General features: G+C 40.6%; 11 protein-coding genes across 13 annotated transcripts; 7 read left to right on the top strand and 4 right to left on the bottom strand.

The window, feature by feature from the left end:
- Positions 1-3,529: 3,529 nt before the first annotated feature.
- Positions 3,530-27,674, top strand: nadsyn1 (NAD synthetase 1). The gene is made up of 21 exons (XM_076736500.1): positions 3,530-3,811; positions 8,126-8,186; positions 8,377-8,493; positions 8,912-8,965; positions 9,118-9,207; positions 10,707-10,758; positions 10,905-10,993; positions 11,370-11,487; positions 11,918-12,049; positions 12,338-12,409; positions 15,446-15,570; positions 15,690-15,738; positions 17,099-17,201; positions 18,000-18,168; positions 20,681-20,816; positions 21,101-21,207; positions 21,805-21,936; positions 23,837-23,906; positions 25,931-26,059; positions 27,042-27,218; positions 27,325-27,674. The coding sequence occupies exons 1-21, from the start codon at positions 3,727-3,729 to the stop codon at positions 27,358-27,360; spliced, it is 2,103 nt and encodes a 700-aa protein (XP_076592615.1). The 5' UTR covers positions 3,530-3,726; the 3' UTR covers positions 27,361-27,674.
- A 1,146-nt stretch (positions 27,675-28,820) lies between these two features.
- Positions 28,821-76,133, top strand: tpcn2 (two pore segment channel 2). Its single transcript, XM_076723597.1, has 25 exons — positions 28,821-29,088; positions 36,538-36,593; positions 39,928-40,004; positions 43,186-43,363; positions 43,538-43,654; positions 44,550-44,656; positions 47,872-47,944; positions 50,429-50,528; positions 50,642-50,707; positions 50,836-50,900; positions 54,528-54,619; positions 55,443-55,524; positions 61,537-61,626; positions 61,816-61,935; positions 62,069-62,128; positions 64,232-64,360; positions 69,534-69,583; positions 70,376-70,475; positions 71,360-71,431; positions 71,910-71,983; positions 72,944-73,049; positions 73,412-73,494; positions 73,579-73,660; positions 75,315-75,406; positions 75,523-76,133. Exons 1-25 carry the CDS (start codon positions 28,938-28,940, stop codon positions 75,650-75,652), a joined length of 2,352 nt encoding a protein of 783 aa, XP_076579712.1. The 5' UTR covers positions 28,821-28,937; the 3' UTR covers positions 75,653-76,133.
- Positions 76,134-79,493: 3,360 nt separating this feature from the next.
- On the top strand, positions 79,494-93,464 carry pop4 (POP4 homolog, ribonuclease P/MRP subunit). Of its 2 annotated transcripts, XM_076721715.1 has the most exons (7): positions 79,494-79,633; positions 80,860-80,915; positions 86,308-86,531; positions 87,185-87,262; positions 87,391-87,452; positions 89,389-89,490; positions 90,536-93,464. In XM_076721715.1, the coding sequence occupies exons 1-7, from the start codon at positions 79,627-79,629 to the stop codon at positions 90,670-90,672; spliced, it is 666 nt and encodes a 221-aa protein (XP_076577830.1). In that variant the 5' UTR covers positions 79,494-79,626; the 3' UTR covers positions 90,673-93,464. The 2 variants fall into 2 exon arrangements, with proteins under 2 accessions (XP_076577830.1, XP_076578693.1); XM_076722578.1 differs by lacking the exons at positions 89,389-89,490; positions 90,536-93,464 and adding an exon at positions 87,892-88,144.
- A 6,150-nt stretch (positions 93,465-99,614) lies between these two features.
- LOC143324402 (anoctamin-9-like) lies at positions 99,615-136,823 on the bottom strand. Of its 2 annotated transcripts, XM_076736819.1 has the most exons (24): positions 136,602-136,823; positions 130,628-130,693; positions 122,486-122,608; positions 122,233-122,372; positions 120,931-120,980; positions 120,665-120,723; positions 119,339-119,418; positions 116,993-117,127; positions 115,610-115,703; positions 112,818-112,878; positions 112,650-112,732; positions 110,026-110,130; positions 109,409-109,573; positions 107,537-107,573; positions 107,185-107,296; positions 105,926-105,980; positions 105,742-105,839; positions 105,388-105,584; positions 104,900-105,052; positions 103,635-103,779; positions 103,421-103,543; positions 103,236-103,329; positions 103,027-103,139; positions 99,615-99,813 (listed from the first exon to the last, which is right to left on the bottom strand). In XM_076736819.1, exons 1-24 carry the CDS (start codon positions 136,620-136,622, stop codon positions 99,780-99,782), a joined length of 2,343 nt encoding a protein of 780 aa, XP_076592934.1. In that variant the 5' UTR covers positions 136,623-136,823; the 3' UTR covers positions 99,615-99,779. The 2 variants fall into 2 exon arrangements, with proteins under 2 accessions (XP_076592934.1, XP_076592944.1); XM_076736829.1 differs by lacking the exon at positions 130,628-130,693.
- A 4,372-nt stretch (positions 136,824-141,195) lies between these two features.
- shcbp1 (SHC SH2-domain binding protein 1) lies at positions 141,196-159,475 on the top strand. Its single transcript, XM_076736757.1, has 14 exons — positions 141,196-141,433; positions 145,087-145,332; positions 145,471-145,586; positions 146,948-147,156; positions 147,238-147,333; positions 147,414-147,644; positions 147,770-147,837; positions 148,471-148,580; positions 149,206-149,326; positions 150,927-151,058; positions 155,427-155,545; positions 156,587-156,673; positions 158,376-158,514; positions 158,618-159,475. The coding sequence occupies exons 1-14, from the start codon at positions 141,265-141,267 to the stop codon at positions 158,932-158,934; spliced, it is 2,160 nt and encodes a 719-aa protein (XP_076592872.1). The 5' UTR covers positions 141,196-141,264; the 3' UTR covers positions 158,935-159,475.
- Positions 159,476-160,406: 931 nt separating this feature from the next.
- Positions 160,407-174,396, bottom strand: spg21 (SPG21 abhydrolase domain containing, maspardin). Its single transcript, XM_076759814.1, has 9 exons — positions 174,261-174,396; positions 173,976-174,038; positions 172,187-172,348; positions 170,964-171,044; positions 166,568-166,713; positions 166,369-166,477; positions 162,460-162,567; positions 162,222-162,362; positions 160,407-161,406 (listed from the first exon to the last, which is right to left on the bottom strand). The coding sequence occupies exons 2-9, from the start codon at positions 174,036-174,038 to the stop codon at positions 161,281-161,283; spliced, it is 936 nt and encodes a 311-aa protein (XP_076615929.1). The 5' UTR covers positions 174,261-174,396; the 3' UTR covers positions 160,407-161,280.
- A 4,928-nt stretch (positions 174,397-179,324) lies between these two features.
- pdcd7 (programmed cell death 7) lies at positions 179,325-186,601 on the top strand. The gene is made up of 5 exons (XM_076761037.1): positions 179,325-180,505; positions 181,113-181,251; positions 182,981-183,211; positions 183,345-183,432; positions 185,492-186,601. Exons 1-5 carry the CDS (start codon positions 179,498-179,500, stop codon positions 185,625-185,627), a joined length of 1,602 nt encoding a protein of 533 aa, XP_076617152.1. The 5' UTR covers positions 179,325-179,497; the 3' UTR covers positions 185,628-186,601.
- A 10,660-nt stretch (positions 186,602-197,261) lies between these two features.
- Positions 197,262-210,936, top strand: ubap1lb (ubiquitin associated protein 1-like b). The gene is made up of 6 exons (XM_076737000.1): positions 197,262-197,322; positions 201,454-201,571; positions 202,294-202,887; positions 205,620-205,829; positions 209,032-209,133; positions 209,266-210,936. Exons 2-6 carry the CDS (start codon positions 201,467-201,469, stop codon positions 209,398-209,400), a joined length of 1,146 nt encoding a protein of 381 aa, XP_076593115.1. The 5' UTR covers positions 197,262-197,322; positions 201,454-201,466; the 3' UTR covers positions 209,401-210,936.
- A 1,532-nt stretch (positions 210,937-212,468) lies between these two features.
- kbtbd13a (kelch repeat and BTB domain containing 13a) lies at positions 212,469-213,968 on the bottom strand. The gene has a single exon (XM_076736488.1). It carries the CDS (start codon positions 213,966-213,968, stop codon positions 212,469-212,471), a length of 1,500 nt encoding a protein of 499 aa, XP_076592603.1.
- A 13,081-nt stretch (positions 213,969-227,049) lies between these two features.
- Positions 227,050-248,592, bottom strand: LOC143324186 (uncharacterized). Its single transcript, XM_076736475.1, has 8 exons — positions 248,584-248,592; positions 248,248-248,315; positions 244,882-245,053; positions 239,183-239,276; positions 230,484-230,867; positions 229,624-229,746; positions 227,486-227,576; positions 227,050-227,371 (listed from the first exon to the last, which is right to left on the bottom strand). Exons 1-8 carry the CDS (start codon positions 248,590-248,592, stop codon positions 227,050-227,052), a joined length of 1,263 nt encoding a protein of 420 aa, XP_076592590.1.
- Positions 248,593-269,305: 20,713 nt separating this feature from the next.
- On the top strand, positions 269,306-276,324 carry uqcrfs1 (ubiquinol-cytochrome c reductase, Rieske iron-sulfur polypeptide 1). Its single transcript, XM_076743896.1, has 2 exons — positions 269,306-269,579; positions 275,243-276,324. Exons 1-2 carry the CDS (start codon positions 269,369-269,371, stop codon positions 275,851-275,853), a joined length of 822 nt encoding a protein of 273 aa, XP_076600011.1. The 5' UTR covers positions 269,306-269,368; the 3' UTR covers positions 275,854-276,324.
- The last annotated feature ends 12,034 nt before the right edge of the window (positions 276,325-288,358 follow it).

Genomic DNA, 288,358 nt, shown 5'->3' with positions numbered 1-288,358 from the left:
GCTGTAACTCATTGGAATGTCATTCATTTTGCAGGTATTTGATGATAAACCAAAGCATCAAACAAGTTGAAATTTTAACTTAATGATTGCGCAAATGAGAATGATCACCAGCTGTAACAACATGAACATGACTGTCTGCACTGCTGGTGGCACTTCAGAGGATCATCAAGGTCAGTAGGATACATGATCTAGAAACTATGAAAGTCAGCACCATATCTATGCCAGTCCATCCAATTGATTTCGAATAAGTTAAAATTTGAGGACCACCAAAGCCATTAGGATTCATTAGAGGGCCATGAATGCCTGTATAGAATTTCATGGCCATACATCATATTTATTGAGATATTTCAGTCTGGAACGAAGTGGTGGACTGCCCAAATCTCTTTTATGAGACAAAATTTCCCTGAAACAAGCCTGCTTTACTGAGGTATGTACTGGCGTTTTTGCTTTATGGAACACCTCTCTGGGCATATAAGTGATACTACAAAGTGTTAAATGTAAAAGATGATAGATAGAAATAGTTGGGGAAAAGGTTATAGTGTGTGTATGTGTATGTGTGTGTGTGCGTGTGCGTGCGCATGCGTGTGTGTGTGTGTTTGTAATTGTAGTGTTTGTTACAGTGTCAGTTCTCACCAATGGCTTCGACCTCCTCTTTGCTTTGCAACCGAAATGTTGTTTTCACCCATTTACCCATTTACATGGTCTACACCATGTGCATGTTTTGTAGAAAATAAAGTGCATTACTTACTCAACAGTGTTGCTTTCCATTTTATGCTCTGCCATTTCTTTTTTGAAAACTACTGCTCATGTAAAATATTAGCCATAAAGTTGAAGTTAAAGTCTGTGTTCACCTGGTGTGTCAACTGATTCAGCTTTTTTTGGGGTTGAATTACAGTTTTGCTCGTTGCTTGAACACTTTTTGCAAAATGGCTCATTGTGTCAAAACTCTACACACAAGCAAATAAGACACAACACTGGGAAATAAACCATTCACATCTATGTCAAACTGAAACTGCTATCAAAACCTAACAATCCTTTGTCAAAATGTCACTCCGATGACAAAATGATACAGCCTTAAAATTCGAATAAATGATCAACAGTGTCAGAAAAGCTGGAGAATGTTTTTGATGCCAGATGCATTGCACCCACAGTGAAACACGGTGGAGATTGTATTATGGTATGGGGTTCCAAAAATCGACAGTATCATGAACAAGACTGTCTACCACAAAATCTTAGTGCATCATGGAATCCCTTCTGGACTGAATCTGATTGGGCATGGGTTCATATACCAACAAGACAATGACCCCAAGTATACTTCAAAGCTGTGCAGAGACTATTTGACCAAGAAAAAGGAATCTGTAGTACTGGAACTGATGGACTGTCCAAGTCAACGTACGGATTTGAATCCTATTGAACAAATTTGAGATTTAGTAGATTCAAAGATTGATCGCACAAAAGTTTCAAAGCAAGTCCGTGGGAACAGCTAGAAACTATTTGGAACTCAATAACAAAAGAGACTGTCAAAAAGTACATAAAAACAATGCCAGCAAGAATGCAAGCTGTTATCAAGGTCAAAGGAGCCATACAAAATATTAAGTTTTTTGGTTATTATGTGTGAAAAAGGACTATTTAGTCATTTAAGTTTGTTATTTGGCAAATAAATAACAAAAACATTTTTAAACAAGTTTTTGAAAAATTTCTAAAATATTTATGTTTTCTCATTTTTATGACAGGTGGTCTAATAAATTTGTTAAGCACTAAGTTTAAGACCACTTAAGACCACTGGTCTAATGTCCATTCCTTGTTCTTGGCCCAAGAAATTCTCTCCTATTCCTCTCAGTTGTGGTTTCTTTGCAGCAATTCAACCATGAAGGCCTGATTCAAGCAGTCTCCTCCGAACAGTTGATGTTGAGATGTGTCTGCTCCTGGAAGCATTTATGTGAGCTCTAATCTGAGGTGCTGTTAAATAACTATTTCTAGAGCTTCTTGAAATTTTGCAGATTTACCGACCTTCATGTCTGAAAGTAATGATGGAATGTACACCGATCAGGCATAACATTATAACCACTGACAGGTGAAGTGAATAACACTGATTATCTCTTCACCATTGCACCTGTTAGTGAGTGGGATATATTAGGCAGCAAGTGAACATTTTGTCCTCAAAGTTGATGTGCTAGAAGAAGGAAAATGGGCAAGCTTAAGGATCTGAGCTGAGCTGAAGTTTGACAAGGGCCAAATTGTGATGGCTAGCGTCTGGGTCAGAGCATCTCCAAAACTGCAGCACTGAAAACGACAATGTACAAGCTGTACATACATGAGACACTTTGATCATAATGAAATCTCAGGGTACCATTGGGAAAACACATCCATTCAAAATACAAAACACATTGGGTAATTGGAAATACTTAGACACACACCTGAAAATACTTACTTACAAAACTGAACACCAGTCAGCCACAAATAGGCCTCAGCTAAGCAATAGTTGGCTAATGCTCCTTTTGCAACAAAAATTGGTAGTTTTGTGAAACATACAGTACAGTATAGTACATAATACTGTACCATTGAGATGTTACAGTACTGTGTACAGTATACAGTACAGTACTATAAATATAATAACGTTTTGTGAAACATGCAGTGATTATATTGAGATGTTTCAGTGCTGCATATGGTATATACAGTAAAGTACAGTATATATATTACTGTAAAAAATAACCAAACCAATAACAACTTGTGGTTGCATTTTCCCACAGAATGACTAGACCTTCTGGGGGTGGACAGCATGCCTGTTCACCCAACAGCAGGATCATGCCATTGTAGAAATAGTCAGAGCAAACAATGCAATCTGTCTCCACCAGCTATGGCAACAAATACTTGTAAGTATTCATCAACATAAATCGAGTAAGTGTTATTAGGGTAAGGGTTGTTTTTGTTTTATTTTCTCTTTACTGCATGTACTGTACTGTAAGTATAGTACTGTAAAGTACAGTATTGAGTTGATGTAATTTGTAACCTTACTGTAATTCTTTTACAGTACTTTTCATTTTTGGTTGTTGTGAAAACCTTTGTTGGAGAAAAACTGTGTAACAAACAGTGTTGCAATGAGCTTCACAGAATGCTCTGAGAAACTGAATAAAAACAGTAAAAATGAAAGACTGCAGTGTTTAATATAAAGTACACTGGTGTGTTGCTGCTAATCTGAAAGTGTATTCGTATGACGTAAGTATGTATCATGTTGTCATCAGAGTGACATTTTGACAAAGGATTGTTAGGTTTTGATAGCAGAGTTTCAGCTTGACATAGATGTGAATGATTTATTTCCCAATGTTGTGTTTTATTTGCTTGTGTGAAGAGTTTTGCCACAATGAGCCAAGTTTTGCAAAAAGTGTTCAAGCAACGAGCAAAACTGCAATCAGCGTTTTAACAATGACTGAAGTAATTCATCCAATCTCATGTGGAGGGCAGCAATGTGCTCGGGAGCGTTTATACTCTCATACAATCAGAAGAAGACGAAGACCGTTGGCAACGTGTCATATTTCTTCAGTCCGTGTTACACCGAGGAAAAGCTATGAGCGCTTGATGACGGCTCGATAGAAAACTATATCTAACTGTACAGTAGCGAAATCGTTCTACCTGCACAAGCTTACTGTCATATGCTAAATCATTTACACTGACCTCCTGGTTTGTTTACGCGACGTACTTACAGTTTTATCGCAAACTGCCAAGGAAATGGGACGGAAAGTTACTCTTGCAACATGCTCCTTGAATCAGTGGGCTTTGGACTTTGAAGGCAACTTGGAGAGAATACTAAAGAGTAAGTCGGACTATTACTAGCGCATAGCTGTGCATTTGAAGCTATTTCAGCAGTAATATATCACTTCGCCTATAGACTGTAACTGCTGTGAGGTGTCACAGTGACGGCAATGTACAGTTGATTCCCTTAAGAAGGCAACATCAGTCACTTTTCGTTTCCGTGAAAGTATAACCCCAGACCATTTGGTGGAGATACTAACATGGAGGTAAAATATGCTCCAAAATACGTAGTATGGCTGAAATGCAGAGGATGAATTTCCATATCAGTCAATGACAATTTAACACACACACACACACACACACACACACACACACTCACAGACATGTGAATGAATAATTTGTGGGCTGATGTTTTCCACAGATTTTCAAATCTGAGTATGATAAATCTTATCTGGTAATATTATTGATACTATTATAGTCCTAACTGAGGTTAAGACATCCAAAGGAGCTGTAGTGAGAGAACTGGGTTAGACCAGGGCAAGCTAGAAAAGTCTTTTATGTTGACCTGATTATATGTGTATCATTTTCATGTCAAAATGTGGCCATAATTGGTTTTAAAGAATATGCAATGGCAACTGGCACTCTTCAACTCCACCACCTGTAAAACCCACAAAGTATGTGTATAGCTCTGAACTTAACAGTGCCTTTAAAATGTATTCACCCGCTCTCGACGTTTTCATGTTTTTTTTTGTTTTTACAACATAAAATCAAAGTAGATTTGGCTTTTTCAATTCTGATTGACAGAAAAACAAGAGTTTTGTGTCAACTTGAAATCAGATCTCCAAATGTGACCTGAATTAATTTCAAATATAAAAGGATGGATGAGAACATAATTAAGCCTGAAGTCTTATTTCATTGTGGTCCTCTTGTATCACGCTTAACACAACATAGGATAAAAACAAAATAACAAGACAAGCGAAAACAATATTGCATGTAAATGAAATTAGCAGACGGCAAGGTAGCTATGTCCACACGCTCATGTTTTCTAGGTCAAGAAAAATTAATTGCAAGTTGAAAGACGTTAATGGTACTTGTAACCATTTCTTCAAGGCCACTTTTAACGTGCTCTGTGAAACAGTTTTATTCCACTGTACTGCTGCTCTGCAGAGAAATTTGTAGTAGCGAAATCGTTATACCAGCACAAGCTCACCGTCATATCCTAAATCATTTACACTGACCTCCTGGTTTGTTTATGCAATGTAGTAATCGCAAACTGCCAAGAAAATGGGACAGAAAGTTACTCTTGCAACATGCTCCTTAAGTCATTGAGGTTTGGACTTTGAAAGTCACTGATTTAATTTAGTTAGTATTTTGCTGCCAGACTTTAACTAGTTTGTAAGTGAGCGTTATCTTAACATAGCTGTCCTTCAGCTAGTTCACCGTTTCAAATGTGGAGTGACTTCAAATATGACCAATATCAGTTTATGTTGAGCATAATGTAGTTTGGTTTTAGGATGTTGTGGTAATCCGGTGAACCAGAAGATAGCAATGTAATCAAAATGACTTTGTACTAGAGCTCCAGCTATTGTATGAGGAGTTGTGCTGTCTAGAAAAATAGCTTGTTTGGCTAGAAACTTCATGCTTTGAATTATCTTGGTTAGGCTTTTAAAGCCGTATTTTCACCTGATACAAATCTGTCTAAGATGCAGCCGAGATAATTTGCATTGTTCTTAGCAGTTGCATGGAATTTTATATTGGAACCAAAAAGAATCACTTCCCAAGTGTAGGGACAGTCTATAATCTAATAGCATCTACTTACATTAAGAAGTTCCTTATTAAGAGTGTTCTCAGCCACTGTTGTATCTTTATGTGTTATCAATAAACATAATCATCAGCATATAAAAACGATCACATGATGCACCTGCATTTAAGTCATTTATATATAATACAAAGAATGGAGGACCCAGTGCACTACCCTGTGGTACCCCATATTACATGACTGTTGACACTAAAATTTAAATGTCAACTATTTGAGTACAATTTGATAGGTAAGGCTGCATGAAACCCATGGCTCTCTTTAATTAATAAAATGCTGTGATCAACTGTATCAAATGCTTTCTGTAAATCCAGCATGAGCATATCACAAAACCTCACTTCATCCACTTCATCCACAAATAAGGTCTGTTGGATACATCAAGTATATTTCAGTACAATGAGTTTTTCTAAAACCTGATTACAGCTCATGTAAGAGGTTAGTGTCTGAAAAACATTCATTTATCTGTTGTTGTATGATTCTTTCAACTATCTTTGTAAGAGCACTTGCAACGGATACAGGTCTATAGTTGCTTGGGTCACATTTGCTTCCTTTTTTATGTAATGAAATAACTCTTGCCATTTTTAGCTTATCTGGCAATCTCCCTGACTGAATAGACATATGAAATATATGCACAATGAAAGGAGTGATCACTTCTGCAGCATCTCAAAGAAATCTTGCTGTTAACTGATCTAATCCAGTGCTTTTAGCACATTTTAATTCACTAAGCATTCTAAGAACAGCAGCATCAGAAACATCGAGAAAACAAAAGACTTGGGCCTGATTACCTTCTGTGTACAAAAACCTGTTATATATTTTTCTCAAAATATAGCTGAAGGATCTGGAAGTTTTTCAGCCAGTTTTTTAGCAGTTGTAGCAAAATATGAATTCAGTTGTTCAGCCACTTCCTGCTGATGATGATATTATGATCTCTTAAGCTATAACTCTATTATAAATGTTATATTTATCTGAAACAAGAATCAAGTCAATGATAGTTTCACTGGTACAGGTAGCACATGTTCATATGTCAGCTGAGTTAGCCCAGAATGTTCGTGTTCAAGTTGTAATAAAAAAAAAAAAAAAAAAAAACCCTCTAAATTTGTGATGTTGTTTGTACAGATGTCCTCCAGCGGTTCACAAAATTATATTCGTCCATTTGCCTGCCTCAATTATAGACATTTACAGAATTTAGGAATCAAGCAATGTAAACCAGTCAAAATGCTGTTCAAAGGGAAATGTGTATGTGACACTTTGCAATTTCAAAACATTTTACCATACACCTTTTTTAGCCTGTTAGCTCGGCTAGCTGACATGATACATGGTTTTCTAGTGTGAAATGGCAGCTAGTAGCAATGTTTATGGTAACAATATAAACTATGCAAAGTCAGATGGTAGTGATGTTGATGCTAGTCACAGCTGGTTTTCCAGGTTTTAGTCAGAGATTAAATGGCATAGCAAATATGTTCAGTTCCTTTTGTTTACTTTTTATGTCCTGAAGCCTCTTACTAAATGCCTGAAGGAGTTTTCGCACTCCCCAGCATATTCAGATGTCATAGCAGGCTTTTGTTCCTTCTTACCTATTAGCCTACTCACTACAAAACTTGCCTGCATAATGCTGTGTCTGTCAGAATGTGGTCTTGTGGAAGCTGCTTGTTTGGCCACCCAAATTCTGCCCAAGAGCGCTGACTTTATTTACTCTTGAGATTGACCTTTTCATCACTGCAAGTTCATCTGCACAAACTAACATAGACAGACTGGCTTGCCTTTTACTTTACCAACCCTGTCTTTTTTTTCTGGGATTTTCCCATATTTTATCCTTCTCTCCTGCTTTCCCCCAGTTTAAATATTCTCCCATAAATCTCTATTTTTAACTTTTATACCAAAAAAAAAGAATAATTCCCTCTAACGTTGCCTGGAATCATAACCTTAAGTGCTGAATTTATATTGCCATTTTGTGTTTTCATTTATGTAACCCTGGGATGTTCACAGCATTACACTTTCAACCAGGAATCTGACCTAACATTATTCACTTATTTTATGAAGGAATGAAAATTAGTTATCCCAATCTTTCTTGCTCTGATATTTTAAAGCAAACAAACAGTTCACCTCTCTTTCCCACAGTCGTCTCCCACTAAAATGGCACACCTAACCAACAGAAGCTGGTAGGGAGTTAGGGAGTCAAAATTGAACATTTGTAAAGTTTGCATGGAACTACAGTTCAGCACAGAAAACTGAATAACTGCAATGTCTGCATAATTCATTTAACCGCTTTAAACATGCAGTAACAGCATGAACTTATTGTAAAACAAGCATAAAATATACAGCCCCTTCTAGTGCTTTGCACAATGCAAAATCTGGGCTCTGACTAGATCACCAGAGCCAATAGCTAATTCTGCACTCTGACCTAACCTGAAGGTTTCTGTCTTGAGATAATTTCCACCCATTACTTTTGCAGTTTGTGCACTTGAAACCAACTTTTCATGCTGATCTACCCATCAACTCTTGTGATGACTGTCTGAAAAAATAATCCTGCATGTTGTCTCTCTGTGTGTTTCTCTGCAGGTGTTGAGATTGCTAAGGCTCGTGGAGCAAAATACAGACTGGGCCCAGAACTGGAGATATGGTATGATGGGAGAAGTATTCGTTATTTTCCAAAGCATCATCTTAAGAACTACTGGACTAACAGCAATAAAACATTGTTAGTGCCTTGTAGCTCAGAGTTTGTATAAGGTACTAACACTGCCAAGAGTTTGGAGGTTCAGTTTTACTTTACTCAGTTGACATGTCTTTTGTAATTCACTACATTTTTACAGTGGGTATGGCTGTGCAGATCACTTCTATGAGTCAGACACATTGCTCCACAGCTTTGAGGTCCTGAGGAAGCTCCTGGAATCTCCCGTCACCCAGGACATCATTTGTGATGTGGGAATGTGAGTATAACCTTCACACGGTTAGACTAGTCCTAAAGCACTATTCACTCTTGCAGCCCTGTCTAAACATTGGGCATCACATTGTGTTTTGCCGATCTCAAGCTGAACACCAAGTGGCAACATTTGAAAGTTTATTTCATATCAAAGGTTTTAATAACAGTTGTTGCACTGCACAATGCTGTGGCCATAAATATTTTCTGTTTGTAATCAGTTCAAATGTAAAACAAAAGTAATCAGTCACTATTAATTGATGAGAGGATCGCACAGAGTGTTTCATATTTGCAGCTCCCATTTCTGAACTGAAATGGACAGGACAAGTTTATTTCTACTTAAAAAAAAAAAAAAAATCTCATCTTCTGTATATGTGTGTCCCGTTTGATGTCACATTTGATAATGTGTTTTGGATTCTGTTCATCAGGCCCATCATGCATCATAATGTGCGCTACAACTGTCGGGTCCTGTTCCTCAACAGGTATATCAGCACATCAGTCCAGTCCAGAGGTCATGTTTTATACATTTCTATAATTTCACTGGACAAAATGTTCAGTTGGAACATAATGGTTAGGTTAGGGTTAACCCTATATATGATCACTCAGCATTTTGCATTTTCCTTCCCTCCTGTAGAAAAATACTGCTGATAAGACCTAAAATGCTGATGGCCAACCATGGGAACTACAGAGAGATACGCTGGTTCTCACCATGGAACCAGTTAAGGTTGGTCATCACTCAGAGGTCTACCATAGACTGCATGGCACTGATATTTATAAGCCCTTCTTATTGCTCTGTCTCTCTCTATCTTTGTGAGAACATTTATTGTTGAATATGAATTATATTTGCAAATTATTTAATATATTTATTACTTTCATTTGCAATGAATTTTACATTTCATATTCTGTTTGTTAGAGTGTAACCTGGGCAACACAAGGATGTTATCTACATAGAACTATCCCAATGGAGTGCTGCAGGGATGGATAGAACTTCGTGTTCTTCAAAACTATGAATGAACCACACCACGGTGGCATGACTTTAGCATCACCACCACTAAGCTTTCTACAGCACTATACTATACATGCAAACAATTACAGTAGGAACGTTTGAGATAGAATAGTTTTCAAGAGCGCAAGTATAAACACAACGAGGTTGTAAAGACAGACTAATGAGTAGATGAGTTTCAGTGTTTGGCCTGGTGACGTTTAATGTCTCTGACTGCCTCTGTCTCATGTAGCCACTTGTTGCAACTGCCTTTTTTAAGACACTTAAAAGCTTCTAAATTTGTGAAAATGGTATTTTCTGACCTATTTTATGTCGTAGAACAAAACAGGAAAATCTCTAAAGGTTGTGTTAACCACAGACCTTTCAGGTAACCAAAAACCTATTCAAAACACCCATTGACCCTGAGAAGAAGAAACATTATATTACTGATATTAAACAAAACCAGCAATTATTAAATGGAACTATCTACAACCCAGATTCCAAAAGGTTTGGGATGCTGTGTAAAATCTAAGTAAAAACAGAATGCAGTCATCTGCAATCAAACTGCGTTTACCAACAACGGTTTTACAAAGCGTTGCTTAACCCTTATAGTGATATCCTTAATACAATCATGTGTTTCATAAAGGAATGCCAGTATTTTGGGAAATCTGCTTACTTTTCTTACCCATAGTCAGATGAGGAGGTCAATATTGATTTGATGTTATTTTGTCCATTACAGAGAAACAGCAGGATTAGATTAGCAGAAGGACTAGAGGCAAGGGGAAACCATTAGCTCCCATCAAGAGTTAGAAAACACACCTCCTTACATCTGCAAAGCTGTCTTATTGACATAATCTTGTTAGCTAGCAGGCACCAATGCATTCAACAGTCGGCTAAGTTTTATTCATATGTGGGACACTGATCAAACCCGGCAACCCCAATTTTAGGACAGGACTATCTAACTGCAACTAAAACCACAATGTCACATATTATATTGACACAAGTTACACTTAAATATAACCATATAAGAGTTGGTCAATAACAACTGTTTGTTTTTTTTTTTACTTTTGTAAAAGCTAAGCTACCAGTTTCCCCATGATTGAGGTCTTTGAGCTAAGCTAGGTTCCAAGATGCTGGTAGTGTTTGTATAAGACCAAAACTCTGATGCAATTTTTATTACCACTATTTAACTTTACATGGATGGTAATGAAAGCACTTGTCTTTTTACTTGTTTCTTTAAGGCAAGTGGAGGAGTATTTCCTGCCCAGAATGATCCAGGAAGTAACAGGGCAGGTAAAAAAAAAAAAAAAAAACCCAGTCATCATCTGTGTTTAGCTGAGACATTGATCAGTTACAAGAAGACCCGGGCCTTAATCAAGGAAACATAAACTAGGAGAAGGCAAGTGTTTTTTTTATTCCATTTTCTCTGTCTTTATCAGGATACAGTCCCTTTCGGTGACTGTGTACTATCCACAAAGGACACCTGCATTGGCAGTGAGATATGCGCCGAGCTCTGGAACCCAAGAAGGTAGAGCAACAGAGGATTGTACAAGGCAGGGGTGTCCAAAATTTTTCCCTCTGAGGACCAAAACTGAAACTGGTGGGCCCTGGGCCAAAAGCCAACACTTACTGTATTCTGTTGTGTTGTTAAGATGCAAAATGGTGGTAGGATCCAAACTTATCTTATCTTCCTGTGTAACTCTGCCCACTGTGCTCTGATTATGAAAAATAATTAATAATTACGGATCCTAAATATTTAGTATTTCTAGAGTATTTTTACGTCACAAAAAATAGACATTGATCTATACATTGTTTTTTTTTTTGTTTTTTTTTTTACAGTGAATTGTAGTATAAATGATTTTTTTCTGTTTTTCTTTTTTTTTTGGCTGCTCTTTTGTCCTCAGCCCCCATATTCAGATGGGTCTGGATGGAGTTGAAATCTTAACTAATTCATCTGCCAGCCACCACGAGCTTCGCAAAGCTGACCAAAGAGTCAACCTGGTCAAGTCAGCCACCACCAAGGTATACTTTAACTAGGATTATTTTCTGGTCTATTCATGTGCCATGAAAAATGTGTGATTTTCTTCAGTACAAACATACATATGTTGTTTAAGACTTTGTAGAACACCAAAAAATGGTCTGAAGTTCCATTTACAGGTAGTGGGGGAAAAAAATGCAATATTAACCCAGAAAATTAGCAATTCGAATATATTGCTCAAGTAATTCATATCTACCAGCACCTCACCAGAACACTTAATGTTGTTTTTTGTTTTCATTTGTCACCCATCCATATCCCATAGAGAGTGCAAGACAGATGTCACTAGAGGGCAGTGTTGTACCACAAATATAGAGCATAGTACCGTCATAGCATCCTTTGTTTTAGCACATTTTCTGCTTTGAGTATGCAGTAGCTTGACTGACTGCATTCAGTATATTGGTTGTGTTGTTCCAGGGTGGAGGAATCTACCTGTATGCCAACCAGAGGGGCTGTGATGGAGACCGTGTGTACTACGATGGTTGTGCCATGGTGGCCATCAATGGAGACATTGTGGCAGAGGGAGCACAGTTCTCCCTTGATGATGTGGTATGGACATGAAAAGAATCAGACCCAGAACATACCTGCAAATAAATCTTTATGCAGTTGAAAATCATAAACGATTATGAGTGTTTACTGGAGGAGGGCAGATCAGTTGTGCAACTTGAAGTGAGAAAAGATTAACTACTTTTTGTGTGTAGAGGTTTCCTGTGTGTCCAGGTGTTTGGGTGGGTGCTGCAGTTTAACTCACACCAAAAGACAGGCAGATAACATTTCTGAGTCACATGCGACTAAGCTGTGTTTTTTTGTATGTCTGTGTGTTTGTGTGTGTTGTAGGAGGTGATTACAGCCACTCTTGACCTTGAGGATGTGCGTAGCTACAGAGGAGAAATATGCCAGCCAAACATGGTGAGAAAGCAACACCTTCCAGCCTTTGGTGTATTGGTTTTTGTATTGCTTTTAATCATTGTTGCTTTCTGTCACTTCCAGAAGTTCACGAATTATTAATCACCATGCATGCTAAAATGATAAACTAAGATGATGAACATGGCACACACTACACCTGCTATATATCAGGATGTTTTTTTGCATTTACTATTTTTTTTAATCATTTTATAATCTATACAAATGTACATATACATAGTTGTTTTTTCTATTCTGGACCGTGTATACTTTTAGATTTTTATTTTCACTTCTCTATGCCACTGTGCTTGCTTTTTGCAACTTGTAACTGTAATGACTAAATTTCCCCCGTGTGGGATCAATAAAGTCCTATCTTATCTAATCTAATCTTATCTTAACATTGTCATTGTGAGCATGCTGACATTAACATTAGCATGTTCAGCCTCACAGAACCACTTGTGTAGCCACCAGTTTGAGCAGTGGTTAGCTTTGTTCTATCAGTGAGAGTTAACAGAAATACTGAATTTAGCATTAGCACTGTTGCTATGGTTATGTGTTTTTTAAACATACTTTGGTTGCACGCTAATTTAAAATAGTGGTTAAAGTGGTGACTGTAGCTTCTTTATGTTTGGGGTGTCCTGATGCAATTATAGATATTGCATAGATATTTGCCCACCAATCAGACACAGGTATCTTCTTTAAGTGTGGCAGTGTTCGTCCATTGGTAATCTGAAGTAGCTAAACTTGGGCAGTAATCTTCACTTAGGTGAAAAGTCTTTTAGTTGTCAAAGGCTATTAGTTTTAACTATATTTAATCTGTGGCCTGTGGCCTCATAATCACTTATGTGAACATACTGGAAGTTCGAATGTGTTGAAAAGCCTTTGTTTTATGATATCTGAGGTGTAGATGTGTTTCAAGTTGAATGTAAATACTGTGTGTCTTTATTGACCCTAGGTGACAATAGCAAGCCGGACATTTGTGTGTTACCTTTTACAACTAATGAGACTGGAACAGATCATGCTCTCATAATGAGGTGCCTCTCTTTACAGACCTATGAGCTAGTCTGCTGGTCTTGCAAATCTAAAGTCAAGTCCTGTGTTGGGTTCATGTCAGATCTCTACTGTTAGAGGTCAAGCCTCAAATCATGGTTGAACTGAAAATGAAGAGAAGTGAATTAGGACAGAAGAGTTCAGTACTGCTCAAATGGAGAAAATAATGTAAACATTTGCTGTTTGCAAATGAAGAAGAAGTGATAAAAGGTCAGATGTTTAAAGCCTCTCCTGGTGACCCTCCTGGTAACAAAAATTAATTTAAGGCAGCTTGAAGTAATTATGAGTTAGTAGCTTTGAGTATTGAGGAGAAGCAATTTCGTTCCTTTTTGCTCATTGTTTTGGTTTTCCATCCTGCAAAATCAGCAGTTTCAGTAGATAAAATTCTTCCTGCCAGCACCAAACAAAGGACAGACAAAGTTAGCAACTGGCGAGTAAAAAAAACATTAGCAAGCTAAAACCAAGATATTTTTCTTGGGGGTTGGCAGAGATGAAAGGAGAATGAATATTGGATTTACATTAATCTCAATTCAAAAATTTGAATTATATAGCGCCAAATCACAACAGAAGTTGCCTCAGGCCACTTTCCATATAGAGCTGGTAAAGACCAAACTCTTTTATCTACAGACGCCGAACAATTCCCTCATGAGCAAACACTTGGCAACGGTGGCGAGGAAAAACTTGGCAGAAACTTCAGGCAGAACCAGACTCTGGGTGGGCGGCCATCTGCCTTGACGGGTTGGGTTGGGGAGAGAGAGAGTGAGACAGAGAGAGAGAGAAATAGAGACAGACAGACAGAAATACAATCACAGTAACATGTCAGGCAGCGCCATGGCAAGAGACATAGCTATAATCCACAATCCAGATTCAGCCACTATCCATGGGAACCTGAGAGATGTCAAAGCACAAAGACCCGGGGAAGAAGCTAAGCTAGTAACATGCCATGGTAGGACATGAAAGCGTGCAGATGGAGAGGGAGAGAAGAGGAGCTCTGTGTATCTTTAGAGGTCCCCCCATAGTCTAACCCTATAGCAGCATAACTTAAGGGCTGGTCCAAGGCAAGCCTGAGCCAGCCCTAACTATAAGATTTATCAAAAAAGGAAAGTTTTAAGCCTACTCTTAAATGTAGAGACAGTGTCTGCCTCCTGGACAAAGACTGGAAGACGGTTCCACAGCAGAGGAGCCTGATAGCTAAACGCTCTGGCTCCCATTCTGCTTTTGGAGACTTTAGGAACCGTAATTAAGCCTGTATTCTGAGAACGCAGTGTTCTAGTGGGATAATAAGGGACTATGAGCTCTTTAAGATAAGATGGTGCCTGGCCATTTATGGCTTTGTGAAAAGGAGAAGGATTTTAAATTCTATTGTAAATTTTACAGGGAGCCAGTGCAGAGTGGCTAATATTGGAGAAATATGATCTCTCTTCCTCGTTTTGTCAGAACATGTGCTGCAGTGTTCTGGAGCAATACTGGAGAATATATTAATCTTAATATATTAATTTATTAATCAGGTGAACACATGAATGACTTCAATTGAATGTCAATTTTGTTCTGTTTCAGCTAAATATGTAAAGAGGCAACTGTTAGCCAACAAATGCCAACCTCATAATGCAGTATAGTGTTTATGTCAGATGATGTGCTGTCACCCTCTCACACCTCCCCCGGGTGGCCAAAAAAATAAATGTATGTAGCTTTCAGCAAATCTTTTCACACATGAAGTCTTTATTCTTTTGTTGTCTCAGATTGCTTCTTTCTGAACATGTATTCATACTTAAAATTCCTCCTCAATTTGATTGTCTTTTCATTTTTTGTGTTTCGGTGACATAGTCAGACACAAATGAAGTGTGGCTAACCACTAACCTGTTATCCCAGTGTTTGAAGAAATGTTGGCAGTTAAAAAGACCCTTCATCATTTCCTGATCACTGTGTAGTTGTTTTGAGTATGTGTCACTTTGTCTCTCCTTTTCCTCTCACTCTCATACTTCTCTGTTATAGGAAAGTGAACCTAAAACTTGCCACAGGGTCAAAGTTGACTTCTCTTTATCTGATGGTGATGATATCTACCTCCCAACCCACCAGCCAATAACATGGCGCTTTCACACACCAGAGGAAGAGATCAGGTACAAAATACATTTCATTTGGTACAAAATATATATGATGTGTAACTTGTTGAAGGGGCTGGTTAAATACACCCTCTATGCAGAAACCCATTGAACAGCAGTGGACATGTGTTGTTCAGTCTAGGGCCGGCCTGCTGGCTGTGGGACTACCTGAGGAGAAGTGGACAGGTGAGGAAGAACACTGAGACACTGAGAATCATTTGGATTATTCGGCCTTAGAAATAGTTGAAATGAAGAGATAAAAGACCAGTATAGTCTAACGAATCTGGATCAGTACAGGTACATGCAATTAAGGCATTATCTAGAGCAAACAATAAGGGGAACCAGTGAGGGGAGGGGGTCAGAAGTCATTAAGATGTTCACTTCAGCATATGAATCAAAACTGGGGAAAAAGATATTTTCCAAATTATGTAAGGGAGTGGAAGACTTAAAGGGAATTGACATGGTGTATATAAAAAAGAGGTGGGAGAGGGAGGCAAATATTGTCATATCAGTGGATGAATGGGAAGAGATAAATGAGCAGCAGTGGAGAACAACTTACTCTTTATCATGGAGAGAACACAGGTGGAAGAACATCATAAGATTCTTTAGAACACAAGCACAGACAAAGTATCATGACACAAAGTGTTGGAGATTATGTGGAGCTGAAAAAGCAGACCACTTCCACAAGTTCTGGGCTTGTCCCTCCATTAGCAGCTACTGGCAGGAGCTTAGGAAGTGTATGGATAAAATACTGAAGGTAGACCTTCCACATACATTTGAGGTATTATACCCTGGGAAACTGGACATAAACTTTAAAAGATTTGGGGACAAACATATTTATAGAATAATGCTGATTGCAAGCAAAAAAGCAATTACCAGAAAGTGGATGAAGAATGAGGTACCTAAGGTTAAGGACTGGGTTGAGGTAATACACAATATATATGTGATGGAGAAGCTAACTTTTTCTTTGAAACTGGAGGTGGGTAGATTTAAAAGAATTCGAGAAAACTGGATAGAGTACATAAAACCAATAAGGTCAGATTTTATCTGAGATGTACATTGTGGAAAAAAACCCCTAGTTCATAGTCACAGAAGTTGGAATGTTTTGTTTCTGTTTATTTTATTTTACTTTACTATATTCGCTACACTGGTAACATCGTAAAAATTCTGTTAGTTTAACCGGTCAGAATACATGATAGAATGTAAATGACCACTATGTCCTGGGAATAACTTTATTTGTGTACATGAAAAGTATACGGCCATTCTTTATTTTGATTTAAAGTAAAAGACTGAGGAATTCCTTTCCTTTCCTTTTTTTTTTTTTTTTGGAGTGTCAAGTTTAATTTAAAGATATTCCATTTGAAAAAAAAACAAAAACAAAAATCAACAACACTCAGTCACTGTGTACCAGCTGTATGCAGAATGTATGTTATAATGTTCAATAAAAATAAAATTAAAAAAAAAAATAGCTGAAATGAAGAAGTAATTAGATTTTGACTTTGTGAAGTCACTTTGGTGTTTGTGATGCTTCTGATTTTTGTTCCAGGCTGGTTTTCTGTTGCCTTTGAGTGGAGGCGTGGACAGCTCGTCCACCGCCTGTATTGTCCACTCTATGTGTGTGCTACTTTGCCAAGCTATAGAGGACGGGAGTGAGTATGATTCACTTTGCTTTAATTTTGATTTACTGTAAACACACAAATTCTCTCAATGTGACTATTGACATGTTCTTGTAAAAGATAAGGTAGAAATAAAGCTCGTAGTATTCCGTATTTTCCATGTTCTTAACACATCCCATGTGCACACCCGAACCAACACTGAATGTATCTACTAATAAGTATTGTGTGTCTATCAAAGCCTGATATGTCTTATTCCTCTGTGCCATAGGGCTCCATTGTTGTCTAAAAACTATAAAAAACACATCAGTGAGCCACACACTGTCATTTATTTTGACTCAGTCATCAACTTACCCCTTGAATGTTCCAAACAGGTGTTTTTGGAGCATTCCACATCTTCTTCATTGCTCCTGTCCCAACTTGTTGGAAACATGTTACTGGCATCAAATTCAGAATAAGCATGTATTTACAAAAAACAGCAAAGTTAATGAAGTCACCATAAAACATACTGTATTGTGTTGTACTGAGTACATGCCAAAAAGGATTAGCAAATTATCACATTCTGTTTAATTTATGTTTTACACAGCATTCAAACTTTTTTGGTATCGGGGTCATAATATATGTTGGAAACTGTTAGCATAGCAAAGAAGCAGGGGAAGCAGTACAACAGGATACAGCAGTAGTTGAATTATGCTTTTGTTAAGCAATCCAGCCTTGGATCTTGGTTGCACGCCATCCTCCACACTTTCCTGTCTTTGCTGTTCCAAAAAATGTACTTTTCTTTTCCCTTCCCTCCTGTCTTCTGTCCATCTTTTGTCTTTCTCCATCTCCCAGACAGCCAGGTACTAGAGGACGTTCGCAGAGTGGTAGGAGAGGACTCCTACCATCCTCAGCACCCAAGGGAGCTGTGTGGTCGCATCTTCACCACCTGCTACATGGAGAGTGAAAACTCTTCAGAGGACACACGCAGCAGGGCCAAAGACCTGGCCAATCAGATCGGCAGGTAGGCAAGATTCAATTTTTAGAGCTTTTGTTTAGAGTATAAGATGCAATGCCCTGTGAAAAGTACCACACTGATGGTTAAGTGTTTGACAGTGAAATGGTAAAGTACCATGGAGAGTAACATGTGACCAAAGTTTAATAATATTTTAAAATAAGCTGCTAATGTCACCGTCAATAAAGACTGAAATTTCTAAAAAACACTCTGGTTATAGAATGAGGTTGTTTTCAGTATCAATTGGGCATTGTAATAATACAAATGCAGGCTAAGAGTAATAACACAGTCAAAATTGTAATGCTAGAAAAATATCAAGACATGATATTGTGAAGGTATATGAATTGCTATATGCAAAGGGTAAAAAGTAAAGCATGCTTAGCGAAAAAATACTATGGGATGTATAAAACAGACATGTTAGCTGAAATAGCAGTTTTCAGGGGGAGGTACACACTGGAACTGGTAGGGTTAAGGTTGCCGGCTATGTAAAGCGAAGCTGATAACATTCTATATTCTCATCCAACTTGTGGCAAGAAAGCATATATGCGTATTTCCAAAAATGTTCAAGTGTTCCTTTTAGTAACGAGAAATGTCAGTAAAGAAATACCAAAGCTACTGAATGTTTGAGTTAATTTAGAAAGTGTCTCCATTATATAAATTATCTCCAGAGAGCACTGACAAGTTTTTTTCATTGTAAAATGCTCCAATCAGTAATCTCGTTTATAATTCTATTTTTTTGTTTACGCATATATTTTTTACTTATCTGTACCCTGTAGACATACACACTACAGATTTATTAAAAAAATAAATAAATAAAAAAATGAATATACGCTGAAAAATATACACACACACACATGTGTGTGTATACACACATATATATACATACACATACATATACACACACACACACGTGTGTGTGTATACACACATATATATATACATACACATACATATACATATACATACACACACACGTGTGTGTGTGTGTGTGTGTGTGTGTGTGTACACACATACATATATATATTTATATATAGAATATTTTAAAATGCTCTCTCTCTCTCTCTCTCTCTATATATATATATACACACACACACACACACACACATATATATATGTACACACCCAACTCTGGAAAAACTTAAGACACCACTGCAAATTTTTCTGAAATCAGCATCTCCACATGTATGACAGCCATTCCATTCCAGTGTCTGTTGAATTCCAATACAAGGACACCTTATTCTAATTAATGAGGTACTGATTAGGCGATAACCTGAGCCAAATCTTATTTAATGAGGAAAAGTATAAAAACCACTGCTGTGGTCATAACTGTCCTCTTGCAATAGGACCAGCTGGATGGAAAAACAGTGCTAGTAGTATCTCAAAAGTAATTGGAGTCAAATATAAAAATAACTATTGACCACGCCAAAAGAGTTAAAAAAGCAGTCTTGAGTGAGGAAAAGAAGCGTTCAATTCTGTCTTTATTAGCAGTGTGATACAGTCAGCGTCAAGTTGCTTCCACCTTTAAAATTTCTAACACGGCAGTTCATAAGAACAACGTCAGACAGCAGACATTGGGGACAACAAAGCTACAGACCAGCAGAGAGCAAAAAGGACTCTCCACTGACTGGGATGGATGGTCACAAACTATCAAACATAGCTGAGCTGCTTGAATTTTTGCAACAGGAGTGGCATAAAGTCACCCAACAGCAATGTTAAAGACTGGAGGAGAGCATGCCAAGACACATTAAAGTTGTGATTGAAAATCAGAGTTATTCCACCAAATATTGATTTCTGAACTCTTCTTAAGTTAAAATATTAATAATGTGTTGTTTAAAATGTTTTCTTTGTGTTATTTGAGGTCTGAAAACACTGCATCTCTCTTGCTATTTTGACCATTTGTCATTTTCTGCAAATAAATGCTCTAAATGACAATATTTCTATTTGGATTTTGGGAGAAATGTTGTCAGTAGTTTACAGAATAAAATGTTAAAAAATGTTCATTTTACTCATAAACACATACCTATAAATAGTAAAATCAGAGAAACTGATTGAAATTTTTGCAGTGGTCTCTTTTTTCCAGAACCCTATATATAAGTATACAGAAACAAAAATATTGAAGTTAGAACACTATGTATAGCACGTTATTCATTTTAGTTGCATAAATATAAGAGCAACACCAATAGTGCAGTTTTCAGATAATTCAGATATAAGTAGTCTAGTAGATTTAGTATGGTTGTAATTAATACATAGAATAGCATTTATATATACAGTATATCAGGATGGATGTGTAATCATTGTACATACTGTATATATGTTCATTGTATAATTTTAGATTTCTATCTTATATATGTAGTATATGTTCAGAAGGAATGAGGAATATCTGTGTGCCTTGTTCTCTTCAGTTCAGAGTTGTGGATGAACAACACATAATTGTAGATTATTTCCTGTAGAGTTATTCTTCTTTGAATTACTTTGGAATAAAAATGTTTTCACCCTCTCTAATTTATCCCTTGGTTTGCAGCACACACATAAATATTAACATAGATATGGCCGTGAAAGGCGTTCTGGGTATCTTCTCAGTGGTTACTGGAAGGTGGCCTCAGTTTCGCGCCAATGGAGGAAGCCACAGAGAAAACCTGGCTCTGCAGAATGTGCAGGTTAGACACTCTCTCACTCTCTGTCTGTATCTTTTTTTTCTGTCATAATTCTTTCTGTGACTGTCAGTTTTTACTCTTGGTCTCTGTCATCACACTTTTTCCTGTTCACAAACACATTCTGACAGTTACACCACAGTATTCACACCGATGCTTCAGTAATACAACTTTGACAGTAAAGTAGTTTTTCTCTGTGCTGCAGGCGATTTAGTTTTCACATCCTGTGTGTGCGTGTCTGTATGTCTGTGTGTGCACATGTGTGTGCCTGTGTTTGTGTGTTTTCCCAGGCTCGGGTCAGGATGGTCCTGGCATACCTGTTTGCCCAGCTGAGTCTGTGGGCCCGAGGGAAGCCAGGTGGATTGCTGGTGTTGGGTTCAGCAAATGTAGACGAGAGGTATTACTGGAGCTATTACCTAACTGCATACGTGTGGGATATTTCATATGTCATTCTAAAGTAAATTCTGTGATTGCAGACATTTCATAGGGAAACAGATGTTCCTCAGTAGTAAAGTGACATCCATGAGACACACTAAAAGCCCCTTCACACTGTGTGATTTTGAGTGCCTGAAATGAATGTTGACAGTCATGAGGGAAATCTTTGTGTAGTCATCATTGTGATAAGTTGAAAAATCCTTTCTCATATTATTAGAAACCTCAGTGCAGTGTTTGTTGCTAATTGCTGGTGGCAAAACTCAACAGACTCTGAGTCTGAAGGTTTCTGTTACTCAAACTGGCCCTCTTTGATGGTATTTCTTTGACTCACCACATGCCCCTACCATCCCAGCCCCTTGTGTTTTTTAATGCAGTGCAGCTTTCGGTTTGAGCACCTTGTAACAGTTGTTAATTTGTGGCTATTCATCAAAAACAATACAGTAACTGTCCTGTTCACCGGCAAAATTCCAGCCATAAATTATTGTTAGTGTAGCTAAAGCAGTGTGACTACCAAAAGATAAAAGTTCTTTCTCTTCACTAAACATCTTTTTCTGCTCAGTCTGACAGGATATTTCACAAAGTATGACTGCTCCAGTGCTGACATCAACCCAATAGGAGGCATCAGCAAGACAGACCTGAAGAACTTCCTGCTTTACTGTGTTGAGCACTACCAGCTCACCACTCTGAGAAGGTAAGTTCAGCTGACAGACTTTTGAACTATTGGATAATGTACGTGTTAGTTAGTTCCAGTATTTTACCTAAAGGGTGAACCTTCTAAAGGAGAAGTTAAAGTGGTGCTGTGATTTATGGGAAATATGGCACAAACACCACAACCACTAATGTAAGTAAGAGGCTTTAATGGTCTTGGCCATGATTTCATTTAAGTATATTTTACTTTTTAAAAAATGTATGTATATATGTATGTATATATGTATAATGTTAATTTGTGGACTCAGAAGCAACAACACACAACACTCAATGATAGGGAAATAAGACACATTAAAACCATATTCATCTGGGGACAGGATCACTATGAATGATCAGCTACACTGTATATTCAACTTCACTGACAATTTCTTGATCAATAGAAGATTTATTTCTGAACAGAAAACATTACACTTCAAAATGCATTATAGCTTATTCATAACACCAGTTATGGCAGGGGTCTTCAACTGCATTTGTCCAAGTGGCAGGACTGCCAAAATCTCTATCTATCTTTGTCTCTCTCTCTCTCTCTCTCTCTCTCTCTCTCTCTCTCTATATATATATATATATATATATATATATATATATATCCATAATTTGCCTTTTCACTTTCTTATGAAATGCTATTTTTCTTACGTCAGTGAACAGATTCCTAAAATCCATAATGACAGCTACATACAAAACCCACAGTGACTACCAATAAATGAGTCCTTAGTTCAACAAAAAACTCCTCCCCAGGATCCCAGAAAACAAACAAAAAATATTCTGTTTGGGAGTCAATAGTGATTCTCAGACAACTCCGTAATTACCTCCCATGGTCTGGCCAGTACATTGCTGTTGGCTCCAAGGGAAGGCCAGCTTGGAAGCAGGGTTTCATGGTGAACTTAGAATTTAGCTTCCACTGTAGTCAAGGCCGCCTTAATGCACGGGCTTACCTGGGCTGAAGCCCAGGGGCCCACGGAGTTTAGGGGCCTATCATTTTTGGGACAAAATTAGCATAAAAAGTCAAATTGTTATGTACCTTGTCAGTTTTCCTGTCAATCACAGTATATGCAAATTTGAGACTGCTGATTGATCCAGATTAACCCATTGCCACCATGCCCAACCCCGACCCCCTATGTGTCAATCTGGTCACGCTTCATCACTTTGATAGAGAGACAGGTGTAAGATGTCGGCCAAAAAAAGGTTAGAGTGGTGCTTCCAAAAGAAAATCATCTCGTGACAAACAGAACTGGGAGAAAAGGGGGGGGAGGACAGGACAGGGCCTACAAAACTTCTCAGCCCAGGGGCCTAACAGTAGGTTAGCGACCCTGACTGCAGTTGCAAAAACCATCAAGTGCTATGCAGAAGCTGGTTCCCATGATGACTGTCCCATGAAAGGAAGACCAAGAATTACCTCTGCTACAGAGGATAAGTTCATCACAATCACCAGTTTCAGAAGTAGCCAATTACAGTACTACAGAGCCCACAAAAATACTTCACACAGTTGGAGTAGCAGACCTCAACAGATCTCAACATCAGCTGTTTGGAGCAGACTGTGTGAATGGTTGAACTGCGGCAAAGAAACCACTACTAAGGGAGACTAACAACAACAACAACAACAACAACAACAACAACAAGGGTCTAAGGCTTGGGCCAAGAAAAGCAAGGAATGGATAAAAGGCCAGTTCAAAGCTGTGCTTTGGTCTCATAAATCCAAATTTGAGATTTTGGTTCCAGTTCCAGAGAAGGAGAATGGATGGTATCGGCATGTGTGGTCCCACTGTGAAGCATGGAAGGAGATGTGATGGGGTGGGGGTGCTTTGCTGGTGACACTGTTTATGATTTATTCAAAATCTGGGCACATTTAATTAATAAATAAATAACATTCTGTATATCCCATTTAGCATCCTGGCTGCTCCGCCCACAGCCGAACTGGAGCCACTGACAGATGGAGAGGTGACACAAACAGATGAGGTAAGAAATGGAAATACATCAATAGACCTTGCTCTTCTGTGATTAAATACATTGCTTTTTTTAGCCATGGATAGATTGTAGGAGCTGCTTCTTTGAAAAAACCATGTGATGTTCATCTCACTTAGGCTTATCAAATTATTTAAATTTCATAATTAATAATAGCAGTATTATTAAGCCATTGACCAGTACTGTTTTACACAGATGTTTGCAAAATACTGAAGTGGCTCTGAAAGTCTATATGCTTTCACAAGAACAAATGGACTGGTGTCTGTAAGGTGATGTGTAGTCCACTACACATAAAATCTGTTTACAGCATAACAGCAGCCCATTTCATCATCTTGCAGGATCTTGTTCTCATAGTGACTTATTTTTCTTCACCATATGAGTTGAACAAATGTTGGTGCCAATGGGCTGGCATCTGTCAGGTTAGCCAAATCCCAATAAGAACAGTACTAATAATGGATATTAGGTATAGAAGGAGTTTGGGGGCTTGGAGGTTTGGAGGGCTATCATTTTTGTGTTGTAAGAAATGGATTGCATTACACTTGTCTGCTGTAATGGAAGCTGCACATGTTAGCATGCCAGGCTAACTCGCTTACTACCTACAGAAGTAACAAGCATTATATAATTAGCTAACTGCATTTTATTGCTCGACTGACAAAATTCATATTATCAAAAAAAAGTTGAGGACTGGAACATACACTGTGTTGAAGCTGGTCCTCTGTGCCACATATCATAGATTAGGATAAAAGTAGCTGCTCTGTGTTATGTGATCCAAATTCAAATACAAACAATAGAGCACAGATTACAATTAGAATTACAATTAGTCATTTGACAGAAGCTTTTATCCAAAGCGACGTACATATGAATTCATACACCGATGGCACAGCATCGGGGGCAGGTTTTGGGGTTCAGTATCTTGCCCAAGGATACTTTGGCATGTAGACTCTCGAGGCCAGGGATCGAACCACCGACCTCCTGATCGGTGGATGACTGCTCTACTACTAATATTGTATTTTTATGATATTATTATAATATTATATATGTATTATATATTATAATACATATTATATAACTATATTTCGTTTTACTTAGTTATATTTTTATTTTTATTCCTGTTTATATTTTTTGTTACTTTTTCTAAATAATTGTGTATACATCCTGTGTTTGCTGTATGTTTAATTGCTACTGCAACAAAATAATTTCCCAAATTGGGATCAATAAAGAAACAGTCTAAGTCTAAGATAGTCTACCTCCTGAGCCACAGCCACCCGTATCTATACATATCTAACCTTTTTGTGCTTGTCTAAGTATTTTGTTATGGGAAGTATTCAAACAGGGATTTGGTAGAATGAAATGACCGTCTAATACTACAATTTTCTTATAAAACTGTTCTACAGTACTAGGGCCTGCAATACAAGAACAATGCTGTTTCAGCAGGAGAGGATGTTGACCTTTTATCTTGGTCATGTATCTTAATTGCCTGTTTTTTTTAGCATCACGTTGTGTATGAAGCCATTATGTGCATATGAGCTACTAGAAATTAGAGGCCTGCTTTTGTCTAAAATTAGGGACCTGTGTGTGTGTGTGTGTGTGTGTGTGTGTGTGTGTGTGTGTGTGTGTGTGTGTGTGTTTGTGTGTGTAATTCCATTTTCATAGTAAACTGCTTTTAAGTCATGCTACAATGGAAAGCTTAATAGCAACAGTAACTAAAGATGGACTGGGAATAGCAAAGAGGTGTACTGTGGCTGTAAGTACTACTGAGGCCAGTGGAAAAATGAGTCTGGAAATCACTGACTGAGGTACATGTGATATTAACATTGGCCTCCTTTCCTAGAGAAATATATACAGTATATAAGTTGAAGGCTAGCACTGGTTCACACAAGTGACTTAACCTGAAAGACTGGCTAGCAGCTCAGTCACTCTGCACATGGGATCATAGGCTTGTGTTTGCTTTACTGCTGTCTTCCTTTACCTGTTTTTTTTCCACCTATTTCTAACCACCGCTATACCTCCCTCCCCAGGCAGACATGGGGATGACCTACTCTGAGTTATCAGTGATGGGTCGTCTGAGGAAGATCTCCAAATGTGGTCCCTTCAGTATGTTCTGTAAACTTATTCACATGTGGAAGGATGCGCTCTCCCCCATTGAGGTCAGTTAACCACAAGATGAATAACCTGGTGTCCATTTTAAATAAACTGAGCAATAGAAAAATGCAGAGCAGTCATTTTCGTGCAATGTGTGATTGCCATAGCTGTGTGATTTTTAAATTGTAATTGGCGTGTATCTGTGGAAGATAATACACTTGTACCAAGAATAAGCACAAATTGAACTTCTTTCTATATACGATGTAATAAAATACAATGCAGTTGATCTTTATTTTAGTTTATTTTTCTCAAATCAAAATCAACAAAAGAAACCAGCTTGTTTTCTATGGGGAAATTTAGGAGTTTAGCTCACATGTATTAAGATATTACTGGCATACTTAACATTATGCAATAATATTTAAAGCTGGCATTAACATTTCACAGAGTGACCGGAGAAGTTGCTTATCAGCTCTGAAGCCCAATGGTTCAGATTCAGATCTTTCAAAGTGAGGAGCTTGAAATGATAATAATGATAAGCTTAAAAGGTTAATGAGAGATTTCAGCAAGCTACCGGCGAGCAGTTTCTACATCATTTATCTAGAGCAAGACCCAACAGCCTGTTGTTTTTGAGCAACTGAAAGACACAACCCACTTTACTATTTACACACATCAGAATTGCTCAGTGGTTTGTCTTCTTTGACACAATCTTCTTTGATCAACCATCAGTAGTTGAGACACTAGCATGCAGAGCATATCAACTAGACAACAACCAAAAGTCTCTTAGCAGCATAGTATATTTGTGTAGCAAAATGAACACCAGCTAAAAATTCACCTCCTACAAGTTATAATGACACTGCTAAAATCGCTGCTCTTCGGATTAAAAAATTGCACACTTTCAAGTCATCTTTGGACACTTTGCCTTTTAAACAGTTTTTTGTCAAATTGATGTTTAACGTGAAAATTTGGCTTTTGGACACTGATAATGAATATTGTGCTTTTAGCAAGACGTTTTGCTAAAAATAACAATGTGTCGTCATCTTTCTTCAGGTGGCCCAGAAGGTGAAACACTTCTTCCGGATGTACTCAGTGAACCGGCACAAGATGACCACGGTGACACCGTCCTACCATGCCGAGAGCTACAGTCCTGATGACAACCGCTTTGACCTCAGACCTTTCCTTTATAACACACGCTGGGTCTGGCAGTTCAGGTGCATCGATAACCAGGTAAAACCTGACACAGGTTTTACTATCAAACAAACGGTGACTTTTATTGTGATCTAAAAATATATCTTTATGAAGTTGTTTCAATTTTTAATTTTCTTTTCCACAGGTGTGCCAAAAGGAAGCAAACACCCCAAAGCAATAAGAACCCATGGTCTTCATTGTCCAGTGAAAATCCACCAGAACTGTGATGGATCAAATATTATTTGATCATTATGCACAGCTGTCATGAAAGCCACATACTTTGTATTGTACTTGGAAGCACACTGCCAAGTCGAGAAAATAGTATTTTAGATAAAGAGCCTTTGTTCTACCTCAGCACATAAACAAAAACATTAACAAAAACCTGTGATTCACATTTTTGCTCTTAAATGACCATACCATACATACAGTTACTGTTACAGTACTGATGTAGTAGGTAGAAGATTTGCTACAAATAAAGTGATTCCAGCAAACATGAAATTGGTTTGAATATGTGTTGTTTCTACATGATGAAAGTTTAATAACAAAATACATTTCTCTGGGTGGAAGAGGTATTGTGGAAAGCTTTTGGAAGCAACTGCATCAAACATCATTAAAGAAAAAGTGTGTGGTGGTTATATGATTATCAGCTCATAGTGTGACATAATGAACATGTACAAGCTAGTAAGTCAAATCCTGACTTTTCAAGTCAAAATGATGACATTGCATCAACATTTTTAATATTCATGTCAGATATATGAGATAATGCAAATGAAAACGTCAAAGTTCTTACTTTTTTAACAGTGCCTAGACAGTTAATTGATTGTTCAATCAGATGATTACTTGGAAAATGTGTAATAATGGTGACAATTAAATGTTCATGTCATCATTTGATTAAAATGCCAAATATTCTCTGGATTTAGCTCCTCAAACGTGAGGATTTACTGCATGTTAATGTTTTCTATAACTGCCAACTGAACATCTGGGGGGTTTGGACCGTTTGCTAAACTGAAATGAAACTAGTAATCTGAAGATGTCCGGGAATTTGTGTTGAGCACTTACGTTTTCTGAACATTTCAAAACTTAACTGCGAATTGATTCAAAACAATCATGTACATATTGATTGATAATGACATAAGTCAGAGCATTACTCGCTTTCAAAGATTCAATTAGTTAAGAGATTGAAGCTTTATCGAGCAAAGTTTGACATGATCTCATCATTTTGACGGAAAATGCTGATTTAGTCCAGCACCGTGAGGCGATCATGAAGCTGAGCAGCGGCTCTTCCACACAAGAACAAGGATGTCTGTTATTTCAGGACTCTGCCCGGTTCTGGCCAACGTCTCTGCAGGCCCTATAAGTGCATTTCCAAGGAAGCTGGTTTCAACTTTTTTTCTGTTAGGCTGTTTTAATTTTCTTATGCGTTTCCTTCTTGTTTTCCTTTAACTGCCTACCGCTGTAGCTATGCGCTAAGTTCCTCTGCTGCCCAGCCGCGGTACTTCGTAGTAGGTGGAGTCACCGCTTTTAAAGTCAGTGTAAAGTGACACCTACGGACAGGAGGGAGGGGGGCAGAGGAGCAACTTCTGTAAAATACATTCCCCTTCCGTCCGTTCGAGACTTGTTGCGCTGTATGGGAACTTTTTGCAGTCGCTGGCCCTTAACTCAGCCCCACTAACTGCCTTCACACCGTCTTATTTCAGATCTGTCACTTTCACTTTCACAGCTGAGGGGCCGCTACAGAACAAGTTGTACATTTCCTGAATGGAGACGGACGGTCTGCTCAGTGGGAATGTCAACGGAGCCTCCGGGGACTATGGCTCTGGGTTCGGCCCGGGGTCCGTCGGTGCCTCGGACAGCAGACGGATGTCATACTCAGTCGCCGGGCAGTCGTGCCGTGTTGAGGAGCACACAGGTGAGTGGAGGTGGATTATGACAGTCTCAGGTCGGTGGCGTCTGCAGTGAGATCAGAGGAAGTTTGACATTATGCGAGACAGGCTCAAGGTGACTGCGGCTTCTCTGTTCCTTACAAAAGCCAGTGGTAGAAGAAAAATCTGATCCCTTAGTGGAACTATCAATAATATCAAGTAAACATATTACAAGTCTATTAATAACTGTGTATTAAATCAGCGCCCTTCTGTAAGACAGGCCCTCAAGATAAGGTAAGATGTTAAGAAGCCAGTACAATTTTGATTTCAAATGAAATAGCCTTAAACATATTTGCACATAAACAAGTTAATCCAGAGCTTTCAGTGCCGCTGAGGTTCTGAATCTCTGGGTCAGTATTCCAATTTTCTCAGTTTGGTATCCAGCATTTTGGCATTTTGGCATTGTAGTGGGACAGGGTGGAACAAATTTTTAACAATGCATCGTATTTTGTAAGATCATCATGCTTTGTAAAATCTTTATCTGTAAAGTTGTAGCTATAGCTGTCAGATAAATGTAGCAGAATAAAAAGTTTTTCAATTTTGCCCTGGCAACACATTTAATAAACATCATATTAGATGTCTATATTTGTCTAATCAAAACTCACATTCAGTGCAGCTAGTGTGACAAAGAGAATCATGGAAGAAGTCCTGTTAGAGGCTTAAAAACTGGGACTGCACCATCTTTACAGTATCCACTGTACTAGGTACAATTTTGTAATACTGGCCTCCCCGTGCCTCCAGAGCAACCTGAATTCTTGATGTCATGGATTCATCAAGGTGATGGAAATATTCCTTTATGACACAGAGTGTTATCCTGCTGGAAGCATCCATTAGAAGATGGTTGGACTGTTGTTATAAAAAGATGGACATGATCAGCAACAGTATTCAGGTAGGCTGTGGTATTTGAACCATGCTCAGTTTATATTAAACAAACACAAAGTATTAAACTCAAACATTCGAAAATTTAACAAGGAGTCCTATCTTAGGAGTGATTCAGGAAAATTCTCAGAACAATTCTGAGCAAGGAAGGGATTGAAACATCTACCTTAGTTAGGAGGTGTGGTTGACTCTGTGGGCAGGCATGACCTAAAGTATGACCTCTACACCAGTCTGTCAACACCTGCCACCGAGCCAAGTAGGCCATGGCGGTGGATCGGGCATGTGCATTCTGAATGGTACGGCCACAGCTGAAAAACCCAGGTTGATCTCACCCTCTCAGACACAAGACCAAGAGGCAGTACCGCATGATTGGGCACAAAAAAACAGTGCACCCTGCCTGGGAGAGGGCACAAAACTTGACTGCAGAAATTTCTTCTGTGACACTGGAATGGTGAAAAAGTTTGGAGGAACAGTCCGTTTCTCAAGATGGCTAAGTGAAAAAGGGAGACAAGCAATGCATGCATCTGAGTTTTATAGGGGAGAGGATGCTACCCCCTGATTGGGCAATGAGGACAAACTTTGTTCTCAGGCGCTGAGGTGACGCATGAGAGGGTAAACCAATAGCGAAGCCTGTTAGAGCACATAAGAAATATAATAATAATAATAATAATAATAATAATTTCAAAATAAATAAACTATATTTACATAGCACAATTCATGCATAAAATGCAACGCAAAGTGCTTAGCATAAAATCAAATAATAATAATAATAATAATAATAACACGTGTGATAAAACAGTAAAAGCAAGGAAAATTACAAAAAAAAAAACAAAAAAAAACCTCAAAATAGAATTAAAATAACCAGATAAGACAAAAAGAAACAGCTGTCACAGATTTAGAACCCCCTAAGACATCAGGGAGACTGTTCCAGAGTTTGGGAGCATAATTAACAAAAGCTGCCTCTCGGTGCCTTTTAGTTCTGGCCTCAGGAACACTCAAGAGGTTTGAGTCACAGGATCTAAGTGGCCTAGCAAGCACATATGTTTTAAGCATGTCAGACAGATAAGACGGGGCAAAGTCATTCAGTGATATGAAAACCAGTCAAATAATTTTTAAACTAATTCTGTGACAGACAGGTAACCACAACATGTGCTGCTGCTTTCTGTTTGAGCTGTAACTGATCAGTAGCCTTCTTAGACACACCAGACAGACGAGTGTTACAGTAGTCCAGCCTGCTGGAGATAAAAGCATGTATTAACTTTTTCATGTCTGCCTGGGAGAGAAATGGTCTGACTCTGGCAATAGTCCTTAAATGGCAGAATGACACTTCAGTCACGTGTGTAATGTGATGTTCAAAATTTAGGTCAAAACCTGTTCCTTGGTGTTTAGTAGATTTAGGTGTTCAGTCAGTTTTTCTCTCAGCTTTTGCTCCAGTGACATGGATCTCAGTTTTGTCTTGACTTAGCTGTAAGTCCTGAACCATCCACAAGCTGATGTCTGAGATACATGCAATTACACTGTTAATAGAATGCAATCATTTACAAAACAACTTGTGTTTACCACCAATGATTTTACAAAAGTTGTAGTATATGATTTCATTTATTCATTATAGTTTAAAATTATATTAATATTCTCTAGGTTGGGCAGTAATGAGGTAATATGGTATCCCATAGTGTTGTAGTCAAGTCACTATGCCTCGAGTCCAAGTCCAGGTCAAGTCTCCAGTGTTCAAGTCCAAGTCGAGTCCACTACTCATCCGAGTCAAGTCTGTGTCGAGTCCTTATTGATCCACGTCGAGTCCGAGCCGAGCTGCTATTGATCAAGTCCGAGTCCAAGTCCAGCACTAAAGTAAGCATACGTGTTGTTAAACTTCAAAAAAACATAACTGTGGTCCCGCAGCTCATAGGCGTGTCCTTATGGCAGGCGCTATGAACTTTCATACGCATTTTACCGTTTAACTCACTCTAGTGCTCATAACAACACTCCTGCCCTCTTAACAATAATACTCACAAAAATGCAACTCCGATGTGCTTTGTTTGCACATACATAACCATGTATTATATCATGAATAGAAATGGGCCAAAATCACATCTGAGAAATTTATGCAACTAGTTTATCCATGTAGGAGACATCTTGAAGTTGTCATTACCAACAAAGGCTTTTCTGCTAAGTAGTAAAACAAAAATATAACAAATGAACATAACTTATTTTCTGGACTTATTGGTTTTGATTAGGGTACACAGACATGCTGCATTTCAAATACATCAGCTCTGACATCATGGCACTACCCAACCTTGCCCGATGAGGTCTCATCAAAATACCACCTTGAATAAGGCAAATTATAGCTTAATGACATATTACCAAAAAATAAAAGTCCAGTCCTTTTGAGTCATCACAAGTCTGAATACACGAGTCCAAGTCCAAGTTCAAGTCATTAGTGCTCAAGTCCAAGTCAAGTCACGAATCTCTAAATTTAGTTCACGAGTCAGACTCGAGTCCGAGTCCCGGACTCGAGTACTACAACACTGGTATCCCAGGGTGTTTGAAAATAGCAAAGGTGCCTGTTTCATTACGGTTATGAAATGAAATGAAATATATGTATTGAGTAATTGTTCAGCACCACTATCTGTGTGGTTGAAGAAGCTATTAAAGTGATGACAGAACATTTTGTTGTAAAAAATAACTTGTGAAAAAAGGCTTAAGTATTTGAAGCGATCATAATTGCGTGTTGCAGTTGCATGTGACAGCCTCTCCTCAGAAGGGGAATTAGAAAAAACAGATGCTGAACGCAAGCAAGTGGAATTAAAAAATGCCAGCTGCTCTCCACTGGTGTTGAAGGTGGTCTGAAGTACTTGTGCATATCAGAAAGTGTGATCAGCACTGCAGGCAAACCTGTAAGTTCGTTATACCTCATGCTCAAGCCTGAAAAAGTAAATATGTGTGGTTTTTTTTGTCGGAAAATAAGATTAATCTTAAAGATTTGCCTAATGTTAAGGAGCGTAGGACAGGGTTGCATCCTGTGACTCGGTGATGTGGATGAAGGGTTTCATCGCTATTGTCTGCCATTCTCATGTTGTAGTTTAAACTTAACTGCATTTCATATATGGAGCCACAAAGGTTTATGTACAGAACTGTAATGCAGCACCAGGTGTTAAGGTCTGAAATGTCTGTAGATAAGTTTAATAGGGATGTGCCTGATAGTACAATCCTGTGGTCCACAATGAGAGCAAAGAGGGCTCACCGTTTGATGTCTAAACACAAAAGATGCTTCAGGTTGTACACAAGTCAACTAGGAGTATATTTAGTAATTTTTGTTCTGGGTTTCCTGAAGAGCGTGGGGGACCCTTTCAGACATTTACTTTACCATGTATATGTAATGCAACATGGTCCTACCTTCATATCATAACTCTTCAGCTGTTTTTAAGCAGGGATATCAATTTCTCTTGCTCACCAGGTGCCAAATATTGTGCAAGCATTGTGCCTCCCTCCTGTCATGTCAATTTAAAGTCAGTAGTGGAAATTAATGTTACAGACAGATGAATGGCAAAAAGCCACTGTTTTAACCAGTTTAAATCAGCAATATTACATATTCCATGTCTGAAAAGGGCTTAAAATTTAAAGTAAACTCTTAAACTTTTAAGTCTTTAAATTAAACATTATACTATATTGTTATTTAAATTCACATTTACTTCCAAGAAAATATGAACAGATAATATTGTCTTATGGGTAATTAATATTTCATTACTGCTGCAGCAGAGAGTGTGAGAAATGCACCTCACACTTGTTTGTCCACTGTGGAGTGTGTTGGCTGTGTGTGATTTAGCAGTATTGCAGCCGTTTTAAGTGTCGCCCTGTCAGAGGCACTCGTCTGCACTGCTGCTATGACACATTCTGCTGTGACGCATGGAGTCAGCAGCACCAATGTGTGTGTGATTCTTGAACTGAGTCATCATATCTATGTCTATGTAACCACCGGATGGAAAAGTTACAGTCATTCAACATACTTGAGACTAAAAATGTGTTACAGAAAGCCTGTGTTTTAAACTGGACATTGATTTTGAACGTTAAGAGCATTTAACGGGTACGGAGGGTCTGATGTAATTATGCTATGTGATGCATTATCAATGCATAATGGTAACCGAATTGCATTATTATATTGCATTAATGTAGTATAGTGTGTTGCTGGAGGTGACAAAAGATCTGGATATCTACAGTGCTTAACAAATTTATTAGACCACCACCCAAAGTAAGGTTTATGCCACAGCTGCCCTAAATTAATGGCATTGGTAATTACCAAAATCATTTTTTATGTTTCTTTAATGGTTAATACACCAATATGTAGAAGCACTTTAACCAAAATGATATTTTTAATGCTAAAATATAATTATTATTGTTATCCCTGAATTTTCAAATTTACTGATTTACAAAAAAAATGAAAAATAGTAAAGGACATTACTATTTCTTGATTAATACGTCAAATTATAGTTATTTACTTGCATTCCTGAACAGAAAAAATGGTTTTAGTGGTTGAATGTTATGCTTGATTCATTTCTGACTTCTCAGAGAAGCCCAGTGAGCTGGCTCAAATTTGGGTATAAAAAGGCGAATTCAGTTTGAAATTCCTCATTCCTGTTCAAAATGGTAAAACGTCAAGAGGTCACTGAAAATGAAAGAGTCCGCATTAAAGCACTTCATGATGCTGGATGGTCTCTGAGACAAATAGGGAAAGACATAAAGTGTTCTCACAGTGGTGAGGGTCAAGTATGCTTTGGAGTCAATTGCCGAGACTGGTACTTACAAAATGTGCCAAGGAAGAGGCAGGAAACGAAAGTTAACTGAAGCAGATGTCAAACACCTCAAGATTTTAAGTACTAGAGACAGAAGGGAGACCACTGCTGATCTTCAGGCAGAGATGAATGCTTCTAGATCAGAGTCTGAGAAAGTCTCAAGAATGACCATAAGCAGAAGACTGACGGAACAAGGCTTAAAGGGAAGAATAGCTGCTAAGAAGCCAATATTGAGGTCTGCAAACATCCAGAAAAGCCTTAGATTTTTCCAGGGAGCACAAACACTGGACTGTTGATGACTGGAAGGAGGTACTCTGGACGCATCGTCATGTTTATGTCTGCAGAAAAGCTGGAGAACATTTTGGTGCCAGATGCATTGCACCCACAGTGAAACACGGTGGAGATTCCATTATGGTGTGGGGTTCCATTTGTAGAAACGCCGTGGGCAAATTAGTGAAAATCAATGGTATCATGAACAAGACCATCTACCACAACATCTTAGTGCATCATGGAATCCCTTCTGGACTGAATCTGATTGGGCGTGGGTTCATAAACCAACAAGACAGTGACCCTAAGCATACTTCAAAGCTGTGCAGAGACTATTTGACCAAGAAAAAGGAATCTGGAGTACTGGAACTGATGGACTGGCCAAGTCAAAGATTTGAATCCTATTGAACAAATTTGAGAATTAGTAGATTCAAAGATTGATCGCACAAAAGTTTCATCTAAAGCAAGTCTGTGGGAACAGCTAGAAACTATTTGGGACTCAATAACAAAAGAGACTGTCGAAAAGTACATAAAAACAATGCCAGCAAGAATGCAAGCTGTTATCAAGGCCAAAAGAGGCCATACAAAATATTAAGTTTTTTGGTTATTATGTGTGGAAAAAGGACTATTTATTCATTTCAGTTTATTTGCCAAATAAATAACAATAACCTTTTTAGTTTTAAACAAGTTTTTGAAAGATTTCTAAAATATTTATGTTTTCTTGTTTTTGTGACAGGTGGTCTAATAAATTTGTTAAGCACTGTAGCCTCTGTTGCTTTGCTTTTCACAATCTTTTTCAGTTCTTTTCTCTTGGTTACAATACTGAATTACCAGAGTGCCTTTTTGAACTGTAACATTTTTGCTCAAAGAATCCTTTTGTTATTTGTGATGCCATGGCCTTTCTTCTAGCACCACCCTGAGGACAAACTTTGCTTTTTTACTCTGCTAGCAGTACTGGTAACGCCGTAAAAATAGCTTAATCATCAATATGCTGTTTCTTCTGTCAAAAACATTTGTATTGTCAGGGGTGATTTAAGAAGATTTAAGTGTCTAGTATCCATTAATATCGATTTAGGCTTTTAGGTCTTGATTAATGTACATGCATGTTAGTAAGATATACTATTTAGCTTTATTTTAGAATGATCACAGGTTTTGTGGGTAGATTTTGTGTTTTAGTAGAGATAAACCGTAGTCATAATGGCATACTCTGTATTCCATATTCTGTTTTTCCCAGGTTTGCCTCAAGAAAATCTAAACCTTGGTCTCAGCTCCCAATCAAACCAGTTCTACAGACAACATCCCAGAGACGTATTATTCCATGTGGTATTTTAGCTTCTGAGTTCTGTAAATTGTGTTGTAAGGGAGTCCTGCTAATTTCACTCGGTGAAAATCAGGAGAGTGAAGATCATTGTGTTTTTAAAACTTAAGGGACACGTAAAGATCTTTTTTGAGACAAACTGTTCAGTTGGCCCTGCTACTCTCACTTGGTTTTACTGTCCACAGATGATGAGGACATCTGTATCCAACGAGCTGCTGTATTCATTGAGGATGCCATACAAGTGAGTACAATGAATTGCTGTCTTTATTTCTCTTTAGTAAATAAGTAGAGAAGGTAAATTTAAAATACAAAGGCATTGACAAAAAGCAGCATAGTGTTTTGGGTAGGACTGGACCCCAGGGACCTCTTTTTCATTCTTCATACTCATCCCTGTGAGCATTACTGTGAGGCATTTTGAATGTCCACAGTATATAATAATGTGAAAATCTACATAATAAGTTTGGTGTGTCGATGAATTTTTCAGACCCTTCCTTCAGCTTAAAGATATGCGAAAAGTCTTTCTTTTTTTCTTTTTTTTTTTTATCATTATCATTGTAGCACCTGTCGAGACCCAACGGTATGGGCTTGGGTGGACAATATTTAAGTTATCGTTGTTGTTGGTGTTATTATTGGATATATGTGTGCTTTATCCAAATGCTTCTTTTGTAGTCAACTATTTTGCAACATTAGGAATGGAATATCATGTTTTTATTGTGGGATGAAAGTCTGAAAGAATTGGCTTTGTTTCTGAAAATGGTCTAACTACACCCTTTGCTGATGATCTGCTGGACTGGCTTGGCTTTTAATTGTGTGTAACAACTTGAGTGACATCAATCTCTTGAGAGTTTTCCTTGTTTTCTTTTTTTAGATTGCAAGATTTATTTAAATATTCAAAACTTGAACTACCATTATCAATAGAACAAGGAAAAGTAACTGTTCTGGTAGTATGTCAAAGATGTCTGTATTGTGTTGCAGAGTTATCTATTGTTAGTATATACTTATTCTGATCTAAGCATAAATTATTTTTATAAAAATGAGCAAAAATATTTGTCAAAAATACACCACACCATCCTCTTAATACCACTTTGGATCTCAAGAGGGTAGTTTAAGCTGGGAGATCTATGCAAGCAGGTTTCACAAGCACTCTTAACGTTTTTAGTCTAATAAAGAAAATAAAATGACAATATGTCAAGAAATGTCACAGCTCCCCTGCTCTCCTATATGCTGCCCCCTATTTGTTTGGAGCAATTCTCGACAAGTGGCCAGTTTTTACCCACTGTATCTTTAAGTCAGCATGATGCTACAATTAGCATTAGCAATCACTTTTCTCTGTGGAAATGCGCATAAAAAAGTGGTTTACCAACAAGTAAAGCTCACCCAGCATGATCACGCAGCAGGTACAGCCACATCACAAGAATCAGCTACTACTAGCAGTTTGTACAGTGGATTCAAGATTGAAAAGGAGATAGCGTTGGTCAATACCAAGCTAGCAACTGCAGCAGAGACAAGGGCAGCCACCTCTGTGGCATCTCTCCTGCCAGTTCCTTTCCTCTCTTCTCCACCACCCACAGGCCCTCTCCCAACTCTTATCATGGAGAATTAAGCAATTAAATTCCAGGTCACCTCAGGGTGGATAAATCCAAACAGGTAATCCAGGGACTTCATGTATAGACAGTGCGCACATACTTGGTTGCATAAACTGGTTTTCATGCACAGTTGAGATGTGTAAAAATTGTGTAAAAGAATCTGCGACCTGTTCTGCAAACTATTGTGTGGCTCTGTCTGTTGGTGACACCAAAATAACATTTCCGCTCCAGTTGTGGTGCTACGTCTATGAAGTAGTCTCTGCCAACTAGCATTGAATTAGAAATGTATAATTCCCCCAACACAGCATAATTGTCCTAAATATGACTGTGTCAAACAAATGAAAAAAAGCCAGTCCGTCACTGTGCGCTTGATTCCAAATAATGCATTTATTTCTGGCCTCCACCTCAGTACTCAGCACCTCAATCTCACCCTCAGTGAAGTTTTCTTTTCATGTCTTTTGAAGCAGGATTGGCCATTGTTTGGACTGTAGGTGACATGAGAGGCATGTTTAGTTATTTGCATCGTCATTTATGGGAGAAGCCAAGGTGGGGGAAGTGGCTTGTGCATGTGTACTGAAATTCAGGTATATTGGGATATATAAAGGTACACATGACTTGACAACCTGTTTCTTCTCATTTTTGTGTAAGGTGTTTTCCTGACTCGTCTTCCAGCTATTAGTTGATTAAAAATATGTTTGCCGATATCAAGTAATAGATATGTGTTGCTGTTTGAGTGACTTTGTTTTGCACTAATAACTGACCTCATCCTTGGACTGTTTGTGCATAAATTATAAGGTTAAATACTGGGGTGAGACTTAATGACTTTAGCATACTTTGCCATTGTTCTAAATAATAGGCTACCCTAGCAGGCCACTAATTTGTATTGACCAAAACAAATTTTAAGTGGCATCATAGAAATATATATTAGATAAGCATCAATAAGTGTGCCACTGGAACTGCACCTGCCTCAGCAAATGATCTCAGTCCAGAAGTCTACAGCAAGGCTTTTTACAAAAATGAAACATAACTGTCACCATATTAAATTATACTAGCTTTAGTCTCCCTCTGGCTCCCTGTCTTATTTGATTTCAAAATCTTGCTGTGAATGCACAAAGTATTGCATGGCTCTGTGGTTAAGAGTCTAGGAGCTGAGAGACTACTGGATATTCAAGGGCGAGACTGAAACTAAAGGTGCTCATGTTGTTGTTGCTCCTCAACTCTGGAGGAAGTATGCACTGATCCAATACTTTGGACAAGACTTGATTGATCCGTATTTAATACTATTTTCTTTGTCAGTGTCATTATGTAACTTTAATGTTTCTGTTAGGCTTTTGCCAAAAGGATTAGTTTGGACCCAAGGAGGCAGACCCGGACACAGGAATCACGTGAACGAAAGTTTATTAACAATAATAAACAACAGAAAGCACACTCGTATGAGTGGATAATAACTAAACTAAAGGCGCACTCAAAAGGAGTGGGAATGAACAAAGGGAGCTCCGACGAGGCGAGTTTGAGGCAAGGCATGTACTGAAGCAGCAGGTAGACACACGAAACAAAGGAGCACACAATTAGTGGCAATTCAAGACGATGGACATTAGCTGATCTCTGGAGGAGAGGAGGAAATGAAACGTAGTACTCACGCTGGGAATGACCAGACACCGCCATGGAAAGAGGAATAATCCGGCACAGGGAGGAGAGGGCTCTCTCCTTAAGTACTGTTCATAATCACGAACATGCCTCTCAGGTGAGCCCCTGAGGGGACGAGCTTACTGGGTGTAGGGAAACAACAGAAACACAGACAGGGGAGAACAGACAGGCAAAAAACACTAGGGAAAAGGGCAAGGAGACACACTAGGAGAGAACAGGTCAGTGGGATCCTAACAGTTTATGCTGTCAGTTACATTCCTCCGATCACAGTGGGCTGCTGACACAGTCTGCCTCCTTTTTGCAGTTTGAACATTTTGTGTCCTTGTTTGTACTTGCTTGTAGTACCGGTCCATCAATCACCGGGTGGATGCCAGCTCACTTCGCCTGTATCGATGGTACTACTCCAGGATATGCCAGTGGTAAGTTCACACCTTCTAACGTCAGCTCAGGTCAGGTCATGTATGAATCAGATTGTACCTGTTTATTTTTGCAGTAAGTAGAAGTGACAGTATTTGGGCAGTGACATTAAGCAGGAGGAGCGATACTCAATAATAACTATTCAGCTGACCTTGTGCGGATGAGCACATGCTCTCTCCACATAAACCAATGTCCTCAAAACCTCACAGCAGCAGAGAAACTGTAGCTTGTCAAAGTTGCTGATTTACTGCAAGTTTGTCAAAAACAGCAGTGTTATAAATCTGGCTCAGGATGTGCAACAAATGAGAGACCACACACTAATTACAAGGGAAAAAAAGATGTTTAGTAAACTGAGTATAACCACTCACAATGAAATACTGAATGTTAGACATCAGTGGTTTAAAGTATGTATGAGTGTAATGTGCGGGTAGAATTAAAAGAAAATAACAAAAAGTAAACTAATGTAAAGTGAAAGCTATGTGGAAGGCATCGAGGCTGCTCAGAAACAAAGTAGTGACAATTTCTCGGACAGCAGCATCCTTTGGCCACTCCCTCTCCAGGTGCATCCAACCTAAGCTGACAGGCCTCTTTACCCTGGCACTCCAGGGGCAATATCTCATAAATATTTCTAGTACAAAGAGTTGCTCTTAGTAACGAAATTCTAAGAAAATTCTTAGAATGACTACATTTTCTTTTCTTTTTTTTTTTAAACAAATTTTATTAATTTTCAACATATGCATATGACATAAAATACAATCTGCCATCATCCGAGGTACAGAAAGTGATCAAAGACAGACAGAAATAAACATGATAAAACAGGATATTGCCATCCATTTGACCCTAAAAGGTGAGTCTTCAAGCCATCAGTCCCACATACATCCCCCACATCGTACACAGGGCCCCCACCGTATACATCGCTCCACGTACAGTATGCACATAACACTCATCAGTTCAGTCACAGTCACATCAGCTTCCCACACAGTGGGCAATAATACTTCAGGCAAACAAAACAAAACAAAACAAACAAACAGACAAAAGTGTGCAGGTTTCAAATCGAAGGCACTTGTGCATTTCTCTCAGGTGAATTTGACCACTGTAATGAGAACTGACCCCTCATCACTAACTGAGTCAAAGTATCAGGTAGGTAGTTAAGCAGAGGAGCCCACATCTCATCAAAGGACCTTTCATTACCCTTCATGACTGCACTGAGTCTTTCATGGGGGAGGACCCGGAATATCTCCCTGTACCACAAAGTGGCAGTAGGTGGTTTATCATTGATCCAGTTAATTAAAATGCATTTTCTAGCCAGTAATAACAATTTGTCACATAATTTAAACTTCAAGCGGGTCATGGTCAATTCCCTTGAAGGTAGGCCGAGGATGAAAAAGCCAGGGTCCTTCCCCACCTTTACCTGAAAGATGCCACTCAGTTCTTGAGAGATTGTACCCCAAAATCTTCTGATCAATTTGCATTGCCAGAAATAATGATAATACGTTCCAGACTCCCTGAGACACTTAATACATAGAGGAGAAATCTGACGGTCCATCTTATTTAATCTGTATGGAGTTAGGTGTAGACGGTGCAGTATCTTGTACTGTGTTTCTCTCAATCTATTGCATGTAAAGGTGGATTTAAAAACTTTAACGGCCTCCTGCCAGTCATCCTCAATATATTCTGTGTCAAAATCTCTCTCCCACTTCCGCGCAACGCTTGTGATATTGCCTGTATTAAGAGAGTACAGTAGTGCATAGAAGCAAGAAATAAAACCGGTGACACCTTTTCGTGAAATAAGGAACCTCTCAACCTCATTGTATATGACCAGACCAGAAGGGGATAGGGTCTTAGATCCAATGAAGTAAATGTAAATAAATAAGTAAATAAATGACTACATTTTCTAAGAATTTCCGCTTACAGTTAAGACTAGATCCTGGTATAAAAGTTATTCACAAAGCATCTTGGCCCTTAAGAGAGCCTCTAAGGTGAAAAGCTGCTAGGAGTAGGCAGGGGGACTTTTAAGGGCCCCAAGAGTTTCTTAAGCAGAGGAGAAAATGGTGGAAAAAAAATAGATAGGAGCAATACTCTCCAAACACTGAATGAGAGTGAGTTAATGAAATGCTACAGGTTAGATGGAGCATGCATGTTTGTGGTCGATCTCCTTTGGGATACATCTCACATCCAACACAGTGTAATGGCAGAAATGACAGTGATCATAACACTAAGATATTTTCCAACAGAAAAAAAAAATCACAGCTTAATATTGTGTCATAGAGACTACATGCTGTGATTAGGCCAATGGAGTTCACCCTTCATTATCTCCTATTAGTCTTTATGCAATGCTAAGATAACTGCCTCCTGGCTCTAGCTTCACATTTGGCATAAAGACAATGAAATCAGTCTTCTCATCTGAATTGGCAAGAGGCAAATAAATGTATTTTCCAAAATGTCGAACTATTCCTGTTATGATTTGTAAATCAATATATTTTTAGCAGGACCCAAGAGGCAGATAAGCGTCAAGAGAACCAAGGTAGCCGTTTAAACAAACGGTTTATTGACAATAACAAAATAAACCAAAACACTACAAAACCCTGAATAACCAGTGAACACAAAATCAGCCCAAGAAAACAAAAACATTCGCTACACTGTGGCTAGCGGGTAAGAAGGAAGAAACACACAACTATAATAAAACAGAGGACTCAGTACTGAGACAAACAAAGCAAGAACAAGATCCGCACAAAGGCGACTAAGACAACGAGATAAATACTAGGAAGCTATGGTCACAAGATCAAATGGCTGGAAAGTCTTGGCTAGATGCTCTGACATTCTGGCAGTGGAGATGAGCCTCAGGTGCACCGCAAGCTCGTTGCACCGCCCGGCCACGCCTCTACTGCAGACACGGAAAGAATGGTTAACAAAACAAAAACAACCGACATGGAAAGGAAAGGAAACCCTACTCAACATAACACAGACTCTAACAATTCCTTTAACAATATGGACTTGAAGATATAAAGGATACAGAGTAAACTTGTCACACTTTATGAGCAAGAGTTAACTTTTGACAGCACCATGTTGAAAGTCTCATTAACATGATTTGAATGAACTTTAGAATGCACTTTTGTTTAAGCCATATTTCTACCATGCTTACATCCATTTGTCAATCCACTCACTCAATGTTCCCTGCCTCAGGGGCTTGGGCCTAACCATTGCAGTGGTGTTGTTGCTGGCATTTGTTGAGCGCCCGTCCTCCCTCTCTGTCTCCTCTGATCCCCGATACCGCTCTCCACCCTGGGAGCCTCCCTGCGGCTTCACTGAGAGTATTGAAATGGTCTGCCTTATTGTCTTCTCTCTTGATCTTGCAGTCAAGGTAAGCACAGCAAGGGTGGGAAATATTTGTTTGTTTCACAGCTGTCTGGATAAACAAGAGTTTCAACATGGATTTTGTCAAATGTGATTTCCAAATAATCTTGCTGCTTTTTATATTTTAACTATTTATTTGTCAATTTTAACCACTGCTTCACTCAATCTGTTTTGTCCTCAGAGCTACTTGATTGGCTGGGAGGAATTCAGAAAGAATAAATGGCTGATAGGCTACACAGTAGTCATTTCAGTCTCCATCATTGACTGGGTGTTGTCAGTCAGCATGGTGTGTGATGAGGTGAGGCTGTGGAGAGAGAAAAGGTTGAGATATACAATATGTTTGCAACTGTAGAGCAGTCAGTGAGACAGTACAAAACTAAACAGACCACTCTTAACCTGTATTCGTGTCTGTTCTGTTTGACCTGTGAAGCATCATCAGTCATGGCCCGATTCAAAGTTCACATTTAGCCAAGTACAGTCCAAATGACTGAACATGGCCTCGCTCCATCCTTGTTATAGTAGATACTTTGGCAGGTGACTGGTGACAGGTAAATTTGGGGTAGACAGGTAACCTGTTTTAGAGATATGAGGACCTGCTAGCTGGTCATGTTGGCAGTTAGCAGGCAGGCTCCTGAGAACTTTTGTAAGATAGACATACAGAAGGTCTCAGAGTCAAAATGTAATATTTGTTAATGCCATACTAAGTTGTCCCAAGGTAAATTTAAAGTTCATATTTTTACTGGACAGTTGTACAACAGCGCTGCCTGTGTATTTTTGCCTCCTAGTATTTACAGATCACACCACAATACAAGTGAATACATGTATATAAATGAAAAGTAGAGTGTAGCGTATTACCTATTTGTTTCTATATTGTAAATATACATTACAGAGAGGATAAAAGGTGCATCTATTGACAGCATCTCATAGTCAGTGTGATCGAAAGCTCTGAGAAAGTTAACTGAGCTGACTTTGTCATTGAGATTATGTTCAGTTCTGTTCTGTTAAAAACATATACCCGTTCTTGTGAGTTTGCACTCGTGGATTCAACTTGCCAAGTTCTAACTCCCAAGGACGTGACTTCAAACTTAACATACTCTATTCTGAGAAGAGCCCAGTGAATTCATCTTAATCATGTAGAAGTCACAAGGCAGCCTGCATTCAAAAATGTGATGTTGTCTTTCTCTGTTACTCAGAAACTGAGAGTACGGCGACTACTGCGGCCATTCTTCCTCCTGCAAAATTCTTCCTTAATGAAAAAGACACTGAAGTGCATTAAGAGGACTCTGCCAGAGATTACCAGGTATCTGACTCCTTAGCACTGGCAGGACTATCAAAGATATATTGATTTATTGATTTATTTATTCATTCATCTTCTTTACCCGCGCATCCCATTTCAGGGTTGCGGGGGGGCTGGAGCCTATCCCAGCTAGCAATGGGCAAGAGGCAGGGTACACCCTGAACCAGTCGCCAGCCGATCGCAGGGCTACATACACACACACACAGACAGACAACTCACACACTCACACTCACACCTACGGACAATTTAGAGACCAATTAACCTAACGAGAATGTTTTTGGTCTGTGGGAGGAAGCCAGAGTGCCCAGAGAGAACCCACGCATGCACAGGAAGAACATGCAAACTTCACACAGAAAGGCCCTGCCCGACCCAGGGTTCGAACCAGCAACCTTCTTGCTGTGAGGCACGCGCACTACCTGCTGCGCCACCGTGCCGCCCTTTTATGAAACATATCTCAATTAATTTATTTTTGAAACCTTTTGGAACACTGTGGCCACAAGTGACAATTGCAGGATATTGGCATATGATGGGGAACCATTTTCCAGTCATTTTGGGGGAGGTGGGGGTGCTCACTTGGGTGGGCCAGCAGTTGTATCAGGGTGGCCATGGCACCCCCGCCCCCTCTTAGGGGTGCCTCTGGCCATACTAAATTGTTGAACACATATATCACACTAACCTGTGCCATGAGTGGAACTGCTTCTCTCTTTTTTTTTTTTTTTTTGCCTTTCAAAGTTTTATTTGGAACAGTGGGGTGTAACATCCAGGCATACATAAGACAGTAATCAACAATTTCCTTGTACAAATATAAATAGAAGTATTAAAGTATTTTGGTACAATAGTAAGAAAAATAATTTACAAATGCACATTAAACAATGTTAAATAGACATTGCTCTAAATATATATTTGACTGTAGTGCAAATTGTATTTCAAAACAAACAGAGATAGTCCCATATGATCCCAGACCTCAAGATGGTACCTTATAAAGCCCGGAAGCATCCACCTAAACCCTAAACCCAAACAGACGCACACAAACGTACACACAAACACACACACACACACACACACACACACACACACTCACATTTTGTGCCTCACTGTGAAGGGGGTAGATGCCATTAGGTACAGGATAAAACCTTAACTATTTACTCTGGTAGTGCTCTGATTAGTCGGAAGGTAAGCGGTGCATGGCATTAAAATGGGATATGAAGGGTTGCCATGTGTGAAAAAAATCCCCCCTGGAGCCCCTGACAGTGTACTTTATGTTCTCTAATTTAAGGAAAAACATGACCTCCCTAAGCCATTGGGAAAAGGACGGACTCTTAGGAGAGTTCCAATGTAACAGTATTGTACGTTGAGCTATGAGAGATGTAAATGCGATCATTTGTTTCTGTTTAGCATTTAAAGCATTTAGAACTGTTTCGGGAGGGACACCAAAGATGGGAACATGATAACATGGTTGCAAATTGAGACCAAGCACTGTAGACATAGTTTTGAAATATCCATTCCAATAGCCATGCAACTCTGGACATAGGAAAAACATGGGCTGAGGTTGCAGGGAGTATTTGGGCATCTGCTACAGATGTCTAAAACATTTGGATATATAACTGAAAGCCTAGATTTGGAGAGATGAGCCCTGTGCAATACTTTGAGTTGTATCAGGCTGAGGAACTGCTTCTCTTTGGTCAGGAGTCTAACGTCAGATGGTAGTGATGATGATGATAATGCTACTCTCACTCGCAGCTGGTTTTCCAGGTTTGGGTCAGTCAGTCCTGAGCAGAACAGAGTCTTTGCAAGAGTCAGTTTGTCAGGTCGTTGCTTTACGGTTCAGTGATTTTGTGTTGTAGGCTTTCAGGCACATCAGCCGGCTCCACATTAAACAGTGTAGCAAATATGTTGAATTCCCTCTCACCAAATGCCTGAAGGCATTTTCACATTCAGCAGCATGTTCAGATGTGATAACAGGCATTTGTTCTTGCAGAGCAGGACAATGCAGTGTCAGAGCTTTAATTTCACTTCAAATTAATTCACATTAGAAAGCAGAGAGCTGAGAAGCTGGCCAAAGTTTGCACTCTGAGCGGTGTCCACCATGAAAGCCAAATGACACACTTGTCACTTGTGTTTGACATGTTTTCTTTTCATCTTTGTGACTTATTCTAGAACAGTTTTACTTTGTCCAGTGCCAGCAGCTCTGCAGCAGCAACAAGGCACTCCCTTCACAAGTTCTCCAGCTGAATGCATACCTGTCAACCCTCAGTTTTTTGAGTGATTTTCCAGTATTCTATCCTTCTTTCCCACTGTCCTCTTGTTTAAATGTTTTCCAGTAAATCTCCTGTATTTTTAGCCTTTGTAAAACAAGAACAAAAAAATGTTGACGGGAGACAGAACAGCCTGTTTAATATGTTTGCTCCATTCCCCTCTGGAAAAAGAAGTAGAAAGAAGAGGAAGGGGGAGGAGGAGGGGGAGGGGGAGGATGAACATGAGAGGATCCCTGCCAATAAGACAATTACTTGTTCAATGTTGCCGATTGCATTACATTACTAACTAATCAACAGCTCAAGTTTTTAGTTACATAGCATAGTTCATCATTAGTATGGGAAGGGAGAGCTGAGGGGAAGCTCAGCACAGTGAATTTTCATCAGTGTACAAATTGAAACCACAGTGAAACCTAACGTTGGCTTACTCATCTTCAATTTCATTTCACCTCTCAACAAATAAGAAAGCCTGCATTAGTTATTTTAAAGGTTGCACTTTATAGACTAAAACAGTCTGCAGTTTGGATGAGTTCTTTCAGATTCTAAGTCAGTCTTGGATAAATTTAGAGTCTGTGGCACAGTCTTTTGTTGCCAACTGCAGCAACAAAGCATCCTTAAATTGCTGCAGAGCTGGCTGGCTTCTTATCTATAGCAACAGTTGCTGAGGCTCATGGGTATTATAGTATTTAGAGCTATCTGCCATAATGAACTAAAGAAAATATACAAAAATAATTTAAAACAATTGCCATTGCATAGACCTAATAGTTCAGAAAAATAGCAAGCTTGAACTCAAAAGGGCAACTCAACGGGAATGTTGGGAAAAGTGATTACTGTAGGACAGAAGAGAGTGGCTGAATCTGAAATGGCAGGTAAAACAGAGCAAACAACAGAGTGAATACCTGGAACTGACAGGAGTCATAGCAGCTGTAGACACCACCCTGAGTGTTTGTTCTCGTGTCTCTGCAGTGTCATCCTGCTGCTGGCTCTCCACTTATGCCTCTTCACTATGATCGGCATGCTGTTGTTTGCTAAAACTGAGGTGAGTCCAGGTCTTTGTGGTCACGCCCTGTTAAATACACACTACTGTACTGCTGACACTTTGCCTTGTGAAGACATGTGTGCGTGTTTGTGCATGTTTGTGCATGTTTATGTGCAGACATGTCCCAGACTGTGATGGCAACTCAACAGTCAAGGGTCATTGCTAAAAAAAATGGCACTAGTCCATTGTTAAAAGTACATTTGCAAAAATAGAGACACAAATTACAGAATGACACAATGTCACAATGGGTAGGATGTGAAATGTGCCAGCAAGAACAAAGTTTTAACTTTCTGGATCAAGATGTCAGGGTCCTTCATTATCCTTTAACAATTAAGGATTGCAAAGTGAAATTGAAGTTCTGTCCCCTTCTGTGGGACTAGAACAGTGACTTTAAATTTTGGCATTGAAACTAAACTGAAAAACAAAACACTGGCATTGAAATTACTGGAAAAAGTTATGTTGGCTCTTCATGCTACTCATACATAGAACATAGATACAAATATTTAAATAAGATTAGATTTGGAAAAATTGGATAAAACAATATCTGCTCTTATATACATACACTTACAGACAAATACACATACACCCAGAGAGTTTGTCCAGTATGTGGAATGTCAGTCTGAAGTTCTATGTCATACAATATATTCAATTGGTGTGGAGGATGAGCTGAAGAGTCTCACAGTCTGAGGAAAGAAGCTACTCTATAGTCTGGTGGTATGGCAGCAGATACATCTGTACTGTTTGCCAGACAGCAGCAGCGTGAACAGGCTGTTGCTGGGGTGGGCATTGTCTTTTAGTACTGTTTGGGCTCTGCACAGGGACCTCAGCTTACCAATATCACTGATGCTTAATAGATGGGCACCAAGATGTTCTTGGTTGTTTTAATCCCTTGCCACAGGGCCCTCTTGTCCCTGGCCATGCACAAACACATCCCATTGCAATTTGTAATGTTTCCAGTCAGGATGTTTTCTATTGCTTGTATGTAGTTAGTTAGCTAAGAAGAGTTCAGAAGGTTTGGGTGGTGGTGGGCTCAGCCCAGAGGAACAAGTGAGTCATGTCTGTGAAGTAGATGAAGTGTACATTTACCTATGTATTTTCTTAATTATTATACATATGTATGCCTATATATAAGAATGTGTGTGTGTGTGTGTGTGTGTGTGTGTGTGTGTGTGTGTGTGTGTGTGTATGTACACACACAGCTCTGGAAAAAATAAGACACCACTGCAAATTTTTCTGAAATCAGCATCTCCACATGTATGACAGCCATTCCATTCCAGTGTCTGTTGAATTCCAATACAAGGACACCTTATTCTAATTAATGAGGTACTGATTAGGTGATAACCTGAACCAAATCTTATTTAATGAGGAAAAGTATAAAAACCACTGCTTAAAAAATGTTCATTTTACTCATAAACACATACCTATAAATAGTAAAATCAGAGAAACTGATTGAAATTTTTGCAGTGGTCTCTTAATTTTTTCCAGAGCTGTACATGTGTATATGCACAGCACATTGATTTAAAAAAAAGTTAACACATCAGCATCCATGCCTTTCAGTATTTTTGTATCAAAGGAATGTCTGTTTTTCTTGTCTGTTGGAAGGGATGAAGGCTTCATGCAGGGTTGGCATTTCAATCTTACATTTATTTTATTACAAGCCAAGATCATTTTTCTGGTTAGACATGTAAACATGAACATTTTTTTGTGACACTATCTACTCAAAGAATCATGTCATCTTTTCCAGATTAATTGTATGAACATTAAACATGTTCTTGTTAATACAGTTCCTGCATCCCGACCAGTATGTGAAATTTAACCTACAGTACTTTTCAGATGGTTAGTTAAACATAGCAAATTACTCGACAGACATTTTACTTTTGAATGGAAAGTATTATTTCTTTGTCTTTTTCACCTTGTGTGAGTTCTTGATGAAGTTCAGACCACCTGAAATGTGGGGAGTGTTGGTTCAGTTTGGGGCCTGTGCAGGTCCGTGCTGTCTACAGATGATGTAAATGGGCCAGTTGTCAGTGAAATTTTCTATTAATGCATCCAAGTAGGGTCTATTTTATGATATAGAGGTGACAATAAAAACCATAGCATAATGTGAGCCTTATTCTAAATGAACACCATCTTCCAGAAACTCTAGGTTTCTCAGTTTGAATGAGCTATGACAATGGACAGGAGAAGGACAGATAAATGCTTTTTAGACAGCAGAGATTATACCTAAAATGATGAGGAGAAGAGGGATGTCATGGACTAAAGATAACATTTGTTTAACTTTCTGGCTGTTATGAAGGACACATGTTATCTATCTTTGTGCAACACATTTAACCAAAGACTGCATCATCCATTGTCAGTAATTGTATATCATTTGGAGGGTTGTGGGTTAATCTTTACCTACCTGTGAAGAGAGAACAGTGTGTGGAAATCCACTCTGTGTCTCCTCATCTCTGTTCATCGGTCGCCCTCTTTGTTTCTATTCAGGATCCAAAGAAGAATAAGGAGTGGAGAGTATATTTCAGAAATCTGCCCAGTTCCCTTACCTCTCTGCTGGTGCTGCTCACCACAGCCAACAATCCAGATGGTACACAATCATTCACATGATAAAACAAGCAGTGTTTGTTGATTACTGTTGAATGTTTCTGTGATAGAACTGCCAACCATCATCTTTTCAACATGTCTTCTGTCCTGTCACAGTGATGATCCCTGCCTACTCCTTAAACAGGGGCTACTCCATTTTCTTTGTCACCTTCAGTGTAATCGGTAAGCAGTGATTTTTACTGTCTGTGTCAGTGCAGCAGTAGATAGTAGATTATTGTTTTGCTGTTAAAGTAATATAAATGTGTTAGAGTGAAGTGTTTTAGATGGGAATTTGGTCTGCCACCTTGCAGGGACCTACTGCCTGATGAACTTGCTGACAGCCATCATCTATAACCAGTTCAGGGGATATTTACTGGTGAGTCACACATACAGCATGACATTATGCTGCCGATGAGCATTTCATTGTCCTGAGAATTATCTCGCAGTTACAGCTCCATGCATTCACACTGGAAGCCACCCAATACAAGCCTAGTCCTCTACTGGTGGCCAGTGAGCACTATGGTTGAATGCTGTTTTGATAATATGTGGCTTGTGAGAGCTTTTTGTTTTTACTAAACCAATGACTGCTGTTACTTATTTGTTTCAAGGTGGAAAAGTGTATGTGGGAAAAATATTCATCATATCAAATCATGTCATAGCTTCAGCTTCAGCATTACCGCTTTCATTCATTGATAGGTGTACTGAAGTGCAATACTGAATCACTCCAAAAACAGGGTCAGATCAAGATACTAAGCCGGCAAGTTGAATTACTGGGAGGAAAAAGTGCCTTCAACATAAAAACAAACTGGCAGAACTATGGTGAGTGGCCAGGTATAGTAGGGGAATGAGAGACAGGTGTGCTGGCAGATGATCAAGTGGTAACAGCATCAGGACTGAGGACACTTGGTTGGCAGATGGGGGAATAGCAGTTCTGGATTGATAAGAGGTTATTGAACAGGAAAAAAGATTAGGCAGGGAAAAAATGTAATGAATCAGATGCTTGTGTGACATGGAACACCATCCAAAAATATACCTACCATCTCTGAAGCTCACTAATTAAAAGGTTATCGCAATTTTTTTTCAATACTGTACACATAACTATCGTCATTACATAGTTACCATGATGACACTGGAGCATGCAGATGCAGCAGCCACTATCTCCCATAAATTTCACTACATTTTTGAAATAATTAGTTATTTTTTCACCTTTATTATTGAAGCACATATTGGCTATATTAGAAATCTACTTTTCAACATCAAACAAGGAAGTCCAGGTATTGAATTAAATGCACTGAACCTTGAGACGATCACTGCCGACATCTTCCAACCACCCAGCCAAACCAGATGGACCACCCCCCACTGAAATCCATGTGACACCCCAGGAAGAGAGGAAAGAGAGACAGTATAAGTCAACCCAGTTCGGACCTCAGGACATTCTAATACCCAGCCTAGTCCTGGATGAACCGATCCACTTTTTTTCATTAAGTGTTTTTAGTATGTAAATGTACATAATGTACATTTACATACTTATTTTTTAAATTGTGTACAATGGGAGCACAGCAGATTTACAATATGCTACAAATATTAATGTGTTCATAGAGCACATTAATTCAGTTGACAGTATATATGTCAGGTTCACATTGAAGTATGTGAGAAACAACATTGTGGCCTTCTTGGACTGTGCCGTACACATTGAAGAGGACATGAGCCTCAACATTGGACGCCAGAGGAAACCCACAAACACACAGCTGAGTTAGAAGTGACTAGATATATGAGACAGGTCTTTGTAATCACTTGCACTTTAGCATCCTTACACAGATATTTGAACAGGTTCTGACATGCACATTTTTGAAACAGTTACCGAACCAGTCAACAGAGGTACTTCCTGTTTTTACCATTTTAAATGAGATTTGACATGATTGACTAATGTTGGGGTTATGTGTGAGTGAAAATAGCATCAAAACTAATATACCTGTCCTTGAAACCATAACGTCACATCCCTCTTTGAAAATTAAACATTTTTACATCAGTCTTGAGAAATATGCCTCAACAAATGTGTTCATGATGTGATCACGACAGCAGTAAAATCATTCCCCAGCCAGAAAGCTGGATGAATGGAAAGGTGAGAGCCCTACTCTATCCCATTCGGTAAGCAGAGACACCTGCAGAGACTGAGGAGAGACCTCAACATCAGCACAACCAAAGATTTGTGGCATGCAATCCTCAATATCACAAGCTACAAAAGCAGGAGCACCCTCATCATGTGTGAGGCCATGTTGCCAGATGAGTTTAACACATTTAATGCTCGCTTTGATCTCCTCAACAAAGTCAGCTATTAAGTCTACTCTGTTTCCAGAATACCAGTCACTGCCAGTATCCGCAGTAGATGTGAGAATAATCTTGGTGAGAGTGATCATGATTAAAGCTACTGGGCCTGATAACATCCCTGGCTATGTACTAAGAACGTGTTCCAACCAGGTAGTTGATACATATCACTGTCACAGTGTTCCCACCTGTTTCAAGACAACCACCATTGTTCCTGTACATAAAAAGTCTGCAATGTCCAGCCAGAACAACTACCATTCTGTGGCACACCCCAATTCTGATCAAATTCTTTGAGAAACTGGTTCTCCAGCTCATCAAAAACAGTATCCCAGCCAGCCTGGACCCTCACTAGTTTACGCTCAGAACCAACGGATCCACAGAGACCACCCTCCACTTAATCTTCACACAACTTCAAACACTTATATCAAAATGCTGTTTTGTTGATTTCAGGTCAGCGTTCAACATAATCTCCCCCCTAAAATTAATTGGCAAACTTCACACTCTAGGCTTGAGTACCACAATCTACAACTAGATATTGGACTTCCTCTCAAAGAGACCCCAGACAGTTTGGATTGGTTGTCACACCTTCTCAACACCAGAGTCTCCTAGGGCTGCATGTTCAGACCCCCCCTGTCCATGATATACTTGACTGCAGTCCCCAACATGGAGGGAACTTTGTGATGAAGTATGCAGATGACAGTGCCATCATCGGCCGTATTTCAAACAATAATGAGAATTCTTATCGAGAGGAAATCAACAGTCCTGCATGGTGGGACAGAGAGAACAACCTACTGCTCAGCATCAAGAAAAACAAGGGGATGATCATTGATTTTAGAAAACAGGAGCTGAATACACTGACCAGACCAGAAAAGAAATGCCAGTTACATGCAGAATGTAGACTAATGAATTAATTTTATTGATTTGTAAAGTAGAAATCATTAAAAGGATACAAGGTGAATGGTGAACACTTAAATGGAGCTCAGGTAGAGCAGGTTCCAGGGAATCAGTATCCCAAGGAAGCTGTCATGGTCATCAGGGGGGGCCCCAGCCACTTATTTACAACAACAATTATTGATAGGCCTGGGCTTTCAGGGACCTCTGTTGGTCCCTGGACCTCACTTTGAGAACCACTAATCTATTTTTTTCAGTATTAATCTCAAATGTCCCGGAAATTGTGCAAAAACCAAATTTTTGTGGTGTGCACGGGTGGGTTGGGGGCCCCAGGGATTTCTTGCTTTGAGTCCCAAGAGACCCTAGCAACGCCACTGACGGTCATCCCACATCTCGACACTGGTTAAAAAAAGCTAAGCTTAAAAAAAGGAAAGAAAGCCAAATTCCAAGTTCTGGAAAACAGAAGACTGGAAACATAACAAACACTTTGGAGAGAGCCAGGCTGTTTCCCTGTTTTTCATTTTTATTCTAAAATAAGATAACTATATCCTGGCTTTTACTCTGTCCTTAACCAACAGAAGAAGAATGAAAACAATGTAGAAACTCAGACTGCAGATAAAATTGTTTTACATTAAAATTAGTCCACTTGGCTGTAAGTGTTTTAAAGTTATTGGATATCTTCATAAAACCTGCACAGTCTTTAACATCAAAGACAGACAGGAAAAACACAGATTCCACAGATTAAAGTCTACAGTCTAAGAATTTTTCTGTTCATGTTTTGGTCCAGATGTCAGTCCAAACGTCCATCATCAGGAGACGACTGGGGATCAGAGCTGCTTTCCAGGTCCTCAGCTGTCCAGGAGCTCAGCAGGCTGCTGAGTAAGACACACACAAACACACACACAGACACACACATGCACAGTCATCACATCTTAATTCTGACTCTCACAAACATGCATGTGTCTGTATCACAAGGTGCCATTATGTGCATTTATTTGAAGGACAAAAAAATATAAAAAGATCAGATAATATGGGATCAATGTGACATATTGAATTGCCCTGTTCCTTATAGGAAAAAAATAATCGCTTTCTGTAATGCCCCTTATGCCCCCATATGTCACTGATCATATAGGCATTCACAGTAGCTTGGTAAACATGATGGAAGCAAACAAAATGTTGCTTGGCCCAGTGAATGGAAAATGCACATTTGAAACCCAGCCAAATGGAACTGTTGCTACGACAACCATTCTGTGCAAATTTTACAGTAAGGAATTCCCTTGCCACTGGAGCACTTCAAGCCTGAAATATCACCTCTACATATAGCACTAAGGAAAAAGCTAAGAGGTCAGACCAAGCACACTCCCTACCATGAGCACCCAGTCTTGGAAAGCCACAGTCAAACAAGAATGCATAAGTACTCACAGAGTAAGTCTTCCTGTGGATAATGATATATGTTATTCATTTTCTTTTATTATTCACAAAAAATATAATCAGATACATTTTTTAAACATTGCCAGCACTTCTTCAAACTAATTTTCAACAGGATTTTATTTTAAAACATCCCAACAAGTTGTATTGTATGCTGCTGCCAGAATAGGAGGAGTGTTCAGGCTCCTGTGTTGGTGGGGACAGCTCAGAATATTCTTCCACTAATATAAAATTACAATAAAAATGGAGATAATTGTATTATTTTCTCTGTCAGGGAGCGTGTGCGTGTGAATACAGTACTGGAGGTTATGTCCAGGGTTCAGATGAAGAGCTACTACAGAGCGGCCATCACTACGGTCAGAGGCAACCCCACACCTTTCTCCACACACACACACACACACACACACACACACACACACACACACACACACACACATAACCACTTAGAGGGTCTTGTCACCTAAACACAATGAAAATTATGCTTACTCTTATACTATAATAATATTTTGCTGAAGCACTGTCAGATTATTAAAATGTGCAAGAGGATTTGGTCAACACATCGGTCACCAAAATTGCACAAACTGTCAGGAAAATCCATATTTTTTAGTTACAATGCCTGATGCATATAACATTATCACTCGGCCTACACTGTGCATGGTCTGAGACAGGAGTGCTCTGCAGCAGGTGAGTAAAACCACCTGGAACATCATTGGTACACATCTACTGAGGATAAATGGTATCAGTGAGGTGAGGTGCCTGTGCAGGGTTTGTCTGATATCGCTGTGGTGATGTTGTTCCTATAACATCGTAATTAACGTCTCCAGGACCATCATTCCAACTGACTAAAAAGCTACAAAGTCCGCATGGGGAGCAGGTCATGGTGGGTGAATTGGTTCAAGCACAGACATTCACCCAGGAGGGTTTGTGTCTGTGGAACTTATTGTTATATTGTTGACTTAGTTCACTAAGTATTTTCAGTTTTTTTGTTTGTTTGTTTTTTGTTTTTTGTTTTTTTCAGTTTTCTGTTGTAGTCTGGTTAGATTTAGGCAATAAAATCGCTCAATTAGGTTTAACAAAAGATTATTGTTTGGGTTAAAATAGACCCTTTCACAATGTCAACCATGTGCTAGATAGGCTAACCTTTCCCATGTGTGCATTTTTCTGGTCTTTTTCAAAGCTTTGACATCAGAACAGTTTGATTGGTGAGTTGCAGTGATGGTCCTGGAGCAACAGTATAATTATTATGTTGAAGGCATAACACCAACACAGCGACATCGGATTGTAAGCCTACACAGAGCCCAAAGGATTCTGAAGGCAGTACCCACCCCAGCCACAGCCTCTTCAAAGGTATCTCCTGCTGTGTGACCAGACCATAGAGCAACTTCTTTCCTCAGGCTGAGACACCTCAATTCATCCTCTGCCACCATAAAAATTGTTGCATTTTGTTGTGCAATCCTGTGTTGTAAAATGGCAAGTAAATGGACCTTGGACCTTGATATAGTGCAGATAATCTGAGATGCAAAAAGCTTATTCAGTTCTAGACACATTAGGGCAAATCTCATTGTTCAGCCACCAAACACTGTTTTTTGCAATAATTTTATTCACCAAGATCATTCTGTAGTGCTATTATTCCGAGGGAGTTCTCGCATGTCATCGCTATAACTGTGTATGGCTGATGCTGCAGCAGCATGCAAGCTGCTACACACTGTGGTTTCTGTGCTGCAGATATTGCACCCCCAGGCCTTCCTCCTTATTGCTGGTGATTTCAATCACATTTCCCTGTCCTCTACTCTCCCCACCTTCACCCAGTATGTTAAATGCCACACCAGAGACAATACAACACTCGACTTAGTGAATGCAAACACTAAGGATGCTTGCAGTTCATCACCCCTCCCCCCGCTGGGCCATTCTGATCACAATCTGGTTCATCTGCTCCTTGCATACATACAGTGGCTTGCAAAAGCATGCACCCCCTTGGCATTTTTCATGTTTTGTTGCCTGTGATGGTGCTCTGGAGGATCATCAAAGATTTGGATATTTTTTTATAACTCAATCCTGACTTGTACTTCTCAGCAACTTTGTCCCTGACTTGTTTGGAGAGCTCCTTGATCTTCATGGTGTGATGCCTCTTGCTTAGCTCTGTTGCAGCCTCTGGGGCCTTTCAGAAAAGGTGTGTTTATACTGATAGATCATGAGACACTTAGATTGCACACAGGTGGACTTCATTTCACTAATTATGTGACTTCTGAATGTAATTGGTTGCACCAGAACTTTTTAGGGGCTTCATAGCAAACCAGGAGAATACATATGCACATGTCAATTTTCAGTTTTTTATTTTTTTAAATTCTCTTTTTCTGTATATATATTTTATTATCATTTTACTCCACCAACTTCGACTATTTTGTGCAGATCCATGACATAAAATTCAGATTAAAAAACCATTTAAGTTACAGGTTGTAATCAGTGTTGTTTTTGGCAGCCTGTTTTAATTTTAGTCTTAGTGTAGTCTTTGTGTCAAGCTGTCGTTTTAGTTTTTATTAGTTTAGTCACGTTCATACTCTTTTTAGTCTAGTCAAGTATCAGTCGACTAAAAGTCTGAGCATTTTAGTCTTATTTTAGTCAGAATGATCCGTGACTATTTTCGTCTTGTTTTAGTCGATGAAAACAGAAAACATTTTGGTCTAGTTTTAGTCAATGAAATTTGTATTTTAGTCTCTTTTTAGTAATGCAATTCTATTTAACCCAGTCAATGCTGCATCTTACCTTCAACATGGCTGACATTCCTTCCTCTCTTCCACATAACACCATCATCTGCAAATAAAGCTACCTTAATAGACCCCTCTATATTCTTAAACACATCATTAATCATTAACAAAAATAATACTGGACTACTGGAGTGCCATTCTCTACTGAATACTCTTTGTTATACAACCCATTGATCTTAACTATGATCTTCCTATCAGATAAAAACTCCCTGACCCATTGGCACATCCTTCCTTTAACACCTAGCATTTGAACACTAACGCTAACATTTGGAGGGGCCTGAGGGGCCACAGCAGTGACAGTGGGAGGGGCCCTGAATTTGCAGGCCAGGAATGGGCAAATGAAGTGAACTTGTGATATTCGATTCACCTACGAAGAAGACTGAGGAGTATGTAGGACACTGTTAAAAACATTTTATGACTCTGTGGTGGCATCTGCAGTTTTCTGTGCGGTGGTCTGCTGGGCTTGTGGAAGCTCTGAGAGGGACAGAAAAAGACTAAACAAACTGGTCAGGAGAGCTTGCTTTGTCCTGGACTGCCCTCTGGACACCATCGAAGAAGTGGGTGAGAGGAGGATGTTCACCAAGCTGACATCGATCATGGACAACCCATCCCACCCCCTGCATGAGACAGTAGGGGCTTAAGCAGATCCTTCAGTAGCAGAGTGCAGCATCCAGTGTGTAAGAAAGAACATTACCGAAGGTTCTTCATTTTTAGAGCTGTTAGACTGTTTATCACCAGCATCATGTAATGTAGCACTGTGTTGATGCTGTCTTTCTCAATTTTACACCATAAACCTGTTGTTGTTTTTTCCATATCCACACCAAAACAAAAATGCTCAGATAAGTGTGAAGGACAGCACAAAAGGGGAAGAAACAGCTTGAATCTCTCCACCCTCACCCAACCCTCTGCTTCACATTACTCAAGGCAGGATGTCTCTGGCCCAGTCAGGCTATCCAATGCCCCTCGCCCCCCTCTTCGTCACATTCTCCAGGGACCCAACATTGTTCCTCCCCACCTCCACCACAATCACTAATCAAGGAGTTAATGACAGCTGCAACACTAAAGCTCAAGCAAATTGTTGAACAATTAAAAAAATAATAACAACAGATGTCATTCCCCAGGTGTCTTGGCATGACAGAAACTGAAATGCAAATGTTTGGCCCTAAAACAAACAAACAAAAAAAAGATAATGCTTTTATTAATGTGGGGAAACTGTCTGTAAAAGTTTAATAATACCAATAATGTATGAAAGGGATATGGGATATTTTAAGGTTTAAATGAATTTTCTGGTTGAAGGTATAAATGAGCAGATAATGGTTGAAAGAGTATGAACAGGGATGGATGAAGAAACAGTGTAAGCTTGGAGATGGGAGCTAAACTGCATAGCTGACTTTGTATGAAGATGTAGCTGTGATGCTATGAAGAGTTGGAAAAGTGGGAAAAGATCCAGTTAGCTAAACTGCATAGCTAAACTGCATAGCTAAACTGCACAGCTATTCCATAGCTAAACTGCATAGCTGACTTTGTATGAAGATGTAGCTGTGATGCTATGAAGAGTTGGAAAAGTGGGAAAAGATCCAGTTAGTATGAATGGGACTGAAAAGTTTTATCAATCCCATGACGTCTGAAAAATGTGGAACATTTTAAGGTTTGAATGGAGTTTCCATCTGAAAGTATAAATAAGCAGATAGACGTGAAAAACTAGGACTGTACCTGACTTTTCTAAGTCAAATTGGATTAGTATTGTATCCGCAGCCCCCACCTTTTGATGCACCCCTCTGTCAATGGATACCTTCACCTAAACACTGGAAAGAGGGGAAACACTTGTCTGGTTGTGTGATGATGATATGCATGGACACTAGTTAACTGCATTTACTGTTCTTTGTAGTAACTCTGCTTTATACATTTCCCCAAGTTTAACTTCCTGGCATTGTTTGGTTTCCCATTAGTTTTATCAAAACCTGTTCTCGATTAGCCAGTCACTCCTCAGAGTACTTCTAGTCATAGATATCCACCACCTGTTAGCCAAGTTGTCTTTGCTCTTGCTGCAGACTAGTGTTCCAGCCTTTATTATTCCTGTTGTTATTCTGTTGTGTTTATCTCTGCCTGGCATTAGAATTTAGATAGTGGATGGAGGAAGCAGTAGAGTATTGCAGTGTGGGTGATCTCAAGTAGGGATTCGAATACTTCGAATAACTTACCATGAAGAACAAGATGCTACAATTCTGCAGAACATTTAAAATTTTCTGTAAATCAAAGGATTTTCCAAGAACGTTCTGAGAATGTAGCCATGTTAGTTCTTTGTCAAAAAAAAAAAACTCCTTTTAGCATCCAAGGAATGTTAAAGGGAAACATTCAAGCAATCTTCCTGAAATGTTCTGGGAATGTAACAATGATGTTGGTTTTATGTCAGAAAAACTTGCCTTTAAATGTCTCTGGAGTGTTTTGTAGACATATTCAATAAATGTTCCCACAACCAAAAATTTGTGTTTCCAGAACATTTTTGGAATGACATTTTGCTAGCTGGGTAAGACATCATCTGATTCAAAAGTCTGCAGCTCGGCTATTAACTAAAACCAAGAGGAGAGAGCGCATTAGTACAGTTTTAGCTGCTCTGCGCAGTCTTCTAGTAACATTTAGAATTTATTTTCAGGTCTTCCTCCTTGTGTACAAAGCCCTTAATGTGCTAGGACCAAGATACATTGCTAACTCCCTTACTTATTAATTGCCTTCAAGAACACTGTGATTATGTGCTGTTGGTCTACAGGAGGTTTCCAGCAACAGCTGAAAGTAAATTGGGGATGCAGCCTTTCTCAATTATGCCCTAAAGCTCTGGAATACACTACCTACAGATATCAGGGAAGCAAGCTCGCTAAAAAAATTTTTTAAAGAAAGCTAAAAATTTCTCTCTTATCTCTTCACTTCAGTCTTTAACTAGCTATAACTTCCTGATAGATGCCTGAAACTTTGGTGCGTTGCATCACATTTATGCACTGCTGAACTTCTCTGAAAATGTGGTGTTTCACTTGATTTTGTACATTCTTTGTACTCTATTTTTATTTATTTTATTTAATTTAATTTTATTTATTTTATTGCTATTATTTATTGAATTCTACTTTTAAGTGGGTTTTATTCTCCATCTTATTTTACATTAATTTTCTATTCCCGTTTTTATGTAGAGCACGCATTTGTGATTTCTTTGTTGTAAAGTCCTTTGAGCTGCATTTCTTGTATGAAAGGTGCTATACAAATAAAGTATATTATTTTGAGTATGAGTAACATTATTATTAGTATTGACAGTGAGTGAGTGAGTGAGTGAACTTTCATCATGTGGATACAAACATGACTCTTATGGTAATGTTGCTCTGTGTCTGCTGGATGTGTAAACAGACAGCTGTTGCTGATATGATTTGTTACGACAAATTCATTTGGTAATATGTCAGTGGGCAGTGGGCATAAAAGCACTTAAAACAGCTTTAATACTTAGTGATATCTATCAATAGACAGTAACTGCAGGTATTTTTTATGTGCAGTATAGCATAAGAAAATGCATCCTCTCGTTCTCCACCTTGACTCTCTTCCTTTACACTATCTGGACTTCAGGAGGCACAGCAGTATGCAGATGTGGGCTACATGGACCGAGAGCAGTTCAGGAAAATATTTGATGAACTTGATAAAGATCGCATTAAGGAGGTAAAGCTGTGCTCATGAACTGTTTCAAAGTTTAACTCATCATTACATTTCACTTTGACATCTTTTTCATGCCTCTGATTGTGTGTGTGTGTGTGTGTGTGTGTGTGTGTGTGTGTGTGTGTGTGTGTGTATGTATGTGTGTGTGTGTGTGTGTGTGTGTGTGTGTGTGTGTCTGTGTGTTCTGCCCAGCACCCTCCCTTGCCTCAGTACAGCTCTCCACTTCTGCGGAGATTCCAGGTGATCTTCAGTCACTACTATCTCATGATACTTGGCAATGCGGTGGCACTGGCCAATGTCGTGTGCATATTTGTAAGTTAAACACACAGGCATATACATGTGTACACACACACGCACACACTCTCTCTCTCTCTTTCTGTTTCCACTGTGCATCCTAACACACTGCCAAACTGCCAATGGCAATATTACTTTGTGTGTGTTTCAGACTGTCCTGGTGTTGAACTCTGAGAAGTCCACAACAGAGAGAGACAACTACATTATGGAGGTGAAAACAACAGTCATAAAACAGATTCAGATTGTTCGAGATCATTGTTCACAGAGGATGATTCTTGGTTATATTATTTACAACCCTGATCTGTCCTCTAGCACCATCCATGGTCTGTGACAAAGTATTTCAAAAATGTATGCCTAGAAATTGTGATATTGTGGTGATTTTCTTGACTATCAGTGAAAATTTTCCACTTTTACAAAAGATATCAAAAACTGATTGCCATGAAGTTAGTTTATCACATTTACTTGTTTTTCTGTTCTTTTTAAGAACACAGTAGACCCTCAAAATACCTAACTTTCCACCATGCTCAGGAGTGATGTTTTGAAAGTTTAATGTAACTAATTAACCAGGGCTGCATGTTGGCTCTCTGCGCATAGCGCTGGTGCTACAGAGATTGAAGTTTTGTAGCACACACCACCAAATTGTCGGAAAATGTCCCTTACCACTTCTAAAAAGTTCATCACATCAAGAGTTCATCACTTAAACAGCATGCGAAAGCTAAAGAACGTTGATGCTGCATACAGTGCACCATCTAAACCTTTCCAAGAATCTCCTTCAGAGTAGCATTGTCTTTGTTTGCCCATAATGCTAAATTCCACTTGAAAACATGTATTGCTGTACATAACATCCATATTACGCATCAGTTGAGCAGCACAAATCTCAGTAAATTCATATCATCATAGAAGTTTCACGTATGTTAACTCCATATTGACACAGTATAAATCTGTTAAGTTTGTACAATGCCCACTCATCAATAGTACTAGCATCTTTGTGGGCCCTCCTTGTGTGCATGCCCTGTATACTCTGTCCCTGTGTCATCTAGCTCAGTTTGCTTATACATATCCACAGAAGAGACACATCCAGTTTATGAGCCGCCAACATCTCACAGCAGGTTTTGACTGCTCAGTAGTGCTGACCTGAATGCCATCTCTGGGGCCTCGAAGCTTCAGTAATGCCTGGAACAGACTATAGGATATCAACACAGTATTTTTGTCTCATGATGGTCACATGTCAGACCTAACAACCGCAGTGCCATAAACTTTTGCTGTGTCTTGGTCGCGTGACTGGCAAGACTACACATATGACCGACCCCAAAAAATCACAGCATGTCTTATTTCACAATCACCCATGAGTTCAGAGGTTATTGGGGACGTGGATGAAGCAACTGTCAATCAAACTGACAGAAGCTTGTGGTGTGATCATTGTGACCAGCAGCAGATGATCACAGTGTTCTTGAAGACAAATGGTGAACAAGGGAATTAGCAATAGATTGTGTTATGGTCCTATTAAGGGCTTTGTATACAAGGAGGAGGACCTGAAAATCAATTCTAAATGTTACAGGAAGCCAGTGCAGAGCAGCTAAAACTGGACTAATGCGCTCTCTCCTTGTGGTTCTGCTTAATAGAGGAGCTGCAGAGTTTTGAATGAACTGAAGTCTCTCAGTGTTTTTTTTTTTTTTTCAGGAGAACCAGTAAATACTGCTTCACAGTAATTGAGTTGGCTTAAAATAAAGGCATTAATCAGTTTTAGCATGTTTTTAGTTTATTAATAGTCATACTGTGTACTGCGTCATCATTTTTAGGACACAATAGTCTTGCACTATCAATTCACCTCACATGTAAGCAAACACAACTGTCACTTAATATAGTGGTTCTCAACTGGTCTGGCTTCGGGGCTCACCATCACCACATAATGACAAGTCACGAACAAAGCCGTGACACAAATAGACGGCACTGGATAAAAAATTTTAAAATGCTGTTTAAGACCAAAAACAATCTGCTTCCAGACAGGTATTTTAGCACTGTTTCAGAATCACACACACGCATCACAAAGCTGTATCACTCGGATACTTTTTTTTTCCATAGCACAGCCCTGTTAACAACATTAAAGATTTGCACAATTTGCATTGTTTGAACCTATAAGAAAAATCTGGATTTTTTCTTTTAATGACCTATTCTCTAGCTCCCCCTTAAAACAAATTCTCAAAATCTTGAGCCCGTTTGTTTCATCCAACAGCTGTTTGGGGTAAAATGAACATGGCAGCTTAACCCACAACAGAAAAGAACTGACTTCATTCTTTCACTGTCCAACCACCAGATCATCAACCTGTGCTTCATCCTCTATTACCTGTTTGAAATGTGTGTGAAGATCTTCGCCTTTGGCTGGAGAGGGTACTTGTCCTACAGAAACAACATCTTTGATGGCTTCCTCACCATCATGCTACTGGTAACACTGCTCACCCCACACACACTCCCATTATTAGTGTCCCATCTTCTTCTGTTGAGTTTTATGGCAGTTGGCATGCATAGGTTTTTTTTAATGAGTCAAAAGCTTCTTAAATAAAGATATAGAAAACAAACAAGATAGAAATGCAGAGATACAATAAATAAATGAATAAATAAATAAATAAAGGCATGAGAATAAAAACAAAATCAAGTGAAGATAATATATAGCAGCAGCAGTCATGGCAACAATGGCAAAACACAAATGTTGAATAATTACTTCTACTAATCATTTGCTCCCATGTGTCTGCCTTCGCTGCATGAATTTAACACTGACCTGCTGTGTTGTTAGATGAAGGCGATTGCTCCTATTGGTGCAAAACAGCAGGCACTTTATTATTGGCTATATGATGTCTACCACATGGATTTACATGTAATTATATCCTGCAGCTGTGGTGCCAACAGAGGTTATAATTCCTGACCATTTGTAAAGAGTGATTGTAATGATTTAGTCAAACGTCTAAGCTGCATGAGATTTGCCAGGAATCACTACAAATCAATGTGACTCCAGTGTTTGTTCATTTGAAAACAAATCAATACAGGGGAGTTGAATACTACATGTAAAAGGCATAACCACTTTTCAAACAATTTTAGTCAATGGTTTTGACCAGTTTGCATATTTGGAGAATACAAATGCATTAAGTTTTTAATGTCAGGGCTGTGCTCATCAGATACATTTTTGTTACTGCTTAAGTTCATGTAGATAACACTGTGGAGTAATGATAAAAAAAGAAAAACTAGAGAAGGTAGTTTCTGAATAAATTGTGGTGTGAAAGCTGCATTGCTGAAAGTTGAAAAATATCAACAATGTGTGAAAGATGTGAAAAATTTTTAGATTTGTTGAAAAGCTGAAGCTAAACTGAACTGCTGACTTCAAATTGTATGGAGTAGCTGAAATTGTATGAAGAGTTGGAAACGTGGGAAGGGTCTAATTAGTATGAAGAAGGCTTAAAAATTTAATAATTCTCATAATGAAAGAAATATGTGGAAAATTGCCAGATTTGAATGGAGTTTCTGGCTTAAGCTTGGTTTAGGCTTCGGCGTCGCGGCGACGCCGTACCTACGGCGTGCACCCTACGCCGTCACTGAGCATTCGTAGTTCTGCGTCGAGGGAACGCGTTGCTCCGCAATTCACCGCCAAGCCGCTAGGGGGGTGCGGCTGTGTCTTTGTATGGTTTCAGGGGGCTCTTGCTGCCGCGAAGAGGAGTTGTAGAGGTGGTCGTACTTGCGTACCTCCTCGATAATTCTTTCTTCGGCTTGGTCCAGTTTTTCTTGTAGCTCTCACCACAGAAACTTTGAAAATGGCGGTGTTGTTGTGCTGCGACGTGGAACGGACCAATCACAGTCCTCGACGTTCACGTCACTACGCGTCGACGCGACGCGTAGTCAGGATTTTTTGGAGGTGCGCGTCAGGCTACGGCGTAGGGTCCGCGTAGGGGTCTGCGTCGACGGCGTAGGTACGGCGTCGCCGCGACGCAGAAGCCTAAACCAAGCTTTAAAGTTGAAAAGAGTATGAATAGTTGGAAAACTGTGAAAGATTGTAAATACTATGAATGGGACTGAAAAATTGACTAAATCAGATAATGTAGAAGATGTGGAACAAGTTTTGAATGAACTTTCTGACTGAAAGTATAAATAATTAGATAAGAGGTGAACAGAGTATAATTAATTGGAAATGTGGGAAAGGGATGAAAGATGCAAAACACCTGGGAGCTAAGTTGCATAGCTGACTTCACTTTGTATAAAGAACTGGCTTAAGTAGTATGAATAGTCGAGAAAGTGGGAAATGGTCAAATTAGTGTGAATGGGATTTTTAAAGTTAAGTAGGACTCGTATGAAAAATGTGAAACATTTTAAGGTTAAGAAGTTTAAAAGTAGAAAAGAGTAATTCCTATGAATGGGGGTAAAGAATTGAATGAATCTCAATGAGTGAAAGATATGGAATATTGTTAGGTTTGAACTGAGTTTCTTGCTTAATGTATGAATGAATAGACAAAAAAGAATAAAAGAGTATAAATCATGGTATATAGTAAAATAGTCCCAACGGGAGGAAAGATGAAAAACAGTATAAATTGGGAGATTAATTGCATTGGTTGACCAATGGCTGGGAGCTAAACTGCATAGCTGGCTTAATTTAGAATCACCTGAAGGAGTATGGATGAAGGGTGAAAGCTAAACTGCTGGCTGAACTTTGTATGAAGAACTGACTTAAGGAGTATGGAGAGTTGGAAAAGTTGGAAAAGGTGTAGTAAGTATGAATGAGTCAGAATAGTTGAATAAATCTCAATATGTGAAAAATGTGGAACATTTTAAGGCTGGATTGATGTTCTGTCTGAAAGTATGAACAAGCAGGGAAGACTTCAAAAATGCTTGAGAAAATGTGATGATGATGATGCTCACTCAGTATATCAGCACCTGGATTACAACCAGTATTCGTCATATTGTCTCTCTTGCTGCATGGTGCCTAGTCCACAGCCCACAGTTAAACAGTTTAAACTGCTTTCTGCCTCCTGCCTCATCTGTCTGAGCATGGCACTTTGGGTCTAACAAAGAAAACAAGTAAGCATATTTTCCAAAATGTAGAACTATTCCTGTAAAGTATGTTTCTTCACCATGGCATTTTCATATTGTTTGGTTGATATAACATCGTATATTGCTGCCAAGATGTGATTCACAATATTAGTTGTGCAAAGTTGGTTTGTTATGATTGTCTACATGGACACCTCAAAACATGTTCCTGTAGCTGTAACTGCATAAAAAACACAGACAGTATTCATGAATATTTATTGTTCTATTTTTATTTGTAGGAACTAGTTTGCAGAGCTTATATTTATAAGTTTAGGTATTTTCAGTGTGGCTCTTTGAGTTATGTTTACATAACATAATTTCACTCTTACACCCCTTACAAAAGAAGTGTCCTCACTTCAAAACAGGTGAAGTTAATACAGCAGCATACACATTGACTTTTCTGTTGTTGTTTTGTTTTTTGTTTTCAGTGTATGTGTTTTACCGTTAACAACATTAACGTTACACTTGAGAATTTGCTATCAGAAACAGAATCTGTCTCTTTCTCTAGCATACAATTTCTACAACTTGTGTAAATGTAGTATGTCAGGGTCAGATATAAATATGGACTAACTGTCTGAGCCTTGTCTGCCTGGGTTTCGTGCAGGCCCAATCACAAGAGATGTTATGTTAATTACATCATAATTAGATATTATTACGTGAATAAAAAAACAAATGTGGACTTGTAGTGACAGTTTTGATAACACCTGGTGTAAGATTTTCTTCAGCAGAACCCAGAGGTTGTTGAACATTGACCAAAACATAGACAAGCTTGTGGAAAATGCCCCCACAATGACAACAAAACAAAGAGTTGGCAAAGATCCTTGACTCTGATGTTGGTCAGACGAGGCAGACGAGAGAGCCCCTAGGCATACTGCAACCACCTCCAGCTTCAGGTCTTGAAATGAGCCAGAGATAGAAGACATAAACTTAAAAAAAAAAAAAAACTCCTCCTCCAGAACTTCTTTCCATCTATGACCATTGTCTGAGTTTAATAACTGATCCTTTCATGGTGAAGATCCAGCAGCTATGTGACCTGGTCACTGAAGCTTGTAATGATCAAAAAAGTGACAAAGTAAAACGACCAACACTAAAACTATCCCAAGTGTGGCCACCCAGAATGCAGACCTAGTATTGGAAGGAGGCCATCCACCCAAGGATAGAGGCCTACACCACCTAGTCACAACTACAGGTTTGCCCCAAAAGAACACTTACTGGATGGTCAAAGGTTATCAACGTCCAGATTTATCTAAGAGACTCCACTATTGCTGAAGCACACAGACATCCGTGACACACAGGAGGTGAGGGGCACAGATGCACCTCCCCTGGGAAGAAAACGTACTTTTGAATAGAACTTGAAATAGATCACATATGATGCACAATTGATGCTATCGATGATGTTTAACTAATTGATGTGTAATGTCTATGATATCAAACTTTTTTTTGAAAACCACGTTGTTTGGGTCTCTGAGTCAGCTACATTGCTATTGTGACACTCTATCACTCTGTCAATTTGAATTTGTTACTATTTCCATAAGACAAACCACAAAATAAAACATTTTTTAGACCTCCACCTCAGTAATCAGCATGTTTTGCAGCAGTATTGGCAGTTTTTAATTGGACTGTACATGACAGGAGGGTTGTATTTATAGTCATCTGAGTGGCTCGTCCACATTTGTTCAATTCAAGTTGATTGGGAAAGGAAAATTGCACAGGACTTGTTTGTGGCGACTGCTGTGCATAGTCCTATTTCACTTTGACAGCTGTACAGTCTTTCATACATGAGGTCCCAGATCTTTATTTATTGTGAAGGACTAGTAATGAGGTACAGTGATTTAGAGAAATTGTGTTGAAAGTGAAATCAAAAGGGATGCTGGTAGAATTTCTGTGGAATGACACCCAGATATGGGCCCTGGAAAGTACCTCAGAACCGGGCAAAGGGGATTCTTTTGTTTACAGATTATTTTGTTTACAAAATTATGTTATGTTGTGTACAAAGATCCCCTGTCTCCACATTACCACCAACTCCTACTGCTTAATATTTACCTGCACACTTCAGACACTAAACTCTGGGACACACAAATAGTACCTTTCTTTCTGCAAAATCGGTGAATTTATGATTATAACTGGATTTCATAACCACACAACTTTCCTTGTAACAGCCCTCTTGAATTACCTCATGGCAAGTGAATGCTCCGTGGTGCCGTATGTCAGCTGCTTCATGGCAGCAAAACTTGCTCTGGAGCTCCACTTTTGCTCCTGCTGGCTTGCTGCTCACAAGCAGAGATTGATGAATGATGAGTTTTCTTCCCCTGTTTTATTTTCTTTAGCTCTTGGATGGAATTAAATGACCAAAATGTGATTTCTACAATATGTTGAGGCTAACAAACAACAAATAATTGTTTTCTCAATTTGTTTCTGTGGCACCAGAGTGGCCAAAACCAACAGTTGCAGATTTACTAAAGTAAAACCTCTCATGGACATTTGATCTGTTGTTATATTTACCATTTTTAATAATGATCTTCTGTGTGATGTGTGTTTTTTCCCCTCAGGTCATACAGATCAGTATATATATCACCTACAGGCTTCCTTATTCCCACTGGTGGGTTTGTATTTCCTTCCATTTGTTTCAAAGTGAACATTTGTATGTATAATCAGCTTGTGCGTCTAATGTAATCATTGTTTCCAGATTGAAATTCTGAATGGGTGGTTACAGGAATTTATCAAAATAAACGTTCCACATAAAAATGTAAACTCTATTTGCCAGGGTACTATTGGCCAACACAGATAGACAAAATAGTAAAAACAGAGCTCAAATACAAAGAGAAATCCACAGGAGAGACAAAATCTCAAATAAAATATTAAGTAAGGAACATACAGTAGCAAGCCACTGAAGCAAAAAATATTAAATTCAGCCAGAGTGACCAACTGCAAACTCCAGACAATGGAGCACAAGACATTCTTCTTCCCATCTCTGTGTGAGCATCAGAAACAGACAGCAATTACAGATCTTTATTACACGTCTTTAGATCAAATGCATTCCAGATTTAAAAAATAAGTTCCAGTGAAATACACCCTGTTTAAACTGTTTAACTGTTGATTCAGACATGTTCAGTACTCAAAACTTCACATTTAACTGTGCAATTGCTATTTTTCACTTGGATTGAGGAATGAAGATGTTATCTATCTATGAAAAACACTCAAAATGCTTCTTAACTACACACATATTTTTGTAGTGGCAGGATAAGAGTCATAGACAATTGTGAACATATATATATATACATAATCAGTAAGTTTTGAGTGTCCTGCCAAATTTCTTACTTTTAACTTCAGTTTGAATGTGTGTGTGTGTGTGTGTGTGTGTGTGTGTGTGTGTGTGTGTGTGTCACAACAGGGACCCATCCTCTCATGGTGTAATGTCTCTATGGGAGATGGTTCGTTTGGTCAACATGCTGATTGTCTTCCGCTTCCTGCGTATCATCCCAGATATTAAGGTACTTAGTAGGTGGCTGGAGGACGATATTCAACTGATTAAACTTGAGTCCTCCAGTTGAGAGAGTAAAAATGTCTTTTCCTGAAATAAGATGAGATCCAATATAGTTCACGTTACTTTTGTTCAATCTCACAAATTGTTGGTATATTTATGGTTCATTTATATATTTTACAGAATTTATTCCTAAGATTATTTATTCATGTATATTTAGTAATTTAATATTGAACACTTTGGGGTCCCATATAGATGTAGCCCAAAGTTCACTGAACATGACACGTCCTGTTTATGTCACCAAACGCAAAAGTGCAAATCATGCTCATCCCAAATTGAAATAAGAAAAGAAATACAATAGAAGTGATGACAAAATCCATGCAAACTGGACACAATGTAAAGTACATTTTGACAATACTGAGACTGAGAATACCCAGCATGCACATATCCCCAGGACACTGACACTCTCTCCTCTCCATTCATATTCTGTATGTTGATACTTTTTCTCTATCTACAGGCAAAAACAAAAAACAATTAAATATTCAAGAATAAGTATAGCATCACTCATATTTCAGCTGATGTTTGTAACCAAACTTAGAATGAAAATAACACTATATTGCATCCCTAGCCAAGACATTTGGTCACTCTGCCATAAGTCTATAAATAATGGGTGTCAAAATCGAGCAAAACTGGACAGACGTCCAAATGTTAACAATACAGTAAGTGTAACAAAAGTGGGACCAGTAAAACACTATGTGTCAAACACTGATTTCAGCATTGTGTCTTCTTTCACAACACAAATCTTCATTTACAGACACCTCACACTCATCACAAATACATTCCTGTGCTTTTATGTCCCTTTTAACCTTTCATATGTTCCATCTTGTTGTCTAGCTCATGGCTTTAGTTGCAAGTACACTGCTGGACCTCGTGAAAAACCTCAGAGCCTTTGCAGGAATACTTGTGGTGAGTGGCATCAGCATACTTCAGTGAACCCAGCTGATCTACACTTCTTGTTGCCATATATAAAATAATAACTTTTCTGTCTATTCCCATCACAGGCACATTTTAAATGATCAAATTATTAACTTGAGCAATGAAGCTCAAGTAGAAAAAATTCTAAATAAAAAAATATTCATAATTTGTTAATGTGTTCTTAAATGGCCTCTAACAAGCAATTCATTTCAGTTTCAATTTAGTTATTATAGCACCAAATCACAATTTGTGATTTGACTAGATTTTTTTTAATAGAAAAAAAAAAAAAAAAAGACATTGCTTGGTCTTCCCGCTTAAACAGGGCTGCTTTTCACAGTCTGAAGATGTAAATGGTGAAAATAGAAGGATTTCACCTGACAGTGATACAGTGATGTTCAGAGTGTACATGTAAAGGCAGAGCAAGCCTACATGGGGAGTGATAAATGTTTCCTTCATGCTGTCTCTGCAGGTGGTGTACTATGTGTTTGCTGTGTTTGGGATCTGGCTGTTTGAGGGAGCTATTAAACCTCCTCCAGAGATGAGGTATGGAGTCATGCAAGAACACATGATAGAGACAGAAGAAGAGAATGACATTAAGCCCTTTCAGTAGAAACACTTCAGCTTTGAGATAATGATCAGTTTGTATCTCACACATTAGAATAACAGCACCTTGAACCTTATATTTTCATCCAAATACTGGAGGTCTTTTTTTAGGTACTAAAACAATTTGGTAACTGCTGAGTACATTGCAGCAGGTGAAAAGATGAATTATAATGTTTCTTGCAGTGGCTGTGACTTTTAATGGCTTACAACAGATCCAGTGCAGTGCAATATGACCACAGACCTCTCACACTCATTCAGTCACTGATCTTTTGTATCTTAATTTCACCAGTAGAAAACACTGTTTTTGTGTTCCATTGCTCTCCAGATATGTATTCCACGTGCCACAGTAGCCCAACATGAGGTCTTGTTTAATGACACATATGAGGTAATAGCCCGTTAAATGGGAAATATGTAGTGATGCAGACCTCTGACGTGCTTTGCAGCAGGCTCAGTAAATATTCCCATCAGTCTAAACACAGTTGTATAGTAAAGTTACAGCGTGGAACTTCGTTCTCTAAATGATCTTTAATCAAGTACAGGCATTTGCTGAGAGCACATATTGAAGTGGCAGGCTTCCTGTATTCTCTAATACAGCACACAAGTTTGACAAGTGTAATTTGTCTCACAGTTAAGTAACCCATTAACTCAACAACCTGCTCTGGTGTTGGGTTGGACTATCCATGCATGTAAAAAAATAGTTTTTTACTGACTGAAATAATGAGGCTACAATGGTTACATCACGTTAAAAATCTGAGCCTTTGTGTGTTACAGATAAACATTATGCTGACAGCAAAAACTGTAAAACCCCTTGAAATCAGCAGTGCATTCTGAAGGTCTTCCCTGGTTCAGTGAGCCATCCCTGATTGTGTGTGTTAATATCTGTATATGTGTGCATCCCAGTGTGCTCTCCAACACCACTATGCAGAACACCACCTCTAACTTCAGCATGGAGTGTGGCACCTATGAACAGCTGGGCTACTGGCCAAATAACTTTGATGACTTTGCTGTAAGTAACCAGACGAGCCAGCCAGAACTGTCTTTTATCATTTACAGTGAAGAGGTCAAATCTGGTTTTGAAATACATATTTTTGATAGAAATACTAAAATAATATTTTATTTTATTCTTTGTATCCCCACTTTTTAAAAGAATGATTTACCTGCCTTATATTTTATGATGATGATGGGTTTTTACAAATTGTTTAGAAGTTTGTCAGTGATGGTTCACCGGGAACCTGTAGGATGGGTCAGAGACTGTGATTATTGCAAAATAAGCCTCTGCAACATTGATATGAAATATTTTGTACTACTGAAAACTAATAATAAAAGTGCAGAAGAGTTAAAAATAAAGTGTACCCCCCCCCCCCCCAGGCATCTATCATTTTGCTGTATGACGTCATGGTAGTCAACAACTGGCAGGCCTTCATGGATGCATACAGCAGATACACCACAGAGTAAGAAAAAATACATTCTACATGCACAGCAGGTAATGGTGATGGTGATGGTGATGGTGATGAAGATGTTTTATTGTTTTCCAGGTGGGCCAGGATCTACTTTGTGTGTTGGTGGCTCACCTCGTCTGTCATGTGGGTCAACTTGTTTGTGGCACTAATCTTAGAGGTTAGTACTCAGACAACACTGAAAGGTACATTCATTCATAACATGGCTACAAATAGGCTTAAAACAGAGGTATATTAAACTGCAAGTAACCATAGAAACAGAATTCCTTCTTAATGCATTTAAGTAACACATCTTTGGATGAGACTGACTACAAACGCTTAAAGAATCAGTGGATAGGACTTAGTGGTACCTAGCTCGCGATAAGCCCTCCCCAGACCCAGTGTTTGATTTATTCTGGGTTACTGTGGAAACATAGTGGTGCAACATGGTGGACTCTGTGGAAGATGACCTGCTCCCTCTGTAGATATAAAGAGCTCATTATAAGGTAACTAAAATGCAGTGACTTTTTCAGGTGATTGTTCACTTATTAAAACATATTTGTGGATATTATATTCCACTTTTCTACCACATTCTGCAGATAGCTCCCCCTAAATCTTACACTCTGGTTCTTCAAAATAAAGAAATTTTAAACACCACCTCTCCTATGGTAAGTACAAGTGATATGGTGCAATCTGTTGGGAGAAAATAGAGACACACTGCTTAATATCATGGTGGTCTTCACAAAATTAAAAACTGTTAACACATCGATAAACCACACTGACACTAAAAAATGTCTTTGTTTTGAAAGCCCGTCTTTGATATTAATGGATATATTCGGTTTTCTTTCTTCCTAATTTCATATCTTGACTAACATGAGTTTTTGGTTTGAAGCTGCCATGTGTGCATGTTTGATCTCAGTTTCATCATTTTCATGCCAACAGCTAACAAGAATGCATTGGTTCCCCAGAGATGTATTTTTATTTATTTTATTTTATTTTATTTTTCAGGGTTAGAAGCTAACACTCTCAATTGAACTCAACAATTAAATGAATAAATTCAATGTTAAAAAATGTAAGACCTCTACATGTGGTTCAGAGTTGTTTTGCCTTCCATCAGGGAGAGCTATTTGTCCTCTGACACAGGCTGGCTGAAAAAAAGGCTCATATTGGCAGTTTAAAACACCAAAGGCAGCTCTGTATAATCAAAAACATGAAACTGATGCACAGGTAACAACTTAAGTTAGATGATACATCCGGTGATGCTTTTCATATCATCAAATCCCAAACCGACAGTGAATGTATCCTACCAAGTACTGTGTGTGTGTCAAAGCTGATATCTCTTATTCCTCTGTGCCATCGACCTCTAGTGTGATCCAAAAAGTACTAAAAACACATCAGTGAGCTACACCGTTGCACCGGGTGGCATGTTCCTTCATTGACAGGAACACACACACACACACACACACACACACACACACACACACACACACTGTAGTTTATTTTGACTCCCACATACACTGTGCTGCTTCTGGGAATACTCCAAATGTATATTGATCAGCCAGTGAAAATAGTCCCCAGTGTTTGAGTAATGTTTGCTAAAATAATTACTGTGCTCAGATGTTTTAAGACATTACTGAGCCTTTTTAACAATGAAACTATATATCTTGTTTTTTAAAGATTCACATCTTCAGTGCCACAGATAGGGTGGGGAATTTGAGAGGCATTGTTAGGTTTTGTGGCTGGCTGAAGAAAAATCTAAAATAATGGCAGCCTTATCTTTTTTATATTAAACATGCTAACAACACAAACGCTCTTTGTCCCTTGTTTTCTAACAGAACTTCATCTTTAAGTGGGACCGCAGTCACAGCTGCTCTGTAACAGATGTTGAGAGGATCAGATATGAAACCTCTGTTCAGCTCATGTTCAAGTAAGTTAACACTTGCTGTTCTGTCATATAACTCCAAAATCTAGCTCTCAAGCTATAACTGACTATTTGTCAAATCATTCCTCTTTTCTCTGTGACATGACCCTCCTTCTCTGCAGGGCACAGATCCAGGAGCCCACAGAAGAGGAATTACTTTGTCAATTACACCAACACCCTCACTTACACCTGCAATGGTCAGGCACACACACACACACACACACACAGAGCACCAGCACTTACCTGCAGTAACAAGTCCAGACTGTTACTAAATGACTGTGTGGTAGAAGCACTGAGAGGTCAAAATAACAGCATTCTGCTGTTTATTTTAATTTATATCATTTTGATGTGCAATTACGTCTACTGAAACCAGTAGGAGGCACATGTTCTTATTGTTTGGCATGAGTAAAACCACTGCAGTTACAGTGGTACAACATTTTCTCATCGTCAGAGGCTCTCTGGAGGCAGACGTCATGTCATTGGTTGAGTTGAACATGAGTGGGTGGAGCTAAAGATTCAGTTGTGTGTTGTGTGCAATTCCATACTATGCAGTATCTATTGTTTACAAGAAATAAATCAAACTGTGACAACAAAAAGCTTCTACCAAAATCAAATTTGGAAACTGCACATGGAGAACGCAATTCTCCAAATGTACACTCCCTAAAAGAGGGAGAGACGGGGGGGGGGGGGGCGGGGGGGGGGGGGGGGGGGGCGGGGGGAGAGACAGATTTGTGTTGGGACGAGCCTCCAGAGCAGTCTTTCTCACTTACTGGTTAAACTGCTAAATTCAAGAGGTTTTATTCTTTACCACTTGGGTTTTGCATTGCAATTGTTCCACAACAAAAATCCAAGTATATTGCCTCATCACACTCTGGTATGTTAATAAAAAATGTATGAGAACTGCTGTATTTGATTTTGCTTGTTTACAAAGAATTACAGGTTTAATCTTTCATTGGATGACGTCATTCCAGTTGTCCTTTTTGCACATGACAGATCATCCTTGATGAGTTAGTGTCTTTTCTGCTCCTCACTGCAGGAGAACAGCAGGGAATCAGATAATAATAAGGTCACAGAAGAAGAGGGCTCAATAGTGACAGTAGCAAATAAGTACACATATATAAGGGCGACAGTAGTCCTCTCTTCGCTTGTCGCTGCCACTTCCTTGGGGCGCAGCTGCTGCTGTAGTTACATTGGAGACTGTATCAAGCTATGCTGACATTGAAGGGAGAAAACAAGCCCCTTGATCTGTGCAGGATTCTTGGGGAAGTGGGGAGTCTATGGGAGCCAAGTCATTAGCAAAAAGCAATTATGAAAATACCCAGCATTAGTTTCTAACAATTTTCATATTTCAGAATCTGTCCTGATCTGGCCCCTACAAATGAGTAGGGACATCTGGGCAGGACCGTCACCACGTATGCAGTAATTGAGGAGGAAGCATAAGCAAATTTTTTTTTTTTTTGTAGTAATGAGCAGGGCTGTAAACACTCAGACTCAAGTGATGTGTGAGCTCGGTCGCAAGCTGGATGCGATTCTTGATCAAAATCGCAAGCTGGATGCGATTCTTGATCAAAATCGCAAGCTGGATGCGATTCTTGATCAAAATCGCAAGCTGGATGTGATTCTTGATCAAAATCGCAGGCTGGATGCGATTCCTGAACTCTTTCGCAGGATGCATGCCAACTTGGAGAAGTTTTCAGCTCGGCTCGAGTGAAATTGGCCACCGAATTTGGATATATTTGAACAAAGACACTGGGAGACGCAGAGAGACTCAAAGGCAGACAGAAAATTTGCAGTGTCTGCCTGCCCCAAAACAATTGTTATCTTCATTGGCTCCCTGAGATAGCTGGCCTTCCCAAGGCCGGTGTCTCTTTACTCTCCTGGATGTTTTGCAGACAAGATGCTCCAGCCCCATCTCCTCCCCCATCACCCCCCTACTCCTGTGAACTTTGTTTCTGGATCAGGACTCTCCGAGGTCGTCTCCACGGCTATGGCTGTGTTTTTGTCATCAGTTATCAGACGGCAGAGACAATGGGTTGGACTGAGTGGAGATGAAGTACACGGGCTTACACATACACACACACGAAGACACATATGACACGCACACAACCTCCAACTCAACGCCTTCGTGCCCCCCCCCCCCTCCCTTGTCGCAGTTGCGAGGCACTCAAATGTGGCTGCGTGCACGCGCCCCCAGTGTCTGTACGGCAACACCTACCCTCCCCAACTCCCCCCACCCTTCCCACATGTGCAAGTCCTTGAGATTTTGTTGTAATGTCTTACTATGTTGCTTATGTGCCGAGGTGTTTTTTTTCCTAATCCCACACTGTGCCCCCCCCCACAGGAGCTTAGTTTGGGAGTTGCTTTTTTTTACCCTCTTCTTCCCTCTTGTTTTTCCTCTTTCACATCTAAGTAAACGGGGCGCTCTCCATGTGTGCGACCCACAGTTCTCCCGCTCCTGTCCTCCCCTGTTATGTGTCACTGTCTTTTTTTGTGTTTCTTGGACGGGATGTAACTGAAATGGAATTTCTCCTTCGGGAGACTAATAAAGGCATCTGATTCTGATAATGTGAGGACACTTGAGTTGATAAAAGTTGAACTTTCATTTTGCCACTGCAACAAGGAAAGCTATCTGACTGGTATGAGTACTCAGAATTATACACACCTTCATCAGCAGTGGCAAACACACAATTTCAAGTAAAAAACACCTATGTTAGGAGTAACATCAGGTTGTGGTTGTGATTGTCTGTTCTTGGCCAGTAAGCAGTTATTGATTTTAGTTAGCTAAATCTGTTATGTTAAGTGTGTCATATTACTACCATTCCCCCCACTTGAAGCTACCATTTTTCTATTAAGCAACATGATAATTAGAAGATTAGAATCTTCTAATCTTCAGAACTGTGCTTCCGGTAATAGCAACAACAAAAACAGACTTGTGTATATATATTTAAATTGTTATATTCTTATGCTCTTACTTTGATAGATGTGTCATGCACCAATTTCACCAGAAAAAATTCCTAGTATGTGTAAAAGCGTACATGGCAATAAAGCTTTTTCTGATTCTGATTCTGATTCTAATTATCATGTTGCTTAATAGAAAAAAAAATAATAATAATTTTTCTATTAAGCAACATGATAATAATGATGATTGGAGTGGGTGAACAGCATCAACATGTAGCATATGGTACAGGTCCAAAATACAGGTTAATAGAATTGAAATTACAGAACACAAGCATTGGCAGGCAGCAGATGCAATTGTAGCACCCTGCCTTCATAAACAACACAAACTATGGATTAAAAAAGGTTTTACAATAAATGGCTGCTTGGCTCTGTGGCTTTTTGCTTATCATCAACAGGGATGATGTATGATGATGATTGAGGCTCACACCCACCTATTCAGTTTCATCAGTTACATATGACAAATGTTTGGCTTATTTTGTAACATCTATCAGTGGACAAACCACTTTAGCAAGAATGTGATGAATATGTCAAAGCTGGCCAGTTGTCCTACATTTGTGTTGGGACTTTTGCTCTATGCATGTTGACTGTGAGGGAGTGTCTGAGAATGTTTGTTGAGTGTGTTCCCCACACTGCAGGGAAAAGATCTTGTACTTGGGCAGTGGTGTTCATACTGTGGGTCAGGCCTCCTGAAGGGTGGAGAGTTACTGCAGGAGCAACTTGTTGAGACGTTGAATGAGGAAACAAACAAGTTCTTTCATGTTAGCTCGTCAACAGCCCAAGTCAAGAAAATATTGAAATATAACTTGTTCTCTTTATATAGTGGAACAGTTTGTTTTTTTGTTTGAGTTTAACTTTCTTTTTGTGCAACAGTGATTCTGTATGATGAAAGGTAATGTGTCACATGTATCATCTTTTATCAAAATAACATTCAGTGTTCTCATTTTGCCATTCATATCTTCTAATTTGACGGTGCATTCGTTTGTGCATGACAGCTGCAGTATAACTTGACAACAGAATGAAAGAAACTTTATTTAATTGTTGTTTTTCTTTTCGTACTTCAAATAAAGAGCGATGAATTGGACATGGGTGTGATGTGTGGTGTTGGCTGTAGGGGGCAACATTCTGAAACACGCTGAAGCGCTCCAGAAGAAGAAGGGACAGGAAGTCAGTCTGCGTGTTATTCCAAACACGCGTGGAGCTGTGTTGTTGGAGTCAGAGAGGTTTGTCATTGAGTCCCATTTTCTTCGGGAAGTCCGCAAGACGTGAACATGGACGGTGAGTTTAATTTTGGGAGGTGAAGAGTTTTTGATGATGTTTCGTGACAGACCTCCGACATTAGTTAGCCTCACGACAAACCTTTAAAATAAAGCAAGCCTTGTTTAAAATCAAACGACATGACTAGTTTCCGTTTCTAAAACTCTTCAAATGTCTCGTGCGGCTGATGGTCAAAGGTCTGGCTGGCTGATCCGCAGCGGACACCCGATGTGTCTGGGCACATCACGTTTGTAGCCGACTGTAAATACGCGGAACTCCAATGGCAAACAATTAAAAACGCCTGCCTCAGGAAGAGCACGCGTCAGTGAACATTGCCCCTCAGAGCTACAATAGTCCAATAGTCAGGACCTCACCGACGTAAGTGCAAGGAATGAATGTGTCGAAATCTGTTCAGCCGTCGGTCTGTCTGCCCTAACCTCAACCTGCACTAAACATTATCCCCAACCCCAACCAGTCGGTAGGTTGCACGGTAGAAAACACAATTTGAACAGGAGGGGGACATCATTAGACGGAGGACAGACTTCAACCTAACAGCAGTACCGATCAGGCATTGTCAGGCCTGCCTTGAAGGTCTATTCGCCTCTTGTGTTTTACTTTGTCAGTTCATTGTTGTTGTTGTTGTGTTTTTCATGTGATATAAGACATAACAGGAGCACAGTAAATACCAAGGCTGACCATCTCTGCTTTGAACCTGCAGTGTACAGTGACAGTGACGGTTCATACGTCACGTGTCTGAGGAGCCAATTCCGGCAACTTGCAGGATGGTGCTAACTACAGAACTGATACTACACCTGTGTTATTCCCTGCAACAAATCTTTTCTTGCGCTGGTCATCGTAACAGTGAACACGGATGAAGGTGTAAAGCTGCATCGAAACTATTTGAACACATGATGGGAATTTTGTCCTAGAAGAACTTCTAAATATGGAATTTCAGTGTGTCAAATACAGCCGCTTCATCACTCCCCTTGGCACAGTGGACTTTCAGCTGTAAACCCATCCACAGCAATATTGGATGCTAAGAGCAAGGTGATGAGATGAAGAGGTGAAGAGGAAGAAGTCCACTGATCATTTCACAGCATTAACCACATGTTAAAAAGGCTTTCTGGCAGGAAGGCTTTTTGTGTTGCTGAGAATGTGTTGGACGGCCAAAAAGAATCATTGATGCTTAATGTGGCCTGAGTCCATCAGGTTTTGTCTAATACTTGTTTTGTTTGTCCTTTCAACAGAAGCACTTGTTCGAGCCACAATTCCTCATGATCTGGTGAAGGTTCTTGGTGTTAAGGTAAGCAGATGCTTCACAGTGGACCTACACTGTCTGGCCAAAAAAAAAAAAAGGTTGCCACCAAAAAAAAAGATCACACACACTATTATTTTGTTGGACCGCCTCTAGCTTTGATCACAGCACGCATTCGCTGTGGCATTGTTTTGATAAGCTTCTGCAATGTCACAAGATTTATTTCTGTCCAGTATTGCATTCATTTTTCACCAAGATCTTGTATTGATAATCGGAGAGTCGGACCACTGCGCAAAGCCTTCTCCAGCACATCCCAAAGATTCTCAATGGGGTTAAGGTCTGGACTCTGTGGTGGCCAATCCATGTGTGAAAACGATGTCTCATGCTCCCTGAACCACTCTTTCACAATGTGAGCCCGATGAATCCTGGCATTGTCATCTTGGAATATGCCTGTGTCATCAGGAAAGAAAAAATCCTTTGATGGAATAACCTGGTCATTCAGTATATTCAGTTAGTCAGCTGACCTCATTCTTTGGCCACATAATGTTGCTGAACCTAGACCTGACTAGGCTTGTTCGGTATACCGGTACTAAATTGGTACCGGGGTACTGAGGCATTTAAAAAGGTACTATACTGCGCTTGGATGGGACCGGTACCTTTTTTTTTTTTTTTTTACGTCGCCGCTTGACGTCACCGCATTGTAATTTCAGCCGAGGCGATTGATCCGGCGAGTGAGCAGCGTGAAGCTGCAAACGGAGCAGGAGTCTGAAGACAGAGAGAGATTGAGACCCCGTTTATACGAAGACGATTGCGAATGAAAACGACAAAATATTTTATCGGAAGTGCCTTTCGTTTACACGGCGACGGCGCCGTCGAGGTCTGAAACCGCAAATATCTGAAGACGCCTTCCAGAGTGCAGAGTTTTGAAGACGACTGGGGTTGCGTCTCCGTCTAAACGGCAAGAAGCGCAAAACCACATCGCGTCACGTCGCATAGCAACTACACCTTACGTCACACTCAACGCGCCAAGCCGGTAAAACAACAACAAACAATATGTTTGACTACGTGGATCCCACCGATGTTCAAGCTGTGCTAGCAGCTGTAGTCAACATACAAGAGTCATTTCAACAATTGTATAGAATGTATACGGATACTATAGGCGAACAGAGACGTGTATACAATTACATGTGTCAAATTGGATGCCCCAACACGTCGTAGGCGCTCTATCACAGTACCACCTAGCGGCCTGGCATGCATATCCAATCGAATTCGCCCACTTTTGCGTCTTCGTGTAAACAAACAATTCCTGCTGAGAACGCTCGTCTAAACGCGGATAAAAAATTGCATTGCATTAGAAAAGCATGTCTTTGTGGTATTTTATTTTATTTACTGATGCATAGTTAGATTTTCCAATAAAATAAAGTCAATAATGACGTTTATTGTGTTTTCTTTTTATTTGGAAAAGTATCGAAAGTATCGAAAAGTATCGAAATACATTTTGGTACCGGTATTGATACCAAAATGTTGGTATCGTGACAACACTAGACCTGACCAACTGCAGCAACCCCAGATCATAGCACTGCCCCCACAGACTTGTACAGTAGACACTAGGCATGATGGGTGCATCACTTCATCTGCCTTATCCTGATGCGTCCATCACTCTGGAACAGGTTAAATCTGAACTCATCAGACCACATGACCTTCTTGCGTTGCTCCAGAGTCCAATTTTTATGCTCCCTAGCAAATTGAAGCCCTTTTTTCTGAGTAGCCTCACTGATAAGTGGTTTTCTGAAGGCTACAAAGCTGTTCAGTCCTAATCTCTTGAGTTCCCTTCACATTGTGCGTGTGGAAATGCTCTTATTATTGTCTTTCTATGATTTGATTTCACCAAACTTTTAAGTGATCGCCGATCACAATCAATCAGGATTTTTTTTCCAACCACATTTCTTCCTTGTTTCTTCCAGTTTTTAATAATGCGTTGGACAGTTCTTAACCCAATTTGAGTAGTTTCTGCAATCTCCTTAGATGTTTTCTCTGCTTGATGCATGCCAGTGATTTCACCCTTCTCCAACAGACTTATCTTTTCCACGACCATGTGTCTTTCAACATGGTTGTTTAAGAACCAGCTGAAAGATAATCGCCCATGCAGTAAATATCCAATAGGAGGCTCTTACCTATTTGCTAGGTGGCGACTTTTTTTTTTGGCCAGGCAGTGTATGTCTTCTGTAACTATGAACTGTTAAATCCATGTTATCGCTCATATGTTTTCCACTCTTATTGTGCAAAAGAAAGTCCTATAAGATTTAGAACTAAAACAAGTAATCAGTGAATTGATCAGTCAACAGCAAATTAATCTGCAACTATTGTTACTACTGTTAATCAAGTGATTTGTTTTTCTAGCAATAATGCCTTTCTTTGATTTGTTAATGATTATATACATAGGCTTTGGGGTTTGGAGTGTTGGTTAGATACAACATAGTCATGTAGGGGAATTACCTCTAAATTAATGTTACATTCGTTAATATTTGCCGGGCACCAACCTTCCTCAGCTACGAAGGATTTTGTATATTATATCTGTTAAAGCTGATGTAGTGAACGAATGACTCAACAGTAGATCAGTCTGATAATCTAAGGCGTGAACTCTCAGTACAGGGATTGCTTATATCCAGCTCAAAAGGACACCGTCGGACAATGACTTGTATGCAAAAGATTATTTATTAACCACAATAATGAGATGAATATGAATCATGAATAATACGATAGATTATACGGATGATATAGATTAACACAAACACTGCACAGAGGAACTTATGGCAAGAGAATGGTAAAATGAGTTTGGCGATAGTGAGAAGTAGGTTTTAAAGGGAAATGGGGACGCGAATATGAAGTTAATTTGTTGAATGAACGATCTAGAGAATTTAGACAAATTAACAATATCTCAACCTCACGGACCAACTCTTATTCAAAACCGCTTAAGTATGCCTACTTTGTCAGCGATGTTCCTGTAGATGTCTGCTCCGAACTAACACGAAGAGGCTCCGCGCCGTTGTCTGTCACTCTGGCCCGTACAGCAGTCTGCAGGACGAATCAAGTGAACCGCTGATGAGAGCTGGTGTTGGACAGGGATGTCTCGGGAGCTGAGGGTCTTCGGTGTCGGTTACAGACGAGGAACGGCTTCTGATGGTTCTTTAACCCGGACCAGCGGGTCAGCAGCAGGCTACAGGTCTTCTGTGCGGTCGGCTAGTTGTTGGCCGTTTGGCAAGGCTTTTGATTACTAATAATAAGATTGAGAAACTCTTCGATGGCCGGTCGAAAATGTCTTCAAAATTATTATTACGTGACTAGACTTTAACAACAAAAATAGAAATTATGCGGCTTGGCGTAGCGAGCAAAAATGAAAGTTTCACGAAGATTAGAAAAGTGCGTTTTCTGCAGAATTAAATCAGGCCACTCTGTGTAGTTGTGAGCAGCACAAAAAGACTGAGAAAGAACTTAACACAAAAATTAGATTAACTGAAAGAAAGGAAAGAACGAACTAGACCAAGACTGAAGGAAAAGAAAAACTAGAACTATACGAAAAGAAAACTAAACTAGAAACTAAAGTCCGCGATGCGCGACTAACCTTTTCATCGCTCCAGGGCGTGTCTAATCAATAGGACGTCACGCATGTAGGATGGTTCGCAGAGGCGCAACGTGATTTCATCCTACAGAGCGAGAATTAATTAATGATTCATACGAGGGACTCATCTGCTTCTCACTATGGTCAATTGAATATATTTTAAATGATCAATTTTCAATGGTACTTCAACAACAACATGCGCGTTCGCTACATGCGTTAGACAATTCTTATGAATAACGACAACATTAAACAATGAACATGGTAACATTTCCTAATACTAATCCTAACAAACATGATGACTAAGGGTATAACTACTTTAATATGATGAAAGAATAAAGAAGGGCAGACTATATTTGCCGAAATGATTATCGCTATTATGGTTACTTATTAATAAATGTATCCGCTAAGCACATTCAACCTAATTGCTATGAACCTCTAGATGGCGGTATGGTTACATGGTGGAAACTCAGAGAAAATCTTTGAGATAGTTTAATTCACAGTCTCGTCATTCTGTAAGTTAGAAAAACCAGGAAAGCATTGTTATTGTACTGATCACGAGCTTAGCAATGTAATAACATCTACGGTTAAATCAAACATTGAGATTTGGTTAATTTGGTAGGTTAAGCAAAAGACACACAGACATACAGAACAGTTTGCTTCAGGAATGTTCAATTTACAACCCATCAGCATTATCTGGTTTGGAGATTCCTTTGAGACATGGCATTCGTCCATCCAGGCAGTTTTATTGTCCTTAACTCCCATGGGCTATCAAGAAAGAGTTAGCACCTCCATGAGAACGTCTTGACCAAATGTAAATTAGAAGTAAAAGTGTTGTCAGTGACTCTTGTTGCCCTGAAAGAGTGTGATAAGAGGTCTCTCAACCAGACATCCTGTCTCTGCCTGGGTTCACACCTTTCTGTGAACCTTCCAGATGGTCAATAACTCTTAAAAGTCTGATTGTTTTATCACTACACTTCTCCTGAGCAATGCAAAGAGGTTAGAAGAGGGTCAGCTACAGACCAGTTCTGCTACAGTCATAACAACCATAACAGGCATTTTTCACTATTATCTGATATTGTATAGACAAAACAGTTAATAGATTAATGAATCTAAGTAGGCGTTAGGAGTCCTAATGATCTTTGTGTGAAATTTGTGTCTATGTATTAGAGCATATCCAATATTGGCCAATAAGTGGCAGGGATAACTAAGGATTAGTAGTTTGTTATTGTTTTCAGTTAGATTGTTATTGTTTTTATGTATCTATATGTTGATTTAACTGAGCCAATAAGGATCACTATTGTTACATAGGGAGAAGTAATGAAATGTCTAGTTGAAGCTAATATACAACCCCTATTGCTTGTTAGGATTTCTAATTCAGGTTAAAGGTCCAGTGTGTAGGAGTTAGTGGCATCTAGTGGTGAGGTTGCAGAATGCAATCAACTGAATACCCCTCCGCTCACTGTCCCCTTCCAAGCATGTGGGAGAATCTACGGTGGCTGCAAAACTTTACACAGTTCGCTAATTTTAATGTTCGATTGTACAGTTAGTTTTTAACTATAAAATATCCTCTCTTTACTACTCAGAGTTTAGGGATTTTTGCCAAGAAGGAGAGGCAGCTGATGTATTGCTATCATTTTTTTCATTCAGAATTATGATTATAATTCTAATTATTTTGACCTCAAAACTCACATCTGACAAGCAGTTGATTTCAAAAGTCTGACCAAATTGTACAGACTGGACTTCTTTTGTTACAGGAAAAAAAAACATTTCCCATAATCTCTGTAAATGTTCTTGGTGTTATTCCCTCATTTCCAATCTCAGATCAACTCAAAAGTGGAGGCCTTCACCCAGGCGTTCCTGAAGAACAGCCTTCAGCATCACACACGACATGATCTGAAGACTGTGTTGAGTTACAAAGCTGTGATACTTGGCTACACCAGGCCCAAGAAGGACAAATTGAAAAGGAACCGCAAGAAAGCCAAAGGACTGAGCGCTCAGCAGAAGAGGACAATGAAGATCTTCCAGATCAAGCCTGAGCACCAGAGGTTGGTCAGGAATGTGAAACCCCATAAGGGGGAAAAAAAAAAACTTTGATGTACAACACTGATTCCAAAAAAAGTTGGGATTGCTTTGTAAAATGTACATAAAAACAAAATGCAATAATTTGCAATCTGTGTTTACCAACAGTGGTTTTACAAAGTGTCCCTGAGCCCATGTAGTAATCTCCTTTGTACAATCATGTTTCACAAACCTGGTGAACCTTGTTCCTCTTGTGAACAACTGAGCCTTTCCAGGATGCCTTTCATACCCAATCATGATACTCTCACCCGTTACCAATGAACCTGTTTACCTGTGGAATGTTCCAAACAGATGTTTTTGGCGCATTCCACAACTTTTACAGTCTTTCGTTGCTCCTGTCCTAACTGGTTTGAAATGTGTTGCTGGCATTTACAAAAATCAATGAAGTTTATGAGGTAAAACATGTAATATATTTTCTTTGTGCTGTTTAAATTGAATCTATGTCTAAGAAGATTATGTATATTTTATAGAGTGCCCCAACTTTTTTGCAACTGAGATTGTACATGACTGCAGCAGAATTTTCTGTCAAAATTGATTGTAATATATTTTCCATTTACCCAGTTGTTTTCTAGTGTTTTCTCTCCCCCCAGCGTCACTGTCTTTATCTTTATCATTGTAGATACAAACTTTTCTTGCCTCTGCATGAGCTCTGGAGACAGTACATTACTGACCTGTGCAGTGGATTGAAGCCAACAAGGTGAATCAGTCTGGAGCCATACAGATGTGAACCCTGACATTCTTCATTAATTGCTCATTTGAGACAATTTCAGTCCTAATAACTTTTACTGAATGTTCAGTCTCACTTGTCATGTTGTGTCTTTACAGCAGTCCACAATTTGTGCAGCAGAAGCTTCTGAAAGCAGACTTCCATGGTGCCATCATCACAGGTGGTTTTTAGTTTTCTCTCAAATATCACAATGACCCCTATAGCTCAGTTGGTAGGGTGTGTGCCCCATGTTTTGAGGCTGTCAGTCCTCTGCAGTGGCCACAGGTTCAACTCCCACCTTTGCTGTGTGTCGTCCCCTCACTCTCTGCCCCCTTTCCTGTCATACCTTCAGCTGTCGCTATCATAAAGGCTAAAAAAGAATTTAAAAAATATATATATATATATATATCACAATGATTTTAATCATTAACTAGCGTTTGAAGTTTCAGATAAGTTTAATACATGTACAGGTCTGCTGTAAAGACGCTGGGTTTAGCCTCAGCACAGCTACATGTCTCAAGTTCAGTTTTTGCCCCAGTCCATAACAGTCTTGTGAAAGAGTAGAGCATTCAGCAGTTATTTCGATCAGAGGTCTGAACACACGAAACGTATTGTTTTAGATTCCAAGTGTCTTACCCTTCCTGAGAAAATCATTATCAGATGTCTATCAAGAATCAATGCCCATAAATCCACTTGGAAAACAGAAAACTTGCCTGAAAATCATCATGTTTTAAAGTTTTCCACAGTGTCTTAGTAATCCAGGGATAGTTTTCTGTATATCCATGGGTACCCTGGATCTGCTAATAGGTAATTTGGTATACTTTAATGGTGCCAGTTTACCAAAATGTCAACAAATACAGCCCAAAAAAAAAAAAAAAAAAAAAACGGCGTGCAAGCTGTAGCCCGCAGCAAAACCCACTGAATTCATGCCAACATTACACTTCCTGTTCACATACCCCAAAGCATTATTTTACTGTAGTTCTAAAACGTAGCACATGATTAACTCCTAAATAAGACACAGAATACTTAAAGATATAAGCAGTGTTTTAACTTTTTCATAGTGGCATTGGATTATTATTCATTATTATTATTGTTCCCTCTTTTTGTCTTTTTTTTTGGGGGGGGGGAGGGGGGGGGTGTAATTCTTGTTGCATAATAATCCACTTTAATCAATACACCACTACTTTAATCCATCTCAACCAAATGTTTTGACTGATGAATATGACCCTAGATCATGTCCAGTGAATTACAGAAAATATCTTCTTGTCAATTATGAGATACAGACTTTTTTTTTTTTGGTATGCACAATGTCATCCAGATGCAGGTGAGTGGTGGAGGGGTCAGTGGAGATAAGAGGTGGGGACTGTGTCTGAATAAATGAAGTCATTGTAAGGCATGAAGATTTTTTTTCATGGAAAAAAGTTATGAAGTTTGTATTTTTTATTAACAGAGATGAGTTTGTAGGGGTTTAATCAATGCCAGGAATAGGTCTTTAACATTGTGTTCAGCTGTGAGCAAGAAAAATGGAAACAGGTACCTAGTAAAACTAGCCGATGGTGTGCTGTGGACTTACTTGCTACTATCTGCTGGTTAACTGAAATATGAGAAATATAAAATATATTGTAATTTTACTGAATTCCTTTTCAAATGTGATGCTGGAAAATTATCTGTGCATGTGATGAAAGAGTACGCTGCTGAATGCAATGCATAGTTACAATTCATTTAAATGGGCATACTTTTAACCAAAGCAGTCCATAAGACTTACTACTCTGATTCTCAAGAAGCTGGGACACTGACATTGTTTTCCTCCCACATAAGTTCACTATTGAAACATAATGTTTTATATTGACATTCCAAGGTCGACTTCCTTTGGAAGATTCCTGAAAATTTCAGGAAACAAACTGGAAATTTCCAGATCCTTTGAAACCTTGCTTTATGTAACATATTTAACTGATGGTTGGTCTACCATAACATTTTAATATGCTTTTTGTATATGTATATTTATAGATATACATATACATATAGAAAAGTAGATATAGAAGTGTGTGTGTGTGTGTGTGTGTGTGTGTGTGTGTGTACACATGACCATATTAATATGTGTGTTTTCTCTTTCTCAGTGGTCCGGTCTAAATGTCCATCATATGTGGGCACTACGGGTATTCTGGTTCAAGAGTTCAAACATGTGTTCAAAATCATCACCAAAGAAGACAAACTAAAAGGTTAGACAGATGGGTGTGTCTAACTTACTGAAATTTACCTTTAGCTGGTCATGGATTAACAGAATGGGTTACTATTCTCTAAAACTGAAATGATTCTGAACTCTAATTCCAAACTAACAATATTGGTTGCTTGAATTTTTTTGACATTTGTAAAGATACATAACTAGAGATTCATAACTATAAGACACAGTTTACCCTTTTCACAGCAGACATTTTGTCTTGTCATAGGAGTATAACCTCAGATGTGGCTGATAACATTCAAAATGACTGCATTTCATTTAGGTGAGCTAGTTCCAGGGTCCTGATGTTGTGCATGCTGACTCGTTACCATTCACACCTGTTTCTATCATGCGTCTCCTCCTTGTTTTCAGATTTCCTTACTGCTTATATCACTTCTGCTAGAGGGTCAAGGAGTCCCCGCAAAGTTATGACGTGTTGCCATGTTTGTTCCACAGCTAGTTAAGAAAACAAAAATGTTTCAAGAACTGATTTACATATACAGGGTATTCCAACTGTTGAGATTGACAGGACAGGTCAGTTGCAACTTACATAAGAGGGCAGGACAAAACGAAAAAGAATTTGTTTACACTACAAAAGATATGTAGCCACATGCGTCCCAGACCACATCTGCAAGTGGTCTCAATGATCAGATCATAATGTGTCGTGGTGGTCATTAACATTTGTATTTAGTGACTGATCACCCAAGACACATGTTAATGGCAGGGTCTCAAAGGCATGGCCTGCTGGGACCCTGTTGTTGGAATTGAGCCATCCTTAATAAAATTTGCCCACCTTTGCTGTTCCTGCTATGAGCAGTCAAAATATTTGCTGTGAAAAGGCTCTTTTCATGCATTGGTTGACCAGTTTGACTGTTAATATGTAATGATATCTGAAAAATATAATGAAATTCTCGTCTCGGACACTGTCTCTCTAAGCACTAGTTTAATGGCAGAGTTAATGATTCTGCGTTGTGAAAATTGTCACCAGTAACACATTTGAACACATTTGTTCTTCTGCTTTTTCTCACCCTCCACTTGTGTGACAGTGATCCCTAAGCGGAACAGTGTGTTTGCAGTGGAGATCAACGGCTTCATCTCACACATCTATGGAAGCAAGTTTGAGCAGCGAGCCAGTGAGCGCTCTGCCAAGAAGTTTAAAGTGAGAGGAACCATTGACTTGTGATGGCACTGAGTGTCACTGCAGAAGGCAGTGTGTCTCATGAGAGAAACATTACATACTTGAACGTCCACTGCCTTCTATATTCATCCAAAAGGTACTGCAGCAACAATAATGTAGCAGTGTGTAGCAGATGGATTATAGATATTTATTGTGTATGATACCATAAAATCACCATCTGAAAAATTGTACATTAGCTTTTGGTTTAGTTTTTTTTACCTGATTGCATATGGGCCACGTTCACTTATAGGTCTCACTTTTTTTAAAAGTTATTGAAAGACGTGGGATTTTGGTAGGTGGTAGGTTTCTAACTTAGACACTATCGAGTTGCATTATGGAAAGTGTTGTATCCAGAGTTTTGCTGCTGCTGTAATCTTGATCATATTTTTTGTAAACAGCATTGTCTTTCAAGTCTTGCAATTTTTTGAAAGTGTAATATAAAATTGCTGGGATCACCAACCAATGTAGAAACACTGAGACAGAATTTAGCTGCAGGTGCATATTGTTTAACAGGACCTGGTTAAAAATCTAGTGTCTGAGATTTCTTACTGGTTATCTGATAGTTGCTGTCTTTATGTGAAGACTTTATGTGAAAATGCTGTTTCTGATAATATCCTATTGCCAGCAAATCAGTCATCTCTGAAAGTGCCGGCAAGATGCAAAAATAAGTATTTTTAACAAACTGATTGAACGTTGCCTTAGAAAAAGTCGGCATCAAGTTTGTGGTCATATTTTTAGTTTTCAATTAGATGTTTGTGGATTGACATGGTGCTTTTTGATGAGTTTAAACTGGACTTTACAGAGGATTTTGCAAGCCAGCATCACTAATGAAATTGAATGAATGAAAGTTTTTATTTATTTGATTAAATTGCAAAAATATTTTTTATGGAAAAAGATATTAATATTCCTCAAAGAAAATCATCACAAAATGTATCATTTTGATAGCAATACAAAACTTTATCTCATCAGTTCTTAAGTTTGAAACAATGCCCTTCCGTGAGGTTCAGTACCTGTTATTATTGTGTTCTGTAATTGAGATTAAACTGTTGCTTGCTGCATTGGAAGTACGTTTAAGGAAACAATGTTGACATGTTAAATACTTCTTTCCCCTACTGTATTTAATATATGTTGTACAGTGTGTGTGTGTGTTTCCTTTGAAGACAGCTATTTCTGTATATTTATAATTATGTATCTGTCACATCATGTGAAGCCAAAATACATGTATGCTCTGTGGTAGCACTGTCTGCACATACTGTACAGTCATCTCAATAATGAGGACACAGCTAATTGTGTTTAGTCAATAAGTAACTCATTCACATTTAAGATGCATTTCAGAAAGAGCCTTTGCAAAGCCAGGATTAACTATCCTGGTTTAATTTGTATCCTGAAGGATACACACTCTACTCACTGGCCCTCAGTGAGTGAAGTAACAACTGTCTGGGTTAAAATGGCTCAGTTGTTGCTTTGCTAAAATGTTGTTAAAGTCTCATTAGAATAAGCTTTGTTGTGTCATTCTGTTCAGTGCCAACTAATGCACTGACCAAGCTATAGGTCTTTTTCACAGCAGTCATTTTAATAGAAGCATAGGTGTAAATAATCAAATGAATATGGCTGAATTTCATTTAGCCGCTTCAGCTTCAAGCCGGGGGAAAAACTTGCTTTTAACAGGCAGAAACCTCAGGCAGAACCAGGCTCTGTGTGGGTGGCCATGACCAGCTGGGTGAGAAAGAGAGCGAGAGAGAGAGAGAGAGAGTGATAGACAGACAGAGAGAGATGGACAGAAATGCAATCACAGTGACAGTGGATGTAATACTACTACTAGCAGTTGCAGTGAATGTCAGGCAGGGCCATGGCAGGAGACGTAGCTATAATCCGCAGTACAGATTCAGCCAATATCCATGGGAACCTGCAAGACGACAAAGCACAAAGACTCCATGGAAGAAGCTAAGTTAGTAACACACCAAGGTAGGACATGAAAGCGTGCAGATGGAGAGGGAGAGAGGAACAGAGGAGCTCGGTCGGTGTGTCATTGGAGGTCCCCTGACAGTCTAATGCCATAGCAGCATAACTAGGGGCTGGTCCAGGGCAAGCCTGAGCCAGCCCTAACTGTAAGATTTATCAAAAAGGAAAGTTTTAAGCCTACTCTTAAATGTAGAGACAGTGTCTGCCTCCTGGACAAAGACTGGAAGATGGTTCCACAGTGGTGGAGCTTGATAGCTAAATGCTCTGGCTCCAGTTCTGCTTTTGGAGACTTAAGGAATCGTAAGTAGGCCTGCATTCTCGGAACGCAGTGTTCTAGTGGGGTAATAAGGTACTATGAGTTCTAAGGTGGTGCCTGACCATTTATGGCTTTGCGAAGGGGAAGGATTTTAAATTCTATTCTAAATGTTACAGGGAGCCAGTGCAGAGTGGCTAATATCGGAGAAATATGATCTCTCTTCCTCAACAGAAAAAGCGTCCGCCGTCGTTGAGAGCCAGTAGAGATTGAGCAAATGTTGCTAACTGTTTAGCATGGTAACATGCTAAACCAAGATGATGAACATAGTGAATAAATCAGCATGTTAACATTGTCACTGTAAGTACATTTTTTGAGTCAGCATGCTGACATTAATATATAGTATGAAGTAGGGATGAGCGAGTACACCGCTATCTGTATCTGTATCTGTTCAACCATCTAAATTATCTGTATCAGTATCTGTACTTGGAGTGGGCGGGGCCTAACGGAAATGGGTGGGGCTTACATCGGTACATTATTTTAAGTCTGAAATTGATATACAATAAAAATATTAATATAGGCTACTTTGTGTGTTCAGTTGTATGTGTGTAAGTGGTCTGTAAGACTGTTTATTTTTTAATGATCTGTGTGAACTTGGTGATTCACACATCCAGTGATGGCAGGGAAATAATATGTCAACCTTGTTCACTGTATTCTTCTCAAAAGCACCGCGTTCACTACGAGCAAAGTTTTCCCACTGACTTTATATCACCAGCCAAACTAAAAGCAAACAAACAAAAAAAACCCGACCGGAGTGGAGGCAGTGACCGACGCGACACGGACCGTTTTCAGCTCTGTCTTGTCAAATGCACCATGTACGTTACGAAACAAGTTCACCAAGTAACTTTAAATATCATACAAACCGAAATAGAGGCGAACTGAAGAAAACCTAAGGAGTACTGAAGAGAGCGACGTGTCAGTTACCCAATGAGGATTTTCCTTCAGCACGAGCACGGATATTGACGAGTTTTACTCGTATCATGCTCGTACTTGTCAAAAATGCTTTATCCGTAACGGCTCAACCCTAGTATTAAGTATTATAAAGAGCAAGCACAGGGGCATAATTGCTCTTGAGAAATGCTAGGTCTATGTATATGCACATATACAGTTTATAAAAGTAGTGTTGCCAATATGGATAATAAATTGTCTTATTGCACAGTTGAGAGAAATATAGAACTTAGAAATTGCACCAGATGAAATGGATAATGTGGCCATATATTAGCATTGATAACAGTAGCCCCCTATTGTCTCATGCAGGGGGTGGGATGGGTTGTCCGTGATCAGTGTCAGCCTGGCAAACATGCTCCTCTCACCCACCTCCTCAGTGGTGTCCAGAGGGGACAGAGGGCCATCCAGGACAGAGCCAGCTCTCCTGACCAGTTTGTTAAATCTTTTCCTGTCCTTCTCAGAGCTTCCGAAAACTGCAGATGCCATGACAGCGTCATAAAAAGATTTTAACAGTGTCCTACATACTTCAGAGGACCTCAGTCTTCTTAGCAGGTGCAGACAACTTTGGCTCCTCCTACACAGGGCATCTGTTATTTGTCCAGTCCAGTTTGTTCTTGGGGTGAACACCCACGTATGTGTAATCCCCACGATCTCACCGCTGTAGTCTGTGGTACCTTCCTTCAGAAATCAATCACAATTTTCTTTGCCTTGCTGGCATTTATGTGCAGGTGGTTCAGTCCACACTAGTTGATAAAGTTGGTGATGACCTCACTGTATTCCAGTTCGTTCCCCTGTGATACATGACCAATGATGACTGCATCATCTGAGAATTTCTGGATGTGACAGCTGTTGGTGTTGTGTCCTAAGTCCGATGTGTAGAGGGTGAAGAGGAAAGGGGAGAGCACTGTCCCCTGTGGAGCCCCTGTGTTGCAAACTACCACATCATTCACGCAGTCGCAAAGCCTCACATACTGTGGTCTGTTGGTGAGGTAGTTGATGGTCCACACAGCCAGGTGGCAGTCTATGCTGGTCCCTCCCAGCTTCCCCCTGAGCAGTGATGGTTGGATTGTGTTGAATGCACTGGAGAAGTAAAAAAATCATGACCCTCACCATGCTTCCAGTGTGCTCCAGATGAGAAAGAGATCAATGGAGCAGGTAGATGACTGCGTCGTCCATGCCGATGCCTGGATGATATGCAAAACAGGTGACGGAGGTGGTTCTTCATCAGGTGGGAAGTTAAGGCTACCGGCCTGGTGGTTGGGCTCTCTGAGATGCGCAGTCTTTGGGACTGGAACCACACAGGAAGTTTTCCGCAGGGCTGGAACTCTCTCCAGATTGAAGCTCATATTGAAGATGTGCAGGAGGATCCTGCACAGTCCCTGAGCAGTCTGGGGCTGATGCCATCTGGGCCTGAGCTCCTTCCTCACCTGGTCAGCTATTATGGAGAGGCTCCTGTTGAGTGATGTAGGGGGAGGTGAATCTGGTCTGTGATGTGGAGCGGAGGGGGGTTAAGTGGCGTGAAGAGGGTGCTGCTGCTGTCAGGGGTACTGTGACGGGGATGGAGGGGGTGTGGAGAAGTAGCACCATCAGGTCTGAGCTTATGTAGGTCGGGGGAGGAATGGGGGTAGAATCAAATCTGTTGAAAAACAGGAGACCCATTCCCAGTCTCCAGATTCCAGGGCCCCTCCCCTTGTCGCTTCTACCTGAGATGGTTTTCAGGCCCCTCCAAACTTCTCTGGCATTGTTCCCCTGAAGGTGCTCCTCCAGCTTCCTCCTCTAGCTGTCCTTGCCTCTCCTTACCTCCCATTTCAGCTCCCTCTGTACCCTCCTAAGCTCAGCTTTGTCCCCTGATTGAAAGACCCTCTTCTTCTCATTCAGTAGGGCTTTCAGGTAGTTAAACTGTCATTGTCCTCCCCGTGTTTGACTTGACTCTGTACTGTGAGCACACTGCTAACACTCTTCTGACTATTCTGTCTTCAGATATAACAGGCCTGCTTATACTTGGAAATAACATTCACTTTTCTGTTCTGTTTGTGTATTTGACCTTGTGCTTGATGGAGTGTGTTGCAATGGTTATACTGGTGGTCAGTGCATGCATGTTGGTACTTGGTATTACATTTGACACCAACAAAGAAAGGTCTGTGGAGGTTTACATTAGAATAATGTGACGTTTTTACTGGAACTGTAATTAAACAGGTCATCATGACAGACTGATATATCCTCCGGGCTCAAAGTGAAAAAGTCCCTAAACTGTATACACCTTCAACCTGCCTTCAGACATTGCTCACCATTTGCTCACATTTCTGTATCATTTCCATACAGCACACATCGATGTTCCACATTGCACTCTGAGAAGACTATTGTTTGTCTGGCTTTTTTTTTTTTTTGGCAGCGGGAAAAACAGTCACAGTGACTGTGGTGCCAAACCTGTTTGGCTTGCTTTCCTACAAGGAAATGTTAGAATGTTTCTAGAAGAATACCTTTGAGCAGGTGTAGAGTGACCTATACAGAGAGTGACAATGCAATAATGCAGACAGTATCTGCTCTGAACAAGAATTCTCCTTGTTTTTGTGTGAAGATTTATATTAATTAAATTAAAAGCACTTCTTCATGAACAAACCTGACAGAAGGGATTAAATCCAAAAGGCAGGTTGGTTTATAACATGCTACTGGTCAGGAGCAGCATAATCTCCATTAAACTTCTCTCTTAAATTTCTTAAAATGTAGGGAAAACCCTTTTTCTCCAATACCAACAGCATGCAATAGTTTGTATCTGCAGGTTCCAACTCTCTAAACTGTACTGTATTTTCACTGGGTTAAAAAAAATCGAACCAAGGAAGCCACATTAATTGTTGCACTGTCCCATATGTTTCCATGCTCCCCTAGTTCTTATTAGTCCTCAGTAATGGTTCAAATTTGAGTCAAACAATCTCATATTGTTACTGTGCATCAATGGACATGGGAAAAATATATGAAAAACAGTTAATGTGAATTCATGTTTCATGTTCATTTATTTTGACTTTAGAAAGTAAATATTGAATGTATATGAATTATTGCTATCTGTAAGTCAATCTAACAATAACTTATAATGTATTTATATAATACAATTTGTTTTAATAGCTTACTGAATAACAAATAATAGTAGGCCTGTGAGATAGGTTATAGTCATTTTTGGATCCTTGTGTGGGTGTGCTGTCTTGTTCAGCTCTATACAGGTTTCAAAATACGGCACAAAGCAAGCACAGTTGCAGACATAGGAGTTATTGAAAAGACAGGAAACAGCACCCCCTACAGTGTTTGCTGAGCAAGTCAAAAGATATTCTCAAAGACTGCCACACAGGGTGCTGCATTTGTGTGAAATTTCAAATGTATTGTGATGATTAATTGTTCCCAGCACAGTAGACAAAGCCCACCACAGCTGGTCACAGATATATAGAAATACCTGTTCACAAATTTGACAGCAATACTGATACTCACACCAAATTTAATGTCAGACTCTTTCACAGCGGTTGATAAGGAATTTCTGGAGAGTTGCAACATACTATTGGACAGTTGTTTTCAACACACCTTTTCAACCTAAAGTATTTATCATGAATTTATGGATTTTGATTGAAGAAGTGCCACCATGTACTCATTAATATATATATTTTGCAAATAAAGAGGCTGATAGTATTTAACTGGAAAATAAAAATAAACCACCCATAGCTAAGTGCATTAAGGAGATGAAGTCATGTATGACATAAGAAAAAATGACATGTAATAATCTTTATTTGTATAGCACCTTACAAGAAATGCAGCTCAAAGTGCTTTCCAACATAGAAATCACATGCACCAAGTTCTTCACATAAAAAAAGACAGAATGAACATAAAAACGGGGACAGAAAATTAAAGGAAAATTCACTGGAAAATAAAATACTCTTGATAATAGTAAAAATAATAAATTAGGATGATAATAGAATACAGAGAATGTGTAACAACACAGAAAATAAAAATCACTGAATAATTATGATAAGAAAAAGTTAAGAGTAACATAAGATAAGACTTTATTGATCTGACACTGGGGAAATTTAGTCGTTAGTAGTGTGTTCAAGAGTTCTGCAGCAGGTGTGAGATTGAAAAGTGGTTGTAGTATGGATGACCTAGTGGTTCAGCAACATTTGCCACTTGTGTTCAAACGGCCGGTGCTGTCACAATGATATGCCACTGTCAGACTGTCACACAAGTACTGCTCCCTGATGCATTATGCAAATTTAATGCCAATGGTCTAGTTTTATTACAGGAACTGCTGTCATTGAATATTTTTCTGTATACTGACAATGATAGCACAACACAAAAGGTTTTCCACAGGTCCTGTTGCAAACCAACAGTTTCAAACTTATTTGAGCCTGGTGATGTTGTGATAACTGACAAAGATAACAGGACTGGAGAATGAAAGAGAATCACATTTGAGACCCAGCTCAGTAAACCACATTGTCTGAACCATCAACTAACAATCAATGACCTCTTGATTTAAAAGGTGATTTTTTAGTTTCAAAGACAAACACACAATCACATACCTGTATCTTTGTGCTCCTGAAACCTTATCATTATCAAGATCTAAAATAATAATAATGAAATCAAAACCAAAATGTAAAGATGAAAATGTTACAGCTGACACATGTTATTTCTCGCTGACCCTGAACCTGCCAATACTTAGGTCACATATTTATATATTTATTGTATTTGTGGCTTTCCTCAAGTTTTACCTGAATATCAACCACTTAATTGTGTCAGAAGATCTGCTCAGTCCAGCTGTGAAACAGGCAGATGCCAGGACTTAAATTTGCTTTCACTGTAGATTTGATTTACTAAAAAGTCACGACAGGTGGCAGAAGTTTTTATATTATCATTTTTATTTTGGGGATATTTCTATGCCTTTATTCTACAATTGAAAGTACAGAAATTACAAGAAATGAGGATGGAGAGAGAAATAAGTAAACAGAGGTGGGGTAGATGTTTGTACCACGGAGAAAATTTAACATTAATTACACGCTAATTAATTCTCTTGCTGAGTGTTAGATGAGAATATTGATACCAGTCTCATGTCTGTGTGTTAGCCACAGGGCTGGGCTGGGGTCAGGAGATAATTCTCTTAACTTAGCATAAAGAATGGAAACTGGGGGAAATAGCTAGACTGACTCTCCCAAACAGCTATAAAGCTTGCTGATTAACATGGTACATCTTGTTTGTCTAATCTAAACAGAAATGTAAAACAACAGCTTGGTTGTACAGAGACTTATGTGCTGGAACAATTTCATGATGACCAACAGGCAGATGCAGGAACAAGTTTTGTCAAAACTCATTAGTGTCATTTCCAGCCACAGCCGGCAGCTGAAAACATGTGGAAGTTATCAGAGCTCACTGGGACACATCTAGTGACTTTACCAAATACAAATACAAATACAAATACATGCTAATATGTTTTGTTGGAACACATATAGGATCAAACATACATTATTACAGTTACAGTTACACACATAATAAATGACAGTAAAAAAAGAACAAAAAGCACATTCAGGAGCTGAGAGGAGAAATGCAAGTAATGATAATCTAGAAGAATCACTTTCATATAAAATAGACATAACATTATTATTCTAATGGTTTCTGGTAGAATATTTATGAATGGAAAACATTTCTCTAATTTACAGATGAAAGGATATTTAATATTTATGGTGACAGTGTCAGATGTGTCTTGGAACAACAGCAACAACTTAATAAAATTAGCCATGAATTAGCCATGTGCTCCATCAGCAAAAATATAAATTAGAAAAACAAGACACCATGTTTCTCTTTGACATTCAACCTGTCAGGACTGAACAGTGTAAGTAGATCTGAGGTCCACTATAGGAGGTTAGACGTCTGTTGATTTGGTGCGTTTCATTTCACTGAAATAAGAACAAACACATTATAAAATAAGGTATTGTAAAAAAGTCAGTCAGGTAGAAGTTTTTTTCAAGATGGTGCTGCATGGGTGGCAGCTAGTTAAGCAGCTCCAGCCGTTTTTCTTTGTCCTAGAGTGTTTTTGTGTTTTTCTTGTGTTTCTTCCATCACTAGTCTCAGTCAATTGTGCGTACGTATGGATGTATAACTGATGAGACTAATGATTTGCTTTTTACTCTTTTCTGGATTACTTAAATCAACATCTGGAGATCCAACCAACAGCTCCATTGTTTAGACACAGGAACAGCTGATAGCGCTGAGCAACATGAAGGTACTCCCAGTGGGAAGACTGGAAATCCCCAAGGAAATAAGAAGAAGGAGGAGGGGATGCAGTGCTGTGAGAAGAAAAGACCCTTCAAATCATCCATACTGTCTCTTATTATGGGGAACGTGAGCTCTCTCCCAAATAAGATGGAAGAGCAAACGGCGCTAACCAGACTGCAGAGGGAGTACTGGGAGCATAGCATCGTGTGTTGCACTGAAACTTGGTTAACAGAGCACATGTCGGACTCAGATGATACACTGGACAATTTTCAACTGCTGAGAATGGACAGGAGAGAGGGAAGGAGAGCGGTGATGTTTGTGAACAACAGATGGTGTAACCCAGGGCACATCAGTGTTAAAGAGCAGCACTGCACAAGAGACACTGAGCTGTTATCCATTTGTATTTGGCCACATTATCTTCCAAGGGAGTTTTCACATATCATCACGATAATTGTGTACATCCCCTCGTTGGCTGATGCAGCAGCAGCATGCAAGCTTCTACACATTGTGGTCTCACAACTGCAGATATCACACCCCCGGGCCTGATCATAATCTGGTTTATCTGCTCCCTGCATACATAGCTTTGGTGATTAAACAACCATCAAGTATGTGAGAAAACACTGTGCCTACCAGGAAGGTACGATATTTCCCAAACAACAAACCCTGGATGTCCCCGGAACTGAAAGCCCTACTGAATGAGAAGAGGGTCTTTCAATCAGGCGACAAAGCTGAGCTGAGGAAGGTACAGAGGGAGCTGAAATGGGAGATAAGGAGAAGCAAGGACAGCTACAGGAGTAAGCTGGAGGAGCAACTTCAGGGGAACAATGCCAGATAAGTTTGGAGGGGCCAGAAAACCATCTCACGCAGAGCCGGCAAGGGGAAGGGCCCTGGAATCTGGAGACCAGGAATGGGCAAATGAACTGAACCTGTTTTTCAACAGATTTTATTCTACCCTGTTCCTTCCCGCACCCACCAGAGCCCAGAACTGATGCTGTTACATCTCCACACCCCCTCCCTTCCCCTAGCAGTGCCCCTGATGCCAGCAGCACCCTCTTCACACCACATAACCCCCCTCCGCTCCACGACACAGACTAAATTCCCCTCCCCCCACCTCACTCAACAGGAGCTAACCCGCACCTAAACGTCAACTGGTGAGCAGCAAGCTGGACCCCCTACAGTTTGCATATTGACCAGGCATTGGTGTGGAGGATGCAGTCATCTACCTGTGACAACGATCTCTTTCTCAGCATACTGGAAGCACAGTGAGGGTAATGTTTTTTGACTTCTCCAGTGCTTTCAACACAATCCAACCATCACTGCTTTGAAGGAAGCTAGGAGGAGTCAGAGTAGACTGCAACAGGGCTGCGTGGACCAGCAACTACCTCATTAACAGACCACAGTATGTGAGTCTTTGTGAATGTGTGTCCGATATGGCAGTTTGCAGCATGGGGGCTCCACAGGGGAAACAGTTCTCTCCCCTTTCCTCTTCATCCTCTACACATCAGACATCAGACACAAGACTGACAGCTGTCAAATCCAGTTCTGAGACGATGCAGCCATCGTGGAACACATATCACAGGGGAACAAACTGAAATACAGGGATGTCATAACCATCATAGACTGGTGTGGACTGAACCACCTGCACATAAATGCCAGCAAGATGAAGGAGATGTTGGTTGATTTCCGAAGGAAGGTACCACAGACTACACCAGTGAACATCCAGGGCTTGGACATTGAGATTGTGGGGGATTACAAATACTTGGGTGTTCACCTTAAACACAAACTGGACTGGACACACAACACAGATGTCCTGTACAGGAGGGGAAAATGTGTTTGCACCTGCTAAGAAGACTGAGGTCCTTTGGAATATGTAGGACACTGTTAAAAACATTTTATGACTCTGCGGTGGCATCTGCAGTTTTCTATGCAGTGGTCTGCTGGGGTTGCAGAAGCTCTGAGAGGGACAGGAAAAGACTAAACAAACTGGTCAGGAGAGCTGGCTGTGCCCTCTGAACACCATTGAGGAGGTGGATAAGAGGAGGATGTTAGCCAAGCTGACATCGATCATGGACAACCCATCCCACCCCCTGCATGAGACAGTAGGGGGCTTAATCAGCTCCTTCAATAACAGACTGCTGCATCCAGTCTGTAAGAAAGAACACTACTGCAGATCCTTCATTGCTACAACTACGACTTAATTTCCCCAATGTGGGATCAATAAAGTCTTATCTTATCTTAAAGTAAAGCCACAAACAAAGTAAACAGAAAATTAGGAGACATAAACTATAAACAAAATGTATGACGTGCTTGTCTCACTAACATGCTCACTTGTCACAATGCCAACATGCTGACATTTAACACGTGATATTACCATGTTCACCATCTTAGTTTAGCATGTTAGAATGCTAAGATTAGCAAATTAGCAAGTAACACAAAGTACAGCTGAGGCTGAAGGGAATGTCAGTTGTTTTATTTTGCCATAACAAATTAAAGTATTGACCTGATGATGGTGCGAAATGAAAAGTCAGAGAATCACAAGTTATTACAGTTCATCCTGAGGAGAACGTGAATGTATGAACCACATTTGATGACAATCCATCTACCGTTGTTGAGATATTTCAGTCTAAGTAAAGTAGTGGAGAGAAAGAGAGACAGACAAACAGATAGGCAGACAGACGGATGGATGGAAAGACAGACAGAGAGGACAGAAAGACTTAAAGACAGCTAGACATGCGTATAGAAAGACACACAGGCAGACAGACTGAAAGAAAGACAGCTGCTGTTAACTTCTTACAGTTTTGGAAGATGTTCTGACAGCATTCCCACAGCAATCTTCACAGCTTTAGTTTCATCTCTTATGATATGAGCTTTGACTTTTGTAACTGCTGACTCACCGTAGCTCTTCTTTCAGCCGAGCCAGTTTGTCATGCAGCCGATCATTCTTCACTTGAATAGGATTGTTGGGGACGAACCAAGCCGCTACAAACTTACACACCACCACAACGTGCTGTAGAAACACACATTAAACATACATCTAGAAACTATTTCACTGTCTCTTTCAGTTCAAATGGGCAACACTGTCAAACCCATCCGGACTACAAACCTCAAAGAGGATGACAAAGGCAAAGCGCACAGCCATGACCAACCAGAACTGAGAAGTCAGAGTGTAGTCCTCATCGCTCCTGTAGTCTCTGTAGCTGCACGCACATGCAGAGAAACAGGTTGTAATGTTTAGTTGAACTGTGACTGGTTCTTGTTTTATGTTTGTGCTGAGAAAGGTCCTCTCACCTGCACTGTGTGACATTGACGCCACTGTCTGTGACCATTTGACGTGGAAGAAAGTCCTGTCTTACTGCCGGATTTGTCAACAAGGCCGTGGAGAGAGTGTCATTAATGTAGCCCTGCATGCAGCTGCAACAAGAGAATCAAATGCACATGATGAGACACAACACAGTCTGCTGATGTGTTATCAGATGTTTCTACCAGCAGAAACATGACTGACTGTGTGTGAGTGCTTCCATTAGCACAGGGGCCATAACGGTAACGATAGACAAGGCGTGGAATAAAGTCTGATGTGAGTCCAATGACCAGACCGTTAGCAATCACTGCCAACACACCAATGACCTCCAACACCTTCGTCCACACACCTGCAGACAGAAGATAGTACTGTTACACACGTACACCTGTACACAGAAGACACTACTGTTGCACACATACACCTGTACACAGAAGACAGTACAGCTACCATGCAATTGTATGCCTCTGGCAACCAGTCAAGTTGCAGTTTACATCCATGTCTGTCCAGACTCATATATGACTTTGAAGGGATTTGATAAAGGGTGTTAAGTGTATTTATTGGCGATATGCAAATTACCACTATATTGACTATATTGCTACAAATTGTAAAACATAGATGCTTCACACACATCTTCAACCTGACAGCACAGAAGATCTATACAATGACTACAGTTTCAAGGTGGACACCCAAGATTACTGTAACCAATTCAGTATCTGACCAAGTGTGAAACATGGTCATAATCTACCCTTCTGTTCCTGAGTTATGGTGTTGAGTAAAAGAGGGCCTTTCTGTGTGGAGTTTGCATGTTCTCCCCGTGTTCACCTGGGGTATCCTCCATTAAAAAAAATATACCCCCACTAAAAACATGCAAGAAGATCACCACCTGACCAATGGTGACAGCGAAAATGTGTCCCCGGGCGCCGGTCTGGCTGCCCACTGCTCCTGGTCTGCCGCGGGACGACCAGGATGGGTGAAATGCGGAGGACAAATTTCACCTCATGTGCAGTGTCCTACATGTGCATGTGTGTGACAAATAAAGGGGAATGTCTCCCCCCGATTCTTCTTCTTCTTCTTAATGTCCAGAAAAGTGATGTGTCCAGAATATTATGATGTCACAGTGAAGTCAACCTTTGACTTTTAAACCTATAACCTGACCTATAAAATGTATCACTTTATTATTTATCATTTTGCCACAGGTGGCACAATTCGCAGCAAAAAGTAAACACCTGTTGTTTTTTTTTTTACCATCAAATGTAATTTCAATCAGCTACTTGCTGAAATATCTGCTGAATAAAAAGAAGAGGACACACTGTAACAAGTAATCTTTATTGAGAGGAGGAAAGAGGCATATTATTAATCCCTCTGCAGGAAATTAAATTTTTATTTTCTATTATCTTTAAATTAGCACTGTGGAACTACAAAAAATCAAGATAAATCTTGAGCACAGACATTCACAGAACACAGCTTACCAATGTCGTTTGTCTTCCTGGGAACCAGCCGCCGCTCCAGACGGACCATCTTGATGGCGTCCAGACGGATCTCGAAGATGTTGTTCATGAGAGCCAGTAGGGGGGCAAGGGGGAATGCTGCCACAAATATGGTGGTGAAACTGAACTGGACCACTGGAGGGGACATACAGTAAGTTAGTAACATGGACATGTTTTTAAGCATTTATACCAAAGATTCAGTGTTTCATTTTGTCCTCTTTTGGTGCAAATGCGTTATGGGTAAATTTACACTTAGACATTTAGCTTCTGCACACACACATCATTTGACATTTCTCAGCCAGGTGCTGTCAGGTAGTGCTAGGGTGGTAGAATAGTGACTATAATAATACCTTGCCACAAACCCTAAAAAAAAAAACTAATCCCAACTCTAGTTGGCTGACATGTCTCATTCAGCTACTGTTGGAATTCGGTTTTCAGGTGTGGGGATCAGGGGGAGACTGTGGACATACCCATCTCCAGGAACTCATTGAACAGGCTGAAGGCATCAGTGTTGGCCAGGTGGTAGTTACGTAGCCAGTCCCGAAGTTTGCATATGTCACACGGTTCAACACGACCCTGTTCATCATGGCAGGCCTTCCTGTAACAGTGACCGCACTTCCTCTGCAGCTTCTTTGCAGTGTTTCTGCTCAGACAGCTCTTCAACCAGCTGGAAAACACATCATCTTAACATGAATACAATGTCTGATGTGTTTACATGTTTACAGAATGTGTTTTCTGATGAGGTCCAAGTTGACACCATGTGAACTGGATATTAAGATCTGCTGCTGTACAGAAGATGCTGAATGACAATGCAGCACACTCACGGCACAGTGAACTCAAAGATGTTGTTGAGAGTCTGTTTGAGCAGCATGATAACAGCCATCTGGATGAAGAGGTCTGTCAAACAGCCACTAGGATGGCACTACAAGACACACAGAACAAATCTAAGGGTTAGTACTGCAGAGCAGACATGCTGTATGTTGGACTAAAAACTCTGAATATCCTCACCTCCTCCAGTCTCCATCTGGCAATACGCACATAGTTTCCTGGGTGGCCGTTTATCCTATGACAAGAATACACCAACCTTACATCAGAATTTTAACCTACATGCAGGTGCAAAAAGCAACAATATGAAGACTGAAAAGGTCGAGTGACATTAAACTAACTAGCTCCAGCCATCTTGGCAAATGACATCATGAGCCACATCACAATTTGAAAAACCTTTACGTGTAAAATACCAGTTCCATACTGAAACCCATCCTGACAAACAGAAATCTGAGCAGAAACATTTGTTTAAAATGAGGAAATGTGTCTCCTACACATCAGATAAATGTTTCTTTTCAGTGGCTTATTTAACACGGATCTGTGGGCATGAAAAAAAACAACCACATCAATTACAAATGGTTATTGCCTATTATATTTCTGTGTCATAAAATCTGCAAGAGATGTCTAATAATATATAACAAATGTAAGGAGCGGGGTGGCACGGTGGCGCAGCAGGTAGTGCGCGTGCCTCACAGCAAGAAGGTTGCTGGTTCGAGTGTTCTGTGTGAAGTTTGCATGTTCTTCCCGTGCATGCGTGGGTTCTCTCTGGGCACTCCGGCTTCCTCCCACAGACCAAAAACATGCTCGTTAGGTTAATTGGTCTCTAAATTGTTCGTAGGTGTGAGTGTGAGTGTGTGAATTGTCTGTCTGTGTGTGTGTGTGTGTATGTAGCCCTGCGATCGGCTAGGCTCCAGCCCCCCGCAACCCCGAAATGGGATGCGCGGGTAAAGAAGATGAATGAATGAATGAATGTAAGGAGCAACAGAAATATAAAAAAGCTTTGACTGTTGTATAATCCTGTCAGGATTCTGAACATATCTGCTAGCTTTAATGGCTTTACTGTAAGTTTAACATACATTATGTCAGTTCTACTGCTGTTTTACAGCTGTTAAATTAGTTAACTTCATGAACACATCTTTATGAGTCAAGATTATACATGACTTAGTGTCACGTTTCTTATGTGTGAATCTTTGACAGTACATGACAAAGTGCACACCAACAGGTCACATCTGATGTTGAATGTTTCATGATTTAAAATAATGTGACCTCAGAATACAGTCAGTCTGTCCATCCTGACGAGGGGATTCTCTGTTGCTTTTGCTGAGGTGATTTGTGATGTGTGGCTATATAAACTTGACTTGACCAGTCTAGCAAAAGGATAAGATTGAAATATTTTCCACTCAACACAGAGAAGCAGACAGATAGACAGACAGAAGGAGTACCTGCCCAGGAAGAAGGCCACATAGAAGAGTGAGGAGAAGAGAGTGAAGAACTGGAAGGTGAACATCTTGACTGTGAAGCTCCTCTCTGTGGCAGCGAATGAGTTTGTCTTCTCTGAACACACACACACAAAAACACACACACACACACACACACACACACACACACACACACGAGATTGAACAAAATGTCTTGGAATATCTGATTTTGTCATAGTTCAAAAATAGGAATATATTCATATATTCTAACTAGACATAAAGTCAGTGTATTTCTTTATCATTGTATTGCATACTTGTATACTTGCTAGTACATGCAGTACAACATATTGAATTAAGGGCTTTACTTTGTTCTCACCTATGTCACATAGCTTGAGGGAGACCCATCTGTTTACCTACGGGTGGTGTTGAAGGAGAGAGACACACAGAAAAACAAGAGAGAGTTTATAGTTATAACACTCTGAGCAGGTAGACCTTTCTGAGAGCAGGAATCTTTGTGTTTACAGGTTTGGTTGTTCACATATAACAGCTGCTCTTCATGAGTTTCCAGCAGAACCTTCTTCCTGTTTCCTCAGTAGTCCGTTGATGGTCCTTTCAGTTGAAAGATGATGGAGAGAGCTTTTGCAATGGCATTCATAGAAAAGTGACATCATCATTGAGATGCAGTTTGACACGTGGCAGCCTGCAAGCTAGAATTACTAAGAACTTAAGAGGAGATCTACATGTGTTGTTGTTTTTGTGCCTTGAATTGCACAAACACAAAAGTTATGGGTGGAGAATATTGATTTAATCAAGAGTGAGAAAGTTTGTCAGGCTCTGTGATCAATAGGGTTACCAGCGCCACACATAAATGCCTCCACAATCATCTGCCTTACAACAACCAAGTTCTCAGATATGAAGAACAGAGCCTGGCACAATCTGTTATGCTCTTACATAAGAGACAGGATGGTAGAAGCTTTGAGTCTGAACTCTCACATACCACTAACAGATTCCAACAACACTTTGTTTGATAGGTAGAGTTTTCACTTTAGCCCAATAATAAGACTGAACCACATATAATTTCTCTATCAAGATACATGTGCTGATTCAGAGGCCTGAAAGAGAGTCAAAATGAAAAATACGTGACAACGTCCCAGAATGTGGGCTAACAAACCTGATGAAGACTGCATGAGATTAGAATTGCAGATAATGGATCATGGGTTTTTTTTTGTTATTGCTGACCCACAGAAATATTCCAGTTTGACAGCAGTCTTCTCAGTGCTAGTAAAACCCCTTTACATATGATACATATGATCACATGTGATATTTGTTTCTCTAGACTCAGGATGTGACAGAGTTCAAGGCAGTAGGAGACTAATCAGTGATCAGTTTTAGTGGGTAGCTGCCCAACTGTGGGTGGGGGCATATATATATATATATATATATATATATATATATATATATATATATATGTAGTTAGATAAATAGCTACAGCCTTCAGCCAATTAACTCATCTTAGCATAAAGACTATGTCTGACGTTCAAATCAAATGGAAATTAAAAGAATTTTTTCTAAGAAATAAGTGTACTCTCATTGTTTGTTTTGATGTGTACTTATTTGGTAAAAAAAACATTTTATTTATTTTTCTGAAGAGACAGCAACCCCAACATTTGTGTTCGCCAAAGAGGGTGCATTTCACTTCTGACTGACACATCGGCACTCTAATATGATTGGTGCAACATCTGTGAGTGGAGACTAAAATGGGTGAGAATATCACTTTACTTAAAACACAGGTAGTTAACCAGCTGTGAAATGCTGAATTCACTTATGCGGCATAGAAGTAGACAACATATCTCTTGGTAAAATCGGCCCTCAGATGTTAGTCCGATGTCAATCAACTTGTCATGGATGCCCCCTCCCTGAGGGGGACCCCAATGCCTGAAGCCTAAATACTGTTTCTACAATATCCAAAAATGGCTTTATCCATTGCAGAAAAATCCAAAAAATCTGTACAAACTCTGCCTTATCAGTATAGTTGATATTTCTTCACAGAAGAAGTATGGACCGTTCAGATTCAGCATGTGCAGGCTGTTTTTCATTTTTAATCAAGGCAGAGGATCATAATGGACATAATGAACAGAGGACAGGAAGATGTTTAGACCAAGCCTTCTGGCTTTGTTTGTTGTTGTTTTTCCCATTCTGTCAACATTGTGTGAATACAGCATGAGGATCAGGATAAAGGTATACGTACCCGTGTCATGATCTGAATGGTGAGGTAGTGCAGCACAGCTCCCAGCATCACAGCCACAGTGTTGGCATGGTCCCTGATAAACTCCCAGCTGCCCTCAGACATCAAGGGGGCAGCCACCACACGAAACACCACTAGGGCATGAGCGAGACCGATGATCAGCATCAACTGGAACACAAATACACACATACACACATCATGCGTCTTCTTCCTGCAGTCAATGAACACCCCCTCTGCAGCAGTCCACCAGGACTGCTGGCCTTACTGGCCTTACTTCATATTCTGTCTCTTAAAGCTGCAACCTTATCTTTACCTTATCTTATCTTTCTTATTGTTAATTAATTTCTTAAGTATTTTGCAATAAAGTGCACTCATCTTAAATGGTAAATGTGTACATTTATATAGCACTTTCATCCAAAACAAAACAATTTACGGCTTTTGACGCTCATTGACCCAATTCCACACTCACACTGATGCCAGTGAGCATGGAATGGTTACTGGCCTCACTACTGGGAGCAACAGATACTTTTCTAGAGGAATGTTTTTGCAGTCTTGTCTATCAGGTAGTGTTTCAGCCCATGCTGCATATCAGTGTGTGTGTGCGTGTGTGTGTGTCTTACCATGAGGGTTACCAGAATGAGGACTAGAGCGCTGCGCAGGTAGGAGTGTCTGAACTGTTTGGGTTTACAGTTTGGATCATTGACTATTTCCAGAATAAGTTCCTCCTGTCAACACAGACACACACACACACACACACACACACACACACACACACAGACAGACAGACAGACACATACACATACACATACACATACACAGACAGACAGACACACACACACACACAAACACAAACACACACACACACACACACACACACACACGCACACACACACACACACACACACACACACACACACACACACACACACACACACACACACACACACACACAGGCTAACAGTCAACTCACACATTAAAGGTACAGTTATGGACAAAAGTATTGATCATTTTCAGTAACTTCAATTGATTTCTATGGAAGGCATGATGTTTTCTCCAAGGATTTCCACATATTTGAATGAATCTACCTTCCCCTTTACATGCAGCTGATTTTCAGTGCCAGAGGAAACAAAATAGCCCTACAGTATCACCTAGTTATTGCTATGCTTCAGTTTAGACAGGACACACTTTTCAGTGTATGCTTCATTTTTCCTTGTCTATACATACTGCTGTTCCACAGGCATGAAGAGAACAGAATACTGAACCAAAACCATAGAAATGAGTGACAATAGCTTTGGCAGTTAATTCTATAGAACATTCTATAGAGCAACGCAACAAAACTAGAACTTTTTGGGCCTCCTAACCAATGGTTATGTCTGGAGGATGAAGAATGAAGAATACCCTGAAAGGTGCACCATGCTTAAAGTGAAGCATGGCTATGGCCAGGTGATGCTCTAGGGCTATTTTGCTTCCTCTGGTGCTGTAAATCAGTAAAAGGTGAGGCAGAAAATTGATTTACTGAAATATTTAGAAATCAGAGGAGAAAACATCATGCCTTCCATAGAAATCAATTGAACTGTAATGTTAGTCAACTGGAGCCTATTGTCCTTTAGAAATGGACTATTTGTCAGGAATGCTACCAGAGCTGAAGTCTGACTATCCATAACCTTAACACAAGATTCTAACAATGAGAAATGTGCTTCTATCAGTATGAAAGACACTTGTTGTGAAGGCGTGCCAATACTTTTGAACACGCAGTTTTCATTTCCCACAGCATTTTGGTGGTATTTTGTGTTGGATTTGGGGAAACCAATTGTTGTTTTAGTTGTATTAAGTTATTGAAATGATCCTGGTTTGGTTATTTTATCAAAAAAACTCCAAAAGGTTTTGCTAGAAAACCAACACTTCCAGAGGGGTGCTCAAACATAGTCAAAGTGGATGGACACTATGTCCCAAATGTTGAGTTCTTAATGTTAAGATCTCGACCATGCTATCTGCACAGAGATTTCACCAGTGTGTGTGTTCAAATTGGTGTTTACATTCCTACAGATGCAAATTCAAATTGTGCACTACAGGAACTATATCAGGTCACTAGTAGTCAAAAAAAGAATGGTACTGATATTGTCTGTGGTAATTTTAATCAACTATACCTCAAAACTTTTTCACCTAAATTTCACTGGCATGTCCACATCCATACCACGGAAAGAAATACCCTGGACCATGTTTACACAAACATTCCTGGCAGCTACAAAACCTTCCCAGACCCACATTTTGGTCAATCAGATCAAATCAATCAATTTTGGCTTCCTGGCCAGACGTTGGGCAGCCCTGTTTCATTCACCCCATTATGACAAAGTACTTTAAGAAACTGGCTCTCCAGCACATCAAAGACAACATCCCACCCAGCCTGGACCCTCACCAGTTTGTATTCAGAACCAACAGATCTCCAGACAATAATCTTGGTGGGAATCAGTATGCCCGAGAACCTGTCATGGACATCACACATCTCCAGGCTGGTGAGGAAAGCCCTGAAACAACTGTATTCATTAAGTGAACTTCAGAAGGAAAAATTCCCCTGCCAAGCTCCTTTTAACTTTTAATGAGGTGCAATCTCAAGCATCCTGACTGGAAACAATACAAAATGGGATATGCACGACCCAGGAGGGCCCTGCAATAGGTGATTAAATCTGCTCAGAATATTACAGATATCCAGCTATTGAGCATCAGAGCCTGCTGCCCTCTGGCAAGTGATACAGAAGTGTCTGCTGGCGTACCACCAGACTAGAGAGCTGCTTCTTTATGTAGACTGTGAGACTCACCAATTCATCCTCCACACTCCACCATAGATAAAAGGGTTTTCTTTTGTTTTGTGCACAGTGTAAAGGGACTGCAGCTTGAATTTCATTGTACAACCCTGTGCTGCAGAATGAGAAATCAATTAATCTTGACCCTTATGGTTTAGGGTTCAAGTTCATGATTCAGATAATACATTTTGAGATTTTATTATTATCATTATTTTGGAAAAAATGTTCCACTGAGCTCAGTTTGACACCATTAAGACTGACAATCATGAGCAAATTTTACACAGTTTGAGATTTTTGGTGCCTCCACATCACTTTATTGTAGGGACGCATGAGAGAGGTGCAACACAACACTACAGATAAATCCACAGAATCTACACTCAGATGCAAATTTGTTTTTAGTCAAAGATACAGTATGATATACAAGTTTAGGCAGAAAGCAGTACCTCCTCCTCACACCAGTCATAGACCTTCCACTGAGAAACATGTCTAGCTCTATGTCTCTTCCACAGCTCCAGGAACAGAGTGGCTGAAAGCACACAGACAAAAAAGATGTACTCAAATCACAAGAGATCACATTAGATTAGACATATTAGAACAGGTGAGACACTCACCCCAGATTGCCATGAACATGGCAAAAGCCACAGTGCCCTCATTGTCAAACAGATGGCTGACCTGTGTAGATACAAACACATCATCATGTAACCAAGGAGGGAAGATCACGAAACTGGTACCACACAAACCCAGATAACGAGCAGAACCAGCTTTTCAGAAAACCACGAATACTTTTGTGTCTGATGCCCTGACTAACCTCTTCATCACCCAAATATAAGGACTGTTAGCTGGTGAAGCCCTGGTTACTCAGTTACCAAGAAAGGTTTATAGGAACCTGCTTGTGTCCATTGGTTTGTGGTAAATGACCCACCCCCTATCCCAACATATATTAGAAGATGTAACTTAACACTAGAGGCCTGTCCAGCTTTACATTTGTCTACATGCTAAAGACAATGTCGGACTCCTTAGTCTTCTCTAGGCCCCTGCCAAATCTGCCCAGGATGACATGTTTAGCTGCATGTCATCATTCAATCACTGGCAGGAGAGGTGCTGTTCAGCAAACCATGTGGGCTCAATAGATAATTGACAAATTTTCTGGGGAAGACCTGGTCTGATTAGGAGAGACAAAATCCATCCTACTTTGGATAGAGTAGCTCTAAGTAGTGCACCAAACCTGTGACAACTCAGAGTTGTGGCAGAGTTGCAGTCCTACACGCTTCTCTGTGCTTCAAGTAGAGCAGTTACCCACCCAAAACCCCATAGAGACTGTCTGCCCCCCGACCACCTAAACTAATTAAATCAAAAGTAAACAACTCTAATCCTAACCCTAATAAAAATGAAAACAACCACTGCAACAACAAAACAAGTTAGGAGAATTAAATGTGGACTCATTAACATCATATCTCTGTTTTCTAAATGTGTACTGATAAATTAGTTACTATCAGACCATAATATTTATTTATTTTGTCTGACTGAAACCTGGCTGTGTCCTGAAGAGTATGTCTAAATGAAGCTACTCCTCCGAGCCATATTAATACTCACATTCCTCGAGGCAACAGCTGAGGAGGTGGAGTTGCAGCCATTTTTGACTCAAACCTGTTCAACCCTAAACCTAAACTCAATTATAACTAATTTGAAAGCCTTGTTCTTTGTCTTTCACATCAAACCTGGAAAACAGTGCAGCCAGTTTTATTTGTTATAGTGTACCACACTCTCAGGTTTAGTCCTTAAAACAGAAAGAGTAGTTATCATTGTAGGTGATTTTACGGTAGTTAACTGACAGTCTTAGCAATGCATTTATCTCATTATTAGATTCAGTTGGCTTCCGTCAGAATGTACATGACCCTACTCACTGTTTTAACCGCGCTCTCGACCTTGTTCTGACATATGGAATTAAAAGTCAACATTAGTCTCTTCACAGAATCCTCTTTTTTCAGACCATCACTTAATATCTCTTGAATTCATATTACCAGACTACCAGCCATTAGGCAGAAATTCCTACACCAGATTCCTGTCTGTTAGCGCTGTAGCAAAATTTAAGGACATGATCCCATCAGCATTTAACTCAATGCCAGAGGAGGTTAGCTCCATTATATATCCCCAAAGCTGCAAATTAAAGTAAACTTTGTGAAAAGTTGAAAGGAAATGGCATTCTACCAATTTGGAAAAATAAGACAGTCTTAAAACATACAGGAAAGCCCTCCGCAGCGCTAGAGACCAGGCGTATTTTTAGACTGTTTTTCACCTATCAATCTTCATCAACTAATTTCCATAATTTCATCATCAAAATCATCAACCTGTATTTTAGACCCCATCCAAAATAAGCTGCTTAAAGAAGTTTTACCCTTAATTGGCTCTTCTATATTAGATATGATCAATCTGTCTTTATCAACAGGCTACTCACCACAGTCCTTTAAAGTAACTGTAATAAGACCTCTTCTTAAAAAGCCTACTCTTGATCTAGGGGTTTTAGCCAAATATAAACGTATATCTAACTTTGCTTCTCTCCATAAAATTCTTGAGAAAGCAGTTGCTAATCAGCTGTATGACTTTCTACACAACAATAGTTTACTGGAGGATTTCCAGGCAGGATTTAGAGTGCATCATAGCTACAAATTACCTTCTAATTACATCAGACAAAGGACTTGTCTAGTCGTGTTAGATCTTAGGAATGCATTCAAAACCATGGTATCCTATAACAGGGATTGGAACACTTCATTGGCATTAAGGGAACTGCACTAAGCTGGTTTAAATCCTACTTTTCAGATTGCTCTCAGTTTGTACACATTAATGATGACTCCTCTGTGCTCGCTATAGCTAATCACAGAGTTTTGCAGGGTTCTGTGCTTGGACCAATTCTATTCAACTTATATATGCTTCCTTCGGGGGACATTATCAGAAAGCACTCAAAACATTTTCATTGCTATGCAGATGATACCAAGCTATTCATCAGCGAAGCTGAATGAAACCAGTTAATCAGTTAACTAGACTACAAGTGTGTCTTAAGGACATAAACAGGCCCTAAACACCTTAGAAACCCACTTTCTAATGATGCAGCAATTATGGATGGCATTTTGCTGGCCTCTGGGAGTTATCTTTGATCAGGATATGTCCTTTTACTCCCTTATAAAACAAATTTCAATGATTTTTTTTTCACACATAAACAGGATTTCAAAATTACACACCTTAATGCGGACGTAATCTGAGTCAGACCTAGTTTGTGTGTTACAATCAATTTCAAGTGAGTAATGGAGAAGTTCTGAATTTCATTCACACTCTAATGTGAACTGCCAGCAGCTGGTTGAAGAGATCAGATGAACAGAATATAGAGACAGAGATGAGATGAGTTCACCTTAGCGTAGGTGCATGTGTCTGACAGATGCCACACTGTACACCTCTTATCACATCGAGGACACATGATGACGTCGGACTGACACACTTCCTTACTGAAGACACACATAAAGACAATGATTAAAGGGTTAATGGACATAAATAGTTAATTATGCTGTGTCAGTGATTCAGCTGCTGCTTTTCTACACAAACATGATTAACAGGAACAGCTGGCTTCCCATTGCTCTGCTGAGGTCCAATGTGAGAAATTTCAAAGTGAAAAGACAATGGGCCTTGTGTAAGAACCTGTCATATAAACAGATTTGTTGTTATGTTACATGTAGGGGTGATTTCAGAGAATCTGTTGCCTTCACCCATTTTCTAATATTCAAAATCTCTTAAGGTCTCTTAGGTACAAATGCAATTCACACGTTTCCAGATCTGTTGAGTCAAGCACAGTCTGACTTTCTCCACAAGGGGAATGATGTATATGAATATAGGTTTAAATATGATACTAAACTTAATATAAAACAAAACATAGAACTAAAACAAACACAATGACAAATTAATATCCTCTCCACCTGATCATCGTCATGGCTGCTAATTTAATGAACTTTTTTAAAAGTATTCCTAAAATTATTTTTCTTCTCATATTTTTGTACAACAGCGGATACAAGATGCTACTTAAATTCTCTCCTTCTGACAGCTGTCTCAGAGTCTGGTCTCTGTCCAGTGTCATCCTCTGTTATACCACCTGACAGTGTGACATCACCTGCTGTAGAATGGTAGAATGTCATATAATCCTCTGTTATAAACCTGACAGTGTGACATCACCTGCTGTAGAATGTAATATCATCCTCTGTTATAACACCTGACAGTGAAATCCTGTCTATTGTCTCCCATTTCTCTCTTTGTCAGTCAGTGTACAGCTCCGCTCTGATAACACATAGTTTTCAGCTGTACTATTCCTATTTTCTTGTTTCAGTATGTCTACACAGCTAAATTTGTCTTATTCTTTGGTAACATTTTGTGAATGAAACTTGCCCACACACAGACTGGAACAGAACTCCTTATATAGCAATTTTAGGAGCGTTAATTAGGCTCGTGATCATGTCATGATGGCTTAAATGTAGGTGGTATTCACCAGGCTGAAATTATTGATTTATGACAAGTTTGTCCAGTTGAATCTGACTTTGAAAATTTGCAGGAATCTCACAGAGAAAGTGGTTTGTCAAAGAATATGAAAATGTTCTCTTGTGACAGCCCATGTTTTTTTGGATACTACCACTAGAAGTCCCCCAAGTCATATGTTTTCAAATTCTAAACAGTTTTATAGCAGTTTATTAAGGCAAAAGGACCAGTGTTTTTAGACCATTTACCACATAATACTGTTTCTATAACTCACATGAGAGGGTTGGTGTTGAAAAAGGCAAGTCCATACAGGAACACTACAACACCCAGAACAGCAGCTGGAACCAGCAGCTTGGTGTACCAGCCCAGCCACAGGTAGTATAGAGCCACCTTCTCTCCAAAGTAACCTCTACAGGGAGGAAACACACAGGCAGACATGATGTAACATACCAACACATCACACACTAGTGGCTGTAAAAAGTTTTCAGTCACCTTGGACTGAACGTTTTATTGTTTTACAATGTTGGATCACAGATTAGTTTTCTTTTATTGAAAGAAAAGTTTCACCTGCATCTGTGTCAGTGTTTCCCAGAAAGTTCTAGCTCTATAAGGTTCTAGAAACTCTAAATGTGTCTTGTTATCCACATTTGTGTGATTTATTGAGATGAGACTAGAATGATAAGATAGAAGAGGCAGTGGGATACAGGCTTTTCAATGGCCAGTGAATTCAGAGGAGGTATAAACACTTTCGCTTTTAGACGACAGATAAGTCATGTGATCTAGTTTGTTTCAAGGATCAAGGATCAGCAGATGTGCACCATAAAGACTGCTTTCTTTGCAGCCCTGAGGACCTGCAAAGCCACAGGGAAATACAAATACAGCAAAGTAAAACACTCCCAGTGGAAAACCTGCTGCAATCTGGAAGACGACTTATGTTAAAGACAACAATGCCAAAAATGTTTAACCTGACATACCCTTGCATGCACAGGCATCTGTTTTGTCTCATCTGTTTCTCTCTCTTTCCCTCTAAACGGAACTTTTCTACTTACAGACAATCAAATATATATTTTCATCATTATCACTATCAACAATCACTTGTATTATTATTATTGCTGTTATTAATATTGTTGATGGGGATGGTAGTTTTTTTGCTTTTAAGATGTTTCATTTGTTCGTGATGTTTGCCAGGTTATTATTAATCTAATATTGGCATTATTATAATTTAGTTTTTCAAACATTTTTCTAACATTTCATACATTAACATATTGTTAAGGCTCTTTTCTTTGTGTACTTCTATTTACAGAATTGTTATTACTTCATAGTATTTTAGGGTGATGGGATGTAATAAGGAAAGATGCTCCGTATAACACAAGAACTTGCCTGAGAATCATGTTTTAAAGTCTAGTTAGTTGTCTGTACATCCATGCCTAGACTGAAAAATGAAACTGCTAACAGCGAACTCGCCACACTTTTAATGGTGCCAATTTTCCTAAATGTATTGTGTAATCAAGGTAACATTCTGTACACACACACACACACACACACACACAGGTCAGGCCAGGTCTTTTTGGATCCACTCAAATATTACACATAATGTTAAAGAGATCATGGACTTGTGGTAGCAGATAGGCACCCAACTCAGACCTGACTGACCATATAAAATGCAAATCTGACTCAACTCTCATCTATGGTCATGCCCTTTGGGTAGTGACTGAAAGAATTAAATTGTGAAAACAAGTGTCAGAAATGTGTTTCCTCTGTAGAGTGGCTTGACTGACCCTCAGAGATAGGGTAAGAAGCTAAGTCATCTGGAGAGAGCTCAGAGTAGAGCCACTGCTGCTTCAAGTTGAAAGAAGCCAGTAGAGGTGGTTCGGACATCTGATCAAAATATCTCCCAGACACCTTTCTTTGGAGGTTTTCTCGGCATGTCCAACTGGTAGGAGACCTCAGGGTAGGTTCATCTCATATGGCTTGGAAACACCAACAGCAACAAGCGTTGCTGAAGAGAGGGACATTTGCACTGCCTTACCGCAGATAAGCAGCGGAAAATGGACCAATGGACGGATGGAAGGGATGAATGAGCTATTAGCAGGTCTTGTTTGCAATGTACCCATGGATGAACAGACAGCTGTCACTGGATTACTTTGATGCTTAAGAAAAACCGATAGAAAGGCAATTCTGCTTTTATGAGTAGTGTTTTTTTATAAGAAGATTCCTAAGCAGACTTATGGATGTTTAAACATCTGAGCTGGGTGTCACAGCCACTGCTGCAGGTCCAACTGCTGACTGTATGGTAAGTGGGCAAATCAGCAGCCAGACACAATAACTGCTGTTTTTAAAAGATCTGCATGTACCTGTCCCTTTCACATCACACAGTATCTTCAGTTTTAAAACACCTGGTTCAAAAAAATGCAACAGGTTTTATATTCTGCTTTCCTTAATCCATTATGCTAACATCCTTAACAATGACAGACAGACAGCTACAGTTTAACAGTTGCACACAGATACAGAAACAGTTACAGACACATACATGTATACATACAGTTAGGCAGACACAGAAAGAAAGTGAAATATAGATACAGACACACATATAGACAGTTACAGAGAGTTACAGACTGACTTGACGTCGTAGACTGGTTGGCCCGTAAACAGACCCGACCATCGAGCCCACTTCTTTTTCAGCTGTTTCTGCTTCTTCCTCTGAAAAAATCAATATATAGACACCAGGATTTCATCTTGTATGCTAACACACTGAACACATTTCACATCAACATCACAACATTTGGGCAAAAGTGTATTTCAAAGTGTGGATAAATATTTCACCTTCACCATTCTTACTTGATGTCAATAGCAGAGAGAAACATTCATGGCTTTGTGGCAGAGAAGAACCAACAGACAGACCATCACCTTTTTACTGGGTTATATTTAGAGTAACCCTGTGACTGTTGTGTTTTTCATGACATGCTCATCTTTGCTAAATGTAGAAAACACAGCTCACACTCTTGTCAAACTCTTTAAAACCCTGAGGACACAGCTGTGAATTTATGACCACAGTGTATTATATTACTTTTTAACTACAGTGTCAAGCCATTGACCCTTTCATGCGTTTGCCATTTTTACACATTTTTCCTCCAATCTGTCCGCAAACTGTGCTTATGTATCAATTATGATCACACACCTGTGATGCTGGATGGCACTCACACTGATGGGAATATCCAACTTTCATCCCCCCTTTCTTCCAGTACCTTTGTAGAATTTCTGATTTAGATAGAGTTTTTAGTCAGTATGAATGCCACCCTATGAATATTGGCTGCGAATGTCTGGGGGGTACCTGAGGATTACATTATGTCTTATGAACAAACAGCACACAAAAAAGCTCTCTAAATTGACCTCTTGCATTGCAGAGCTAGAGTTCGAATACAGTATGCTGCCTCCCTGTCTGCCGGTTTATATAAACAGATTTGGTTTGGTGTTGCCCCTGTTGATGACCCCTTCTAAGCCATGGCTGAGACCTGGTGACATTACTTACTCTTGTGTAATTTCATTACAAGGCACAGGATTCTTCTTGATTGAAAGGAGACACATCCTCCATCCCATACATAGTGGATGACAGACTTTTATAGCTTTAGTAAATTGACAAAATTGGGTATACTGTGTGTGGGTCCACAGCTCAGTTTTTACAAGACCTTGGCGAAGGAAGCAACTTTTCATTTTAGCTGTCACTTATTAATGTTAATAACTTGATGACGGAACACAGTGAAACAGTGAAATTCCATTTGTGAGGGAAGAAACTCCACTGTAATGTCACTGTAGTGGACAGTGGACTGAGTGTTTCTATAGTTCACTATAGTAAAATGTGTTCTCTCTAGCAGATTGCTTCATGTCATGTCAGAAAAAACTTCATTGCGCAGAGTAATTTGAAGAGATCCATCAAAGATTGACTCACCTCATGCAGACAGAACATGGTCTCAAACACATCTTTCATCAACAGTTCCTTCAGGTTCTCTGACAGAATAAAACAGAACATATCTGCATGAAAGGCTGCCATTTGTTCCATAATACAAGATGTTACATATCTGTTATATCGATAATCAATATTCATGACTGCCTGTTAAAGCTCTGTGTGGATGATACGTTTTCATGTTTGCTGTATGTAAGGTCTACAAAGCCTTAGATGACAGTATCAAATTCTATTAAAATAATCACACTCACCTCCTGTGTTGATGAAAGTCTGATGAAGGATAAAATTGACAATTCGGATCCTGGGGAAACAACAAAAAGTAAAAAGTGAAACATTGTATCTGCAGGATCAGAATGAATAGGTTTATATAACATAATGTTTTTGACTGTACAGCTGTTGGTATGTGGCATACACATACATCCTGTATCCTAAATCAGTCAGTGCCATCTGTCCATGAATCTTAAGTTCTGCTCCCCTTGCAGCAAGTTGAGGAGAGGAACAAACATGAGGAGGAGAGGATCAAACAGGTGGAGGAGAGGAACAAACACAAGGAGGAGAGGAACAAACACGAGGTAGAGAGAAACAAACAGGTGAAGGAGAGGATCTATCTTGATCCTTCTGTGCCACTGTTTTTTTTGCTTTTTGCAACTTGCTGGCTGTAACGACTTAAATTCCCCAGTGAGGGATCAATAAAGTCTTATCTTATCTTATCAGATAGTCTGGTAATTTTATAAACAAGAGAAAACTAAATAAACAAACCAAGATACTAACTATGCCTTAATAAAATAATAATGCTTAAAATGGAAGTAAACTATTTGAATGAAACACTCTCCAATCAGTAATGCTTTAAATCAGCATTAAATAATAATGTTGATGTTGTGCTTTCTGTTGCTGTCATTGCTTCACATGAAAGATAACTACACAGCTGCTCTTCTCTCCTGAAACAGCACAGCAACTGTCAGACCAGTTTCCTGGAACTACAAACTGTACAACTGAACTACATTCTGCTAAAGCAGCTGACATTCAACGAGAGCAAGAGGCAGAAAGAATTTTTTCTGTATGTCCCAATGTTCAACAATCAACAGTGTGAAAATACTTCATCAGGGCAGGCAACAATAATTATTACAGTTTAAGGCATTTAGAGAAGACTGCATTTATCCTTGCGAAAATGCGGTCGGGATAACAGTCACGCTGTTGCTACAGTCTAACACTGTCGTCACCTCAGACAAGCTTGCTGGTGGTTTAGTTCAATTTGTATTTGACTCATTTGTAAAAAGCATCTCAGAGCCAATCAAGGACTCTGCTATTTCACCAACACCCAGGTTGGTCACGCCTACAATAGTTAACCATTTACTGGTTGTATTTCAGACCTTTTTGATGAGTACTGATCATTGTTATTCGGTGGAAAAATAAATCTCAATAAATTAAATTAATTAAATTAAATTAATCAATAAAATTAATCAACTACTTGACTACTTTTTTCAGATTTGTTCATGACTGCTAAAATAGAGCAGTTGTGGATGCCCTTGAGTGTATATGTGTATGTGTTTTACCTCGTAGCCTGGGTGACGCTGCCCCTCACATCCCCACACCAGTTGCAGGAGTCAGAGACTTTGAGAAGGTACTTGTAGTCTTGAAACATCTCACATGGAGCACGGAGGCCGAAAAACACTTTGTCATCATGGATGATCCTCTAACACACACACACGTTTTCTTGTATTCATAAAATCATTCCCACCATATTACATCAAGCATTAGGTCAGGGTGTTTAGAAGAAATGTGGCACAATGAAGGAAGCAGACTCACGGTGACGGTGATATTTTTCTTTTCAAGCTGCTGGATGAAGGCTCTCTGTCTCTGCACCCTCTGGTCCATGTCATCGTCCACCTTGTGGGCCACGAGGACATAGTCGAATGTCCTCTGGGGGGGCTGTTCAAATAAATATTTCCATATTGTTTAGCTCATCTCAAAACAAGTATTGTATGTCCAGCTCATACAAAGTATGTCAAAGACATTTCAACCCCAGCTTTTAATGGTGACCTGAACTTTTTTTTCAGAGTGCAGTGGATTGGAGAAAAATCACTGGTTTTGGTGAAATCGGGGTTACAAACCACTGCTACATCGTTACACAGCCTAAGCCTCTTGTGAAAGTGGTCATCAAACAACCAGACTTGAAAAAGTGGGTCTTAGTCCAGTTTCAAGTGGACTCTGGTGGTTTATTTGTGATGTGAAAGTAAGTGGGAAAAACACATGATTCGTTGACTGTGGATCTGTGCTTTTAACATGATTTCAAAAGTTATAAACTACTAATAAATTAATCTGCTGGTTGTGAACGGTTCTGGATATGATCTCATAATTGATATATGAGACAAGTTACATATCCCATATATCATTATTTACGCATTAAAGTGCACCCTGACTTGCTGTCAGTCACCTGAATGGAATGTGCTGATAATGCAGAATGGCATCATCAAAACTGTCCAATTAATGAGTTCTTCTCATGTTTATGCCTATTAGTTTGTTTGTCTTGAACATGAACTGAACCAGAACTGAAAGACAACCATGACTCAAGCTTTCTCTCATGGTCTCTCTCTGACACCGTGGAAAGTAGTACAGGAATGACACAGAGGACTGTTTTGTCTCCTTTTCTTTTCACCTTGTAGACCTCAGACTTCCAGTACAACTCCTCATTGTACCACCTACAATAGTTTTTTGGATGACTCAGCAGTGGTGGGGTGTATAAAGGATGAACAAGAGAAGGAACACAGAGCAGTGGTAGACGATTTTGTGGAATGGTCTGGTAGAAATCACCTGCTGCTTAACATAGCCAAGACCAAGGAGATGGTGATTGATTTCAGAAAGAACAGGATGACCACACAACCACTGTGCATTCTGGAGGAGAATGTCACAGTGGTGGAGGATTACAAATACCTCAGAGTGCACCTCGACAACAGACTGAACTGGAAAACTAACATCAACACTGTCTACAAGAAGGGAATGAGCAGACTCTATTTCCTGAGGAGGTTCAGGTCATTCAACGTGTGCAGCAAGATGCTGGAGATCTTCTACCAGTCTGTTGTTGCCAGTGCACTCTTCTTTGCTGCAGTACACTGGGGGAGCAGCATCTGAGCCGGCGACACCAACAGACTGAACAAACTGATTAGGAAGGCCGGCTCCATTATTAGTTGCAAACTAGACACTTTTGAGGAGGTGGTGGAGAGGAGGACACTGGACTGTTATCCATCATGGATAACCCTGAACATCCTCTTCACCGACTCGTGGACAGACAGCGGAGCTCTTTCTCCAGTAGAATGCTCCAGCTCTGCTGTCACAAGGACCGCTTCAGGAAATCATTCCTGCCACGAGCCTTCACACCAATAATTCAATGTTTACATATCATTTGCACTACCATTGTATAGCTATATACTTTGTTATATTTTAAGAATTGCTGCTATTCTATGTTTATATACTTAGTTTTATTTTTTAAGAACATTCTTTTCTCTTAGTTTTATTCTCCTCCTTATTCTTCTTTATTGTATATACAGTGGGGAAAATAAGTATTGAACGCATCAACATTTTTGTCAGTAAACATATTTCTAATGGGGCTATATGAATTTTTCACCAGATGTCAGTAACAACCCAAGTAATCTACAAATACTAAGAAATCAAAACAAATGAGTCCATAAATTAGGTTATGTGGAATAAAGTGCAATGACACAGGCAAAAAGTATTGAACACGTGAACCGAAAATGATTTCATAATTGGTAGAAAAGCCTTTGTTGGTAATGACAGTTTCAAGACGCCTCCTGCATGAAGAAACTAATCACATGTATTGCTCAGGTGTGATTTTGGCCCATTCTTCCACACAAACTCTCTTCAAATCTTGAAGGGTCTGGGGGCCTCTTGTATGAACTCTGATCTTCAGTTCTTTCCACAGATTTTCAATCAGATTAAAGTCAGGTGATTGACTGGGCCACTCTAGCAGCTTTATTTCCTTTCTTTGAAACCAACTGAGAGTTTCCTTGACTGTGTGTTTAGGATCATTGTCTTGCTGAAATGCCCACCTTCGCTTCAGCTTCAGCATCCTGGTGGATGGCAGCAGATTATTATCAAGAATGTACATTTCTCCATTCACTCTTCCTTCAATTATGTATGAAGTCTGCCAGTAACATGTGCTGAAAAACAACCCCACACCATGATGTTCCCACCTCCAAACTTCACTGTTGGTATGGTATTTTGGGATGATGTGCAGTGCCATTTCTCCTCCAAACATGGTGTGTGCTGTGACATCCAAAAATTTCCATTTTGGTCTCATCTGACCAGACTATGTTCTCCAAGTATTTCACCAGCTTGTCCAAACATTGTGCAGCAAAATTCAAATGAGTTTCGACACTTTTTTTTCTTCCGTAGTGGAGTCTTGCATGGTGAGCGTGCATAGAGACTATGGCGGTTGAGTGCATTACTTATTGTGTTCTTTGAAACAAGTATACCTGCTGCTTCCAGGTCTTTCTGAAGCTCTCTACAAGTGGTCCTTGGCTCTTGGACAACTCTTCGGATTATTCTTTTGACTCCTTTGTCAGGTGAAATGATGTTCTTTCCACTTCCTGATAGCCAATGCCATCACTATGTTTTGCAACAATGAGGTTGCGAAGGTCTTTGCTTTTACCCATCATGAGATGTTTCTTGTGTGACACTTGGTAATGAGAAACCTTTTCATAGGCCATCAATGAGGATTAAACCAGCTGATATTAATTTGCACTGGGGGGCAGGATTGCGTTCTCAATACTGACAGATTTCAGCTGGTTTCTTGGTTTTCGCTGCCTTTTTGCACCTCCTCTTCTTCATGTGTTCAATACTTCTTGCCTGTGTCATTCCACTTTCATTCACAGAACTTAATTACTTGGGTTGTTACTGGCATCTGGTGAAAAATTCATTTCAATAGACCCATTAGAAATATATTTACTGACAAAAATGTTGATAGTAACTCAAGTACATTTGAAAGCATCTGGAGGCCCTTTCTTATCTACAATGACAACCTAATCCAAATAACAGATAGGCCTCATTCTCTTGTGGTTTGGAGCAGCACTGTAGCACTTCAACTAAGAGTTATTTTAGAAAGATGAAGGGCAAACCTCTTATTTATTTATTTATTTATTTATTTATTTATTTCCTCTAGGGGTGGGACTTTAACGCGTTAATTACGATTAATTAATTACAAAAAAATAAAAATAAACGCGTCAAAAAAATTAACGCATTTAATCGCAGTTTGCACTCCAGACAACACGGAACGTTTGTAAGTGCACGAGTTCCTGGTCCACCGATCACACTGATGCACAAGACGCGTCAGAGCACTTGGCAGTTCGGACTTAGCAAGTTCGACCTGGGAGTACCAGGTCTCCAGGATGGGAGGACGCAGGACAGTCATTCTGCAATAGGGACGGCAGCATACTTGATGACGTCACCATCGCAGCTCGTCTGCCGGTTATCTCCGAAGACTTTGGAGCAAATTTTAAACTACGCGCTATCATGATGAATCGACCACAGATTTTAAGTTTTAACATCCACTTTCTCACATAAAATAATCTTAAAACCACATTTCATACTACTACAACAGTAGTATTTCGAAACTTGTAACTTTACAGTTGTGAGTCCTCTCCTCCGCTATCATTGCTGGGTGATTCTCTGAATTCGGTGCCCTTTGTGTCCCACATGTTTACCTCAAAGATTTTCATATAAAGTAAACCACAAAATGCATGTTAAATCAAGAAATGGAAAGATTCATGTGTCTTTGCATTATAAGACACTAACATATTCTAAAAATTATGTTTTGAAAAATGTTATGGGTTGCTGAGGCTTAGAGGTCAGCCAAATGGGCATGTCCCCACTGACCAAAGTTATTGTTTCACTGAATATAAAACAAATGAAAAGAGCCAGTAATCTCAAGATTTTTCTGCTAATATAATCATTTCCCTGTCTACTTTCACCTAAATCAAAGATATATAAGAAAAATACATGAATTATTTATAAAATAGCACTATTTAAGCATGTCCCCCAGTTTCGTTCAACCCCGTAACAGCATACCAATCCTCCCATTTTTTAAAATAATGGTTCAGTCCAACTTCCTCAGCACCCAGGAAGTGACATCACTCAAGTCTTTTCCCACTCAAACTGTAAAGCGAGGTAAGTGTTAGCATACTTTTTTTGCCTATATTTCATTATATTTATCGTCAGATTGGCATCGTCAAGCTCAACCTTTCAACACTGTTACATGCATAAATGATATTTACTATTGTTTTGGAAAAATATATTAATTTCTTGTTTTCCTCATGCCATATGTTGCTCCATACCCTAGCTTATGTGGACTTATGGCTACTTTTAGCTCAAATCTTCAACCCCGTAACATTCAACCCCGTAACAAAAAACACTGTTACGGGGTTGAATCATTGTTACGGTGACAGTGAGATTCAAGATGCAGAACAAGCCAGACCAGGGTCCTCACGGTGAGGGAAATATGTGGTTAGAAATAGTGTCTGGTTTTAATTATGATAGCTTGTTTAAAAAACACTGCTATATACACAGCTTTATACATGATCAATCTGATTTTATAGTAGCTCCTAAGAAATGCACATTTGTAGGAAGGGAGCCATAGTTTACTGTTTTGAATAGTGAATTCAGACATGGTGTGTGCTCACTTATGATAAAGCACTGTACCCAGGAATAATCCTTGCCACAGATGAAACTGACGTTCAAGTGAAATGCATGCACCATGCCGGAATAACCAAAAACAGGTTCTTTTGGCCCCTACAAGAGGATGCACTGTGGTATCCATTTGATGATGTGCTTGAGCTCATCCCGCCTCCTCAGCCCGTGACAGGACGTGATTCACATCACATGCAAATTCAGAAAGAGATCTGGGCAAGACTGTTTGACTAAATGATGAAAGAACCATAAATAGCAGGAACAACAGATCAGATAAACAAGAGACCATCAACATTCATATTCATTCATCAAACTTATTAGTTCAGAGTTTAGTGAACGCTCAATTTCCAGATTTTAGAGCAGACAGCAATGTACTTTTTTTTTTACTGCTAATACTGCAGATGACAGATTCATTTTATTAAAGCCTGTGAAGAACATTTGAAATTATTTTAATGTTAACGTTTATAGTAAAGAGTGTAACTGTGTTGTCATGTTAATTGTTGCATTGTTAAACAGATTCCAGTGAGATTTTGTATGCAGCTTTCAGCCTGTGCTGTTGTTCTTCATTTTTTCTTCTCATAGGACAGATCCGTTCTAAATGTGATGTTATTTTTAAACAATGTTAAATATTATGTACCTAATGATTTGGTTTTTTTCCTCTTGTTTGTTTTAATGAATTAAAATCAATTTCAGTTTGATTAAATGTTGTCATTCATTCAGCCCTGTTACAGTGTGTTCAACCCTGTTACTTGATACAATATCATACATTTTTTGATAATAATAACAAATATTAGATAAATGTTTATTGAACTGTATGCAAAGTTTAGAGGACAAGTAGAAAATATACGAAAACCTAATCTAATGTTCATTTTTAAGTATATTTTCATGATTTATGAAGACAGCTTGTACATTAAGTTGCAATATCTTCCTTGACAGTCAAATTATTATTATTTAGAATCAATTAAAATATACTTACAATAAGTTATTTTACAAAAGGGACAGGTGATTACCAAGACACTAGAAGAATAACTTAGAAAATGTTTTGGAATTATACTTATACAGGGATCAAATTGTCCCGTTATGGGGTTGAATTTAAAACAACCTAAGTGACAAAGAAATTCCTAATAATTTTTTAGATTTCATGCCAAAGGTGGGAAAACATAGTTTCTCAGAGGTTCAAACAGTCCTTCATCAGATGCAATGCTCAGAAACACAGTTTTTTGTGGTATATTTTTCAGTAACCAGAGAAATCAATGTGCACCGAATTAAGAGAATCACCCTGCTACGAAATGCATTCTGGGATACTTGGCTGCCCCAAGTCCAAGATAAGAGCGTGGTTTTGTGCAAATTGTGCAAAAAAGAATTTGCCTACCACCGAAGCACATCAAACCAACGGTACCACCTGAATGCAAAGCATGTTGCAGCGAGCACAGAAACCGCTGGAGCTGTTAGTGCTAGCAGTCCTGATCCAAGTACGAGCAAGCGGCGCCGGCAGCCCACACTGGAGCAAATGAAGCAAAATGTGGCTTCTTGTGGCAAATATTGTTATACCATTAAACTGCGATTAATTGAGATTAATTAATCACAAAGCCTCTAATTAATTAGATTAATTTTTTTTAATCGAGTCCCACCCCTAATTTCCTCATTTGTTTCCATCTGAATGAGGTTGTTTTATGTTTGTTATGTATTTATTTTTCTTCTTGGTGTCACTCTTTTGATTAATTAAACTAATTAAATTATTATTTCTTATGTTCTGTAATCTATAAACTGCAAACTTCCAATAAAGGGTTAGGGTTAGGATTAAAAAAAAAAGGCACAGCTAGCCTCTTGGTTTCAGCAACCAGTCTTCATTTGGCCCACCTCAGCTCCACCCATGCTCAACCTCTTTGTCCATTCTGGATTAGAAAGGAGTCAGACACTGCCAAGATGCCGACAGGCCAGAGCCACTGTCACTAAACTTTGCAAAGGCTCTTCAGAAACATATTGGTGACATTATGGAGACTATGTCCATGTTTTATACAGTCTATCTTTCATTATTTATGCTAAGATAGTTGCCCCTGACTCCAGCTCTGTACTTAGCACACAGACATGTGAGTGAAATTTGCCAAAATGTTGAACTATACCTATAAAGGACCAGTTCAGAATTTCTCAAGTTTGCCTTAACACAACAGTCTGTTTGATTGCGTGTGACACACACACACACACACACACACACACCCATATATACATATACATATATATACACATATATACATATACATATATACATATATATATACATACACACACACACACACACACACACACACACACACACACACACATATATATATATATATATACACACATATATATTTATTTATTCTACAGTTTATATAAAGTTACTGTGAGACTTCAAGAATCTCACTTACACACATCGAGTGGTTATCTTCCAAATTTACAAAACTTTAGGGGGCAGTGGAGGGACACTTACACAAAAAGGGAATTACCCATCCTTTAAGTTTGGATGTAAATAAACTGTGCTCAAACATCCACATATTCCCACATTCTGTGAAATTCAGATAAAGTGGTTTTGATGGCATTTTCTTTGAACATCAGTCTGTGATGTCTGACATGTTGAAGGACTGATAACAGTCAGCAGTCCAACGCCTCAGCTGAACACAAAGACAAGAGGCTCTGCAACAACTATACACCTGTCTTATCCACATGTTGAGTCTTGTGAGCTAGTAAGCTAGTCACCCACTCATCAAATGAGTCAGCTGAGTTGTGTCCAAAGAAGCAGGTGCAGGTTACTACACCAGCTCTGAGTAACACCTGTTGACATGCTATTACAATCGATGTGGATCCATATTCCAAATTTCAGGTCTTTCAGATTTTACTCAGCAAAGTAAAACCCAGATCATGTGCTGTTATTCAGAGTTACAGCAATGAGCACATGACAAACAGACCCAGTTAATGGTAAGAAATACTGAGCTCCAGTTATGGTACACATTAGTGTTTTTTTTACAACAAGCAAATGAGACAGCTGACAGGTTCACTGTTCTATCTGGAATGGTGACAGAGGGGACATTTAACTTAAAACTTGGTATGTGTTCCTGTCTCATGGCACACAGGTTTATCTGTTCAACAGAGTCAATGAATCCTTTCATATGAGCAGATATGTTCTCCATGCATGATACTGATGAGGTCTGTCTATAGTTATCTGGTTCATGTATGAAAAGCTCAGATGAGAGAAGGAGAGATTCTTACCATGAAAGGAAGTAAAGGCTCAGTGTTGTAACTGTCCTTCTGTCTGTCCCCCAGCTCCATGTTTTCCTTTATCACCCATACACCCGCACACAGGTACGTGCGCATGCACGCACGCACACACACACACACACACACACACACACACACACACACACACGCACGCACGCGGGCACACACACACACACACACACACACACACACACCAAGAAGATTAGCATTAAAACTACACACAGTACTGTACCATCATGTTGTTTTATTATATTGACTTTATGATCTGTAATACATTTTGGACCAGTCAAGCAATAAGATAGAATTTGTATTTAAATCCTGTCTCATTTTGCTCCTGTACATTTAGACTGTGTAACTTGACACATTATTCGTCTTACAAATAAAAACTTAAATTTATAGTTGATAAAACAGTCATTTCAGGTCACTCACATGTTTACTACTACAGTTTCATCTTGTCTGGTATGACCAGATTTATTATGGTGGATGTTATGTACGTCATCTAATGTTAGCAAACTGTGGTAAATATTGCTGTATAACGCACATTACTGATGCCAAGAACTGCAGTGTTTAATTTAGCACTTATTTTTCTTGTTTTTTTGAAGACCTCTAAGGCTCCATCATTGGGAAACTCATCCAGAGGTAGTCTGTTGATGCTCAGTAACAGTTAAATTGGAGCTATTTGTTTAAGTACCGGACCATACCTATGTTGTGTATGCATGTGTTCACACACATGGTTAAGCTCTGGCTTGTTTCACTGGTTATTTAACCACTGTTCCAACGGTGGCAAGTTTACATAGTCAACCATAACTGACCTCAAAATCAAGGTGGACTTTGAAAACAGGGGTTTTCAAGGCAGGTGTGAGGCAGAGTATGTGTTCACAGATGAAGGACAAAGCTGATTGTCTTCTGTGCGGAGACAGTGTGGCTGTCATGAAAGAATACAGCGTAAGAGCACACTATGAAACGAAGCACCGTAACAGGTAACTTACTCTGGAAAAGCTGCATAAAGAGCCAGAAGAAATGAATGCAACTGATTTTTCTTGTATTTAATGTTTAATGTTGTTGTTTATAGATAGAAACGGTCTTATAAGCTGTGTTAGTTCCAGGTGCAAGTATCTGGCTTAGAGTGCATCAGAGAGCGGCACACTCAGGTTTAATATATGTTGACTTTTTGCACTCTTTGGGCATGTTTGGTTTATGTTTCAAGGAAATTATTTTTTGGCTGTTGTTGGCCTGTGGGAAAATGTTTTCATCTGAAATTACTGTGGAAAGCTGCAGATAAAGCCATAAGAAATGAATGCAACTGATTTTTCATTCATTAGTGATTCAGTGCAAAGCACTGAACACTCTTGTTATTCTGCGCGTTTCTTCTTCTAATTATTATTGTTCATCTTCTGTACAAATTTCGATTCGCTACTCATCAAAAACGATAGCGAGCACCCAGGCACGTTACACCAAAACGTGCGGCTTGATCGGGACGAGGCGAAAAAGTGAAAAAAATTCGACCTTTTTCAAAGGACTACTGCCCGGGCATACATTCACCTAGAGACGCCATTCCAACTTTAAAACGTAGACACAAGTCTTGTGTATTGGTGTATTATTACACATTTTGATAGGTCATATAGTTTTTGATCAATCACTGTTCAATGACCATGATCAATTTTAGAGAAATTTTGAGATTATAATGGGTGTGTATTGCACGGAATGTTCGTGTTAGAGTGTGTGATGTCATCGGTCAGAGTGGGAGAAAGCCTAAAAAAACTCCAAATTTTTTGTCTTTCCACACTCCTCCCAGCCACAATTTACGCTCCAGACGCATGACTTTTTCCACATTTGTAGACAAATTTGTTCTGTCTCTAACAATGTGCTCAAAAAATCAGAGAGACTTACAGAATTTGAATTAGCAGCCTCTAAGTGCAGCAACGTCTGTCTCCTCATTGACTCCAATACAGAGATTTTCTGAGAGAAGCAGAACGGATCCCTGTTTTAAACTCACAAGTGTCTGCAAAATATTTTGTGTAGAAACACCAAAAGCACACCAAAGCGTTCAGGAAGTCCTTACGGCGATGATGGTCTGTGTTTTTTTCTGATAGGAGCTACCGTTCTCTCAGGATAAGCCCAAATGTGAGAACAGTGCAGAGGCAGAAAATGGCTCTTTTTCTCCGCTTTTCCGTCTGCCCCTGTCTGTCTGCCTGGGGGGCCCCTATCGTCAATGGCAACCAGCTCAAGTTGCCGTGACAACCTCTGAGCCTCAGTACTTCTCTAAACACTCCTCTCCCACACACCCAAACACACATATGAAGCTTCATGTGATTAGAGATACACACACACACACAGAGACACACACAAACGCCAACACACATGTAACCAGGGTTAAAATCCTCAAATGTGGCCCAGTAGACCCTCTCATCTCATGCAGTGTTGTCTGTGGTGTTTACTAATACAAACACAAACACAAACACACACAGCTGAGATGTGTGTGTTTCTGTGTGCCTTTTTAATAGCACTGCAGTGCTATAGAGGTCAGTGTTCTGTCTTTAGTACTGGACACTGACCTCTATAGCACTAGCCACACACCCCGGCGTTTGCGCACTGTATCACTCTCAAAATTTCCCGCTGGGGGGAAATATTCTAGTGTAATGATTAATGTTGTTTTATAGGCAGTAACTTATAGGCTGTGTTAGTTCCAGGTTCAATATATACAATATGGTCATTTCAGTCAGTTTTCAATAAACATTGAACCAGTCCGGCCTTGACTTGGAACAATTTTTTAATTTTGGCCCACTGTGTAATTGGACGCCCCTGCCACAGACTACGTTTACATGCAGTCAATATTCGGGTTATGGTCAATATTCCGGTTTCTGAAACATTCGGAATAACCTGTTTACATGCGTGAGCAAACAGGGTTAAATGGTAATTTTATCAATTGGGATATCCCGATCAAAACAGCGAAGCACGGACAACGTGTTGACACAGGAGAACGTCCTGACGCAATGCGCGTCATTTCAGCTTAAGGTAGCGTAACTTGTCGCGCAACTTCTTGTATATCTCGCTATCCCGGTACTTTCTACCGTCTACAAAAGACATGATATTCATGTCTTTCACCACATTTATGAAGTGACTTGTCTCCTCCTCGCTCCAAAAGTGTGGTGTCCTCTGTTTCGCCATGTTTTCAACAAGTAGTTCCTGCCCTCAAAAGACCAAGATTCCTTGCGAATAGAACATGCGCAGAACACAAATTGATGTTCCGTTCGATGGGGATATTCAGATAGGCGTATACATGGCCAAATATTCGGGTTTGAAAAGGAGTAACCCAGGGGTCATATTCGGGTTTTTAAAAATCAAGGTGCTTACATGGCCATGTGCAACCGGGTTATTGCTGATATTCCAGTTATGAAAGGGTTTTTGACTGCATGTAAACGTAGTAAATGATGTAATAGGTTGTAATCTAATTAGCATAACATCAAGCAAACATTTTGCCATGGTAAAAAATTTGAAACCACATCTGAACCTAGACATGGTCAGGGGATTGAAACATATAGCCAAAATTAAAATTGAACCAACGTCAGGTTGTAACATCGACGCCATCTTGCCTGCAGTCTTCAACATCAAATCACAACATAGATGTCATGTCAATGTGCAGTCTTCAACATATTAACTTAATTTCTATATCCTGACATGTCCCCGCAAACGTTTCATCGACCCAGGGTTGACAGCAGGTCTATGGCACAACCACTCACGTGAAACTGGTTGAAATTATGTGCAGATTTTGCCTAAACAACAGACATGCCGCACTCAGAAAAAATGTAAATGTTATTGAGTATAACCTCATACCCTAACAGTGTTGTAGAGGACTTTTATATGCAACCTGACATGTTATGAAGTTACATAGAGTTACTGACCTATTTAATATGAATTTAAATATCCTGCACATATCTACCATTTTCCAACGTTGCTCTTCTACATGTCTTGTATCTTTTGTCCGTCATAGAATATAGCTCAAGTAGCACACAACAACACACGATGAAGGCTTCTTTATACATTTAGCAGTAAGTTAGTAAGTTAGTGAGGGAAGGCTGAAGAACAGAAACACCTGTCAGTATAACACACTACAGTTCAATCGCAGCACAACATGATCCTACATTATAGGCTTCATTAAGGAGGATCAATAACTCAGCTGTTGAATTACAAAGGTCTCCACACTGATCACTGTGTGATGAATGGAATAATATTATCTTAAAACAACAATGAGCAAGTCGACGTGTAAAATCTTAAATCATTCCTCCAGCTGTTCACGTGGTGTGTTGTGATTCATATGATATAATCATGGCCAGTTGTCATTCCTTGTCTTCCTCCCTAACAGACATTCAGCAGCCTGCAGGTTCAGACCTGTCTTTTCTCCCACTCTCAGCCTCTGCCTTGTTCTGCTCAACACTTTCCACCTTTTACTGCCCTCACACCATTTACATGTCAGATAAGCGTAGTTTCTGGATCGGCTGGATCCGCATATACTGCAGTGAACCTTAATCATGGGTGTGACCCTGACTGCTCCCAGTGATAAATAAGTTTCACTTCTGCAGTATATTTCTTCTTTTTCATACTCAGTGTCTGCTTCAGAGCTGAAACAACAACTGATCAATTCATGAGCAACAGAAAATAAATCAGCAACAACTTTGATGGACGATTCACTATTTAATTATTTTTCATTATTCTCTGGTTTGTTTAGACAGAAGTTGCACGCGTAGTAGAAAATCTGATGAAGACTGCTGGGAAAGAAACTGTGTTAGCAGTTCAAAGTTTTCAGGTAATTATGGTCTAATCTGAAAAGCAGAGCCTTTACTCTTAGTGCTGTCTTGGTGTTTCCCAGGTCAGATCAAATGTTGTTGAAATTTTGAGCACATTAACAGGAGACAGTCTACCCACAGAAACTGTGTGTCCTCCTTTTAGTTGATTAAACATTTAACCTTTCCTATTAAGTGACATGAGAGGCCAATCCGTGTACTGCACTCTCTGTATGGATGTGGTCCAGTTGGCTGTGCTCCTCTGTCCCATATCAACAAGTTAGATAGAATTCAGGGCCAATTCCAAGTTAATCTGACAAAGTTTGGAGTCCTATTAGATTTAATGGACACATCTGAGAGAGTCTGTTGAAACAACAACGGTGTTAAACTGTGGTTTGTCTTTTAATTTTGTGAGTTATATTTACTGATATATTTATTATATATACTTGTCTTTTTGTTTACCCTATAATTGTGAGTGGGATAGAATAAGACAAAAATTGCTTTGTATGAATTATTGTAAAGTCAGAGCTAGAAAAATGAAAAAGAATAAAAAGTAAATAAATGTTCTGGGCATATGATGAGTTTTGAAGCATTCTGTATTTGCTCTTTTAACTTCTCTGTTCAGTTCTTCAACCAAACTGATCTTTGATAGTTTTCTGTCTCTTTTCTGAGTAATATATGAAAGCAGTATACTTGGACTATATTCATAGATTGTTGGCTAGTTAAATGCATCACATTAGATAACTGGTCATCATAGGTATGTTTTGTCTGTTGATGATGGTGATAATGACGCTAAATACATGTAGCAGAGTAAAATGTACATTAACATGTAGTGGAGTGGAGGGATAAACTAGACTAGACCTTGCAAAAAAAACAAAAAAAATACTAAAGCACCTCGAAATTTCACTTTAAGTAATGAACTTAGTAACATGATGACGGATACGAGCTAGTTAGTAGTGACGTTAGTTTTTTAACAGTTCCGAGCTGTTTTGAGCAGTTCCGTTACTCACTCTACGTTTACTGCACTGTTCCCTGTTCAGTTTACTGCAGTTAGCTAACACTCACATCTGTCAGAAGTGAATTTAGATGGCCGATGTGAGTCGGCTGTGTGTGTGTGTGTGTGTGTGTGTGTGTGTGTGTGTGTGTGTGTGTGTGAGTGAGAGAGAGAGAGTTTGTGCGTTTACCTCGACAGTCTTGTAGAACATGTTGGAAGTTGCAGCGGTGTTTCTGTGGAGTTCGTCAGAGAAAACTACATCCAACAAGGAAATTCATATTCCCTACTGAAGCTCTGTCCGGCCTCATTAACGTCACTCCATTATTAAAATCAACCAAACCTAAATTTACATTTATCTCCTCAGTGACTCTTCTCGGTTGACTTCCGCATATTTTCAGACGACTGATGCCTGGTCTTGGTGTGCGCGTGTCTACACGGGTAAGGTAAGGTGTGCCGCATCACCTGCGCCGCAGACGTCACCTGTCGCCAAGAGGGGGGCCAAGTAATGTTACGTTCAAGTTCCACCGGTAATGTCGGTAATATGGAGTACTTAACTTTTTTTTTTTTTTTTTTTTTTTTTTTTTTTTACTGTTGATGTCAGTTTTAGAGTAAAAACCAGTGGATGTTTTCAGACCAGCTTACATAGAGGAAATACTTTGGAAGTGATATGAAAAGACTAAAAACTCAGTAATTCACTCATTACATGTAAATGTATATTAGCCTGCAAACTGTTTATTTATAAGATGAAAAATATAAAAAGTGATGCATAAAAATAAATCAATGAAAAACACAGAGTACACTGTACACAGAGTACACAGGCACGTGCGGGGGGGGGGGGGGCGGAGGGGTGCTTGAGCACCTGCCCCTTTGCCCCTTGGCACCCAAAGTGCCCTTTTGTCAGAGTGTTTTTTTTTTTACGACTATGAGCGTATAAAAGTCAGGTTGTGTTTCCGAAAATATAATAAAATAATAATATTAATAAAAAGAAATAATAATAATAATAAAGATCGGTCGGTCACATGACGTCCATAACGTACCCTCATTATGCGCTCACTGCCCTGACGCGCTTGGACATGCCCAGCTGGCAACGAATGTCAATCCGAAGACCCCAGACGGCCGAGAGAGTGGAAAAACTGACCCGGTAAGTAGGATCTGCAACGTTATTTTTTTGTGCACACAGTGTCATCTTGATATGATGAAGTGCAATGAGCAATGAGCATCCTTTGTCGTCCAAATCTCCATACCGCATCTGCCTCTCACAAGTTAGGCTAGCTAACCACAGCGTGCGTGCTGTGGGGATAAAGTCGGTCGGGACGGGCTTTTGTTGTTGTTTCTGTCTTTCAATGTTTATTATCTTTGCATCTTTCCATGACACTAACACTTATATAATCAGCTATATCTCCCCCATGTTTTTTCTAGTGTCTACACTCCGGATCAGTACAGCCCACCTCCAGCAATATCAGCAGCAGTAACCTCCTCAGTGAGGAGCTTAGTTGAGGGGATTGGTGAGGAGTCCTCACCAATCCCCTCAACTAAAGGTGTCCAATGTTGTACCCATGAGGTAAAAAGAGACATATTTTGCTTTGCAGTTGTGGCCTCTAAAAAATAAATGAATATTTCAATGATATGGTATGTTGTGATTCTGTGTTCCCTTCTTTATGAATAAGGGTCGCTAAAATTCAACGGTTTATATTGCAAGGTATACTTCTGTACCGTGTTTCAAATCTGTGCTCAATGTGCCCCTTTTTAACTTTGAGCACCTGCCCTTCCAAAGGTCTCTGCACGGCCCTGGAGTACAGTCATCGATGCTCCTCAGCATCCCTCCCAAACAAATGCAGTACAAAGTGCATACAATAAAAAGTGCATAGGAGAATGCTTCATTTATTAAAGTTAATTTGTGCATTACAGACACTCATGATTTGGCTCCGGTGTCTCTGTTCTCCCAGGGCTAACGGTGTTTTTCTTTTCTCCCTCTCTGTCAGCAGGCGGAGCTCGAGAGAGAGATACGGGTCTGATCTCCCCAGGTGCGAGTTCATTAGACACACCTGCGCCTAATTGGCTTATCAACCGGCTTCTTAAACCAGCTCCAGTTTGACTCCTGTGCCAGACTATTCTCTATGCTCTTGCCATACGAGTTTTGCGCCTGTTGCTATCTCTTGTCACTCTCTCTCGTGCCTCCAGTGATTCTGTTTTGTTGTACAGCCTCCCAAGTGAGTTTGCTCCTAGACACCTTTAGTTATACCATCTCGAGTGAGTTTTTCGCCCTTGTGGTGTTTTTGTGTTTTTTCCTGAGTTGCTACTTTTCCCGCAGTGGCATCTTTGAGTTTTCTTTTCTCTGTCGGTCCTTTTCCCTGTAAGGTGATTTTGAGTTCTACAATAAACTCCTTTTTTACGACTCTGCATCTGGGTCCAGACTCTCCCTGCTCGCATGTGACAGACACTCTGTAGTTAATGTATTAATGTTAATGACCTATTTCTCCAAAACTGATTCAGTTAAATATTAATAAAAATGTTGTGTCGTGAGTCAGTGCAGTCTTCTCTAACATCAACCAAAAGCTGTGAGATTCTGAAAAGAACCATAACACAGTTGAACAGTACTGTAGTGTCTACCAGTTGATATTGTGTTGTAAGGTCAGAGATTTTGGTGGAAAACTATTGAAATATGTTGTCAGAGAATTTTTTGGTGATACAACACTGATTTAAAAAAAAAAAAAGTAAGGTAAATAAAAACAGAATGCAATGATTTGCAACATTTACTTAATGCTCAAACTTGATGACCGTTATTGTTCTTGGTAAATATACACTCATTCTGAATATGATGCCTGCAACAAGTTCCAAAAAAGATGGGACAGAAGCATGCTTATCACTGCATTACATCACCTTTTCTTTTAAGACTTAGACTTAAACTGTTACTTTATTTATCCCAATTTGGGAAATTATTCAATTGCAGCAGCAGTTTAAACATACAAACAAACACAAAATATATACAACAATAAGAAGAATAAGGATGAGAATGAAAAACTAAGACAAAAAGAATGTTCTCAAAGAATATAACTAAACGTATAAACATAGAATAATAGCAATTGTTTAAAAAAATAAACAAGAATAACAGTGATTGTTAAAGATATAACTAAGTATAACTACTTCACACTGTGAAGAACTAGCATTGTTCTTTAATAACAAAATAACCTCAGAGGCAGCACTGCTGCTGATGAAAATATAGATGACCTCAACAAACCCTGTCAAACACATGTAACTATGAGAAAATTCACCAGTATTACATGAGCTGAGCTCTGCAAGACTGTCAATGAGTGTAACTCGTCCACCTCATGCCTTCACCCTGTAGCATTTTTTTTAAAGCAAATAGTTTAAGTACAAATTCACTCCTTTCTTTAAAAAATAAAAAATAATAAATTCTGGAGGAATTTCAATCAGGATTTAGAACAAACACAGGACTGAAACTGCTCTGACTAAATTAGCGGCCTCAGACTAAATTCTGATGAAAATAAGGTCTCAGTTCTTGTCCTGTTAGACCTGAGTGCAACGTTTGATATGACTGACCATGATATCTTAACCAATCATTCTGAACAGTTGGTTGGTCTTTCGGACTATGTTAAACTGCATTTAAACATACATCAAATGGAGAATGTTTTATGTTTACATTGCTAACTCCCTTATTCACTATTAGCTTTCAAGAACACTGTGATCATCTGCTGCTGGTTTATTGGAGGTTTCCAGCAACAGCTAAAAGAAAATTAGGCATGCAGCCTTTGTCCATTATGCCCCACAGCTCTAGAACACACTACCTACAGATAGCAGGGGAGCCAGCTCACTAAATATTTTTATATTTGCTAAATAGTTTTATTCTCCATCTTATTTTACATTAATTTTATGTTCCTGTTTTAATGTCAATTATGCTATTTGCAAAGTTATTACTAGTACTCAGAGAATTTAATTTTTTGTTATACTATTCATTCACCTTATAAACTTAGAAAGACTGTGGTGTGTATTTTTGGAAGATTGAAGACTAGAAGAGTGCACGTAAAATACGTCTTGAATTGTTGCCCATTAAGTCTCAAATTACTGACTGCCATTGTATTAAAGGAATACAATGGGAATGATGCCTCTATTTTCACCCATAGTCTGATCTTATTTTTATTGTCACTATCAAGTAGATTTTATTCTCCATCTTATTCTAAATATTACAGCACAAAAAGTAAAAGTACTCATTATGCAGATGGGCCCACTTCAGAATATTGTATATCATTAAATTATAATCATTAAGTATTAGTATTAATATATTAATATTAATACATACATTAGTTTGTTGGTACATACTGCTGGGTAGCTTGTCAATTTCACCCTGGGGATCATCTTGTCTTATTAACAATATTGTGTCGTAATTGTTGATTATATTTTGTCTTATTAATATAGATCTGCAATGTAACTAACTAACAAAAACCGGAAAATACTATTACTATGCAGAGCTAACTGTGAAACATGAACTAACTTAAGACTGAAAAAGTACTGCAAGTTGATCACTAATGTTGAAGGCGAAGGTAAAGTTACTGAACAGCTGACAGGAAGTAAACAGACGTACACACCGACGATGACGTCACACTACTTTTTGCAAAGTAAACTCGCGGGAGTTCGGCAGTTAGGAGGCGGGACATCCTGTAGTTGTATTGTTTTCGATTGGCTTCGACTACTCAGACCGGGAATATTTTGAAAGTAGCTGGGTGTGCGCTGTTTCTTGAGTTTGCTTGTCAAACTGACAAAGCTTTGTAGCGCTGGTGGCTTTTAGGCCATTAAAATTAACTTGGCGACGTATTCCGTAGTTCTTTTTAATCTTCATGGAGCAGGAAGCCCGGGAAACCCTGTCTGCTGGAACGAGGGAAACTGCAAACGAGATGACAGACATTGTGGTGGTTGATTTTGAGTCCTACGTCAACGTTGAACTCGACAAGGAAAAGAACAACGCGTTTTCTGAAGTGGAACATGGTCCGCCCGGTATAACCCAAGGTCTGTTTCATGTTCGTGTCTTTTTTTTTTTTTTTTGAAAAAATGAGGTTATCATGAAGTCAATCTTGCCACATGTAACTGACTTCTAATGTAACGTTAGTCTGGGGGTCAGACACTTGGTTCTTTGCATTAAGGTGACAATTGTAGTCACATTTTGTATGTTTTCGCATCTTTTCTGCTTCGAACCACCAAACGCTTATCAGTACTAATTAGAAATATCGTAAACCTAAAGTTACATGAGTTATAAATGACAATACGCATTTTCTTCGGGTTTTACCATCCACCCTACAACACTGAAAATTCTGGAGCCTAACAACACACAAACTAATGATAATGGTAGTAATCTGTCTATAGTTGCTTTCTGGAAAAGCAAGGCTGATGAAAATGATTGGATAGATAGATGATTGATTTCTATCAGCTCATTAATCGCTGTACAGTCTACAGTGACACTTAACATTTGATTTTAAATGGAATCTGGCTAGGTTTGAATTAATAATTAATGCTCTTTCCCAGTGTGTGTGAGTTTGAGCTGAGGTGTCAACAGGATTACCTTCTGTTTCAGATCTGATCTGTTTCATCTGAGAACTAGTGAAATTGAAGGCTGCAGTTATTCATGCAACTAGTCTGTGATTAGAACCTTCTTCTTTGTAGTCTACAGTATATCTGTGGCTGAACGGACACATACATGTGTGCACCACCGTGTAGCCTGTGATACTGTCCATTACGTTGTCTGACAGCGTTGACTCCTCAAGGGGGCACTAGGTGGTAGTGCTGTTACTGTGATTGCATCTCTCTCTGTCTCTCTCTCTTTCTTTCTTTCTTTCTCTCTCTCTCTCTCTCTCTCTCTCTCGCTCTCTCTCTCGCTGCCTGTCTCTCTCTCTTTCTCTCTCTTTGTCTGTCTCTCTTTCTCTGTCGCTCTCTCTCTTTCTCTGTCTGTCTGTCTGTCTCTCTCTCTCTCTCTCTTTCTCTGTCTGTCTGTCTGTCTGTCTGTCTCTCTCTCTCTCCCTCTCTCTCTCTCTTTAATATGATTTTGCTGACACACACACACACACAAACACACACACACACACACACACACACACACACACACACACACACTCACTCACACACTCGCACTCACTCCACCACGGAATGATTTCACTGCCACTATGAACAACTACATTACCACTTACCAGTAATTTGGTGGCACCCTGCTATAAGCCTCATGCACCCCTTAGATATTTGTTCTAGCACCTACACTGCTGTTGAACAAGTTGCTACATTCTCCGATACTGGTGGTACTGGTTTTACCTGTTGGCAGAATATCAGTTGAAGCATGTAAAGCAAGGTCAGCTCAGGTAAGGTGAAAAACAGGTAAAAACTGGTTTTTTTTAATAGTTGTATTATGTTTCATGTCACTTCACATGTGTTATCACATGAATACCTACTGTCTATGTGTATTCTTGTGCTAAAGTGATGTGTAGCTTATGCAACTAGTCAGTAGTCAAAAACTTCATCAGTACCCATTGAATGATTTTTAAAAAAATAACTAATTTATTCAATTCAATTCAATGCAATTCAATTTTATACAATACCAAATCACAACAGAAGTTGTCTGTGTGTGTTTGTGACACCAAAATGGCACCCCACCATTTATAGTAAGTAAAGTAAACAAAGTTAAAGTAAATAGAACTAGTAACATTTATATTAGTTTTGAAATTTGAGTCCTTCTTTCAAAGTCTCTGTCCTCACTTAGAAGTCCCAGGTCAGCAGGACCAGATTGTGTAGAAAGCAGAGTTGCTCAGCAGCTCTCCTGTGAGTCAAGGTGAGCTCACTCAGAACGGACAAGGGTGGTGAGGTTGTTATCGTAAACTGTATATCACTGTAACGGAGTGCGTTCTTTGGGAACTCTGGCGAAAAAGCAACTGATTTTAAAAGCCATTGCTTTCACCTTCACTGACTCGTCCTAAATTACGTATCGTAAAGATAGATCATAAGACTGTGATGTTCAATGCAGCTTGTGTTTCAGCTCATATGAGACCATATTTCTTGCTTTCCAAAGCAATATGATGACAAGAGAGGTGGATATTACAGTCTCTTAATTTATCCCTTTTCAGTGCAGCATTGCATATGACAGCTCTGGGCAAAATTATGCTGGAGATTGCAGACAGTCCTTTGCGGTTTGATTTCACTTTGTTTAAAGTTAACGTTTACAATGGTTTTGCAATTAAATAACCAGTAGCCACTACAGTCAGTCACAAGTCGAAAATGTGCGAATGGCCGTCAAAACGGCTCTCCCGATGTTTTCGGCTAACGCCGATTCAGCCATGCTAGCAGGGCATGTATGACCAACAGCAGACTGCACCGGGTGGAGGCAGGCGGGGGTAGATCAATTTTCAAAGTTAACAAATATTGTGTTAAAAGTGCTAAAAAGTGACTTTCAAAAATTCACACCACTTTTTAAAACATGATTTGAAGCTAAATGTGACAAAATGTTGGTGTTATTTTCAGCATGACCAACTTTACAAACGGCACCCCATATCAGACAACTGTCAACTTGTTGTAACTATCACATGATGATTCTAAACACATTACTTGCGCAGTACATTAGCCAGCCAACAGCTTAACTGGAGAATCCACTGGGCACAGCTGTGCTGTGTTCCGGCTGCAGTGTGGGTTTGTTCTGTCCTCCGCACAGCTTCATACCCACCCACTCACTGGGACTGTTTCAGAAGTATTTTGCCTGCCTCATTTTATTGACTTGCTTAGATTTTGCAGATTCGGTCATTTTTCTTTGATGTTTGTGTTCCTGCTAGGGATAATGAGGCTACATATTTAAATAGTTTTTTTTTTAATTATTTTTATCTGTTTTGCGTTTATTGTTGCTACTCAATCGTCTGCACAGGGTGTTTTATTTTGAAAATTGACTAGATTCTCTATGCTGTTCCTATATCTGACGTCCTGTCTACCCAATCTAATCTGTGTAGCCTGGTATGGTTTCCTTAAAAATACACTAAGCATGTACACTCCACTGAGCTGAGTGGAACACCGCTTCTTGGATGCTTCTGAAGTACACTGTGGTGCTCCTGGTAGAATCACAAACATTGTCTGGAATGGGCCTGATCAACTCCAATTGGCTTGATCAGCTACAATTTCCACTTGACCAGTGGAATTTGTGGGTTACTTGGGGGAAGTCTGGGATATCACAAATGAGTGATTCCACTTGTCCTGCTTGGATGTGGTAGTCCCCTGCTGAATGTTTCAGGTTGGACTGTCTGCCATGGGTGACAGAAAATGCTTTCTGGAAAACTGTACAGTTTGCGTTGTAGGCTTGACATTCCGACCATCAGATAACTGTTGGACTTGAGGTGTTCACTGACATTTTTAAAAACCTACATGTCTGAATCTCCATAAGCAGGGCAAGAATGACATTTACTTTCAGACAATTTGTTAGACTTGGCAGTTAGTGGGTGTAATTATTTAGTAACAACTTTGTACGTAAGAACTAGTTTGTGGGGTGCAACCTGTTTTAATGTAATGCATAAAACTCCACTTTGTTAAACACTCTGAACGAGACAAAGTTCCAACTTTCGAATGTCTGATGCAGAAGGTGAGAGAGAAGAAACCAAAAGTCTTCTACAGCTCTTTCATTTACTTATTTTTTTCCCCAAAAGCTCTGTTTCAGAATGAAGAGGAGGATGAAGATGTGAGTGATAATAATGATGATGATGATGATGATGATGATGATGATGACAACGACGATGACAGTGGCACAGACCACTTTAACACTGAAAAGCTGGGGACGCAGCTGCAGAGATGTGAGCGTCATGGAGAAGTGAATTCAAGTCTCCCTGACACCTTCCAAACCAGCCACCTACTGTTCTATGAAAGGTTCAAGGCATACCAGGACTACATGCTCGGTACCTACAGACATGCAGAAAACTTGTACTTCTGGCCAATGTTCACTTTAAAGAATAACCTCCAATAATCCTTCTGAGCCATTACATTCCTGATCTTAGTCTTTGTATGTATGTATATTTGTATGTGTTTGTGTGTAGGAGACTGTAAGCCCTCTGAGGTGAAGGCCTTCACAGCAGACTACCTGGAGAAGGTGGTGGAGCCATGTGATTGGTTGGCTCTGTGGTCTACTGACATCTTTGATGTTCTGGTGGAGGTAAATGTAACATTCATGCACATACATCTCCCTTTATATTTTAAACATACTTTCATTTTGACCCCACTTGAACTTATTTCAATCCTGAGTCAAAAAAGCGATTTGGAAGAACTTGTAGCTATTCTTGCTGCACTGCAAATATCATGTCGTCTTCAGAGTTATTGATCCTTCATGGTTTGAGCTAGAGACATGCAGTTTTTTTTTTGGTTAAACTGGAGAAATCATGCTAACTACAAGCTCCTGTTTGTCCATGTCAGCTATTTACTTCCAACGATTTCCATTCGATAATTTGTTAAGATGGAAAAGATGTGGATAGTCCCTCCTTTTTTCCTCTTCTGGTGCATTGCTAGTTCTGTCTATATGTATATGAATCAATTGTCATCCACCATCTTTGAGGTGAATTTAAGAGTCACGTTTATCAAGATATCACAAACAAAAATATTATGACAGTCGAGGCTTTGGAGCTGGTTTTTCAAGGCGAAGATGTCGAGGAAAATGCAGACAACTGTGCACCTGAGTCTGCTACGAGGACGAGACGAGGACAAGTTCATAGTATCATATTATGAAATTATCCAAATTGTGATAGATATGTAGCTGCAGAGCAGGGAAATGTGCCTTTGGATTGCAGATCTACACTATTGTTTTTGCACATGAGGACACCATTTGTGGTACAGGCTACTGACAGACCTACAGTATTTACAATGATAACTATGTATGTTTGTGTTTTCCCTGTAAACAAGCTCTTATACTGAATGAAATCTCTTTGCCTTTATTTGATTTACTTGTTGTCAGGGTGGGACACCATTTTGCAATTCTGCTGGAAAAATACAGCAACCAATATGAGAACCTGCCAGTCCATTGATCTAGCACATATTTTACAGTTTAGCAGCTACTAAAATGAATCCGTTACTGTTGAACCCACAACTTACAAAGAGCTGACTCCATCACAACATCTGGATCAAGCTATTGCGCCAATAGAACATGGGGAGGCAGACTCTGTGGTTACATTAGTGATACTTGCAGCTCAAACACAGTCAAAGTCAATGGACTGTGTTTCCCAGAGGAGTTTTTAATGTTAAGATGCTGACCATATTATTAACTCTGTCGTGTTGCAGCTGTTTATGTTCACCGAGATGCAGATTTAAAAAATGCACTACAAAAGTATTACTTTCTGGGTGCATATGTGTAGATGTATTTATGTATATAAATATGTTAACTACTGTATTTATTTTATTTTATTACTAATTTTAATATTAGTATATATATCATATGTGTGTGTTGATTGAGGGGGCTACAACATTTCATTGAGCAGACAACAAATAACTGACCTTGACTGACTGAAGAACTGCTCATGATTTCAGGTGCGTGATGTGGACTTTAAGGATCTGAAGGCATGTGTGGGGTTGGTGCTACCTCTGCAGTGTGACACCAGAGGATGTGAACTCACTGAGGAAGCTATGAAGTCTCTGTTGGACGCCACTCAGCACAAAGTCCCTCTGCAGGAGCTCCAAGTGGTCTACGATCAGTCTGGGGCCTTTGATCAGACTGCCCTCGCTCTTGAGCACCTCAGGTGAGACATTTCTTTGATGAAGTGTACTGCCTACTTCTGCCACCCTTTGCTCTTTACTCCTCTATCCTCTTCTATCTGTAGATTTTTCTATAAACACATCTGGAGGCAGTGGGATGAGGAAGATGAAGATGATGACTTTGACTACTTTGTTCGTTGCGTAGAGCCTCGTCTCAGGCTGTGAGTGCACATCATACTTGTATTGTTGTAAATGTTGGTTCATTCCCATAAATTCTAATTAACAATATGTCTTATTTCAGCTACTATGACATCTTAGAGGACAGAGTCCCAGCAGGCCTGGTGACAGAGTACCAGTCCTTACTGGAAAACTGCTCCGGGTGCTTTCAGCAATTCTCAGTACTGCGCAGTGGCCTCAGTACCGACTCAGACTCAGAGCTGGACAACATATCCATGGTGGAAGGCCTGAAACTGTACGACCAGCTGGAGACATTGAAACGCAAGCTGCACATCATTGAGAACCCACTGTTGAGGTAGATGTGTGGAGATTCTCCATCTCCGAATACCCTGCACAATCGCCACTACTTCCCCTTTGTCTGTCTTATATAACCCTTCGTCAATATATTCATCTTCCTTACCTCCATGATCCCCTCTCCAGGTATGTGCTGGGCTACAAAGGAAATGCAAGGCAACAGTGTGTGCAAAGCCGTGGGCTCAGGGCATCAGGTGAGTTATTGAAAAATAGTAATTAGTTAGTAGTTACAAAATTACTTATTACTTCCACCAAAAAATCATGTGTTGCTGTGATAAGTAACTTTTTTGTTACTTTAAAATGTTTATTTTGAAATGCTGCCACTGACAATAGGGCTGTGCGATGTGACCAGAATTTCATATCCCAATATACCGGAGGTAATTTCATATCCAGATAACAATACGTATGATACAGCACATTTTCTGTCAATTCAATGAAAATTTTATATAAAAATACCAAAATATACTTGATAAACACAAAGTACTTGGTCATATTTCATTATTTTTCTCCATTCGTTTAGAACAATTGTCCAAATTTACAATTCAGCATGTGACAAAATATAAAATATGAATGTAAAAAAATCTAAAAAGGAAAAAATATATACTATATATTTTATATATAGTATACTATATATACTATATACTATACTATAGTTTCAAAACATGTCAAGGGGATTGTTTTGAGCTCTGCACTGTACTTTTGTGGCTCCCATCCGTGATGGTAATTGTAATTGGGTTCTTTGATTTGACAAATAATTCGTTACATTCCTAGTTACCACCCTTAGTAGTGGAAATACATTAACACATTGCTTTTGTAACACTCATCAGGTATGAAGGTGGTCCATGTGGTCACAGCCTCCTGCAGCACCATCCAGCTTCAGTCCCTCCTCAGTGACAGACTGCTACCTCTGTGCTCCTCTGAAGACACTGAGATTCAGGTCAGTACCACACACACTTGCAATGTGACCGGGGTCGGGCTGCAGCAGACAGGTCCATTTTGGGTTTGGTTCCTGGTCAGCAAAATACCTGGATTCATTAAGCTGAAATTCTAACAAATCTCTCATCGATTTGGTTAAACATTTATGGCTGCTCCTCATGTTTATCCAGCTTTGACTGTCATTTTTACCAGTTAAAACTATAAACATAAGCAGCAGTAGATTAGCTTAGCTGTAGCTCATTAGCATTAATTCACTAAAGTTTGTGTGTTCTCTGTTTTGTCTTTAAAACAACTGCGAACATTCATAATATAGTTTTCAGTGGACATTGAAACCACAGCCCAGCCGTAACTGGGTCACAGCAGAGCCAGAGTGAGACAGACAACATCCCACTGCACTATGTCTCATTATACGACAAAAGTGAAACGGTTGCATGTTTTGAAATGGAAAGACACGTTTTCTTTTGTTAGATTGTCTTGAGAGTGGCACCAGAGGGAGGAAACAGTGTTCTCTGAAACCACTGTGATTTCAGAGAATGCTGTTCTCAGACTCAGCTTCAAGCTGTACTGTACTTTGAGCATAGAAGGTGAGTTCACGCTGTGTGACTTTGATTGATTTGTTTCTTTAGTTCCATAGAGACCCAATATCAGCGGTGGATTCATGCCATCAGGGTGATGTGGTCATTGTTCTCCCAGGGATCTACAGTGTCACCAGCTCCATCTTCCTACCAGATTCTATTACTATAGAGGGTAAAAAGCTTTTATCTTGTTTCCACTGAGATCATCAGATGTATGATCCATTTTTTTCAGATGGTAGTTATAAACCAAATATTACCTCCACAGGCTCATTGTAGTGTTGTGTCCATTCTCTTTTATGTTTTATCTTGTATATAGCTGAGTGTGGTAGTAAATATAACAATCACCATGTTGTACAATGAGCTGATGACAGTGTTATGTCTCTTCTCAGTGACATCAGTCAAATGGAGCCATAACATAGGAAAATGTGGACTGGACACAGATGTTTTTTAGATTTAAATGTGTCCAAAACTAAATAAATTATCATCTGAAACATCTGTTCATAATTCAGACCTACAGATACTGTGTGAACAAAATCATTCAGACCATAGATACTGTTAGAACAAAATCATTCAGACCCATAGATACTGTTTGAACAAATCATTCAGACCCATAGATAACTGCGTGAATGAAGCAGCGCAGACCTACAAGTACTGCATGAATGGAATAATTCAGACCTACAGATGGGTTGACCTGTTTTTTCAGGGCCAGTACAGATTATTAGTTATGAACAATTATGACATACTTGTACTTAACTTGAGTTTTTCCATTTTCTGTTATTTTATACTTTCACTCCAATCTATTTTGGAAGCAATCTCAAACCTCAAAAAGTCCACTTCGGAGGTGTAGTGTAGTTGAATTGCACTCAGAGGTCAGGCTCATCTAATGAAGGAAAACGTAGCTGGACAATCTTTGATTTCCTGCAGGCAAGATGGCCAAACTTGACAGGCTGGCTTTGTGATGTTTCTGTGCAAATGCATCACAAATAAAGTAATATAACATGGATGAATGAAATGGGATATTCTGCACTTGTACTTTCAATACTTGTCTTCTTTTACTAAGTAAAAGAGAGGTCTATTCTTACACTGTGGTATTCTCATGTTTACTTAAGTAAAATATATTAGTACTTCTTCCACCATTGAGAATAACACAAGTCCAACACAGAACTTTGTTTAAATGCTTAAACTTCTTAAAAAAGCTCCCAGCAGCATTTCTTAGAAAGTTAACTGAAATTCTGAAAGAACAAATAAACAAAATCCTGAAAGTTTTATGAGGTAAAAATGAATAAAACTAGTAGAACTTAAATTTATATTGAAATTTGAGTCCTTCTCTCAAAGTATCTTACAAAAAAAAAAAAAAAAAAAAAAAAATAGAATGGTTGGTTTTCTTCCAGAAGACATCAGACTGAGTTTACTGTGTGTAAAGGCTGATAAACGCACTTACATTTTAACACGAACATTGTTGCTCAGCTGTGGACTGGTCTCTGATAATAATCTTGTGTATTTCAAAACTCTCTAACATTTTTTAGAAATGTTTTACGTGTATATATGAATTGTTCATGTGTATTTGGGTTTGTAAACTGGCTTTCCTCAGACTGTCTGTACTGTATCTGGATACGTTAATGAAGTTAAATTCAAGACATCCCTCAAGATTTAACCTGACAAGTGTGTAGTGAAATCTAACAAATCCACACACCTCTTTTCTTCAGAGCTGCTGTACACTGACAGTGTTCTTTGTTCTTGCCAACTTGGTTCTTGTGTTGGCTGTGTGTCAGGCTTTGGCCTTCCTGATGAGGTGGTGATCGAGAAGAAAAACAAGGGCGACTCTTTTGTGGAGTCCACAGGAGCTGATGTCAGAGTGTTCAACATTAAGTTCATCCAACACGATGCTATCGAGGGCATTTTGTGTAAGTATACATGAAACCAGGTGTATAGGCAGAAATTGAAAAGCCTCCATCACTGCCAAGGCTCCTCATGTGTAAACCTGTTTATAACACTATGATGTATGTAAATGATTTCACTTCTCAAGTCCTTTTAACAAGAAAGCTGTCCGGCAGATCTTGTACAACCTGTTATATGCTAAAATATAGTCATACAACATGACTAAAATAGAGGTTAGAATCAACAAAACTGAAACTTTTCAGTTAAATTTTGTTAGATGCTTAGACATCTCTAATGTTCTGTGCTGTTATCAGCTGCTTCAACAACAAATGGATACTTGGAAAGAACAGAAAGGAAGATCCACCATCAGCCTTTGCTCCATGAAATCTATTTTACTTTCATAAATCTCCATTGAATCCCTGTGTTTACATTATGAGTGGCATATACACAAAGTACCAGTCAAGGACCATGTACAGATGCCAGCCTACAGGTGAATTGCCACCCACTGATGAGATAGTGTGGTACTCTCTGATGTTGTGAATATTACAACATCATGTGTTTCAGATTTTGTACTCAATGTGATTTATTCTCATGAGATTCCAAAACACAGGATGAGATGTTGATATCCTTGTGCAAGCACATACAGATAATTGGTGGACTTGTCGGTGTTTGGTGGCTGGTAGACTTGGAGAAGATTGGGGGAAAGTTGAATTTACAGGATGCATCATCAGTAGTGCTCCTCTGGCTCATGGGGTCTTTCAGCCTTTGACACTATGCACCCTCAGCAGAGGCGGCCAGCTACAGGCTGATCAGACCTGAGATTGCGTCCCATGCCCAATTGGCCATGAGAGTTGCCTTGTCAAGTGGCTGACATCTCATGGGACTATGCATGGCAGGGGCGTCCTGTTCCCTGAGTCAAGCCTACGCTGACCGCATACCTCCTGGCTTGTTACTTGGGGGCCCAGCAGGGGTCGTTCCTCTTCAGCCAGAGCCACTGGCTGCTTCTCTTTGCTGCCTCTGATGCAGTTTTGATGGCTTGGTGCTGGCTCTGGCCCCTGATTCCCAAGTCCCTCAGCAGTTTGATGGTAGATGTTCCCACAAACCCTCTGCATCCAACCTCCACTGGGCGGACTTCCATGTTCCAGCCGCGATGTTGTGCTTCAGCAGCAGCTAACTCAGCATATCGCAGATGTTTTTGTTCATATGCCTCGTCCATGGAATCCTCCCAGGGTACGGTGAGTTCACTTATGTAGACCTTCTTTAGAGAAGGGGACCAGAGCACAAGATCAGGTCTCAAGGTGGTGTTTGCAATCTCTGGAGGAAACACCAGCTATTTGCCAATATTCTCTAGTAGCTTCTAGTCATGTGCTAAGCACAGCTGGCTTCTCTCCAATGGTGTGGAGTTGCTCCTGAAAGCTGTAGCCCCTTCACAGACAAAGGCAATTGTCCATGAGGTGTTTGATACTGGCGGTGGTAGGGCGTTCATGCTGGATCGTTTTCCCTCCAGTGTGGACGCAAGGCTCGTTAAAACTTGGTTGTGGCGCCAAATGTACCGCCCTTGGGTGAGACTGGTCTTGCACCCTGTGAGTATATTAGTTGGTGTTGGACGGACGTCTTATGTGGCTCTGATGACGAAGCTCAAACTCCTTGCTTCCGTGGCCCACATATCCCTCCAACTCAACCTTCTCCTTTTGATACTTTCCCACAGTGTCCACTGTCCGTGTTTGCCGAGGGAGACTGCCTTGGCCCATCTTGCCTCCTCCTCCTGAAGGCGCACTTCCTCCACCACCATCTTCCTCCGTGCTGGAGCAGGGGCATTTCTCCAGGCTGGGTTGCTAGTTGTTAGTCCAAGGGCTCCTCTTCCTTGCTGAACATTCCCCACAATGTCAGCATGTCTAAGAGCTGCTGTTGCCGGTCTCCATTTGTGCCCAGTAATCAAGTTTGGTGCATTTTCCCTCATCACCAGATCTTTGGATTTGTTCAGTGTCATCTGCAGTCATGTTTTAGTGCATTTGAACTCCTCTGTGAGGCTGGTGAGGGGCAGCTTGAGGACACTGTCTCCGTAGAGGCACATGGTGGTGAGGCAGTGTGGAACTCTGAGCCACTTCTTGATATGGGCTGTGCCTCCTCTCTCCAGCTTCTCTACTGTTGAGATGGGGACCTCATAGACTGCAAGGGTTCACAACACCCGGGGTAGCAGACCAAACTGGAAGTACCAGGTCTTTAACTTCCCAGGTAGTTGGGTGTTGTCAATAGCCTGTAGGCCAGCATTAATGTCCTTGCGCAGCTGTTTCACCTGGTCTCTGTCTTTCAGGCTTGCATCATAGCACCTTCCGAGGCTTTTGACCGGCTGTTCAGATATTGTGGGGATTGGATCCTCACCGATGAAGAACAGCAAGTCAGTAAGCACTCCCTTCACCAGATGAGATGCTGCGAGACTTAGATGGTTTGATCTTCATACGGGCCCAACTGATGTTCTCCTCCAGTTGTCTGAGCAGTCTCCTGGTGCATGGGACGGTAGTAGTCAGGGTGGTGATGTCGTCCCTGTAAGCTCTGAGGGGAGGTAGGCGCCGACAAGAGCCAAGTCTTTGTCCACCTACAACCCATTTTGAGGCTCGAATGATGATCTCCATTGCCATGGTGAATCCCAAGGGAGAGACGGTGCATCCGGCCATGATGCCTACTTCCAGACACTGCCATGAGGTGGTAAATTCAGGAGTGGAGAAGCTGAACTGCAATTCCTGAAAATAGGCTTTAACCAGGGTTGTGATGGTGTCTTGGATGTTAAAGAAGCTGAAGGCAGTCCAGAGGAGCTCATGAGACACAGAGCTGAAGGTGTTAGCAAGATCCAGGAAGATCACATGAAGGTCCCTTCTCTCCAGCTTTGCCATTTGGATCTGGTGCCAGATCATGCTGGCATGTTCTAGACACCCAGAGAAGCCTGATATGCCTGCCTTCTGTACAGATGTGTCCACGTACTCATTTCTGCGCAGGTACTTGGCCATCCTCTGTGCAATGACCCTGAAAAAGACCTTATCCTCCACATTAAGCAAGGAGTTTGGGCAGACAGAAATAATGGAGTTGATTTAAGGGAAAAGCTAATAGTAACTCCTGCCGCAGCAATTTGACATACAGACTGTGGAGGTCAGACTGAAGCACTATGTTCATGTTTTCACAAAATCTGTGTCATCATAGGTGAGTGTTTAGAGACTGAATAACTTCCACATTTACACTGATTGCCTACATCTGTCCATTGTGATCAGTACAATCACTGGAAGTTCAGCTCTGACACTGCAATGAAGGCTTCAGAGAGACAGCACACAAATCTGACAGAGGATTCATCTACTGTTGTGTCCATGTTCAGGGTGTGACTAGAGATGTCTCCAGCTTCTGACTCTTTCCTGCAGTTCATTGTTATAGTTCTTATCTGCAGTTTATCATGTTTAACAACCCATCAAGCTTCAGACAGTATAACTAAGGAGTTTCCAGCAAAGGCAGGAATCCATCAGGGAGGTGCCCTAGCCTCTTTGTGATTGTGTTGTCTTGACTCCATCCAAGTCAAAGGCTTCACCATCAAGCAGAAGCGATTAATTCAGCATTAATGTCAGCAAAGGCTGCTTTGTCACTGATCTTGACCATGTGGACAATTTTTCCCTCATAGCTGATTGGCTATGTGATGATGCAGCCAAGGTTGGTCTGCTTGTCAATGCAAAGAAGACTGAGTCTTCTCAGAAGACTGACTGTTAATGAATATGAAAGTCATCTGCCAATGTATTCCATAGATGGTACACTCAAAGAGGTCAGTCACTTCAGGCACATTGAGTTGCTGACAGTAAGAGGGATTTCCTGTCAGACAAAGGACACACCTGGAGAGCCTGTAACAACAACATCTGCCAATTAAGTATCTCAAAGTCAACAAAGCTGGCCTTCTTCAGAGCTTATGTGATGAGCATTCTTCTCTATGGAGCAGAAACTTATACATGAAGAAAGAGCCTCAAGATTGCCTTGATGGTACATACACCAAGCTGCTCATGAGGGCGCAGAACATGGCATGAGCAAAAGACCAAGTAAGAGATTTACAGACACTCCACCCCTCTCTGCACTTGTTCTCAACATAGATGTAGGTGGCTGGCCACTGATTTTGTGCTGAACACCAGGTCACATCAGATGCTCATAGAATACAAAGACCACTCAACATGCATTGATGTTATTGGCAGACACACACAACAGGAGGACCTACCAAAGTTCATGAAGGACAAAGACTCCTGGCACAGCGTGGTGAAACATATCTCAGTTGCAGCAGCAAGATGATGATAACTGTTGTGTGTAAAATAACAGTCTGTTGACATGCTGACTTTCTCCTGGTGTGTATTCTCCTGTTTGGTTTCTGTCAGGTGTGCGGCAGGGCACACTGAACATGGAAAACTGTGTGCTGCAGTGTGAGACCACAGGAGTTATTGTCCGAACATCAGCCCATCTCACCATGAACATGTGTGACCTGTACGGCTCCAAGGTATGCGCCATAGACTGTATATACAGCTGAACAATGTGTCTCAATCTCCGCTGTGCCAAGCCAATCAGCCAAGTGATCTGGACTTAACCCTAACCTGCCCAACTCAATCGCGAACAGGGCTCAATTGTCAGATATGAACACCTGCTTTTTGTAGCACAAAATATCAGATAAGATAAATGATTATTTGAACATACACCAAATTGATAGGAAGGACCTGAAATGACAGAGACTATGTTTGAGAAAAATCTATTTGACATGTACATGACTGTACTGTATTTTTTTAGTTTTGCAAATGTCCCACCCATTAACGTGAAGGGGTTGGGATTCAGAGTTGTAATGTCATCCATCTTTATAGTCAATGGTGAGTGCTGGATGATGCTCATCACAGGTAGAAACTCCTCTGAGGCTTCACTTTGCAGAGGATCCTGCATCCTTTTATGAGGTTACATTCTGTGTGCCACTATGATGAAACAGATGAGGTGTTGATTCTTCTTTCACTGCAACTTACTAACTGCCATTATACAAATTCTTCTCCTCTTTAGTAAATGTTTTTCTCACACAAACAGCCAGTGCTGTAGACCCACACTCAATGGCATAGAGAATCCAGTCGATTTTCAAAATAATACACCCTGTGCACACCATTTAACAATATATTCTACTTACCCATGTTAGAAACATAAACATCAAGGCGAAATGATCAAATCTGGAAAATCTGACCAAGTCAACAAAGTTTGGCAGGCAGCGCTTCTGAAACATCCTGGTTGGGTATGAAGCTGTGCGCAGGATGGAACAAAACCACGGCACAGCCATGCCCGATGGATTCTTCAGGTGTGACAGTGGACATGTTACTGTTGCCATTCCTACAGTGTGTTCCTGTACACCACCTAATGCAGGGACACTACTTCCTTATTGTCTAACATGACACAATGGTACTAATAATGCATCAATCAGTTGAAATTGTCTGGTCAGTTTAGGAAGGGTCCTGAATGTAAATGTGTGTGTATATATATGATCAGTTATGTTGCTCTGTGTTGTCTGCAGGGGGCTGGTGTGGAGATTTACCCTGGCAGTGTTTGCAATCTGGTTGGTAACGGCATCCATCACTGTAAGGATGGGATCCTCATTAAGGTGGGCAAAGACAAAACTATTCCTCCAAACATTTGGCCTGTTGGAAGTAAACGCTGAGTTCAGTATTAATACCAAGGACTCACTAAGAAACACAGTCAAGGCTTTGATATGACCTGACCTTATGTTATACAACATTATTATTTATGATATATAATCAATCAACATGCTGAACTACAGTATGTGCAGACAAATCTCAAATCCTTAAAATCATAAGGAGCAAGACAGTAATCCACTTTAATTTTTTTAATCGTGCTCAGTTGTTTCCTCCTCAGCATGTAAACTCACACAAGTGTTGCAACCAGGTGAGCTGTATGACATAAGTAATTCAACAATGGTAAATGGACTGCATTTATATAGTGCTTTTCTAATTTTACCAACCACTCAAAACGCTTTACAGCACAAGCCAGCAGTTAGCTGTTCACACAAATTTCACAGTTGCTTTCAACTAGCTGGAGAATGAATTGAGCTTGGACAAGAAGTAAACTAGTCTATGTATATTGTTGTATTTGGCCAGTGGACCTTCTTCCTGTGTCTATGTTCTTGCTCCTGCCCTCAACACATCTGACCAATGACTGAAGTGACCATTCTCACTTGGCATGTTGTGCTGTGTTTTGCTCACTTGGATTTTCTCTGTGTGAAAAGAAACCAAACCAAAGTGAAGATGCACTAAGTTCACCAACTCATCAACTGATTCAGACCAGAATAAACGAACACCCCAAGTGTCCTCAGCCCTCAGCCACCCACACCAACAGCCAAAGAACCAAAGAAACAAATGATTAATACAACCGACAGGTGGTCTAACCTGTACCTATACAACATGCCAACACCACCTCTCGCTCTGATCGCCCACAAATACAACAAATAGAGAATTGTTCAACACTGGAAGGAAAACTACCATTTGGGAATTTATAAACTGTAAGTCGAGTCATGATTTACCTGCTCTCATGTCCCTCTGGTCTAGCATATGTTGAACAAACCAAACAACCCCTCAAACAATTAATATTGGAACACAAAACTGCTATCTGCACAGGCAATATGGATTATGCAATTACTAAACATTATCCTGAGACAAATCACAGTTCACTCTCTTTGTTAAAGTTCTGTGAGATTGAGAGCGTCACAGTGCCCATCAGAGGAGGTCATGTTCTGAAGAAACAAACCCAGAGAGAAATGTTTTATGGACACACACTCAATACTATGACACCAAAGGGACTTGATGATGAAAATTTCAGCGTGAAATATTTTTTAGCTTATGATTGTTTGTAATCCTTTGTAACCCACAAACTGAGTATGTGACCACTCAAGGATGTAGGATCATCAGGTAATCCTTCAATGGAAAAAGAGGTTTCATTCATATGTCCCTTTATGGCCATCTGGTGTATGGTCCAAATAGTGAATGAAGGATGGCCAGAAACAGTGTTTTGCATTGTATGTCATGGGGTTTCAATTGGATTTAACTATGGACTTGTGATTGGTTGTTATGTCTAGAACTATAAGATAAGAAAATTGATTGGTTCTTTAATAATTTGGTCCAACGCCCAGCTGTGTACTAACTCTGCCCTTGTGTGTATTACCAAATTGAACCTATACTGCTCTGAAGGCTCTGTGCCAAAATGATTTAGCGTTTTTCTGTTGTGATGTGAGCCTAATCCTGATTTTTGATGATTGAATGTGGAAATGTTTGTGTTTGGTGTATGTGCAGGACTTTGCTGATGAGCTGGATGTGATGCCATCCATCACCATGGAGAACAACGTGATTCACAATAATGAAGGCTATGGGGTGATTGTAGTGAAACCCAGCGATGGGGAACAACGCAGAGCTCCTCTGGACAGAAGTGAAGGTAGATTGAACTCTCACAGTCAGAATGTAACATCGAAGAAATAAAGGCATAGCAGGTTGGTTTGTAAAAAGCAATCAATACTGATCAGATCTTTTGTTCCCAGAAAACCCTGCAGGACTGACAGAATACAAAGAGCAGGGAGGTGTTCCAGATCCTCTCCTTATCTGTACATCAACATCAAACCTGACCAGCAGCAGCTCAGCAGATGTTCCTGAATCAGCAGAGAACAGCAGCACACATGTTGGCGTTGCGTCCACCTCAGGCAGGAAGTGGCAATTTAGTCGTCAGCTCAGCAGAAACAAGGAGACATCTTGCAGCCGAGCCGTCCAGGATCTGATGGACCACCAGATCTTTGTGTCCATTCAGGGAAACCAATTCAGACGCAATGGCATGGGTGACTTTGGTACGTTTTTCTACTGACAATGATTATGATGTCAACACACGTTACTTTTCAACTTCGAAACAACCTAAAACTTTTCTTATCTACTTCCACTTCCAGTGTTTTGGAGCACTGATTATTTGATGACAGCTTCATATTTTAGGTGATTTCCTTACTTTGTCATGAAAGATTGCTGATTCACATCCACCCACTAAACAACACAATTCAACAGAACTCTGACTTCCACCTGTTTGAATTAACAGTGAATTAATCCCCAAGTTTGAACTTGCATTAATGCTTTTATTGTATTTATTCCTTTGGGCTCCAAACGCTAGATGTTTAAATTTTTTTTAATGGATTATTAGTTTGAAATCCACTTGTCACTTTGAATGTAGTTTTGGTGGTTTGACTTCAGATCTAATAAATGTTGTTACCTTTAAGGTGGTGGCTTGCTGAAAGCAGTGCACCATTGATGATTCTGAGTTCACGCAAATATTCTCAATTTCTTTTGTCAGGAGTTTGATTTGACTTTCACATGGTTCCTGTGGTGTTTTTAAAGGTTTGATGATGTACAGTATTTTATAGGTGAGGGAAGTCTACAGGTTGATGAAAGTAGACACCCAGTGAATATACAGTTAGGTTTTATATTGGTTTCAAGTGTTTCTTGTAGAAAATGTGAATATAATTAATTTTCTGCCGATTAAAAAGTGTCTGCTAAAACCTCCATATGGGGTGGTGCAGTATGATGGTCTTTCTCTGTTGTAACCTGAGTCAACACATTAACTGTTAAATAGACTCAGAGTTTTTAATACTGTGGATCTTTCATTATGTGCAGTTTTTCAAAGTCTCTGGACGTAACATGAACTTTTCACTTCATGTCCTCCACAAACCTAAATATTCAGAATAACATTTAAAAAAAAAGGAGTGAAGTCTTCTGATTTACTTTGGCTGCTGTTGTGTCCATTCATCAATCATATTGATGGAGCAGGAGGGAACTTTTACCCAAAGCACTTTGCCTACTCACTCACTCTCTCTCTCACACACTCACACACACACAAGACTTACATTCGTTTCCTGGAGACTTACCCTAACCATAAACACTATTTGCCTATTCCTAACCCGTAACCCTATCCTCAGTCTTTACCCTAAAATGTAATGATTTAAATTGTGGGGACCTGTATTTTATCCCCACATGTGACTGTGTAAACAGTTTTTTGTCCCCACAACATAAGTAATAGATGGGCACACACACGGCAATGAGCTCCCATGCAAGGTGCCAGTTTCAGTGTCTTTCTCAAAGTACACATGTACAGGAGAAGGTGGAGACGGAACCAGAGGCGCCAACAGTAAAGCTGTGGGTTGTAAAACCAAAACAATGAGGTGAGGAGGCTAAAATACTCTATGGAACTGCAGAGTCAGGAGATTTTTCTGTCATTATGAGCAGCCTCTTCCAAATTCCATGTCATTTGATCGAATAGTCAAAGAAGGGCTGAAACCACAAACACTGTACATTGTAGACAGAATTGGTACTGTACTGTAATGAAAGAAGTGGAATAAATATGAAGCACGCTCCAGAGACCGAATAAAACATGAGGACATGTCTCATGGTGTATAGAATGTGTACATTATCTTTAAGGCACAGCACATTTTCATTTATTTAACTGAACTGTTTAGAGGCAGAGAAAGAAAAGTGATAAATTCTAGCTGCAGGAGTATTTGGAGCCCACAGCTGTTTCCTTTATATTAACATCCATCTTTTAGAGACAATGACAAAATCATCCAGTGACACTTTAACCTAAGTAAAAACAGAACTTCCGTTTTAGAGGCTGAAGCTTTTGGCAGTGCTGGGGCTTGAAAGTTATTACACATTTCTCACATGTCAATTTCCTGCAGAGCCATGTTTCCAACACCAACATGAGTGGAAATAACATGAAATTCAAAATAATGAACTTTATAACAAAAAAAGAACAAATGTATCTTCAAGTCATTGAAATACACAAACACTTTCAGATATATCTCTCCTTAACCAGTGTGTCCATCTTTCTGTTAACTGGAAGCCAGTTCACTGCTGGCTGTGGTAACCACTACATATTACATATCTACATATTACAGATCAAAATCAAAAATATGAGGCAAACAGTTCAGTTTGTCAGATTCATTCGACATAAGGCAAGGTGTCATTCGTTTTTAAAGCAAAAGTGGCCCAGTACCATGTATGTAGGAGTCATTATTAAAATATTGCTTCATCTGTCCAAAATATTCTCATCTGACTTGCTGATTCGCTGTTGAGCTCTGAAGAACGTCCTGTGAAATGATGCCCTCAAGGAGAGGAGTGCTGTTGAGAACTGCTGGAAATTGTCAGAGGGGAGAGCGTGCAAGTAAAAGTCTCATTGGTTGTCAACACACTCCTGGTTACTGCTCAGGTGACTCTCCTGCACCTCCAGCTCCTCAGCAGACACCATGGCAGGACTGATGGCCGCGTATCTCGTCCCGTGGAACTGTCGCAAGTGAATCTGTACATAAACAGCAAGCAAATCAATTAAAACATGTCACATCAGAAACAAAACATTACAATATTTGTGGGTGCGCTCATCCAACAGTATGGCCCTCTGTGACCTTGAGGGTGTTGTATAATTTAAATCTCATACAAAGCTACATCCTTATGTTTTTAAGTTTTCTGCTTTTCCTTCTGCTCTTTTTTTATTCAGCTCACTCAAATTTACTTTGTGCAGTATCTTCTTTTCTTACTGTTAGCAAATCAGATCAAACCAACAATGTGTTAGTCTATCTCTTAACACTTTCTGACTTATCTATGCACGTCACAAATATATAGTTTCATTTACCAAAAAAGGCTCAGTAATTTCCTCGAGATGGAGGAAATAGTGCATTTGTTGGGGACTGTCTTCAGTGGTGATTAACGCTGATAGGCGATCTGTTCGCCGGGGGTGGCAAGAGTAAGAGGGAGGAGATAAGTCACTGCACGCCAGTGAAATGAAATGTTTTCATTTGAAATTACTATGGAAAGCTGCAGATAAAGCCATAAGAAATGAATGCAACTGATTTTTCATTTATTTAAAGATGAATGTTGTTTTACAGGCAATAACTAATAGGCTGCTTGTTCCAGGTTCAAAATGTGCAATAAGGTCACTTCAATGAGTTTTCAATAAACATTGAACCAGTCCAGACCTCGACTTGGAATAATTTTTTAAATTTTAGTACACTGTGTGCTTGAGTTTGACATCCCTAACCTAGATGATCAACATGTTTCTACCTGCAGGATGCAGTTAATAAAGCAGTACCATCATCATTTGTTAGTAAATTAGTGTACCTGTATGTAGAGGTTGACTTCAGCACTCCTGCACAGGTACGGAAAGTTTCCTCCTGTTTTCAGATGAGCTCGCCTTGCATTAGGATATAACTTATACATCTCCTCCTTCGCCTCCAGAGACAGAGCACTCTGATCAAACACCTCCACACCATTCAGAGAGAAAACATGACTGAAGTTACTGCAGTAAAAATATATATGAATGGATACTGGTATACCTGATGGGAGGAGATGCACTTACATCTATAATGGTCACAGCAACATCTTTTATTTTGTGTGGCTCCACGTAAGAGTTCTGACAGTTGAGTGTTAGCCGCGATGCTAACTCACTTTGGTTCAGACTCTCCAACTGCAGCACACATAACACATGGAGGGCAGAGGTTAACATAAAGACGTTACATACGTACATTTAAACAAAACAAGGGTTTACCTGGTTAAAAGTAATTGTTCAACATTTTGGGAAATAGACTTATTTTATTCATTTCCAATAGTGAGATCACAGGATGGATATCAATCTCATGTCTGCTGTTTAAGGATGTTTCTCATTTGTCATAGTCCCTCCTGTTGATGACACCAGGAGAGATGTAGGAAAACATTCAGCTGAACTGTCACCTGAAGTGACATCAGTTTCTGATTATGGCAATACAGCTGGGTCACAGCCAGATCACAACTGGATCATAGATCACTTTGGCAGCAATCAGTGATGTTGTGATGCAGAATCAGATTAGTCCAATCAGCTGCAGCGTCCAGTCACTAACAGATTTCTAATAAGGGGGTGTGTCTGTCTGATAAAAGACTTCAGTGAGGGATCCTTGCTCTTCGGAGCAGAAAGAACAGAGCTTGGACATATTTCATGATAGTGGACCAGATCTCCAGGTAACCCGAGGAGTGATCTCCAGAACTCATGAGGTTAAACATGAAATATCATCTTCAAACATTTTAAGTGATATTAGTGACTTATTTTTGTTTTGTACAATTTTAGAGTGAAAAAGGGAAAAGAGCACCATGCAAAACCCGAGTTCTCAGACAGCTATTACCAAGGTCTTTGACCTTAATTAGCTTGATAGTGCTACAACTTGTTCAAAATCATTGTTAGGAAAAGGCCAGGTGATGCAAATTTCAAAGCTTTATGACTACTCTGACTCCTCAAACCTTGTCCCAACAATCTGCAGCATGGGCTCCTCTAAGCTGCTGTCTAGCACTGTTAAAATTAAACAAATTCAGTGTTTTCTCAATCATTATATTAGGGGAACGCCCCGTCTCCCCCAACAGCACCCCCTGCCCCCACTTGAAGGTCAAGTTAATTTTATTTTCTATATAGCACCACATCACAACAGAGGTCATTTAAGGATACCTTTCCTATAGAACAGGTCTATACCTTGTCCTTTTATTAAACAAACTAAATTTCCTTATGTTGTTTGTCTTATTTACATGACGGCATGTCATGGTTGCGCACGGCGGAGTTCCGCCCCGATGTGCATGCACTCATGCACACACACACACTCACACACACCCACCCAAAAATGGGTGAAAATCCCCAACAACTGAAAAACACTTAGCTGGCTTCAAAAAGAATTTACTGGCTGTGCTGCTTGCAGAAGAGGGTGTCTTTTTCATATTTTGTTATTTTGAAAAAAATATTAAAAAAGTAATTCTGTTTAAAATATTGATGAGCTGTGTCATCTAGCAAATTGGGCCAAATTTTTGCATGCCACTCACTGTATGCCTTCATTGTAACAAGCCATCACCCTGATGAACAGTTGGTTAGTCTTAGGCCTGGTTCAGACGACACTAATTTTTTTTGCCTTAAATGATTGTCACCCTGTCAGATTTAACAATCATCAATCAATGTCTTGGTCAGTTTGGTCGGTGGGACAGCTCTGTGTTTTCCCACCTGACAACAGCAACCTCAGCATCCCTCCTCCTCCTCCTCCTCTTTGTCGTTGTTACCTGCCTGTGCTCTGACACCTGATTGGTCAACGCTCAGGAACATGTCATGGGAGATGTCACAAACAAATTATGTTAAGACAAAAAATTCTGACATGCTAGCATTTGCATCAGGGTGTTGTGTGGCATAGTGGGGTGTCCTGTATGACACTTGACAGGTCATTCAGCATGTCACACTACACAAGTACAGATGACCGATTGTTGTTAATGATCAGCCGCGATGGTGGCAATTCGTCAGCCACAACAAAATCGGGCTAAAATCATGTAGTCTGACCCAGGCCTTACAGTGTCACCAAGACATCTGCTGACTTGCCTTTTTGATCCATTAATGCATAGTTTCTAATATGTACTGTACATTCATCACTGTCAACATAAATCTCTGCACATTTTAAAATACACTGTATGTCTTATTATTATTATTGCCTCATCATTCTTTGTATATATTGTTTATATTTTTGCACTGCTTAAATGACTGTTCAGTCTTTTCTTTGTTTGTCTGTCTTCCTACGCAAGTACATTGAGTGTAACATTTAAACCAGAGTCAAATTTCTTATATGTGCAGTGAAATTTGAAGTAAAAGTATGGATTTGGAATGGATGCCAAGAATTTGTATGAACCCTGCTATCGGCAGCTCGATAGATGTCACGCATCTTCCACTGAACTGAGGATTGTGGATCAGAATAGCCAGCAAAGCATGCTGACTTGCAATCTGCACAACGTGACTGAATGCAGTGGGAGATGCTTGTATTTTTGTCATATACTGCATTTGGGGAGACCAGCAATGGTAGGAACACTTTTTGTTTGAACATCAGTAACTCACTGCTTATTTGTGCTAAGATCCACAATATCCAATTTATGTGAAACCATTAGTTTTCAAAAAAGTGAACAATTTAAAGTGACAAATAACTTACTTCTTTTAAAACATTAAATTTAGCACAAAAAACATTTCTCTGTGTGTGTTTGTGTGAGTGTGTGTGGACTGTATTCCCAAATGTGCATGTGTCACATAAGGGTTCAATCACTGTCACAGCAGTGTCAAATACAGACATTGCTGCCCTCGGGTGCAGGCTTTGTTGGCCCAGAACTGACACTTGACCCACACTTCTTTTGGCATTGAGTTTAAAAAGTGTTTCAAGCACACAATGCAAAAACTTTCATCATCAGAGGTGTCAGAATTCTCTTGGTCATTGGGCTGGGGCCTTTTGTTCATTTGCTTGGTTTTCTTCTTTTGTTGTTTCTTTTCCACTTTTCCCAGAGCTCCTCTTCTTTTCTTCCTCTTAAAGTGCCTGTTTCACAGGTGTATCTGTCACGATTTCTGATTATCTCTTCTTTCTCATCCCACTGGGAGTCTTCCTTGGTCCTGCTTTGGGAAATGGATGGAGAGCAGATGGACTGAAACCCTGTTGAGCGGCTGTGGAGTGACTTGAATGATCCTGTTGATTCTCCCTTTCCTGATGTGTCAAGTAAGTCTGAGATAATGCTTGGCCTGTCTGGTCAACTGGAAAGGAGACTGGGGCTGCTTGGCTAGCTGAGGTGGAGGCTTGGGCCGTGGGGTTAGCTGAGGTGGAGAGTTTAGCTGGCTGATCAGATGGGGAGGAGGCCAGAGAGACAGATGGCTCAGGGCAATCTGTGCATAGTCGCATCCCTGAAAAATGTCTGTATTGAACAGCCAGATGCCTGTACATCTAAAACCAGCTTGTGTGTTGCTTGGTGTTGCAGTATTGAGAAATGCGGTACTGACCAGGGTTGGGATGTCACAGATTGTCATTTTCATCCATGCAGCACATCTTTTTAAATGGATCATAAACACTACAATCAAGGGGGTGTACCTTATGAGAACAATGGGGAGGGAAAGACAGGAGTAGCTCGGCAGAAAACCCAAAGTATATCATAAGTACAAAGTCAATTTAGCAGCAACAGACAAACATGTTCACGTGTTCACTAAAATATCAAGAAATGGGAATTAACATGTGCATGATTATGAAGTGGTGGATGTTCAATCTCTACTGAAGACTGACGAAGGCTTGATGCACGCATGATCATCACGCTGACATGCAACAGAATGCTGATTAAAATTTAACTTCATGTCTTTACCTTGAAAATTTAATCAAGAGGTACTCCTTTATAGTGTCGTGACACATTACTCTAACAACAATCAGTAACACATACAAACACATATATACCATATATATGTCATATTTACCCTGTCCACCATGAAGTCGATTGCATCTGCCATTTTAGAATCCACAGGTCCTTTAGCAAAGTTCCCCAGAACAATCTTCTTCAACATAAATGCTGGCATCATCCAGAAACTGTTGAGCAGGAACATTGAAACCAAACATTAATAATGAATGTCAACATTCAGAGGAATCAGAAAAATGTGATGGTGTCAGAAAAATCACCTGTTTGCTGTCCATGTCTGATTAAAGATGGAAGTATCACTGAATGAATTACACAGTATCAGTGAATGCACTCTGGGAGACTTGTGTGTGCATTCGGCAAACTTCTGAGCCAAGAATCCACCCAGAGATGCCCCAAACAGATGGACCTGAAGGTTCAGATCATAATTAGATAGAGAGACAGAGTTCACAAACGTGTGATCAGGTAACATGCCCACATTAATGACAGTCCCATTCATGGGCCAGTTTGTATCTCTATATTTGTATAATATTCAGAGAGATGGTACAGTTGTCCGTCAATGCCATGTTTTTGCCACAAGATGCAGCAACTTGTTTGGTCTTCAACCAACCAAAAACACCTCATGTCTCTTGACTTTTCATTACTCTCCATTGGCTCCATGTTGCTGCTCAAATTAAGTTCAAGTCACTTTTGCTTGTCTACAATGTGACTAGAACAGCAAGCACCAACCTGGATTCCCTCAATTTGCATGACTACTTGTTCAACTGTTACTACAAAGCAGGAAATCTTAATCCAAACTCTCCTCCTGTGATCTCACTGTGCTGGAATCAATTACTGAACTCTTCAAGAATCACTTCAGAGACCTACACAGAGTACTTGCCCAACTAATATGCTGTTTCTGTCTCTGTGTCTTTATTTTTCTCTTGTTCAAAGAGTTTTTATGTGTTACTTAATGCACCTACAGCCTTGCGCCTCTTGCCTCAGGTGGATCATAAACTGACATTGAGGATTCTCCTTAATCTACCATTAGGTTGGACTGAATACATGTAAATGTGAGATGGCACTTTATTTTGTATTTCTGCTTTTTTTCTTTTTTTTTTTGGTGAAGAATAGCCAGACTGCTGTCTGTCACTGCACTTTATTTCCTCATTTATGGATTTGCAAGATTCCTATTCCTGTTAATATCACATGCATAATTCCTGTTAGTAATATTAGCTATCCATTTTTAATATAACTGACATAATTTTCCTTGCCTGGTGAACATGTTATTGCAGTTTTAAGTATTGTTTCCTTACTTTCTTACTTCTTCATTTCTATATACGTTCTAAACCAAACACACATACACACACACATTTGTATCACTGTCCCCTTGTACAGGCAGTACTGGACTGGCTCTCTGTCTCAAGGGTCTGATTCTCAGTCCTTCAGAGGTTTACCCGAATACGTTATAACTGAGAACTATCTAAATTGGTTGCAAGGAGACACACCTAGCATCTAACTACCTATATACAGGCACCTACCCGGCGTCCTCTGATACAGCACCTGACTGGATTTGTGTGTGTATATATACAGTCATGAAAGAAAGTATTGGCACCCCTCTGGAAGTCTTGGTTTTCTAGCAAAAGTCACACACTTTTGGTCATTTTTTGATAAAATAACCCCAAACCAGGATCATTTCGATAACTTAACACAACTAAAACAACAATTGGTTTCCCCAAATTCAATACAAAATACCACCAAAATGCTGCGGGAAATGAAAACTGCATGGTCAAAGTATTGGCACGCCTTGAAAGTGACATCACGTCAGGCACCCACGCACCAGGTCAGAGAGTCACAGGAGTGTCGTTTTGGAAAGTACGGCAGCAATTTACCAGAGGAAAGGTAGACTTATTAGCTTAAGATAACTCCTAATAGATTTTACAAGTTAAATAGACATTTGCAAAATATTGATGGCCAGCTAACGCTACGTAACATATCAGTAACTTAAGTTAATTGGGCCTGGTGCCAACTCAGTGTCGCTAACATGAGTAAACTAATTGATAGCATTAAGCTAATATTTACACACCATGATGTAACTGCTGACTGCATTTGCAGATGAGCTCGTTCAAATATTTCTCTAAGAAGAGAAAGACAGCTGATGAAGATGATGCTAGTCAGGTATCATTAGCCTTTTACTGACTCATAAACGATGATGGTTTGGTAAAAAATTGTGTCCACACTTGTAATCAGATGTAATGTGAGTGTAAATTATCTAACGTTAATGTTTTATGTAATCGTATAAGACAAGTAACATTAGACAGGGAGGAGCAGTGAAGGAGATCAGCGTACAGCAGGGGGAGAGCCGAGTGAAGGAGCAGGAGAGCAAAGTGATGGTGCAGCCTCTGAGCCTTAGAGCTCTTCTATAAAAAACCCAGAAAAATTAATTGTTCTGAGCCTGGGTGCAAACTTTGCCACTGATTCTACAGTCCCATCAAGAAATTATTATTTATTGTTTTTATTTTTATTTATTTAATTTTATTGTTTTATTTATTTTTTTATTTTTACATTCAGCCTTTAAAAAGCAATTTTAAACTGGCCAATCAATAAATAGTTTGTAAAAGTAAAATCTACAGTCAAGCGTCATTTGTTTACGTCGCCATGGCTCCCTGGAGAGCCTGCCCCCGCTGCTGAAAAAAATCCTAGAGGAAACACTGAATACTCATTATCTCTTCATCATGGCACTTGTTAGTGGGTGGTCCTCAAAGTGTTAGAAGCAGGAAAATGGGCAAGCATAAGGATTTGAGTGAGTTTGACAAGGGCCAAATTGTGATGCTAGATGACTGGGTCAAAGCATCTCCAAAACTGCAGCTCTTCTGGGGTGTTCCTGGTTTGCAGTGGTCAGTATCTATTAAAAGTGGTTCAAGGAAGGAACCACGGTAAAACGGCAACAGGCTCATTGATGCACGCAGAGAGCAAAGGCTGGTGTGGTCCAATTCCAACAGAGAACTATTGTTGCTTAAATTGCCAAAAAGTTAATGCTGGTTCTGATAGAAAAGTGCCAGAATAAACAGTGCATCACAGTTTGTTGTGTATGGGGCTGCATAGCTGCAGACCAGTCAGGGTGCCCACGCTGGCCCCTGTCCACTGCCAAAAATGCCAACACTGGGCACATGAGCATCAGACCTGGACCATGGAGCAATGGAAGAAGGTGGCCTGGATGAATCACGTTTTCTTTTACATCAGGTGGATGGCCAGGTACGTGTGCATTGCTTACCTGGGGAACACGTGGCACCAGGATATACTATGGGAAGAAAGCAAGCTGGCGGAGGCAGTGTGATGCTTTGGGCAATGTTCTGCTGGGATACCTTGGGTCCTGCCATCAATGTGGATGTTAGTTTGGCACATACCACCTACCTAAGCATTGTTGCAGACCATGTACACCCTTTCATGGAAACGGTATTCCCTGATGGCTGTGGCCTCTTTCAGCAGGATAATGTGCCGTGCCACAAAGCAAAAATGGTTCAGGAATGGTTTTAGGAGCACAACAACAGGTTTGAGGTGTTGACTTGGCCTCCAAATTCCCCAGATCACAATCCAATCAAGCATCTGTGGATGTGCTGGACAAACAAGTCCAATCCATGGAGTCCCCCACCTCGCAACTTACAGGACTTACAGGATCTGCTGCTAACATCTTGGTGCCAGATACCACAGCACACCTTCAGGGGTCTAGTGGAGTCCATGCCTAGATGGGTCAGGGCTGCTTTGGCAGCAAAAGGGGACCAACACAATATAAGGCAAGTGGTCACGCTGATTTAAATCTCCTAGATAATAAGAATTGAAAACCAATTAGTAAATACATCAACTAGTAGAAAAATCAACAACAAATATGTCTGTGATGACATATTTGTGAGGACGGAGAGCAATTGAGCTCGAGAAAGCTGGAATCTTTACTCTTTTTCTACAGTGGTTTGAGTATTTAACATTGAGCGAACTCACAGATTGTCCTGCAAATGTGTACAAGTCTAACATGAGCATACCCATGCAACCACACTGCTTCATATTGGTTTTGGAGCAGTGAAAGCAGAGAAGACAGCTCATTGTTTAATTAGCAATTGAACTTAACATTTTTTGCCTGCCCATCCCATCTAGGTGGCACGGTGGCAACACTGTGGCCTCACAGCTAGAAGGTCCCGGGTTCAATTCAATCCCACTAAAAACATGCAAGAAGATCACCACCTGACCAACGGTGACAAAGGAAACAGGGTCCCCAGGCACCGGGGTTGGATGGCAGCCCACCGCTCCTGGTCTGCCGCGGAGGAAGGATGACCAAGATGGGTTAAATGCGGAGGACAAATTTCACCTATTGCATGGCGTGTTCGCATGTATGTTGTGTGACAATATCATGTGTGACAATAAAGGGAATTGTCCCTCTGATTCTTCTTGTTTGATTGACAGCTTTATTGATCCCTGAGAAGCATTGACTTGGAATGTAGTTGGTTCAATGTAAAAAAAAATAGCTTTGATGGAGTAAACTACTTTTGCCATGTTGCTGTAGCTTAGCTTGCTACAGTTCTGGTGATATAACAATACTAACAAATCTAATCCCTAACAGTGACCATCTACACTAATTTTACAAAGAGATGAGTCAGGCTTTGAAGCAGGAGGAAAAGACAGACTTACTTTATCCAACTGCAGGTGATCGAGAAGTTTCCTGAAACCGTCACAAAACTCTATGAGATCCCAGTACACCGGATACTGCAGCTGGAGACACACAGACAAGTTTATTATTTTAGTACCTTTAGTGTCTCAGTGACATGAGTAAGTATTTTATGAGCTTACTCAACATTTTCACATTCTCACAGGAGATGACAAAGCTTTTTACACAGGACTTAAATGAACCAACACCAGACGTCTATCACATTAATGATTCACTGTCCTAAATACAAACTGTCATAAAGGCCTGAATATGTTTTTAAGCATATTAAACAAGTTGTATTATGTATCTGATGGCCAGACATTTACACATTTACAGACTCATCTTGAAATATGGGTTGTCTTCTCCTTAGGCCGATATGGCCATAGAGCTGAAATGACTAGTTCATTAATATCATCATAACACACAGCATCCAGTGTGCAAGAAAGAATGCTATTGCAGGTCCTTCAGCCCATCAGCTGTCAGACTGTTTAACTTCAGCATCATGTAACATAGCACTGTGTTGATGCTGTTTTTTCCCAATTCTGCATCATAAACCTTCTGTGTTTTTTTGCACTATGCTCACATTATCCATTCCATCTTGTGCAATTTTTAACTAATGTTGTATTTTTTTTTTTTTTCAATTGTGAAATAACACTGTATTTAGTATCCATATTGGTGACAGTATTCTTAGAAACTGTACATATTATGCATATACATTTCATTTTTTTTTATTCTATATCCTGTATGCTCTTTATCTTGACCCTTCTGTGCAACTGTTTTTTTCTGTTGTTGCTTTTTTAATACTTGATGGCTGTAATGACTTCATTTCCCTGGTGTGGGATCAATAAAGTCTTATCTCTTATCTTAATAGATTAGTCCTCTTGCAGAAAATTAAATTGCAAATATTTTGATAATTGATTAACCATTTCAGATATTTATCAAGCAAAAATCCATAACATCTTCTGCTGTCAGTTTCTCTAGTGTGTCAGATCTCCTCTTGTACTGTGTTTTCTGTCACAAAAAATTAAAGGGACACTGAAGATGCGCATTTATTACTGTCTTCAAACATTTCATCAACAAAACAATCAGATTAATTGAGAAAATGATCAGCAGTTGAAAGGTATAATGTCATGGTTGACTGCAGCCTTAGTACATGTGAAGCTGTAAAAACTGAAGAAGTCACCGTGTTTTTCAGTCACAAACTCACCGAGATGACTCTGTAGCCCCACCCTGTCAGAGCCAACATCTGCTGGAAGAATACCTCAGCTGTCCCACTGACTGGAGGCAAGAAGATGATTGGACACCTGATGCTCTTGGGGCCGGCATCATACAGCGACCAGACCTTACTGTCATCATCATCAACAATAATCTGGTGGAGAGAAAAACACAGTGAACAGAGCAAGGTGAACAAAGTTCATCATGTTCCGGAAGTGTATCAAATTGGCTTTCAAATGTTTTTTCAATGTTTACAGTGTGCACTGCTTACAAACCCAGTTGAGGTTTTCTTTTCTAGAAGGCTGCCACAGTAATTTTTCATGGGAACATTTTGTCATGCAACTTTCTCCATGTATAAAATGAATAAGCTGCACCACTGTGTCTCTTTATATGTCTCTCATATGTCTCACTGTGCTCATTGTGTCACTGAATGTTGCTACAAATCGCCTTGGTTCAGAAATCATAATATATTTTCAACAGAAGTAATGGGTGACAAAAATGAAGTCTTTGTTTCATTTCACAATATATTCTCAAGTTTGTCTGAAGTTAATTTGAGATTTCAACAGTCTGAGTTACACACATCAAGAGGAGACCTTCTTAAGTTACAGTATGTTTACAACAGGCTGACTGATAAAGAATTTTGTGGCTAATAGCAATATTGATATTTAAGTTCCCTCGTGATGATTAGTAGATATTAATTTTCTTTACACAACCCATAGTATTAATAAACATTTTAATAAGCACAGCTGTGTCCAAGAATTTGAAATGAGCTAATATTGGGCAATATACCACTCAGGCTTTACTTTTTAGGTTAAAATTCCCTCTGTGCTACTATCCCTCCATTGCAGCTCAGCCAGTAAATACAAAGAGAAAGGTTTGTATTAAAACAAGATGCCTACTCAATCTGCTGAGGCCTCATATGAACTGCAGATAAACTTATATATATTTCTACATAAAGTGAGGACTGTGGATTTTGTCCTCCATCCAACCAACCACTGTTTATAAGCACATGTGTAAAAAGTGTTTCCTGTTGTATGAGAAGTGGAATTGGTGTGTCGATAAAAGCAAGTGGTAACAGGCTAAGTGAATACATGATGACATGCACAACCGTTCAGAAGTTTGGAGTCACCTGTTATACTGATGTTTTTCTTCTTTCATTAAATAATAGCGATTTCATCATGGATACAACCAGTGTAACTCAGATACCACTGGTATTGTTTAGAGTTGAAATGGCTTGGGCTCCAAAAGAAGAATCAAATGATTAAAACTTCCATTAATCAATGTCCCCACTGTGTTGTTACACCTAATTACATGTTCCCCCTGATGCCCTTCCATTTTGAATTTGTTTTCCAAACCTCCTGAAATACTCTCTGCAATACAGTACAGTCCAGTTTGAAATCTCCTCTATCTCAACACAATACACGTTTTTGTTATCAGACAGATATGCAAATCTAATCATGCTCAATGGCAAATGATCAAGCAGCAATGTGCTCAACAAACAGTTCTGAATAACACAGCTTCATTATCACACAGTGAACACTGGAAGAATTCCATCAAAACAAGCCAAATAATAACTCTGACTCGGTCTTCATTTTCAATGGATTGTCATTTCTATTTACTTGGGAATGTTGTTAATTGTAAAGCTTATTAGTTTCTGTAGGTTTGTCATGTTATCACTTGCACACGTTGTGCGTTGAGGTGCAGTTGTTGTCCTGTGGAAAGTAGCGGGCCCAGTGATAACACATTACCACATCACAGATTAGAAATCATGAGGTACTTACTCTCTTCAGCGGCACTGTGCTTCTGAACCAGTTGTAGTCAGGAGACACTTTAATCTCCTCCATCTGAGGACACATTCACACAAACGGTCAGGAGGTACAGTGGTATCGACAATTAAATCACTAACGATTATTCAGATGTTAACGTAGAGTAAAACAAACACCTGACTTGTTCTCTGGTAGCTTAACCACTAACTGGTAAACCGGAATGCGTGGCCTCGAAAATTCGTTACGGTGAAAATCAATGGCCAAAGCCTGTAACTAAATAGGATTTATGGGCAGTGTTACCGCGTTCGTTGTGGATGTTATTCACCGTGTCCCAGGAATTTTATCCATATCTTGGTAGCATTTTCTCCGACTGCCTGCCTGGTCATATGACTTCGATTTCACACACTTCCGCAAAGCTTCTGCCGCCGCCTCCAATATCACACATCTGACTTCCTGCCTGTCTGTCTCACACAGGCTATCGTATAATTTAACGGGCGACTATCGTATAATTAAACGGGTGATTACGGGTATTATACCCGTACAGTTGTCATGAACAGGGAAATTATCTGTAAAGACTAAATCCGTTTTTTGTACTAGGCTGTAATCTTGTTTATTTCTGCTGTAAAGTTTCTAATATGAGAGTCTGTGGAAATTGGTTCATTTTTGGAGACAGCCTCAAGTGGCCGTTTGACGAACTGCAGTGTGAGGCACTGTGGTCGGTTTGTGTTGAAGACCATTGAAGCACAGCCCCACGTGTGCACCACCGCTGATATTTGGTGTGCAAATAACAGAAGATACCTCGGGGTGACTGTGCACTGGATTGATGGTGAAACTTTGAAACGGAGAAAGGCGGCAATAGCCTGTAAACGATTCAGGGGTCGCCATACATTTCATAAAATTGCCACTGAGATCGAGGACATTTTCTCAGAATATGGCCTTACTCACCATAAAGTTACTGCATGTGTAACTGATAACGGAAGTAACTTTGTGAAGTGTTTCAAGGAGTATCAGTAGCCCATACACTTAATTTGATTGCGAATAATGAGGTTGATAAATGGCTGGCAACCAGTCCAGAATCAAGAGCGGTGTACTGCAGTGCTACAGCCAAATGTTCAGCGCTGTGGACAAAGATGAGCTGCTTCACAGTTGCATCAGATTGTCTGGAAGAGGTTGGTGAGAAAAAGTTGATTGATACCACAGTAACACGGTGGAACTCATTCTATGATGCCGATGCACAAATTATAGAAATGCCCCTCACTGACATAAATAATCTCTGCCCAAAGTTTCAAATTAAATGTATGGAATGACAGGGAATACCAGTTTCTCAAGGAATACTGTGCAATCATGAAGCCTTTCACAGTCGCACTGGACATCCTACAGGGTGTTTTTATGGGACACTGCCTGAAGTTATTGTGGGAGCAATCAAAACTCGATTTGCTGCTACAGTTGATTCCAAAGCTGTGCTACTGGCTTCTGTCTCACTGCCAAAGTTTAAGCTGCGCTGGGTAAAAGAGGAAACCAGAAGACACCACATCACTTTCCTCCTTTCAATGGAGGAGCCTGCAGCCCTGATTCCTGATGCCCCTCAACCTGCCGCTGTCACTCCAAATGAGGAGGACTTTTTCTCTTTTGATGAACAGGTCAGTGCCTTGGCTGATGCACCCATGTCAGTGGAAACAGAGGTGACGTCTTACTTGAATTCTGCCCCTGTGATCGAAAGCCTCCACCTGTTTCCAAGAATTAAAAAAATTGCACTCCGTTACAATTCACCTACACCATTGAACGCACCAGTCGAAAGACTTTTCAGTCTCAGGAGTCTTGTGCTCACTCCAAAACACAACCGTCTTGGTGATGGATGCTTTCAGCACCTTCTTCTGTTGGGCTTCAACAGGTATTTTAGTGAAGTAGGTGGTGAATAGGATAGCTCCCCACCATAGAATCTGTATAAGGCTGTATAAGTTAATTTTACCAGCCTTGTTTGGCTGCTACCTCTGTTTATATATTTGGCAACAACAGGTCTTCTGTTTAGACTTTATTTTTTATTTCCATTTTTTCATGTATAGCCAAGCTTACTTTTTTGTCTTGAAGTCTGACTGAATTTATTGAGCTGTTTTCCATAAGGCCAATAGACCTAAGCACTTCAATTTCTTTTAAAGCACTTTGATTGTCATTTGAAATTTTGAAACATGTGGCTATCCCCACAGAAGCAATAGCCATAGGTCAAGCTATCAGCTACATCAACACTGTATGCAAATCCTGATTCATGTTATCATCAAGGAAACTACATAGCCATTCCAGGATCTGCCTTGATACCGCATCACCAGTGTCTACCTGGCGGCAGGTCTCTCCATCAGTAAGACTGTGTTGCCGTAAGTCTTCATAAGTTTGTTTTACCTCTATATCAGCAGAATGGATTTTGCTCTTGGGGTCTTTAGGTCATCGCTTGAGTGAGGTTGGCTGTGTGCCCTTCTGGCCTCCTTAGCAAGAGCTTTCCATTTCTCATGTCCTAATGAAGTGATGGTGAAGCCTTTTCAATTTGTCATCATGGATTCGTGGACCCTTTTTGGTAAGTTTTATTTTCCTTTGGCCTCTCCTTAGTACTTCTTCTGCAGTACTGTGGGTCTCTGCATTTACTTTAGTCTCCCTTGACAGATTTGGGCCTAAAGGTTCATTATCTAAGGGTTTAAACTGCTGCTGTAACTCATCAGCCTGACTACCCTTTAAATCTTAGATCATTAACTGCAGAGTCATTAACATCCATTTTTAGTGTGAGAGTTGGCCTTAAACTCTTGCTCATTTAAGTAGCTTGTGCTCTTTCAGTTATATTAAGGATTCGATTACTATTGGCTCTGACGTCAGAAATTAGCCAAATCCCTAAGAACATTCTTAACCAGTAAAAAACGCTGTAACAAATCATAAAGCTGCTATCTTTATCCTGAAAATGAAATGTTTAATTCTGTTTTAATTTTCATTTTCAATTTGTTAAAAAAATGACTTTTCATTTTCATGTCATTCACTTTATAGCATGTTGATAAGTAAGTGTAAACGCAATAGACTAGCGGTGCTGTTTCCCTTATTGCATTTGAATAGTATCCACTTTAGAGCAGGTTAAGTCTTTGAATCTATTTCCATTTGCATTTTGAATTTGTTTGAAAATTGCTTTTTTGTTTTCATTTTGTTCACTTCAGAGTGTGATGACATGTAAAAAAGAAATCAGAAATCAGAAAAAGCTTTATTGCCAGGTACGATTTTACACATACGAGGAATTTGTTGTGGTGAAGTTGGTGTATGACACATCTACTAAAAATAAGAGTAAAATATAACATTAAAAATATATAAACACAAGTCTGTTTTTTGTTTGTTTGTTATTTTCCGGAAACACAGTCTGTTTTTTCAGAAAGAAGTCCAAGCTGAGTGTTAATGTAATGCATAGAGTTGTATCTAAGTCAATGTGACAAGATGAGGCAGAGGTGGAATGTGAAGGGTGTCGGGGGGGTTCCGGGTCTTGTTGATAAGGCTGACAGCAGACGGGAAAAAACTGTTCTTGTGGCGTGAGGTTTTGGTCCTGATGGACCGCAGCCTCCTGCCAGAGGGGAGTGACTCAAAGAGTTTGTGTCCGGAGTGGGAGGGATCAGCCACAATCTTTTCTGCATGCCTCAGGGTCCTGGAGGTGTACAGGTCCTGAAGAGATGGGAGATTGGGAGATTGTAGCCAATCACCTTCTCTGCAGACCAAATGACACGCTGCAGTCTGCCCTTGTCCTTGGCGGTGGCAGCAGCGTACCAGATGTGATGGAGGAGGTGAGGATGGACTCAATGATGGCTGTGTAGAAGTGCACCATCATTGACTTTGGCAGGCTGAATTTCTTCAGCTGCCGTAGGAAGTACATCCTCTGCTGTGCTTTCTTGATGAGGGAGCTGATGTTCGGCTCCCACTTGAGGTTCTGGGAGATGATAGTTCCCAGGAAGCGGAAAGACTCCACAGTGTCAATAGTGGAGTCACAGAGGGTGATGGGGGCAGGTGAGGCTGAGTTCTTCCTGTTGTCGACAACCATCTCCACTGTCTTTAGAGCGTTGAGCTCCAGGTTGTTCTGGTTGCACCAGGTCACCAGATGGTCATCCTCCCACCTGTAGGCAGACTCGTCGCCATCAGAGATGAGTCCGATGAGGGTGGTGTCGTCCGCAAACTTCAGGAGTTTGACAGACTGGTTACTGGAGGTGCAGCTGTTTGTGTACAGGGAGAAGAGCAGAGGAGAAAGAATGGAGCCCTGGAGGGATCCGGTGCTGATGGTCTTAGCGTCGGAGATGTGTTTCCCCAGCTTCACGCACTGTTTCCTGTCAGACAGGAAGTCTGTAATCCACCTGCAAGTGGAATCAGGCACGCTCAGCTGGGAGAGCTTCTCCTGAAGCAGAGTTGGGATGATGGTGTTGAAGGCAGAGCTGAAATCCACAAACAGGATCCTAGCGTAGATTCCGCAGGAACCTACTGAAATTAGTAAGTAGACTGGGAACGCTGTTTAAATAGAGCAGGTTAAGCTACTGAAAATGAAATTAATTAATTAATTAATGTTTATTTAACAGGGATGATACATACAACATTGCCACAGGAAATGGGAAAATGTGATGTACATAAGATGTCTAGCTTCAGCTAATTTGCAGTCTTTGTCCCTGGTCAGGCTTTAGAATAGAATAAAATATACAGAATACAATACAAATGCAATAATACAAATGCAGTGAGTAATACAGTGGATACAGTGAATAAGCACCATGAATAAATAAACACAGTTGCAGTAAATTACAGGTTAAAACACAAGTTAAATTTAACATTAAACATTAGTAAAGTACTATGCTAATAATTACTTGTGAGAAATTAATGTTCACATTTCTGCTACTGCTTGCTTACTTACTTTCACACTAAACTTCTTTAGTTCTGTTTGGGTTTTAATTTCTGATGGTAAGGAATTCCATAAGTGCGTATCTTGCACTGAGAGGGATGATTGCCCAAATGTTGTCCTGCACCTTCAGATTTTACAGTTTTGCTTTGTTATGTTCCTTGCCATTGTCCTACAGCTGTCTGTCAAACATCTGTTCCATTTTCATTTTAACATGGTCATCAAACACCCATATAAGTATGTGAAAATGAAAACGCAAATTTGAATATTGCTTTTCATTTTAATTTTAAATATCACATACATGAATAATAATGATGGTAAATTATAATTCTATGCTGGAATTACATCGACATTTTCAAGTTTGTGTTTTCATTTTGTTATAGTTCGCTATGTCCTTCCATACAGAAAGTTTGCAGTCTAAACTTTGTCAAGCCCCTGACACTCCGGTACAACAGATGGCGGTATGCACCGACATAGATTCGTTTGCGATTCACCAGAAGACGAAGAAACATCTTCTTCTGCTGCTACAAGCGTGCCACACATGGGACCATGACGACAACTAAACATGAAGTAGTGAAGTATTAATAGAATTTTTTAGTCCTGTAGAGGAGGTGTACGACAGATTCAGTATATTATTGTACACGAGATGGACAACACATATCACCACGCTCCGTCAGATGAACAGCAACCTCCTGTGTACAATGGCGGCTATCTGGAGACTCCGTACACCGTTAAGAGACCGCCGTTGAGCGCAGCACATGAACCAACACAGTCGGACCACACTGCTACACGGTGGACGCCCTCGCAGGGAAACGACAGTTACCCGTACGGATTCAGGAGCAATTTCCCCGCACCGTCTCCCGGTGGGCCTCACTTCGCCCTTCCGTATGGGTTTGACCCATCCGTCCCTCCGCCTCCTTTCGGCTGTCCACCACCCGGACCCTTGCCTCACATGGTGCCTAGGGCTCGGATAAACACATACAGCAGCGGGGGAGCCTCGACACTTCAAACAGTTAACCAGCAGTTCAGCGTCGGTTATCAGAATGCTCGGTATGACCCAGACTACAGTCAGAAACAACAACAGTATGAATATGCGGATTTCTCTGGGAGTGGAGCTCCGTTCGGCTGCTCTCTGTTTCCTCCGCGGGGTAAAGATCACGACCGGAGTCTGGGAACAGCAACACGAGCTGAGGATGAAATAACCCTTCAAAGTAAGGAGGATCAACAGTGGCTTAGACGTTTCTTACAAAGCAGAGACAAAACGTTAAAGACCCCACAGACCCAGCAGCAGCACAGCTGTATTGCTGACCTGAGAGAGGCTCTGTACAGAGCAGCTCAACTCGTCTCACAGATGGAAGAGTCATGTGAAACTCTGAGGAACAACGCGGAGAATGCATGTGTTTGGACGGACTCTTATTTAATGGCGTTAAATATGAAGAAAGAGCTACAGGACAAAGTCACAGTCCTCAGTAATAGTTTAGATTGCTGGAAAGCTAAACTGTTCCGTGTTTCTAAGAGGAGGACCCGACGACTGAGAGGCAGGAAACTGCAGCAGGTGGAGGAAAAACACAGAGAGGACCACATCTCTGAGAAAGAGGCTGCCATAGATAAATGGAGGATGCAGCAGATACACCAAGTAGAGGAGAAGAAGAAGGTAAATACATTTGTCAGAGGCCTGTTTGCACACCCAGCAAACACAGAGCCACATAAGAGTTCAAGTGAATGTCTAATTGAAGTCCAAAAATCATTTCACTTGCCAACTCCATTTTGAAAATTTCTCATCCATTACAAACAGTGGAGGGGCAGAAAATGCAATGCCACAATGTTCCAATAGCTGATATATGGACATTGTCACTATTGAAAAAATGAGAGTTTGTTGCGGACCAGTGAAATCACTGTTTTTAGGTAACTTTGTGTGTTGCACCCTACTGTTTGATTCTTCCTTAACATTTTGAGCTGAGAAGGAGTTTTTAGTGTGCAAACCCGGAAATTATAACTGTTGACAGGAGATGTTTGTGGATTTTTATTTTACTTTATTTATGGTTAAAGCATTCAGCTTTTGTGTTACTCAATCCAGTCCTGTAATTCAAAAACAAACTGCTAGTCTCAGATAGTCTCATCTCATGCTGTGACATATTATTGCTCATTTAGACATGATAACTGTGAACAACAGTAACTTTATTTTGTTATGAAGAGATGATAAGGGGAGAATAGCAGAAAATGATAATGAAAGGTCAGATGTATATCTTTTTGTGTATCAGGAGCAGGAGCTCAAGCTGGCTGCAGATGCTGTTCTCTGTGAGGTGAGGAAGAAGCAAGCAGACGTGAAGAGGATGCAGGATGTTCTGAGATCTCTGGAGAAACTGCGCAGACTGAGGAAAGAGGCAGCATTGAGGAAAGGTAACAGTTGTTGTTGTATTCAGCCATCCCCCTTATTCCCAGTCCATTGATACCTTGTCTGCATTATGGGCCTTCACTGAACCATTTTGTAATAATTTTTTAATTTCACTACATTTTCCATTTATACCATTATTGCATCTAGTCTGTTATCTGCTATGTATTTTGCTACATTAACCAAGATGAACTGTCATCCAAGGTGTGTGCATGCAGTTGCGCAGGAGAGCTTTAACCAGTTGTCCTTGCAATACAAAGAGACACAGGCTTGTGCCAAATATTAATGGGCTGGTAAATGCAACATCCTTTGAAATTTGTCCAGACCCTGAGTGTTGTAGTATAAGTCATTTCAGGATACCTTTCCTATAGAACAGGTCTATACCTTGTCCTTTTATTAAACAAACTAAATAGCCTTAAGTTATTTATCTTATTTACACGACGGCATGTCATTTGTGTCTCTACATTGTTGCGCATTTACAATTCTCCTCTGCTCTCTGTATTGTGTACGGTGGACTTCTACCCTGATGTGCGCACACACAGGTGAGCACATTTTCACTAGTGGACAGAGAGCGCGCGTCGGAAAATATGTCACGTCAGACACCTGAAAAGCATACAAAAATATTGGCGTTTTCTCTCAATAAATGAACCAGACGTTCCTGACTACCCATATCAGGAGACTCTAGAAGCCCAGAAAGTTACACTGCAGTGTATCTTTACACCAGAGATGTAAACCTAGGGAAAACACTGGACTCCACTCACAGAAACAGTAATTTTATCACTGACAAACTCACATTCAAATTCAAGGAAAGCACAATAAAATTCAACAAAACCATTTTCATTCATCCCTACACTACTCCAACAATTACCACCGGTTCTGGTTTGGTCAAAATAAATAATGGTCAGAGCTTGTCTGACCTGGCTGTCTTCTTGACTTTAGTTCATCCTTAATCTCTTCAAAGTGTTTTTCAATTCAATTCAATTCATACTCCAGCTCGAGGTACTGAACTAGTTGTTGTTGTGGTGGTGGTGGTGGTTGTTGGAATGATAAAAGATGAACCAAAAAGATTTTGGATTGAATTGGGGTCTGATGGCTTTTGGCGAGAGTGATATAGCAGCTGTTTCTGGATAACCAAAAAGGATTTTATTTGTTAACAAGAAGGTCTACATCTCTAGAGATCTTTCCATAATGTTGTCAGACACCTATTATAACAACCTGAGTCTGTCAGTTGCAAAAGCAAACTGTTTTAATGGACGCACATCAATGGTGTGCAAACGCCTGGAGGGATTCTTGATTAATCATGTGGACACAAAAACAAGGGAAAACGGGGTCCATAATCAGATAGGATGTAAATGGAATTTCTCCATTTGTTTGGGACATTGAAGTCTTCCAGGACACGTGGACCGACACCAGCTGGAAAGTCTGTACACAATGTCATTTTCATTGATTGAAAATTAAATGTATGTCAAGTTGAAATTAGCACATAATTCAACAACACGGTACAGGACAATATTTTATTTGTATGCGGATCCTTTAAAAGACATGTTTATTTTGAAATAGTATTTATAAGTAAAATATATAAGTATTAGCCTGTGTATGTCATTGAGTTGATTTTGCCTCTTATGGACATAATGTGCAAAAGTAGACATTCAAATGGTTTGAACGTGTGTGTGTGTGTGTGTGTGTGTGTGTGTGTGTGTGTGTGTGTGTGTGTGTGTGGGCGCACGCATGGCCCAGGTATTGTCACTGAGCAAGAATGTGAGGAGGCATTCAGCAGCCAACTGAATCAGCTGAGGTGTGTGTTGAAGAAGAGGACAGCAGTTTACTCAGCAGAGGAGAAAGCTCTGATGGTGATGCTGGAAGGAGAGCAGGAGGAGGAGAGGAGGAGAGAATGGGAGAAAAGAGTGAAGAAGAAGAGGGAGAGACAGCTGCAGAGGAAACACAGAGTGGACACCATACTGTTTGGAGGTAAGATTTCACAGCCTGTGTACACCAAAAATACAGCATTTGTCCTATGCACTGTGTGATTTATAGAATGTTGTTTTTTCAGTGCTTTATAATGGAATATTGTTAGTAATTTGTTTTCCTGTTTGTTTCACAGATGAGCTTCCTGCTGATTCTGCTCTGCGGCCCTTTACAGAATTTTACACTCAGGCTGAAAGCTCACTGCACACTTTACTTCAAATCAGGTTCATCTTCACTTCTTTACTTAAGTCTGTGTAACAACAATAAAAACCACGATAAGAGTCAGAATGTGTTAATGACACCTGTGATTTTCCTGCTGTCACATGTCAGCACATCTTGAGGCCCATGCACACCCCTGCTGCTTTTGAAATGAATTTGCAGATGATGAAATGATAAGATAAGACTTTATTGATCCCACACCGGGGAAATTAAATCATTACAACCAGCAAGTATTACGAAAAGCAAAATCACTGGCACAGAGGGGTCAAGATTAAAAAAGTATACAGGATACAGAATAGAAAAACAATGTATATGTATGTGTACATTATGTGCCTCTTGCAGGATCATAGTTCTGCCAAGCTATCACATGAGTCCTGGTGTAAGTGTCTGATAATTGGTGTCTTAGTCCACCTCTATTCAGTAATGTTCTGATCAGGTGCTGATCAGATGACTTTGGCCCCTCCTATACAGGACATCTGTGTTGAGGTGAACACCCAGGTATTTGTAATCCCCCACAATCTCAATGTCCAAGCCCTGGAATGTCACTGGTACATTCCTTTGGAAATCAATCACCATCTCCTTAGTTTTGCTGGCGTTCATGTGCAGGTGGTTCAGTCCACACCAGTCAATGATGTTGGTGATGACCTCCCTGTATTCCAGTTCGTTCCCCTGTGATACATGTTCAAAGATGACTACATCATCGGAGAACTTCTGGATGTGACAGCTGTCAGTGTTGTGTCTAAAGTTCGATGTGTAGAGGGTGAAGAGGAAAGGGGAGAGCACTGTCCCCTGTGGAGCCCCCATGCTGCAAACTACCACAAGCAGACACACAGTTGCGAAGCCTCACATACTGTGGTCTGTTGGTGAGGTAGTTGATGGTCCACACACCCAGGTGGCAGTCTACGCTGGCTCCTTCCAGTTTCCCCCTGAGGAGTGACTTTTGGATTGTGTTGAAAGCACCGGAGAAGTCAAACAGCATGACCCTCACTGTGCTTCTAGTATGTTCCACATGGGAAAGAGATCGATGGAGCAGGTAGATGACTGTGTCGTCTATGCTGATGCCTAGTCGATATGCAAACTGTAGGGGGTCCAGCTTGCTGCTCACTAGGTGACGGAGGTGGTTCAGTATGATCCTCTTCAAGGTCTTCATCAGGTGGGAAGTTAAGGCTACCGGCCTGGTGGTTGGGCTCTCTGAGATGCGCAGTCTTTGGGACTGCAACCACACAGGAAGTTTTCCACAGGGCTGGAACTCTCTCCAGATTGAAGCTCATATTGAAGATGTGCAGGAGGACCCCGCAGAGCTGACCTGCACAGTCTCTGAGCAGTCTGGAGCTGATGCCTCCCGCCCTGTAGCCTTACTTGCCTTCATCCTTTTGAGCTCCCTCACCTCGTCAGCTGTTAGGGAGAGGCTGTGGGGGACTGGGGGGTGGCTCCTGTAGAGTGACGTGGGGGGAGGGGAATATAGTCTGTGAAGTGGAGCGGAGAGGGGTTAAGTGATGTGAAGACGGTGCTGCTGGTGCAGTGACGGCGAGGGAGGGGTGTGGAGAAGTAGCAGTATCAGTTCTGGGCTCTGGTGGGTGTGGGAAGTGACGAGGTAGAATTAAATCTGTTGAAAAACAGGTTCAGTTCATTTGCCCATTCCTGGTCTCCAGATTCAGGACCCCTCCCACTGTCACTTCTGTGACCTAAGGTGGCTTTTGGGCCCCTCCAAACCTCTATGGTATTGTTCCCCTGAAGGTGCTCCTCCAGCTTCCTCCTGTAGCTGTCCTTGCCTCTCCTTACCTCCCATTTCAGCTCCTTCCGTACCCTCCTCAGCTTTGTCCCCTGATCGAAAGACCCTCTTCCTCTCATTCAGTAGGGCTTTCAGTTCCGGGGACACCCAGAGTTTGTTGTTAGGAAAACATTGTACCTTCCCAGTAGGCACAGTGTTTTCCACACAAAAGTTAATGTAGTCCGTGATGCAGGTTGTTAAACTGTTAATGTCCTCCCCGTGTGTACTGCACAACACATCCCAATCAGTGTTTTCAAATGACTTGTTGGCACTGTAATCTGTTTTTCTTTCAGGAGAGAGTGGGATGTCTTTGTAGTTGCGGCGGATCATCCTGACGGTTCTGCTGTTCCTGAGAGCTGGATCCTGCCAGATTCCCCATCTGATCAGGCTTGGGCTTCTGCTCTGCAAAGTGCTGACTCTGAACTGTAAACTCAACTGTAAACTATAAATCCAAACCTATACCACAGGTCTGCAGACTGTGAAAGTAACAAGCTGATGATGTTTAAAGTTCTAAACCCTTTTTAAACATTAACTTGAAAAAAGAATGAGAAAATGAATGTGTGATCTGATAACATGTTATCTTCTTAATTTTAACATTTTTCTTGGTGTCTTGGAGCTGTCAGACTGCAGAACTATGTCAGGTCTGATTAATGATGACAAAGAACAAAATAGCTTTGGTTCTGCTGTCCTTTGTGCTGTTTTCTTTCTTTTTTTTTTTAAAGTTTAAAACCTGCTTAGGTCTTTTTTTCTGGTCTCTTAATATATTTTCGGTATTTCGTTCATCAGTAATAAAAAATTATGTTGTGGGAAGCAATTATATTGAATATATTGTACACACTGATAAACTATATTCTTTTTTGTAAATATACAGTACTGTGCAAAGGTTGTAGGCAGGTGTGGAAAAATGCTGTAAACTAAGAATGCTTTCAAAATTATAAATAATTGTTTATTTTTATCAACTTACAAAATGCAAAGTGAGCAAACAAAAGAAAAATCTAAATCAAATCAATATTTGGTGTTACTACCTTTGCCTTTAGCATCAATTCTTCAAGGTAAACTTGCACAAAGTCAGGGATTTTGTAGGATTATAGTCAAGTGTATGATCAATCAATTATATGAAACGTGCTAATGATCATCAGTTTCACGTGTAGGTTGAAACTCAGTCATTAACTGAAACATAAACAGCTGTGTAGGAGGCTTAAAACTGGGTGAGAAACAGCCAAACAACAAGACACAAGGTGACTTGTAGTATTTAAGAGTGAAGCATTCAGAAGTGGCCCTTGTCAAAGTAGTCAACAGTCTTAACTTCAACTACACTGCAAACAAACATTCTAATCTAGTATTGTTAGACCTGAGTGCAGCTTGCAACACTGTTGATTCTAATAAAACCCTTGAAAACTGTATAGGCTCATCTAGACCAGTTCTTCAGTGGTTCTCAACATTTGTAAAAGGTAAGACTTTCTTCATATGTTTTGGCAACTTCACATCTGAAGAAGAGGTCATTTTCTGTGGTATTCCAGAAGGGTCACTTCTCAACTCACTATTGAACGACACATGCTCCCTCTTGGAACCATCACAGAATCACAATTTATCCTATTATGCTTATGATACATAACTCACTTTCCTTAGACAAGCTCAGTCCTGTAAACAAGCTTGTTAGATGCAGTGATGACATGTCTCAAAACATACTATAGTTTAACAAAGAAAAAACTGAACTTTTTCTAGAAAGCCTCAAAACACAAAGGCAAAAGATAGTATCTATGTTATCACAGTGAGTATGTCAGAAACCTGGGTGTTACTATTGATGCCAGTCAACTTCCAGCATCAGATCACCACTATTACAAAGACAGATTTCTACCATTTAAAAAATGTTTCCAATTTTCCTGTCACAGTCTGACTCAGAAAAACAGGTTCATGGATTCATCTCCAGCAGATCAGATTACTGTAATTCTTTGTTTACTCTCCAGCTGATCCAGAATGAGGAGCAAAAATTAAGAAATTAGATCATACTTCTCCCATATTAACTGCTCTGCACTGGCTTCCTCTAAAATCTCCTTACCTACAAAGCCCTGAATGGTAACGCACCATCTTATGTTAAAGAGCTCATAGTACCCTTTTATACCCCTAGAACACTGTGTTCCCAGAATGCAGGCTTACTAATGGTTCCTCCAAAAACAGAATGGGAGCCAGAGCGTTTAGTTATCAAGATCCTCTCTTGGCTCCATCCAAGCTCCATTCAAGTATTACAGATTGTTTACAAAGCCCTAAATGGTATGGCTCCTGATTATATTTTTAAGCTGCTCACTGGCAGTAGTCCAGTCAGATCAACATCATCAAATATGCATCTGCTGAAAGTACCTAGAATTAATACTAAATCAGGAGAGAGATCAAATCAAGAGAGGACACACCTGAGAGTCTGACCGCAGCTCCAACACAACATATAGGTAAAATATAGTCGCTACGGTGCCATTGTCTGGAACAAACTGCCTGATGACGTAATATCTGCTGCAAATATATCTTATCTATATATCTATATCTATAAGCAACCTTGAAACATTGCTTTTCTTATAGTCTTTCGCTTCTTTATGTGTGTGAGTGTGTGTGTGGCCACATATTCCTCATGTTGGATGTAAAATCTGTTCACACAATCACATTGTGGGGACAAAATGCAAGTCCCCATAATGTGAATCATTAAATTTTAGGGTGAAGACTTGAGGTGAAGTGGTTACTGGTTAGGGTAAGTCTCCAGGAAAAAAGGTAAGTCTATGTAATGTCCCCAGAAATGATGGAAACGTGTGTGTTTGTGCCTTTGAGTGCACCCGTTGTAATCCATATGTGAATGCTGTCACAGGAATAGGACCAGGCTTATAAAAAAAATATTTTATGTATGTCTGTGTGCATTATATGGATGTGTAATGGGAATTCTTATTATTATTTATTTTCTCTGTACTCAATCATAAGTATTCACTGTCTTAAAGCCAAATGAACAACCATATCATATGATTAGGTGTGTGCGTGGGTCATAATCTGCTGACCATGTTACCACGTACAATATGTTATTATGCACTGATTAAGTGAACCTTGTGTCCTGATTGTACAACACATTATGACGTGCCTATTGTGCTGACATTGTTCTGATGATAGAACAAAGTCATCCTGTCTACAAAGATAATATATTGTATATAATCTATCAACTTCTCCTGCTCCGGGCTCTTTCTTGTCATCTCACACTCGTGACAACAAGAAGGGAGTCCGTCTGCAGGCATCAGAATAAACTCACAGAAAGACAACGAACGACTTTTTAGTACAAAATTGCCAGAGCAGATGTCTGAAAGGTTATTTTATTGATAAAGAGTATTTACATATGTTTTTTAAATTTAATTTGTTTAATGTTTTCTGTCTTTCACTGTAAAGCACACTGAGTTTCCCTGTGTATGAAATGCACCCTACAAATAAAGTTGATAACTGCCAGAAACCCTGCAGACTTCTCTGGGCCTTTGCTCATCTGAGATGGACTGATGCAAAATGGAAAAGTGTGCTGTTGTCTGATAAGTCCACATTGTTTTTTGAAATCACAGATGTCATGTCCACTGGGCTAAAGAGGAAAAAGACCGTCCAGATTGTTACCAATGCAAAGTTCAAAAGCCAGCATCTATGATGGTGTGGGGGTGTGTCAGTGCTGATAGCATAGATAACTTGCACATCTGTGAAGGCAGCATTAAGGCTGAAAAGTACATACAGGTTTGGAGCAACATGTGCTGCCACCCAGATGCTGTCTTTTTCAGAGGGGCCCCTGCTTATTCAAGCAAGACATTGCCAAGCCATATTCTGCATTTGTAAAACACTCTGTAGAGCTGAGGGAGGCTGCAGAGTCAAATGATAATTCTGTGTGGGTTCATAATTCCACCTTTCACAAGTCATTTGCTCTATTACAGTTTTTCTCAATTGCTACGACACAATTCCTGGAACAACTCACCATTTTCTCAAATCTTCACACACAATTTTAAAAATTCACACCCAATAGTACAAAACATCTAACTTCTGGGTCCCAATCAGTTTTTACCCTCAGACAATACACACAAGCTGTCAAAACACAGACTACATGAGTGTTTGTTACACACAGGAGGGATTAATTCAACACACTGCCACCAAAATGTCAAGAATAGGGTTTATTCACAGCATTTCCATATTGAGCACATATACAGGTTCATCAGCATCAGCATTATCAGCATGATCTTGTCTCAGGTCACGGTCAGGCCATAGTTTCATCAACTTCACACATTATGTCTTCTCTTGCCAGGCAGCGTGGGAAATATCCCCTTGTGTGTCGGATCCAACCCTAGATAGATTCCAGAGAAATATCCTCACATGCATTCACCATTGCCTCCAGGAGATTGTGCTGTGTGTATGGGTTGCGGTCATAGACTCTCCACCACCATGCTGAGAAAAATTCCTCTATTGCATTCAGAAAAGGGGAGTATGCTGGCAGAAAAAGGACCCTGAACCTGGGGTGGTCATTGAACCAGGTGTGAACCAGAGCAGCCTGATGGAAGCTCACGTTATCCCAAATGACAACATATTGGGCTTGCTCTGGCTGCCCTGGCTCCCCTTCCTGTTGGAGAATGTTATTGTGCAGCTGATCTAGAAACTGAAAGAGTAGTGCAGTGTTGTATGGTCCCAGTATGGCATGGCGGTGGAGGATGCCACGATTGCTAATGGCTGCACACATGGTGATATTGCCTCCCCTCTGGCCTGGAACTTGTGTGATTGCACGCTGTCCAATGATGTTGCGGCCCCTTTTGCGCCTTTTTGTGAGATTGAACCCTGCCTCATCAATAAAGATGTATTCATGAGGGTCAGCCATTGCAGCCATCTCAAAGATTTTCTACAGGAGTCAAAAAACAAAAATTTTACTTCAAACATAGTACTGTGTGTATTGGAATGAAAGAGGGATCTTTACATGCTATAGCATTTCTGTACAGCATAGCAATTACCTGCACATATTGGAATCGTTGCTTCTTAACCTTGTCGGAATTCCTCTCAAAAGGCACGCGGTAAAGTTGCTTCGTCCTTATGTGGTTCCGCTGTATTACCCAGTCAATGGTGGAAAGGCTTATGCTGTTAGTCCCTTGAAATATTTCCTGGTCTTCAATTATGTGGGTTTGAATCTCCCTTGAAGTGATGGCATTATTGGCAATCACCATATTTACCAAGGCAGTCTCCTGCTCAGTGGTGTGCAATCACCGGGGGAGGGAGCTCCTCCTCCTCCTCTGGTAGCTGGTTCCTGTCTGGGCTCTTGATTTCCCATCTTGTTTTCTGTATTTATTTTAATTTTCCTTAAACTTGAAAGTTTTAATTTTTGGCTGAATTGGACATCTAAAGACATATTTTACGGACAAATATTTAAAAGTTGTGGATGACCCTTGGGACCTCTGATATTTCACGGATACACTCTGCTCTGGCCTACTGACAGAAAAAGCCTGCTACGGCCTACCAACAGAAAAAGCCTGCTGGCAGCTAAAGCTAACTAAATAGCACCAAGATGCCTCCTTTCTCCACAGATGACCTCTACAAACTTCTGCAGCAGGTTGCAGTGTTGGAAACTAAAGTTCAGCGTCTGGAAATAAACGCAGAAGTGAACGGACCTTGTGGAAATGACAGCACTTTGCCGCTGACTCAAAACAGCGGACTGGAGAATGCTAACATCCAGCTAATTGGCTCTGATACAGCTCCCACGAAACTAAAGGGCTGTGTACCGGGTAATAAATCTGCCAGTATCAGTCCTCCCTGGAATGCTCTCGGGGCAAAGCCCAAGAGTAAATCAGCTGATATGGGGAGACGTCCAACAGGTAGAACCCAGCGCCCAGAGATCTGTGATGCGACAGGCTGGCCTGCGTTATCATCCTCCTCAACACCTGTGCAGAGTAAGGCACAGCTGTGGATAAAAGCCAAAGGGAAGGTGAGCAACAAAGCTCCCAAACCAGCTAGTGTGCAGTTACAAAATCGGTTTGCTCCACTACTGCAGGACCCTGGATCTCCAACTGAAAACCTGGATAACTCCTGTGACTCACAGAGAAGGGTAAGGCCTGACAGGAAGTCAGAAGCTAGAAAGCTACACGGAAAGCTACTGACTGGTCCTGAGACTCTGGTTGTTGGTGATTCTGCTATTAAAGACGTGGGAAGCATGTACAGCAGAAACACGAAAGTATTGTGCTTTCCTGATGATACGGTCTCCAACATGACCGACAGAATCCTCAGTCTTGTTGCAGAAATTCCAACTTTGAAATACCTTGTACTGCACACAGGGGCAAATGATATTGCGAAACGACAATCTGAAGTGCTCAAACGAGATTTAGATAAACTGCTAAATGCAGTGAGCTCTCTGAATGCTGAGGTCTTCTTCAGTGGGCCTTTACCACCAGTCAGAGGAGGAGGAGAGAGATTCAGCAGATTATTGGCAGTAAACAGATGGCTTTCAACTGCATGTGATGTCCACTCAGTGCATTTTATTGACAATTTCAACTTTTTCTGGGACCGCAGACATTTTTTCAAAGGAGACGGACTTTCCCTAAACAAGTCAGGAGTAAAACTTTTTGCCTCCAACCTATCTTTCTTCCTGCGTAACACTGCTCCCACTCCCAAGGACAAGAGACAAGAGGAATCCAAACAAAAGCAGCAAACACCAAAACATGAAGGAGAACCAACTCTCCCCCCGCCTGTATGCTCTAACCATGAAGGATGCCAGAGCAAAAAGGGGGATGCCTCATGTCCTCCACCAGGGGCCACTGCTCGTGAGGATTCACTGACTCCAACCACTAAAACTCCACCTAGGTCACCATCTCCAACTGCCCAAACTCCATCTAGCTCATCATCTTCACTGGGTATCCCATCACCATCCTCCCCCCTTCTGGAGTTTACTGACCAAATGAACAAACTTGTCAGCGCGGGTATCAGACTTACCCCTCGCCCATCTGGGGTCCTGTCCCCCCAAATTCCACCCCGCCCCCTACAACCACCCTGTCCCCCTCCACCACCACAGCGCCGACGGGCACCACCTCCACCCCCTCCACGGCTTGATCTGAACCTACTCCAGTCCCCTAGTAAGAGCCCAGCACAGCCACCTATTTGTGTTGGTAACTGATGTGTTACGGGTCCAGCTTTTAAGGCAAATGTTATGCCTGACTTTTCCAAGGAAAAGCCAGGGCCCATTGTGCCGGAAGTAGTGATTCATGTCTCAATAGGTAGGAGGAGAAGATCGGCCCATCTCTCCAGAAACATCACATCATCAAATTTAACATGTATTCCACGTCAGCCACAGTATGTTCTAAAACATGGGGATGTTGGACTTTTTAGCACATTTAATTTAGCCCTTTTAAATGTTAGGTCTTTGGCAGGCAAATCATTCTTAATCAATGACTTTATCATCAAGCACAAGCTTGATTTTATGTTTTTAACTGAAACTTGGTTAGGACAAGATAACAGCGCAGCAGTTCTCAATGAGTCAGCCCCTCCGAACTTCAGTTTCATAAGTGAAGTAAGAATGCATAAGAGAGGAGGTGGAGTCGCCATTTTGTTTAATGATAGCATTCAATTCAGCAGAGTCTCTTATGGTCAGTTTGAATCTTTTGAATATGTTGCCATTCAATCTAAGTCTCCCTGCCGATCAGTCTTCGTAACCATCTACAAGCCTCCAAAATACAATGCAAAGTTTTCCGATGAGTTTGCCAATCTACTGTCTGTTGTTTGTATTGATTTTGACTGTGTTGTGTTAGTGGGTGACTTCAACATTCATGTTGATAATCTCAAAGATGGATGTGCTAAAGAACTTCTAAACATCCTGGATCATTTTGGCCTATCTCAGCACGTAACACATTCAACACATAACAAAGGGCATATATTAGATTTGGTTATTTCCAAAGGGCTCAATATCTCTGAGGTTGTGGTGATGGATGTTGCTCTTTCTGATCATTACTGTGTTTCATTTAAAATGGCCATACCTGCTACTCTTAACAAAAGTGGAACAGAGGTAATCAAAAAGCGTTATATTAATGATAACACCTGTGCAGTCTTTACTCAGTGTTTTACACCATCACCAACACTGCCCTCAGCTTCAACTGATGACCTTGTAAATAGTTTCAGTTCCAAAGTTATGGCTATTATTGACTCCATCGCCCCAGTTAAGACAAAAGTTTTATCAGGAAGGAAAAAGACACCTTGGAGAAACACCACACTGGTCAAAGTCCAGAAAAGAGTCTGCAGACAGGCAGAGCGCAGGTGGCGAAAAACTAAACTCCAGGTTCATTATGAGATTTACAAAAACAGTCTCCACACCTATAACCATGAACTAAAGAAGGCAAGGCAAGCATTCTTCTCAGAGATTATCAACGGAAACTGTAATAATGCCCGCACTTTGTTTTCTGTTGTGGATAGACTGACAAACCCCACAGCATCAGTCCCTCCTGAGCTGCTATCCAACAAGTCATGCAATGAATTTGCAGCCTTTTTTACAGATAAAATTTCAAGGATAAGACAAACAGTGTGCAGCTCCAGCTCAGGCAAAATGATAAGTCCATCTGTGCCTTCTTGTTCTACAGTTAATCTAGCACATTTTAACCTTCTAGATCATACAAGGCTGGCAGAAACCGTATCACAGTTAAAATCCACAACATGCTGCCTTGATACTCTGCCAACAAACTTTTTTAAAAATGTCTTTAATTGCATAGCTCCAGATGTGTTGCAGATAATAAATAATTCTCTTCAGTCTGGTCACTTTCCCCAGGCCTTGAAAACTGCAGTAATAAAACCTCTCCTAAAAAAGGCTAATCTGGATGCTTCAGCGATAAGCAACTACAGGCCAATATCAAATCTTCCCTTTCTAGGAAAAATTATTGAAAGGGTTGTTTTTCAACAAATGCATGCTTTCATGATGCAGAACAATCTTTTTAATGCATTTCAGTCTGGATTTCGTCCACACCACAGTACTGAGACTGTACTTATCAAAGTTTTAAATGACATACTTCTGAATAATGATGCTTCCAAAACCTCAGTCTTAGTATTATTGGATCTCAGTGCTGCCTTTGATACAGTTGATCATGACATACTTCTTGACAGACTGGAAAAGTGGGTGGGACTTACTGGCACTGTACTACACTGGTTCAAATCTTACTTACAAGACAGAGACTACTTTGTGTCAATTGGTGAGCATGTGTCTGAACGACAGAAGATGATGTGTGGGGTGCCACAAGGGTCCATTCTCGGACCACTTCTTTTCAATATCTACATGTTGCCCCTAGCTCAGATCATGGAGCAACATAATATTTCTTATCATACTTATGCAGATGATACACAACTTTATATTTCTGTGTCATCACATGACTACAGTCCCTTACTTTCACTGAGTGAGTGTATTCATCAAATCAATGAGTGGATGTGCCAGAATTTTCTTCAGCTTAATGCAGATAAGACAGAAGTGATTGTATTTGGCCCCAAAAATGAAAGGTCAAAGATCAGTGCTCACCTTAATTCCATGTCACTGACAACAACAGATAAAGCCAGAAATCTTGGTGTAATTATTGATTCTGACCTGAATTTTAACAGCCAGTTAAAGCTCATTACCAAATCAGCCTACTACCACCTGAAAAATATAACCAGAATTAAGGGATGTCTGTCCAAAGAAGACATGGAAAAACTGGTTCATGCATTTATTTTCAGTAGATTGGACTATTGCAATGGAGTCTTTACTGGCCTAAACAAAAAATCAATTAGGCAACTACAGCTGATTCAAAATGCTGCTGCACGAGTCCTTACAAACACCAGAAAAATGGACCATATTACACTAGTCCTCAGATCACTACATTGGCTTCCTGTGAATCAAAGAATAGACTTCAAAATCTTACTGTTGGTCTACAAAGCATTAAATGGTCTAGGACCGAAATATATTGTAGACTTATTAACTCCATATGAAGTATCCAGACCTCTCAGGTCATCAGGGACAGGTCTATTGTGTGTTCCCAGAATGAGAACCAAACAAAGTGAAGCAGCTTTCAGTTATTATGCTCCTCACCTGTGGAACACTCTCCCTGCACACCTGAGGTCTGCACCAACAGTCAGCTCATTTAAATCAGAGTTGAAAACATTATTATTCGCTACAGCTTTTACTTAAAGTAATCATTTTAAATGCTAGATTATTGTCTTAAACACTAAATTATTGTCTTTTACTGGCTTCCTTTAATTGTATTTTATTTTTATTTTTCTATTCTCTTCTAATCTCTTTCTTTCTTTCTTTCTTTCTTTGAAATGTATGATTTTAATGTATTTTTATGCTTCTGTAAAGCACTTTGAATTGCCTGGTGTATGAATTGTGCTATACAAATAAATTTGCCTTTGCCTTTGCCTTTGCCTTTGCCTCCAATAGATGGCTGCCTCTCAGTTCTGCAAAAATTAAATTTGACCATTACTGATCTATGGTGTACTGTGGCACATTATAGTAAAAACTACACAGCATACAGTGGATATTCAGTCTATATGTACTACAACATTACTGTGCATGTACTGTGATACATGTACATGTACAGTGACAATGAGGCAAATTACCTGTTTTCCCTCCTGAAAGTACGGACAATGGATGCAACTGTGAAACGGCTTAAGTTTGGCTGGACTAGCTCTCCAGCTTCTTTCATTGTCCTCCCATGTACCACCACATGATGAATGACAGTGGCACAGATTTCATCAGAAATTACTTGTCTTTGCTGTCCTCTGCCTCTGCCTCTTCCTTGTCTCTCAACCTCTGCATGTTTGGGATCCATTGTTCCAATGGACATGAACATGCCTCTAGGCTCTATTTATTGACCCCCAATTCTGATTGGTGTGTTAACAATTTTTAGGCTGAGTGTTTTCACCTGGAGAAGGGGGTGGTGTCTGAGTTTAGGTTATGATAACTTGAGTTAATTATATTGAGAGCATGTGTTTGCAGAATGAACACATGCAATGAATGATTTATTTGGCCACTTTTGTGTAAGGTTTTGCAGAAAGTGTTTTTAATATTGAGTCATGTGTGGAAACAGGTGAATTGTGTTTTTGGTTATGGGAAATGTGTGTGTGCTTCTGGGAATGATGAAAAGGTTTGGGTTTTGTGTTACAGGAACCAGGTTTTGTGTTTTAGCAATCAAGAAAAACTGTATTAATATAAAAACGTCGATTATTGCAACTTTTGGGGTGGCAGAAGCTCAGTCCGTAGGGACTTGCCTTGGAACACGGGGGAGGCAAGATCAAGTCCAGCTCCGACCATGTGTGAACTGTTGGCTAGAGAGGTTCCAATTCACTACTCATTTCTTGGAGTGCCAACTATGAGACTATGAGACTATCACACATCTTTCCTTATGCATGTCTATAGGTCTTGTGTGTGTATTTTGGGCCTGTGTGTGTGCTAATGAGAGGAGATGAGTATCTTTTCATGGGCCAAAGAGTGGAGTAACACTTTCAGTCCCAAGCAAAAAAACTTTGACTGACTGAAATGTGGCATTAGATGAAAGGTCAAGAAGTTTGTGAAGTGAATATTCGCAGGCAATGTGATAAAAATCCATTTAGTCATGTTCTAGATGAACGTGTCAGATAAAAAGACAAATTCATGCTTTGCTGATAGCCACAGAAAAAGTCAGATTTACTTATTTTTTTGAAACAAGGTAGACATCATATTTATGTGACACTTCATGTGTTTTTGAGCAAAATTTAGTCACTTAGGCATCTGTTTTCTTTTCACGCAATAAGCAAAGAATAATCACAGAATGTTCTTGAAGTTGTAAAGATGGGAAAGTGTATATCGCTGACATTGTTCCTAACAGAATCACATTATAATCAGCTGTCTGCAGTGCTGCAACAGTGTTGTCATTGGTGTTGTTGACTTCTTCTGTGCACCGATTATCTCTCTCTCTCATTCCCTCTCTCTCTCTCTATGTGTGTGTGTATGTGTGTTTGTGTGAATCAGCTCATGTGGGTTACTGTGGGTCAATAGATTAGTGCTCCAAATGGCTTTCCTCTAATTCAGCTTGCAGTCTCAATCTCTCCTTCATACACACACCAAAGAGGACAAATCTGAGAGTCTGACTGCAGCTTCCACACAACAGAGGTAGGCTGACATTTGTTTTATTAGGAGGGTCATTTGGTAAACTGGCAGTTACAAAATGTTCAAAATGTTGAATGTTTGCAGCCTGATAGCCGTTGATGACACTGCTGAATGTGCTAAACTGTTGTTTAGCATCTGATCACACTTACATTGTCTGTCGGAACATGTAATAATAATAATAATAATAATAATAATAATAATAATAATAATATATGTATAAAACAATGTAAGAAATTGCTTTACAAAGGAAAAACAAAACAAGTCAGCACAACAATTAAATAAAATAGTGAAAAATAGTGAAAATAAAACTTTTGGCTACTATCACTTCACATCTTTTGTAAAGTTTTAAAAAGTAATTTAAAAGATGTTACTGATTCTGCAGATCTTCAGATGTGAATATTCACTATTGAAGTTCACAGCACAATTAGAAGCTATTTTCTTGTTCAGGAGAACCTAAATTATTATTCAGCTTTATTGTATATTTGTTATGTATTTCTTTTCTTTCTGTCATTTTTTTGTTGTAAAGTATAAAAATGGCAACAGAGGAGAAGAATATCTGGTACTTTATACTGGGATGCACATGTACATTTTTGCTTTTTTAAAGTCACAAATGTACAACATATGCTACTTGCAACTGGTCACAGACAGTTCATGTGTTGTGTCCAGTAGTATCACCATGTAAATAAGTGTTTGGCACATCAATACAATGACCTTAAGGAACATGTGTCCTCTCTGCTGTTGTTAGTCCTGGGCCATCTGGCTTGCTGGTATTTTGGTGTTACTGGAGCAAAGACGTGATTAGCTTTCAGGGACAGAGAACACTGAGCAGATTTACCTGCTCGGGGGGGGGGGGGGGGGGGGTTGCTTTTGGCACTCATCTGAACTAACATGAGGAAATAAAAATCTGATTTCATTTCAAGATAGCATAAATACACAGTATACCTGAGAGTTGAGTGTTTCTGTGCTTGTTGAAATGAGCATGATGCTGCCGAGCAAACAGTGTTTTAATCCCTGATCCTTTCGCTGCACAGTGACTCTTCATTATGTAACACCCTTAACTAATTTAGACAGGCAGAGGTGTGACCAGACAGGCTTTCTGGGAAAGTAAACCTGATTTAGCATTATGCTTTTCTTAGATCTTGCTGTCTGAATCTCTCGGTGTGCACAAAGTCAAATGTATGAGATCGGACAATTGCTTGACTTAATGTTTAATCGATGAGCTCTTCTCCTGTGGTGGGTGGAGGCTGCCCCCATAACCTGACTGACCGGAGAACTTCCACAGTGCACAACCCTACACACTTCCTGCTCACTGTTCTTCCGGACTGAGAGTACACCTCAACCATGAACTGCCAAAATTCAGCACAAGTGTCGAACTAGGGATAAAAAAAACAAAAAACAAACACTGAGATGTTGTTGCATGATACTTAAGGATGCCTATTGTTTCATCCCTCATGCAGCTTTTAGACTCTATGATCACTGTTTGGTTTGTCTTGTCTCAACTTACCAGCAAAAACTACAATCTGCTCAGCCTGTGGTCAAGACTGTGAGGAGATGGACCAATGAGGCAAAGCTGCAATCACAGGCCTGCACTGACTGCATTGATTGGAGTGTTTTTGAGGCTGTAACTGGATGGGCTGTTTGAAACTATGGCAAATCAGCTATTGTGAGGATGTGTGTGCTGACTAAAGCTTTCTGCACATCCAGCAACAAACCTTGGTTTACAGCCACACTCAGGCAGCTTCACCAGGCAAAGAAGTGGGGACAGAATCCTGAACAACCAGGACAGAGGTTGACAGTGGAGATCAGAGTAGAAAAGTGGAGCTACACTAAAAAGCTGAAAAAAAAAAGATTCTCACCGAACACCCTATGTCAGTGTAGAAAGGCCTGCAGGATGTCACAGGCTTCAAGAAACAATGTCTCCACACGATGGAGAATCATCAACCTGCTGATGATCTGAGTGTGTTTTACTTTAAGTGTGATAAGAAATCATTCATGCTGTAACTAACTTAACCCCCTGCCACTGCCTCACCCCTCCTCACTGATCCTCCACCTGTGCTTAGGATCTGTGAAAAGGATGTGTGCCACCCCTTTCAGGGACAGAAGATCAGGAAGGCACCAGGCACAGATGGCATGTCATTCTCCTGTCTCAAAGCTTTTGCTGACCAGCTGGCCCCCATCTTAACACAGATCTTCAACAGATCACTGGAGTAGTTTCAAGTCCCCCCTGCTTCTAACACTCCTAATACTCAATCATACCAGTCCCAAAGAAACCTCCTATCACATGATTCAATTACTACAGTCCTCTCACCCTGATTCTGGTCATGAAATCCTTCAAAGACTGGTCTTGGCCCACCTGAAGGACAAACGTCCTGCTGGATGGGATTTTTCCTCATCGGCTATCTCTTGCCCATACAGACGTTTGTGACCCACTGACAGATGGGAGCTGGCAGGGCAAGCTGTTTGCCTAGTTTCCCTTCTCCCGAAGTCTGCAGATGACACTGTATGGCAATTTTAGCCCAGTTTTTCAGGTCAGTGTAAATCTCCAGGTTTCTGGCATCCAGTTTCTCCCAGGACCTGAAGTGGACCTCAGACATAGCCTCAATAATCAAGAAAGCGCAACAGAGGATGCCTCAACAGCTGCTGATCAATCATTATCTGGTTTGGATCTGCCATCAAACAGGACAAAAATAGACCGAAACTGACTATAAGCACTGTTGAGAAAACCATTGCTGTCAACCTGCCCTCCATTCAGGACTACCACACCTCCAGACTGAGGGCACATCACTGCAGAACCCTCACATGGACACAATCTGTTCCAAATTCTCCCCTCTGGTTGGTGCTACAGATCACTGAATGCCACAACAACCACGCATGAAAACAGTTTTCTTCCCACAAGTTGTCACTCTCACAAACAGTTAGCTAGTCATACAGTGTCCCAAACACTCTGAGACCAAAATATCCACTGACTTACCATTTTTAATCCATTAGTGTGCAGTTTTTAACATGAACATTCATCACTACCATCACTGTCAACATAAACCTGCACGTTGTAAAGTTCATTGTATATATTGTTATTGCCTCATCATTCTTTGTATATATTGTTTATTTTATATTTTACCCTTGCTTTTTTGTCCTCATTGAGCTGTATGTCTTTTTTTCCATGCAAGTTCATTGAGTGTAATGTTTAAACCTGAATCAGATTCCTTGTACGTACACACATTCTTGGCCAATAAAGCCAATTCTGATTCTGATTCTAATAGAAATTTACCTAGATGAGTAGTAATAGTAGTAGAACTTGTTGGATTTTGACTGTAACAACACCAAAATGGGTATACATTATCCCAGGACAGAGATGTACAAGTCAAAAATGAAAAGTTTTTGTAAGGGATGGAGCATCTTAGCCGTAAGATAATTGGGAATAGGCCTACCAAAGAAATTTTTCGCCCAACCTATAGAGGGGGCGCTCAAAAACATCAACCTCAAATGGGTGAGTGTGTGATTGGCCTCCCTTCTTGTTTAAACAAAATTAAACTAGCAACTGTGACTTTTCTCAGCTTTGTGAAGCCTGAAACCTGCTTATTGCTGTTTGCTGCCTTAATTCTGGCCCATTGAGCTGCTTACTTCTGTTGAGCACAGAAGGACTTGAAACTGGAATTGCTACTTGTGGCTATATAATAATAATGATAATGATCAGAATCAGAATCAGAATCAAAATTGTGTTTGTGCTGGTTAATTATTATTATTATTTGCTTTATTATTTCTGTTTTAAATTGCTGGTATTATTATTATTGGTAATAGTATTGTTATTTGTTTTCTTATGCTGTGGTTCAAATTTCTATGAGCTGGAATGAGAAACATGGAACTCAGTCTGGAAATGAAATAAGTGGAAATGATGTGCATGTCCTTCCATAGAAATGTGAGCCCAATCGGCCAGATGGTGGTTCTGCAATTAAAGCCCAAAAATACTATTATGAAAAGGCCATGCCCTTCACACTGTAAATCAGCTTGAAATTGGACATACAAGTCCACCTCAATGTATTCTACAAAAAAGCCTCCTGGTGCACCGCATGTTGGTGAATGGTATCGAGAAGAAATCGGACTAAAACTCAAACTGTGTGTCTATCTGTCTCTCAGTCAACTGAGCAATATGGACGGTGTCCCTCTGAAGATGCCACAGAGTGCTTCACAGGAAGTCAAAGAAGACATCAAAGTTATGGTCCCTGATTCTCTCATCGTTTTGCAGGAGACAGAGGTCAGTGTGGTCTGTGTGTATGTGTACATAAAGCATGTGAAACACAGACTCTACTGTTTGTATGTCACTGTGTGCCCCTACTGCTCTTTCTCCTACAACCATACTCTTGCTAACTACAGTGCAGGCCTTTTTTGCTTCTCTGCTTTTCAGACAGAAAAACACAAATAACTCTTTGCTTTTCAAAATCATTTGTGTCCATATGATTGCTACATTGTTCTTCATCTTCTTCCTCTCTCTCTCTCTCTCTCTCTCTCTCTCTCTCTCTCTCTCTCTCTCTCTTTGGTTTATGACAAAATACCAGCAAATCTAGTGACATTTCCATCAGTCTCAGTTGTATGTTAGTTTAGATTAGTGCAAATTAACTAATGTTAACACACTAAACTTGCAAGACCAACAAATTGCTAGCTGCTAACATGGCTGTTTAGATATGCCATCACAACCTAATGTTGAGCATTTTGAGATTTTAAGCTGATGATAGACTGAGATGAAAAGTCAAGGGATCACCAAAGTGAAGTTTTGTGGTGCTCTGTGCAACAGGTGTTGAAATATTTCACTTCAGATCAGCACTTGATCAACAGACTGACTTTCAGTGACATTCCTGGAGTGGGGACACCAAGCTAACATAGCTACAAATGTTGAAATAACGATATAAGACCAAAGAAAATGGAAAGCTAAACAGTTGGTTGAGTAGAACACTAACATGTTGTTTGTCCATGCGACAGTATGAGTTCAGCCTGGAGAAGTGGGTACTAACTGGACTGCAGAGTGGCTTCACCAGCCAGCATCAGCCTCAGCTCTCCTCTTCTTCAGGACTACAGCCAACTTGTCCGCCATACTGGATGATGTTCAGCAGCCCACAGCAGAGCCGCCTGGCCAGCCGCCACTGCTCTGACTTCTGGGAGCCCAATCCGAGGCAGCGGTCAAACAGCCTCAACCCCGCCATTCTGCGCACCAAGTTTGTCATCTCAGACTCTGAGGATGAGGGAGAGAGTGCCACAGATAAAGCCAAGACATGTTTGTCAGGGAAAGCTAGCTCAGGTGGAGAGCAGAGTGGTCAGAGGAAAGCACAGAGAGCCTTTGTCCCAGACCTTCTAAACCCTCCGGCCTGCCTCAGCAGCTTGCCACACCAGCGCAGGAAGAACCTACGACAGTGTTCACTCTCAGTGTTGGACACATCCAAAAAAGATGATCCCAACACAGACAGCCGATCTGTGAGCTCATCCTTACACAGGACCCTGGACACCAGAGCCCCCAACATCAGAGCCAATACAGTCGACAGGCTCCCCAGAATCAACAAACACAGCACAACACATACGGTAAGAGACACATTGTTGTATAAGGTAACATGTCGTAGTGTGAGATCCAGTTTGAGTCACAGTCAGAATTTTAAGTAGCAGTCTAACATTTTGAAGAAGATAACTGAGGTCCAGGATGTGTTGAACCAATAGGCTGATCCAGGGGCAGGGTTAGAGCTGCATTGGCCCCAGCTGAAATCTGACTGGCACCTGAAGTGCCCTGGATTGCTTCAGATTACTTTACTGGCTGGATTCTCAAAAAATAAATGATATGTGAATGTGTGACATTGTTGTCTGGCATCTGAGTTTTGTGTTCGCCTGAAAAACAATTCCACAACACATAAAATAAAATAAACATAGGTTGGCTGTAAAGTTGACAGGCAGCATAAGCACTGGGCCACATTCCCCTCGGGTAACGCAGGTGGCAATACGTAGAGCATTAGCAGCAACATCTAGTGAGGAGAAGTTATTCACTCAAACAGCACCCACCAATAAAACAAGAGGAGTAGAAACACATCCATTTTCAAAATCTACCTCTTCGACCAATTGTCCTAGTTGCCAGTAGCGTCTCTCACAGATATGACACCTGCCAAACAATAACCTCCTCCTCTCATGGGTCCAGCAATACCAGAGCTTCATCACGTCACTCAGACGATCTGTCATTGTTACTGGTAAGACAAATATATAACAATATTACAGTATAAGTACAACTATTAAAGGCTGCAACAGTTCATTGTAGCTCAAAGTAGTGCTAATTTATCAGGCTACAAACCTGCATTTCTGATGTGAGCCTGAAGAGTCCAACAGTGTGTCTCTGTGCTGGGTCGGTTTGACAGACAACGTCCCTTGTTGCATGTGAATGTTGTGATGTGCTGACCTATATACAATACAGCTTATGACTCAATGAAACAATCACATAACTGACTTTTTTTTGAAAGTTTTATATTTTGTTTGGTTTAATAATTGGGCCCAAACGAGGAGTGCCACCATACCTTTGTGCCATAAACACCATAATTCATTTACAATGCCCGGGTATGAAAATGAAGGTTGTGCACTGGGGTCCGTAATCCGGTCTTGCCATGTCATATGGATCTGTGTCGTTTGTCAGTGCTTAGTTGCTTAGTGCTTAGTTTTTCCAAATACTGTTGTTTGTGATTCAGTTTTTCAGGGTAGAATACCTTTTTCTTTCTGGTTTCCTGTCTCCATCTATTCCCCTACCCATCAGTTTTGATTGATTTAACCAACTTTTTAGCGAAATATAACAAAAGGTAAGCATTTAACCACCGTAGCAGGCACAGGTAACAGAATGTGTTCCCTACAAGATGGGGCCCCTGTCCCAACACGCAACATGGTGTGATGTACCTTCACATTCCCTATACTAACCACATGATGCTTTTTGTTATCTAAATCATTATGCTGAATAATTTGGAAGTTAGCAAATGTGACAAAACAAGACATGGTGTACAGCTCGTAGTTTTGTTGAGATGATTCCATCATCGTCAGTAGAATCAGAAGCTGCTGGTGATGGTGGACCTGATGAAGCAGTTGTGTGTAGCTGAAGGAGTGGCTCCAGCTATCAGTCTCACACATTCATCATTGCTAGGAAAATAATCCTTCTGTCTAAAATGAGTACTGCACATAACCACGTTTTTTCATTACAGATGCATCAGCAAAGTCCTATCTCTTCACCTGCACAAAATGCTCCCAACCTTTTCTTATTAAGAAAGCTGTAGTCTCCTATAGCCAGACTGCTCCACATCTCATTTTGGCAAAAACTGTGTTCTCAATATTCTGACAGGCTGGAGCAAAATAAAATAATTTGCCATGATGAAAAATGTTGAAATGCAATGTAAAACTACCAAGAAAAGACAGACTCACGAAATTAGAAAAGTTCAGACTCACTACCAGTCAGTCCTGACGTGATGCAATTTGACCCAACATGTGAAAAAAAGTGTTGCTGAAAATAACTCCTTTCTTTGAATTTATGCGCCTAGGTCTTAGGTCCTAGGTGAAAACATGGAATCTTGCTTTAACTTTAAAATGACCATTTAGAGGACACACTATGCATAAATTATAGTAAAGAATTCAACCTGCAAGTTGCTCTTTAACCTCATAGTGATTGAAAAATGTCACAGTGAATGTCATGTCTGATATTATCAGCCTGGTCTGGTCTGCAGAAGGAGACTATAAATGCAGCCTAAAGCTCAGGGCATTATTTTTCCTGAGTCCTACTATAAATCTCCACACATAAGGCAGGAACTGATAAGGCTCATTATGGTATCATAAATAGTATTTATTCTACCGTGTTGAGCATTCATGGTATTTATTATATACCATGAATGCTCAACACGGTAGAATTAGTTTCACTGTTTTTATATTCAAGTTGGCAATAAATCAGTCTTTATATGTCTTTTAACTCTGTTTATGAATGCCAAAAATGCATTAGCTAAAGGAGAAAATCAATCCTAAGCCATCCTTTTTTTTCCAGTTCACATTTCCAAAATGTTTTCAGGGATCTGCACTCTAAAAATAGACTGTGTAAAGTCTGTTCCCTGAATCCAGCCAGGGTATAAGAGGTTCATCTGGATTAGCGAGTGGAAGTCTTCTGAAAATGTCTTTCTCAGTGGAGCTGAGTCTCAGGTCAAACCTGCTGTCAGCATTACAGAAAGAACCTTAAAATCTGATTCAATCTGACACAATCTGACCACTCTATCTGTATAAACACACACTCATTACAGCTTGTTCTTCCACAGAAATCTTTCAGTCCAGACTTCTCTAGAAAACTCCCTGTGACCTCAACCCGTCAGGGTCTCACCGCTTTGGATTCAGACTCGTCAGCAGAGCTCCTGTCAGCTCTGAGCCCTGAAGAGAGAGAGCTGCTGGGGGCCATCACTGCCCGGGGTTACCCCCTCCGTACTGCCATCATCGCCTTACAGAAGACGGGCCAGCAAACCCCAGATCAAGTAAGCCTGTGTCACATACAACACCTAAAGTAAGATTTCTGACCTTTCTTTACTGTCTGCCCTCTACTTTGACCCTAGATCAGCTCATGATCATTACAGGTCTGAAAGAAGATGTTGGCTAAAGCTGATCTGGGGCTGTAGTCATACACTGCTGAACACAACAAATTATAGGTACTGGATTTTTGAGGCTAATATTGATATCAAGATGTGGGAGTTGAAATAAATAATTTTCATTCATTCATTCATCTTCTATACCCGCGTATCCCTTTCGGGGTTGCGGGGGGCTGGAGCCTGTCCCAGCTAGCAATGGGCGAGAGGCGGGGTACACCCTGAACCGGTGGCCAGTCGATCGCAGGGCAACATAGACAGACAACCATTCACACTCACACTCACACCTATGGACAATTTAGAGTCACCAATTAACTTAATGAGCATGTTTTTGGTCCGTGGGAGGAAGCCGGAGTGCCCGGAGAGAACCCACGCATGCACGGGAAGAACATGCAAACTTCACACAGATCCCCTGCCCGACTGTGAGGCACGCGCACTACCTGCTGTGCCACCGTGCCGCCCGAAATAAATAATTAGATATATAAATAAAAGTCTATTAGGTACATGTATTGATCTGCCATAAGGTCTAACTTTACAAAGTTTATAATGTTCAGTTTTTGTTGACATTGTCAGAAAAGTGTAAATTCAATTACATGTTTATTATTGAGGTCATAGTTAAAGGTGGTGTACTGGACTAAATTATATTGAGAGGCCTTTCTAATTTTTTGTCCTCCCTATTTACATACATGAGGTGGCCAGAATATTAGAAACACCTCTGAATATATATGCAGTCCAGTACAACACAATCACCAAGACCTCAGTGCTAAGATATAATATTGCACAGAGAGACCATGGCCTTTATTTAACTCATCTGGAGGGATTAATTCTGTAATCAATAGAATATACCAAACGGTCATCACATATCCAACCCTTGCAGCCTTATGCAGCCAATGCTGTGTAGTGCCAACACGAAGTCATGATAATCAACAAAAGCAACATGACAGGTAAAAACAACACATTTCCCATTGCAGGGATGCTGCTTGATCCACCTCTATCTTTGGACTTGAGAAATAGAGAGCTACAGACTTTGCTGTGCTATCTGTCTAAATGAATAGTTGAAAATAGGGGACAGAAATATTTCTTAAGATATATATCAAAGCACTAAGGCATGGACTACTCTTAAAATTAAATATTGGTATTTGACAAACATAAAACTGAGATTGAACTGTCAAATCGTTCATATTGTTTAACACTGATAATTGTTAAAATAATTATTCATGTCTATCTTTATACAATTGACTATTGGTTGGTCTAAACGAGCACTTTAAAGGTGTCACTTTGGGCATCATGGTAATTATGGCCACATCACTCATTCTTTCAGTTGTTTACAAGTTGAACAAAAACAAAACTAACCAAACTATAACAGCAAAGTCCTTTTTTCTTTTTGTTTTGTTTTGTTATGGCATGAGACACCTTACACCTTACAGAACTGCTGCTCCTCCAACAAGAATTTCCTCCCAACTGTATTGTATCAGAGAGGGACAGCTCAAAATGCAACAAATAAACAAAAACAAAGCAAGTACTAGAGAGCACAGCACAGAGGCTGCCATACACTGCATTATCTTGGATGTGGGTAGATCTCAATTAAAACTGATAACTATGGTGTCTGCTCAAATGATACCCTTGTTTCTTTAGCTTGATCTGCTTCCCCCGTCTGTCTTAGAAGGAATATACTTGTATGACTTGATACTGTATATAAAAGCTGATCTGACAGCTGGTAAATCACTTTACTCTGAGTTCAGCAGCAGGCAAGAGCTAATGGCTCTCATGCTTTTTAGGTCACACTGCTCTCACACAGATTGTATTTCACTGCTCTGATAAACCATATCAGAGAGACAACTTCAGCCTCTGCTCAACTCCTGAAGTTACCACATAAATTTGAAATCAGTTGTGTGGCTGTGTGTTGTCCAGTGATACCTTCACTGCTATTTCACTTGTAACAGTATGTCTGAAGTTTCATGCTTTTCATCAGAAATCTGTAATTATTTTCCACAGTGCTCATTGTTGATTGAAGTCACCCAGAGACAGTGGCTAAGTGTTAAAGGATAAAGATAAAGTCTTTAATTCTGCAGAGACAAACATCCACAGGTTTTGACTTTTATAATAACCCGATGATGTGACATAAAGCATAATCACAAATGACATGACCTTTAACTATATTACAGTGTTGACTTTGACTTTGTACTGAAGTAAACATTTGGAGTACTTACTTTATTTTAGTATTATCATTTAATGTCACTTTCTACTTCTACCTCACTACATTTCATACTTTGTAACAAGTTGTAACATCAGTGGGTTGAATAATATAAAATAAATTGACAACTATTTTGTAGAAAGTATTGTAATTTAAATTTATTTGTAATAATTTAGAGGTTTGGACTAGTTAGTTAGACAAAACAAACAATCTGAAGGTGTCACTCTGGATAATTGTGATGTTGCTAGAGAGTTGACAGTGAGTTCCATATTGAGCAGCTACAACAGTAAAATGTTTCTTACACATTAATGCATGAGCAATAATAATTTGATGGTTATGATATATAATTATATAAAAGTGGCAGGGCCATTTTTCTGCAGCAGTACTTTTACTCTTAACACTTTAAATCTACACTGCCTCACCCCTCTGACAGTAACTAAACAATCACTGTTGACGTGCTTATGACTCTATGGGCTCTGCCATAGTCCTAGTTGCTGTAGCCTACTCCATTGCTACAGTATGTCCCCCCTTCAGCTCTGGCAACCTAATCATTGCAAGCTGATTTAAAACATATCACATATCACACCTATCATATCGGTAGCACAGGAATATCACCGCAGACCACAGAATTAAAAACTTTGTTACACTATGAAATATAGAGATTTACGATGGTGATAGACTTAATCAGTATTGTGTGCACTCATTTGGCAAGGGCTTCAATGTAATGGATATTCATTTATATGTAAAAGAGCTAAGTAAAATACATCACCCTGATTATGCCTAAGTACTTTTACTAAAGTAACATTTTGAATAATGGATGTGACATGGATGTGACTTTCTCTACAACTGCTGGATAGGACAGTTTCCAACATTAATTAATGTTTTTTTGTATCTTTGCAGATCTTGAGTTACCTGGTAGCATGTGACCATCTGTGTCAGATGGGTTATGATATGGCCCAGGTAGAAGAGGCTCTGGAGATGTTTCAAAACTGTGAAGCAAAGGTAAAACATGCAGAGCTACAACATTACACAAGTCTTTAATATTCTTAAAGACAGAAGTACACTTTTCCTTTCATAGAGCCAGTTTTATTTCAAAGTATTCATTAAATAACACGATACTGTCACCCTCTTGAGGCGGAGGAGTTTCTTCACCTACTGAGTCAGTTCAATGAGATGGGCTTCCAGCAGAATGCCATCAAAGAAGTGCTGCTGGTCCATGAAAACCACCGAGAGCGGGCACTGGAGGAGCTGATGATGCGTGTGGCATGACAGCACATCAACACACTCACATGCATGTACACACACACACACACACACACACACACACACACACACACACACACTCTAAATACATCAACTGCAACCTAAAATGTTTTATTTACTGCAGGACAATATGCAAAAATGTAATTCATATTGATAAAGGCATAGAGAGAACAACTATACACAGATTATTATATCTGAAGATGGACAGTGGCCTTCAAAAGTCTATTGTTGATATTTTGCAGTTATGAGGATGATGGTGGTGATATGATGATAATGATGATGTTAATATTAATGACGATGACATTGATGATGATGATGATGATGATGATGATGATGATGATGATGACGATCTGCTCATGTTGCACATTGTCATGTGTTTAACATTTTATTTGACTTGGTTGAAAGAGTTTATTATGTCTATGCTTTGTTTTAGTGTGAATATAGTCAGTGTAGCATAGTGTAGTATATCTTTATTATCTGTGTAACAGAATAGAAGTGATCTGAGTAGTTGTAATTGTGTATTATAATATATATTTTCAGTTAACTAATTCATTTGGTTTGTTTTTCTATTAAATTTCTATTAACTTATATCTTCTACTTACATTTTATAATATTTTTTAATTTCAATATGCTTAATTCAGTAATGCTTAATGAAACTCAGTCCCACAACTTAATCTTAACTCAATAAATTGAACTGTACACAACTTGTTACCATGAGAAACTCTACTCAAAAGATCAAAGTGTGTTAAACTCAAACATTAATGGAAACATACCCATTAATCATAAATAAATAAATAAATAAATAAATGAATGTCACTGTCAGAATTCAATCTATTTATTTTAGTTCTAAAACTGTTATGAAACAGCCTGCCTTTTAAAAGGCATCAACAGTCATAATCAGAGCTTGAAACACTTGCCATATAAACCACACTATTTCACAGAAAACACTCTTTCAACAATTGGCTGAAAACAGGTAAAACAAAAGAGCACCCCCCTCTCACACAGAGCATGGTTACCTGGGTGGTAGAATAATAATAATTTTTCTCAATAATGAGCTATTGTTCAAGAAGTACTGATGTATTGCACACAATATGCAAAATACACACACATTTTGCTATGATGTGATTTTTCTTTTGTATATTTGTGTTAAGTCAGTACCATACCGCATTCTGTACCATATTGTCTAAATCAGTGTTTCCCAACCACTGTGCTGTGGCACATAAGTGTGCTGTGAGAAATCATCAGGTGTGTCGTGGAAGATTATCCACTTTCACCTGACTGGTGCTCTAAGTTTTAGAGCACCAGTCAGGTTAAATCTTTCTTCAATTCCTCCAAGAACATCAAAGAACATCAGCTTTGTGTTCAACTACACTGGCCCAGGTTTCACACTAAGTAAGTAAATTGAGACTAGATTTTCATTATATTTCAATAAATATACTTTTTGTGACATTTTTGTTTGGTGGTGTGCCTTGTGATTTTTCTAATGTTAAATATGTGCCGTGGCTCAAAAAGGTTGGGAAACACTGGTCTAATTTATTGACATTATCCATTAAAACATTTTGAAAATTGCGGTCTGTGCTATCTTGCATATGTATTGTATCACACTGCAGCACTTAAATTTCCGGTAAAGCCTCTTTGTTGAGGAAAAAGGATTTAAAGGATTGTATTTTTTTTTTTTTTTTTATTCCATATTTTGATGTTACATGATAATAATAGCAAACACAACACACGCTTACATTGCAGGCTCTGAAGAAGTCAGAGTCATGGTCTCCTGGGTAGACAGGACGTGCACGAAGGCACAGAGTGCGTCTCATATTGACATCATGTTTTTTCCTCATTGACAAATCAAAAGTAATAATTATTGTACAGATATTTTACAAGCACAATTCTGTTCCCTGTATTTTTATACAAATCAAAAACCCATCCCTGCAATTTAATTATTAAAAGCAATCATGCATTATCTTATACTTGCAAAACTAAAACCAGCCCAATCACACAAAGAATGGGAAGGGATTTAGCAGGTGTGAGTGTAGCATTTCAGCTTAATACATTAAATGAATTTATCTTATTTTACCTTCACACATTTTAAGCTGATTACATTTTTTACACTTCCGTGGCTGTCAGGGCCGCACTGCTTAGCCTTTATACTTTCATTGTAGTGATGTCTCTATGACACTAATGTATGCTTAATACGTGAAAGTCACGTCATTGTGCTAACAGGCAGAAATGCTCATTTAAAACATGTTAAGTTACAAACAAAGCAAAATTGAGGCTGACGTTACCTCCACATTACCCTGCTACATTGTGGCTAACAACTGATTACTTAGTGAACTGTGAAAGGTAACGTTCGAAACCAGTTTACTTACAGACCAGGGAGATAAAGCTTTGAAAATAATGTCTGTGGAGGACTGACTGATAGTTGTCGAAGTTAAAGTATTTGTATAACGGTACTTAAGTTTAACAAACAACAATGTGCCAAGTGGACTTAAGATATTATTAATGTAACAAAACCAGTTGATAGAACCGAGAAGTTTATGGCTGGGTTAACTTCTTGACTGGTTTTGATTGCTACACATGTAATGTTTATACTGTTTGGATTTACAGTGTGTGTTCTGGCCAAATTGATCCTTTTTTCCTTGAATGAATCTGTCTGGGAAGCAAACATTAGTGGAGACTTGTTTTCTGTGAAATGAAGAGCAGGGACTGTTTCCCACAAACAGAGACCTTTGATAAACACCAACAGAACAGATTCTCAGTTATTCAGATTAATTAAGATCAGACTAATTAATAGTTAATTCTATTTATTCATTTTTATGAATTTTCCTGTAATTACAAGGAATGCATACAGTTGCATATAGGAAGTGGATATAAACTGTAATGGATGTTTCGAACAGACCATTTGGATTTATTCTTTACCTTGTTTTGTCCTCTTCTAAACAAACTTTTCTGACCTGGGGGTTTGTGTCTGACATTTCTTGATTCTTTGGACTTCTTCTGAACCATAGCCAAAATAATGGAAATATTATACATGTGGTAATAAATAAAACTCTGTCAGCAGCACATCAAGTGATTTGTTACAGGTTATCAGAGCATTGTGGGGACAATCTGGGACAGTCACCAAGGATTTGGTCCTGAATTTGATCTGGAGAGTTTCCAATGAGAGAGACAGTCGCTTTAGGCAGCCTCATCAGAAATGTATAGATGGATCCAATTCTGCCAAAACCTTTCATCTCACGTCTCAGTCTCCATGCACAATCCTCTACAGTGTACTCCATGGTAACCTGTCTACTGAGTGTAAACACAGAGTCTCCTCTGACCACAGCAGTGAACAGAGAGCCTTTACTGTTCCCGTACTGGCCTGACATGGCTGTCCATTGGCCTGAGCTCAAGTTATAGCAGTCCATCACACACATTAAAAAGTCATCACAGGGTCCATTGCGTATCATATACAGATTATCCTTATGGGCCACCATATGAAGACCATAACTGTGTTGGCGGATGAGTGTGGTGACCAGAAGCCACTGGTCCTGTTGAGGAATGTATTCATGTATTTCTGAGGCTCCCTTACCTTTCCAGAGACAGATGAAGATTCTGTTTGTGGCTATGGTAGACACCACTGAGGATGCAGAGCAGGGGAGGGGAGAGACGAAGCTCCAGCTTCCATTAGACACCCTGTATCTCTCCACAGATGACAAGGCCCTCATGTTGTACTCGCCTCCTATAGCATAGAGGCAGCCCTCATGACCTATCAGAGTAAAGTTGTAGCGTAGCTGCTGGGGACCACAGATACTGGACCACGTGTTAGCTGCAGGATTGTAACAGAAACCATGCTCTACTACCTTCTTGCTTAAATCATGTACTCCTCCAATGATGTAAAGTTTATTCTCCAGGACGGCAACACCAGCCATGGTAGTGCTCGTGCTCACAGGTAGATGTGTCAGGACCTTCCACTCTCTGTTGTCTTCATCCAGGTAGCAGACTGTCCTCTGGAGATCCTGCAGCAGCTCAGTGGAGGGCGAGTGGCTGCACACTGCCATATAGCTACTCGGAAGAAGAGATTCGATGTATTCTACCAGCTTGTTGGGCAATGTCTGAACATCCTCCTTCAGGTCAGCGTACATATCTCTGATGAATAAGGCTGAGGTGTGAGAGAGCTCCCACACACCATAGGTGGCAGCTGTGTGGTACATGAGGAGGCAGTTTTCAGAATTAATAATATTGATCAAGTGCTTGGTGAGAGCTGGCACCTGCAGAAAAGCTGTGCACTCAATGGCCTCCACGATCTGGTCACTGTTCAGCACAGGTCGCTCCCCATCCAGGAGCTGCAGCATGACGAGAAAGCCCAGAACCCCGACACATCGCAGGTGGATCTCTTCCTGTTGGCACTCTCTCATCCCTGATTGGAACAATGCTCTGAAGTACTCGCAGTTCTCAGCTAGAAGGTTTTTATCCACAGTGAAAGAGCTGTGGTCAATGTGGACCCTCAGGCTGAGTGGTGGTTTACAGTGTCTTGGCTGCTGGCTGAAGTGAGAACAGCTGCTAGACTCCATGACCTCCCTACGGTGGATCTTCATGACATCTCAGCCGTGTTTTACCTCATACTCTCAGAGAGACTGAATGCTTCTATCTAGAGCAGATGATAGCTGCTGCCTACTCTCTAGTTGTTTTCACAGCTCTGAGTACGGACTCTATACATAGCAAGTGACAATTCAAGTACATAATAATGACATGCAGCCAGAGGAGAAAGAGGAGCCGGATAATGGCAGGGTAGCTGTGCTGATGATTCAAATTGCTCTTTGTATTTGACTGACAGTTGTGGAACAGCTGAAGGTTTGTCCTTGAGCAGCAGGAACAGTAACATTCTAACAATAGGCTGTTTTCCTGGGTCACATATTGTGCATGCCATTATTTCAGTCATTGAAAATCTGAGTGCAGGACATGCAGTACTCTTGCTTGTAACTGAGTAGTTTCCACTGTGGCACTGCTAATTTTACTGTTACTATGACTTTATCTCATTACATATTTATATGCTGCATTTCTGTTACTTACAGCAACACTATTATGTCTGTGATCAAAGATTTAGACAGATTTGTGAACAATATTTGAGAGAAATGTTTTTTTGTGTGTATATAGAAAATGTTTTAGATCTTTGAGTTCAGCTCATGAAAACTGGGAGAGTTGCATTAAAATTTTGTTCAGTGTATATAGGTCTGTTAACAAAAATAGCTCCTGGGGCCTGACAATGAAATAAGACACATATCATGCTGTATGAATACCTTGTGTGTAGATAGTTTCAAATCATTGAATTAGCTGGTATTTCAGTTCAGTTCCAGATTTACAAAGTGAACACCTTTTTCCAAAAAAGGAAGAGGTTAGTGGATCAGTTGCATACAAGTGTTAAGCTTTGGCTTGTCAAATTGGCTGGACTCAATAATGCAGACTGGCAGGCAAAAATGAGAGTAAAAAGGAAACAGTCTATTAACAGATACTTCAACTCCAAGGCAAACTCTCAGGAAAAAAGCTGGGAGTAGAGGCAGAGTGGGACACTGAGGCTGGATGTGGCTGGCAGGCACTGTAAGAAAAGCACACAGGAAAGTCCAAAAGCCCAAAAAGCAAAACAAAATCCAACACTAGCACTGTCCAGGGTAACTAGGCAAGGTCCAACTATCACAGATTATCAAAGAAGGAGAAACACTTGACACAGGAGGAATCAAGACTAACTGACAAGGAGAGGTGAAGAAAGCCAGGCTTATATACTGCTGGTCTGAAGAGCCTGATGCGAAGTAGGTGCGCAGGTGATTAAGCAGGAGACAGCAGAGAGTGGAGGAGACCACGCCCAGCCTCAGTCAGACAATGGAACAGACAGACAGACAAATAACATGAAGAGAAGGGGAAAAGGAAAACTAGGTACAGACATATGAGCAAGACTCTTTTTGACTCTCAGGAGAACGGAAAAATGACATGGTGATTACAGTTCAGTATCTGGAATATGATGTTTTCAGTCCAGGAATTGCATTTTTATCAGCTTCTACATTATCCAATGAGACCATAGACTTTGTCAGAAATAAGTTTGTGGGAAGATAAGCATGTCAGTGATGACAAGTAATTCTGCAGCAGCTCCTGACAAAAGTCTATAACCTGGTGCTGCTTGATTTCACTTCACACCGTTTCCATTTATATTTTGATTCAAATCTTTGTGAAGAAAGACCTATAGAAACCCTTAGGGGAATAAATTAAAATCATAATGCAAACTTAAAGATGAAAATGGAATTACACATAGGATTATATTTCATTTAGTTTGTGTTATTTGAGTTAATTAAATTGAAAACGTAATAATCCAATTTGCATTTTCATTTGTCACCAAAATACCAAATGCGTACTGTGCACTGACACCGGGCAGTTAACCATGTTTTGTGTAGAGCACCATGGCACACAAAAACAGGACCCTATGTTTTTATTGACTCGGAATTGTAAGCGTTTCCACCACAATGTGGCCTTACTTGTCAGCCCTTATAGAGGATACACCTTACATATCCTGTACATTGTCCTACTATGCCAGTATTTCTTTCTGATCATCTTTTTTAATATTTGTTTAGTGTTATATTTTTTAAACATTAGTTTTAACTTACTGACACAATTTCAATTCCTCATATAGCTGCTAATAAATTTCACTCCTTTTACTGAAATATGATGTTGTTTAACATTAGCACTCACTAATTAAATTTGTGTTTTTAAACATAAAAATTCCTTCCAAATAATATAGGCTTCCTCTCTTTTTAAACTTAGTAGTAATGGACATTTATTTTGTACATAATTTGATCTGTTATAAGATCGACCAAATCCTTAAATTGTAGTCATTTTCATAAAGAGTGGGTTTAGTGGTTTTCTGATTAGTTTTGCTTACAATTCTTATTGCTCTTTTTTAATGGATGAAGATTGGATTACTGTTTGTTTTTGAAGTATTTCCCCACACTGTCAGACAGTAGGGCAGGGGTGGGCAATTAATTTTTACAAGGGGCCGCATGAGAAACCTGAGCTGTGTTGGAGGGCTGAACCATCAATAACTTGAACTTAATTCTGCTCAATATTAATTTTCTCCCACTGTAAAAAAAAAGTAAATTATATATTCTGCTACTGGTAATCAGAAGAAAAAGGATATTCTGTAAATATTTCTAGAAATATATGAAATTGTGGTGTAGGTCAAAAAGGAAAATACTACTATAGAAGTAACGAACAGTAAAAACAAAAACAATCATTACATCAGTGTTTCATTTTATTTTTAACATGTTCATTTTGACAAATACTGAAAAGTTGTTTTGCAGTTTTTTTTTTTTTTAAAGATGAGCAATTGGTCAACTTAATACAAAAAGCAAAATGTGTTTTTAATGTTTTTCACTTCATTTCACTTGTTCAGTGGAAAAATCCAGTTTGTCTTGAGCTTGAACAAGTGCATTGAAATCTGGCTGAATGTCTGAGAATGTCTGCATTCTCTTCAAAAAAAACAGTTAATTTTTTCTAGCCATTTTGTGGGATATGACCAGGGTTCTAAATTAACTTTTTTGATCACCAGCCAATGTGGCTGGTGACCTTCTAAAGTTACCAGCCAATCAGAATTTCCACTAGCCAAATTTTTTCCCTTGAAAATAAGAGATTATGAGTGCCACTGAATGCATTTGATCATTTTATTTACATTGTTGGCATGAAAAATGCACAGAAAGTACAACACATGAAACAAAATATACACAGAAAGTGCAAACATTTAATTTATACAAACAAAAAATGCTGTCAGATTTACTATTTTCTAAAAGACATTTTTCCAGTATTTAGTATCATTACATTCCTAATAAAATGTATTTTTCCTTTCAACTTAAAGTGTTTCTGCTTTCCTTCTTTAATAAGAAATATATATATAAGTAACAGCCATGACTTAAACACTTGCAAAAAATTGCATTGGTAATAAATTGAATTATGTATGTACAACTAGAAAACACAAATAGTGCAGCAGTCAGTACTGCAGACTCCTTCGGCTCTCCTGATGACTTCGGGCACTCTCATGGTCCTTTACTGCCTCGACTTTAAAATTATTAGTCCCCACCACAAAATTATTCGTCTTGTTTTTTTCTTTCGTGTACAGGCGGCAGTCCTTACAAAACATGACGGCATTTTCGTGATCAAACACAAGCCATTCATGACCTGTCAGCCATTTAGCGTTAAACTTTCTTTTCTTCGTTTCGCACGCTTTGTCGACATTCTCATCCCCTGCCTCCTTCCTCTTCTCGCCCCCAGACGTCTGTCCCAACCACGCATGTAGTTTAACTGTACTTTTAGCTAGCTCAGTCTCCTTTTTTACAGTTTATACGCCGCCGTTCATTCTTCTTCTTCTTCGTTTGCGTTTCCGTGGTTTCTCGCGCCGGTTGCACTACAAACTATAGTGTGCCTGCGCACAGCCAATGGGCGTCTTGTACGTCATCACGTAGCATTACGACAGTGTTCATGGGAAATGTAGGACGGACTGTCAGGGGGACAAATGACCAAGAACTGTAGAGCGGCTCTGACTGACATGATTGCCTAATGCATTACCGGCCAAATTGGCTAGTAAGTTTTTATTTACACCCGCCAATATGAATTTTAACCCGCATTTGGCGGGTTGGCGGGTGTTAATTTAGAACCCTGGATATGACATAACTTGTCTTAACAGCTGGATCTCTGGATGTGCCAAGTTTAGTAAAAAGTCCTTGTTGATTTTGCAGCATAACTAGCAAAGCATCCGACTCTCTTGCACGCTCTGGATCAGACAACTTCTTGTATTTCTCCTCGTGTTTGGTCACGTAGTGGCAATTCAAACTGTAATCTTTGAACACAGCAACCTGTGGACCACAAAGTAAGCACATGGCTTTACCTTTGACTTCTGTACATAAATATTTAGCAGTCCATGTCCTTGTCCTTGTTGAAAACGCGGCATTTGGTATCAACTTTTCTTTTTTTGGCGTGAGTTGACATTCTGAGTGGTAGCTGGCCAGCATCACTTGTAGCTGACCCAGTCATGTGTGTCCTTAGGTCAATTAAAAAAAAAAAGGCACGGTTTTCAAAATAAAAGCAACACAGGTGTATTGCGTGTACAGCATAAATACTTTTTCATTTATGTACTAATTTACGATTGACCTCATGGGGGCCGGACAAGGATGCCCTAAGGGCCGGACGTGGCCCACGGGCCATAAAATGCCCAGGTCTGCAGCAGTGTATATACGGGTGTATGAAGGAACAGTATAAGGTGTATAAGGAAACTTCATTTAGGCAATCTTTAACATGACATTTGACATGTTTTTTTCTTCAAGATGGCGCCACACTAGTGGCAGCTTGTTACAGCAGCTCCCACTCACTGTGAGCTTTTTTCCGTTTTAGTTTCATCTTTTTTATTATTTTTTTTAATATATTCTCACGTGTTTGTGCTCTTAATTGATCGGTGCACTATGGAGACCAAAGTCGCTGTGTTTGCTCTGGTCTTTCTTTTGTTTTTTTTTTTCACTGTTTTCGACCGTGTCTGGGGACCCAGTGTGCAGCCATGGCCCTATTGTTTACAGTAGGGATCAGCCGTTGGCGCTCCGTAGCACCGCGGTGCTGCCCCACGAAAGACCCAATGTTCCCTGTGAGCTGAAGAGGAGGAGACGGGGGAGCTGTGCCGGCACTGACCCTGCACCAGAGGGACTACCAGGCATGCAGCATCATGATGTTTACGGAATCATGGCTGACTGCGCTGACTCCAGACACGGACACGGCGCTGGACGGCTTTAAGCTGCTGCGGGCAGACAGGATGAGGGAGAGTGGTCTGGGCACATCACTATTAAAGAACAACTCTGCTGCAAGGACATTGAACTGTTAGCCGTTAGCATGAGGCCACATTACCTGCTGCGGGAATTCTCGCTTGTTATCATGATAGCTGCGTATATTCCCCCCTCTGCTAACACTGATGCAGCCTGTGATATTCTCCACTCTGTCACAAGCAGGCTGCAGACAGAGCACCCACAGGCCCTCCTTCTTATCTCTGGGGACTTTAATCATGCCTCTCCATCCTCCACTCTGCCCACATTCACCCAGTACGTTACATGTTGCACTAGAGACAAAAAGACACTGGATTTGTGTTATGCCAACATCAAGGAGGCAAACACTTCATCACCCCTCTCTCCCCTGGAAAGATCTGACCACAACCTGGTTCATCTCCTGTCTGTGTACAAACCTCTCTAGCACAGGCAACCAGCTGTGTCCTGCACAGTGAAAAGATGGTCTGAAGCGGCTGATGAGGCTCTGAAGGACTGTTTCGACACGACTGTGTGGGAGGAATTTTGTGATTCTCATGGAGAGGACATCGATAGTCTCACACACTGCATAACCGACTATATTAACTTCTGTGTGGAAAACTCCGTACCCACCAGGACTGTACAGTGTTTTTCCAAAAACAAACCGTGAATTAACCCCAACATAAAGGCTCTCCTTAAGGAGAAGAAGAGGGCCTTTAAGTCAGGAAATAAGGCTGAGCTGAAGGCTGTGCAGAAGAAGCTGAGAAGGAAGATCAGAGAGGGGAAAAACACCTACAGGAGGAAGATGAAGGATCAGCTGCAGCAAAAAAATGTCAGTGGAGTCTGGAGAGGCCTAAAAACCATCTCTGGCCACAAGGAACCTGACTCCCAAGCTGCAGGGTTACGAAAAGTGAGCGAATGACATTTGTCATTTGCCCCTCCCCCAGCCCAGTCCTCCATGCTGCAGCCCCCCCTTTCTGCACGCAGTGTACCCAACTCCTCCAACGGAAACAAGGGTGACTACACTGACTCCAGACACGGACCCGGCGTTGGACAGCTTCAAGCTTCTGCGGGCCGCTCCTCCCCCACCTCCCCCTCCCCCTCCCCCTCTACAACACTCAGCTCACAGCCACCCCCCACTGCTCATCTCATCAACCCAACCCCAACACCCACACCCTCTAGCACACAGCCCTCCTGCTCCAACCTGTGCCTCACAACAACCCAGGTGGGAAAACAGCTCCGGAGGATCAAGGCGAGGAAGGCTGCAGGCCCAGATGGCATCAGCTCCAGGCTCCTCAAGTCCTGCACAGATCAGCTGTGTGAGACTGTTGAACGCATGTTCAATCTGAGCCTGAAGCTGGGGAGAGTTCCACAGCTGTGGAAAACATCCTGCGTGGTACTGGTGCCCAAGACTCCGCACCTCAAGGACCTCAGCAGCTACAGGCCGGTGGCACTAACATCCCACCTGATGAAGACCCTGGAGCGGCTGGTCCTTGTTCATCTCCACCCCCCTGGTGAGCCCATCGCTGGATCCACTTCAGTTTGCCTACCAACCTGGCATCGGGGTGGACGACGCTGTCATCTTCCTCCAACACCGAGCTCTCTCTCACCTGGAGAAACCTGGGAGTACAGTGAGAATCATGTTTTTTGATTTCTCCAGTGCTTTCAATACCATTCAGTCTGCACATCTGAGGGACAAGCTGGAGGACACCGGGGTGAACCATCACCTCACACACTGGATTCTGGACTATCTCATCAACCGTCCACAGTATGTGAGGACCCAGAACTGTGTGTCTAACACGGTCGTCTGCTGCATGGGGGCCCCGCAGGGAATGGTCCTGGCTCCGTTCCTCTTCACCCTCTACACTGCAGACTTCTCATACAACACACCCACCTGTCACCTGCAGAAGTTCTCTGATGACTCTGCAATCGTCGGCCTCATCACAGATGGGGACGACAGAGAGTACAGAGAACTGACGCAGGACTTCGTGGACTGGTGCCAGGGGAACTGCCTCCAGATCAAAGCAGGGAAAACCAAAGAACTGGTGGTGGATTTCCGCAGACAAACACTCTGCCCTCTGACACCGGTGAACATCCAGGGAATGGACATCGAGATGGTGACATCTTACAAGTACCTGGGTGTTCACCTGAACAATAAACTGGGCTGGACTCACAACACAACCGCACTTTACAAGAAAGGCCAGAGCAGACTTTATCTGCTCAAGAGACTGAGGTCGTTTGGAGTGCAGGGGGCACTCCTGAAGACCTTTTATGACACTGTGGTGGCATCAGCCATCTTTTATGGAGTGGTCTGCTTGGGGAGCAGCATCTCAATGGCTGACAGGAAGAGACTTGACAAACTGATCAAGAAGGCCAGCTCTGTCCTGGGATGCCCCCTCGACTCAGTGGAGGTGGTAGGAGAGAGGAGGATGATAGCTAAGCTGTCATCCATGATCGAGAACGACTCCCACCCCCTGCAGGACACTTTACACTGTTCTGCACTGGAGAGCTCCTTCAGCGACAGACTGCTTCACCCAAAGTGTGTGTGAAGGAACGCTATCGCAGGTCCTTCCTTCCTGCAGCAGTCAGCCTTTACAACCAGCAGTGCTCCCAGTAGACCACACACTCACCAAGACTTTCAAACTGACTGCATTATAGTACACATCAACTCTGTTGACTTATACTGTGAAAATATTTAGCTCAGGTGAATTTTAACTTAAGGTGCAATATATCAATCCTTCAATCAGGTGTATTATTACACCTATGTGCAATATCAATACTCCAGTCAGGAGTACTATTTTATCTTTGACTTTAAAGCACTCTTATGTGAAAAGTGCTATACAAATAAAATTATTATTATTATTATTATTATTATTATTATTATTATTATTATTATTATTATTATTATTATTATTTTCCAATGTGCAATATTGGTATTTCCTCTGTGCCATGGTGTAAAATTGAAAACACTATATGTTGTTACCACTCGCATATTTTACATTTCTGTATTTCCCCTTGTTTAAATTGTTCATATTTTTTCAATATTCTTTGTTTATATTGTTTATATTGCTTGTTTGCTATTCAATGTCTTTTTTACTGAAGCCCTCTATTTTTTGCTATCCACTTTGCTGCTGTAATACTGGAAATTTCCCCACTGTGGGACTAATAAAGGAATATCTTATCTCATCTCTTACCTTATTTGAGCTTTAGTATAATTTTCACTCTTTGAGTTTTCACATAATTTATCGTGAGTATGCTTCTTTAGAGTTAGTTAAACTAAAACTGACTGAAATCTTTATAGATGTAGTTTTACTGAAATTCAGGATTTCCACTTTTTCCACTGTATCCAAATGTAGTTTTAATCCTTACCACAACAAAATAAATTTGTATCATCTGCAAATAATAATTCTTAATATTTTGGAAGCCCCACATGTATCATTTATGCACTGGATAGACAACAGTGGGCCCAACACTGAGCCCTGGGGAACCCCACAAGTAATCTTCAGTAGTTGTGAATCACCCAGAGGACATGCGGACATGCTAACTCAACCCAGAACCTTCTCACTGTGCTACAATTTGGCAGCAAAAATCACACTCCTCAGTCATAATTTCAGTCAAATCTGAAAACACAGATATGATGCACATACCTCAATATTCAGTGTGACTTACACTTTCCAGCAATTTTATTATATACCTTTAACTTAAGAACTTGCTTAAGAATCATCATGTTTTTAAGTTTTACTCCAGCAATAGTTGTCTGTACATCCATGGGTACCGCTAATAGTTACTTCAGCATACTTTTAATGGTGTCATTTTGAACAAATGTAGACAGATATAGGCTAAAAATTGTGAGGCTAACTCACTGAATTCATTGCAATATTATACTTCCTGTTGACATCCTCCAGAGCCGGACAGGTATCAGGGACAGGTCTTGTTGGAGATGATGAATGACTTTGCAGATCTATTGGTTCACTTCATGAGGAACATTTGTAGGCACTGATCCTATCATGTTCAGAGCACCATGACATGATGTTGCTCCTGTGTTTGCTTTGTTGCTGGTTTAAACATTACATTTCATTCCGTGCAATACCAAACTCAACTTATTTAACCAACCTCAGCAGCAATTAGTCATAATATCATGATAGCCTCTTTGGATTTCAAAATGTGTCAGTAAGATTTCAGCTCAGTGACAGAATTTAAGATCGTGTGCACTAAGTCATTGTTTAGGATTTGTTTGTTCATTAAATTACCACTTCCTTATTGACACAACCAATGGAAGACTCGTCATGTGACACATGACATTGGGTCCTAATATGAACTTCACAAAACTGTTACTGTTACACTAACTTTGTCATATTACTGTTACAAAACACAATGTGTTTGTGTGTAGAATATATACACATCCTCTTCTGGTTCAGCACAGTGCATTCTGTTTGGCTTTCATATTACTTACATTTGCATATTTTTCCTGCTAATGTAAATGTTTGACAGTTTATCTTTGTTACTAAAACCATAAGTGTAGAAAAGCTTTGTGGGCTCAAGGCCTCAGTCTGCTTCAAACACAATACTTGTCAGATCCTGCATCTTGTCTTCTTCTGTTGAGTCTTATGGTGGTTGGCATCCATATGTGTTGCATTACTGTCACCTACTGGATTGTAAATGCTTCACTGTGCAAACTAAAGAGTTGATCCCATGTAATCCCATTGAGGACACTGTCCATTCTACAAGCCAGACTCAAGTGTCTGAGTTGGTGCAAATCTGTCCCTCTGTGTAGTATCTAGATTTTCTCCAGGTATGTCCATGACATCTCCTGGTAGCACCCAGCACCATCTTACTCCTTAACAACCCCTGTATTTCAGTAAACAATTTATAACCATGACAATAAATGCCAAAAATCATTCCTTTCTGTCCATGCAGATCTTCTGATCAGCCCTATTTCTTTTCTGCTTTGGGTCCTCTTGCACTGCTAACAGTTTGTTGTTTCTATCTATTCACTTAGCAGCTTCAGCATATGACAATCCCTTTTCTACTTTGGTCTTATTCACTTCCACTTCCTTAATTCTTTGTTCTTAATTGACTCTACATGCTGCAGCAACATGTTCATGCTCCTGACAGCAGAAACATCAGGGCGGAGCTCTCATATAATCCCACCCCATAAATCACACTCAAGTTACACTCTTTACAGCAATTCCTCATCAAAAGTTAAACACAGCAAATTTCTGTCCTCAGTCTTTTTGCTTCACATGCATCTGCAATATCTGAAAATGTTCAGGCATTTCACTGTGGACAGATGTCTATGCTAAAACCACCTGACAAGGCTGTTAGTGTGGACACAAATAGTTTTTTAAATTAAGACATCTTAATGTAGGAGTAGTGCAACACAATAAATGCCTTCAAAAGAAATCAAGGAGCACTTACAGCAGCAGACTGCTGCATCCACTCTGTAAGAAAGAATGCTACCGCAGCTCCTTCATTCCAAGTGTGATCAGACTGTTCAGCTCTAGTATTGTTTAATGTACTGTGTTTACTGTTTTGCACTACTGTGTGATTCTGTCTTCATCATCTTGCCATTACATCCATGTAGTATCTTGTGCAATATTATTTTTTTCAAGTCAATACATATACATATTTTTCTTTTATATACTACATATTTTTTATGTGCAATAGTGAAAAAACACTGTACTTAAACCATGTGCAATTCTTCATCTTCTGTGCAATTAATAGATCAGTCAGTAGAGTTTGATTTTTTGATTTTCTATTTTACTCCCTTCTATGCCTTTTTTTTTATATTCCTGATACTATTGCTGCTGCCTGTAACACCCTTACCTCCCCTGTGGGGGATTAATAAAGTGTTATCTTATCTTATCTTATCTTATCTTATCTTATCTTATCTTATCTTATCTTATCTTGTCTTGTAAAAATGTGAGCTGTCATTCCCATGTGTATGATTCATTACATCATTGCTTCAAAGATGCACAAAAGACACAAAAACACAGAGTAAAGAGATCAGAGAAGTAGTGGGATGCAGTGCGCACAGTTTGAAGGTTCATGTCTGACTGAAGCTTGTTCCCATCTGAGGGAGCAGCATGCATCGAAGATCTTCCCTCTTCCTGATGAAGCATCTGAAGTAAACTGATGCCTTTAAAATAGCAGTAAATCAGTTTACCTGCTGACTGCGAACCCATCAACATGCAGTATTTGGAAAGAGGCAACATTACCTGATAGGTTCAACCTCTGTCATTTACCACAGAGAGGAGCTACAGAAACACAGCACTTTCATACTTTGATGTATGAATGTTTGAGGCCGATGGAAATAATGATAAATCTGGAAAAATAATGAATTGTCCTTCATTTCCCTCCTCTACAGAGGATGTGACTCCACTTACTGCTCATGACTCACATTCAACTGATGAGAATAGGATGTGTTTCTGTCAAAGCTATCACGAGGCTCAACCTAAAGCTGCTAATGAACATGTAGCTCCATTTCTTTAATCTGTATACAAGCAGAAATGTATAATTTGTGATTATATGGGAAGTATGGAATTTTAGGTGGAGTTAAACTATTTCTTGGCAACAACAGTGTATCCATCCACTCAGCACTTCTGTGCTATGTCTGATACTGTCAGTGAGCACAGGTTTTTGTTTAGGTCAACACAAACTCACCATGACAAGATTTCAGAAAGCTGCACACAGTCACTGCACCCAACCACTGTTTGAAACAGTTATAGCACAAAACTCTCCCTAAAACCACAACCCGTTATTTTAACATTTATTTCTGTGTACAGTTTAAACTGATAAGGTACACTGTGTTAATTGTTGAGCTTTACAGGTGTAGGTGGGCCTGTTTTTGGATAGACTGGGCTGTTTACCCTTGCTTGCTGTTTATGTTAAACTAATGTAGGAATTAGATGACTTGCTAATCTCAGGAATCAGTCTGTGAATTGTAAAAGTCTTTGTGGCCTTTGATCATTAAGGTGAGAAGAGCATTCAATGAGGGAACAGGATGAAGGGGCAAGTTTTTAGGGTGCAATCCATTGTAACTGAGAAGTTTATGGTATAGTATTAACCTCAGGGAACAGGATGAGTGAACTCCCCCAAATTGTCATTGTTTTTGAAGGAAAGATTTTATCATTACCAGGTGCATGTGACAACCAGTTGTCTTTTTGTTGAACAGTATAAATGCCAAGACATTGTGGAGATCTGGAGAGAACACTCTGCATGAGTCTTCCCTCCATGCTGCATGTATTAAAGAGACCTGATTCATCACACCGAGTCTGTAATTCTCCTGAGAATTAACAACTCTCAACAAGCAACAAGGAGAATTTCCGTTACACTAAGAAATATCAATTTTCTTATCCCTCTGAAAGAAAGCAAATAATTTCCCAAAATAATGAGCTATTTCTTTGAGAAACATAGGCTCTGGTTTCTGAGTATAGTAAGGTGTATATCCAGATATATATCATGTATTGTAGGAACTTGTGTCATTTGTTTTAACAAATTTTTCATTGAATATTTTATTTTTATTCAAAGGAATAAACTACCCTCCTTCATGCCACAAAGCGCTATTACACATGTGGTATATCTGGTGTATTCAACATTCTGCCTACATTCAAACTAATGGATTGTTTTTCGATCTTTGCAGTGAATTTGGACATAACTTTTTGAAGTGCTGATTAATCTGCTAAACTGTCAGACTGCTGTGAATTTATGCAGTTTTACAAGTTGCATGTGCTGCTAGCATCCTGAGCAGTGGGTGGTGAAGGGCTGAACTGTGTGCGATTAAAACTGATAAGTCTTTGTAAACAACTCTATAGAGGAGCATGGAGACATTATTCACACCTATATTTGTAATCTGAATCTTTCACCCAGTTGTCTTCATTGTCTCATCATCCTCCAACTCAGCAGTTGACACCTGCTCCTGTTTCTCCTCCTCTGCTGTGGGATCTGAGTACAAGCAGGAGGCATTGCCATCTTTCCATGTGACCACTATATTTCCTGCTTTGAGCTCAGTCATCTCCCCATTGGATGGGGAGGGTTTCTTTCCCTCCAGCAGACTGTCCAGTGATGGTGATGGTATGCTGCCACTGTTGTCTCTGACTGGTGAAATGACCAGCAGCTCCTCACCTTCAGTCTTCTGAGCCACAGCAGCTGCTGCCTTGTACTTTGCAATCTTCTTCCTGTTCCTGAATGAAAAAAATATAGCAACCATGTCACTCAGCAGCCTTTAAAATGTCAGTATTATATATTTTTCTACAAGTGTTGCTATGAAAATGTCATCATATTATTTCAGGTCATACTTATTGGCCATAGCTCCCATTCCCAGCAGCAGAAAGCCAACAAGAAGGCAGACAAAGGCCAACCCCAGCAGCACAAACTTCCACGTGGTTGCTTCATCGGGAAGAGGAAAACACTCTGGTAACCATACAGCTCATAATAAAGTATAATAAAATGAATACAGTGCTTTACAATAAATAACATAAAACAACAGCTTTTGGCTGCAGGAGGCAGTTTGTGCACATACACCTATCCTGCTTATAATTAGGTTTTTGGAGGATCCTGGTTACGGTCAGGTTTTTGGAGGATTGTGGCTATGTTTTGCACATGTTAAAAATCTTATCCTGTTTTCAGAAACCTGAATATACTACCTGGAATGCTTTGATATAAACCAGACTGCTGTGGCATGAGAACACTTGATCAGGTGTGTGATCATTCTTCGTCTGTGCATATCATAGTAGCTGGCACATCAACACTGTTGGAGAGCTTGTTTTTGATCTTGGATAAAGGTACCTTGAACAGTCACATGGTGCTTGTGTGATTTGCTGTACTGATCATGTGACTGTATTCACAAATGGCTTATGTAGCACTGTAATTTATGTAACTTTTTAGTCAGTCTGTTTGTGAAAGGAAAATCTGCCAAAATCTGTCAGGGAGATTAAACATTACAGATTAAACTGTAGAACAGATTTTCAGCAAACTTGGTTCAGAAATGAATCTTATCCTTATCTCATATCACTTACATGTCATTTCTGAAACAGCATGTCCCAGAGCATGCCCAGAAACATGCGATTGGCTTGTGAAGTATACTGATTCACATTTCTTGTGGAGCCTATATTATCATTTCTACATGTTTTACTCTTTAAAGTGGAAATTAAATGGTGGCGAAGAAGAGCCGTGCTTTTATTTACAGTGAAAAAAAAAAACAAGAAAAACTGACCCGTGCGGCACCGCAGCACTCTTCACAGTTCACTGTGTGGCATCCCTTCACCTTTCCCTCGAGTGCTTTGTTGGTCAGAGCATTAAAAGGACTAAGCCCCTCCCCAAGCCCAACCAATTTCCAATTAGCACCTAAAACTGCTATTTCTGGCCACCACACATTCATAAACAGGTTCCACCTTAACCCCACTAACACAATACAACACCCAAATCATCACAGCAAAAAAAAAAAAAAAACTCATTGTACCTGACTCTATTTGACCACCACACAACTTGATATTCCTTCTGACCCCAAATCTCCCCTCCACTCAGAGGAACATGGTATGGCCAGCAACATTTCCCCACCATATAAGACGGCTGCTTCAGCTGCTCTGGTTCCACCCAGGCACAGAGGAAGAGAGCACCAGCATGGCAGCAGCAGCACTGGTAACCCATGAGTGAATAAAGAAACTGAAGATAACTAGCCTGATGTGTAGTGTAATTCTTTTATACTTTTGTAGGAAATGTGTATATGATGTTTAAACCTTTAGTCCAATGTGGTGCGTGCACTCACCACAGAAACAGTGGGGAACTATGTGTCCTGAACCGGCGATGTATGAAAGACTGAGTGTCAGCTTCACCATGTGCCACCTTTGTCATGTGACAAGGCATTCGTCACAGAAACAGTTCTGATGGAGCTTAAATCTCCCCTTGGTGTTGAGGTTTGTTTTCAAATGTGGAATGGGCTCATTGTTGTCCTTTGTGGCCATAGGAGGGAAAAAACAGGTCCCCATTCTTGATTTCTGCCCTTTAGCCTCAGGGGCCAGTGATGAGTCCATTATGGCTTGACACGCCACAATGATGGGAAGACACCTGACTGGAAAACTTAGTTGACAAGCTGAATTTCAAGCTGTATTACAAGTGTTTTCAAACTACAACCCTGATTCCGAAAATTTTGGTACCCACTGGAATCACTTGCAAACTAACTGTGTTTATCAGCAACAAAGTGTTTTTACGAAATGTACACAAGCCCATGCAGTGAAATCCTTTTATCTTGTGTTAGTCATGTGTTTCACAAAGTGATGGCCCTTGCCCCATCCTTGCTTGTGAATGACTGCACATCGAGGATGTCTCTTTCATACCCAATCCTGATACTATCACCTGTTACCTATCTACTCTGGAGTGATGAGAGTGATTTGTGACACACTACATTTTCATTTGGCTTACGAGCAGCAGCACTTACGGTCCTCTGTGCGATAGTACCAGCGTAGGTACTCTCTCTGCTCCTCCGTCATGGCTGCCAGCTCACCTGTCTGCTCCTCTGCAGCCTCAAAGTCTTCAAGATCATCAGAGGCCCTTCTGGATCCTGGAGGAAGAACAAACACACAAATAAAATGCAAACACTAAATTTACCTTTATTATCATTGGTCTTTCCAGACCCTTTGTTCAACCAGGTCAATTCAATGATCATTTGCAAAATGTCACTCATGTAAATGTGCTGCATTTACAGAAGTTTCTTTACAGTTTCTGCTAAAACAGCCTCAGTTTAATATTGTGAAAAACACTATCATTTCTGTATTCCGGGAAAGTTAGCAAATTTGAGACTTTTTTCAGTTGCCGACTTGGTTCACTCTCACAGCATCATTTTCAGCAGCAGCAGGCAGCTGTTTTCAGAGAAAAAGCTCTAAAACCCAATGTACACTGTCTGCTCAGCAGCAAACAGCAGGAAGACACAGACAGAGACTTGCTGGTGAACATAGTGGTGCATTTAGCAGCTGAAGAACCAATAGCTCCCTCAGGAATTGATAAAGACCAAAAAGAGAGTTACACAAGCAACTTAATAAGTGCTGATGATATGTCAGTTAGGGTTGGCTACTAGTTTCTGCAGAAAATAACTACACAAAAAAATCAGTTATTGCAGAATTAAGTTAAAGGTTGGAGTACTTCTTCCAAGATTTCTTCTATGTAAATACTCAGTTTGGAACCTTTTTAATACAAATAAATAGAATGTGGAATATAGAAATCAAATTTAAATTCAGTACCTATCCGCACCTATCAGTGCAGAAAACAAACTTTCTCTTCCTATAATCCTCACTGACTTACTGAGTTTTTCCTGGCAGATGTCCCCTTCATCTAGAGATCTCCACTCAGAGTGTTTGTTGTCATGTGTGAGAATCAGATGCTGGCCATCTATTGATAGCAGCATTGATGTGTTCCTGCTGATCAATCTGTCCCTGTCACAGTCCCACATTAACCCTGCAGCATCCACCTTTGGCCCCTGGCAGGACTGAGTATTGAGAGGCTCTCTCTGCATTGCTGACAAACATCTGGATGATGCAACACACATCAGCATGCCCTGATTGATCCAAATCCACTGCTGGGACTGTGAGTCCAAGTTGCACTTCTTCAGTAGAACTTCATCTGTAACTGCTGACTCCTCCAGACACAGGCTGTGCTGGGTGTTGTGGATCATAAACGCCCTCGCCCCTGCAGATATTGTGAAAGTGACAGGTTTAGATGAATTGACCACATAATTCAGTTCTAAATGTGTCTGAATGATGCCTTAACCTACCTAACAGGAGGGGAGAGAGTAAGATCCAGGCATCAAACATATCTATACAGAATGAAGCATTATTGTCAGAAATCACTGTTATTTCAACATTTTCATTTCAGCATTGACTTGAGGAAAGTGGAGTAATTTGTACTGACTGAAAAAAATCAGTACCTCCTTCAACTCCTCTTACAAACCATCATATAGTTTAACCATCATATAATTTGATAGAGAATAAAAATCTGGGACTCCCCACCAGTCAGTTAGAACCTAAGAAGCCTCTTGGATAAGAGGTAAAACGCTTTCAAATATCTACAACCAAGTCCAGTTGCCCTAAATTCAACCCGTCCTTGGTTAACAGTGTGGACACAGATCATCTCCAGAATAACACCTTTCCACTGGCTGTCTGTAAACTGTATAACTGAACATTTTAAAATTACTTCACAGCCTTGCAGCAGACTACATCAGTGAGCTCCTCACAGTTTAAGATCCTGATAGATCACTGTGTACTGCTGACACTCTCAGTCTTTGATGCAGGACTTAAGTTTACAGTGATGTTGCATTTAATTGACACACCCCCAGTACTGTACTGTATTTTACCACATGCACACTGGTACTGGCACATGGTTATTTGCATGATGTGTTCTACATAAAATGACTATCATTATGCTTAAAATAGGAACACTTACAGTTAAACTGCTTGTTTAATGTCAAGTATACATACATTAAAATATAGTTATTAAAATTAACCTTAGTTGCTTTAGTTAACCACTTTCAGGTATTTCTAATAAATGGTAAACCATCAAAATAATTGCTGTTAAGTGTCATCTGTTTTGGTGAATACTGTAAATTAAACAAAATCTTTGTAAGTTGTTGCCATTTTTGACCTATGATAAACACATTCATTATTTTAGGATTTCTAATATATATACATCACTACAATGCACACGCATGCGTTTAAACTGAACATTACAAAGGATAAATAAATCTTTGAATTTGCAATTTCTTCAAATATTTGTGGAGAGTTGTGTTTACTGATCTGGGAATGTGTAAGAGTCTGTAAATCTGAGTAAGATTTATCCTTGTGTCGAAGAATCTGTAAATATGTGTGGGGAAAAAAAAAGTTAACAATAGAAAAAGTACAAATTTAGTTTCAAAACAGAATTCTTCAGTTCCACCTCAAGTACATTATGCCCCTCTTTTTGCTAAGTTCTCTGTAACACTTTATAGGATGTATAGTGTAAATTTTCCCAAAATACATTGTATTTACTTGTACAATTATTTGTATTATCTGAACAAGATAAAAAATTAGGGACTATTGGGGTAATAATCTGTGAATTAAAAAAACAAAGTAATACTGTATTTATTTTTTAACTAAGTGCATTATTACAGGGCACATAATTCTCAAGGTTCACTGAATGTTATGTATAGGTTTGCTAAAAAAAACAAAACAAAAAAAACTTCAGAGAAACTTTGGAAAAGGTTCCCAGATGGTCATATTCATAAAGCTAAAATGTGCTATAATATAGTGGGATTAAATAATCTCACATGTAATTATTAAAAGCTAATAGTCCCATGACAAATTTTCCTAATTTTTCATGTATCAGCATTATAGCTTGTAGTATAATTTTTTCCAACAGATATGTGAAGAATTGAGAGAAACTCTGTAACCAATGGTAGATAATAGTAGCAGATTTGTTGAACATGATATTGTAGTAGAAATTTGATAGCTCATTTGCTTGTGAGTACAGGAGAAGTAGAGAAATGAAGAAGAAGCACATAAAAAGGTCAAGATGATGTTCTGCAGAGATAAGAGGGGGAATACTGTGCAGTGATCATGGAGGATGAAACTGTACAGCAGAGATCACGAGAGCAGGGTGCCTGTATCATGGCTCTTTGGAGCTTTCCATGGCCTTGCAGATGTCTTTGCAGGTGTCTTTGCAGGTGTTGTTTGTGACCTTACAAAACCCTGTGTGTCCTTATATAACCTTACTGTATTCATCTTTAAATTCATGTTTGAGTGTTTATTGTAATCACTGAAAGGTTGAATGTTCTTATAATCACACTATGATTCAATGAATGTTGATTCAATGATGATTCAATATACTTTTACTATGTTTTAATATAATCTCAAAGTGCACTTAAAGATAGTGTGATTGTGTGATATGCCTTTATACTTTATATGCAACTATGGCAATAAATTGTAACTTGGTAACATTTTTAAAAAATAGAGCCCAGGACGATCAGAAGCTAATGGTGTAATGTCAAAAGAATAGAAAGAAAATAAAAAGAGAGCATCCTCAAGATGCACCTTTAATGTATCAATACAAGTTTGGGAAAGATAGGGCAGAATAGCGGCCAAAAGATAACATAATGGTGTAAAAATAGAAGAACCTTAGAAAAAAAGAGAAGATGCCCCAAGGGCGTGGTAAACCCTGAGCTGAACTGTATAAAAGACGGAGCACTGACCGTTGTAAGTTGGACTTCTTCAGAATTGCACGCTGTGTGTTTCTGAATGTTTTTCCCCCTTTGTTGCTGGCAATAAAGTATTTTTGCTTCTCGGACTCTGACTCCTACAGATCCTTATTGAGCATTTTTCTAAGAAGATTCTTTGAAACAATCGGACAGCTGAATTTGACTGTTTCTGGCCTGTTGTGGTTTGTACATTCGGCCTTCACATTCCACGACAAGCTTTAAAGCTAATCATTGACCAATAGCTAAGCTCACTTCAATTTACTGATACAATGAAGCTGATGTAATGTCTTGGGTATAGAAATAACAAATCAAAGCAATATTTAGAAGTTTTTTGTTACATTATTTAATTTAATGCTATCAAGTTAACATTAGGTGTGCCAACATGTTGTGGATCTTAAAAAACAGCTACATGAATGCCATTGGCTATTGATGTTAATGTTTGCAATTACAGGGTAACATAAGCTTGTAGAAAACTAACGGAGGCACAGGGAGAACATGCAACCTCCATAATCAAACTCAATCAGTCCTTCCAAATAGTACATTGTTGCTGTACTCACATGTTGTAATTGCTGAAGGTAATTCTTACCTTGGTACCTATTCTAATGTCATGGAGTACAGTATACAAATACCTACAATATTAGTTCTCACATTGTTACCCCTTTATTCCCTAACTTCTCATCTTGTTCCTTTGCACCTAGTGGTATGTCCTGTACTGATACACCATTGATACAATAAATTATGCTGTAAATTGGGAAGAATTATGCTGGAAGTTGCGGGACGTATTATAAAGTGTTCTCAAATTTTCACGTGTAAATGTCTGCAAAGCACATGACCCCACAACTTTACCCTTCACAAGAATCTCTTTTACAAAAAGTACAAAAAACAAAAAGGTTAAAGTAAATATTTTTTTTTTTACCAACCACATATCAACCAAAGCTTATCATTTGAATCATTACATTGCTTTATTGATGTGTGTGTTTTCATTTCTTACATTCTACCATAAAATTAGGTCTACATATAGAGTTAGTATTACTCACTTATATGATGTTCTGTCTCTGGCTGAGATGAGAAAGAGGGAGAGTCTGACTGGTGAGCAGAGAGAAAGATGAAGACAACAAAAAGCTTTCCAAAGTTCATGGGGAGGAGCCTGCAGATCATTTCATTGCTCTGCTCTTACTCTCAATACTGACTATGACAGCCTGTCATAATAAGCATGCAGAGTTTACATGATAAGATATTATGTGCTTATATATTGAGGAAAATGTTGCCAAGCTGTACAATGATATCATTGTCCTCTGTGAGTTTTCATGTATTTGTACATTCTACACATGATGCAGAGCCTTTAAAACAGAGTTCAGGTAGTTAAATTTCAGGTCTTTGACCTTGTTTCTTGGTTACTGTTTAGACAGCTTTGCAGTAACCTTGTCTTTTCTGTTTGTAAGAGTATGTGACTCATCGGTCAATTGCCTGCACACCTTGGTTGATAACACATTTCATTTTTATAGCAGAGGTGTGGAGGGGTAAATAACCTCTGTGTCACTGAAAGACTGAGGAGGACATATTTGAATCTGCTTGCATCTGTTGTTTGCACTCAAATTATTCTTTATATGAGAAGCAGTGAATGTCACAATAAACAAGTTAAAGCTGATGTGTTAGAGAGATCAATCAACAGACACTGAAATGCAGACACATGTTCTCTGTTTGTCTACACCACTAATTTTCTCAACACATCAGTTCCACCTATTAATCAACGCAATTCATGCTGTCAACCAGGGCAGTTAATACTGTTAACCAGCGCAGTTCATGCACTGTTAAAATGAATTTGGGTTTTTTGTTACATCAACTCTTTCCTTAGTCTGTCCAACTAAAAGTATCCAAATCATCGGGCCAACTTCAAAGATTAAGCTTCAATGTAGTCAACTCCTCAGTTAAATCAGAGCAGTTCATGTAACTCTGATTTCTGTGGCCAAGACATGTTTTTCATGTTCACAAGTGTGAACAACAATCTGTTGAGTGTTCCTGTTACTTCTGCAGCCTCTCTTGGGGTCTCCTGTTCACTACCATTGTGTCCTTCTCCATGATGTTTTGTATCCTGCTCTCCATTGGCAGCACGCCAACTCTCCTGGGGGTCAAAGATTCAGATACTTCTGAAAAATGTTCACCACTTTTGGAGTGCAACTGTTGGAGCACCTATAAAAACTGTTATGCTATTAATTACATTTATATAGTATTATGAATCTATAGTTTTGTGGTCAAATACATGTTATTTGTATTAAAAAAAAAACGTGATTTCTTTATGTATTCCACGTCATTTTAGAAAATAAGTGATTTAGTTAACCTGACAAATAATGTGATTTGAAGGTATTGATCAAACTTAAGATTGTTAGTGAGATCAACTTCTACTGAAAAAGTTACCTGGCTGCCTTAAAACTTTATGTTGATTCAACTAATGGACCAGAGGTCCAGTATTTTCATATTTCATTATATCCGTAAGAGCCCATACTTACATCCAGCAGCCGTCCACAGGCCAGCTACCGGATGTCCTTATGGAAGGGGCTAACGACAGACTGATGGTAAAATTAAGGTTCTGCCCTATGGTAACAGATTCATAGACAGAATAATGGTATTGAGAATTTTAAAAAGTTACTGATGTTCCGATCCATGACACTCATCTTTGAACTTGGCCTTCATTTTGATCTCAACTACACACCTGAAAAAGCCCAAGCTATGAAACAACTTGGCTTTGATAAGTGCATCAAAGAAGAAACTTTAGAGAATGGAGCTCCCATTGACCACATTAAAGCAGAGTGTGTCCTGAAACCCTCACAGATGTTGTCAACACCATTTACTCCAACCTTGATCTCCACACGAGTGATGGTACCTCTGGATACAAAAGTTTCAGCTGTTGTTGGATATTCAATTTTCATCCCTCATCTAAACCACAGTAACTGCATGATGTTGATGATGATTATTATTAGAATAATTATTGTGACTGTTATTTCATCCTCATTTGTTTGGGTTTCTAAATGTTTCAAGTGGAGTTCTGTACATCACCCCATTTTTAATTTGTCCTGGTGTATTTTATCCCCATTTCTATTGTATCTGTAAAGTCATTACCGTTTTGTTTTTACACCAATAAAAAAAGAAAAAAGAAAGAAGGTGTGAAGCCAAGCTGAGTCACACTACCACACAATGCATTGGTGGCACGGTGGCACGGTGGCAACACTGTCGCCTCACAGCAAGAAAGTCCTCGCTGCGGGCACCGGGTGTGTCCTCCACCATGCCTTCGGTGCCTGCTGCTCGAGGAGGGCCTTTCTGTGTGGAGTTTGCATGTTCTCCCCGTGTTCACCTGGAGTATCCTCCGTAAAAATATACCCCCACTAAAAACATGCAAGAAGATCACCACCTGACCAATGGTGACAGCGAAGATGGGCGGGCGCCGGTCTGGCTGCCCACCGCTCCTGGTCTGCCGCGGAGGAGGGACGACCAGGATGGGTTAAAGGCGGAAGTCAAATTTCACCTCGTGTGCAGTGTGCAGTGTTCGCATGTGTGTGACCCCGATTCTTCTTCTTCTTCTTATTTAAGTATGTGTGAGCATGTAAAGAAACATGGATGTCTATGTATGTGGGTTAGTAAGACAGAGGCAAAGGCACTAAAAACGAAGCAGAGGAGATTCTAACTGCTGCAGAAAGACACAGTAGCTGTCCCTTTATAATCCAGCATGCTAACTTGGATTTGTCAGCTGTGGTACTGGTCTTTTAATTGAAGTGCACCGAGCTGGCTTTACACACACTGGCAGAAACTAATACAAACACAACCCAATGGTGTGAGAAAACACAATTAATGTAATGTGTTATGCACACAGAAACAAACAGCAAGCACAATGATTGAGGTACTCTAGAAAGCTGCGACAGGACTTGAAATTAACAGGTTGTTAAATTCACAATAATACAGTAAAGCTTACACAACAATGAAGCTTATGACTATTTGCACATCTGGTTAGATGCTCAACTGCCTTTCATTGTCTCTGTGCTGCACTCTGACAATGACAATAAAGTTGAATCTAATCTAATCGAAAACACACTGGTACTCATCTGTCTCTGCCCAGACACCTGCTTCTTGTCAACGGGTTTAAGGGCAGACTGGTCCTTTTAAGGCATCAGGGAAAACAGTGAGAGTTGACTTCATTGAAAGAGAACAGGTTGTAAAAGTTATACTTCGCTTTCTTGAAGAAAACATGTAATCGTATCTTCCCTCTGCCAGCAAGGTGAGATCACTGGTTGCATGGATCTTTCTCAGGATTCAGATGTGTACAGTGTAACACAAGACAGCCTATACGCATGCAATTTGGGGGACTGTTGCTGAGGCTACATAAAATACAAATGTTTGATTAGGAACGAGACATCTACTACAGCAACTTGACATTATAGCAGAAAGGCGATGTGGCGTGATGTGCATTGATTCTTTTATCCATTTTATTGTACAGACTTTTGCTTTGACATTGAGGCCTCTCTTAGTTCACCCACATGCAGAGGTCCCAACACATCTCAAATATACAGGTGCTGGCAGAAGCCGATGGCTTGCAAAGTGACAAGTAACACAGACAGTTCTGCAATATTCTTCTTAAATACCAAATGCCCATCGTCACAGATTCAGGTTACCACCACACATTCAGCGCACATTCCCAGTGGGTCTTATGTACCCACATCCTATATGTGACGCTGGTATCTTATGAACCCATAAAGGAAATTACAGACAATCTGTTGGAAAAAGGAATCATCAGACCCTCTAACAGTACATATTGAGCAACAGTCTGACCAGTACTGAAGCTAAATGGCAAATGGCAGCTGATTATTGACTGTGGCAGGCTGAACAGGTTCTGTTAGGTCTGTTAGGCACCAAAATTACTTAATTACATTTAGGCATCAAAACTGTTTGGTGAGCTATAGGGATAGATCATTCACTTATGGTTTAACTTTTGCTGTCTCATGGGACACAAACCCTGGTCTCCTGGGTGAAGGTCAAGTTTGTTTGACCCAACCACTGAAAATATATTAGAATTGTAAAACTCTATTCAGTGTTGGTGAAAAAGCAGCACTGCCATGGTGGATGGATGCACTGAATACACTATTTTATTTATTTACTTCTATTATAGTGCTGCTTGGTCGTGACTCAAAATTATGAGTAAACAGTTTTCATAAATTGATACTTTTTCAAGCAACATTTGTTATCATGAGCAGTTTTTGTGATTTTTGCCTGTGTAGTGGTAACCATTTTTGCAAGTGAATTTGATTTACTGTAATGTTAAATGATTGTTGCATTGTGGTACTGCATATACAAGTGATAAAATAAAACCCGAAGAGGACTGCATTTAAACTCTGGTGTAAAAACTTGTAACTGGGAGTGCAATTACTCACAGTGACAGGAAGTAAATTCCATATTCTACATTACATAAGTGCCAAAAACAAAAAACAAACAAACAAACAAAAAAATGGTTTTCATGCTTTTAAATGTTTGCTGATTGTGTTGGAGCACTTTTCCAATGTAGTCTGAATGCCAATAAAATACTAAGTGGACATGCAAATGTGGTGATGAGCGGGGACGGATTAGGAAGGTTTTTGTAAATCTGGTAAATCTGACTGAATTGTTGCCAACAACACCATTCACACAGGGCCAAATAAAGAGGGGAACTAATTTAAAGCTAATGATTGGTGCAGAGAAACCCAACCAAAAATATAAGCACCCAGACACTCGTGACAGACACACACGCACACACTCTGTGAGGAAACCCAGAACCCAGGGGAGCACAGCACACGAGAAAGGGGGGATCCCGCCACCAGATCACCAGCACCACCACCGGACCTCAGCAACTAAAAGAGAAAAAAGGAATTAGTGGGGTTATACCAACACAAATACAGATAAACAGAAAGCAACAGGTGAGCAGACAAGCCACATTACCTGTCCACAGCAAAAAGTCTGGCCCGGAAGTGCCGTCACCAGTTGGGGAGCAGTGAGAGAGAGAACTAGCAGGTGGGAATCACCCCTTTTATAGGTTGGTGCGCCTCCCGTGGTTGGCTACAGTGTTGCCAATTAGGCATGGAGACCCACAGATCTCTATACTGTTACACAAACATAAATAAGAACACTAATAGGTAACAGCAACAGCAACAAAACAAACAGGACTAGGCGAACCTACTGCAAGTCACTCAGAATTGAATGTAAATACTTATGATGTATTTGCCTGTTTATGTACCTGAGTTCATTCAAGGTGCAAAATATAGTAAATGGCATGATCAAGTGTGCAAATAACTATAACACAGTGCCGGAGGTTCAGCGAGTTGTTAATCAATATCCAACCAGTTAATCCACTGTTGTCATTAGGCTGCTGGGATTTCCAGATCTGAAAATAGCCAAACCATGTAGCTGAGCCATTTCGTCATATTTTCAAACTGAAGCTCAGAGACAAAATAATCCATCAGGAGAATAAAATCAACTGTTTCCATCATAAAATAAATGGTTTTCCATTGGTGGCTGACAACTAACAGTGGCTGGGTGGAGCATATTATGTAGTGTGTGTGTATGCAGTTTTTGTGTTTACAGAGTTTGTGCTGATGACACCACCTAGTGGTAAGAAATTGCATACTGCACCTTTTTAGACATAGTGAAGTCAGTTTGTCATTCAGTTCATCACATCAACAGAATTAGTTGAACATGTGGTATTCGTCCTTGCTTGAAAATATAGGTGTGTGAGATGCATTCAGTGATGGTTGGCATTTGTATGTATCTATATGTACTTTTTTATTTATGTGTATGTATAACAAGTTTTTTATTTATTTACTTATTTTATGGCAATGCTTCGGTAAAGGAACATCAAATGTCTCTCCCCCTTTCTTTTTCTCTCCCTGTTTCTCCCTATTATCAGTTCTGTAACAAGGCTTTGTAGAAGAAATACGCTTGATGAATTATGGATATTATAGTCTTTCATTTATATGAGCTGCTCACTTTCTCAATATGTTTCACAAATCATGACTACATTTTTATATTTCATTTTATTGTCGTGATTAGCTTTGTTTGGTTTTACTTTTCCCATCTTTGTAGTTATTGATTTGTGTCACCTGTGCCTCATTTGTTTTCACCTGTGCCTCATTAGTCCTCCCTCCCCACTGTATTTAAGCCAGTATTTTTCCTCTCTGTCTTTACCTGGTTGCCTTTGTACCGTTTATGTCAAGTATGCCTTCGTTCGTGGGTATTTCCCTTATGCTTGTTTGATTGTATTTGTTAGCTATTTTAACTTTTTACTTTAGCTTAGACCCTTACCTACCTCACTCTAAAATAAGTTTTGATTTTGTTTGTCACAGACCTGAATAAATTTATAACTCTGCCTTTTGAGTCTGCTTTTTTGGGTTCAGTCCCTTGTTCCTCTGTGACTCAATAAGAAAATTATGCCTTTTATTTGCAGCTTAAATTACATCTTTTTCGTTGATGAATGGCTGAAACAAGTAGAGTTGGGGAGAACGAAGGCGTTCATCAATAAATGCAGACAACATGTAGTTAACTTAAAGTGATGGTCCATGTGCAGTTGTTTCAGTGCACATTGTGCCAAGTTGGACATTTATTCTGTTGTTTCAGTGCAGCTTGTGAGCACTAAAACTTTGCTAATCTGGACATTTGAATCTATTCTATTTGGGGTTTTGTAGCTAGATGAAGAAAAAAGAAAAAAGAAAAAATCATAGAAATGTCCCCTGTTGTGGCAGGGGACATTTCATTAGGCCATGTTGTAACTGTAAACTGGACCTTTTTAAAAACAAATTGAGAACTTATTTTAAATTCAAAACACTGCAAACGTGGAAAACACATGAAGGGAATTATTTGCATATTATTTATTATTATTATTGATTATTTATTATTAAATTGCAAAAGCGGATCTAGTATACCCCATTGAGATGATCTCTTCTATGATGATCCACCTGATAACATCCCCAGCAAACATCTTCAATTGGGCTGGTCACCAGACAGTGGCGCCACACAATTGGGCCATCTCAGTTGCTGCCTTATTTAAAATACTTCAAGCCTATTCCCCAAACAAGGCCTGAAGATATGAGGCCAGCTTCATCATGACATGATAAATCATCAGGTTATGGCCATTTTCCTACTAAACCCTGCCACTTACAAAATGTTAATGACAGCCATGTTTTTCAACTGGTCTTGCTCATTTATGATAGAAATGTGTGTCCAGCAATGTTGTAATATTTTGGTGCTGATAGAGTCACAATCAAGTAGTAATGGTAATCAAGTTTTATTCATATTATTGATAAAAATCATGGCAGACTTCTATGGCGTATGAGGCTGCTAGAGCACATTGAGCTGATTTCAAGTCAATTGGACTTCTGGTGTGAGGGGCCCTGCCTTTCCAAATCTAATTTTTGGCCTTAATTACAGTGCCACCACCTCACAAATTAGGCTCATATTTTTTGAGAAGCACTTGCACATCATTTCCAGTTACTGCCCTGCTGACAACACTGCTTAAATCAGCATATACTGGTTGCTGGTTTTTGTTGGTTTAAAGATAAGATAAGATATTCCTTTATTAGTCCCACAGTGGGGAAATATCCAGCATTACAGCAGCAAAGTGGATAGCAAAAAATAGAGGGCATCAGTAAAAAGACATTAAATAGCAAACAAGCAATATAAACAAGGAATATAGGAAAATATGAACAATTTAAAAAAGGGGGAATACAGAAACTAGCAACCTAGTATGCAGAAATGTAAAATATGGGAGTGGTGACAACATGCAGTGTTATAGTGTTTTCAAGTTTACAACGTGGCACAGAGGAAATACCAATATTGCACATTGGAAATTGGGTCTAGGACGTGACGCTTTTTTTGTGTCCATGATTTGCTTACATGTAAAAAGGTTAAAATGTGAAAATAAACTTACATATTACTTGCATACATTCCTTGTTTTGAAGACCTAGTCTAAAATATATGGTTTTAATATATTTTGACAGAATATTTGGTGGATAATGGCAAAAATGTCATGTGGTGTAACCCTAAAAACTTAGTTAAACAAATAGTTTAACTTGCTTAAAAAGGTTAAAATTTTCAAAAAAGCATGCTATCAACTAGTTTGGCATAATCTTACATTAGATTTATTTAATAGTAAATAAAGGTAATAAAACACAGTTGTTCAGAATATTATATTTTATTTGGGGAATTTTGTCCGTCAAGTCAAAATTCTGAAGTGTCAAGGTGGTGTAACCACCATTCAAGGAGCTATTTTGGTAATATGATGCAAGAAGACAATGTGACAGGAAATGACATCACAGAGAAGGACCCCTAATGAAATTAACTGCCATGTGCCAAGGTTAGTAACTCTCTTTCAAATTTGAGATAATTTTACATTTTTGGGGTACGGTCAGGTATGCTTATGTTTACATGTCAAATGGTATGACCCCAGGAAAACATTTATTTATCTTCATAATTATGAAAATGAGTATTTACTTTAAAAATTATGTTTGAAATTTTCACACAAAGGGTGTGTGTGTACATATGTGTCCATAATAATGCTGGTCAAATTTGCTTTTAAATTGAAATGTCAAATGGTGTAACCGGTTACACCATTTGACTCCTACAAACCTCTCTGTTAGAGGTCAATTTTATCAAATATCAGTAGTTTATGATGCTGATTTATGTTGTAATATAAACTACTTACTATGTGGAACTATTTTTAAGTGTAAAGTATTAATTATTGATTTAATAATGTAGCAGAATTAAGTAGGGGTACAGTGACACCTAGCTTTGAACATGAACAGCAGCTTTAAAAAGACAAAACTTCAGTAATTCAGTGATAGGATAAATGTTAGTCAAAAATTAAAAACTACATCTGTAAAAAACAATTTATTAAATTCCTGCTATTTCATAATTAATACAACATAATAGAACCTCTTTCCCCACAACAGATGCCACTTTCAAGCAAAGAAAAAGTGGTTCGGCACAGAGCACGCATGAATGCTGATCCTGCTGCAAGGGCCAATTACCTTGCCAAAAGATGTGAAAGGTAGTCCCCCCCCCCCCCACTCTCTCTCTCACACACACACACGTTTTTGTCTCTTTTAAGCTGTTTTTCTACACTAAAAAAAATAAAGTTCAATTAAGCTTGAATCATTCGACTGTCATTCTTGATTTTCAGTGTCAATTTTTTCAAGAAACAGTGACCTTTGACTATAAAAGCAACATAGTCAGGTGGTGTAACTGGTTAAATTGGCGTAACCAGTATTTTTCATGAAAATATTACAATATACAGAAAAATTAATGTGGAATATAAAGTAACCCTCTATTGCAGTGCAATAAGATGTTTTTAAACATTTTTTACATAATTTGTCAAAGATTATTTAGAACACAAAGGATGATTACGGTATATGTCCCACTCAATGTATTTAAAAAAGCCTAAAATTTAAATTTGGAGGTAATCCTTATAAAATCTATTTTCATGTGATATTTTAAAATCAGGTAGTTATTTTTATGGCTGCATTTATGTGCATTCTAGGTGGATTAAATATTTAAAATTTATCATTCTTTTTCGGTTACACCATTTGACATTTTCAGGCACATTCCGTGTGATCTTTGTAAAAAATGGTACAAATGTGATTTCAAATGACATGAAACCAACATGAAGTCAAAATGTACATTTTGACAGACCTGATGAATGCTTTTAAAACAGAATTTTAAAAAGTTTTTGAATTTCTCATCTTGCCAACCCTTATTTGTCACTGACCCAATTAGAGATTTGCACATTGGATGATAGTACTCCTGACTGGAATATTGATATTGCAGATAAGAGTAATAATATACCTGATTGGAAGATTGATATATTGCACCTTAAGTTGAAATTCACCTGAGCTGAATATTTTCACAGTATAAGTGAACACAGTTGATGTGTATTATAATGCAGCCAGTTTGAAAGTCTTGGTGAGTGTGTGGTCTACTGGGAGCACTGCTGATTGTAAAGTCTGACTGCTGCAGGAAGGAAGGATCTGCGATAGCGTTCCTTCACACACTTTGGGTGAAGCAGTTTGTCGCTGAAGGAGCTCTCCAATGCTGTTAAAGTGTCCTGCAGGGGGTGGGAGTCGTTCTCGATTATGGATGACAGCTTAGCCATCATCCTCCTCTCTCCTACCACCTCCACTGAGTCGAGGGGGCATCCCAAGACAGAGCTGGCCTTCTTGATCAGTTTGTCAAGTCTCTTCCTGTCAGCCATTGAGATGCTGCTCCCCCAGCAGACCACTAACCATAAAAGATGGCTGATGCCACCACAGTGTCATAAAAGGTCTTCAGGAGTGCCCCCTGCACTCCAAACGACCTCAGTCTCTTGAGCAGATAAAGTCTGCTCTGGCCTTTCTTGTGAAGTGTGGTTGTGTTGTGAGTCCAGTTCAGTTTATTGTTCAGGTGAACACCCAGGTACTTATAAGATGTCACCTTCTCGATGTCCGTTCCCTGGATGTTCACCGGTGTCAGGAGGCAGAGTGTTTGTCTGCGGAAATCCACCACCAGTTCTTTGGTTTTCCCTGCATTGATCTGGAGGCAGTTCCACTGGCACCAGTCCACGAAGTCCTGCGTCAGTTCGCTGTACTCTCTGGTATTGAGAGCACTGGGGAAATCAAAAAACGTGATTTAAAGCAGGTGTTGATGGTTTACCAGGGTCGTCAAGCTCGTATCAGGGTGGTTCTACTGAGCAGCAATCCTAATGCTACCTCAGGCCAGTCACTCAGATGGGCCAGTTAAGTCATAGTGGTCAACCAGATTTAAGCTGGTGTAACTGGTTAAAAAGTACCCTGTAAGACACAGAAATAGTCCCTAAGGTAATAACTGTGGATCTTTGTTTAATTTCAGAGGGTACAAATAACTGCTGACAGAAAAGGTTACATAATTGTATTTTTAACAAGTTTAAGGCTGAGGCTCTGGAGGTAGAATGGTTTATCAAAAGGTCGGTGGTTTTATCTCTGGCCTCAGCAGTCTGCGTGTTGAAGTATCCTTAGGCAAGATACTGAACCCCAAATTGCTCCGATGCTGTGCCATCGGTGTGTCAATATTTAAAGCCTGTAATGAGTGGGAGTGGGTGAATGCAGACGTGTTGTAAAGTGTTTTGAGTGGCCGTTTGACTAGAAAAGTGCTATATAAATACAGTCCATTTACCATTTACGGTCCCTAAGGTAGAGGCAAATGATGCAGCAAATCAGTGATCATAAAATCTTGATCTAAACAGAAAGTTGGGTATATTGAACTAAAAGAGGTCACTGGTAAATTTCGATAAGTTCTTAGTCTGTGTGGCCTGGGGATAATTTTGTGAACTTCAATAATAACTATTAATAACTACATGTGTATTTTAGTGATTTTGGCTAGTCTTATGTTGCATTGTTATGTAAATAATAACTGAATGGTTTTAAAAATATCGTAGGATCATGATTTATTCAAATTTCAGTAGACTGTCAGCCTCACGTAATTACTTTGAAAGACCAGCAGGGGTGTTCTGGATTCATCTTCCATTGCATTCCTGAACATGAAATAACACCTGAGACAGTGAAAATATTGGTCTTCCTGCTTTGTCAAGCCTTTCCACAGATTAACTGATTAAAAAAATAACTGAAGCTGGAAAACAAATTAATGACGAAGCGGCAAGGAAATTCAGGGGTAAGTAACTAGATCTTAAGGTGTCTGCTTATGATACTGTTAGCTAGCTAGTTAACTTTCAGAAGTCTAGCTTAGCTGAGGCGACTCCCTTACAGAAAAACCACATGAATTTCCCATGTGTTTCACACGTGTCCACGTGGTAACATGTGGTACCACATGGTCAAAATGCAGACGTGAGCTTGATGAGCTGCTGACTAATACTTTAAATGTATTTTTCCCACAGAGGCACACCCAGTGTCCTGTTAGAACATGTGACATGTTGTAACATGTGCTACCATATAGAGCACATTTGGAAAATGTCCTTTCCACATGTTGTAATAAGTGGTAACATGTGGAGCGCAAGTAGCAAACATTTTACCACATTGCAACATATGGAGCACATGTGGAAATCAAGTTACCATATGTGAAAAATACTGTACATTTTCAAGGTTTCACCATAACATTTTAAACAAATGCAGTAATTTGAGTACTGACAAACACAAAGGTTCAGCAATATTGATAAATGATAAATACATATAGAATCTGTATAAAAGCAATACATACACTACAAAGGTGGTAGGCATTTAAAAGTCTTTTATTTTGACTGAATGAGTTAGTGAAGCTGGACTTAAGTATGAAATAATGACACCAGATGTAGTCTTGAAAGTAATGCAGTAGTGTATGTATTGAAAGAATTCCCCAAGATTTAAAGTCTCTAGGACATGTTTCAGTTGGCTGACAAGGGGTAAGGTAAAGAAAAAGTTACCATTTTTCATTAGTTCATTTTTATCAAACACCTGATGGCAAGTCTTGCATGCATTGTTTTCCAAAGCAAAAAAGCAGTTGGGGCAATATACATGAAAATCATATTCCCCTGTTTTGAAAAGTTTTTTGAGCAGATATTTGGTGGATGGCAAGAGGCAATCTCGTGGTAAAATAAGTATCAAAATTTGGACAAGTGTTTGCAGACCATCTTGTGTCAATCCCACTGTTCCAGCAAAGGCCATCAGAAGTAGGATGGTTTGTCCAAGAGTAACAGATGCTCCTCTGTACAGTGGGGACCTCATCATGTCATCATTAACCTGGAAGAAAAAACAGGATCCCTGTAGCAGCTAAGCCTAAAACTTGAAGCCACTGAGGGACTGCATGGACAGGCTAGAGGTAATTGACACACTGGCTACTGCACGACTATAACTTGTGTATAGTGAACAAAACTTCCGGATTTGCTTCTTCCTTTTTTTATGTGTTCTTTATTTCTCACTGTTTCAGTGATCTCTCACACAAGTCCATTCAACTGTGTCATCATACAACAATCAAACGTGACGGAGCCCAAAGCGTAGCGGTCGAAAAACTGTGTGCTCCTCCGTCTAGCAACACCTCACACCTGACAGAAAGTTCCCACCTATATGGAAATGGTTACCCAACACCGTGAGGACACCTACTGGCCCAGTTTGGTACATTACACACATACTCACACAGAAATGGCTCCTACAATCCCTACTAGTTATAGCCCCTGTAATATGTGGTTAAAGTAGGAGATGTGATCGAATCATTTGGCATCGTGCTAGCAGAGGCAAGAGCAACCCCACCCCCAACCTCTTTAAGAGGCAATATGAAATGTTGTGACATCATAAATTAAACTGCTTGCTATTGGCAGAAGATTCAAGAATCTGGATTCCAGTTGTGGAGTGTCAGGGGGCTGCCGTAAAATATGGACTAAATATTGACCATTGGCTCTTCGCGATATTCAGAACCACTAGTTGTTATGAGTGTTTTGAGGTATTAGTGCATTATCAGGATAAACTGTCATTATTTGGAATCCTGCTCAGCCATTCCCAGTGCCCATTCCGAGATAACTACGGTACAAGGACAAAATGTTTGATGGCTCTATTGTGCAAATTTGGGATATATTATAATAAAGATTATCCAACTGCATGTAGTGTGAACAGCTCTTATTTTACAGGAAGTGATTGAACTTCAACAAGGATTTGATTCATATCTCTAATCAGACTGATTTGCATCAAAAATGATCCTTCCATGTGCTCAGAATCAGAAGTTGAGCCGTTATCACCATTATCACCACCATCGTCGTCATCCGTGTGGCTGTCGAGGAGGTCCTACAGAGAGGAGAGACACCAACAGCTTTTAAAGTGAAAACTTAAAATGCAACCTTACCTCGAAGTCAGAGTCCAAACTTGCGCCATGCCATTGCGGTCTCTGTACGTGTGGTCATCAAGGAACAGCTAGGAGGAGACAATAGGTAGCAGTATTTCAAAGTGGTGCTAAGTCTTAATCATTATGACAATACAAATGAAATAAAGAGTGAGTGAACCTTTTTTTTCAGGCTCATCATTCATCCTCCCCTGTTCCTCATCACTGCCATCTACAGCGTGTCCACTGGGTTGCTGAAAAAATAAACAAAAATAAACATTTTATATAGATAACTCACTACTTGGCTTCATAAGCACCCCTCATGTCTCATGTTAGATAACATGACTAGGTTGACCTCACCACTCCCATCGCTACATAGCCCCCACCTGAGGGGTTAGTCACCCTCGACAAGCCCATCACCCAACACAAAGTCCCTCAAACGTCCAGAACGCTGTCGCTGACGAACAGGCCGCCTGGGACTCCCAGGAGGTGTATCTTGGAGAGGATCATGCTGGTCTTGACGTGAGGAGTTCCTGCTGTTTGTCTCTCCAGCAACAGGTGGAGCAAGGGGACGATATGGCGAGAGTCTGTCCTGGTGCAGCACCACTAAATGTCCTGTGCCAGGCACGCGTATCCAGTACACCAATGCAGACAGCCGGCTCACTACCTCACCAGGCCCTTGCCAGTGACCGCGCAGCTTGGGGGAAACTCCCTTCTTGCGGACCGGGCAGTATACCCACACTTGGTCCCCTGGTGTGAAGGCCTGCCCCCGGTCATGCGCCCTCTTCTGCCGTAGTCCAGCATTGACCTGAGCCTGGCGAGTGTAGTCATGGACCACCAGCAGGCGATCCCTCAGTCTGTGGAAATAGTCCATCTCTTTTTTTTCCTCCAGCAATCTCAGGCTCAGGTGGAGCCCTGAACACCAGATCCACCAGTGTTCGGATCTCCCTCCCGAACATGAGAGCAGCAGGCATGCACTGGCTGGACTCCTGAACAGCAGTACGGTAAGACCACAGGACCAGGGGTAGGTGGTGGTCCCAGTCTTGCTGATGTTGGCTGGTGAGAATGGTGAACTGAGTGGCCAGGGTATGGTTAAACCATTCCACCAGCTCGTTGCTTTGAGGATGGAGTGGTGTAGTCCTTGTCTTACTCACCCCCAGCCGCCTGCAAACCTCACGGAAGAGTTGTGCACCTGGTCACTGTGGAGCTCAGCAGGGACTGTAAGGGAAATTCTCCTTGTTGCTTGTTGAGAGTTAATTCTCAGAAGAATTACAGACTCGGTGTGATGAATCAGGTCTCTTTAATACATGCAGCATGGAGGGAAGACTCATGCAGAGTGTTCTCTGTAGATCTCCACAATGTCTTAGCTTTTATACTGTTTGGCAACAAAAAGGACAACTGGCTGTCACATGCACCTAGTATTGGTAAATCAGTCCCTTAAAACAATGACCATTTGAGGAGTGCACTCATCCTGTTTCCCAGGGTTCATACTATACCATAATCGCACCTTAAACTTCCCCCTTCATCCTGTTTCCCTCATTGAATGTCCTTTTGTCCTCTTTCTCACCTTAGTGAGAAAGGGCCACAAAGACTTTTACAATTCATAGACTGATCCCTGGCATAAGTAAGTCATCTAATTCCTACAGGACCCCAAAGTGAGTGAACATCTCCGCCACCAGCTTCTCTGCTGTTGTGGTAGCACTCTGATCCGGCACTGCATATGCCTCGGGCCACTTTGTGAAGTAATCCATGGCCACCAGGATGTAGTGGTTGCCAGAGTCAGTGACTGGGAAGGGTCCCAAGATGTCCACCCCTACCCGCTCCATCGCGGCCACCACCAAATACCTCTGCGGTAGGGCTTGAGAGCGCTGGTTCGGTCCCTTCTGAGTAGTACAGGAGTCACAGCAGTGCACATGGAGCTCCACATCTTGTCAACAGCCAGGCCAGTAGAATTGCTCCCTGAGGCGGCGGAGGGTCTTGGTATTCCCATAGTACCCCACCCCCACTGAGCCATGGACCAGCTGAAGGACCTGGGGCTGGAGCACTGGGGGCACCAACAGCTGCAGGTGGTCCTTTCCTTGGCCAGGAACTTGACACTTCCGGTACAACAACCCATCGCAGACTTCAACGTTACCCCACTGGGAGTAGTAAGCTTGTGCTGAACTGCCAGGACCACTGCCAGCAGCTCACGTCGAGTCACACAGTAGTTCCTCTCTGCCCGACTCAAAGCACGACTGAAATAGGCCACAGCACACTCCCTGCCTCCCTTCTGCTGTGACAGGACAGCTCCGACCCCCACGTTGCTGGCATCCGTGTCCACGGTGAAGGGGTACTGGGCATCGGGGTACGCCAACAATGGAGCTTCAGTGAGAGTCACCTTGAGTCAGTTGAAGGCTGCTGATCGCAGGTGTTGTCCCAGCTGTATGGTCGGCCCTTGTTGGTCAGGCAGTGGAGTGGGCTGCTGATGGTGGTGAAGTTCCGGATGAAGCGGCGGTAGTATGACGCCAGACCCAAGAAACTCCGCAGTTCACGGACATTGGTGGGGGTTGGCCAGTCCTGGACAGCAGCCACTTTAGCTGGGTTGGTGGCGACACCCTCAGCACTGACCACGTGGCCCAGGAACTCTGTCTCCCTTGTCAGCAGGCGGCACTTCGCAGGGTTCAGCCGCTGCCTGGCATGGCAGATGGCAGTGAAGACCTCTCGCAGGTTGGACAGGGCCCTGTCATAGTCATTGGCATGCACCAGCAGGTCATCAAGGTATACAACACAACGACTGCGGGGTACTTCTGCCAGCACCCTCTCCATCAGCCGCTCAAAGGTAGCTGGTCCGTTGCAGAGCCCAAATGGCATGCCGCAGAACTGCCACAGCCCTTGCCCGATGATGAAGGCCGTCTTTCATCTTGCGTCAGGGGCCATCTCCACCTGCCAGTAGCCACTGTGCAGGTCGAGGGACCTGAACCAGCTGGACCCAGCAATCCAATCAAGGGCGTCATCGATCTGTGGAAGTGGGTAAGAGTCTTTTCTGGTGATGGCATTGAGACATCGATAGTCCACACAGAACCGCCAACAACCAGCCTTCTTTCTTACCAGAACAACCGGAGCTGCCCATGGGCTGTTGGAGGGCTCAATTACACCAGCAGCAAGCATCTCGCGGATCATCTCCTCTGCTGCCTGCCGTTACATGAGGGCCAACCGATGGGGCCGGAGACGGACAGGTTGGGCCGAGCCAGCGTCAATAGAATGCTGGACCAGCCCAGTTTGCTTGCAGTCTTTGTCTCTGGCAGCGAAGATGTCCTCAAAACCATCAAGGAGGCATTTGGGTTGAGGCCGTCACAACTAAGTTGCCATATGTCATGCACCGCCACAATTGTCTCAGCCCAGGGAAGAATGGTCAACTTGGCGGGTGCAGCTGGGTCGGGCTGTGGCAATGCACGGCTACTGGCGACGGGGGGGAACAGGGATCAGGCACCTGCCGGACTGCAGCTGCTTGGTGGTTGGTGCCTGGTCTCTGCACCTGTTCCTCTTCCTAGCACCTGACTGGAGTGCAATCGTCTCTGCACCGATGGTGATGGTCCCCCTCGCCACGTAGACACAGGCTCGCCACTGGGTCAGCAGGTCCAGGCCAATCACTGGTCCCCTCACTAGACCACTCCACTGTCGTTTCCCGCTGGAAGGACGGCTCTGGCTTTTGGTGCTGGTGCAGGGCAGTTGCGGGCGATGTGACCAGGCTCATCACATTTGTAACAGCGGTCGGTCAGCCGGGCTGGCCGTGGCCTGGATGATGGAGGCCGTCGCTGCAACTGCGGTGATGACGGTTGGACTTGGCAGACCTCTTCCACCTCTTCTTCCCAGTCGTAATCTGTCATTCTGATGTGTGGTTGGAGCATGGGGACCTTCTGCTTGAGGGGCTGTGTGGAGAGTACCACCTCAGCCCGTTCAGCCTCGCGAAGAGCCTCACTGAGAGTGTTGTGCATGGCGGGATGAACATGCTGGCACAACCACTCTGGTGTGAGAACCTGCAGGAAAGTGTGGAAGGCCAGCTTCTCTTGGGCAGCTGTGGTGAACCGTGGGTAACAATGTTGGGCATGCAGCTGCACATCTGCGGTGAAGGTACCCAGGTTCTCCCCTCCTAGGTGGCGGCGGCTATCTAGTTGTTCCCTGCTCTGGTCAGCCAAGCATCATGTCCAGAACCGCCTTTCCAGCACCATGGTCAGGGCCTGGAGGTCCTGCTACTCTGCTGAGGCTAGGTCAAGGAGCACCTGCAATGCCTTGCCTTCCAATGCTAGGGCCAGGTGGGTGGTAGTTTCTTCATTGCTCCAACCACTGTGCCATGCTGCCAACTGGACCTGGGAGAGGTAGGGCTCCAGCTGCGTCATCCCATTGTACTTGGGCAGCTTGGCTGGTGTTCTGGATGCAGCCATGGGATGCACTAGGCTGGGCGTAGGGGCCAGTTGTGGTGGTTCATTAACAGTAGTAGCAGTGGCAATGGTCGGCAGTGGATCAGCGTGAAGCAGCCATCCCAGTCTCTCGGGGGTGATCAGCAGCAACAGGTGGCAGACGTCTCCCTGTAGGAGTGCCTCTGACCTCCAGGGGGTGGTGTGGGCATGGTGTGCAGGAGCCATCAGGGCAGCTTAGAAAACTTCCCCCCTTTTGGAAGGCTGCATCAGGCTTTCCAAGCATCCCTGCGCCTCAATGGCTTGTTCCAGCTCCTGGATCTCTCTCTCCATCTTTCTGTCAATCCCACTTCTGACACCAATGTGGCGAGCCATGTGGAAGAAAGCCTCATGAGACAGAGATCTTAGTCTAATGGCAAATCCTGTGCCCCATACATCGCATGACTCCAGGAGAATGCTGTTTATTAACAAATGAACACACACACAGTAAACACGAACACTTACTGAAGCCTTCACTCTACATGCCAGTCACAGCCATGGTGGCACGGTGTAAAATAACCACCATGGCGCTCTCCAACACATAACATGACAACAGTAATCAGAAAACAACATTTACAACACATGAACATTTAACAATGTCAGTCCCGTGAAGTCTGAACATAAACACTCCCATGAGTCTTTGTACTAACTAGTGTGCAAGCTGGCTAACAAACACCAGCCTGTCCTCCCATCCCTAAAAATCTTCCAAACAGCTCGAATTTCAGCACGCCTTCTAGTTTAAGAGAGGGAAATGGTCACTTTTAGGGTAAACTCTTCTGATACACAAAAAGGTGATTCCTTACCTTTTATATATTGTAGAAATCCAAACTGGAATAGTTGTTAGTTTCCTAATCTGAAGAAGTTCCCATCGAACAAAAAATGCATCAACAGGGTGTGGCAGGATAGCGCTGCACTCCCTGCCGGGAGGGGCAGTGTGGCAGATAATTGCGCGATCACCTATAAATAGACCAGGTCGGATCCGTCTCGTCCTTTCCGCCTCCTCTTCCTCCTTCACGGAGCCGACAGCGTGGTGGTGGCGTCTCGCTGGTTGGCAGGTTAGATCTCAAAACCAAGGTATGCATGTTCTGTGTCTCCTCAATTAGCTCGAGTCATTCTGTGTTGTGGGCCTGGCGCTTACCTCAGTTTCGCTCCGTCCGGCAGTGCGGTGTTACCTGGAGCCGGGCTGTCTCCTTTGGGTTAGTGTGTGTGTGGCGTTGATTTTACCCTGCTTGAGCCGTCCCATAGTGGTGTTGAGAATGTCCTGATTATGACAGATGTGTTTAGCAAGTTCACTGTTGCTGTCCCCACACGAGACCAACGCGCCTCTACTGTGGCTCAGGTCCTCCTCACTGAGTGGTTTTACAAATTCGGTGTTCCAAGTCGTCTGCACTCAGACCAGGGTAGGAGTTTTGAGAGCGCCTTGATTCACCAGCTTTGTTGTTTGTACGACGTCGCTAAATCTCGCACTACGCCGTACCATCCAGCGGGCAACGGGCAGTGCGAGCGGTTTAATCGTACGCTGCATAACCTTTTGCGCACTCTTCCAGCTTCCAGGAAGCGGGACTGGGTCTCCTGTCTGCCTCAAGTGTTGTTTTCATACAATACCACACCTCATCAGGGTACAGGAGAGTCACCTTTCTACCTGATGTTTGGTAGAGAACCTTGTCTTCCCATTGACTTCCTCTTAGGGCGAGTTCAGGATCCTGTACGTGGGGAAGTACAGGACTGGGTTGTCGAGCATCAAGCCAGACTTAACATGGCTTTTGAGGGTGCTCGAGAGCGATTGTGGGCCGCTGCTGGTCGCCGGAAGGAGCGCCACGATCAGTGTGTCCGTGAGGCCAGTTGGTGTATCTTAAAGATCACAGTGCTAGGGGTCGGCATAAAATCCAGGATATCTGGAGCTCGGTTGTTCACCAGGTGTTAAAAGCCCCAGTAAATCAAGGAGCGGTCTACACTGTGGCTCCAGCGCATAACTTGCACCAGGCACGAACAGTCCATCGAGACATGTTGAAGGCTGTTCTTGGCCCTGAGAATGTAGCAGCCCCTACTAGGGCCCAACCGCCTTGTACATCAGAACAGGGGGAGGCTGACTCCCTCAGTGATGGTGACTTGTGGCTCTTGGTACCTGAAACACCTTTGCCTTCTGCGGGTCCAAGTCGTTCCTCTGCCAAAACCCGTTCACACGTTCAGGCTAGTTCAAGTGCAGTTCCTGCATCGAGGGGCACTGTGCCATCCGTTCATTCGTTGTACCCCTCAGAACAACCCAGCACCAGTCAGCAGGTCCTGCGTCGGACTGCTCGCGCTACAGCTGGCCACCATTCTAACCCTTACCATCTTCCCTTGCCTGCAGGCCCGCATGGTAGCCCCCCCACAGCCTGTGTCTAATGCCCAAATGGCCATTTTTAGGCCGTGGTGTTAGCGTCTGTAATTTCCTGTTCATCGTCGGGCCGACGACGCAAAATCTGGGGGTAGATGTGGCAGGATAGCGCTGCACTCCCTGCCGGGAGGGGCAGTGTGGCAGATAATTGCACGATCACCTATAAATAGACCAGGTCGGATCCGTCTCGTCCTTTCCGCCTCCTCTTCCTCCTTCACGGAGCCGACAGCGTGGTGGTGGCGTCTCGCTGGTTGGCAGGTTAGATCTCAAAACCAAGGTATGCATGTTCTGTGTCTCCTCAATTAGCTCGAGTCATTCTGTGTTGTGGGCCTGGCGCTTACCTCAGTTTCGCTCCGTCCGGCAGTGCGGTGTTACCTGGAGCCAGGCTGTCTCCCTTGGGTTAGTGTGTGTGTGGCGCACTCTCTGCGGGTAAGACGCTCAGTTCTCTGCCGTTTTATATTACGCTGCCGATGGTTTGGTGAGGTGTACTGATTGTTTTCTCCCGGCTGTCGCTGCTAGAGTCTGGGCTGTGCGCTTCTTCCTCCTGCCGCTGTGACACCTCTGATCCTGCACCTCCGATCCTGCTCTCCGTGCGCGGCCGTCACGCGCCGCTGTGAGCCTCGCTGCTGTCCTGGCTCTTTGTTTCTTTTTGTGTCCTGGCGCTTTTCTTTTTTTTGTGTCCTGGCGTTTCCTTCCTTTTGTCTTGGCTTGCCATTCTGCCGGTGTAATTGCTCCCCTTAGTGCGGTTCTTCGTGGGACTCCAGCTGCTTTAACTCGGCGCTCCGGCTCGGCCTGCACCCGACTCTCTGGTCCGGCCTTGTTGACTGCAGCCAAAGACGGTGGCAACACAGCCTAGACAAAAGTTGCCGGCGTGCGCTCAGAGAGGCGTCCTAACTTTTATTGCCACAGAGCCATACCCGCCAAGACTGTTTTAAATTTGAGTGGCAGACATCTATTGATTGAGTTTATTTCTTTTCTATTTCTTTTCATTGAATTATTATTGATTGAGTTTCTGTTATATTTGGTTAATTGTTTAGAAATATTTCTTTCTTTCTGATTCTGATAATTTGTGGTTTAGCATAGTTTCTTTTGGGTTTGGGGCGGTGATATTTTGTTATGTTGTGTGTGAGGACTGCCTTGATTTTATGGTGTTAATATTGTTTCTTTCTGTTGACAGGGTCCTTACTATTAACATCATTATTTTGATTATTTAGTCTGTGGCTCATTATTAAATTGTTAATAAAAATACTTTTATAGTTGGAAATCACGCTCTCGCCCTGTGGAATTTTTGAACCGTGTGCCTTGTTTCAAATTGACCGCTGGTAGTTTCTAGATCTGGTTATATCTTGGGGTGAAAGTCCCCAGGTGGCGTTGTCTGCAACCTTCCCTATACCGCTCGCCTCGCCACAAGGGCTTGTCCAGGGCACGACATTACGACTGTTTTGCTCGCATGCGATTAAAAATGTATGCAAACTGGAAAAACTACCTCCTTGCACAGGTGATCGCTCAGATTGCAGGCGATGCTACCACACGTTATATCAATATTTGTCGTTCTTAAAGAAAACTGTATCGTTTTGTTTCATGGCTTTCAGCCATGCAAAAAAACTACTACTCCCTGCATGCAATGTGAAGCTCAAGGCACCAATCACAGCTCAGCTGTTATCGTGTTGATAGCTGTGAGCTAAGCTGTCTCCTTGAGCTGTCAGTTGAGTGATGCTGTGAGTTGATGTGAGAGAATTTTGAGAAATTAAGTTGATTAGCTTTAATTTTGCAAAAGTTAGCAATAGTAATGTTAATGTTACTACTAACATTACTCGGGACACGTTGGTGGACAATGTTGACGTGGAAGCCATCCAGGATGTACGTGTAACGTCAAAGGCAGAAGTTGTCGACCCACAGGCCGGCTAACATTAGTGTAACCCAGTAAGAACACTCTGGTTCGACTCAAGGAGCGAGGGATGGTTGACGTGAAAGGTGAACACAGACATATTTAATTTCACAATCAACATAAAGTGGAATCAGTTCAGATTCAGAATCCCCAAAATAAAAACAAAGTGTCCTTTTGCAACCTAATGACATAGTGGCGCAAGGCCCTGTGCAGTTGCACAGTTAGCACAGTCCATGCGACGGCTCTGGCCAGGTGAAATCTTTTAACCACTTGAATCAGTTTATTTTTCTATCTCAGGAGACAGGCCGGTCCGATGAAGAAGCGACGAGTAACGAAGATTCTAGCAGCCACTAGATTCCATCTAGACTGCTTAAAGCAATTACAATCATCTTATAACAGTTGCCTTCATGCATTCAGACATTAAAATTACAGTTACTAAAGCCACAATTAAATTATGTAAGGTAAACCTTAAGTTGTATTTTCAAAGGGCTTACATTAGCATAACGTGAGCGTTAGCCAAACCACCGCCTTAGAATCGAATGACTCAGAATCCACCATTCCTGCATTGTTAGAATCTGCTCACCTTGCTGTTTTGTCAGACTACAATTGCCACTGAGGAAAGTGGTCACTCTGATGATGAAGATGTCACACCAAACCCCAGAAGGTACAGAAATGCTGTCCAAACACATGTTCATGTTCTTGGTACTTTTTTTCAGTTACCTTTTAATTATTTGGATTGCTTCAATTGTGACATCATTTACTGATGATTTGTTGTCTATGTCATACATTTATCATTATGCTTTTACAAACCTGTGTATGTATACAACTTCAAACACTTATTGGCAGTACACATTAGTATTCAGTCTTATACTCATCATCATAACTGCTGACCTTTTACACCCATCCCCCACACACTTGTTTTTCAGAATTTTCAGGAGGACCCATACAGGACTCCAAAACGACCAAAGGTAAATGTAACACTTAGTTCATATTATTAAAAGTACAACTAAGGGTTTTTTTTCTCTTGTAGTTGTTTATTTTATTCATTTATTTTTTTTAAGACAATAGGAACAGTGCATAAAATAAGCCGCAGCACCCAACTGATTGTTGTGAGAGGTCTCAGTCATGCCGTGGCTAGGCAGCAAACTAGGCAGCAAATCAAAGCAGAATCAGCAATTAGGGGAAAACCAAATAAAATGTTTACTTATTGATTTTCGGCCTGTTATCATGGACACTTATTAAATTAATTGGTGGTGCCATAAGTGGTCCCAGCCCTACACATGATGTTGGACACACACACACACACACACACACACACACACACACACACAAATAAACACAAAGTTGTAGGAAATTCTTGAAGAATTTAACTTTATCCCCAGAAGACATTTTTTTGCATTTTGATCCTTTTTATGGACAGTTCTGTTAATACATTTCATGGCATGTTTGCAAATAAATACTTTTTGTATCACTTATATTTGTTTTAACTTCTTTATTATTCTAAAATTCTAAAACCGAATATAGGACACTGGTTTGAAATCTGCCTTTGTATGGAAGGACAGATTATATCGTGCACCCTGCTGGCTGCCTCAGTTGTAGCATGGCACCTCTTCTTTTTATACCACCAACAGATAGCTTAACAAGTTAATGGCTTGCCCTTGTTACAATTCAGGAGAATCAATAATATAGCTGGACCAGTGAAGCGGATAATCAGTAGGAGACAAGGAGCCGTTAAACAAAACGGTTTATTATAGACCAAAATACAAGAACACAAAATCAGCCCAATAAAACAAAAGATCACTACACCATGGCGAGCAGGTAGGAAGAAAAGCCTAAACTAAGATATAACAAAAGACTCGGGAAACTCAAACTCAGACTATCACGATCAAAACCTCGGAATAACAATAAACACAAAATCAGCCCAATAAATCAAAAGATCGCTACACCGTGGCGAGAGGGTAGGAAGACAAAACCTGCACAAGACTATGACAAGAACCAAACCAAAAAAACTCAGATAACCAGGACTAGACCAGAACTAGGAAACAAAGCGAACAAGGCTATGAAGAGCATGTAGACTATGGCACAAGGACAAGAGAAAAATGGCTGGAGAGTCTTGGCAAAACTGCTTTGACAATCTGGCAGAGTGAGCAAAATCAGTGGAGATCTGCCTCAGGTGCGTCGGAGACTAGCAGCACCGCCAGGCCACACTTCCACTGCAGGCAAGGAAAGAAAGAGACAGCCATTACCAAAACAAATCAAATACACTCAGAAACACATAATACTAATTCAGACTATAACAGCCCTTGGTGTCAAAGGTTGAGTTTGAGTCCTGGATGATGCTGTGTAAATGAGCTTCATTTGCTGTAACTCGTTTTCCTCTTAGACAACATCTGCCAGGCACATCCATGACTGCTTGCAGTCCTAGTTTAGATTTGTGTTTTGTTGGTTTAAATGTTATATAGAAAAAGTAAGTACTAAGACTATTTTGTATTGTACACACACCCATTTGGTTTAATATGGGTATATGTATGGGTTTCACATGCAATTCCATGGGTTTCATGTGTAATCACATGGGTTTCACATGTAATAACATGGGTTTCACGTGTAGTCACATGGGTTTCACATGTAATAACGTGGGTTTCACGTGTAATCACATGGGTTTCACTTAGGAATTTACATGGGTTTCACGTGGGAGTTTATATGAGTTACACATGTAATAACATGGGTTTCACATGTAATAACATGGGTTTCACATGTGATCACATGGGTTTCACATAGGAATTTACATGGGTTTCACACATTACACCATGAAAAATGTTCCAAAACCACATTTCCCATGTTTAACATGTGCAAATCACATGTGTTCCACATTTTTCACATGTGGATTTAACATGTTTTCACGTTAAATTTCACATGTGAAAAAATGTTGTATTTAATGCAGAATTAATATCCTGTATGTGTGTTCTAAAGTTATATTTTGTTAATATTCTGTATGTTACACTTAGAATTTTAAGTTTTGTGTTTAAATGTGTAAAACAATGCCTTTAGGGTCCCTATGTCTAATGATGTCTCACAAAGCCTGATGCTTCCAGTTTCAGTGTTAAAACACTGAAGGAACTGAATCTGCATGTGAATTAGGAATTTGCATTTTTATAAGTGTAATTTTTACTGTATATACAATGTATCTTGTAAATAATAATAATAATAATAAGAAGAAGAAGAAGAAGAAAATTACATTTGCAACACAGTTTCTTTTGCTGAAAAAATCAATATAGTAGCCCACTGACTCTATCCCAGCTAAAATGTATTCCCAACTGTGACCAGTGTGACCAACTAAACTGCCCAGCTAAAGTGTCAAAACCTCTCTAAACAAACTAACTAGCTTGATCAGGCTGGTCGACCATCTTGACAAGTTGTGGTCTAGTCTGGTCTAAGACAGTTTTTCCACTGGCTATTTTGGATCTTGAATCCTAGCAATCCCAATTCTAATATGTTTTGCCCCAATGAACGTAGTAGTATAGTAAGGCCACTGCTACGTAACAATATGTGCGACGTAACTACGCAGCTTACCTTCCATCAACTAATTTCCTCCCTCTTGCGAGACATACAAGGTCGGAGGAAGAAGAAGACAGCTTTGTTGTGTTGGAAGCAGACTACGGACAGGTGAAATCGAACAAAAAAAAAAAAAAAAATTAGTTGGTGGATTTGGCTTAATCTGGACTGTGACTGGAGCAGGATGGCAAGTAGTAGTGGTGGTGGATCGGATGATGATGACATGATGATGGGTTGGACTCCAGTTCAGAGTCAGAGAAAGAAAGGAGGAAATGGGAGTAGAACACCTACAAACAAACGCTGTCTTACAGATGATGAAGAGAGACATGATGTGAGGAAAAACTAATGAAGGAGGACTACAAGATTATTCTTAAATTTAAAGCAGGGCATGACATTTCATCTGTAAGTCCGATTACTCTAACAAATGGTTTGAGGAAAGCACTTCGAGATATTGAAGTGGCGAAAGTATTAAGAGACGGCAGTTTGTTTGTGAAATGTAAGAATGCTGGGCAACGAGACAAGGCACTTACATTACAAACTGTGTGCAAGAAAGAAGTAGCAGAGAGAAAAGCAGTGGGAGCAGGAAGCGGTGTCAGAGGAGTGATATCGGGAATACCCGTAGGAGAGAACCTGGGAGAACTGAAAAAGTTGATCAAAGGAGGAAATGTGGCATGAATAAAACTCCTGCAGGCATTCAGGAATGGTGAGGAAACTAAAAGCACATCAGTAACGATAGAGTTTAAAGACCAGATTCTCCCTGATAAGGTAATGGTGGGATACATGAGCTTTAATGTTAGAGCATACGTGCCACCTGCACTTAGATGCTTTAAATGTCAAAGATATGGACACAATGCCACGGTGTGCAGAGGGAGGCAGAGATGTGGAAGGTGCGGAGGGGAGCACACTTATGGAGAATGTGGGGATAACACACCAGTTAAATGTTGTAATTGTGGATGAAATCATACAGCAGCATATGGAGGGTGCAGAGTGAAGAAACAGGCCACTGAAATCCAACAGGTAAGAGCAGAACAGAGAGTGACTCATGCAGAGGCAGTGAAGATTGTTGGCAAGGAAAACAGAAAGGAGAATAGACCTGCGGCTCAACACAAGGAAGAAAGTACACACATCCATCAGACAGGACTTACAACTGACAAACTAGCTCTGTTCTTGGCCTATGTCATTAACTGCTCAGAACAAGCAAAAACAAAAACTGAAAAGATCAAGGTTATTGTGAAAGCAGCAGCAAAATTCTTGAACATGAAAGATTTATCTTGGGAATAAATACATACAGACCTTAGTCAAGGAGAGGGGATGTCAGACAGCAGTCAGCAACTTATTCCATAATACTCATTCTACAGTGGAATGCTAGAAGTCTCATTGCAAATGGACAAGTGTTTAAATATATCATGGAATTAGCAGTAAAACCAGACATTAATTGTATACAGGAAACATGGCTCAAACCAAATCTGGACTTTATTATTAAAGGTTACTTTAGCATTCATAAAGGCAGACTTAGTGGAAATGGTGGGGGATGTGCAATTTTTATTAGACAAGGTATAAAATTCAGGCAAATAATGACAGCACAAGAGTTAGAGGTAGTAATCATTGAGGTGTGGATAAAGGCAGGAAGTATGAAAATAATTGATTTTTATAATCCCTGTAAGCAATTAGACAAAGAAAAGATGGAATCCATCTTAGATGATTTGAGAGGGAAAGTAATCTGGTGTGGAGATTTTAATACGCACAGCACAGTGTGGGGGGACCAAGATGACTCAAACGGGGAAATTATAGAAGAAATTCTGAAAGAGAAAGAGATGGTATGTTTAAATAATGGTTTAGGCACCAGGGTGAACCTGCCGAGGGGCACAGAATCAGCAATTGACCTCACTTTGGTCTCACAATCTCTTGCAGCAATAAGTAATTGGGAAATCTTAAGGGGGAGCACAGTGGGTAGTGATCACTATCTGATATCTGTTTTTATAGGAATAGAAAAGGATATTGACCAGAATAAAGGAGAAGGGAGATGGAAATTTGAGGAAGCAAATTCAGAGTATCAAGTGAGGGCAAAATGCAAATGATAGATATAAACCAACCAGTAAACGAGCTGAACAATGAAATTTGTAAAAGTATAGTGTAAGCAGCAAAGGAATCTATCCGAAGAAGTAGTGGGAATAAAAAGGAAAGATTAGTCCCATGGTGGAAAAGTGAATGCGCTAAAGCAATAAAGGCTCGAAACAAATCCTTTAAAGCCTTAAAAAAAAATCTTTCTATTCAGAATTTAATAATTTATAAGAAACAACAAGCAGTAGTGAGGAGAGTAATAAGACAAAAGAGAGTATTGGAGGTATTGTGAGTCACTAGGAAGGAGTAGTCCATTGGATAGAGTGTGGGGTATGATAAAAAGAATGTCAGGTAATAGGAAAGAGTATAGATACCCAATAATGAAAAGTGATGTGAAAATGATAATAAATAATGAGGAAAAAGCAGAACTATTAGCAAAGACTTTTGTTAAAGTGCATGGCACAGAAAATTTGAGTGATGAAGAAAAGAGAGGTAGAGAAGGGACAATATTAAGAAACATGGAAACTATACAGGGTGAAGAGGAGTATGAAAATACAATTAACTTGCAGTGTGCAATGACAGAGCTGAACAAAACGTTAAAAAATCTGGAAAGACAACTCCAGGAAAAGATCAAATAAGTTACTGTATGTTAAATAATCTTAGTGACTAAAGTGAAAAGATATTACTGAGTTTGAGTACCCGAATGATCCTAGAGGCTATGTTGTCCGGGGCTTAATGCCCCTGGTAGGGTCTCCCAAGGCAAACAGGTTCTAGGTGACGGGTCAGACTAAGAGCGGTTCACAAGCCCTTATGGATAGTGAAAAAACGAGGATGTTCACGTCGCCCGGATTGGCGTCACCAGGGCCCCACCCTGGAGCCAGGCCTGGGGTTGGGGCTCGCAGGCTCAGCCCGAAGGAGCGACGTGGGCCCGCCTTCCCGTAGGCCCACCACCCGCAGGAAGGACCAGAAGGGGCCGGTGCTTTGTGTTTTGGGTGGCAGTCGTGGGCGGGGGCCCCGACGACCCAAACCCTGGACAACAGCTCTGGCTATGGGGACATGGAATGTCACCTCGCTGGGGGGGAAAGAGCCGGAACTAGTGCGGGAGGTTGAGCGGTACCGACTAGAGATAGTCAGACTCACCTCCATGCACAGTTCGGGCTCTGGAACCCAACTCCTTGAGAGAGGCTGGACTCTCTTCTACTCTGGAGTTGCCCGCGGTGAGAGGCGGCGAGCTGGTGTGGGCTTGCTTATAGCCCCCTAGCTCAGCCGTCATGTGTTGGAGTTCTCCCCGCTGAGCGAGAGGGTTGCTTCCCTGCGCCTTCGGGTCGGGGACAGGTCTCTCACTGTTGTTTCGGCCTATGGGCCAAACGGCAGTGCAGAGTACCCGGCCTTCTTGGAGTCCCTCGGAGGGGTACTGGAAAGTGCTCCAACCGGGGACTCCATTGTTCTACTGGGGGACTTCAATGCCCACGTGGGTAGCGACAGTGATACCTGGAGGGGTGTGATTGGGAAGAACGGCCTCCCCGATCTGAACCTGAGCGGTGTTCTGTTGTTAGACTTCTGTGCTAGTCATAGTTTGTCAATAACGAACACCATGTTCAAGCATAAGGGTGTCCATCAGTACACGTGGCACCAGGACACCCTAGGTCGGAGGTCAATGATCGACTTTGTAGTCGTATCATCTGACCAAGAGAGGGGCTGAGCTGTCAACTGATCACCACCTGGTGGTGAGTTGGATCCGCTGGCAGGGGAGGAAGCGGGACAGACTTGGCAGACCCAAATGTACTGTGAGGGTCTGTTGGGAACGTCTCGTGGAACCCTCTGTCAGGGAGGTCTTCAACTCCCACCTCCGGGAGAGCTTCGACCAGATTCCGAGGGAGGTTGGAGACATTGAGTCCGAATGGACCATGTTCTCCACTTCCATTGTTGATGCAGCCGTCCATAGCTGTGGCCGTAAAGTCGCCGGTGCCTGTCGTGGCGGCAATCCCCGAACCCGGTGGTGGACACCGGAAGTAAGGGATGCCGTCAAGCTGAAGAAGGAGTCCTATCGGGCTTGGTTGGCTCATAGGACTCCTGAGGCAGCTGACGGGTACCGGCAGGCTAAGCGGGCAGCAGCTCGGGCGGTTGTAGAAGCAAAAACTCGGGTCTGGGAGGAGTTCGGGGAGGCCATGGAGGAGGACTACCGGTCGGCCTCGAAGAAATTCTGAGGGGGTACGTGAGGCCTCCGCTGCGCTGCTACAACTGTCAAAGATATGGACATATTGCAGACTCCTGTAGGGGTAAGAAAAGGTGTGCAAAGTGTGGCGGAGATCATGGAATTAAAGAGTGCAGATCAGATGCCCCTAAGTGCTCTAATTGTGGGGGGGGGGGCATGTGGCAGCATATCGCTGATGTGAATATACTATCAAGGCCAGGCAGGTACAGGTTTTGAGGGAGCGAGACAAGGTGTCATACGTTGAGGCAGTGAAGACAGTGGCTAGAGGGTGCAGAGAAGAGACTGGGGGTAATGTAAAACTGGGGAACAAAAGCGCTGCACCAAACATGCTTCCTCCGGACATGTTGGTTATGAGTGAGGAGTCATTTCTATCATTTGTGGTTGATGTATTGGTTGGAGCTAAGCGTATCTTTCTGTCGAAAACTGCGAATAGATCAGACATCATCAGGGAAGTGGTGGGGGCAGCTGAAAGGTTCTTGGGGCAAAGCAGGTACCAGAGAAGTTACATCAGCACATGTCGGAGGTACAGAATAGAGCGCAGAGGATGAAGGAATACAGTGAGGACGAGGATTCAAACATAGCAGATGATGTGGAGGATTGTTAGCATCATAATGTTTTATGTCCTCCAATGGAATGCCCAGAGCCTAGTTAAAAATGGTCAGGAGTTAAAAAAGTTTGTTGATAAGATTGAGATAGAGCCAGAGCTGATATGTATTCAGGAGACATGGTTAAAGCCCAGCTTGGATTTTGTAATCCCATGATATGAGTGCCTGAGGTTGGATCGGGCAGAATTGGTAGGTAGAGAGATAGGGGGGATTAATAAGTCTCATGGGGGCTGTGCGACTTTTGCTAAAAATGGGCTGCAGTACATGAGAGTGCATGCAGTACATGCAGTACATAAGTGCTAGTGTTGAGTGTATAGCTGTGGAGGTGTGGGGCAGCTACAGGTACAGTGACAATAGTTGTAATAACAAAGATAGTGTTACTGTGATTAACTTCTATAACCCCTGTAATTGTTTGTTATTGTCAGATTTTGATGAGATAATGGAGAAAGTACGGTGCCCTGTTGTATGGGCAGGAGATTTTAATGCACACAATCCTTTATGGGATAGTAAGAAAAGAGACAGCAATGGGGTAGTAGTAGAAGACTTTCTGGATAAGCATGGGTTGGTAGTGATAAATGACAGTAGGCCAACAAGATATGATATTGCTAGAAATACCTCTAGTAGCATAGATTTAGCAATAGCATCCCCCAATTTAGCTAGAATAGGGGAGTGGGAGGTAATGGATACTTGTACGCTGGGTAGTGATCATTATCCAATTTTGTGTAGGTTTGGGAGAGAGTTGAGGAAGGAAGAGGGAGAGAGGATACCCAGATATAACTTTTCTCAGGCCAAGTGGGATTTGTTTTGGGAAAGAGCAAATAGCTTAGTAGGAGAGGTTGGCAGTGAGGGCTCTGGGGACAGGTGGAATTGCTCCATTAGTTCCATGATTCATGAAGCAGCTCATGGCACCATTCCTGAGAAGCGAGAGCCTAAGGCCCAGAAGTGTGTACCGTGGTGGAACAAAAAGTGTGATGAAGCCGTAAGGAACAGGAATAGAGCGTACAGAATATTAAGGAAATATCCAATGTCGGTTAATGTAATTGAATATAAGCAGTTGAGGGCTTTGGCAAGGAAAGTCATAAAAGAGGAATAGGAATGGAGGAAATTTTGTGATACAATAAGTCTAGAGACACCAGTAGGGCAGTTATGGTCAGCTGTGCACAAAATGTCAGGGGTTTATAGGAGAAGATCTATCCCAGTGCTGCAGAAAGGTGAGGTTGAGGCAGTGTCAAATAAGGAAAAGGCAGACATGTTTGTAGACACTCTCCAGGAGGTGCATAAATCAGAGAGTTTGGGGGTTGAGGGGTCTAGGAGGAGGGCAGAGGTGATATCAGATAATCAGTGGAAACTGGAGAGGAACATGGAAAATGATAGTCCAATTAATTTATTTTTCCTCTATTAAGGAATTGAGGGATGCCATTATGGCCGGGGCAAACACCACTCCAGGGTGAGACAGACTGTCCTACGAGCTCTTTAAACATCTAGATGACTTTGTGTTGGATGAGATCCTTGCTTTGGTGAACACAGTGTGGGCAGAGGGATGTCTACCGAAGGAATGGAAGCATGCAGTGGTGGTCCCGATCTTAAAGCCAGGCAAAGAGGTGTCGGATCCAAGTTCTTACCGGCCCATAGCGCTTACATCAGTGCTTTGCAAAATAATGGAGAGGATGGTTACAAATAGGTTATTTCTTGTAGGAGTAGGAGTATTATAGGAGTAATAGGAGTAATAGGAGTATTTCTTGGAATCAAGAGGGCTTTTTGTTAATTTCCGGAATGGCTTTAGGAGGGGTCGCTCCACAATGGAGTCAGTTGCTCTGTTGGATCAAGATATTAAAAGGGCGTTTAATAATAAAGTGGTGATGAGTGTATTCTTACATATTGAGAAGGGGTATGATTCTCTGTGGAAGGATGGATTATTGATTAAAATTTATGATCTGGGAGTTAGAGGACGAGTGTTTAATTGGATCAAGGATTTTTTAAAGGAAAGAACTATTCAAGTTCGGGTGGGTGGTGTCAGTTCTAAGAGTGTATTAGTAGAGAATGGCACTCCACAGGGAAGTGTTATTTCTCCAGTGTTATTTAATGTAATGATAAATGACATCTTTGATAATATAGGGGAAGGATTTGGGCTGTCCTTGTTTTCAGACGACGGGGCCATCTGGAAAAGAGGACGAAATGTGGAGTTTATAGTGAAACAGGTCCAAAAGGCATTACAGAGTGTAGAGGAGTGGGGAATGACATGGGGTTTTAGGATTTCAGCACCAAAATCAAAATATATGATCTTTGGGTTTAAAAGAAAATGACCTATTACTGAGTTGAAAATATATGGTTCTCCACTGGAAAAAGTGAAGGTTTTTAAGTTTTTGGGTGTCTGGTTTGAGGAGTGTATGACTTGGGCTATACACATTAGTAAAATAGTAGAAAAGTGAAAGAAAGTGAAAAGATCATCAATGTCTTAAGAAGCCTGGCTGGGTGTGAGTGGGGAGCTGACAGGGAGATGATGCAGCTTATTTACCAGGCCATGATTAGATCAGGTTTTGATTATGGGTGTTTTATTTACCGTGCAGCCTCAAAAACAGTGTTAGCCAGGCTGGAAGTAACTCAGGCAAAGGCCTTGAGGCTCTGCTGTGGAGCTTTTAGAACCTCCTCAATCCCTGCTTTGCTTGTTGAAATGTGAGAAATGCCCTTATGGCTAAGGTGCATTAAGTTAGGACTACAGTACTGGGTAAAAATTAGTGGGAGTACTCAAACTTTCTCGGCTAGGCGTCTTTTACAAGAGGTGGAAGGAAGTGGGAAAATTAAATCATTTATTGTTGATGTGTATCAGTGGGCTACAAAACTGAACATGGAGCAGAGGGGCATAGTGGAGCACACAAGCTGGTCACCCATTCCCCCGTAGGTAATGAGGGAACTAGACATCGAGCTGAGTTTTCTTCAGAAGAAAGATAAGAGAGAGATGACTACAAGTGTTCAAATGTATCTTAATTCAATCAGGGAGAGCAAGTTGCTAATATATACAGAAGGATCTAGGGATCCAGATAGTAGGAGAGCTGGGTTTGGGGTCTATGTAGAGCAACTTGACTTAAAATTTAGTATTAGAATTTCTGATGAAAGCTCTGTGTTCACGTCTGAGTTAATGGCAATCCTTTGGGCTTTACGGTGGGTAGAGGAGACAAAGGCCAGAGGAGTTGTTATCTGCTCCGATTCTGCTGCTGCCCTGGAGGTGTTAAGGGGTGTAAATCTCAAGCTCAATCTGATATTGTAAATGAAATCCTGAGGGTAATAATTAGAGTAAGGGAAGGCAGTGACATCTCATTTTGCTGGGTTCCTGGGCACACTGGGATCCAGAGAAATGAACAAGTGGACAACTTAGCCAAAGGAAGCTTGAATAAGCAAGTTGTAGAACACCTCCCTTTAGGAAGAGTGGAACTGAGAGGAATAATTAAAGAGGGCCTAATAAAGGAGTGGCAGGTGGGTTGGGAGAAAGAAAGTAAGGGGAGGCATTACTTTTCTACACAATCTCTACTCAATAGTAAATGCCATTGCAGTTCACCATCCCGAAGGGACTCTGTTAAACTATGTAGGTTGAGGCTGGGTCACTGTGGTCTAAATCAGTTTCTGTTTATTATAGGAAAGCATGTCACAGGTCTATGTCACTGTGGGAGGCCTGAAACAGTTAAGCATGTGTTCTTAGAATGCAGTCAATACAATGCTGAAAGGCAGACACTATTTATCCAAATGGCAGAATTAGAAGTTCAGTTTTTTTCTATTTCTTCTTTGTTTGGCCACTGTGAGAACCATCAATTGATTTCCAGAGTAGTTTTGCAGTTTTTGCATGAAACTGGACTATATGGAAGAATGTGAAGTAGATTAGAAATAACGACCAGTGGAGGGCAGTAATACACAGTCCAGCGTCTACACTGCCGCAAACCAAGAAGAAGAAGGAGCAGCAGCAGAAGAAGCAGAAGAAGAAGACGACACACAAGGTCGTCGTTGTAGCATTCAGTCTCAAACATGATGTCCCTTGCTGCCCGGTCAGGGGCATTTTCCCCTTACATGCAGGCTACAGCTTTTGCCGTCGCCGGCCCCCTGAAAGCTCTGGTACCTGGGCTTGTTGTAAAGGGAGAGAAGATTTTGTTGAATCCGAAGAAACAGTTCCTGTGCCGTGAGTCGCTGAACGGTCAAAGCCCCCAAACAGGGCCTGCTGTGACAGTTAGCATCAATGGTAAGTATGGAACTTTCTGTTGTAATTTGATGCAGTGAAACTTAACTTGAAAGACCATATCCTATCTCTGTGCTGAAAAGTGATGTCCCGTCACATTTATCGCTGATTACTGTCATTATCTTACAGCTAGTTGGCCATACACTTAGTTAGCCTAGCTAACGATAGCAGCCGATATTCCTGGTTGCTAAAGGACGGCCTACAGTTGAGGTCAATATTAGCTAAGTAGGTAAAACATTACACTTGGTGTGGACTGACAGTGCCTTTGTCGGTCGTAACATGATCTGCAGAGCCCCCGACAGGCTGCTTTCACCGACTTTACCAATTGATGGTGGCCGTTCCAAACACACATTAGTTGGTGCTCTGGTAAGTTACCATCAGTGTCAGCATGACACGCCTGTTACTTGTTGAGTAATCAGTATTGCAGGACGTTCTATTTTGTCTGTCTCATATAATGACCTTACCTATTCAGTATTTCACAAACACCAGAATAGGTATAAGATCACATTTTGTCATCCCGGGGGAAGTTGTTGGGCAATATCCTTACAAGCAGTACAAAATAGGAGGGAGTGCATATATAAAATATCAAATACCTATGCAAAGTCCAAGTTTGCTGTGGTCTAATTTTCTAGCATTCAGTAGGGATTTGTGGTCTCCTTCCTTATTTCTCAAATTTTTTGGGGGGCTTTTTTTTTTTTTTTTTTTTCCTTTTTTAGCCTTGACATGGCATTGGCATGACAGGAGATGGGGCAGAGAGAGAGGGGCAGACACGCAGCAAATGAGCCATAGGCAGGAGTTGAACCTGCTACCACTGCAGAGGACCAACAGCCTCAATACATGGGGCACACACCCTACCAGCTAAACTATAGGGGCGTCCCAGCCTTCTTTATTTCTTGCATTTTGTTACCTGTTCCTATAATGATCGATTAACCAGGTCGATTTTTGTGATAAGCAGTGTTTCCTCTAGGATTTTTTTCAGCAGTGGGGGCAGGCTCTCCGGGGAGCCGTGGCAGTGTGAACAAATGACACTTGACTGCAGAATTATTTTTACAGCCTATTTATAAGGCTGAATGTAAAAATAATAAATAAATAAAACAATAAAATTCAATAGATAAAAATAAAAACAATAAATAATAATTTCTTAATAGGGCTGTAGAATCAGTGGCAAAGTTTGCACCCAGGCTCAGAACAATTAATTTTTCTGGGTTTTTTTATACAAGGTTCAGAGGCTGCACCATCACTTTGCTCTCCTGCTCCGTCACTCTGCTCTCCCCCTGCTGTACTCTGATCTCCTTCAAAACATTAACATTAGATAATTTACACTCACATCAGATCTGATTACAAGAGTGGACTAGGGCTGCCTCAAACGATTTGTTTGATAGTTGACTAGTCACCGATTATCTTTGCGATTAGTCGACTAGTCGGATCATACGTAAATTGCAGCTTATCACACCTGTCATGCAGCTGCTCTTATATAACCATCATTAGCTTCCAGCTTGAAGTGTTTAAGGTATGTGCTAACTAAAAATAAAGACAATTAAGATGATAGTTCATTCAACTTTTAATAGAACTTGCAGCAACAAACAATTCTTTAAATGTAGCATAAAGTGCAGCTGAGTAAAATAAGGACAAGGCACTGGCCTAAAGAACACAAAAATAAATACTTCATTTGTCTCTGGCATGAAACATAGCTACATTTTCAAGTATTGAATAGTACAAAATCAAATGAGGTAGGCACCTGAAACTAAGACATTATCCACAAAAATTGAGTTTTGGTCTCACTCAAATATAACAAAAGTGCATTTTGTGCTCAGTGCTCACAAATGTATTCAACTTTACTACACTCTGACTCTATATAGTCCCAATCTACACAAGACTCTTGTTCATAGCCAGGAAAGTTAGCATTTCTACATGTGCTGGAGAAAGGCTTGCTCTCTTTTTTTTATGTGTGGTAAGGGTAATGAAATCGTCGTTAATGTTAACGTTTACAGCTATCAATATAAGTAAGTAGCTCAATGTTTACGTCAGTGTTAGCGGCTAACTAGCCAATTAGCTACCAAGACGACTGTCCCTCTTCGTCATTAGAAGTTGAACCAGCCACAACGACGTGCTTCCTTTTCAGTCGCTCGTGCAAGTTCTGCCATGCAGATTTTGCCATGCTTGTCTTTGGTTTTGTGAAAATGCCCCCAAACTTTAGAGCTCCGTTGCCGGATAGCCATGATACTGGTCAGGCAATCTGGTGACATCACGGCTGACGCCGATTACTACTACTGTGCATGTGCATTAAGGGCAGAAAGGCAGACAAGGCAGCGGAGGGTACAGCGGCAGTTTTGAGAGAAAAATAAAGCTTCAAAAAAATAAACGACGGGTCGACAATTCTGGTTGTCGACGTAGTTGTGACTAATCGACTAATCGTGGCAGCCCTAGTGTGGACACAATTTTTCCCTAACCATCATCATTTATGAGTCAGTAAAAGGCTAATGATACCTGACTAGCCTCATCTTCATCAGCTGTCTTTCTCTTCTTAGAGAAATACTTGAACAAGCTCATCTGAAAATGCAGTCAGCAGTTACATAATGACGTGTAGATATTGGCTTAATGCTATCAATTAGTTTACTCACGTTAGCAACACTGAGTTGGCACCGGGCCCAGTTAATTTAAGCTACCGATATGTTACGTAACGTTAGCTGGCCATCAATATTTTGCGAATGTCTATTTAACTTGGAAAATCTATTAGGAGTTATCTTAAGCTAATAAGTCTGTCTTTTCTCTGGTAAATTGCTGCCCTACTTTCCAAAACGACACTCCTCTGACTCTCTGACCTGGTGCCTGGGTGGTTGACGTGATGTCACTTTCAAAGCCACGTTCTCGCGAGTAATTAACGTCGGACTCTGCTGTGAACTTGGAGACATGCGGCAGTGGTGTATTTGTGACAATATAAAAAAGGCTAGGATTTAGGAATGGCGGCCTGCCACTCCTAAATGAATGTAGAGGAAACACTGATAAGCATCTATCATTTTTCCTTCCTAGTTTAGATGAAACCATACCCACTTTCCTTATGATGAAAGCCTCAACAGCTATGGTCTAATGGAAACCGTGGGTAACTTCTCCTCCGCAGCCATCGTGGGAAATGTTTGAGTCAAGAATAGAGACTATATAATGTTTAGCTCTGGTTGTGTCTGTTCTTCTTGCAGCTAGTTTGTGAAACAAACAGCCAGTGGCGGTGCTGACACAGCAGACTCTGCACTGTAGTTTCCCCAGTGACTGCAAAGACCCCTTTGGACCAGCTCTGGGACTGGACCGGTATCTGTTTGGAGCTGCGCTGGCCGGTCTGCCTGGACGGTTGGCTGACCCACAGTTGCTGACTTTCTTGGTCTGCTCTGAAAAGCAAACTGTGGCGTAACCACAGCTGAAACCCAGTAATATTAGTCTTTGCTATCATTATTCCATGTGTGATGTGTTCAGTCTGCTGAATCAGAGCAACCACAAGAAAAACACAATCAGAACCAGAGAATACGGCCTCTATGCTTGACTGAAACTGATAATTCATAGTCCTTGAGAATGAACTTTTCCCATTACTCAACATTCTTAGAAACTATAACATTACAGGGCAGGACTTATACCATAGCCAGTGCCATGGATGCTCTTGGGTCTGGCTGTAATAACCCTTCTACTGTGCAGCCAGTTTTGCATGCCCTGTCTTGAACTTGCCAATGTGCCCTTAATAGAAAGTTGCAGATTTCTTAATTCAAAACGACATGCGATTCAGCAAATAAACAAACTCACATTTCTTAGTATCTCTGTCATCACACTGGACAACAGTAGCATGCAATCTCTCCCCCTCTATAAACATTAACAGCTAACCTGCTAGCTAACAATTAACATTATGTGATAAGCACAAGCAGCAAACACTGTGCAGTATATTAATACACATTTTAAAGTTTACAGGAATAATCATGTATAGTGTTGGCTAGCTGTGAATGTGCATAGTTTAGAAGTTGCTGCAAAATCTCACTTGGCACTTATCTGTATATTGTGTTCAGTAATCTTTAATTTGCAGTGATGCTGATAATTATGCATCCTGTGTTGATGCTTAATTTGCTGCGTACCTGGTACACCAACCAGCTCACTGTATTGTATTTCAGTGAGAAATTGTAATTTTTGAAATGGTTTGCCGCTCATTCCCATGGTCGTCTCCCACTAAAATAGCACAACTAACCATGGAAGACTGGTAGGGAGTGACCAAATCCAAGTTTGTACAGAAATACAGTTTATGGATTATAATAATGCTGAATTGACGAGGACTTCCGACATATGATGCCTTTTCTCTTGTGTTTCTAGAGTAATGTCCTGGTCCACATGTCCTGAAAGACATCAATGTCCTGGACAAATGGGAGTAATTGTGGTCGAGTATTAACTGATTATGGACCCCATTTTCCCATGTATCCAAAAAAAAAAAATGTTAATTGAGACAGTAATTTTTGAATTTGCAGTATCTGACAACTTTATGGAAATGATCCCCACAGGGATAGTCCTTTTTGTTTAAGAGTCAACATGAACAAAAGTCACCAAAACTGTTGTGGTTCGTCTCTGACTGTTCCACCCATCTGCGCCAACTCTGGTTTTGTCTAACCATTCAGTGAAGCGGAAGAGGAGCAAGCGAGAGGGCAAACATCAAAGAAGCAGCAGAGGGAAAACGGCACGTAGAGCCTGAATTTTTTCACATCTAACTTGGGAATTGTTTTCACCAGACATTATGAACGGATAGATTTACATCTATCGGACTTAATCAGATGTCAATTTCCTGTGCAAATGGGATGACTTCCAGTCATATATTATCTGATTATGGACCCTATTTTCCCATGTATTTCTACTATCTATCTATCTATCTATCTATCTATCTATCTATCTATCTATCTATCTATCTATTTATTTATTTATTTTCATTATCGAATGGGGGTGCTGTAATCGAATTCTTCTGGGTGTTTGCGCCTTGTCAATGTACGTCCTTTTAAAGTGTTTGTTTTTGCCACTGACAGGCTCAGATTGTTATAAGTGCCTGACAGTGTTATGGAAAGGATCCCTGCAGAGATACCTTTTTGTTTTAAGAGCAAGATCCATTTTGTTTAACCAGAAACAGCTATTGTATCACTCACTCCAAAAAACTAATTTTATTGTCATAAAACACACTTCATTTAAACACGACAAAACAAAACTCAACAATACCTACTTGGTTCATCTTTTCACTTTTACTGCAATCACTGCTGATTCTGGATTGGTTGAAATAAACTTTTAATTCACCGAATCAGGAGAGGAGCCAGAGAGAGGGTGGACACCAGAGAATTAATGGGGGAATGCATTTATACATTTACATAGACTAAGTATGTCAGATTTCAATCGATATTCCTGTTTTTTTTTGTTTTTTGTTTTTTTTTTTAAAAGGTTGCCTTCCACTTCTTTGTGTTATCGGAGTTAGCATTATAGCAAGGAAAATAATAGTTAATGGATGTGACTCGATTACTTTGTAGGTGTGTAGCACTCCATGTGAAATACACCACACACGGTAAATGAGTAGGGAATCATCTCCACGGTGCACATTTGTTGTTAGTATTCCCCCCATTGTATCTGTGCAGTCTATCTGATGACCCATTTGTTTTTGCCCACAGGCATTGCAGGAGTTCGATTTGCTCACACAGATATCAGGGTACCAGACTTCTCTGACTACAGGCGCCCAGAGGTGCTCGACCCCAAGAAGTCCTCCCAGGAAAGCAGTGAATCCAGAAGAACCTTCTCCTACTTAGTCACTGGTGCCACAACCGTAGTGGGTGTCTACGCCGCAAAGACAGTGGTCACTCAGTTTGTTTCGTCCATGAGCGCCTCAGCTGATGTCCTGGCCCTGTCCAAGATTGAAATCAAGCTGGGTGACATCCCCGAAGGCAAGAACATGACCTTCAAGTGGAGAGGCAAACCGCTGTTTGTCCGTCACCGCACAGAGAAGGAGATCGCCACAGAAGCTGCTGTGAACATGGCAGAGCTGCGAGACCCTCAGCACGACAAGGACCGCGTCATCAACCCTAGCTGGGTCATTGTCCTTGGAGTGTGCACACATCTGGGCTGTGTGCCCATTGCCAATGCGGGTGACTTCGGAGGTTACTACTGCCCCTGCCATGGCTCGCACTATGACGCCTCAGGCCGCATCAGGAAAGGCCCTGCCCCCCTCAACCTGGAAGTTCCCTACTACGAGTTTCCAGACGATGACACTGTGGTTGTTGGATAAATAATATTCCTCAGACTCAGCTCTCCTCGCACAACAGCAAGACAGATATCTGTATGATAAAGTTGTACTGAACAGATTGTTCAGGTGTTCTGTGTTGGTTCTGTTAGGTGGACAAAATCTGTTCACATCATTTACAACTGGTGCATGTGGAAAGGTTTTGCTCTCTGCATTATCACTCACTGTCAGTTTTCCCAAACATTTCTGTTATTTAATGTAATTCAATCACTTAACAAAATTAAAACAAGCAGGAGCTGTTGCGTTCCCCTTAACCTCTGCTTTTAAATGTAAATCATTTAGAATATGTTATCTGAGTTAAATGAGAGAATGCTTAGAAGATGCCATCCTCTCTTTTCTCTATATGATGTGAACATGAAATTGAAAGAATTTGCCTAGTTTATTGAGCTATAATCCACCACATTAGCAAAGAACAAATGTTATGTTGAGGTCTGGTTAATAAAGATTTCAATTTTATTTGTCCACTCTGTTTAGCCTTTTTTGATTTCAACTAATGGCAATGATTTATTTATATATACACATATGTATTTATAGAGAGAGTGTTGGGCAGGTTACTTCAAAAACATAATGTTACTGTCATTTCAAAGTAATTTGTTACATTATAATCTTACTGTCTTTGAATTGTAAGGCATTACACTACTTTTGCATTAGTTTCACCAAAATAACTGGAAATATGGATTTGGCATTCTCAGAAGATCTTCTTGTGTTCAATGCAGCTCATTACACATCCAGCAGGAGGTGATGTGGTATGGCATAATGACTGAGCTAAGCTTAAAGGTCCCATATTATGAAAAACCGACTTTTTCTGGGATTTGGGGTGTTATTTTGTGTCTGTGGTGCTACCACACGCATACAAAGTGTGAAATAAGACCGTCCGTGCTTTTTTGAGTAAGATACGGATTTGTGAAAGCACCCTTCCAACCGAGCCATTGGAGTTCCGGGAGTACTGTTGCGTAACAAGTCCGGATATTTGCATGCTCCCACCCACCAGCCACCACCCCTACTCCTCTCATTGGCGTCTCTCCACCCACCAGATACGCTACCTTCTCACAGATCTGCGATGTCGCTATCGAATGCACCGTGTTAGGAATCATGTCGAGCTGCCACACACAGTGTTCTGTTGGTGGCTGTAAAGACGAGCACAAATCGCTCCATCGGCTCCCAGCCGCAGAGGACAGAAGAGCGGCGTGAATTGAATTTCTGAAGGCAACGTCCCCGCTACAGTTGGCAAAAACCTGCTGGTGTGTGCTAACCACTTCGAGGCTGACTGTTCCGCCAAGCCCGGTCAGTACGAGGCAGGATTAGCTGGGAGACTTTCTCTAAAGGAGGGCTCACTTCCAGCTTTGCGTGGATTACGTGCAGACGAGGGACATGTAAGTATACAAATAATTAGCTGTGTGTTTCTTGAGTAGATTAGCGCGAACTCTTGCGTGTTGTAGCGTGTGTGTTTTGCCATTGAGAACGATGTCAGGCTAACCGCTAGCTTCGAGACTACGACTCCAGCCATCACAGGTTAGCTCGCTGCCACCGTAGCTTTTGGTCCATCACACCACGTTTCTGATCTTGCAAATGAGTGAATACATGTTCGAAGGAGATGCCAGCATTCACAAATATTAAGCTGTGTTCATTTTGCAGTTTAACACGAATTAACCAAGAAGTGCTTTGCGACATAGCACAAGCTAACGCTAACCGCTAGCTTCTAGTTCGCAATTAGCATGGTCTCCATATGCAAACCCAGCGACCCGGTCGGTCAAGCGATACATACACAGACGCTCCGCAGGGTCTAAGCTTCAAGAATTTATGAAATTAATGCATTTGGAAACGTTTTCTAAACTGGAGTATGTTAGAAAAGCCCAGGGCAAAACGAGTGTATGGTTGAGACTGCTACATCCCAGCCCACACTCCAAGCATTTTTTCTTTTATTTTTACGCTGTGTATAGCTGTTGGCATAGCTATTCATGTAAGATAAGGTTGATGTCACTTCTCTCTTTTTATATAGGCCAGTGGATCATTACAGTTACCTGCTACTGATCAATTGTAGCAGTGAGCTGTTGCAGCCTTTAGTGCTTGAATTTACACTATAACAGTGCTGTCATGTTTTACTCCTAAGTATACCCTGTTATCATAACAATATACTGTTGTTACAGCTGTCCAGGCTACTGTGTCCTGCAAGGACTACTGTTGTTATGCACTTCAGTACAACGAGAATGCTGATAGAGGACAAGCGACCACATCATCAGGAGATCTTCTTTTCAAACTGAGCTTTCCAAAGTCCATGAACGGAGACAGCCAAACCAGTGAAGACTAACCACATTCGTAAGTGTGAACTCCTTTTTTTTATTTACTCAAAGAACAAACATTTATATTGTACATGACAAAAAGACACAAAGTACCACAAGTCAGTACTTTCAACACAATAAATAAACCAAAAAAAATACACACTTAAATACCTGAGAAACTACAAAATTCAAAGTGCAAACTCACTATATTTGCAGTTGCTGAATGATCTAATAAATGATACTAATGATTCACTTTTTCCTGTGTGTCTGTGTATTGCACAGGTTATATTGATGATTTGATGGACATGATCACGGAGAGGATCTTTGTCGACCCATCATCGTACAGAGCTGAGATTCTGAAGATAAGCATCCTGCTGGATGTGTCGTCGGAGGGGATCTTCCCTGGGCATCAGGAAACTCCCAACGTCAATCTGCATGATGGGATGACTGCTCGAATCTTCTGCCCAAGGAAGCTCCGGCACCAGCTCACAAAACTCATTGGCTAGATACCTGTAACGACTGAGAAAATTTGAACATTATGTTAGTCAACAGGTTCTATAATGTCAACATCTGTATTCACATTTTTCTAATATGGATTCAGAATCCTTCACTTGTACTGTATTTCCATGTACAAATATTCATGACTGCAGTCAATAAATATTTATTTATCTGTAAAATGTTTCATGTGAAGAAATGTATAATATATAGCATTTGCTAAGGAAAAACCTGGTTATATGGTCAAGATAAAATATGACTGACTATATTTAGTTTATTATGGTGTATGAACAGTGAAGTTGGTTATTATAGATGAAACTCACTGCTCTGTCCCCCATAGCGGTAAAGGGTCGTATTCAGCCCTGTAAGTGTTGTATGCGTTCTGCAGTGAGAACGCATTTAGACAAACAGGTTCTAAACCTGGATGGTTGATCATGCATGGAGGCCTTTCATCCAACTGCTGCAGCCTTGTTGTAACCTATTATTCATAACATAAGGTGACTATCTGCCGTGGCATGTTATCTGCAATTATACACTATGATCATACCGTAAGTGCAGGTAAAGATACTGTGACCTGTGGCACCTCCTGGCAGCATTTGTTCTCAGGCTGCATTGTTGCACAATTTCCACATAAGCGCTGATACGAACAAGTAAGAAAAAAATCATGCATGTATAAAGCTAAAGAAATACGAAACCTTGCATACCAACATTTTCAACCAATAACAGCACCCGCGTTTTAGATTTGAATGTGTGTGCTCTAGCTAGCTACTTTTTCTCAGCCTGTGGTGAATGGTCAGTAGTGCTGCTCAGCAGTGTCGCCTGTGTGTGCTCTGCCCGTTCATGTGTAAATGAGACGGAGCGCTGAAACTAACAGCGCAGTTAGACCGGTCAATGTCTCAGCAACCCAGTGATTACTAGAAACCCCCTCCTCTTTATGTAAACAAGCAGGACCTTCCGACTCTGCTTTCATATGATACCAGGCTTGTGTGGTTTGTGTGATGTGGTGAAATCAGCAGACGCGCAAAAGTGGACATACGCTATTTCCGTGTTTTCATTACATACGCATTTATTGCGGTATGAATTATGTTTTGTTTGGGTGGCAATCCTTGGTAGAGACTTTTAGCTGAGTTTCTCCCCGTCAATCTGGTATGCTACAAGTTAGGATTGGTGCTTCCTAGCGTGAGCATTGACCGTCTGAACTGCGGGCCTCTTACGCTGCCACCTGTACAGGCCGTGTTGAAGAGAAAAAGATAGAAAGATGTATTTTGACTAACCTTTCAGGAGCGTCCTGCTGAATTCTCTGAGGTTCTGTAGGAGCCTTCCCTCCTTCAGGATCCGATTCAGGTTCGAACATGTACGGTTGAACTACTGAAGAACTCGGTCTATTCACTACCGTCATGTCCGCTACTTTCGCACGGGCAGAGCTACGTGAGTCTACGCTCTCACCGTTACCACGGTGACATGGGTGGGACAGCAGCAGCTTATTTGCATTTAAAGCTACAGACACCAGAAACGGCACATTCTGAAAGGGGCTGAAAAAGAAGGATATAGAGGGGGCCAAGAATCTTTTCCTGAAAGCTATTTCCAGCAAACAGCACCAAAAACATGTTTTATGGAAATCATAGACCTATGTAACTTATTGAAAAATTGTCATAATATGTCACCTTTAAGGCTAACAACAGTACAATATAATGGCCACAGTTATGGCTCATGGTGCAATACATATTATAATAGAAATACTGTAACTTTAGGTGTATTCATATTGAAATCAGTAGAGCTTGAGCCTACTATTGTATATTGTAACCTAAAAAAAAGACATGACAAGATTCACAACCCTTTTTACATTTCTGTCCCTTTATTCTCTTTTATTCACAGAGAATTCACAGCACAATGACACATAGTTTATGCTTAATCGAAAATAAGAAAAAGATTAGTCCTTGGCCTCAAGGGATAAAATAAAACCAGCCTGAAGAAAAAAAAAAAAGTAATCCTTTAGATCACTTCCAGCTAGACTATTAGCTATATGGGTTTACCCAGCCACATTTCAAGGTGACAAAAAATGAAGTGCTTCAAAATAAAGTGCTTTGGCCTACTGGCCCTCATAGGAAAAACAGTTCAGTCATTTCAGTCTTCAAACAAATTATTAACAGAGGTAGCATGCAGACCTCTTGACTACTTGACTACCCTATTCCGAAAAATGGAAATAGAAATAAAGTCTAAACAGAAAATCTGTTACAAATGTGGAAATGTGAACAATGTAGCTGATAGCCAGACGTATGGCCATTGCTTCCGTGGGGATAGCCATATTTTTCAAAATTACAAACGACAATCAAAGTGCTTTAAATGAAATTGAAATGAAGTGCTTAGGTCTATTGGCCTTATAGGAAACACAGCTCAATAAATTCAGTCAGACGTCAGACAAAAAAGTAAGCTCGGTTGTACATGAGTATAACCATTCATCGCCTATCCCTTTCGGGGTTGCGGGGGGACTGGAGCCTATCCCAGCTGTCAACGAGCGAGAGGCGGGGTACACCCCGAACCGGTCGCCACTCGCCAGTCGATTGCAGGGCAACATATACAGACAGACAACCATTCACGCTCACACGCACACCTAAGGACAATTATTAGAGTCACCAATTAGTAACACTGGTCACCAATAGTGAGCATATTTTTGGTCTGTGGGAGGAAGCCGGAGTGCCCGGAGAGAACCCACGCATGCACTAGAAGAACATGCAAACTTCACACAGAAAGGCCCTGCCCGACCCGGGGATCGAACTGGCGACCTTCTTGTTGTGAGGCACGCGCACTACCTACCCACATGAAAAAATGGAAATAAAAAATTAAGTCTAAACAGACGACCTGTTATTGCCAAATATATTAACAGAGGGAGCATGCAGCCAAACAAGGCTGGTAAAATTAACTTATACAGCCTGCTTAAGGTTCTTTGGTGGAGAGCTATCCTATTCACCACCTGCTTCACTAAAATACCTGTTGAAGCCCAGGCATCAAACAATGAGTTCCACCGTGTTACTGTGGGAACAATCGTACGTACCATATATATATATATATATATATATATATGGCATGCCATTCAGGAAATTAATGTATTTATAAAATGAAGTTTGAATATATAGATTGAACCTCTGAATATATGGATTGAAATTCAGAATAAATGGAATGAACCTTGAATATATGGATTGAAATTCTGAATATATGGAATTAAAGAACACAGTCAAAATGAGTGAGTCGGCGAGGGACATAGTGGCGGCAATTTTGAGCAATGAAGACATAATATCCACTTCGGCTAATGCACGTGGTAGTGTTAACAATACTCAATACCGCAGTACGGAGGAGGAAGTCGCTGCAATTTTTCACCGAGGGAGACCGAGGGCAGCTGCAGGTCAGGCCGTGCCTGCATATCAGGCCATGGCCTCGGTAAATGCACAGGAGGCTCCCACCACAGCCCCTATATACAACCTTCGCCCTTTCACGCGAAGGGGCCCAAGACACAGAACGTAAGAAAAAGCGCATTTGGCTGAAGCACACACACGTCTCCACAATCATAAAAACCCTCATTTATGTTCAGTCTTGTCGCCACAGAGGAGTGTGGATTTGTAAAGTGTCATTTGAACATATTTTCTATCAGCAATTAAGTGTATTGAAGTTAAAAGCGTGCGGGTGTGTGGCGCACTTGTCAAAGGCGTGCGCACACGCGTTTCCACAATGAAAAAACACTTTTCATTAATGGTAAACAGCGTGCGTGTGTGGAAAATTATTCTCACTAATAAGGAATGAGGAATTACTGTTATAGTTATGAAGCCTATTACATCACAACAGACCTGCTAAGTGCACACGGGATGTGATCACAACTGTCAGATCGTCTTTAACAGATCAGCAACATGACAACTGGAGCAGCTGTAGTGTTTTTATTGGGATCCAGAATAACAATTGAACAATAATGATCTTATCATTATATCTGACCACGACATCAGGCCTGCCCTAGGAGAAAACGGCATGTGTACTTCTACCAGAGCCTGATACTGGGTGGATAACCTGTGCATAATTTTAGGCACTGCTTGAAGCTGCACGTCAATCCGGCGCTGTTGGCAAAGTTTGCATTAAAGTAAGAAATCTCCCCAAAAACCATTCAGTTTGCTGAAACACAGTAAAAGTTCTGGCCAAAAAATGGACGAAAACGTCCCCCAACGACGTGTGTTGTTGTTGGGGAGTTCAGCAGGCTAACAGCTCTGGGGAAGAAGCTGTTCCTGTGCCTGCTGGTGCAGGAATGGAGGCTCCTGAAACTCCTACCAGATGGTACGGGGGCAAACAGTCCATGGTTGGGGTGGGAGCTGTCACTGCTGATGCTGCGTGTCCTTCTTAGACACTGCTTGCACTGCATGGCAGTTAGCTGGGCAGCGGTGATGTACAGGGTTGTTTTCACCACCCCTTGCAGGACCTTCCGCTTGGAGGCTATGCAGCTGCCGTACCAGATGCAGTTGGTCAGGATGCTCTCGATGGTGCAGTCTCCTCAGAAAGTAGAGGTGCTGTTGAGCCTTCTTTACAAGGTGGAGGAGTTGAGGGTCCAGGAGAGGTCCTCAGACATGTGGATGCCCAGGAACTTGAAGCTGGAGACACATTCAACCTCAGCCCCATCAATGTGAGTGGGGGTGTGACTACAGCCCTTAGTTTTCCATTGCACTCAAAAAAATGAAATCTCAGTGTTGTTGGTTTTAATGAATCTTCTTTTAGTGAATTTACTCAACAAATGTAGATTTCAAAGTCTAATTGAGTCAGTTCTGCTGTTTCAAAGAAATAATATGTCTTGTCAGGTTTACACAATGGCTCTTTGTTGAGTCAGTGCAACGTTTATAAGTAAAACGCAGGCTGTTCCAAAAGTGAAGTAGATTGTCCCTCTATGACTGCCGTACATTCGTGCACCATTACAAATTCAACTCACCTGCTGCCCAGCTGCCAAGTACACCGTGAATGAATGTTGTGCTGACTGATTGAGGTGGAATCCATTATGATCCTTTGAAATACCAGTAAGAAAACTTTTTTTTCTGGTGGTGTAATACAGCCGCGGCGTTAGTGGTGGGCCTGACGGGCCTGGGCCCACCCACTTGTACAACTGGCCCACCCTAAATGAAATGAATGATCTTAACATTTATTTTTAATGATTAAAATCAGTATTTCAATAAAGCCCCTAAAACAAAAACTTTTCCATTTGAAAAAAATAAAAATACAACACTTAGTCAGCTATTATCACGTGAGGTCTAGTGACATTCTGTTATAGTATATAATGTAGCCAAATGGTACACTAAACTAAAATAAAACATTGGGTCAACAAAAAAAAATATGTTAACGTTTTCCACTAGAATTTTTAAGTTAAACCAACTGCTGGCAGAATTACATTAATTCAAAGCAATGCTTTGAGTATGATGAATTACCTTTTAGGCCACAATAAAATGCATTTCTAAGTAACATGAACTTAATAATTGTCAACACGAATGCAAGTATTTAAGTTGATCCAACATAATGTTTTAAGTAAGGTGAAGAAGCTTTTTGGCCACAATAAAACACATTTCTAAGTAACATGAATTTAATAATAAAGTTGATCTCTGCAAGAGTTAAGTTGAGCACTGTCCTATAATAAGGAACAGAACAGAAATTCAGACAGTAATATTCAAATTAATTAGAACCATTTATTAAAACTAATACTAGCACTAAATCCTTAAAAGTGCAAACAGCAGCATTTGCAGGCTACATTCTTTGCATGCACTCAGAAGCTTTATGAGGAGGAACAGTGTTATAACATTAAGTAAAACCCTGTGCATGAATGACCATCCTTTGATTTGTTCACATGAAAATGATCCAAAACAAAAACAAGGTCAATCAAGTCCACTCTAGAAAATACCATACTTGACATTCATTACTTTAGCGCTGGCTTTTTGTCCATCGAGCTCAAGGCATAGCTTCTGCAATGCCTCAAATTTGAACTGCTTGGGATAGCTAAGCTTAAGAGCATAGATTACTCCCATCAGCAAAGCACAGGATCTAGCGACATCAATCCCCTGCAGGATCTTGGTTCCCTCGACTACGATGGTTGCACGGCCATCACCGATGATGGCAATCTTCATCACTTGCATCGCAAGGTCTGCGTCGAGCTCCTCCACATCTTTGCAGAAGAAATTAAATGGTGTTAGGATGTATAAAAAACATGGCTCAAGCTCTTCAGGGTGACGTGCATAAGGGAAGGCAGGGTGACCATGTACTTGAACGCCTAGCCCACAGGAGGCTGGTGAACGGGATTGAAATGAGACATGCAGTTCAAACAAAATTAAAAATTAAAAGCATCCTCAATTACTTACGTGGTACTGTTGAAAAGGTCCTCGTCCTTCTCTCCAAGATAGACTATAAGACAGCGAATGGCAATTTCTCTCTGCCATTCAACTGTGTTGTCCTGATTCATGGAAAAATAGATCAGGTGTTCAATAAAAATCAGATGCAAGTGTAACCCAAATCAAGACAATTTACAATTTACAAGATTGCAGCATTGAGCTGCAATCAGGCTACATTCATGATTTTGTACAGTCAAACTAACCAAACACTTCTTATTGATCATCATTATAAAGTTTCAGGGCGTTCCTGTAACCATGGTAACTCACGGTGCCAGAGGGGAGGGAGAGATGCTGAATGAAGCCTTTTACACAGATACACTCCAGACAAAGTCCAGACTATAGTTGTTATTTCACACATGTAGCACATAACAGGAGACTCTCCGTGTCAGACAAGTTCTCACGTGTTGACTAAACTCAAAAACTAATTGATAACGTAGCAGCGCGAGAGTCCTTGCTAGCTAAGCAGCTAAACCTAGCACCGCTCTGTGTTTAGATCCCGCCCTGTGTCGGTCACTACACTGTCACTGGTCAGGCGCGCACACGCTGTTAACGATACCATTGGCTGTAGAGTGTGACAATCTGTCAATAAAAATCAGCTAACACTCGTTCTCCTCCAATCTACACTGATTTCATAAATCGTCTCTGTGAAATTTGAATGACGAAAATCCGTCGTAGCGACGGAGAACTTTAACCCATGAATTTTTACCTAATTATTTTTCACATTAACTGTCTTAACATGAATATTAATTTATTAACCCAAACAAATGAAATATCGTTCTTCAAAATAAATTCTCAACAGACAATGAGGGCAGGCTGGTCAGAGTGTTTCTGTTGAAAACAAGCACTGAGACCCGGGGAGAGAGCAGCTGCTCACTAACAGCAGAGAACAGGAGACAGACGCTGGTCATTTTTATTTAATTTTTCTCATGTTACATTTTATTCATCCATCCATCCATCCATTTCCACCCGCTTATCCGGGGCCGGGTCGCGGGGGCAGCAGTCTAAGCAGGGACGCCAAAACTTCCCTCTCCCGGGACACTTCCCCCAGCTCATCCGGGGGGACCCCGAGGCGTTCCCAGGCCAGCCGAGCGACATAGTCACTCCAGCGTCTCCTGGGTCTTCCCCGGGGCCTCCTCCCGGTGGGGCATGCCTGGAACACCTCCCTAGGGAGGCGTCCAGGGGGCATCCGGTAGAGATGCCCGAGCCACCTCAGCTGACTCCTCTCGATGTGGAGGAGCAGCGACTCTACTCTGAGCTCCTCCCGGGTGACAGAGCTCCTCACCCTATCTCTAAGGGAGTGCCCTGCCACCCTGCGGAGGAAACTCATTTCAGCCGCTTGTATCCGGGACCTCATTCTTTCGGTCATGACCCAAAGTTCATGACCATAGGTGAGGGTAGGAACGTAGATTGACCGGTAAATCGAGAGCTTCGCCTTTCGGCTCAGCTCCTTCTTCACCACGACGGACCGATACAGCGACCGCATTACTGCTGCCGCTGCACCGATCCGCCTGTCAATCTCACGTTCCATTCTTCCCTCACTCGTGAACAAGATCCCAAGATACTTAAACTCCTCCACTTGAGGCAGGATCTCTCCCCCAACCCGGAGGGAGCAAGCCACCTTTTTCCGGTCGAGAACCATGGCCTCGGACTTGGAGGTGCTGACTCTCATCCCAGCTGCTTCACACTCAGCTGCGAACCGTCCCAGTGCACGCTGAAGGTCCTGGCTCGATGGAGCCAACAAGACAACATCATCCGCAAAAAGCTGAGACGAAATCTGTCGGCTCCCGAACCGAACCCCCTCCGGTCCCTGGCTGCGCCTAGAAATTCTGTCCATAAAAATAATGAACAGAACCGGTGACAAAGGGCAGCCCTGGCGGAGTCCAACATGCACCGGGAACAGGTCCGACTTACTGCCGGCAATGCGGACCAAGCTCCTGCTCCGGTTGTACAGGGACTGAACAGCGCTCAGCAGAGGGCCTCCAACCCCATACTCCCGGAGCACCTCCCACAGAATGACGCGAGGGACACGGTTAAATGCCTTCTCCAAGTCCACAAAACACATGTGGACTGGTTGGGCAAACTCCCATGAACCCTCAAGCACCCTGTGGAGGGTAAAGAGCTGGTCCAGTGTTCGGCGGCCGGGACGAAAACCGCATTGTTCCTCCTGAATCTGAGGTTCGACTATCGGCCGGATTCTCCTCTCCAGTACCCTGGAATAGACTTTCCCAGGGAGGCTGAAGAGTGTGATCCCCGATAGTTGGAACACGCCCTCCGGTCCCCCTTTTTAAACAGAGGGACCACCACCCCGGTCTGCCATACCAAAGGCACCGTCCCCGACTGCCACGCGATGTTGCAGAGGCGTGTCATCCAGGACAGCCCTGCAACATCCAATGACTTGAGGTACTCAAGTCGGATCTCGTCCACCCCCGGAGCTTTGCCACCGAGGAGCTTGCAGACTACTTCAGTGACTTCAGCCCGGGTGATCGACGAATCGACTTCCAAGTCCCCAGTCTCTGCTTCCTCTGCAGAAGACATGACAGTGGGATTGAGGAGATCCTCGAAGTATTCCTTCCACCGCCCGACAATATCCCCAGTTGAGGTCAGCAGCTCCCCACCTCCACTGTAAACACTATTAATGGAGAGCTGCTTCCCCCTCCTGAGGCGCCGAACGGTTTGCCAGAATTTCTTCGAGGCCGACCGGTAGTCCTCCTCCATGGCCTCCCTGAACTCCTCCCAGACCAGAGTTTTTGCTTCTACAACCGCCCGAGCTGCCGCACACTTAGCCTGCCGGTACCCGTCAGCTGCCTCAGGAGTCCTATGAGCCAACCAAGCCCGATAGGACTCCTTCTTCAGCTTGACGGCGTTCCTTATTTCCAGTGTCCACCACCGGGTTCGGGGATTGCTGCCACGACAGGCACCGGCGACTTTACGGCCACAGCTATGGATGGCTGCATCAACAATGGAAGTGGAGAACATGACCCATTCGGACTTAATGTCTCCAACCACCCTCGAAATCTGGTCGAAGCTCTCCCGGAGGTGGGAGTTGAAGACCTCCCTCACAGCGGGTTCCTCCAGACGTTCCCAACAAGCCCTCACAGTACGTTTGGGTCTGCCAAGTCTGTCCCGCTTCCTCCCCTGCTAGCGGATCCAACTCACCACCAGATGATGATCAGTTGACAGCTCAGCCCCTCTCTTCACCCGAGTGTCCAAGACATACCGCCGAAGGTCAGATGATACGACTACAAAGTCGATCATTGACCTCCGGCCTAGGGTGTCCTGGTGCCACGTGTACTGATGGACACCCTTAAGCTTGAACAT

The sequence above is a fragment of the Chaetodon auriga genome, chromosome 1 (assembly GCF_051107435.1).
Source record: "Chaetodon auriga isolate fChaAug3 chromosome 1, fChaAug3.hap1, whole genome shotgun sequence".
Lineage (NCBI taxonomy): Eukaryota > Metazoa > Chordata > Actinopteri > Chaetodontiformes > Chaetodontidae > Chaetodon > Chaetodon auriga.
Note: the sequence above shows the minus strand (reverse complement) of the source record. Positions and strands in the feature narration are given on the sequence as shown.

Coding starts and splice junctions, on each gene's coding strand:
- nadsyn1 (XM_076736500.1), top strand. CDS start 3,727: ATGGGACGGAAAGTTACTCTTGCAACATGCTCCTTGAATCAGTGGGCT. Junction 10,994..11,369: donor GAGCTCTGGAACCCAAGAAG/GTAGAGCAACAG, acceptor TTTTGTCCTCAG/CCCCCATATTCAGATGGGTC. Junction 18,169..20,680: donor CTGGCCAATCAGATCGGCAG/GTAGGCAAGATT, acceptor CTTGGTTTGCAG/CACACACATAAATATTAACA.
- LOC143324186 (XM_076736475.1), bottom strand. Junction 230,868..239,182: donor GTTCTGGGTTTCCTCACAGA/GTGTGTGCGTGT, acceptor CAATATCTGCAG/GGGCGAGGGCGTTTATGATC. Junction 227,372..227,485: donor ATGGGAGCTATGGCCAATAA/GTATGACCTGAA, acceptor TTTTTCATTCAG/GAACAGGAAGAAGATTGCAA.
- spg21 (XM_076759814.1), bottom strand. CDS start 174,038: ATGGAGGAGATTAAAGTGTCTCCTGACTACAACTGGTTCAGAAGCACA. Junction 172,349..173,975: donor GCACAGTGCCGCTGAAGAGA/GTAAGTACCTCA, acceptor TCTCTCCACCAG/ATTATTGTTGATGATGATGA. Junction 166,478..166,567: donor CAGACATGGACAGCAAACAG/GTGATTTTTCTG, acceptor CCTGCTCAACAG/TTTCTGGATGATGCCAGCAT.
- ubap1lb (XM_076737000.1), top strand. CDS start 201,467: ATGGACGGTGTCCCTCTGAAGATGCCACAGAGTGCTTCACAGGAAGTC. Junction 201,572..202,293: donor TCGTTTTGCAGGAGACAGAG/GTCAGTGTGGTC, acceptor TCCATGCGACAG/TATGAGTTCAGCCTGGAGAA. Junction 209,134..209,265: donor TTCAAAACTGTGAAGCAAAG/GTAAAACATGCA, acceptor CACCCTCTTGAG/GCGGAGGAGTTTCTTCACCT.
- uqcrfs1 (XM_076743896.1), top strand. CDS start 269,369: ATGATGTCCCTTGCTGCCCGGTCAGGGGCATTTTCCCCTTACATGCAG. Junction 269,580..275,242: donor TGTGACAGTTAGCATCAATG/GTAAGTATGGAA, acceptor TTTTGCCCACAG/GCATTGCAGGAGTTCGATTT.
- LOC143324402 (XM_076736819.1), bottom strand. CDS start 136,622: ATGTTCTACAAGACTGTCGAG. Junction 117,128..119,338: donor CAACCAGTCTACGACGTCAA/GTCAGTCTGTAA, acceptor TCCTCCCTGTAG/AGGTTACTTTGGAGAGAAGG. Junction 110,131..112,649: donor ATGACTGGTGTGAGGAGGAG/GTACTGCTTTCT, acceptor CTGTGTTGACAG/GAGGAACTTATTCTGGAAAT.
- shcbp1 (XM_076736757.1), top strand. CDS start 141,265: ATGGAGCAGGAAGCCCGGGAAACCCTGTCTGCTGGAACGAGGGAAACT. Junction 141,434..145,086: donor TCCGCCCGGTATAACCCAAG/GTCTGTTTCATG, acceptor TTTCCCCAAAAG/CTCTGTTTCAGAATGAAGAG. Junction 147,645..147,769: donor ATTGAGAACCCACTGTTGAG/GTAGATGTGTGG, acceptor TCCCCTCTCCAG/GTATGTGCTGGGCTACAAAG.
- pop4 (XM_076721715.1), top strand. Junction 87,263..87,390: donor AGTGGATTGAAGCCAACAAG/GTGAATCAGTCT, acceptor GTGTCTTTACAG/CAGTCCACAATTTGTGCAGC. Junction 87,453..89,388: donor CCATGGTGCCATCATCACAG/GTGGTTTTTAGT, acceptor TCTCTTTCTCAG/TGGTCCGGTCTAAATGTCCA.
- kbtbd13a (XM_076736488.1), bottom strand. CDS start 213,968: ATGAAGATCCACCGTAGGGAGGTCATGGAGTCTAGCAGCTGTTCTCAC.
- pdcd7 (XM_076761037.1), top strand. CDS start 179,498: ATGGACAACACATATCACCACGCTCCGTCAGATGAACAGCAACCTCCT. Junction 180,506..181,112: donor AAGTAGAGGAGAAGAAGAAG/GTAAATACATTT, acceptor TTTGTGTATCAG/GAGCAGGAGCTCAAGCTGGC. Junction 183,433..185,491: donor CACACTTTACTTCAAATCAG/GTTCATCTTCAC, acceptor TTTTTCTTTCAG/GAGAGAGTGGGATGTCTTTG.
- tpcn2 (XM_076723597.1), top strand. CDS start 28,938: ATGGAGACGGACGGTCTGCTCAGTGGGAATGTCAACGGAGCCTCCGGG. Junction 61,936..62,068: donor CCAATGTCGTGTGCATATTT/GTAAGTTAAACA, acceptor TGTGTGTTTCAG/ACTGTCCTGGTGTTGAACTC. Junction 70,476..71,359: donor GTATCATCCCAGATATTAAG/GTACTTAGTAGG, acceptor CTTGTTGTCTAG/CTCATGGCTTTAGTTGCAAG.